Below are 288,358 nucleotides of genomic sequence, written 5' to 3' on the forward strand. Positions count from 1 at the left end.
GGCAACCTTTTGTAGGTCTATGAACTATTTAATGTTAGCTAAGACCCGGCACTTAAGTTTCTCGCTACGGCAATTTTAACTCCGTTACAAAGTGATCCAAAGTCTCGTTTATACCTCGTGTCTTCTCATTAAACTTGTATGTCGCGAATATGGTATTGCAAACGGCAGCGGGAGCGTTTCTATAAACTTAATTTAAACTTACGGTTTACATGGTGCTTTGTTTCCGCAGTAGCTGCACTTATGAATATGCTTGTATGCGTCACTCGCTCGCTTCTTATTGTTTCGCTACCTTCTGAATTGTGTAATGAATGTTTTCTTCAGCGCTCTGTGGGGCTCTTGTCCAAGGCTTTATTTAATGTTAGCTAAGACCCTGCACTTAAAAGTTTCTCGCTACAGCAATTTTAACTCCGTTACAAAGTGATCCAAAGTCTCGTTTATACCTCGTGTCTTCTCATTAAACTTGTATGTCGCGAATATGGTATTGCAAACGGCAGCGGGAGCGCTTCTATAAACTTAATTTAAACTTACAGTTTACACCGTGCTTTGTTTCCGCAGTAGCTGAACTTATGAATATGCTTGTATGCGTTACTCGCTCGCTCCTTATTGTTTCGCTGCCTTCTCAATTGTGTAATGAATGTTTTCTTCAGCACTCTTTGGGGCTCTTCCTTGTTTTGTACGTACTGCGTTCACAGTCAGTTCACGTGATTACGTGGGAGGCGTGATGACGCGATACGCAACTCCGCCTCCCACGGCCATTGAGCTGCACTCTATTACAGTATATGGACAAAAAAGGAGGTTCCAGTTATGACCATTACGCGTAGAATTTCGAAATGAAACCTGCCTAACTTTTGTAAGTAAGCTGTAAGGAATGAGCCTGCCAAATTTCAACCTTCCACCTACACGGGAAGTTGGAGAATTAGTGATGAGTGAGTCAGTCAGTGAGTGAGTGAGTCAGTGAGGGCTTTGCCTTTTATTAGTATAGATAATATATAATAATGTTATCTTCTCTATATCCTTCCTCCTGATAATGCATGCCTGCTTCTGTATATGAAAAGTGCCTGACTGAAGGTATAATAAATGGATTAAAATATGCTTATGTACTAAGACTGCTAACAATCCAACAACTGAGAGCTTTCGAAACAATCATATGCTGTAATCTAAAACTACAGTCTTTCATGGTTTAAAAGAAAGAACAAAAATGGATGTCCTAAGGTAGAATAAATGTAGCAATTTTTTCCTAGTAAAATTTAAAAATATATATATATATATACTGTATACGTATATCACTAATTTTTATGTGTTAATTGGCCTTACCGGTTTTCACGCTCATACATTTCTTTGGAGGCACTGCGAAGATGGTTAATTTCTTGATTAGTTTTCATTCTGATCTGTTCAAGCTCATCACGAAGTTTGTGCTCATACTCTGTCTTATAATGATCCCTGAAATCAAGAAAAAAAATACCATTTACAACTTAAATAATTTTCTTTTATTCCCTTTCTAATTAAAAATATAAAGCAGAACATGCACTACAATACTTTGACATTTTTAACTGCAGTATTTGCATATTATCAACAGCCGATTAGCCCATGAAATCAAATAAAAGCTGAACATTTTAGATAGATAGATAGATAGATAGATAGATAGATAGATAGATAGATAGATAGATAGATAGATAGATAGATAGATAGATAGATAGATAGATAGATAGATAGATAGATAGATAGATAGATAGATAGATAGATAGATAGATAGATAGATAGAAGTGGCGGCTGCTACCTTTTGAAACAGGGGAAGCTCATATTAAGCTTTCATCATAAAATTCATTATGTTATTTGTACCTTTTGCAGAAAATGGTCTGTGACCCAGTCATACCAATTGGCCGTCTTTTCCAGGGACTTAACCAGTTTCCTCTCAATGGCCAGGAGAGCAAGGTTGCTCAAACGATCTTGGCCCATCGTGTTGCGGGTGTATGACTTGACCCGTTTTAAACAGGAGAAGCTCCTCTCTACACCTGCTGATGTAGCGCCAATTGTTGCCACTAACAACAACAGCTTGTATAGCTGAGGCATTGCACTATTCAACTCCATGTCTTTAAAAAACACCAAGAAATCACACAGCTTACCCCTGCTCCCCTGTAAGTCATGATCTGAATATAGTACTTGAAGTTCAGACCTCAGTCTCCCTCAGTCAAAGAAATGGCCATAACTTTTCAGCACACTTTCAAATGCCTCCTCTGGAAACACTTGTCTCATTTCATCAAATTTCTCTGGATTGACTAATTGTAAGAAGCTCATGCTTTCCTAATTTGAAAAACGCTGAGAAATCTGCTCCATGAGATTGTCTAGGAAGGCCATGTACAAATTTCTGTAGCGGTCCCGGGGATCCTGTAATTGTGACAGACGGCGCTTTCTAATAGGTTCATCTCGAGGGTCTGATGTGAGATTTGCTGCTTTTGCATAAACTGCTTGATAAGCCTCCTCTGACCTCTTCTCCTTGACAAAAGCAAGGAGAGACCCAATTCTTTTTTTGCAGTAAAGAACATCCATAGCCCTTTGCTGGACAATATCAAAGACAACATCTGTCTCAGAGAATATTTGTTCATATGTGTACAACATGAACACAAACTCAAAATCCTCCAGTTTCATTATGAAGCCTTTGGCAGCATCTAATGTGTCATCATCCATGCTCTCATCCTGGGTAATCTTGTCAAAAGTCTGCAGGAGGCCATCATAATTGTTTGCCACAGTGCTCACTATCCGTGATGTGAAATTCCATCGAGTAGGAGCGTTTCTGGGCAATCTTGAAGACCCTGCAGACTCAAGAAAAGACATCCTTTTTGTGGACTTTAAAAAAAATGTGGTGAACCCAGAGAGAGATGCAAAAAATATTCTTGACCCAGGCAAGCATTTAGCACCCTGGGACAACACCAGGTTCAGTCTGTCTGCATAGCAATGCACAAACACTGCACTAGGGACTATTACTTTACCTTTGGCCTATAGGCCATTGAGAGATGAAGCAAAGACAGCAGCCCCATCGTAGGTTTGTGCCACAAGTTTTTCTCTGAAACTGTAGCTCTGCATGTTCTTGTTTAAAACTTCAAACACAGACTGAGCATCTCGACCCCCTTACACATCCAAAAATCAAATGAAGCACTCTTGAATTTTACCTGCACTATCCACATATCTAACAATGACAGACAGTTGGGCATGGCAAGATATGTCAGTTGCTTCATCCACCTGCCATGCAAAAAAAGGAGCAGTCTGAATTTCACCTTTTATATGATCAGAAACAGTGGCTGCGAGAGCAGAGATCAAGTAATTTTGGATTGAGTGGGACATGCCAGAAAACACAGCTGATGACGGAAATTGTGTGGCCAAGACAGAGTCATATTTAGCTAATGTTTCTGTAAATTCCCTGTAATTCCCCTTATTTGCTGATTCACTACTCTCATCATGCCCCCTGAATGCCAGCTCCTGACGGCCAAGCAAGGAAGTCACATCAATTAGACGGTTTAGGAAGGCCCTGTTTTTTTTTACTGTTTCATTATGTTTTGCCTCCTGAATGCAAAGACCTTCATTGATTGCATGTTCAACCCTGACCCTGCCCAGACAACATAACCTTGCACATGAACTCACATGTTCTTTGCACTTTTCATGCCTTTTGTATGCCCTGTCAAAGTTACCCAGATCCCCAAAACCCATGTTTGACCAAACAAATCCCATTCCCTGAGAAGGTTTCGTCAAGAGGCATGGCCAACAGTACATTTTCTTTGTCACAGCACTTCCTGTCAGCCAGTTCACCTTGTCATACCAGGAGAGCTGAAAAGACCTGTTATTTTTTCCTGATTTTTGCACCAGATCAATCTTGGGCGTTGGTCTGCCCTGCCGTTTAATTCTGAGTCTCTCCTCGTAAGGAAGACCACTAAATGGTTTTGCCAAAAGCAGGTCAACAATATTAGCACCGTTTGCATCTGCCATTATGCACAGCTTGCTAGCTGGCTAGTTTCCCCTTCCACGAGCTACTTTAATTATATGAACAAACTAACTTTATAATGCTGAAACAAGGAGCAAAGTCAAGAACGCTATGTTTTTTTTTTTATTATTTAAAGAATGATTTGTACAAACAAAAATGGTTTATATCACCAGCAAACAATACAGAGTGCAGCAGTTTGTCGTAAGACTTCACCTGCAAATCCACATGGACTGAACTCGAATCTCTGTAGTGCTGATGTATACTTAACACATGCTGTCAATCAAAAAAGGGGTTCCGCCCTTCAAACAGCTCCTCCAATCATCATGCAGCAGCCCAGGGTCCTGGCCCACCCACTGCTCCATTCACTCCCAGAGAAGCTGAGCTTCCCTGGAAGTGATGATTTTGGTGCATTTATCCAATTACCGTCCAGCTTTTCTGCAGTGAAAAAAGCTCCTCTGTGCTTGCCCATAGAGCTGAAGCTGGGCTTCAGGAGGGTTTAACGCGCTGTGCTGTACGGAAATGTATGACAAGAAAATCGCGTCAAACAATCTACAATAAATACCTGATTCTGAACGAGCTAGTCATGAAGTTGAACGCGTTCTAGCGCACTTTTATTAAAACCAATATAAATACGACAGTGCATATATGAGCATTTATTTTCTGACATAGTAGAGGAAGCGGAGCTTCCCTTGTAGTCTTAGAGCAGTCGCCACTGATAGATAGATAGACAGATAGATACTTTATTAATCCCAAGGGGAAATTCACATACTCCAGCAGCAGCATACTGATAAAGAACAATATTAAATTAAAGAGTGATAACAATGCAGGTATACAGACAGACAATAACTTTGTATAATTTTAAAGTTTATCCCCCCCAGGTGGAACTGAACAGTCGCATAGTGTGGGGGAGGAACAATCTCCTCAGTCTGTCAGTGGAGCAGGACATTGACAGCAGTCTGTCGCTGAAGCTGCTCCTCTGTCTGGAGATGATATGTTCAGTGGATGCAGTGGATTCTCCATTATTGACAGGAGCCTGATCAGCACCCGTCGCTCTGCCACAGATGTAGGCATGGAGCTGGACAGTTTGACAATAGAGCCTGCCTTCCTAACCAGTTTGTCCAGGCATGAGGCGTCCCTCTTCTTTATGCTGCTTCCCCAGCATACCACTGCGTAGAAGAGGGCGCTCGCCACAACCATCTGATAGAACATCTGCAGCATCTTATTGCAGATGTTGAAGGACGCCAGCCTTCTAAGGAAGTATAGTCGGCTCTGTCCTTTCTTACACAGAGCATCAGTATTGGCAGTCCAGTCCAATTTATCATCCAGCTGCACTCCCAGGTATTTATAGGTTTGCACCCTCTGCACACAGTCACATCTGATGATCACAGGGTCCAGGAGGGGCCTGGTCCTCCTAATATCCACCACCAGCTCCTTGGTTTTGCTGGTGTTCAGTTGTAGGTGGTTTGAGTCACACCATTTAACAAAGTCCTTGATTAGATTCCTATACTCCTCTTCCTGCCCATTCCTGATGCAGCCCACGATAGCAGTGTCATCAGCGAACTTTTGCATGTGGCAGGACTCCGAGTTGTATTGGAAGTCCAATTTATATAGGCTGAACAGGACCGGAGAAAGTACAGTCCCCTGCGGCGCTCCTGATGTTGCAGTTTCCAAGACGCACATACTGAGGTCTATCTGTAAGATAGTCCACGATCCATGCCACCAGGTATGAACCTACTCCCATCTCTGTCAGCTTGTCCCTAAGGAGCATAGGTTGGATGGTGTTGAAGGCGCTAATGAAGTCTAGAAACATAATTCTTACAGCACCACTGCCTCTGTCCAAGTGGAAGAGGGATCGGTGTAGCGTGTAGATGATGGCATCCTCCGCTCCCACCTTCTCCTGGTATGCGAACTGCAGAGGGTCAAGGGCGTGGCGGACCTATGGTCTTAAGTGGTGAAGCAGCAGCCGCTCCATGGTCTTCATCACATGTGACATCAGAGCGACAGGCCGGAAGTCATTCATCTCACTAGGATGTGGTATCTTTGGAAAACATCTTGCATCACTGCCGTCCCAAAGTCTCGGGACTCTCCCCTGTTCCAGGCTCAGGTTGAAGATGCGCTGTAGAGGACTCCCCAGCTCCAACGCACAGGCCTTCAGCAGTCGTGGCGATACTCCATCTGGACCCACTGCTTTGCTGGCACAAAATCTCCTCAGCTCCTGCGCTGCTGTAATTGTGGGTTGGGGGAAACTCTAACCTATGCTGGTATCAGTAGAAGGATGGTTGGAGGGTGCAGTACTCAGAGGTGAGAGTGGGTTAGGGTGGTCAAACCTGTTAAAAAAAGTTGTTCATCTGGTTTGCTCTCTCCACATCTCTCTCGATGGTGGCACCCCGCTTCGAGCTGCAGCCAGTGATGATCTTCATCCCATCCCACACTTCCTTCATGCTGTTGTTCTGCAACTTCTGCTCCAGCTTTCTCCTGTACTGCTCCTTTGCTGCCCTGAGCTAGACTCAGAGTTCCTTCTGCACGTGCTTGAGCTCATGCTGATCACCGCCTTTAAAAGCCCTTTTCTTCTGGTTCAAAAGGCCCTTGATGTCACTTGTAATCCATGGCTTGTTGTTAGCATAGCAGCGTACTGTTCTTACTGGAGCTACAATGTCCATACAGAAGTTGATGTAGTCAGTAGTGCAGTCAACAACATCCTCAATGTTCTCACTATGTATGTATATGTTTTGCAGAACTGAAGCAATGAAATAAAGTTATGAGCATAAATTTATATTATTTTAAATAAAATTATTATAAGCATAAATATGTATACTTAGGGGCTCCTTTAGACTCCATACTCACATACAGACTTCGTCATTAGGTGCATTACAACTGCTGAATAAAATTATCACTGAACATAATGCACAGACAGCTGGTTATGATGTGACTTTTTAAAATCAAAACCATTTCCAAACAACTGATGAAGCACTCTTCCATTCAATAATTTTGACAATTTTCCCATCTCGCTAACACAACCTTTCCCCACTTTTTGTGTCTTTGTTCACAGGCTTGCACACCAAACACTAAGTTTGTTTTCAGACTTTTATTGGCTACAGTCATCTCAGATGCATCATGAATATGTATTTCAACCAAGAAAATCAATTCTGAATTGGTCAGATTTCAATCAGCAAAATGAACATTTTCAAAATTATACAACTGGAGCTAAAATATGGCAAAATTCTAAACAATGATGAGTAAGCAGCAACATTGCAGGGATGTTGTATCAATGTAAATATAAAAATGAGTTCTCTCCTGGTATAAATAGCATTGTAAAATACAGACTGTGGCACATATTCCTACCGTTACACCATCTATACTGCCTCTCCTACTCATTCTAAGTATTATGATAAATGTGTAACCATGCCAGATATTAACAAGTATCAGAAAACACTCATTAAGAAAAAAAATTTACTATTTCATGTAAACTGTGTTACATAACATACATTAAAAAGTTGATTATTAAATTCTATTTCAACTAGAATATTATATCCATTTTGGAGAAAATTTAAATTTTAATGGATTAATTTCTCTTTTTTCATGATATCCATGAACAGTACTTGCAGTCAATAGAAAAGATAAACTGGCTTCATTTCCACCAGAAAACAACTAAATTATTGCTTGGAAGTGAGGAAAATAAAAATAAAACAGTTCCGATTAATTATTCCTCAGAATCTGTTTCATACTAGCTATAATTAGCCAACAAGCATTTTTAAGGTAGACCCCCATTCCTATGAGTATACTGTATAATCATACAGAGCAAATTAGAAAATAATAAAAACAAGAAAAAAACAAATTAGAAAAACCACAAATCTTAATGAGTTTTTTTTCCCTAAAGTGTAAAAGTCATATTGTTTGATAGTCTGAGACATCTTGTGAACTATACATACTACCAGTCAAAATTATTGGAACACCTCAGTTTTTCTTCAAATTTAACCAGATGAAATGCAACTCTGCTTTAAGACAGACAGAGAGTTCTCTAAGTAATCAAGAGAAGTTGAGACACCTCTGCAAATTGTTTGCTTCAACTTGCAAGGGTAGTTGTAACCTATTAGTTATTCTCTGAAGAAGACATATTTGTAATATTCTGAAACTTTCCATTTATTTTGCTTAACTAAACTTTAAATTTAAACCTCTGGCAGTATACTACTTACCCTTTCACCACTTTAGGTCATTTATTGCATTTCAACTGATTAAATGTGAAGAAAAACTGGACATTCTGAGGTGTTCTAAAACTTGACTGATAGTGTATATTAGGTGGGTTTCACGGGAATTGAATTGTTTGATTACATAGTTTAAAAATCAGTAACCAACAACGTTGTAACAATTATAAAATGCACATCAAAACACTGTAATGTATGTTTTTCCTATTAAACTGCACTGTATTCTTTTTCCACAATACTTTCCTTATTACAATTATATTTCTGTGCACTGCAAATATTAAATCACTATTAGTGTTGATCAGCAAATTTCGCCAAAGTATTATTTGTAGCTAATTTGCTGCCTTTGCTCTTGTTCATTGAATTACTTACTAATAATTTGGCTTGTTTAGGAGAATTTTTTTTTTAATACCAGCGCCCCATAATGCTTTGAAAGGTCAGTGTCCTCCGGAGCTGTAACACCCAACTTTGATGAGACAGTGTATGTAATGCTGATCATTTGCATTATTTTGTGGAATGAGTTATCTGTGTTTGTACCCAAATGTGCAGGTTGAGCTTCGAGTTACATGTCAATATATGAGGAGGTGGCGCGTTCCCTATGCATGCATAATAATTAACCACATGCAGATAAAAAACAAACTTTGAATTAGCCTGACACCCTCACCCCCAAAACAAAGGAGACTCTGACTATGAAATAATAATAATAACAAAATGTTTATTACTATTTACAACATGTTTCTGTCTCTTTGATGGAAGAAAAAGTGTAAAGCATCAGCACAGACAGTTTGGATAGCCTTCAGCGTGAAAAAAAGATATATATAAAAAAAAAAGCCAGTGGCTTTAAACACGAAACATCACTTTGAATTTTCTGTCTTTAAAAAGACCTATATATTTTTTTCTGACTTTTGGCTATGATTTCGCCATTTCCACTTTGTTTTGACAAAATCTATGACTGCTCATCTCTGACTGCGTGCATATGTTCTTTTTTGATATCACAGAGGCACGGTAGTGGGTGGTGCAGTGGTTGGCACTGCTGCCACACAGCTCACATCACCTTTTTGGCCACAATAACCAGTCCAGTATAGTCGGCAGACATTTCCCTAGCCCTCAGGGACACTTTAAAGATGACTGCATCATTACAATCCAATCAAATCTAGTTCAGTTAGTCCTTCCCCAATGACTTTAAAGCAGTTCACCAAGTATGCGGAATATCTCAAACATTTCCAAGATTTAGGGGAACTCACCGCGAAGCAACCTCAGAAATGTTCACTCATCACTAATCCCTATATACAGATTTTTTTCTTTTTTTTATCTCTGCTACTGAAAATTCTGTTAATAACCTGAACTATTAGCTTATGTCATTTAAACATTACAGTAATACTGTGTTATATATGACATATGGATGTGCACATGCTCTCAATTCTCTTTGTATATGTGTGACAATGCCACAATCTCTGTAACCAAGAAGAAAGTCAAACTATTCAACATGTTGATTTGGAGACTTAATGTTATAAAGCATTGTTGATACAATTTTATTCACAAAAGAAGAGTGTTTACATATCACTTGAATTAGCCCTTTCTTAATGCTGTGATAAAATTAATTCACTATTATGAAATTGTCTTTGCATTCTTGTTGCACAAAACTAAGAGCTACTGATATTCCTGTATACAGTGGAACCTCGGTTTGCGAGTAACTTGGTTTACGAGTGTTTTGCAAGACGAGCAAAAATTTTTAATAAATTTTCACTTGATAAACGAGCGAGGTCTTGCAGTACGAGTAGTTTGTCTGCTGAGTGTCATGTGATCACAACTGAGCTGATGGTTCTTCTCTCTCTCACACTGCGGGATTGTGGGCAATTGTCTCCTATTCTCCATCTGAGTCGGCGTGCCTCACTCATATAGTCAACATCCGTATGAGCGTATAGTGTTTACTACAGCATTAGCATTGTGACTGTGTGCGCGCGCTCGTGTGTGTGTGTGCGTGCGTGTGTGGGTGTGTGTGTGTGCGCTCGCACACGCGTCTGTGCTGTGACGTGCGAGTCCCCGTCTTGCACCCTAAAACACGAAGCTGAGTCTCAGTACTTTAGCAACACAAGCTTTATTCAGCTTGAAACAGCAACAGCGCGGTTATTTATACACAGACACAGCAGTCAGGCAGGGCCCGGCGCATTTATAACGTTCCTTATTCCTTGTATCACCCACTGACGACAGGCGCTTATAGCATGTCCGCGATCTTTTCGGATTCGCTTTTACAGAGAACTGCTTCAGCGCTGGGAGACTGCGATTGCTTTGGGACGCTCTTCCGTGTGTCGTCCTGTTGGGTGCAATCCCACAAGAGTTTAGAAACTCACTCACATCAGCCATGATTCTTTTCAAAGGTAAAGTGCAAGTTAATTTGTTTTATGTATTTTTACTTTATATTTTGTATTAATCATTTTTATATGAATAGTTTTGGGTTGTGGAACAAATCATCTGAGTTTCCATTATTTCTTATGGGGAAATTCACTTTGATATACGAGTGCTTTGGACTACGAGCACGTTTCCGGAACGAATTATGCTTGCAAACCGAGGTTCCACTGTACTGTGTTCATTTCAGAAATCACAATTAAAAGAAGTCCTCCCCAGAAGAGTCACAACAATCTGAGAGAAAATGGGGTCAGGCCTGTCGGGAAGCAGAACTGGTGTGGTGCTGAGGGGGCACCTGCTGCACGGCAGTACTCAGATCCCAATTTGAGGCCGTCCATCCAGGTAGGCTAGTGGAACGTCTTGTCTCTCCAGCATGATGATCATCTTCCTCTTCTGTCAGAGGAGTTTTTCAAACTCAGCATTTCAGTGGTGGCACTCCTTGAGGTATGCAGACTTGGGACTGGCCAGATCTCTGTAGGTGAGAACATCTTTTATTGGTCTGGTCGTTCTGATAGCTGTCATACTCGAGGAGTAGGTAACTCTCAGAGTGCCCTGTCTATTAGTGTATGCTCTGACCTCAGTTAGTGTGTCTTGGTGAGGGAGACATTTTATTTGCAGCTTCACTCGGTGGTTGATGGATGCCCACGAGGTGTGACAATCCCTTTGTCATGGGTTATGTCATTGCGACCACTGACACTGACAGACATGGCTATGAGGATTGTGTCAGTCCCCATGGGTCTGAAAGTGGGTGAAAGTGGCTCCATGTTTCTTGACTTTGCAAAAGGTCAGGGGCTGCGGATCACTGGATCCTGGTTCCAGTGCCCTGAGTTGCATTGTTGGACCTGGTACTCCAATGCTGGTGGTACAGTGAAGGAGACTGATCACATCATCATGGGCAGATACTGGAGGCTCCTTTAGAACTGCAGGGTGTACAGAAGTACCCAGTTTGTGAATGCTGATCACAGACTTCTTGTTGCTACTCTGAAGATCTAGCTTAGGTCCAGTAGGCCACCACCTACTAGGAAAACGAGACTAGACCTGGCCAGACTCCAAGATCAGCCTGTTTCTAATGAGTCTGCACACAGTTTCTGTGAGGAACTTGCACACTTAGGTACGACTGCCGATCCTAATGTGATGTGGGAGACCTTCTGTGACAAGAGCCTGAAGGTTGCCGAGGGTTTTGTTGCTGTTGTCGCTGTTCACAGAAAGAGGTATTACATCTCAAAGGACACCCTGGATATCATCGAGAGGAGTTGCAGCGCATGGCTTGATGGCAACTGTGGTCTATACCGGGAACTGAGAAGGATTGCTGTGAGGGCTCTGAGGGCAGATAAGGAGGCGCTTGTTTGAGGAATCTGTGAGCAAGTGACACGCAATCTATGGTCTAGTGACCCACTTCCTGCTTACAGAGAAATCAAAGCATTACACACATCTGAATGTGTTCCTTAGAGAGTTGTAGTCAGGGTGGGTGATGGAATGGTCCTTACAGGTAACGCTGCAGTTAGGACCCAGTGGGCTGGCTACTTTAAGCAGCTGTTTAAAGTTGATCCTCCAACTAGGACGTTGGACATCTCTGGGTCCCAGTTTTTGAGAGTGATGCATCAATTAGCTGTGAATCACCCAAACTCACTGTGATTTGCACAGGCGGTGAACCAGCTGAGGGTAGGGAAGGCTGTAAGGATCTGTTGTATCCAAGTTGAACTTCTCCAGGCTGTTGGTAAGGTTGACCTCCTGGCATTGCAAGCAATCTTTATTTGCATTTGGGAGAAGGGCATCCTCCCAACTGACTGGAAAATGGGACTTGTCGTCCCTATTTGTAAAGAGAAAGACGATCACCTAGATTGTGGCAACTACATTGGGATAACACTGCTCTTGGTGTTGGGTAAGGTTGTTGTTGGGGTCATCCTCAATAGGTTCCATGATCAGACTGGTTTTACGCCCAAGTAATCTACCAGCGACAGCATCCTGGTACAGAGAGTTATCATTGAGCACAAAGGTGAATATCGGCAGAATTTATTTGCAGCTTTTGTCAATTTTCGTAAAGTGTTTGACTCATTTGATCGAGCTGCACTGTGAGACATACTGAGATTTCGCAGGATCCCCCCAAAGTTGCTGTAGACAACATCCCCTCAGTCTGTAGACTGGTAATGTGAGTGCTGTGCGGAGTGGGGGCAGAACCTCTGCGTTTTTCCCAGTTGATCCTTGGGTTCATCAGGGGTGTGTTCTTGATACTACTCAGCTGAATGCTTGCATGGACTGAGTGTTGGGTAGTGTCGTGGGGTCCAGCAGCTTTGGGGCATCTGTTGGTGAAGAGAGAGAGATTCACTGATCTTGGCTTTGTCGACAATGCTGTGATCTTTGCAGAGCCAATGGAAGCTCTAATCGGGGCGGCTGCTGAGTGACTGAGCAAGAAGTCTAAGTGTCTGGGCTTGCGAGTCCAAGATGCAGGTCTTTAATGACCTCTTGGGCACAGCCATCTGCAATACATCTGTCTGCAGAGAGAATGCCGACCTTGTTGAGAGGTTTACTTACCTCGGCACTGACATTCATGTCTCTAGTGACTCTTCCTACGAAATCTGCAGATAGATTCAGAGAGCATGGGGTGTCATGAGGTCGCTGGAAAGGGGTGTGTGGCGCTCCCGATAGATGGAAGGTCCAAGCCTTTAGAATCCTGGTGATTTCTGTTTTGTTAAATGGTTGCAAGACACGGACACAATGCAGTGACCGGAGACAAAGATTGAACTCCTTCAGTGCTATGTCTCTTCAGAGAATCCTTGGATACCGCTAGTTTGACTTTGTGTTGTTGAAGACCAAATTGGCTAGACCAGGCCAATGGGACACCCACATAACACCTGGCAGCGGCAAATAGATGGTCATTTCCAGAGGGTGGGACTGGGCCACTTGTCTGCCTGGCATGCCCCCCTCCCCCCAACCTGACCTGACCTCCTCATGTTAAATAGGATACTAAACTTTGAACATGTTTTTGGAATCAAGCTTTTGAATTTATTTTAGACTAAACTTTTTCCTGTTTACTCCAAAATTTCAATTAAGGCAATGTTAATTTATTTACAGTTTTAAATTGTTTAATTATTTAGAAAAAAGCTTACCTTGATGCTACATATTTTTCATACATCTCTTCTCTGGCTTTTTTTGCCTCTTCAAGTTGTATTTGGAGTCTTTCTACTCTGTCTTCATCATGAGCACAACGCACATTCAACTCTAGACATTGACGATTTAGGAACTCTTTATCCTTTTGCAGAAGAGTAACTGACTGCTGCAGAGCTGCTACCTGGACATTAATAAAATATATTTATTCACCAATAAGTAATTTTAAATATACTGCAGTTATTTTGGTACTTAAAACACAAACATTTTGAGTTACTACATATTAAAAATGACATATACTGTATAAAATGCACTATTCTTTAATCAGTTTAACTTCAAAATAATTTATTTGAAACAAAGTTTTTTTTTTTTTATATACAGCATTTTTCAAAAATCCTACATAAAGAGTCACTGCAGATAGTTTATGAGCAAGGATATACTGTAGAAGCTCAATTTTGAGGCTTGCTGGTCTCATAGCAGATCTGATGATAACTAATGATGAATAAAATCACATTGCACGAAGGTAAAATACAACAATGACTACCTACCTGCCAAATCATTCACAGAAAAGAAATTACTGCAGATCCCAATTCATAAACAGTTGCATGCAAAGGCAGTGAGACACACAAGTCACCATGCACTAAATCATTGTGTAACTGATTATATGATCACAAGCAAAGGGCAGGATCAAATCCACCAAGATGCTTCAAGTTGGAAATAACTGCAGGAATGATGACACAATTGTTAGTGTGTCATTGCATGTACACAAAAACACACCTCGTGCTTATAAACCTCACCTTATCACAAACCCTGCCCACTTCTACATTTTCACCTGTACTGAGGACTTAATTGTTCCATTTTCAACTGCATAGCTCTCTGAATATCTAACAAAACTCACTACACAACAAAAATGGAAAATAAAGTGGCTATTTACAGTACAATATACAGTATCTATTATGGAAATACTAGGAGATAATGTGAAATGTTCATGCTCGGAGACTCAGTTGTTGTGGGATAAAATTACAAACCATGCATCACACAGTCCATTACTTTAGCTTATTATAAAATAAATAAATAAACATAAATTATTACCAAAAAATTATAATATGCACAGTTATTTTGCAAGCAGGCATTTGACAAAATCCCTAGTTTGTTTTTAGTTCTACTTTTTTAGACATTTCTAACTGGCAACAAACTTTATAGTATGATATTATGAAAAATAAAAATAGAAAATGTATTTTCTAAAACATTAGCGGCATAAATTTTTATGAAAATTGTATTAGACACTATATAAAAATATAAAATTTATAATGCAGAAATAATAATTCATGACAATCACCAGGACAGTATCAAAGAAAACATCTTATTAATGGTGTACACAAGAGATCCTTTTAACTAAGATTGAGCCAGTTTTATTGCTGCTATTGCAAAGATATTAAACAAATGTACCGTTTTGCTAAATAGAAAAATAAAAGTTGTCACAAATAATCTGCTATACCTCTTTGCACAGATCATTTCTTTCTTTACTTTGCTCCTTGTGTGTTACTTCAAGTATTTCAAAATGTTTTCTAAGTTCTGAAACATCACGTTCAAAAGCATCCCTCTCACTAAAAGAAAAGCAAAAAATTAGGTAAATGAATAACAAAAAGCTGTGCAAGTTGTAATACCACGATATCGTACCAATCACTAAACTCATCTCACACTCATCTCCATTTTAAGGCATACTATGTTGACAATATTAAATCAATTAAAAATAGTAGTTAATACCAGTGGAAAAATCATATGCAAACAAATGCCAAAGGCTTGTTAATAATTTAACACACTTTTACCACAAGATGGCACCACAGTTCAATAATGTAACAAAACTATATTACACAGTTGTAAACTAAAAGGTTTGATTGCAAGAGGATATATGCAAAATAAATGTCATGCTCCCTTTGTCACACCATAATGCTCACCAGAATATTTGTGAGTTAAGATGAAAAATGTAATATAATCACAGTATTAAAATAAAAACAAAAACACATACATATCACAGAAATGCCCCAATTCAATTCAAACTATGAGTAAAGTACTTTTAAAAATATAGCAGAAAAGTTATTTCTTATGCTTGTAAAGAAAAGATAAAGTGAATTGTTATTGCATTTTTGTGCTAGATACAGAATTTCCAAAATGGACAACATGTTAGAACACAAGGTTGTTCAAAAGTGTACCTGGTACCTATGTACCTATTTAGGCAGAAGGTTAATAAACGACTTTGTTGTGTCAACAGGTACTGAGCTATCTCACCACTTCAATGGTGAGCTGTCTCAGACGGATAGACCATCTGCTGGACATACCTAGAAGACCCAGGGAGATGTGTGAGTGTTCTGGACATGTATCTGTTTGAGACGAGCGTGATATCCCATGTAGTGGGAAAGTTGTCCCAACCTACACTTTGGACATCTGATAGTTCATGAGCCAAACAGGATCAGCAGAGAGAAAAGGCACAGACCAAAAATTGAAGAGTGAAAGGTGCATGTTTATTTATAAGAGTTTACAACAAAAACACAGTAGTGTCAAGAGGGCTTTGTTTCATAGTCCTTCAGCACTGACATTCCTTCAAAAAGTAAATAAAAACAAAAAAAGACAGTGCACTCCTACAAAAACTACACACACGCACACTCCAAAAATGAAGGCAGTCCTCCTTCTTTATCTCTGGCTCAGGATGCTCCTCCAAAAGGAAGAAAATAAAAAAAAATGCACAAGAAAAAAAATAATGTGCGTGTATTTACAAAAAGAAAAAAACAATTGCACAAATCACGAAAGAAATGCTATCCCATCAATATATAAGTATATATACTTCCACCAAAATTATCACTCGGAGGTATGTTTGTACAAAAAAAAAAAATATTTACAAAGCCGTCAAATGACACAACTGCTCCTTCAATAGCTCAGCAGTGTTTAACCCTACCTCGCCTTTAGGTCCACTAACCCCTGTTGGCCGGCAACTCCTTAAATATAATTGGCAAGATTATCCAACCATTCTATCACCTCTCTCTACCCCCACGCACCTATCCAGGTAGACGCTGGCACGTTCACACCACGCGCCGCAACACACCCCTAGCAACTTTCTATTTAAAATTAAACTCTTGTTGGTCACGCACGTGTAAAAGGCACCCCGGATGACTGGGTATGCCGAGTTCAAGCACACCAATTGCCGACTCACCAGTAAGTAAACCTCATTTATTTAGCATACGGCATCCCCATCTCTGACACAACCTTGGTTACTATGGCAAATGCCAGCTTTTTCTTCCAGATGCACCACACATTTAACCTCCTACAATAGGCAGGCTTGCTTGGACATTGGTGTGTGAAACTGAACACCTGCGGAGGAGTCCGTACTGGCCATTATATCGGCTCCATTTCTTTTATCCTTATGAATAATGATATTCGGTTTAATGTTTTTTTTAAACTTAAAATTGGTAATGTATGGAGTCATGCATTACCACAATGAGTTCCACTCCCTACTCAAAAGGAGTTTCTCTTGAATCTATGGATGAGACACACAATCTGAATTAACTCTGTTGAAGACCACAAAAGTGGAGGTGCATGCAAGGAGTTATGACCAGATGTTTCTTGGATCCTGTCAGTCAGCAAACATGGGACTTATAGATGGACTTCAGCAGAAAGAGAGGACGACAATTTGAAGAAAGCAGACATGCCAGGTAACGGAGAGGTACAGAAATTTAAAACAGCAGCAGCAACAGCAGTGGCTGAGGTTTAGTACAACAATGTGGAATAAATTTCAGACAGCCTTAACAAAGTTCTAAAAAGCCATTGGAAAACCTAGGAAGGATCGTTGAAAGGTTGCCAAGGCTGTCCTTAGCAAGGGTGGGAAAATGTTGATCTCAACTTATGGGATTAGAGATGTGGAAATAACACTTTGAAGAAGTCCAAAACCCTGCAAAATACTCTCTTTGAAGAGATCAAAGCCAAAAGCAATGTTTGAGGTCAGGTCTATTTCAGTTACTAAGGCAGCCACAGCAATCAGTAAGTTAGAAAATGGCATAATGTTCAGGTTTGTATGAGAACTTAGTTAACGTATTTGAAAGCTAGAGCATTTTACATTTTTTAGTTATTTAAAACAGGCAGTTATATTTTTCTTTATTAAATACTTCTGTAACAGTAAGTGATATTCAAAATTATTTGTTATAAAAGAATAAAATTTTTTAACACTAATTTACATTAAATAGCTATAAAGCATAGCCCAAATAGGCTTGTTATGGCTCAATAGAATTCATAGGCAGCAAAATCCAATTCAAGTGATATAAAATGATTCTGACGCAGTACCAGGGTGACATTACTCCAGAACTTCGGTGCAACAAACTGTAAAGGACGATCACCACGCAGTTTCACTCTTGTGTATGGTACAGAAAGAAGACCCTATTTCCAGGATCCAACAGCTTGACTAGCAGTGTAATCATGCACAAGCTCACTAATGTACTGGGGACACCACCCATGGAGGGTTCTAGCAATGAGAACCAGAATTTTAAGTTGAGTTCTAAATTCTACTGGCAGCTAATGGAGGGATAATAAAAACTGGTGTAATATGAGACCTCAGGTTTGAAATAGTTAAAAGCCTGGCAGATGCATGTCCTGTTATTAGTAGTTGTTTGTGGACTAACTGCAGATACAACTTCTTAAACATAACATTTTTGAAAGATCTGTTTAAAGTCTCACAGTGAAATTATTGGCTGGTTTGGATCATGATGAGGAGAAGACCTGGACAGTTTCCAATTAAGAACTCTATACTGTAAAATAAATAATGAATCAATATAATATGCAGATAACTTAATCTGTTGTAGGTTAGACAAGTTCTAAAAGCACTTTGAGCTACTTTTTGCATGAAAATGTGCTATATAAATAAATGTTGTTGTTGTTGTTGTAAAATTCACCATGTCTTTTCAATGAACGATTTTGAAATAAAGAAAAATGCACAGCATGCTCAATTTAAGGTATCTTAATGTAAATTTAACTTTCCTCACAAAATTTCCTTGAAGAATAAGTGTTATTGCTGTCAGATTTAATGGTACTAATCAAATATAATTCAGATACATTTTAATAAGGCCTTATCCAAAGATAAGAGTTAATGTACGATTGTAAAAGAACGGTTATTCGTTTTACCTCACACTAATTTTTGCATCATTACTTTCAGACACTATACATCCTGAGGTATTTTGTAGATCTGTTTTAGAAGGGTAATGAACACAGTCACTACTTCATAATTTTGAATAGTTAGCTTCTAGTAAAAAAATTAGTTAAGGAGCTATACCCCTTAACAACGTAGTTTGGGACAGTATTTTTTCTACCACACTATATGGTTGTTTGATATACAGGTGTGCTCAGAGCAGATTTTTAAAACATTTCTCCAGTTTGAGGTTACAGTTATCCAGTTAAACATCTGATCCTGTTTTGATTCACTCTTAAATCTAATCCCCAACTGTTGTTTCATGCTAAGGTATTCTCACTAACTGAATTGGAAAATAACTAATACTTCTTGTTCGCTTCATTGTAACACTTTATAATCTCCATTTTATAAGGCCTTTTTGGTGTCATTAATGTAAGCTGAAATATATTCAAATATGCATTTATTTTTCTTTTGAATATTCAAATCATTTTCTGGCTTATTTGACAGCCCTAATAAGTGTGCCAAATTTCAATAAAACCAATCCACTGAGAGCTTAACTAATACATGCAAACAGTCAGACACACATGGCAATTGCAGTAGGTGCTTTTTGCATTATCAAATGTATGTAAAAAGTTCCATTGTGGCAAAAGAATGGGGAAGGATGAGATCTAATTAGACATGTTTAAAGTACCAGATATTGTGGGACTACTTTGGCTAATACATCTCTTTAATGTTGCATTGAAGGTAGGGACATTGCCTTAGGTCAAGAAGACTACAGCAGTGATCAACATTTTTAAAATGGGGGACAAGATAGTGTGATCTAATTACTGAGTACAATTACACTCCTCATCTTCCCTGAATGTAGTTGGGTTGAGACAGAGCACCTACAAATTTAAAGCCAAGATCCTCTCCAGAAAAAATTTAGCTTATTCCATGACAGTAAATAATAATAATAATAATAATGCATTTTATTTATAGGACACTTTATATTAGCAGTAAATCTCAAAGTGCTAAAGTAAAGAATGAACAGCTTCCACAAGAAGAATTTTACAAGTACATTGAGGATTTCATCTGAAATTAGGGTCAAGGTGATCAAGAGACCGACTGTGGATGTATAAATCAGCAACTGATTTTGCCTATGTTTTACCAGATCACAATGTTGATGCAGAAACTAAGTCCTTGTTCAATTTATTTGGTTAGTCTGCATTACCACACTCACCTAGGGTCATGAGCTGTGAGTAGCAACTGAAAGAACAAGATCACAAGTACAAGATGTTTACATGAAATTTCTAGGCAGAGTTGCGGAGCCAACTCTCTGAGATAGTGTAAGGAGTTCAGCAATATGGAAAATGCTTGAAGCAGAACCACTGCTTTTCTGGATCTGTGGTTTGGTCATGAAGCTGACTGAAGGGCAGAACAACCAGACTAATCTGGGAGTAGCAGTGAATTCCCCTGGAGAAAGTTGTTAAAGGCAGTTAAAATATTCTGTCTACTTTTGTTTAGAATTGCATTTTTTTTCCCCCCAAGTGACTTTATTGAAAAGTATTAGTGCATTGACATATTCCAGCAAAATAAACCCCATATTGTATATGTACGTAAAACATGATTCAGAATCATAATGAGGCAGGGAGCCAGTTATGTGTGCAGTGCAAGGAAAACCCTTTTCTCTTAACATGCATTTTAAAAGAGGTTTAAATATTTCATAAAGTAAAACATGACAAAAAAAAAAAAAATTTATCAGAAATATGAATGAAGCGGTTGATTACTTTGTGACACCAAACTTTAGGTGCAGCACCAAAGATGCACACACATGTGCAACCAGCTGATGGAATGCAGATGAATTACATTGCATTTATGTTATTACTGGCACTCTTCTAATTTCCTAAATGATTTAGAGCAAGCTTTTGTAAAATTGTTACCTACAGTGACCTGGACACACAGGTTAGATTAACTGGTGATTCTAAGTTTGCCCTTTATGTATGTGTCTATAAATATGTATATAAAAGTGTGTGTGTTAGGCCGGGTTTATACTTCATGTGACACGACGCATGCTGCAGCGGACGCTCCTGCTACGCAAACGTTTTACTGTTCATACTTGCGCGCGTACTTTACATAAATCTGGAGGAATCCAGCAGGTGGCAGTGGGAGATATTATCACGGTAAGAACAGATTCGGTTTCTCTGCGTTTTGAATTGCCTGGAACACCCATTAAATTCCGATGACACCTTACCACAATATCTCTGAAAAGGATGTTTAATGATTAAATTCATCAATCCAGGGATGTGTCCATTCCAGCAAGCATTAGGCACGAGGTAGAAACAATCCCTGGACGGGGTCTCAGCTCATCGCAAGGTGAATACAAGAACACACATACACTAGTGTCATTTAAGTAGCACCAAATCCACATATCTTTGGAAGGAAACCGGAGCACAGGTTGGAAATCCAGCACAAAACCATGTAAACTCCAAGCAGGGAATACCAGCGACGGGACTCCCTGCAAGACAGCAGCGCTACCGCTCCACCACCGTGTCACCCCCATGTGTAATTATTAACAGTATTCATTATTTAAACGAAATTAATGATTTATCTGTAAAATGTAACATACATACTTTAATGCATTTCAATGCAATGTAACATACATACTTTAATGCATTTCATCATGAAAGTGATATCAAGTATAAATGTAAAAGATTCTAAATTTTACATTTAATGTGTTCTGTGTGGTGATCTGTTGCTGTTTGTCGCTACTGTCAGGTCAGGAGGAAGTCCAAGAAGCTCGTAGTGATTAAAAACTGGGATGACGTTTACGACAGTCTGCTTTAATGATAAAGTAAGCTACGAGGGTAAAGTGAACATTTCAAGATTAAAGCCGAAATTTCCACTTTAATCACAAAATACACGTTTTCACCATGTCCTTAATTTTTTTTCTCTGTGGCTCAAATACAGCGCTGTACATTATGTTGCTGTTGTGAAGTTGAAAGAAAAAAAAAAAAGACGGCACAAAAGATGGTATGCGATACTTTTAAAATGTATCATGTCATTACGATCGGGAATATGCAACGCTTAAATATAAAAGCTGCAGTGGGTTGGCTCCCTGCCTTGCACCCTGTGTTGGCTGGGATTGGCTCCAGCGGACCCTGTGTTTGGATTCAGCGGGTTGGAAAATGGATGGATGGATGGATGAATATAAAAGCACCACAAATGCATCTGTATGTCGGCATTTTGCTTCACCACATCGAACCATTTATCAAACATCGAAGCACACACATCGATCCCGTAGGATCCGCATAGAGGCTTTCTGTCACATGTAGATAATAAACAGAGATTCTGACGTCACATTCCAACTTTTATCACACTGCGCTTCCCGACTTTTTGCTGGTACAGCAATTCGCACACGCGTCACGTTAATTTCTGAGGACCTGCTCAGAGGACGCGTCAAATGAATGCTGGGAACGCGTGGCAGCCATGATGCATGCGCGTACACGTTCTGAGCGTGAAGTATAAACAAGCCATTAGTGTGTGCATTACAGGAGCCCTTTCTAGAGATATTTTGCAGCACATAGTGCTGCCAAGATACAATATGAACAGCCATTTTCAGGTCCGAATTGGATTAAGTGGGTGTGATGATATTATATTACATATAAAACTGCCAAATTGAGTTACATTAATAAAATGTAAGTTTCACTAGGATAATTTTTATCTATCAAAACTATAGAGGGTAAACTATTTCAGTAAGAGTTTAGGTGCACGGTTTTGCATTTTAATGTACACTATCCTGATACGCTCTGTAGAAGTAACAACATAAAAAGACTGTAGTGTGCTGACAGTACAGTACCATTACATGGCCAATTTTGGGCAGTCACAACTAAGAAACCCACTGTAGCCATAATAATATATTCAGCATGTAATACAAAAGGAAACATCTACTCCAAAGTTGCTGCTGCTCCAAGATAGAATTAACATGGTACCATACAAATCATAAAAATAAACAAGGTATGGCATGGTATTAGAGATGTATGTTTTAATATCCAACACTTGTATGAAATGTGTAAAAGTGATTAGTTAATACAAAGAATATTAGCTTAGCTTACCATTTTTTGTTTTTGAAATATATTAGATACTAAGTAAATTTTTCACAATAAGTAGTCAGTTAAAACAACATTTTATGTTCTTTTAAATGAGTAACATGTTTCAATCATGTTGTAAAAGAGCAGCGTTTATTTCATTTTTGCTACACTAAAAAAATCAACTATAAAAAAAGTATATTCATAGTATAACTAAATGTTTTATAGAGGTGGACAAAATTTTTGTAGCAAAAGATCAAATAAGCCTGTAATTCCAAATAATAAACATTAAAACAAGTAAATTCAACTAATTCTGCAAGTATTAAAAAAATAAACATGCTCCTAATAACCACTTTGTTTGCTTCAAGTGAAATATATTCATGTATATTTTCACAAATTTCTCACTTTAATTACTGTACCTTTTCAACTTATCATAGTTTTCTCTCTTGTAGTCCCCTTGTTGTATCTGTTGTTTTGTGTCTGCTAGCTCCAAGGTCAGCCTCTGTGCTCTAATTTCTAAATCAGATCGTATTCTTCTTTCTTCTTCATAGCTCTATAAATTAAACATATTATTGGCCATAAGGGCATTTCTTTACAGTTATATTTGTAAACTGAATGTAGAAGTTTTAAGAGATTCGCTAATAAGTTGGAAGTTATAGATAGTCCCAAAATCTAGATATAAAATGTCACTCAAACTCAAACTTTTGTTCATCTAAATAATTATAAATAAATGAGAAACTCAACAAATATGAGTGTTCTTTAGGTAGTCTGTCTAAACCTAATGGTTACTGATTTACTTGAATATATTATACAAGTACAGTATTAAATCTAAGCAGGAGACTTAAAATATTAGATAAAAAGATAAATAAAGGTATATGGAAAGCACCTGTATGTCAGGCTATATGCATGACAAAAACGTTTTTTCTTTTAAGTCAAACGTTGGGACTGCTCCAACATTGAATTATGGAGTTACAGAAATGAATAGAGTTCCCACATATAGTGTCAGACTTTTAAAATTATGAAATTCCTCAAATCTTGCTCAAGTTGAAGTTTCTCCTCAAATTAGACACCAAATATTATCCAAGTAATGTTTTTTATTATCCTTTTTAAAGCATTAAGTACTGGAGCATGGGGAAAACCTACAGTGTCCTCCATAATGTTTGGGACAAAGATAGATTTCTCCTTGATTTACCCCTCTGTTCAAAGCTTACAATTAGAAATTAAACAATTCAGACTCGATTAAAGTGAACATTGCACACTTTCATTTAAGTGTATTTGTATACATTTTGGTCAACCAATGTAGAGGTAAAACCCAAACCAATTTCTGAGAACCAAAATGTTTTGGACATAGAAATGGCAGGTAAATTAAAGCTATCATATTTAGTACTTTGTTGCAGATCCCTTTAATGCAAGGACTGCTCAAAGTTGCGTTTTTCACAGACATCACCTGGGGGCTGAGTGTTTGCTCTGGTGATGCTTTGCCAAGCCTGTAATGCAGCCATCTTCAGCTTCTACTTGTTTAAGGTAAATCAAGAAAAAAATATGTCTTGTCACACACATTACGCAGGGCACTGCATAAACACTTCTGTATACATTCGTCAACTAAAGTTTGTCAAGTACTAACCTCCATTAATAACTTTAGCTGATTTCTGTAGGTCCCCAGTTCATCTGATAAGTTATTTTTTTTTTCTTGCAGCTCAGACACTTCTTCTTTTAAAGGATGAACCACCTCATAAAACCGAACCTATAATGATTATACATTTTGTCTTTGTTACATACATGCATACACATAAACACACATTATTACATATCTAAAATGACACCTTGTATTATGGTTATTTCTATATCTATTCAATACATTTCTGCATTCACTTTTTCAAAACAGTGTCAAAGAGTTTAGTAATCTATTTTTAAGTTCTGAAATGAATAGTGACACAAAACCTTCTATTGACACATTAATTTTATGTATCGCAAACATTAAATGTTGAATCTTAGTAATTCATGTAAAATGCAATCATAATTCTAAACAAATGAAAAACAAAGTACTGTATTTTAAGTAAGTAGGCAGAAACCACACACCACATATAATGTTTTTTCCCTATAAATATTTATTACTGAGTTGTATAGCTTGCAAAGTGTTGGTTGGTGTGGTTGTGGTAATAAATAATTAGATAATAGTAGCAATAAAAAATTATAAATTTGAATAAAAAAATGATAGTTTCCTAACCTGTTTATCTAGGGCAGGGTTGTGGGAAAGCTGGAGCCTACCCCAGCAAGCATTGGGTACTAGGCAGGAAACAATTCCTGGACAAGCCTTGGATGCAAGGCAGGAACTAGTCCATCGCAGGACAAACACACACTACAGCCAATTTAGCATTTCCAGTCCACCTAACCTACATGTCTTTGGACTGTGGGAGGAAACCGGAGAACCCAGGGGAAGCCCACAGTAACGAACATGCAAACTCCATGCAGGGAGCACCTCGGATGTGAACCACAGTCTATTTATTTTAAGGCAGCAGGACTACCACTGTGCCACAGTGCTGTCCAAAACTGATATTATAAAATAAGAATACCATTTTACAACAAGAAAGGAATGCACACTTTTTTTTTTTTTTTTACTTAATTACAATAAAAACACAAAAAATGAATATCTACAAATTTTAAATTACCTATACATATGACATGTCCACAAAATGGCATAGAATATGCTAGTTTGCTTTGCATTACAAGTTAAATTATTGAAAGGGGGTTATAATTATATTTGTTTTTGTGATGAACGTATACAAGTTTTAGATTGAAGGCATGTCATATTTAAGGACTGTAGATAGAATCAGTGTGAACACACAAAAGCAAAGTCACATACAACAAGGTGCATAAGATGATGTTCATTCAGTACATGGGTCAATATCTACCCAATCGTATTTTGGCACTCAATTACTGTAAAGACACTTAAATAATAACAGGACATAAGAGGAATACTACTCCAATGTAAACAAACACCATAAACAATTCAGCTGCAGTGTCTCCCCTTCAAAAATTCACAGGAATTTAATAAATTAATTTAAACTGTATCATCAAGAATAGATGTCACAATGCCTTTACTCCTGTCTAGAATGAGTGCCTATATTTTACTGGGCAGCCTGCCCATACATTTTAATTGTGGGAAAACAATGACTCCCAGAAAATCACTAAGGAAAATGACTCAGGCTCTTCTATCTATTTAATACACTGGCTTCTGACAAAATGCTTCACAAGTGAGATGGAAAAGGCTGAACAATGCATTGTGGCACTAAGATTTGTCAATTAAATATACGGAAGTAACTTTCTTGACCAAAAACTCTCTTCAGTAGACTAATTCTATTATTCAATATCTCTATGTATTAGTTTTACCCAAATGATATATGCTAATTATTTATTAATCTATGCATACATTCAGACATTAAATCACTTTAATATCTTCTAGTTATGTTTAGAGCTAATTTTATAATCCTCATTCTTATAAAGCTGAAAATGGTTAAGCCACCCAGTTACCTTACAGAACTTATTTATTTTTATGCTACATAGAGTATACTGTAATCTCAGTATTCAAGGATACATAACATTGCAAGCATAAACAAGACTAGTATTGAAGGAGCAAAGATTCTGGAATTAATTACCAACCAGTATTAGAAAAGCCCTATCGATCACAAAATATAAATTAGTGTTACTTCCATAGCCGTTTACACAGGATTGGCTTTAATAAGTTTTTCCTAACATGTCTGAGTAGTCTTTCCTAGATACAGTATTCTGTAGGGAGCAAAGATAAACTTTAGGTAATTTAAGAATAAATGGTGAGTTCAAACCTCCTATGATGAATGAAAAGTTTGGACGGCGTTTTCCCTTGCCTGGACGCGGGTCACCAGGGCCCCCCTCTGGAGCCAGGCCTGGAGGTGGGGCTCGATGGCGAGCGCCTGGTGGCCGGGCCTGCACCCATGGGGCTCGGCCGGGCACAGCCCGAAGAGGCAACGTGGGTCCCCCTTCCCATGGGCTCACCACCTATGAGAGGGGCCAAGGAGGTCGGGTGCACTGTGAGTTGGGTGGTGGCCGAAGGCGGGGACCTTGGCGGTCCAATTCTCGGCTACAGAAGCTGGCTCTTGGGACGTGGAATGTCACCTCTCTGAAGGGGAAGGAGCCTGAGCTTGTGCGCGAGGTTGAGAGGTTCCGGCTAGATATAGTCGGACTCACCTCGACGCACAGCTTGGACTCTGGAACCAATCTCCTTGAGAGGGGCTGGACTCTCTACCACTCTGGAGTTGCCCCCGGTGAGAGGCGCCGAGCGGGTGTGGGTATACTTATTGCCGCCCGACTTGGAGCCTGTTCATTGGGGTTTACCCCGGTAGACGAGAGGGTAGCCTCCCTCCGCCTTCGGGTGGGGGGACGGGTCCTAACTGTTGTTTGTGCGTATGCACCGAACAGCAGTTCGGAGTACCCACCCTTTTTGGAGTCCCTGGAGGGGGTGCTAGAGGGCATACTTTCTGGGGACTCCCTCGTTCTGCTGGGAGACTTCAATGCTCACGTGGGCAATGACAGTGAGACCTGGAAGGGCGTGATTGGGAGGAATGGCCCCCCCCCCGATCTGAACCCGAGCGGTGTTTTGTTACTGGACTTCTGTGCTCGTCACAGATTGTCCATAACGAACACCATGTTCAAGCATAGGGGTGTTCATATGTGCACTTGGCACCAGGACACCCTAGGCCTCAGTTCAATGATCGACTTTGTGGTCGTGTCATCGGACTTGCGGCCACATGTCTTGGACACTTGGGTGAAGAGTGGGGCGGAGCTGTCAACTGATCACCACCTGGTGGTGAGTTGGCTTCGATGGTGGGGGAGGATGCCGGTCAGGCCTGGTAGGCCCAAACGTGTTGTAAGGGTCTGCTGGGAACATCTGGCAGAGCCCCCTGTCAGAAGTAGCTTCAACTCCCACCTCCGACAGAACTTCGACCACATCCCAAGGGAGGTGGGGGACATTGAGTCCGAATGGGCCATGTTCCGTGCCTCTATTGTTGAGGCAGCTGACCGGAGCTGTGGCCGTAAGGTGGTCGGTGCCTGTCGTGGCGGCAATCCCTGAACCCGCTGGTGGACACCGGCGGTGAGGGCTGCCGTCAAGCGGAAGAAGGAGTCCTACAGGACCCTTTTGTCCTGTGGGACTCTGGAGGCAGCTGATAGGTACCGGCAGGCCAAGCGGAATGTGGCTTTGGTGGTTGCTGAGGCAAAAACTCGGGCGTGAGAGGAGTTTGGGGAGGCCATGGAGAACGACTTTCGGACGGCTTCGAGGAGATTCTGGTCCACCGTCTGGCGTCTCAGGAGGGGGAAGCAGTGCAGTGTCAACACTGTATATGGTGGTGATAGTGCGCTGCTGACCTCGACTCAGGACGTTGTGGGTCGGTGGGGGGAGTACTTCGAAGACCTCCTCAATCCCACTAACATGCCTTCCAATGAGGAGGCAGAGCCTGGGGATTCAGAGGTGGGCTCCCCCATCTCTGGGACTGTGGTCACCGAGGTGGTCAAAAAACTCCTTGGTGGCAGGGCCCCGGGGGTGGATGAGATATGCCCGGAGTTCCTCAAGGCTCTGGATGTTGTAGGACTGTCTTGGTTGACACGCCTCTGCAACATCGCATGGACATCAGGGACAGTGCCTCTGGATTGGCAGACCGGGGTGGTGGTCCCCCTCCTTAAGAAAGGGGACCGGAGGGTGTGTTCCAACTACAGAGGGATCACACTTCTCAGCCTCCCTGGAAAAGTCTACTCAGGGGTCCTGGAGAGGACGGTTCGTCGGATAGTCGAGCCTCGGATTCAGGAGGAACAGTGTGGTTTTCACTCTGGTTGCGGAACACTGGACCAGCTCTACACCCTTAGCAGGGTCCTGGAGAGTGCATGGGAGTTTGCCCAACCAGTCTATATGTGTTTTGTGGACTTGGAAAAGGCATTCGACCGTGTCCCTCGGGGAATCCTGTGGGGGGTACTCCGAGAGTATGGGGTACTGGACCCCCTGATAAGGGCTGTTCAGTCCATGTACGATCAGTGCCAGAGCTTGGTCCGCATTGCCGGCAGTAAGTCGAACCCGTTTCCAGTGAGAGTTGGACTCCGCCAGGGTTGCCCTTTGTCACCAATTCTGTTCATAACTTTTATGGACAGAATTTCTAGGCGCAGCCAGGGTGTTGAGGGGGTTCGGTTTGGTGGACTCAGGATTGGGTCACTGCTTTTTGCAGATGCTGTTGTCCTGTTTGCTTCATCAGGCCGTGATCTTCAGCTCTCTCTGGATCGGTTCGCAGCTGAGTGGGAAGCGGCTGGGATGGGAATCAGCACCTCCAAATCCGAGACCATGGTCCTCAGCCGGAAAAGGGTAGAGTGCCCCCTCAGGGTTGGTAGCGAGATCCTGCCCCAAGTGGAGGAGTTCAAGTATCTCGGAGTCTTGTTCACGAGTGAGGGAAGAAAGAAGCGTGAGATCGACAGGCAGATCGGTGCGGCATCCGCAGTGATGCGGGCTCTGCATCGGTCTGTTGTGGTGAAAAAGGAGCTGAGCCGCAAGGCGAAGCTCTCAATTTACCAGTTGATCTATGTTCCTACCCTCACCTATGGTCATGAGCTATGGGTAGTGACCGAAAGAACGAGATCGCGAATACAAGCGGCTGAAATGAGTTTCCTCCGCAGGGTGTCTGGGCTTTCCCTTAAAGACAGGGTGAGAAGCTCAGTCATCCAGGAGGGGCTCAGAGTAAAGCTGCTGCTCCTCCGCATCGAGAGGAGTCAGATGAGGTGGCTCGGGCATCTGATCAGGATGCCTCCTGGACGCCTCCCTGGTGAGGTGTTCTGGGCACGTCTAACCGGGAGGAGGCCCCGGGGAAGACCCAGGACACGCTGGAGGGACTATGTCTCTCGGCTGGCCTGGGAACGCCTTGGGATTCTCCCGGAAGAGCTAGAAGAAGTGGCCGGGGAGAGGGAAGTCTGGGCATCTCTGCTCTAGCTGCTGCCCCCGCGACCCGACCTCGGATAAGTGGAAGAGGATGGATGGATGGATGGATGGATGGATGGTGAGTTTACAATAAAAAAAAAAACAGAAACTACAAAACAAAGCATCACCAAGGATATTACTTCTACTTATGAACTCAAATAAGTACCCTGAAAGAGAAAGGAGAGGGGAGAGCTAACATGCTGCTACATTGATATATCTTGGTAATTTTAATTCTTTTATCAGAAAAAGCTTTGTATGCCATTGAAAGCATGGCAAAAGGTGCAGTGTTCAATTCGTCCTACACTAGGTGCCTCTGATATGTATCATGTGCAGCCAACTGGGAGAGGATCTAGAGGCCAAACCAGGACACACTAGAGGCTTCTCCTATCTTGGCTAACTTGGGATCGCCATGGAATCCCTAACAAGTATGTGAAGATTTTTCCTAAAGATAGGGTAGCTTGATCCGTCCAATCCAACACTTTGATACTCTTACTAGGATAATAATCCTACCAGTCTATTCATGAGCAAAGGAAAAAAAACTGAAACTGCAAGTAATTTTTAAAATTTGTGCTCCAGAGATACATCTCAGAGAACTTTAAAGAAAAAACTAATACAAAAATGCAGCCTAAAGCAATTAAACTAAACAAGACTACAGCATACTGTATTTTGTTTATTCCTAAAAGATCTGAAGCTGTAGTATAATTAGCAATAACGCAAGGCAGTGGAGTCTGTTCTCATTAGGCCACTGCACTCCTACAGGAACAAACTAAAACATTTAAATGAGGGAGAAAACAGATAAAATTTGTAAAAGCTTATCAACACAGAATCAGCTTTAACTGAATTCAGACCTGCAGCTGACATTATTGTATTCAGCTTTAAATCTCTGACATTTAATACACTTATTTGGCATTAATTATGTAACAGATGGGAAACACACAACATATAGTGCACAAACCCACACATAAATGTTTACCTACAGACACATATTCATGTATAGACAAGTGCTCCTCTGGAAGATCTTTCAACTCAAAGTACTTTTCTTCTGTAAGGTCCAGATCTCGAAGACTACGACGAATATCTCCTGTCCTTTCTCTCAGCTGTAAATTAGTCTCCTCCAATTGCTTCTGTCGAAGTAAAATACTGTCCATTTCTTGTTTTCTTAAAGCTTGTTGCTTTCTGTCAAAAAAAAAAAAAAGGATTTATTAATGTGGATTGTTTTGAGGAGGTTTCTTTTTGTTTTCCCCTGGGAAGATATTTTTGTTTTTCACCACTGTTATACTCTTCTGGGATTTCAGAATAAACTTTTTAATTCTAAAAGGTTTTTAGTTGGAATGATTTTCTCAAAAATAAATATCTTTTTCCATTTTACATCCACATTTCATATCCTTATATTTCCAATATACTGTATAATGCCAATAAAGTAAATGAATAACGAACTGAACTAAGCTGATTTATAAAACTAAAAATCACAAGTACCATTCGTCACAAGAAGCATGAACAGAAACACTACATACTTAATGAACACTTACAAAGATTTAAATTTTACCAATACTAATTATAGTTAAATGGCAACCTAGTCTATGTTAATAAAGTATTACTAATAATATACTATAGATAATATAGTATATATAATACATATAATAATATAATAATTAATTAATTAATTAAAAGATTAATAAAGTATCTATCTAGTCACTGGGTTCACACAAGCCAGTGTGGTCTTAGTGCCAGTCCCAAGCCCATGTAAACTGGGGAGGGTTGCATTAGGAAGGGCATCCAACAGAGTGAGGAGCATAAAGTTGGAAACTGAAGATGTAATGTTAAATATCATCAGCGCATATGCTCTGCAAGTGGCATGTGAGATGGAGGAGAAAGAAGATTTCTGGCATGAGTTAGATGAATTGGAGAGTATACACAAAAAAGAAAGAGTGGAGATTGGAGCGGATCTTAATGGGCACATTGGTGAAGGGAACAGTGGTGATAAGGAGGTGATGGGCAGGTATGGTGTTAAGGAGAGAAATGTTGAAGGGCAGATGATGGCAAAAGGGATGGAAATGGCTATGGTGAATACAATACTTTAAGAAGAAGGACGGATACAGGGTGACATATAAGAGTGGAAGATGTGCTCTCTGTAGGAGATGAACTATGAAAAAAGATTAGTACTGTAAGGTAGTGGCAGGGGATAGTTTAGCTAGACAGCATGGACTGGTGGTATGCAAGGTGAATTTCGAGGTGAAAAAGAGGAAGAGAGTGATAATGGATCAGAGGATCAGGTGGTGGAAACTGAAAGAGGAAGACTACTGTGTGAAATTCTGAGAGGAAGTGAGACAGGCGCTGGGTGGTGGTGAAGAAATGATAGATTACTGAAACACAACAGCTGAAGTGATACGGGAAAGAGCTAGAAGGGTGCTTGGTGTGACATCTAGAAAGAGGAAGGAAGACAAGGAGACCTTGTGTTGGAATGAGGAAGCACAGGAAGGCATAAAAAGAAAGAGGTTAGCAAAAACTAATTGGGATAACCAGAGAGATGACAAAAGCAAACAGGTATACAAAGAGATAAGGTAAAAGGTGAAGAGATAGGGGGTGAAGGCTAAGGAAAAGGTATATGCTGAGCTATATGAGAAGACAGACACAAAGTATGGAGAAAAGCACTTGTACCAACTGGCCAGACAGAGGGAGTGAGGGGGAATGACATGCTACACGTCAGAAAGGAGAACGGATGCAGATGTAAATTTGTTGACAAGAGAAGAGAGTGTGCTGAAAAGGTAGAAGCAGCAATTTGAAGGACTTATGAATATAGAAAATGAGAGAGTGTAAGTTAAATGAAGTGGAGACAGTAAATCACAAAGTACTGGGGATCAGCAAGACTGATGCGAGTGAAGCTATGAAAAGAATGAAACTTGGAAAAGCAGTTGACTCAGGCAATATACCAGTGGAAGCATGGAGATGTTAAGTTGAGATGGTAATAGCTTCAAATTAAGATTGTTTAATAAAATCGTGAAAAGTGAGATGATGCCTGAGGAGTGGAGAAGTATAATATTAGTACTAATTTTCAACAATAAGAGAGATGTGCAGAGCTTCAGTTACTACAGGGGTATAAAGTTGATCAGCCACACCATGAAGATATGGGAACAAGTGATGACAGATGCTAGGCTGAGAGGAGAGGTAATGATCTGTGAGCAGCAATATGGTTTCATAGCAGGAAAGAGTACTGTAGATGCAATATTTGCTTTAAGAGTGTTGATGGAGATGTAGAGAGAAGTTCAAAAGGAATTGCATTGCGTGTTTGTGAACTTAGAGAAACCGTATGATAGGATGCCAAGAGAGTAGTTATGGCACTGTATGAGGAAGTCAGGATTAAGAGAAAAGTATGTGAATTTGTGCAAGAACAGAACATTATATTCACACAAGAAACTGATAATTTCATGTTTGCCAATTAAAAAAAAAAAAAATGAAATTCAAAAATTATGTTTTATAGTTAGACCAGTGAATAGAACTTTTTAGACTACCAGTCTCTTTACAGCTGTGAAAATTCAAACATATAGTAAACCATAACTATACTGGTGTTAGTCTCACAGTTTGGATCACTAAAAGAAAAATTAATTCTTCTTCTTTTTTTTTTTTTTTTTATTAAATTTTATTTTCCAAAACCCAGAACATTACAGTGGCATTGAAAAGATCAAACATACTATAACATCATAAATGATACATACCTGTTTACTCCAAATTAATCACAATCAAAGCAAAAAAAAATACAAAGAAAAAGTAGAAAAAAGGGCCTGTTGGAGCCTATCCCAGCAACCAAAGGGTGTAAAGTAGGGAACAAACCCTGGACAGGGTGCCAGGCCATCGCAGGGTGCACGCACACACACGCACACACACACACACAAGGGCCGATTCAGGATCGACATTTCACCTAACCTTCATATCTTTGGATTGTGGGAGGAAAGTGTTTAATATTACTACTTAATATATTTAACTATACCATCTTGGGTTGAAATGTCTTTGTCACTTGAGGATAGTACAACACACTAAAATTGAAAAATGTTACATTTTCTTCATAAAATAAAGAATTAAAATATTATGGTGTATAAGCACTTAGGATCTCTTTATAAATAATTAGTAAAACATGTAGACTTCCAGTAACATCCATTTCTCTGTCTTTGTCTTTCTTGCACTTAGTAGCTCACACCTGATGCTTATAAGTCTAGCCCCGGTAGTTACACATGGACCACAGTCATATACATTTCCCAAACTTTTTCATTCCTGCACTCTGCATCCTGGACTTGTCGCTGCACCTCTTCCTCTTTCTATTATGGTGCTCATCGTCAAATCAGTCTATGCAGTACACTGGGTGCTCAGCAGATGTCAGTGGTCTTCTGTTTCTTTAAACCATGTTATTTCATTTGCTTATCACTTCCACAATAGAAACCCATGAGCACAAGTCAGTTTGCCACTACCTCAATTTTTTTGAATTTCCACAACACATCAAGTCATAAGCTTTCAATGAAAACCAAGATTAAGGTTCAAGCCCTAGTAGTTTGTGCGTAATTATGTGACAGGCGAGAAGACCTTAGCAAGTAATACATAGATGATTTGTCGAACATCGACAATTTAAATCGAAAAAAAAAACAATCCCATTTTCATTGATTTATTTTTATCATTTTTTTTTTTGCAATTGACTTAACTATCATTGATGCTTCACTGCACAGTGGTTCAACTCGGGTTCACCTATGCCTTCATGTTTTTTTACAACCAATTTCACAATCAGGAGCCACTGCTCTACCACAAATTTGACATGAATAAACAGGGTAAAAGTTGAAGGGTTGGTTAGACTTTACATGGCAATTAAAGGTCAAATATGTGAGCATTATAGAAGTTGGAAAGAAAAAATCATTGTACCACTGAATTTTTAAAGCCTCATAACAATTTCAAGAAACCCATTGACAAAGGCATCAAAAATAATGTGGTACTTGAGTTATTTAAGCATATATTACATTTTTGGCTGCCTCAGTGTTAAAAAGTCAGCTTACAGTATAATTTAAAAATACTAACCTATTTTCTTCTTGTTGAATTTTTAGTTGGCTGTCTAGTCGTACTGCCAAAAGCTGTTTCTGATGAAGAGCATCATTCAGTTTCTCTTCTAACTCTTCCATCTGTAAACAAATATGAAAATAAAAATACAGCAAAACACAGAAAAGATCTTAAGTAAAAACAAACAGTAGTCACATTTAAAACAGTACACTCAGAATTCAAATAAATTGACCGAATAAGAAGAAAAACATAATTTACTAACCAAGTACCCAGATCAACTGAAAATCTATAGGGTGACCTGAACACAGCTGTGCATAGGAGATGCCCTTGTAATCTGACAGATCTAGAATTTTTTAGCAGGTAGGAGTGGGCAAAATTGTCCAGATTTGCCAAACTGATAGACTCTGACCCAAAAAGTATTAGTTTAGGGGCTGTGCACACTAATGCAACCAGGCTTTTAAAGGACTTTTTTTCCTTCAATAAACAATTGTTTTGTTTTCACCTTCTTTGCATAGACTGCAATTCTGCAATAAAGGTGGAATATGTTCAGACAGAACTGAACTTGGTTTCATTTATTTATTACACAAAATCTGTGATTTTGACAGGGTGTTTGTAGATTTTTTTACATCCATTGTACAAGTGATTTAACTAATGTATGTTGATTGTTTTATTAGTTTAGTAACAATCTTAAACATGTAGTATACATTTAATTGTAGGCTGAATCAATTTCATATCGTGCTTACAGAGGTTTTCACCAAGAAAAAACAATCTGATAAATGTCATTCACAAATTGTATGCCCAGGTTTCTATTCATGACTGTTTCACAGCAGTTCAACTATCATGCCAATGAACACGACGTTAACATCACATTCAAGTAGCCTAGGAGCAGTAGAAGAGCCAACAAAACCCACTACGGAAAAACCCAAATATCTACAGTATATAAAGTAACTAATAATAATAGCAGCTAGTCATTAAGTTGTTTTAGATATAATAAAATATAATTGCCAAAGTATACAAGTTAAAGCTGTGATATTATGTGATGGGCTGGATTATCTATTGTAATCAATCCAGAGCTGTTAGTGTTTGGAACACACTACCTACAGACAAAGCACTATCAGTGATGATACATACAGACAGATAGACAGGAAAGTCATCCATAGCTGACTACTGAGATTTATAGAACTAATAAGGAGTATGCTGAATCACCGAATCTGGCACTCTATAGAAAAACGTCTGCAGAATTTCTACATTTTTTTTTCATTTCAAAACTAAACAGAACAACTTAATTCATGCCCCCATTAATAATAAAAAAGGAGCAATAAGACTTTAGCACAACTAAAACATAACTTGGAATTTAATAATACAGATTAACAACACAACTGGATATAAATCACAAAGAAATAATATATTTAAGAAATACTATAACTACTTATATTCTTCAAAGCGTAAAAAATGTGAGGCTCAGTCCTGGGAGTTTTTTGATTAAGCACAAATATCTCAGCTTGCTTTTCTTTGTACAAAAGAGCTTGTTAAACTGCTGAAGCTGTTTGAAACTCAAGATGCCATTAACTCATTGTAGATCAGAAAAGCTACAGGTCCACATGGCAAAAAAGTTAACATAGTGCCATTATTGTTATTAATATTTGAAACTATACAAAATAAACTACTACTAAAAGCATTACAGAAATTGTCCATTAATGTCTTTCTAAAGGAAAAAAAAAAAGACTTGCTTCAATCTGAATTATCTAGACCAGACTCTAATAATGAATAATGATACTAAGACGCTGGAGAAAAATTCAGCTAAAAGAATAAAGTGCTTCACTCATTAATATCACAAGATAATTGAAGCCAGATATTTAGTATCCATTCTTCAGCACTTGTTTAATGCAACATATTCACCTACAGATTCTGAATCTCCACAGTTCTCTCTTTGGATGCAGAAAGTGCCTTTCATAAAGTTAAAAGGTATATCTAATGTATTGCAAATTTAAATATGACTCCAAGATGTCTGCAAAGATTCAATTATTTCATACTAGCTCAGAAGCCTCATTGCATATTAATTATATGATCTTGGTTTGCCTCAAATTACAATGCAATCTCAGACAAGGGCATCCATTATGACTAATGCTGTTTTAAACTGGTATTGAACCACTACCCATTTGTATCCAGATACAGTCAGAGATAAAGGGGATCGAGGGTAAGAGATGCACAGAAAACATCTCTTTATGCTGATGATATGGCACTTTATATGTCAGACCAAAATTCATCTATGCCATTAGTATTAAAACTGCTAGGGGACCTTTACTAAATTCAAAATTAATATGAAAAAAATGTGGTCTTTTCATTGAATTCTCTCATACTTCAGAACAGGTTAGATAACTTTTCACTGATTTTATCAGGACATTTTAAATATCTTTAAATATTATTACAATAGATGTAAAGATCACTTTAGACACAACTATGGTTGTATTATGGAAGCACTGTTAATAGATGGTCCTCCATCCAAACTATTTATCTGGAAGAATCAATTTTGTCAAAAGCTCCTGTATTGCTTACCAAGCATCTAAATATATATCAACAAATCCTTCTTGAAGAAGTTGTGAAAATGACTTGTCAGTGCATTAAAGAAAAAGTTGAGTTAAATTAACACACTTGAACATAATTGGAGTCTGAGCACAAATGGATCAGAATATTTTTATCCAGGTATATGTTTATTGTGGCATTCCAAAGTCTAGCAGTATTACATTATGAAGATGCTGAGTCTTCTAAATTGTTTATCATAAGGATTTCATTTGCAGTTGGTGCAATGAGTGAGCAGCAATAAAATTCCACTATCAATTCTGATTTGCATAAGTAATTAGTCTGTTGCACTGTTCTTCAAATTTTCAGTGATTATGGATTTCTGATGTCATCAAGCTTCACAAAATATAAGGACATGTTTCAGACCTTGAGAAAGCAGCAGGTTTTATTTTTTTGTAGAATAATTATGTTTTTGAAATAAATTGGAAATTATTTGCCACTTTAAAACTACAGAACCTTTCTAGAAATGAAATAGATGCAAAGTATATGAAAATATAAAAAATGATTAAGTGACACGATTTTATTCAAAAATGCACTATAAAGTAAACAATTTTTTTTCTTGTACTAAGATTTTGCTGATCGTATGTGACTAAAAATAAAATCAATTAATTAATTTTTTAATGTATAGATTCATTAAAGTGAAATTTCTAACCAGCTTAACTATGGAAATGGGATATCATATAAAAGGTGATTAAATTATGTAGGACTAGTTGAAAAGCCTGCTGAAGCAGGCGCATGTATATTTTATGGTCTTTTATTATATTATATGGTCCTGGTTTCTATCATGAATGATCGCCAATGACACTATTGGTGCTTGCAGATTCCGTGATGCTGTTTCCGCGAGACATTGGTGCTCCACCTCATAAAACATTTTACATGCTTCTGCAAAAGGATAATTGTCGCTAATGAATGAACTCAGCAGGGTCATGAGGTTGGGGTTGCATTTAGAGTTCTCTTTGATTTGCATTCTTTGTGCTGACACCTCATCAAGATCAAGGATATAAAGTTGAGCAAATCAACAATGATCATCATTTTCAGGATGTAGAGCCCCAGATCTGTGATAAATCTGTCCATGAACACGAAAGCAGTAGGGCCCATATCCGGGAGGAGGAGCAATTTTAGCACCCATTGAAGCAAAGGCTAATGCGCTGTTAAATGACCTTATGTTGTCCATGAAGTTTTTTGAGTGTTCGTGTTGTCCCGTCATGAGGCTCTTCAGTAAAGCAGATACCTGTATCAGAGGTAAACTCACTTTTCCTTTGTAGCAACAGATGTTAAACAGTTTATCTACTGGTTGTCCATCCATCCATCCATTTTCTAACCCACTGAATCCGAACACAGGGTCACGGGGGTCTGCTGGTGCCAATCCCTGCCAACACAGGGCACAAGGCAGGGAACCAATCCTGGGCAGGGTGCCAACCCACCGCAGTCTGCTGGTTGTTCAGCAGGGTAATGTTTCGCACCACAGAATGTGCACCGTAATTGTAAATTTCCACAAAAATGTTGGTCGATGTTGTCCTCAATAACATGTGTTCCGGTGGCTGCATGAAGATGCTGAGGTGTAGGTAATTGTGTGAGTGTTGCTCTAGGATTGCGGTCTTGTTGGTTTCTTCTTTCTCGTCGACAGGATACTTCCTCCTGTGTTGCATTTGCTCTGTGATTGCGGTCTTGTTGGTTTCTTCTTTCGCACTGACAGGATGGTTCCTCCTGTGTTGCATTTACTCTGTGATTGCGGTCTTGTTGGTTTCGTCTTTCACGCCGACAGGATGCTTCCTCCTGTGTTACATTTGGTTGTTGAGTGCGGTCTTTTTCATTTCGTTGATGTTTCTGTTCGGAAAAGGTTTAGGATAGCTCGTTCACTATTGTGAGGAAATGGTGTACTTTACCTGGAATGTGTGGCACTAAACTCTTGACATGTGTACCGGTATTCCGGAGGGCCATTAGAATACGATACGATTCCGTAGTCCAATGTTAACCAAAATTAACCAAACGTTCTCAACAATGTTGACATTATTTTCTAAACAAATATTAATCACCTGGCAACGCAAAACAGTCCCACGTTTAAACAAATTATCATCATCACCTAGCCATGAAAGGTTTAAACAAATTGTTATCATCACCTAGCAACGAAAGGGAGACGTACGTACGTACGCACTGTAAAAGATTAAGGTCTCCGTGACCCCTTGAACCCTCGGATCAGACGTCTTACACCATATAAAAGTCCAAATATTGCTTTTATTTAGACAAATATGTGCACCAAGCACCCTATACTCCACTACACTCATATAAATAAATCAATAATTAATAAATCAATACACAATAATCAATCCTCCACACTCCCAGACGCGTTGCCACCCTTCCACCCAGCTCAGCTCAGCGTACTGGGCTTTCCCATGGTCCTTTATACTCCCTGACCCGGAAGTTCCACAACCCACAAATCCTTATTCCTCCCGGGTCAGGGTAAACAGTCCTTTTCTTCAACCCGGAAGCACACCGTTTCCTCCTGTCCTGGGATTATGACATACTTCCGGGTTATAGGGCATGTAAGAGTCTATGGGCTTCCCTACAGCGACTCCTGGTGGTCCCCAAGGCATCCAGCAGGGCTGTGCATAAAAACTACATAGTCCATGAGTCCCTGCTGGAACTCGGGGCACGTCCATGCTGCAGGGAAAGCTCCACCTGGCGGCCTGGGGGTATTGGCCGGAATGAAAAGCCGGCCACATATCACAGCACGCATAGGCATTTTATATATACGATAATGGTAATAATTGGAGAAATATTCAAATTATAAGAGTAATTTTTTTTATCATTTAAGGAATCTATCCATTTTAATCAAATTAATTCTTTTATGGGTGCCCATATTAGTCAAAAATGACCAACAAAACCTGGTATAAGAAAAAATAGATATACTTTTACTTTTTAGTGCATTTTTTAATAAAATTGTGTCACTTAAACTTTTATATTTTTTATATATTTGACAGAAATTACATTAGCAACAGAGTGGAATCGAACCTATGACCTTAAATTGAAATGTAACATTCCTTCATGTTCATTTCTCATTTCGGAAAATCCTAACCACACTGATGCCTTACACATGTGAAGTACTGGAAGTGTGCGTTTGTCTATTAGAGAATTAAACCTTCAATCTTTCTTAGAAAAGCCCAACACTTCATCCACTGAGCAAGTATTGGCAAATCATTGAAAAGAGTATTTCACCAAATTTGTATATAAATGATGAAAACATTTAACCCAGACAAACAGACTGGGCAAGGTGAATAAAACTGTAATAATAAAAAATGGCACTGGAAATAGTAGGTACCACTTCATGTTTAGACTACGACAGACCAGGGGTCTTGCGTATAAACAGTACGTACGCACAAAAATGTTGCATACGCCTGTGTCCATGCTCACTTTGAGATGTAGAAAAACAAAGCTTGGTGTAAAGCCACACACATTTTCACAGCAGCCTCCCCACTTGCGTATGTAAGTTTCTATTTGGTTTTGCAAATTGGCAGCACCCAGCGTCAAAGGAATGCTACTGTTTCTATGGACTGCTTTTGTTTATTAGATTTACATTTATGATGGAGGTTTTATCAAATGCACCGAAATTAACTGTATATTGTTTACAAATTTAATTCACTTGATCGTAATCATTCTGTAAAAATATAATGGTGCATGGAATAGCCAAACTATTCCAACTAACATGGCTGCTTTAGTGTTGTTAGAAGACAGCACATATTTATAGATGATGATGACTGGCTTCCAATCGGATTTTGATTTCCAAGAGCTATCCTCTTGGAGATGTGCGCTGAAATTCCGCCGGCTTTACAAAGGCAGACTTTAGGGAACTGTGCTGTACCTGCTCCTTTGCAAGTCCTGTCCACTCTCAAGTTTTTAGCCACCGGTGCTTTTCAACGTGAACTTGCTGAATGATCAGGTATTTCTCAGTCTTCACCGAGTCACGCCATTCCAGCTGTACAGGATGGTATTTTCCGCTTGTCTTTCAGATATACAAGATTTGTTTACACTGTGGTTGAACTGGGAAACATCAAAGAGCAATTTACAGCAACTTCCAGTGTATCAAATGTAATTGGAGTTGTCAACTGCACACACATTGTAACTTGTCCAGTGCTGTTGCAATAGCATCAGCCAGAGATGAATCACCAAAAGAATGAACTGGCATCATATACAGCAGGACAGCCTATAAAAACTGCAACTTCGTGCAGTCGCAGGTGCTTTTTCCAACTAGTGCAGCAAAAGGCAAGCAGTCCTTTTAGGAATAAAGAGTAGAGAATCGATGTGTTGTGGCACTCTGCACCAAAACCCAACTATAATGGCTCCTTCAGAGAATGAATTTGCTTATGTCAATAGAAAACATTTCCACTCTATTAATGTGCTGCTCTATAGTGCACAGAACATGTGTCACATTCTGCAAGCAAGTAGCATGCTGTATATATATAATGTGGCACACAATCATGGCTTGCCCGTACCTGAAGAGACGCTGTATGATGAACCTGACCCTGACCCACCAAATGATGTAATTAGCAGAATGTAAAAACAGGTAATCAGATACAGCATTTATTTTTTAAGCAATTCACTTAATTTGTGGTCAGTATCACATAATACAGCCCTTATATTCCTTAGTTCATTGGCCACATTTCTTACAGCACCCAGTATTGTATTTTGTGACTCAGAACAGCATCCATCTGCACACAGCCAGATGGTTGCCAAGCGGTTTCCAAGGCAGAGGTGTATGTGCAGCCAGTGTCTGAAGACGTGCTTGGCACAGCAGCACAATCATTGCCTGACCATCACATGTGGGTCAGCTTTTGTAATACTGTCTGAAACAGAATAAACAAATGGTGGGCTGTGACTCGCATTTACACATTGACGGTGATATCTGACCACTTCTTTTTTATTTCTAGCACTGAGAGACTTTCTGAACCTGAACTTTCGAGTGTCTCTGCCATGCCTTTGTTGCTTATTCCAATGCTTAAGCCAACAAATAGTACGTTTTTCCTTGCCTCCACTTTGCATTTGCAGAAATTTTTTTTCACGTTTTTGCCATTGACTTTTTACCAAACACAGAACAGAAGGTGATATGTTTATTCATTTGCATATTACGCAAAATTCTCGGGGGAGTCAGTGTGGGGTGGTAGGCACATACACGTGGGTCACATTTCACCCTGACCAGGATTTATGGCGCGGAAGTGCGTGGAAGTTGGCTTACACACGGTTTTGTGCATCTGAATTTTTTTTGTGTGTACACACATTTCCACTTTTGTTCGTAAGTCATGTTTTAGTGTGAATTCTACACACAGCGTTATACATGAGGCCCCAAGACATCAAGTTAAATTGCATTTTGATCCTAAAGATAATGGTGGTAAGGTCAAATTTGAGCTACCCTGGTGAAACTGCAGACTTCCATGAGGTTTCAGTCACATTCGTTGAAAATTTACAAGGCAAAAAAACAATTGATGGATAAATGAATAAAATTCTATTTGTCCCCAAAGTGAAATTATGAAGCTCAAGAAAAATATGACTATTAAAACAACAATACAAATCACACACAAACACAAACTTCTGGCTTGGGTAATATGGCATATGTGAAAGTTTGCATACTTACAATCTCCTCTCTTTTCTCGTAGCCAGCTATGAGTCTTACTATTTTTGCAGTAACAAAGTAAATTTTATTTTTGGAATGATGTTTAAATATATTTGTGAGAGTTTGGTGCCCCGTTCAAGGCTGGATACTGTCTTTGAGCCTAGTGCAATTGGGATAGGCATCAACTCCCAACAACTCTAAAATGAATACAACTTTAAGAAAATAAAATGGTAGGACAGACAACTGTAGCTATCCTCATAACAGTGTGAAAACAAATGCAAAGCCTTTGTTCTTTTATTGTGTAACATGTATGGCGCTGTATTAAAAATGAATGATTTCCCCACTCAAGACAGTTGACAGCAGATTAGTCACATCTGTCAATGCATGCACAAAACAGGCATTCTTATTTCTCATCTAATTCTATATTTCCACAAAACTTGCAATAATGAAAGCCTTCCTTTGACTTAATAAAGCAGTAAAGTCCTACTATGTTTTCAAGTCAAACCACGAGAAATTTTTCAAAAATAGGACACTTGCAATGCTGCAATGAAATTAAAAAGACTACTGATAAAAAGATTATGTTGGAACACAAAATGGAACAAAGCCACAAACAATTAGCAATACATCTTTAAGGCAAGCAGCTTTTACTGTAAGTATTAAAAAATAAAATTTTGGAGACAACGTGGCTCAAGCACATCACTTCCCTAGGGTGGGTGCACAAGTGGTATTATGCGGAGTTGATTGAGTGTATATTCTTGGTGATCATTATAGAAGGGCAAAAGTGACTACAAACATTTTTTTCTCCAAGTCACAAAGTCAGATTTTCAAGAGATAATGATGATCTTGTTTTATGAGGCATCTACAGGAAAGTATCAAGAAAAAAAAAAATAGCCAAAACAGCGGTGCAGGCAAAACTATGACAGCACACCTGCACAAACTGCTTTATCAAAGACATTTTGACCAAAAACAATGTGTTGTTGTTTCATATCCCATATTTTTGTCACCTCACTTCCTGTGACTTTGTTCCTAAAATTTAAAAATTGAGATTGAACTAGCTACTATGGATTACAGGAAACAGCACCAGAGACTCTAGACACAATAACAAAAGATGAGTATCGAAAATGGAAACAAGAATGTGAGAAGCAGTGGGACAAACGTATTGCATATCAAGGAGGGAATTTTCTAGGTGAATAAATATAAACCGGCTGTGTTTTTTTGTTTTTTGAGTTTTCTGAGAATTTTAGGGTCCCTCTTTATACAATCCTTAATCTGGTATTATTATATATAGTACTGCAGTATTATGACAATAAAAACATGTGTTTGATTATTACCTTTGTAAGATGTTCCATTTTTAAATTGTCAATTATCAGACTTTTCTGAGATAGCTCAATTTTCAATAGTTGAATATTATGAAGCAGCTCTTTCTTCTCAATCTGTTGTCTGGTAACTTTCTTGCTACCATCTCTTTCTTCAGATGAAGACATTTCCTCAGTTGGTACAGTGGTCTCTAAAGTGAAATCTTCAGACTCCAAAGAGCTAGAAGTATTGACCTTTGAACCTTTTGTTCTCTTAGGTGGCATCTTAAATGAACTTGGATGTACCTTATTTAACAGAATGTTTCTTTGAACATATACCTGTAGAAAAGATACATTGCATTAAAATACTTTGCAAACATTTGCACCATTTATAGAAAAAGCAACTGAAGACTGATGATGCACTCGTCTTGGATGCAATGACGTAGAATAATAACTTTAGTGTAAAAGATCAACCAAGTCTATAGTTTCACCAAGTTGTGAAATAATTATTGCTAAGAACCACTACTTTCTCTCAACAAGAAAAAAAAAAATTCATTTTTAGGAGCATGGGTCCACAGACAATCTGATTACCATGGAGGAAGAGACAAAGAAAAATAAGTGTTATCCAAAAGGTAAACTCTGGTTTACAAAACAAATAGCCTATTTAGGCAAAATGTAATTAATTTTGTTTCAGACAGAAAAGCAAATGTAAAAAAATTCAAATAACACTTAAAGCCAAGCAAAATGACACCTTTTATTGGCTAACTAAAAAGATTACAATATGCAAGCTTTCGAGGCAACTCAGGTTTACATCTTGCCTGAGGAAGGGGCCCGAGTTGCCTCAAAAGCTTGCATATTGTAATCTTTTTAGTTAGCCAATAAAAGGTGTCATTTTGCTTGGCTTTTCTCTACATTCATAATGGCTAACACAGTACAACGCCCTAGTACTTAAAATAACACTTAAGAAATAGCAGAAGCTAAAAATCACTATATGTGCAAAGTGGAAAGATTGTTTTGCAATGGAACAATTTCTGACTCCTGTTTTAACAGGAAACAATAAAATTCAGCTAAACACAATAAATGGAATTAAATTTGTAAATGAACAGAATAAATTCTACTGACACTTTGATGATAAAAGTCCAACAACCGATTATGATTTAATTGGGGATTTGCAATCAGAACTCTCTGGAAGCATTTGCCCAGTGTCTTTCACTGTAGGGGAGCTAAGAGAAGTTCTGAGGAAGGCGAAACCTTATAGCTTCAGGAAGCAATCCAATTAAGGAAAGAGTTCTTAAGCAATGATGTGGAAGGCACTCAGGAATCCTGTGTCAGCTTTTCAATCACTCCCTTAAAGAGTACAGAATGCCGAAGCTTTGGAAGTGCTCTGAAATTGGGCCAATTCCAAAAAACAACTGCCAAAGTGAATTAAACGATTTTTGCCCAGTGGCACTTACATCACTTTTGGCAAAATGTGAAGCAACTGATTCTTGTTTACCCTACTTTACAAGTTGGCTCCTCATTGGATCCATTGCAGTTCACATAAAGAGAGAAGTGTTCAATGGAGGACAGAGTCATGACTGTTCTTCATAACAGTTATACACATTTGGAGAAACCAAACTCTTTGCTGAAAATACTGTTCATTGACTTTACTTCAGCAGACAGACACTTTATTAATCCCAAGGGGAAATTCACATACTCCAGCAGCAGCATACTCATAAAAAACAATATTAAATTAAAGAGTGATAAAAATGCCGTTATAACAGACAGTAACTTTGTATAATGTTAACGTTTATCCCCCCGGGGAGGAGTTGAAGAGTTGCATAGTGTGGGGGAGGAACGATCTCCTCAGTCTGTCAGTGGAGCAGGAAAGTGACAGCAGTCTGTCGCTGAAGCTGCTCCTCTGTCTGGAGATGATACTATTTAGTGGATTCTCCATAATTGATAGGAGCCTGCTCAGTGCCGGTCGCTCTGCCACGGATGTCAAACTGTCCAGCTCCATGCCTACAATAGAGCCTGCATTCCTCACCAGTTTGTCCAGGCGTGAGGCATCCTTTTTCTTTATGCTGCCTCCCCAGCACACCACTGCATAGAAGAGGGCACTCGCCACAACCGTCTGATAGAACATCTGCAGCATCTTATTGCAGATGTTATTGCATCTTATTGCAATCTTATTTAACTGCATAAAGCCTGATATTCCCTGCAATAAATTACAAGAGGTACAGGTGGATCCCAAAGTCACCCTATGGATTATGGGCTTTCTCCTTAATAGGGAGCAATTTGTTAAGCGTGATAATTATATTTCTGCACTCCATCATACATTAATAGGAGCTAAACAAGGCACAGTGAATTGCCCCTATACACTGCTTGATGTACACGAACAGCTTGAGAGGATCTGACAGCAATTATTTAGCTGTTAAGTTCACAGATGATGCAGCATTGATTGAAACCTCTATCAATGTGAACATGTTGTGGAAGAGGCTAAGAGGATGCAGAGCTGGTGCCAGAAGAAGAATCTCTATTTAAATATGAAGAAAACAAAAGAAGTGCTCATTGATTTTAGGAAGAATGTTGAACCAATATAAACGCTGGTAGTCAATGATAAGCAGGTTGAGAGTGTTAATAGCTTTAAGTACCTGGAAACCATATTGGACAATAGCTTGAACTTTCATAAAATCAAAGAATATATTAACAAAAACTGACAATTGTGCAGCTAACTATTAACAAGGCTGAGGAAAATTAACATTTCAACTAGCACCCTAATGAACTATTATAAATGCCATTATAAAAGCGAAATGACTTTTTCATTTCTTGTCTGGTGCAGGGTTCTGTCAGTGACTCACAAAAATAATCTCAGGAAAATAATCCAATTGTGGGCTGTTCTCTGTAGACAATCACTATTAGGACTTCAAGAATTGTACAACAGAAAAACAAAAAGAAAAGCAGATAAGATTATAAAGGAGCAATCACACTGTCTCAACACTTGCTTCAAAATGTTACCTTCTGGGAAGCAACACTTGCTGCCAAAATTTTAAATAAACAGAAGTAGAAATGTTTTATACTAAATGTAAAAAAAACAAAAACTTTTAAATAGGTCAAATTCAATTTTGTTGAAATAAGAAACTTTTAAAATCCTGCTTAATGTATATAAATAGGTCATTAATAATTTTATTTTGTGTACGCAGGAATGTGCTTTTGTATGTTGCTGACTGGATCAAGGCAAATTTCCACTTGGACAATAAAGGTAAACTAAACTATAAAGCAGCAGTGATAACCCCTGTATCATCTTGTTGCTTTTTAAAGAAACCGGTGCTTCAGTATCAGCAGAGAATTTTAGATAGATAGATAGATAGATAGATAGATAGATAGATAGATAGATAGATAGATAGATAGATAGATAGATAGATAGATAGATAGATAGATAGATAGATAGACAGACAGACAGACAGACAGACAGACTTAATCCCAAGGGGAAATTCACATACTCCAGCAGCAGCATACTGATAAAAACAATATTAAATTACAGAGTGATAAAAATGCAGGTATAACAGACAGTAACACTGTATAATGTTAATGTTTACCCCTCCCCCTCCGGGTGGACAGTCGCATAGTGGGGTTGGGGTTGGGGTGGGGGGGGGCGGTTGGGTGATAGTTGGACAATCTCATTATGGATTTTAAAATTTTACTAATCACCCACATACGTTTTCTTCATTCTGCTCCAATGTAAATTGAAAAAATGAGAATCCGAAACATTTAACTGAACTGAAATTTCAACTGGAACTTTTTAAGTAAAATTAAATAAATTAAAATATATGTGCACAGTATCATTCCTCAGGAGAACTGTGACCACAGCAGGTGTGTGCCTTATGCTGCTAGCCTGCAGTACAGTAAGGTCACGCTCCCTCACATAGTGAGTGATTTCCTACACAATGTCAATTTCATAAAGCACCCACCCATCATGTTGCCTCTGCCTTCAAAGAAGCAGAGGTGTACCTAGCCTGTATTGTATGGTAAATGCAAACCCACACCTCTACAGAGGTTCCACTCCAAGGGTCAGTTTCCTGAACATAAGCATACCTTCCTCCTCCACACTCTGACCATCACACCTGCATGAAAACAGGTTGAAGCAGACTCATCTTCTGAAGAGAACTAGATGCCTGACACTACTGACAAGTTCTTCGCTGACACCTCCCAGCCCAAGCTAGACAAATGTGGTGCTAACAGAGAACAAGTTGCCTAGTCGAAGATCAGCCACATGTAGTCTGTGCCTAAGCATTCTCTCACTGGTACAGTATTCAATTGGGGGTTTTCACATCAGTACAGGATGGCAAATATGAAATAACCTGTCATTGGGTTGGTCCTTCTCTGGTGTGATATGACTCAAGGACCACCAGATCTTGGACAGTAATAGGTTATGCCACTCTGCTATAACCTTGATTACAATTGGGACACATTAGAGTGGCTTGGCTAGAGTGCCACATGACATGCCTGCCTGCAGCATGCCAAAGGCCATCTTGCTTTATACTAGTGATTTACAAGGCACTATGGAATGCACATAAAACTAAGTGGAATCTTTGTCTTGTTGTAACCTAAAATGTGAATACAAGCTTTCTGAAAGGTGACTTTATCAGGCTTAGTTCCAAATTAACCTTTTTGGGTAGCAGTGAACCTAACACACTTTGTGCATTTGGCATTTTGCAGTACCTCACAACACAAGTTGCACCTGCTGGTCAAAGGGTCAAAACAAATTTTGTGAATTTTCATAGTTATAGTTTTCAAAAAAAAAAAGCTTCGTTAATTTATCCATTTGTAATTTAAAAAACGATTCAAGTGGTCTGAAGCTTTAAAAATGTTCCTGTCCTGAAGAGACAAACCACTGCCTCTCCTGTTTTGGATAAAGTCTGCCCAAATTATAACCTTCATTTTCATATGAAAACCTCATACTTACTGTTTATGCTTGGTACCTCAATGACAAAGAAGGCCTCTGAAAATAGTGTACTACATTTTACTACTACAGACAATGAAATTCCCACTGCCTTCCTCGTCATTGTCATTACTGGCTTTAAAACTGTTGACTATAACATTCTACCACAGTTCCTTAGGAACTATAGTGGACTTAATGAAACATACTTCTTATAAATATGTTCCCACCTTTCTACGTGCATGCAGACATTTACATGTGCATCTGGTAATAAAACAACCTCTGTGAAGCCTCTCTCTTAAAATGTACATCAAATCTCAATGCAGAGTCAACTTGTTTTCAGCATCAACATACTGCTTTTGTCCAACAGTTATAGATAAAGTTCCCTCTCATGTGTATAATAGTATCAAACAGATTCACTGCCTGCATAAGCAACATACATGCATGCCTGTCCACTAACTTTATACTCCTGAACACAAGCAGATCAACTACTTCATGTAGAAACCACAGCTCAACTCAAAACGTCTGATTCCTTCTCCCTTTAACTTTATCTACTATAACCTATCTAAGGGTTGCTGTTGACAGCACAAAGAGATTTGAAATTCACATCTCTGTAATCAGCAGGTCATCTTTTTACCACTTACAAAACAATGTCCTCCTCCAAGAAGCATTAATACTCTGCAGCACCTTTACAAGCTCTTAACTGGATTATACAGTCCTGATCAAAAGTTTAAGACCACTTGAAAAATGGCAAAAAATCATATTTTGCATGGTTGGATCTTAACAAGGTTCCAAGTAGAGCTTCAACATGCAACAAGAAGAAATGGGAGTGAGACAAAACATTTGTTGAGCATGCAATTTAATGAAAACAACGATTAAACTGAAACAGGCTGTTTTACAGCTGATCAAAAGTATACGACCACATGCCTTTAAAAGGCCAAATCTGTGCAAAGATGTGGATTCATTGTCATTTTCTGTCAGGTAGTCACACGTTCTGATGGCAAAGGCAAAAAAACTCTCCCTTTTTGAACGTGGTCGGGTTGTTGAACTGCATAAGCAGGGTCTCTCACAGCGCGCCATCGCTGCTGAGGTGGGACGCAGTAAGACAGTCATTTGGAATTTCTTAAATGATCCTGAGGGTTATGGAATAAAAAAGTCAAGTGGAAGACCCAAAAAAATTTCACCAGCACTGAGCCGGAGGATCCAATTGGCTGTCCGTCAAGACACTGGACGATCCTCGACCCAAATTAAGGCCGTTACTGGTGCTGACTGCAGCCCCATAACCATCAGACGGCATCTGAGACTGAAGGGCTTCAAAAACAAAAAACGTCTTCAAAGACCTCGTCTCTTTGAACGCCACAGAACTGCTCGTTTGGACTTTGCAAGAGAGCACCAAACATGGGACATTCAAAGTTGGAGAAATTTTTATTCTCTGATGAGAAAAAATTTAACCTTGATGGTCCTGATGGTTTCCAACATTACTGGCATGACAAGCAGATCCCACCTGAGATGTTTTCTACGCGCCACAGTGGAGGGGGCGCCATAATGGTCTGGGGTGCTTTTTCCTTCAGTGGAACAATGGAGCTTCAAGAAGTGCAAGGGCGTCAAACGGCCGCTGGCTATGTCCAGATGTTGCAGAGAGCATTCCTCATGACTGAGGGCCCTCGTCTGTGTGGTAATGACTGGGTTTTTCAACAGGACAACGCTACAGTACACAATGCCCGCAGGACAAGGGACTTCTTCCAGGAGAATAACATCACTCTTTTGGCCCATCCTGCTTGTTCCCCTGATCTAAACCTTTGGGGATGGATGGCAAGGGAAGTTTACAAAAATGGACAACAGTTCCAGACAGTTGATGCCCTTCATGCGGCCGTCTTCACCACTTGGAGAAATGTTCCCACTCACCTCATGGAAACGCTTGCATCAAGCATGCCGCAACGAATTTTTGAAGTGATCAACAATAACGGTGGAGCTACTCAGTACTGAGTTCATGTTTGGAAGTTTGATTTCTGTTTTGGGGGGGTTTACGGGTTTTTTTGGAGGTGTGGTCCTATACATTTGATCAGCTGTAAAACAGCCTGTTTCAGTTTAATCGTTGTTTTCATTAAATTGCATGCTCAACAAATGTTTTGTCTCACTCCCATTTCTTCTTGTTGCATGTTGAAGCTCTACTTGGAACCTTGTTAAGATCCAACCATGCAAAATATGATTTTTTGCCATTTTTCAAGTGGTCTTAAACTTTTGATCAGGACTGTATTTCACTTTTTAGTGGTCTTCCTGTGCAAAATTGTCTATTGACTGGAACAAGTTCATTTTCTGTCACTCGAGTTCTGGCAAAAAAAAACAATTCTCTCTCTCTCTCTATCTAGCTCAAGCACACCATTTAAGGTATCTAATTATGTCCAAAATTCTCTTTCTGATTAAGAAAACATTAGATTACTCATTATAACTTCCTGCACTTTACCAGTGTCTAAGACAATTTACCTGTGTCTCATACCTTAAATCTCTTCCTTGGTATGTAACTGTACTCTGTCAGGCTGTTCATCTACTTTACTAATACAGCAGAGTTTTCTCTGAACTTGATCCCATAGGAGCCGGTGGTGGATTTTAGGAGGCCCAGACCCCTCATGGATCCTGTGATCATCAAAGGTGACTGTGTGCAGATGGTGCAGACCTATAAATATCTGGGAGTGCAGCTGGATGATAAATTAGACTGGACTGCCAATACTGATGCTCTGTGCAAGAAAGGACAGAGCCGGTTATACTTCCTTAGAAGGCTGGCGTCCTTCAACATCTGCAATAAGATGCTGCAGATGTTCTATCAGACAGTTGTGGCGAGCGCCCTCTTCTACGCGGTGGTGTGCTGGGGAGGCAGCATTAAGAAGAAAGACGCCTCACGCCTGGACAAACTGGTGAGGAAGGCAGGCTCTATTGGTGGCATGGAGCTGGACAGTTTAACATCTGTGGCAGAGCGAAGGGTGCTCACCAGGCTCCTATCAATTATGGAGAATCCACTGCATCCACTAAATAGTATCATCTCCAGACAGAAGAGCAGCTTCAGCGACAGACTGCTGTCACTGTCCTGCTCCACTGACAGATTGAGGAGATCGTTCCTCCTCCAAACTATGCGACTCTTCAATTCCACCCGGGGGGGGTAAACGTTAACATTATACATAGTTATTGTCCGTTTTTCACCTGCATTATTATTATTATCAATCTTTAATTTAATATTATTTATTGTATCAGTATACTGCTGCTGGATAATGTGAATTTCCCATTGGGATTAATAAAGTATCTATCTATCATAACTCTGCCAAGTTTTTGAAAGCTCTTATATTTACTATTTATTCTAAAATGTATTTTTACTCGTCATGTAAAGAATCTTGTTGATGCTTTGTAAATGCTTTATAATCAACATTAACAAGAGCAAGCATAAATTAATAAAAAAAACACCTTAACTTTGATAAGTAAGCAATATAGTATTTAAATTCAGATGTATTATCAATAAAGGAGCATTTTAACAAGTAGTTCATTATGAGGTGCTGAATTCTAAACATAAGCTCGACTGAAATGAAAATCAACCGCCACCTCCCACTACAAGTTTAAGGTTAGGTCTCTAAATGAGAAAGCACAAGCTTTGTATAGAACATTCTGATGTATAGCCACATACAGTACAAGACAAGTCACACCGGATTAATTTGGTTTCCAAACCGTCATTTCCCTCTGACAATCGCGTAACATGCAGAACAATAAAGTTGTCCAAATAAACGCAAAGAAATGGAAATGGAAATTATTAGCATATTCCGTCAACTAATAACATCAACGGAAATAACCAGCCACATTTAACTGACGTCCAACCAGCGGCGGATTTCATGGTAAATATTCGGCAGAAAACTAAAAACACCCAAACTGCTGTCGCTGTCCGTGCAATCTAGCGCTTACTAAAATTGAAAAGTAAAGTGTTCAGTCCTCACCGACATCAGCCCGGCATTTTGCTATTTCTTTAACAAAATTAAGCTTCAATTCCTGCTTAATACTCACTATTAAAGTTCTGTTTCTCTTTTGGAAGCAAACACTTGTACGTAAACAAATATATGCAGTTATACAGCACTAACCTATATAGCACGCTTTACTTTTTTTTCTGCTGCTAAAGGTGCCGCAAACTTCAACTGTTAACCTGCCTTTTGCAGGTAAAATTGAACACTCCCGCCGCTCTATCGCCAAATACCGCCGGAAAAATAACAAACGCCGCCGTAGCACCAAGACAACTGACAGCGAGCGACCAGACTCCCTTGCCTGAATTTACTGCGCCCCCATCAGGTTGGCGGACGCACACTCGCTTCTGAGTTGGTATATTTATTTTACATCGGTCGAGTATTTCCGTGTTCACTTCCATCCTCATATGAGTAGAACAAAGCATATTCATCAGCGTATCAAGCAATTAATTAGTAGATTTTTGTCTTAATTTTGTAAATATCACCTTAACTGAATTTCCTTGGGTGCATACACTGTGCACACAAACAGTTTCTGTTATTTTGATTTCTGGACGGGATTTGATTCCGAATTAGGCAGTATAAACCTCTGTTCCAACACCATTACGATAATTTAATTGTCAGCAAATTGTGAATAGTGTAAAATGTATTGCAGATGAAGATGAAAAAAGGTGAGGTTGAAAAGAAGAAAAAAGTTCAAAAGAGGAAGAAAAAGAGAAGAAAACTTTACTCTGTCATTTTTCATATTGTTGGTTGATTTGTTGTTAAATGAAGTTTAATTGATCATCCTGACGTGTTTGTATGGAATGTTACTTGCTTTTAGTAAATTCAATAAAAAAAAGTTTAATTGATTTATTGATCGTTTATTGATTGTTAATCTTTGATTGGAAATGTATTAGTTGTTACATCTTTTCACTTGTGTCAATCAACGTTTTGTTACCTTTCCAACTATACTTCCTGAACCAAAAGGCCCTAGCCTAATATTACTCGATATTTAACTTGTTTGTAAGTCGCTTTGGATAAAAGTGTCTGCCAAACAAATAAATGTAAATGTAATAAAATGCTGTAGTTGTCAGTGTGCTAGCTTGAAGTGAACGTGAGCAATACTCAAAAGCCATCAAACCTCCAGAAATTTGCACTGGATTTAACTTAATATATGCAGATACTGTGAAAAAAAACAGCATAATAAGACGAATATGTCAGATTTAATACTGAAAGAAACAACAGAACCAAATTTAGAAAAGGAAGAGATGACTAAAGTGAACTTCTTGGCTTTTATTACATCAGTCATAAACAGATCAGCTCAAAGAACAAGTAAAATGAAAAAATAAAAAAGTTCAAAAATAAATGAAGATTTGTGACTGAAGGCTTATGTAATACTTTAGTAACAGTTAATCAACAAGTTTAAATTAGCCAAAATGGCCAAAGAATGAAATGGAAAAGTATTATTTGGAATAATCAAAAACAGAAGCATTTTAATGATTTACATAATGATAGACCATGTTAAATTGATAGGTTTGTACTTATTTATAAAAATAAGAAAAATGGCATAGGTGGTTACTGAATAATTTTACCAAAAGATAATTTAAATAGTTGTGCAATCAATTTCACATGCTGTTCGCTTAAGATTAATTATTTTTGAGGTATAAATGCAGTATATGAGCATTCATCTAATAAACCTCTGAAATGACTTCGTGACTATGCCCTTTACCCTGAAAAGCAGGTTAATTTCCTGTCCTGCCTATTGCCATCCAAAGAACACCCTCAAATACCTTAAAATACATGGTGGAAAACAAAATGTGTGAATATTACAGACAAGTACCACTTAGCATGACTTTTAGTGTGTATTTACATTCTTGAAACAGACAGATGTGAAGACACCTTCTCAATACCACATAACTTAGTCTCATAAGTCAAGAACAAGGGTTAATTTCTTACTTGAATCTTAGGTTTTGTCACTCCAGTTATGCTGAGGTGGATGGATATGAACAAAAGGTCAAACACTGTACTAAATGGACTGATGACTTACAAGAAGACAACACTGAGATAAAACCAATGTGACAAATAGACATCAGATTTATTTATATAGCACATTTTCATACAAACAATGTAGCAAAAGTGCTTTACAAAATGTCAAAGAGAAAGTTACAAGAAAAGAAAATCAAATAAGATTAAAGAATACATAACAAAGAAAAAACAAATATATCTATACAATCTTAAAAAACAGATACATATCAAGTAGAAAAGCATTCTTATATACAATAACATGATGTAAGTCTCTAAAGATGAGTCTGGTAATAAGGTCAGATGGCCGGGAGGACAGAAAAAAACAAAATAAATGCTCCAGTTAAGCTGGAGAAAACAAAACATAATCTGGTTCAATAAACCATCCAGCCCCCAATTGGGCATGCTACCAAACATAAATGTTCTTAATTCATTCCACATTGTTATCAGGCTTCATATGAGAGGATTCAAAGAAGTCGGTCTCGTGGACAGCTGAGGCATCCACCTTCATTCCAGCATCACAGGTTGCCTTGCCACCACAGAAGAACCAGAAAAGACAGCAGAGAAAAGTAAAGACTACTAAAGATTGCAAATTCATGATGAATATGATAAATATATGCCTATATAATCTATTAGGAGTACAACTAAAATGCAAGTATGAAAAAGCCAAATTAAAATAATGGGTTTTTAGCCATTTTTTTAAATGTTCCACAGTATTAGCCTGCCAAATATTTTTTGGTAAAGAAACACTATAGCTGCAGGGCATGAAAACAGCTCTGTCCAGAACTAGAAGGGCATAAAAGATGTCCTCTTTCTCATCTCATCTCATTCATATATATATATATATATATATATATATATATATATATATATATACTGTATATACTGTATATATATATATATACTGTATATACTGTATATATATATATATACTGTATATACTGCATATATATATATATATATATATATATATATATATATATATATATATATATATATGTGTGTATATATAGTGAGGTTTCTGAACTCTTTTGGGGACCCACCAACCCCTCAATGGGATAATGTGCCGAAATACATCCCGAACAGGAAATGCCACATCTGTAAGAAGATTGCTTGTCCGTGGCCGGGGCAACCACAGGCTCACAGCGCTGCAGTGGAGCACTGTGGAAGCAACTCTGAGCCTATCGCGGTCGCGCTATACATGCCTGTCATCAGTGGGTGATGCAAGGAACATTATAAATGCAGGGAACAGTATTACTTGGCCACTAACTTGACTATGACCCTGCCTGACTACTGTGTCTGTGTATAGGAGAGTGGTAGCCTCATGTTTTGGGGTGCAAAATTAACTTTCTGCTCTAACAGCAGGTCATGGCACATACAGGTACTATGGCATTTTATGTATTATGGAGGGCTGGCAGAAACTACATATACCTGACAGTAGTTTAATGTTAGACAAATATCGTCTTCTTCAAACAGAGACCCAGTGCGAGAATTGTGGAAAAATTGTAGGAGAGTGTCTGGTCATCTATCTAAATGAGGAATGGTGTAAAAGGGACATTATTACATTTAAAACTAATATTTGTAAATCGAGACATTGAAATACTCTTTGTTGGAATTTGTCAATGTTACCTGCTGATGAAGATAAGTTACATGATCTTTGTTAAGGTTTGTATTCCTCACTCTGTAAAGTGAGGAGCCTGGAGGCTAAAATGGTTCTAAATGATTGTTTCCAAAGACAGACTGTGAAATGATGTGCAAGTCACACAGAGATGATATTGAGTGACTCAGTCACTGTACCTCAGGCAATATATTAACTATATTAACCATTAAAAAACAGAGGGCATCTTTCCACACAACAAGCCCTGGATTACTAAGGAGCTAAAAAGTTTCCTGAATCTGGTGACAAAAAGGCCCTAAAGGCTGAACAGCGAGGGCTAACAAAAATTTGAGTGAAAGGAAGAAAGCTTACAGAGCTACAACAGAAAACAAACACCAAGAATAACATTAAAGGTGTTTGGAATGGACTGAGCAAAATTGCTGGGCTCAAGAAATCCATGACTCGGATTCTAGAGTGGAAAGTGGACAAAGCTAATGCCCTGAACCAATTTTTTCATAGACATTCTCTTTTTCCATCACCACCTCATTCCAATGGCCTGTATCCCCACACTACCTCTACTGCATCAACAACTCCTACCACTTCAACTAGTATGGCCAGTGGGCTGTACATAACTGATGACCAAGTGATTTAACAAATAATGAAGCTACATAGATGAAAAGCTGTGTTCTTAAGGTCATGCTGACCAGCTTTGTTCCAACTTTGTTACTTGTTCAATGTGTCACTTAGGCTTTAGAAACTCTAGAAGAGTTTACTGTGGAAAACATCCTGCACTGTCCTTGTTCCAAAGAAGGCAGGCACTCCTTCACCTAATGACTTCAGACCAGTGGCCATTATGTCTCATATCATGAAGACCTTTGAGGGGCTGGCCCTGGACTATATGAGTCCTCTTGTGAAAGACCCCTTGGACTGACTCATCAGTTAAAGACTGCAGCAGAAAATTTAATTATCTATCTGCTTCACAAGGCTTATTCCCATCTGGATATAGGTAGCAGATTTTTCAATTTCTCCAGTATGGTCCACCATAATATTTGTCACATCATTCAGAAATTGGGCAGGCACAGGCTCAGACCCATACTTTAAGATTATAATTAGTTGCTTTACCAACATCTCCAATTTTGCAAATATAATTGAAGAAATGCATTTTGGTCTTGAAAAATTACTTGTGGGCTCATTTAATTAGCAGAAACATGTATTTTTACCTCCAGCTTATTGAGCAAGACATAGTAATTGCCGTAGCTATGGAATTCCAGAAACTGTTGAACAGGTTTACCTCAATGTTCAAGGTACAGTATGCATTTAACAGTTGATTGAAAAGATAAAAATCTTGTGACTGACCAAAAATGGGGGAAATAATTTTCAAGAAATATTATTCAATGGAAAGAAAGTGAGCCTTTTGCAGATAGAATCTGAAAGCTTCAGAAGAATGAATCTAACTCCCTCCGGCAAATATTGTAACAGTAATATGATTAGTAGTGTAAATCAAAAATCTATAAAAAAAATAGTATTTTTTATTTGTGGTGAGGAACTTATATTTCTGGTAACAATAGTCCAGAGAACTCTGAAAAGAACAATATCCCAAACATTTAGATTTCATTAACACTAAATCAGCCTGCCATGTGGTTTAACATATCAAAGTTGCATATTAAACAATTTATAAAAATATACTTTAGCTATGAGAACCATGAAAACAGGAAACATATTTATTTGATTTATAAATAGTGGTGGAGCAGTAGTTGAAAGTGCATCCAGTGTAAAAGAAAATGTACCAAAAACAATTAATTATGCATGCAATTTAAATAATAAGCTAAATAAATTACATCCTTTGTTTATCATTTAGATGTTTTTGGTGAATGAATAATATCAATTTTTAGCATTTAAGGTGAAATACACTATTGGAAAAAAAATTCTGGTATGTTCTTTCTTGGCAAGGAACACATGAAAAGAAATTAAAGGTTAATTGACTGCATAAATGTAGCTGACATAGTTCTGCAAGTGTTTTCTGTTTTACTGACTATAAGATGTATGGCAAAAGCAAGTACAATAGAACAAAAGGCACATGCTCATCAAAAAATGCATTTCAGATTTATCTTTAAGTGCCAAACATCTGAGAAAACGATCTACCTTCATTTCCAAAAATGTAACCTATAAGAGACTAATCATCAAGTTGTAAGCAGTAGGGATGCAGGATACTTTATGTAGACGATATAGGATTTACCTAAACAGATAAAACACACTGGGTTATGGTGCAAGGTTTTTTTTTGTTTGTATAATTTGGGAAATGCTGTTAGCAAGGATCATTGTTGGGAAGCTGCTTGAATTGAATTGTCTTGAATTATTTCAACTATTTAAATAAAAAAACATTTTTTAAATTTGCAGGTGCCACTAAATTGGATATAAACAGAAACTTAGCTAAATCTCAACGTAAGAAATCAGGCAAAATTCACACATGGTCACATATGTAGTAAATTATGCTTAATACCAATACAAGAAAAGACGTACATATTGGAAGAGAAAAAATGCACATATTAGCAGAGAGTGATGGCAACTTTGAAAGGAGGCCATACGTCCTAAGATAATAATTAGGTATATGAAAACAAAGCTTTGTTTGTATGTCTGCTGTCAGTCTGTTGGTAACATTATTCACAGGGAGTGCTCATTTCCTGTTTTGGAGGCTGCACATTTTTGCCATCCAAATTTTTAATTAGAAAGCAATTGTTTCTTTATGAAGCATGTCTTTTAATTGCATTGCTCCTCCATGCATCTGTTATTAATATATAATTTGCTGACACCTTTATCCCAGGCAGTTTGCAACAACACAATAAAAGACATATGTTTGGATACATTTCATTACAGTTAGAGTAAAGGCAGGGAAAGTGACTTTCTCAGTCACACAGTGACTCAGAAGAGGGAGCAGAACTGGCAGCCTTACAGTTACAGGCCAATGCCTTAACCCACTATGCCACATGACATGCAGTATCATTCTGCAGAGTTAGGAATTTCATCAAATCTAATTTTAAGTTCTTTATTAACAGGAACCTATCATGAACACACATTTTGATGGAAAGTGTTATAGTTTAGCTAATAAGCTGTTGACTCCTTAATTTAATGTTTGTTTCAGTTAACCAGAAGATGAAAAAAATGTAAAAATTTGTGACAAGCAAGTGAATAACAATGAAATGAAATTCATATAATGAAGAGATTCACAAGCAATAAAACTTACAGCAGCAGTAAGCAAGATTCAATATTTAAAAGAATACTAAATGTCAGATTATGGGTAATTACCAAACTCAGACATAGAGCTGGAGTGAACCGTGATCATGCATTGATGAAATCTTCTACATACCCAATTGCAACTGCCAGTGGGCCTACTTTGGATAATACCAACTTTTAATAAAAGCGTGTACTTTTTCTGGCATTCCAAGATGAGGTGCAGATTATCTTATGTCGCTCATTCTTTTTCTCACTATTGATTGTGCCAATTTTTAAAGGTGCTGAAGGCGAATCATTTCCAGCATCATAAGACAATACAGTACATATATATGTTTAGTATCATTATCTTCCCAATAGATTCAAGGGGCTCACTGCAAGTTTAGCAATCACATTTCCGATTTGACAGATAAGCTGGGAAAATAGATTAAATGATATGGAGGTTGTTTGTGCCAAAAAAAGAAAGAAAGATTGTTTTATATGTAACCACACTCTTAGGACACAGAAGCCTGATATAGATGTGGCTTTGGGACAGATAGGGTTTTGTTTTTAATTTTATCATGCTATATTGTAATGTGCTACCTTTGTTTTGCTACCATGCCAAACAACATTTTGCTGGTATGAGCTAGTGTGGTTGTGTGTATGTGTAAACCCTGACGTAGGCTGGTCCATCCAATTCATCAGATGCTTCTAGAAATTAAAATAAACAGGTCTGAAAATGAATGGATCGATAGTTATCACATTGAACAGGAGGCATGGGAGACATGAAAACATTGATATTTAAAAGATAAATCACAACTGATATGAAAGATGTACTATACTCTAGAGGCAATGCTATAAAAGTCCATTTATCCATATTCCAAACTTGCTTAGTCAAATATAAGCATGTAAAGCATTGTAGGTTACTCCTGCAATAATGTATATAAGGCATGAATGAATCATAGACAGGAGTCCAGTGCTACAAAAGTGATTATATTCTTTAAATCTCACTTTTTTGAAATTTGCAAGCTTCTCTTGTCTGTACTGATCAAGACTTAATTACATCACCAATCTTTCTAGATCTCAGAGGCCTGTAGGTTTATCATACTGAATCCAATTATGGATGTATTTTTAAAACTTCTTCCCTCACAAACATTTAACATCTGTGAACTTATAAAATTTGAAGTTCTACAAAACAACTGAAACACTTCACTTTAATTATTCTTATATTCTCTTCAGGAAGAACACTCCAAGTGCATTTAGAAGTTTACAAAAAAGTGCACACAATACACCATACATCAAGTATTGCATATACTCTAATATACACCCAACTTACAGTACTATTGACTGTGCCAGTTGGTAGTTGGGTGTTCAAAAGAAATTCCGCTAACATAGATCATTATGAAAATAACCTTGGGCAGGGTTTCCATGGTTCTTTCATAAAGAAAGTGAGATTTAAATTTATAAGGAATGGCACACACTATTAATTTGCATATGGCACTCTTAATAAGAACACATGCATAGATTTACAAATATACAACAGTGCTAGAGAATAAACCTTCCCCTTTTGATTAAAAAAAGAAAATCTTCATGTGCGGCAAAATGACCACAAATGACCAAGGGCCTCCACTAACTGGCCCCAAACAAAAATTTGACTAAACCTACTCAGGGGAGAACCTTTGCATACCTGTGCCAAGTTCTAAAAATACCTCCTAGGGGCCCCACGTTCCCCAAGGGGAAACATTTTGGAACAAACTGTAGCCTATGATCTTCTCTTGTACAAATGGCAAAGAGGAAAGTTGAACAATACAATACAATACTATACAATTTATTTTTATATAGCCCAGATCATACAAGGAGTGCCACAATGACCTTTAACAGGCCCTGCCTTTTGACAGACCCCCAGCCTTGACTCTCTATTAAGACAAGGAAAAACTCCCAAAAAAACCCTTGTAGGGGAAAAAATGGAAGAAACATTGGGAAAGGCAATTCAAAGAGAGACCCCTTTCCAGGTAGGTTGGGCATGCAGTGTGTGTCATACAATAAAATACACAGAACAGAACACAAGTAATCCTCAATACAAGATAATAGTGCAATTGAAATATTACAAGTACAGAGCAGAATTCAACAGTAGATGATATTACATAATACGATTTGGATTTGTTCAGAGTCTTGGAGACTTTGGCCATCAAGCTGCTTCCCCCTATTGACCATTCCACAGCTGAGTCAGCGCTGGGCCAGCCAATCTGATGAAAAGACCCCTCTACCAGAAGATTCCTGCAATCCTCCATCAGAGATGACTTTACCTTAGGCTGGCAAAACAACTTGGCAGTAGGGCAGTGGCACCAAGTGGCACATTTGAGTACCGAGAAGAGAAAGAGAAAAGAGACAGAATAGGCAAGTGTCAGTAACAAATTTTGACTTTCTTATTACTTATGTTTTAGTGCTGATGACTAATAACAGACATGCAGTCTGTACAGTTAATCAACAGCTTTAGTCAGGATAATGTAAACTGAAGTAGTCTAACTGAAAGCTTAGACTGAAGGGGCATCTCTGATGGTAGCTAAAAGCACGAAATACCACTGTTATTTTATTAATCCTTGGAATCAAGCAGAACGGCATCTTGAGATCTTAATTTATGTTTTGGATAGTAAGCCATGATTAGTTCAGATAAGTAAACTAGACCTTGGCCATTTAAGGCTTTATATGTTAAAAGGAGGATTTTGAAATCTGCTCTAAAATGTTTAAGGATTTAAGAACTGGAGTTATGTGTTTGTAGTTTCTTGTTCTTGTAATAATTCTTGCAGCAGCATTTTGGATTAACTGGAAGCTGTATAAAGGACAGTTTGAACATCCAGGTAACACCGATTCACAGTAGTCAATCTTACTAGAAATAAACGAATGAATTAATTTCTAAGAATCCCGCTTATTTAGAAAATGCCTTAATTTCCCAACATTTTTAAGATGGAAGAAACACGATTTAGACGATTGTAATCTGCGCTTTAAATGACATGCTATAGTCAAAGATAACTCCTAGATTATGGGCTCGTTCAGTAAAATTAATGGTGATTCCAACTGAGTTAAATGATGACAAATTATTGTTGCGATCAGCATCATTCCCTCCAGTAATGAACATCTCTGTTTTATCGGTGTTTAAAGACAAGTAGTTATCATCCATCCACTCATTAAATTCACTAACACAACTAATTAAAGACATCATTGGAAAAACTTAATTTGTTCTAAAAGAAATGTATAGCTGGGCGTCATCTGCGTATGAATGAAAATTAACATTATGTTTTTTAATGATATATCCCAGTGGAAGCATGTAAAGTGAAAAGAGTAAAGGTCCCAGGATATAAGAATGTCATTTATAACACGTTAGTGCCATTTCTGTACTATGACCTGTGCGGAAGCCAGACTGGAATTTCTCAAATAAATTGTGATGTGTAAGGTGTGACTAAAGCTGATTAGCAACTACTTTTTCAAGTATTTTAGAGAGAAAGGGTAAATTTGAAATGGGTCTATAGTTATTAAATATGTGTGGGTCGAGGTCTGACTTTTTAAGTAATGGTTTGATGACTGACACTTTTAGTGCATCAGGTACTGTGCCATGCAATAATAAACTATTAATAATGTTAAGAATAGGCTCTGCAAGAACATCCATTGTGCTTTTTACTAAATTTGTTAGCACTGGATCTAGGGAACAAGTAGTAGGCTTCATTTTAGAAATTAAAATCAAGACTTCCTGCTCTGTTACAGGATTAAAATTTCTAAAGTGTTGAATACAATGTGAGACAGGGTCTACCAAGCTAGTATTTGGTTTGTACTGTGATGCTGCGATCTCGGATATTATATTTTTATTTTTTTCATTAAAGGAGTTCATAAAGCCTGTAGTGCTAATGTGTGTTTATATTTTGCATTGTAGATCTGAATTCCCATGTGTTAAATTAGCCACTGTTGTAAGCAGTACCCAAGGATTTTTATTATTGTTATCTATTATTTTAGAATAGTAGTCTGAGCGAGCTTTAAAGAGAGCTTTTTTATATTTTTTACACTCTCTGTCCATGCAATTTGAAAGTTTGACATTCTAATTTAAGAGCTCGATTGTTCTCATTAAACCGGGGACAGTTTTTATGTGCTTTTTAAGGGGTGCCACTGCATCCAGAGCATCTCTCAAGGTCAGTGCCGGATTAACCAATAGGCACATGTAACATAAGCTACGGGCCCTGCAATTTCGGGGGCCCCCAAATGGTGGACCCAATATTTAATGAAAAAGTGAAGCATTGAAAAACTGGTCTTTAAAAATATTATCTTTACGTTTTTAAACTGTAAATTTCTTACACAACAAAACTTTAGGGGCCCAACTCATAAAATTCACATAAATATTATAAGATTCTTATTATAATCGAGAGAAAAATAATTATTTTGTCCGGTTTGAACTGTTCAGAATCTAAACTTCAGATGATGCAGACCAAAAGGGCCCCCAAATTTGAAATGTGCTACGGGCCCCCAAAGCTCTTAATCCGGCCCTGCTCAAGGTTGTATTATAATGTGATGTTAGCTGATCTAAATTGTTTTCCATGTTTACATTTGATATTAACTGATCCAAATGGTCTTCCAAAATTACACTTGACTTACTCAAAGTATCTATAAATTTTGAAGCAGAATTACAATTTAGATGTTGCGCTGTCTTTGTTTTAATCTGAGTGTATTGGTATATGCAGAACCAAGTCCAATGTAATTAAGTAGTGATCAGAAATAATTTAATGAAGTAATATTTAAATTTTGAACTTCAACTTTGTAAGTTATAATTAAATCTAATGTGTGTTTATGACTATGAGTTGGACCTTTGACAATCTGACAAAATCCTACTGAATTTAACAAATAAAACATTTGCTAAAAGTGTCAGTTTCCACATCAATGTGTACATTAAAATTCCCCATCAACACTACGTGATCATAATTTATAGCCAAATCAGATAAAAAGGTTGCCAAATTCAGCCATGAACAATCAATATGGCCCTGGTGGTCTGCAGACTAACACTACAATTGTGTTAGAATCTTTTTTAATATTTAAAATGAATTCCTCAAAGGATGTGAAGTTGCCTAAATTTTTAGAAGCGATCTGCATATTGTCACACTGAATTATTCCAAGGACAATTCCAGTGCAGATTGGTTTACTGTATTGGACAAACAGCCATTAAGATTTATATACGAGATTAGATAAATAATGTACATTCACACATTCATAGTCTGAGGCAGCTGGAAGTGGGGGAAGAACTGCTATAGATATTTTAAAATAGGAACAACAGACTTTGGGAAAAGTAAAGGTAAAGTTAATGTCTGGCAGCTTTAAGAAAATTATTAATAGTTCTATTTTACCAAATATCAACAGCTCAGGGTACTTAAATCATAAAGCCTTGAGAGAGACCAAAGGAGACTGTTTTCTCATCATAAGGTAGATTCTTAGAATAGACTGCATATTTAGGGTATTTTGCTTGATTTGTTACTTAGTATAATCACTGCAGTTCAGACATGAGAGGGAACCATTGTGAAAGTGTCTGTGGATTACCAGAAGGGATGCAGGGACCTGGAGAACCAGCCACAAAAGGAGCCTGTGAAGGAAAAACTTACTATTCAAATTTCTAAACTGCCTGAAACTCTGTCTGCCTGTTTAACCGAGTGATTCTGACTTCATTTGTACCAACACATCAAACTAGAGATAATATCGTATTAGATTTTAACTTTTTATTGTCTTCTCTGATAATAATTTACATATAAGAAGCCTTATTTTATTAACAGGATATTACCAAAGACTTTTCATCTGTTTAACTATTTTGGGACCTTTAGATAATATTAAAGACATAGTTATGTTATTGTAACATACCATTTATCTATGGCTGCTTGGTGTAAATTGAAATATTTTTAAATTATTGATATATTGATACAGTTGACCAGGATATCCTTATCGCTCATCTGGAGCAGTACGTGGCTATACAAGGAACTGCTTTGGAATGGTTCAGGTCATACCTCATAGGCAGAAGCTTTTCAGTCATCCTTGGCCCATATCAGCTGTGGGGTCCTTCAAGGATCTATTCTGGGGCCTATTGTTTTTTCATGGCACATGTTGCCCTTAGGATCGGTTTTTAAAAAACATAATATTTCCTTCCATTGCTACTCATATGGGGTGGCACTGCGGCACAGGGGTAGCACTGGTGCCTCGCAGTTAGGAGACCCGGGTCCTCCCTGCGTGGAGTTTGCATGTTCTCCCTGTGTCTGTGTGGTTTTCCCTGGGTGTTCCAGTTTCCTTGGACATGCAGGTTAGGTGCATTGGCGATTCTAAATTGTCCCTAGTGTGTGCTTGGTGTGTGGGTGTGTATGTGCCCTGCGGTGGGCTGGTGCCCTTCCCGGGGTTTGTTTCCTGCCTTGCGCCCTGTGTTGGCTGGGATTGGCTCTAGCAGACCCCCGTGACCCTGTAGTTAGGATATAGAGGGTTGGATAATGGATAGATGCTACTCATATGATACACATATATATTTTCAAATGAAAGAGATCAAAACAAATACTCTTAAATTTTTATTGGAATGTCTAGAAGATATTAAAACATGTATGTCAGTAAATGTCAGTCAGTCATTCTCCAACCCACTATATCCTAACACAGGGTCACGGAGGTCTGATGGAGCCAATCCCAGCCAACACAGGGTAAAAGGCAGGAACAAATCCCTGGGCAGGGTATAATATCTTCTAGGTCTAAATGACAAAGAAGCAGATATTGTTTGTTTTGGACCTTCTGATCTTACTTGTGCTGCAGAAATTAATCTTGACCCCTTGACAACCTACTGTAAAACCTTTGCAAAAAATCTTGGTGTGATTTTTGATAATGCCTTCAAATTTGAGAAACAAATTAAACCCTGTTTCTATCAACACTGGGTATTGGCTAAGGTCAAGCCCCTTCTTTCTGTACATGATTTTGAAACGCTAATTCATGCATTTGTCTCTTATATGCTTGACTATTGCAACTCATTACATTGGAGTTAATCAGCTATTTCTTGGTCTTCTTCAGGTCGTCCAGAATGCTGCTGTCAGGCTTCTAACAGTCCCACAAAAACAGAATCCATATCCATATTATTATCCATATTACTAACCGAGAATGGTAAACCGGACGGCATGGACGCAGGTACACGGCGATGGGACCATGAGACGTACTGCGCAGGCACGTACAGCTCAACTAACGGAAATAGAAAATAAAACAACCGCCATATTGTGAGTGGCACTACTGCGGAGTGAAGTTAGGAATAATGTGCTGCTTGGGATTGTACAAACAGCTGAACGCTCTACACCAAATTCAAACACAATACAGCTCAACGATACACACACAAGCCCACCTGGACAAGATCAGTGAACGCAGGCGCCTACAACAAGCGTCAGAAACTACGGAAGCAAAGCAGGCACGGGTTAAGACACTACGGGGTCTGCAAAGGTCCGCAAAGGTAGTACGGAATATATAAGAGCACACCGATCAAAAAAAAAATCAATCGTGTAAATTAAAAGCACATGGTGCACACAAATCATGTGCTCTCAGCGCATAGAAAACGTATAACAAAAGGTGATTAATCATCAGAACCAGGTGTAATTGAAAAAAATACCAGGACAAATTGAGCTCTGAAGATACACATGCAGACAAAGGTACACAATATGAAAGCAGTAAAATTCAAAAGTATTGTAGCGTCCCACCCGGGTTGAGGGCTTTTTAGTTTTAAGTGCGTCCACTATTAATGAACATTCATTAGGATTAATGAATATCATTTGCTGTCATTGTCATTCACATAACTTCCCTGAAGAAACAACTGGCAATACAACTAATGAGTTTACACGTTGTTGTCAAAGGGGTCAGGTTAAACTGCCTCCTTTAGATGAATATCCTGAATATCTACGGATGTTTCTAACTAACAATCTACCCGAAAGTAAAAATATTATTGACTACAATAGATCCTACAATAGTTCATGCACTTTATCAACGATTTTACTACAAATGTTGTGTATAAAGAAGTATTCCAATAGGTCCTTCTAATGTGCCATGCTATGGGTTCTTTACTTCCTTTGTTCGTCATCTACACCTTTACAATTCGATATATCTCATACATTCATCTATGTATTTCGGGTTACCCAACCCCGGGGGTAGGCGAGCGAAACGAGCAGGGGGCGGAGCCCCCTTGTCATATCATAACAGTCTTAGCTTCTCTTCACTGGCTTGCTGTTCGCTACAGAATTGAGTTTAAAAATTTACTTTTTGTTTTATGTCCCTAAATGGTTTAGCCCCCTTTTATCTTACTGACCTCTTACACCCTTACTCTCCTTCACGATCACTGAGGTCTTCTGATAGAAATTACTGATTGTGCCAAATTCAAGACTTAAGCTTAGAAGGGACCTTGCTTTTGCAGGAGCTGCCCCTAGGCTTTGGAATAGTCTACCTTTTTATATCAGGGAAGCCACGGTTGTTTAGTCGCTGCTTATGTGTCTGTTTTTGTCAACTTTGCCTTTTTCAAAAATATTAGGATTATTTACACACGAGATCAGCTTCTGTCTATCCAGTTTGGACTTCATTTATCCTTAACCGATCAAGGACATCTGCATACGGATGAAACACTTACGAACTCTCAGGTTGCAAACTCGGACACCCAGCCAGGTAACTCGCACTGGAAGCGAGAAGGGGAAAGCGCGCAGGGTCTCTCGTGCAGTTTAGGAGACGCGCTTCTTGAGCGCCCCTTCCCGGACTAGTTTTATCCAACATCAGATCTATGAAGAACAAAACTGATGAACTTATTCATCTTCTCACCACAAGTAAGGATTATTTTCTCTTTTCGTGGTATTGCTTTGTGGCGACATGGCTTACTTCAGTCCTCGACTCCGCATTAGAACTACCAAGGTTTTCCAAACAGAACAGATAGAGAGGCTGATCGTTGCATCAAGTCAAAAGGCGGTGGAGTATTATCGCAGTAGTACTCCAGCAATCTGGAATTATTTGCTATTAACTGTAAGTTAATTCACCTCGAGAATTTTCTTCAGTAATTTTCGTTGGAATTTACTTCCCGCCTGACGCGAACGTGAATGAAGCGCAGCAGTTGACAGATTACATCACCAGTTTGTAGAACAGTTATGCAAACTGTCTGATTATAGTGATGGACAACTTTAATAACGCAAATCAAACCATCGCGCTTTCTAGATACAAACAGCTTGTAAAATGCCCCACCAGGGACGGGAAGACAGTTGCTACCCACATGTAAAAAAAAGCTAGAATCACTTAAACCAGTATAGTAATATATTCGTTCATGGACTGATGTGTTAGTTGAATCATTACAAGATTGTCTAGACTGTATAGTTTGAGACATTTTTAAAAATGCTTGTGGAAACATTCAAAAGTTGACTGATATCGTTTCTTCTTTTATCTGCTTCTGCTAGAGGTTTGCATTCCTATCAAATCAATTGTGATTTATAACAATGGAAAGCCATGGTTCACCAAAGAACTAAGAATCTACATCAGGTGAAAGAAAAACACATAAAACTGGTGAAAAGGACGCATACAGATTATCCAGGAAAAGGCAATCAGATATGCTAAATGGAAACACAAAAATGAACTGGACCTTCAGTTCTCGGCAAACAATAGCTCCACTGTATGGAGAAGCCTTTAGTCTGTTACTAATTATTAGAATACAATCTAATGTATTTCTGGATGCATTACAGATACCACAAATAGATACTCTTAGTGCAGAGGAATTGGATAAACCTTTGGCATTATCAGAATTACTAGATGCTATAAAGTCACTTAAGAGTGGGAAAGCAGCAGGCCCTGATGGCTAGCCTGTCAAATTTTATAAGAAATTCTCCACTCAGCTAACTCCCCTTTTATTAGCAACATTAACAGAAGCTAGAGACAATCAAATTCTACCTCAAACTTTTCGCCAAGCATTAATCACCATCTTTCCTAAACAAAATAGGGACTTATTACAATGTGCATCATACAGACCAATTTCACTTCAGAACAATGATGTTAAGATATGCTCCAAAGTCCTAGCTAGAAGGATGGAGAAAGTGCTGCCTTCAGTAATATGACAAGATCAAACTGGATTTATTAAAGGCTGACACTTAGCTTCCAATTTTCGGCACCTGTTTAATGTAATATATTCATCCACAAAGTCAAACACCCCAGAGATATTATATTATCATTGGATGCAAAAAAAGCATTTGATATGATTGAATGGAACTACCTTTATACTATATTAGAGAAATTTGGGTTTGGCCCAAACATTTGTGTATGAATCAAACTACTGTATACTAATCCAGAAGCCTCAGTTTGTATTAACAACATCAATTCAGACTACTTTAAACTAGAATGTGGTACCAGACAAGGATGCCCCTTGTCACCACTACTTTTTGCAATCACCATTGAGCCACTGACAGTTCACTGTCAAAATGCTTATGAGATAAAGGGGATTATCAGAGAAGGACTTGAACAGAAAATTTCTCTATATGCAGATGATATGGTACAGTATATATCAGACCCACATAATACTGTGCCTGTAGTCCTAACAGCACTTACAGAATTTTCAAAGATATCTGGTCTCAGAATTAATATGAATAAAAGTGTGCTCTTCCCAGTGAATTCTCAAGCATGCAATATTAGATTGGACACCTTCCCTTTTATCAATGCAGATCAGTTTAAATACCTAGGGGTAAACATCACAAGTAAACATAAAGCTCTTTATCAACAAAAAACAAAACAAATTTCGCCATCTGTATGGAAAAAATTAAGCAAGATTTGCATAGATGGTCAACCCTCACAGGTGGCGCAGTGGTAGTGCTGCTGCTGCTTTGCAGTAAGGAGACTGTGTAAGATTGTGGGTTCGCTTCCCAGTTCCTCCCTGTGTGGATAGCGCTTTGAGTACTGAGAAAAGTGCTATATAAATGTAATGAATTATTATTATTATTATAACCCCTCATCTCACTCTAGCTGGAAGAATTAATGTTATTAAGATGAATATCCTTCCTAAGCTTCTCTTTTTATTTCAAAACATTACAATATACATCAATAAATAATTTTTAAGCAATTAGATTCAGCCATAGCCTCATTTATTTGGAATTTAAAACATCCACGTATCCAAAGAGCAACCTTACAAAGACCTAAGGCAGAAGGTGACATGGCTTATCTAACTTTCAGTTTTATTATGGGCAGCAAACATACAAGCTATAAAAACCTGGACATGGACACAAGTAGATGAACATTGGCTTGGTCCACAATAGAAATAAAATCCTGCAGTACTTATTTATATTCCTTGTGTAAATGATGACAAGAGAAACGTAAAAAGGTTTGGGGTTTTCCGGCCCCGTATACTGTACACTCTGCACAATAGGGTACAATAGGTCCAGGGAATAAAAATACATTCAACACAAGACAAAGAAAAATGGCAAAATGGGGACATTTATAGAGGGGAACCGGAAGTGCCAGAGGAATGCTGGGAATTGTTGGTGAACTGGATGCTGGGAGCCATGATGTCATCAGAGGGAAGGACTAGGAGTAAGTGGGTAGGCGTGGTCAGAGACTTGTGGATTCAGGGTGGCGACGCTTCCTTCTTTCTGGGAAAACAAAGAGAGAGGTTAGTGCTCCGCCATTCCCATTTGGCATGAGGTTGCACGTTACGTCTTGGGTCCTTCCGTGGCCCCCTAAGCTCGCGTGCATGGCACTTGCTCTGTGCCCCAATAAATGCAAGTTATCGTCAATATACTAACAACTCAATTGTGCTTCACTCACTCAGAATATGGAACTAATGTAGGAAACATTTTAAGATTTTTCAACCCTTTTCAACCCTCGCAAACATATGCAGTTTTTAATATCTGGAAAACATCTGGGATTAAATCACTTAGAGATCTGTACATAGACAACGTCTTTGCATCCTATGAAGAATTACATTCCAAATTTAACTTTCCAGCAATTCATTTCTTTCACTACCTTCAAATTAGAAACTTTGTTAAACAGAACCTGCCCGGTTTTCCTCATCTCCCACCTTCTTCTATGCTGGAAAAAACATTGCTCAGTTTCGAGGACTCAGACAGCATTTCTGCAATATGTAAAACTATTTTACAGTCCCTCCCTTTCAAAGATCCAAGAGGGCAATGGGAAAAGGATCTCTCAATCAACATATCAGAAAAGGTGTGGAAGGTAGCAATGCAGAGAATTCACTCGAGCGCCACATGCACAAAGCATACAATTATTCAACTCAAAATTATATAATCAAGCACATCTGTCTTGTTTAAAATTGTCCAAAATGTTTCCAGGGCAAGATCCAACCTGTGAACGCTGCAATCAAGTTTCAGCCTCACTGGGTCACATGTTTTGGGCCTGCGCTAAATTAACATCATTCTGGACCAAAATCTTTAAATGCCTTTCAGACAGCCTTGATGTCACTATCCCTCCTAACCCATTAACAGCTGTGTTTGGTGTTCTTCTAGATGGGCTTAAAGTAGAGAAGGACAAACAAACTGTAATTGCCTTTACTACACTATTGGCACGTAGACTTACTTTGCGCAACTGGAAGAATCCTAACTCTCCTCTTTTAAGTCAGTGGGTAACTGATGTTTTATACTATTTGAAATTGGAAAAAATCAAATTCTCACTTAGAGGATCTGTGCGGAACTTTTTCAAAACCTGGCAGGATCTAATCAATAACATTTTAGATTAAGCTCTTAAAGCACTGAGGAAGCAGATTCTCTTCCCATTTCTTTTTCTTCTCCATTTATCTTTATCTGCTAATTAAACTCATCAATTTATTTATTTTTACTAGCTTTAAGTTCTACTGTGTTGGCCATGCTCTCTTTCTCAGGGATGGGGGTTGATTTGTTTTCAATCCTATTTTTGTAAAAATTGATCTATTTGAATGATTACAATAAAATCAATAAAATTAAAAAAATATATATTCAAAGTGAAGGATTCCTAACCCTGTCCTCAAGTTCCCCTAGACAGTTCAACTTTTTGTTTTATTCAGTTGTATACTGAATGTGGTGTGCTGAAAAGTAACCAAATAAACCAGTAGGCCATGCATTTACTGTAAACATATTATAGATACTTTAATTGCTTTTTGTTAAAAAATTTTCAACATGTAAAAGTGCAGAACAACTATCAACTTCAAATGAAATAAAATAACTTATTTTAAAAATAAAAAATGCAACCCAAAACAAAGACATCAAATAAATTAAATAAATACTTAAATAAACATAAAACAAATAAATAAATAAACAATAACTGTTCAAGAATAAAATATAAAGCTGAATAATTATGAAAACCATGTACTGTACAGATGTGCAAAGAAATTCCAAAGTAAAATTTAAGGCATCTACTTCTTATTTTTTTTCCCCCAGATATTCTTATTTCTTCCTCATACAATCTACCTGAACATTACACTTTCACCTTAGAATCTCTCTTTCCTGGCTTTTCTGAAGGCAAAGTAATTTATAACATTATTATAAGAGATCTCACAGCCAGCTTTGTTGTTGATACTAATCAGTGCAAGCCCACCCAATCTTTCTTGTGCCATGGACGATCTCAAGTAATTTTTGATTAATTTGAGCTTAGAAAAGTTCCGCTTTGCAGACCCAACAGTCACAGGGATAGTGCAGGCTAACCCGGAGAGCTAGCCAAAGATTTGGGTACAACTCACAGATCTCACTTCAGTGCCAGAGATCTTACCTTTATCTTGGTTTTTTTCCTCATTTTTTATTTTCTTCTTCTTTCTCTTCTCTTCTCCAGAAGGATATGTCCTTTTCTGTGACATAACTTTTTTGCAGCTTTTCGAAGCAGAGAAGACAGTAACCTCTTGTTAGTCTGACCGCATCCGGTATAATGTTCCTTAAAATGCGCGTTCATGCACACGATTTATGACACCAGATCAGACCAGCTTAACATAACATTGTTTTTGTATGATTACTGTAAACAGAATATATCACAAAATATTAATATGTTCCATTGAGATTATAAAGTTCTGTCATTTTTCCCATTTCTTTGTTATGTGGCCACGTTGCTTTACTGCGGGACCGTAACACGTGGTATAATTAATGAGATTTCGAATAAAGCTCGTACAGTAAACCACACAGATCCATTCCAGAATTGAATATGTCAAGATTTATACATCACACTTTACGTCCGACACCATGCAGAACTGCATATATTTTAAATTTAAAATGCAGCGATAATCCTGTATGTTCGGGGTAAATTACACTACAGAAACAGGGGAACAGCGTTCATTTGCGCCCTCCAAACTATTTCCTCGTTTTAATAACATGATGGGTGCCCTGTAATCCTGGCAAAGCGGGAGACCCGAAAAGTAGCTACCTGTATTGTAGTTAGATTGCTGATTGAAGTTGTTTTTTGGCAAGACTGACAATTTGTTGAAAATGACTCGGCAGACGCATTGAAATATTTTTCCAGTTCAAGAAGAAAACGAAGGATGTTGTTCTTATTTTGACTTGGAAAGATACTGCCATGAGAATGGTAAAATAAGGATTAATTTTCTTCAGGCTGGTGACATCGTATAGACAACAGAAAGATCTGTCGTATCAGACAACCAGACCGGTTAAACTGCAGAAAGCATCTAATACATGCATGCAACTGGTACAACACCAGTTTGTGTTTTGTAACAATTTATGGATAAACTATTTGTGTTGCTTGAAATTTACTGCTGCTTCTTTTCTTGTTTTGCAAGTTGGAACATTGTAATTACAATAATAATAATTTTTATATAAAAAATGTGTCGTTTGGGACATTTAAAGTGCTCTTGGGGGGTGCTCTGGTGGCTTCGGGGGCCCGAAACAGTCGCTTAGTTCGCTTATACCTCGGGCCACCACTGTGTGGCAGACGAGACTGGTGCAGCCCCACAGAAGAAGATACAGAAGACAGGGACACCGGCATTGACCAAAGATGGAGAAGGTGCTTTTGGCCAATAATCATTTTAAGGGCGACCTTCCAACACCATTGTCTCAGGGCTGAAGAGATGTATTGACTTGTAGAGCCACAGCACCATATGTCACCGCAGGTCTAAATCAGCAGTCACAACGCGGAAGTCACATCACCGCATGTCTAGACCAGCATTTTGGTAATAAATGCTTATTGGTCGTCACAACTAAAATTGATTGTCACATTAACTATACCAAACTCTAACCTTAACAAAACTAACCCCTAACCTTAACTTCCGTCCTCTAACTGCTGGCGTAGACCTGCGGTGACGTTTGGTGCTGTGGCTTTGCAGTTGATATTATTGGGGATGAATCCATTCTCATCTGTCACACACTTCCTACTCTAGACCCCTCACCAAAGTCGTTAAATCATTGTTCCTCTTCTCACAATGTATTTTTTGTAAAGGAAGGCGAGGATAAGTTACTGATGCATTGACAGGTACAGGCGCTTTTGATGAGACGTTTACCCATAAATTCGAACGGCCACTGCAAGGTAGCTATGAAAATAACCAATTGAAGCACAGTGCATCTTCCGTACCACTAGGAGACGCTCTACATTTCTACATTAATCGCGACCAGAGATGGCCAACAATACACATTCACATAGTAAACTGCAGTAATTATCAACCCCGCTTTAAATCATATCCTGTTAACGAGTTTTGTTTTCAGGGATGACAATGACTTAAGTACTTGTACTCTTTACAAGGAATTTCAAATCCAGAAGCTAATCTAAGAACGACGAACGAAGAATTCTTCGGGTTAAGCCATAGTCGGTCAGTTTGTGAAAGATTGCAGGCGCTCTCAGTTTGGAAGGCTGCTATTCCTATACCCCTTTCCTTGTAACATGTTGAAGTCCAAGACATTCGTGAAGAAGACGCGCTCGGGGGGGATTATGAAAATTGTACGGGAGCACTACCTACGAGATGATATCTATTGCGGCAGCGCGGCTTGCAGTGTATGCCCGCAGAAGGATCAAGTGCTGCAGCGTGACACGAACCTGGAAAGCACGCTTTGCGCCCGCCCTCACTATTTAATGCCCGACACCAACGTGGTGATGCACCAGGTGAGCGATCTGCGTGGATCCGTATGAGTAAAGTGGAGGGCAGATGAGATGTGTTAAGAGAACACATTTAGTCCACTTTTAGGTTGATTATGTGAAGGTTAATGATGGTAAGGCATCGCCTGAAATGTTTGCTGTCGACCGATTCACATTTAGGTATGATGTAGGTGCTCTGTTGATTCAGCTTTTTAACGCGATCGCTTCCAAGTCCTATGTTTGTTACAACCACTAGTTTTTAGTGACCACTGAAAACATTTTTTCCCCGAACCATGGAGGAGCTTGAGCCATATGGCTATCACCGCCGTCCTATTAAAGATCCTTGCTTATAGTAAATATTCAGATTATAAAAACATGAGAACATTGTTAATATCTGAGTTTTTAAAAGAAATTACCAAAATGGAAAGACTAACTTGTAAGTTCTGAAAACATCGAATACTAAGCCACGTAGCTTGTGAAAGTGTTTATTTTTTTGGGATCTTTAACTGGGGAGCATTAATTTAGTACCACTGTATGCTGCTATACTGTGTGTGGATGGTATAACAATAGAGTTACCTGACTAACTTATGAATTTTTATTGCAAGACAACATAGTTACCATGAATTTCTCTTATTGTTACCTTCATACACACACCAAGGTAAATAAATTTCAACAAAATATACTTGACCTCATCACAACATTATATACAGTAGTAGTAAAAATATATTGTGTAAAACAATGTAGAAAATTAGAATTGCACTTCCATCCAATACAGTTAAGTCCTTATAAATAGGAAATAAAACATAATTTAAAGTGGATGAAGTTTAGAAATCAAGAAATGACAGATATGGTTAAGAGACTGCCTTTAACCGTGGTGACTGCAGTAGGAAGGAAACGTTTTATGATGATGATATACTTTGTTATTACTCTAGGGGGACTTGTCTTTTTGCATGACCTTTGGGGGTCAGAGTATAGGTACAGCCATTGTACAGTGCTCCAGAGCAATTTTCTATACAGTATGTCTAGTAGTTCTAGTTCTTTTCCGAAGTTCTCCCTGTGTTACGTTCCAGTCCAGATAAGACTGAGGTAATTAGAACGCTTTATGCATGGTTCAGATCTTGGTGCAGGGTGGAAGGGTATAGGTTTATGTGGAATTGGGACTCCTTTTGGAAGAGATGGGAGCTGTTCTGCCATGATGGGTTACATCTGAACTGGAGGGGCACCAGTGTGTTGTGTAGGTTAGTCAAGGATTGTTTTAAACTAGGGTAACAGGGGTGGGGCAGGGAGTTTAGTACAGATCCAGTTTAGAAATATACACGGAGACACAACTAATGGTGTGAAAATAACAATGCATAGTAGTGCAGATTCTAACCCAACATTTATATCCATAAGTAAATTGAGTAACACGTTAAAAATAGCTTGCCTTAATGCTCTTAAGTTTCAAAAATAAAACAAGTGAGTTAGAGTTGTATTTAGCAGAGCATAATTATCATATTATAGCAATAAGAGAAACCTGGCTAAATAACAATGTTGGGGATGAGTATAACATAGGGGAATACACATTGTTTAGGAAGGATAGACAGAACAGAAAAGGTGGAGTTGCTGAGTATGTCGAACAGAATTTCAGTTGGACAATGAGCCACATCTTAGTGAGGACATGTGGCTTTATCTGGAAATCATTATGGAAAAGGCCTTCTTTTGGGAGTATGTTCTAGACTGCCCAATGCAGACAGTAATTACAATGGACATCCTTTTAGTAATATTCCAGTGTCTCTCCAGCCCCAGCAAGAATAGAGCGCAAGGCAGGAACAATCCCTGAACAGGGAACCAGCTCCTTGCTAGCGCTGTGACACCGTGTCCTCACATGTTTCATTATTAAAAATATAGATTATTTAAATGATGTTAACATTTTATCTGTATAATGTAATAAACATATTTTGCTGCATTTCATCTTAAAAATGATATCTTCATCATATGTAAATACGTGCTAAAGTGGCTCAGGTTGTGCAATATTATAACTGTATTGCAAGTTTACAGTGAGATGATTGTACTTACAGTTGCACTTACAGACAGTTGAAGAGCAGTGGAACAGGTTTAAAATGTTTTACATGTAATACAGGACAGGTGCATACGTAAATTTGGAATTAGTAGGATATTAAAAAAACAACTCTGCAGTGGGTTAATAAAGAGTTAAAAGTAAAGCTGCAAAGGAAAAAAAACAGCTGTATAAGGTGTATAAGACCACTAACTCCAAAGTGAATAATACAGTAGAGTGTATGAGAACATGAGGATGAGGGCAACCATTAAGAAGGATATGAGGGAGGCTAAAAGATGGTTGGAGAGGAATATAGCAGATAAGGCGAAAGACGACTATAAGAGATTGTTTCAGTATTTTAGTAGTAAACGTACAGTCAAGGAGGAGGTGAAGAGCATTAGGAATAGTAAAGGGGAATTAAAATATATAGACAGTGAAATACAAGATGCTGTCGTCTAGATTGCTCTAATCTAATATTGTAATACCATTATTTGTTTCAGAACTAATAAACATCTATTTGTGAAGCAGATCGTTTGGAGTGAGGGAGCCTTTCACATATGCAAAGGTACTTAGTGTAAATTTGAAATATTCCTTGAATTGCAAAGATTTCTAAAAAGCTTTGTATATACAGTACAGTTGCCAAAATAGAAACCAGTACCAGACCAGGTACCCTTTTAGTGAGGGAGCATAGCAGAGGTACTTGTTTTTAGTTCAGAAATTCTTCATTGATCCACAGAATATGTAATACTTAAATTTTAGAATTTTATCTACGCTTTCCAATCGTATTCTTTGTTTCCACGTGGTGTGGACTGTCAGAAAAACAAAAAGAGTGGTTCTGTACACACGTCAGTTCCACAGAGCACACCACTTCTGTTGCTGGCTGAAAGACCTTATAGCAACACAGGTATGGGATGAAATGCTGACTTCTAATGAGGGACCTCCTTTTGAGGAATAACTTGTTGATCCTCTGCCAATGATTAGAAAACAACTACCATCAACTCTTCAGTAAATTTTAAGCATTCCACAGAGTTGTGCTATTTATGTATTTGTTTATTTATAGACATATTTGATTAATGTTCATTTACTACAAATTGATATACAAATGTAAAAATAGTTGAAAATGCCTTTCCCGACTTCATACCAAAAAATAAAAAGTACTAGGTTGAATAGATCTCCTCTGTGCTTATGTATGTTTTTTCTTTAATACTTTTTAGGAACTGAATATAATTCTATTTAATTTTATATTGACAATCATATTATGCTTTATATGTTTACAAATGCAGTTAAAACTAATTTTTCAATAAAAACACATCACATACTGCAATAGGAAAATATAAATATGCATTTAACTAGCATTAAATGTTAACAAAGAATGAGTTTAGAAGACTTTTAATAGCAATAATATGAATAAATGTTGTAGCAGAAAATATGAGAATAACTAGCCACAGTGATGTGCATGTATGCCAGAGCAAGTTAAAGTCTGAAACTTAACCAACATTATGCATGATTAATCAGATAGACTATGACTTTACAATGTATCCAAAAAGTCCATCCATGGCCATCTGTGGAGTATTGAAATGTCCATCCAATATACAGTACAATGCAGATGTGCCTGTATATGTTGGTAGAAAAAAGAAGCACAGTAGTTGTTGTTAGGCTGAAATTTAAATCTTCATTGCTGAAGCAAAATCAAAAGAGAATAATAGAAAAGTAAAGTAGCACAACAATAGTTAAACAATAACAAGTGTAAAATTACCAATAGTCATCTTGCAGGTTTTCAGTATTTTGTGTGACACCTCTTGCAGCCATTATTTTGTGATGGTTCTGAATTATAAAGCCTTGAATCTACAGTTGTGGGATGCTATCCCAGTTCTGCAGAAGGGCTTGACAAAGTTGTAGGTCATTGGCAGGGAGAAGGTCATGTCCCTGGATGTTGTAATTCTGTGTATCCCAGAGACGCTGTATGGAATTAGGGCACTTCACGGAAGCATCTGCACATCAGCATTCCTTGAGACAGTTGTGGCCAAAGCAGCTGTGCTGGGCCTGGCATTGTCCTCCTGTAGGGTCAGTTCTTGTTCCTGTCAGTGATGTGGGCGTTTCGACAGCAGTATGGGTGGCAGTTCAAATATGATCTGATGAACCAGTCTAATATGTCAGTTCTGCACTGGTGTGGTCATTTGAGGATGACCAGATCTTGAATGGTGCCACTTTACTGAAACTTTTCCAAACACAGTGGAGCAGCCTAATCCAATATGTCTGGCAATGCTGGCACATGACATGCAGGCCTAAGCATGATGATGGCCCTTTTTAGTTCTACTGATGGTGTTATAGGCATTATGCAATTGCACAGAAAAATAGGTGGGGCTTTTGTCTTGCTATGACCTAAAATTTGAATTAAGAACTTTTTAAAGGTGACCTCACCAGTCCTAGTTCTTCCCGGATCTCATTGGATTAATGTGCTCCTAATAAGCTTTTGTGTGTTTGGCAAATTGAAGTAAGTACCTTACAGCTCAAGCTGTACTGGTAGGCAGAGATTTAAAACAAGTTGACAAACTATTTTTTTCTAAGTGTTCATATGCTATAACTACAAAGAGTAGATTTTTGTGTTTTGTTTCTCTATTAGTATATTAATATTATTAAGTTTAATGGAAAGTTGGAAATAAATATTTATAAACAATTGTACTTTTTACAGAGAGAGTCAAAACAAGAGACGACTAAGAAAGGTAGTACAGTAATCCCTCGCTATATCGCGCTTCGCCTTTCGTGGCTTCACTCTATCGCGGATTTTATATGTAAGCATATTTAAATATATATCGCGGATTTTTTGCTGGTTCGCGGATTTCTGCGGACAATGGGTCTTTTAATTTCTGGTACATGCTTCCTCAGTTGGTTTGCCCAGTTGATTTCATACAAGGGACGCTATTGGCAGATGGCTGAGAAGCTACCCAGCTTACTTTTCTCTCTCTCTCTCTCTCTCTCTTGCGCTGACTTTTTCTGATCCTGACGTAGGGGGATTGAGCAGGGGGGCTGTTCGCACACCTAGACGATACGGACGCTCGTCTAAAAATGCTGAAAGATTATCTTCACGTTGTCTACCTTCTGTGCAGCTGCTTCATGAAGTGACATGCTGCACGGTGCTTCGCATACTTAAAAGCACGAAGGGCACGTATTGATTTTTTTATCTGTCTCTCTCTCTCTCTGCTCCTGACGGAGGGGGTGTGAGCTGCCGCCTTCAACAGCTTTGTGCCGTGGTGCTTCGCATACTTAAAAACCAAACAGCCCTATTGATTTGTTTGCTCCTTTGAAGAGGAAAATATGTTTGCATTCTTTTAATTGTGAGATGGAACTGTAATCTCTGTCTTGTCATGGAGCACAGTTTAAACTTTTGAAAAAGAGACAAATGTTTGTTTGCAGTGTTTGAATAACGTTCCTGTCTCTCTACAACCTCCTGTGTTTCTGCGCAAATCTGTGACCCAAGCATGACAATATAAAAATAACCATATAAACATATGGTTTCTACTTCGCGGATTTTCTTATTTCGCGGGTGGCTCTGGAACGCAACCCCCGCGATGGAGGAGGGATTACTGTAGTACCCTTACTGAATGGCAATATCTCATGTCTAATGGCTTAATTCAAAGTCTTTATGTTGCTTTTCTCCTTGGTAACAGTTTATAACAGTTTTTTTTTTTGTTTGAAAGTGACTGAAGAGTATTTCTAAAGCACATGGTTTGTAAATACTAGTAGACAGAGTGAGGACAAAATTGAATACATTGAGTAAGTCTAGTGAGTGAAAACTGTAAGGTACAATAACAGATACAACGATGGGTATTTTAACTACTCCACCTTTACATTAAATGTGGCATAATTTAACAACAGCTGTTGAAGCTAACTTTGTACTTAGCATTGTACTTATTTTTGAGGGTGATTGCAGTTTATCATTATATATGCTTTTGTTTGAAAACAAACTGTCAGTTTCAATTTGCCATCAAAGTAGTCTAAACTTGATATAATTTAATCTCCTTTTTCAGGTTGACATTTTGGAGGACCTTGTTATTTCCAATGTCATCATTCTGCAGACTGTTTTGCAAGAAGTCAGGCACAGAAGTGCACCGATATATAAAAGAATTAAAGACATAATACATAATACAGAAAAACATTTCTACACTTTTACTAATGAACACCACAGGTAGGTTTTTGGTTTCTATTTTTTTACCTACAAATGTTTAAGATGACACAATGAACAAAATGTACAGTGGACTGCCATTAGGAGTGGTTTTAGGATTGCCTATGTTCCCGCTATAATCCTCAAATATGAGGAATCTAGCCTAGAGTTCTACCTGTTCGCTGAACTGGTCAGCAGACACTTTACAACCTTAGCTTTTCTTGAATTGCATATTTAACCTTTGTATATTATGCCTGTTTTATATTATTATTATTATTGTTATTATTATTTCTTAGTATTAATGTGAACAATTTGTGAAATTAGTGCAAATTATATAAGACAGACCATACAGTTCAGCCATCATGTGTGTCCTTTTTAATTAAACATATTTATGTTTTAAACTGGAATTCTTCATAAAACGGAACTACCATCAATCAATCAACCTACCCATTATGTTATTTTGTTATATTTATAGTAGGTATAGAAAAGAATCACCCCTGTTGAAAATACTCGCATTTTGCTGCTTTATAACTTAAAATGAAAACACACAAATTTTTTTTCAGCTTTATTTACTTGATGCAACCTGTAACATCCACTGTATATCTTATTTGGATATACACATTTTTCAAATAAAATATACTCAGTTGCTAAAAAGTTAAGTTAAATGCATATTCATGTACAGTATATAATATCTGTAGTAACTGCTAGTTTTCTTTAGTATCAGTTGTTAAATATGAGGGGAGGGGATGGGACAGGGATCATTTACAGCTTTGTTTAGGGCAGCAAAAACGCTAGAGCTGGTCCTGGAGCCGTCATCATTTGTTTTTCCCCCACTCAATACTGATTTTGGCTCCATGGCCGCTAGTATCTTACCTAACCCACTGCAGCGTCCAAGAAACGAAAATCTGAATAAAAGAGAAGACAGTTTCCAAAACAAACATGAGGCAGAGTATACAATTCTGGTAAAGGTACCTATGTTTCTTGTTTGTAAAGAAAATGTGATGGGAGTTCCTGATTTATTCTGGTTTACATTGGGTATATAAAGTGTTATTTTTGGCCCTTAGTAAAACTGAGCTTGATGCCCCTATCCTAGCCATTTATAGTTTCATTGAAGACTGTTTGATATTCAAAGTAGAGTTTATAAGAATGATTTGTAGACAGGAAATTGTTTTTTTATATTATTTATACTGTTTTGTTTATTTTGTAAAATTGATCATGATTCTTATCTGAAGAGGAGTTGTTTAAACAAAGATTAATTATGGTCATGAAACATGATCGTTATAGGCAGGCGTGACTGCTATTGCCATTTAGCAGCTGTATGAGTTGAGTAAGTTAATGTTTATTTTTCTCTTTTCCTTTAGAGAAACCTATATTGAACAAGAAAAAGGTGAAAATGCAAATGACCGCAATGACCGTGCAATCCGGGTTGCAGCCAAGTGGTACACTGAGCACTTAAAAAACGCAGCTGATAAAGATTTGAGAGTTATTTTATTGACAAATGACAGGAAGAATAAAGAGAAGGCTGAAGAATCTGGACTTCTGGCATACACTTGTAAACCTTTTTTTGTTTCACTATATAGTAAAATTAATGTCTACCTTGAATTTAGTATTTAAAAATTTTTGCATATATAAACTTTTGTCAGTTTTCTTTCTGTTTTAAGTAATGCAGTAGTATTTTTTTATTAAATTATGAGAAGCAGTTTTTTTTTAAATATTTTCAAATGGGAAGCACCTTTAATGGAGTGTGGTTTCACTGATATGCTGTCTGTGCTAAACCTGAATTCCTTGTAGGTGAAGAGTATGTGAAGAGCCTAGTGGCCAATCCAGAACTTGTAGATCGTCTTGCTTCAATACCAGATAATGAGGTATTTTTTAAGTTGTTGCTAATATGAATTTTTCATGACAGGGACAAGTTATCAAAAGCAATTCTTTTCCAAAATGAACCTAATAAAATATGGGTAATTGTTAGTCTTTTTTAAAAATTAAGTGAACAGCCTATTTGTTTCAAATATTTTTGTTATATGGATATGTGTACTACAAACCATTTTATATATACAGTACATCCCCAACATTCGCAGGGGTTACATTCCTAGAGCACCCGCGAATTGTGAAAAACCACGACTTTTGGATGTGGTTAAAAAATGCCTTTTAAATGCCTATTTTTATAGTTTAAACTCTAAATACAGTATGCCTCCAAAGCACTTTAATTTCGTTGTAAACTCAGCTTAATACATTAACACATTACCTAAAAAATTACCTTAATACATTACCTAAAAACAGAATGTAAAGGTAAACCTGTGTACGGTACAGTACTGTTCTGCTATGTCTCCCGCAGTGCTAGAATGTAAAATACCGATGTTACCACTATACGTACTGTAATTCATGCAAGCGCGTTTTATTTGGTATGTGCTGTCATTTTCTTTGTTATAAGTAGAGTAAATACATACAGTAATTTCATTTAATTAAAATACAGTAAAATGTATGGGTACTCACCAATGATGAATGATATTGATGATGATGATGAAGTAGCTGTGCAGTACGATGTAGAGAATTTAAAAGTCCTCGGGTGGTGCCTCTTCTTCAGGCGCTTCAGGAGGAATCGTGTCTTTGGACGGGTCTTCTTCTGGTGGAGTTTCGTGCTGGCTTTTCTTTATAGGTTTCAGGAACATTGTGATGGGAAGTTGCTACATTGTTTCCTGTAGCAAACTGCTGGTACAATTCCCGTGCTTTCTCACAGATGATGTTACTGTCCAAGGGGATGTTCTTCTTCCTGCAGTTGATGATCCACAATGCCAAGGCAGATTCCATCCTGATGATATTTTTATTCCTTACGGTCGTTACCTTTTTGGCACTGTCACAGAAACTTACAGATACGGTTCTCCAGATCGCTGCTTCGTTCTTCTTTATGTAGTGTGCGGTGCTTTCATTAATGGCATAGTGGCACGCTACTGCAACATAACTTTTTAGTTCCCAGAGTAAATCACGTAGTTCAACCGGAGTGTTTTAAACTTCTTCTGGCGCTTAGGCTCAGTGCCAGAAGCCTTAGAAGGTGCAAGGCATTTAGGCGACATCTTGTGCGTTTAAGAATAACAAAATGGAAAACATGAGGACACTCAGCTGGAGACGCGTCACAGGACAGCAGTCAATCAGCAGCAAGGAGAAATGAATAACGCTCCCGGATTGGCTATTTTCACCATCCCAAACCGCGTTTCCCTCAGCAGTGGTAAACCCATTCACCTGGAGATGCGTCACAGGGCAGTAGTCAATCAGCAGCAAGGCAAAATGAATAACGCTCTCGGATTGGCTACTTTCACCATCCCAAACTGCGTTTCCCTCAGTGGTGGTAAACCCACTCACCTGGAGACGCGTCACAGGGCAGCAGTCAATCAGTAGCAAGGAGAAATGAATAACACTCCCGGATTGGCTACTTTCACCATCCCAAACCGCGTTTCCCTCAGCGTTTGCTTCCTGTTGTCTCTACAGCTCAGTATTGCCATGAAAAAAGCCATTAAAAATTGTGGAGGATATTTGCACTTTCTGCTAACAATTAATAGTTAGGTTCTAAGGAAAAATCCGCGAACGACCGAGTCCGCGAACCCTAACAGGGCAGCAGTCAATCAGCAGCAAGGAGAAATGAATTACGCTCTCGGATTGGCTACTTTCACCATCCCAAACCGCATTTCCCTCAGCGGTCGCTTCCTGTTCTCTCTACAGCACAGTATTGCCATGAAAAAAGCCATAAAAAATTGCTTAGGATATTTGCACTTTCTGCTAACAATTAATAGTTAGGTTCTAAGGAAAAATCCTCGAACGACTGAGTCCGTGAACCCTGAACCGCGACTTAGCGGGGGTCTACTGTATATCTATCCATCCTATATCTATCTATCCATCCATCCATCGTCCACCACTTATCCAAAGTCGGGTCGCAGGGGCAGCAGCCTAAGCAGGGAAGCCCAGACCCCCCTCTCCCCGCCCATTTCCTCCAACTCCTCTGGGGGGACCCTGAGGCGTTCCCAGGCCAGCCGGGAGATATAATCCCTCCAGCGTGTCCTATGTCTGCCCCGTGGCCTTCTCCCAGTGGGACATGCCCGGAACACCCCCCTAGGGAGTCGTCCAGGGGGCATCCTGACCAGAGCCCGAACCACCTCAACTGGCTCCTCTCAATGCGGAGGGGCAGCGACTCTAGTCCAAGTTTCTCCCGGATAACTGAACTCCTCACCCTATCTCTAAGGGAAAAGTCCAGCCACCCTATGGAGAAAACTCATTTCGGCTGCTTGTATCCGTGATCTTGCTCTTTCGGTCACTACCCAAAGCTCGTAGATCAACTGGTAAATCGACAGCTTCACCTTTTGGCTCAGCTGTCTCTTCACCACGACGGACCATTGCAGAGCCCGCATTAGTGTGGATGCCGCACCGATCTGTCTGTCAACCTCCCGCTCCATTTTTCCCTCACTCATGAACAAGACCCCGAGATACTTGAACTCCTCCACTTGAGGCAGTAGTGTGTTCTCAACCTAGAGAGAGCATCCCACCCTTTTCTGGCAGAGAACCATGGCCTCGGATTTAGAGGTGCTGACTCTCATCCCCGCCGCTTCACACTTGGCTGTGAACCGCTCCAGTGAGAGCTGGAGGTCACTGTCCAATGAAGCCAACAGAACCACGTCATCCGCAAATAACAGAGACGAGATTCTGAGGTCACTGAACCAGACCCCCTCTGCTCCTTGGCTGCGCCTAGAAATTCTGTCCATAAAACTTATGAACAGAATCGGTGACAAAGGGCAGTCCTGGCAGAGTCCAACCTCAACAGGAAACGAGTTTGACTTATTACCGGCAATGCGGACCAAGCTCCTGCTCCTCCTGTACAGGGACTGAATGGCTTGTAACAACGAGCCTTGTACCCCATACTCTTGGAGCACACCCCACAGGATGCTTCGAGAGACACGGTCGAATGGTTTCTCCAAATTCACAAAACACACGTGGACTGATTGGGCAAACTCCCATGCCCCCTCCAGGATCCTGGAAAGGGTGTAGAGCTGGTCCAGTGTTCCATGGCCGGGACGGAATCCGCTTTGTTCCTCTTGAATCTGAGAATCGGCTATCGACCGAACTCTCTTCTCCAGCACCCCTGAATAGACCTTACCGGGGAGGCTGAGGAGTGTGATCCCCCCAATAGTTGGAGCACATCCTCCGGTCATCCTTCTTAAAAAGGGGGAGCACCACCCCGGTTTGCCAATCCAGAGGCACTGCCCCCGATGTGTGTGTGTGTGTGTGTATATATATATATATATATATATATATATATATATATATATATACTGGGTGTGTTTGCCCCCGGCTCGCTTCGCTCGCCAACCCCCGTGCTTGTGCTACATGCTAACGTCTTTGTGGTTCTGCCGCTCATGGATGGGGATGTACAATTTACTAACTATTTTACATTATAGCGAGTAGGTAACATATTAAAAAATATTAAAGGTAATAATTTGAATGTAAATTATGTTTCATGTTGCGTTAAGAGTTATTCATTGTGTAATACAATTTTGTTCTGTTTGGCTTTGAAATTAACATGCAAAAATTTTTTAAACTTACACTTTTACTGTAAAACTTAAGTAAAAACAATTTTTTGAATTAAATTTTCATCAATATCACATTGAATTGTGATTCTGTGTTTAGATTATCATCATGACAACGTCACGTATAACTGCACGTGATTGAATTTCGTTTCTCTCTATTAAATAAAACGACTTTTTCAAATGTTTGACTATGAGATTTGTAAATTGTCTTTGCAAAAGCTATTCTAATGGGAAACTGTTAACATTTTAATACGAATGGCATATCAAGATCTCCTTTGTTGTCTAATGTTATCCCCTGAAGATGTACTTCATTTAATCCTTCTTTCTACAGTAATTCGTGCGGCGGAAAACCGGACAGTGTTAATGGTTGTAGATATTCTTTGGAATATTGTAAGTTGATGTTTTCATCTTCCGCACGATCACCACCAATTCTTACAGCATAGTTTATTGATATGCATTTAACCAATTTGCAGTGTAACCAATCGTCATTTTTGCCGTTAATTCGTTTGACTTTCTCGGTGTACTCATTTTTAATGTTGATAACCCTTTGTGATGAAATTCTTCAATAAGATTTAGACATAATACATTGTCTTTAATTGGGGACTTAAAGTGAGGAAAATGTTAAAGTTTATAAGAGCTGAGAGTGCAAGAACTGTGTCTGTCAAAAGCATTCACACAAATGAGAATTGAGAGTACCATGTGCATGGTTTTCTATGGTTGAGAGGAGGGCATGACTTGAAAACATCTCATGGTCAAAGTCTCAACTCGTGGGAATTGAAAAAATCTTCCAAAAAGTCTAGTCTTCCAAAAAGTCTCGTCACAGGATTTTTTTTATTATAATAGATATATACTGTATATATATATATATATATATATATATATATATATATATATATATATATATATATATATATATATAAAATTTTTTCCAACATTTCTGCTGTTTGTTTATATTTTCAGAATGTAATTGAAAGCGGTAGAATAATCTTTCAAGAACATTTCCAGCTGTCTAGACTACAGCAGGGCATCAAGTCTGGTACTTACTTGCAGGGAACATTTCGGGCCAGCAGAGATAACTACTTGGAAGCCACTGTGTGGGTCCATGGAGATAATGCTGAAAATCAAGAGGTGAGATTAAGTTATTTGCCAACACTGTATAAATTATTTGTATGTGGGGGTTAAAAGTAATGTATCAGATTTTGATTCCTCTGGTCAGTTTATGCAATTTTGTGGTGCAACTGTCTGCAGATTTAATATTGAAGTAATTGTTAACTGACCCAATCCATCCATTAATCCGCTATTTCCTGAGCAGGGTCACAGGGGAATGTAATTAGTGCTAAGTAATGAAAATAATTAAGGAAAGTTTCTACGTCTTGTTTTGGATTAGTGAAATTCTTTAAAAACTGTAAAATACTTCATAGTACAGTGGAACCTCGGTTCACGACCATAATTTGTTCCAAACCTCTGGTCGTAAACTGATTTGATCGTGAACCAAAGCAATTTCCCCCATAGGACTGTATGTAAATACAATTAATCCGTTCCAGACCGTACGAACTGTATGTAAATATATTTCTTGTAAAGATTTTTAAGCACAAGTATAGTTATTTACACCATAGAATGCACAGTGTAATAGTATACTAATGTAAAAATATTGAATAACACTGACACAAACACCCAGGCTCCTGCTCAGCTGCATGCGCAGGCTCTCTCTCTCTCTCTCAGCAGCACGCGAGCCCCCCTCTCCTCTCAGCTGCACGCTCTCTCTCTCTCTCTCTCTCTCTCTCTCTCTCTCTCTCTCTCTCTCAGCAGCACGTGAGCCCCCCCTCCCCCCCCCCCCCCTCAAACATTGCAGCAGTTCGCGCTATAGCCTTACAATCCGATCGCTGTATAAACACTTTTTAAATGAGTTTTAAGCACAGGGGGGAAAAAAAGGAACATTTGAACAAATCTGAACTTTATTTAAAAGCCAACCAAGAAAGTAACATTACAGGAGTTTAAGCTAATAGCATTACAACCCGATCACTGTAAACACTCTTTTTAAATGAGTTTTAAGCACAGGGAAAAAATGAACATTTGAAAAAAGAGAAAAGTAACATTGCAACACTTCTCATAATTAAGTCTCAATAATTCTCACCACTCTTCACTTGCTTAGAAGCCATGGTTAACTGCAAAAGCACACGAAATACTGTAGAGCACAAAGAGTTCACAGGTAAAGCACGCACATCTGACTGAGAACAATGAACAGGGAGAGGCTGAACACGTGCTTAAATACAGTAATCGGCGCGTACGAACCGGAAGGGAAATGAAATAGAGCACAAACACTTCACAGCGAAAGCACGCACGCACGGAGAACAATGCAACACATGCAGAAATCATCGGCGCGCACAAACCGAAAGGGAAACTGGCTTGTTCGTACACCGAGTGTGTGGTCGTGAACCAAGGCAAAAGTTTGGCGAACTTTTTGGTCGTAAACCGAGTTGTACGTGTACCGAGACGTTCGTGAACCGAGGTTTCACTGTATATCTTTTATACTTAACATGACATGCTGTACGAAATTTGTTTTGCTCTTGTATGTATCCCACTGAATCCGAACACAGGGTCACGGGGGTCAGAAATAAGAACACAGAAAATATGTAAAAAAAAATTCTGGTACTGTCTGTTTTAGAAAAGAACTCTATTTTTTATGTGTTTAGATTCTTATCCAGGGTCTAAAGAATTTAAACAGGGCAGTACATGAAGATATTGTTGCAATTGAATTGTTTCCAAAAGACAAGTGGATGGCACCCTCGTCAGTTGTGCTTGAAGATGAAGGCACAGCAGAAGATAATAGCGATGATGATAAAGAAAAAATTGTAAGTCAGAAAAGTCTGTGTTTGCAAACTGTTTTTATGCAACATTTTTATGATGTTTTTTCTTTTCATTACTGTCTAGGTCCACAATTGTTGTTATAGTATTAATATATGTTTACAGCAGGAAGCAGGGAACCAAATGAAAACACTAAAAATTAATCTGTTAAAGGTTTACTAACTGTATTATCATGGTATTTCCCTCTACTTACCCTTTACCTATTTTATTTAAGGGTAAGTGTACTCATCAAGTTTGTTACCAGGTTGGTCTACTGTTGCACTTTAAGACCACAAAAGTACCATATGAAAGATGTATACACATGCACGTTATTCCCTAGCACTTTAACCCACACAAGTACTGTATGAATAACATATGCACAGTCTGCTTTCCCTAGTACTCTAAGAGACTTACTTATCATAGGCTTGAACAACATGCGAAGTCTTACATATGTCTCAGACCTAAATATTACCTTTGATCTCCAAGAATATATTCAAACATACAAAGACTCAACATCCCTGGGTATAGGCCATTTATCAATGAGTGAATGTTTTACTTTAACGCACTGTTCATTACTGGACAGAGCTCTTTGTCCACAGCTCGATAAACCTTGCAGCTTGGATCATATGGCACTTCCTCACTGCTCCAGGTGCTAAAAGAAATTAATTTAACTTATTCAGTCACTCTAAATATGAAGACAAAGTATAGAAAGTTAATAGCTGCATGGTATTTATTACATGAATAATAATACCAGTAGAGAAAAACATAAAAGAAAATGAGGATAGCAAAGTCTGGATATATATAGTCTTTAGAAAAAGCTTACGAAAAGTTAAAAGATGACAAGGATGAATGTCGCAGGCGGCTTGTGATCTAGTAGTCGTAGTTGTTCATTAGATGCTTTTCTGACGATCAGATGGCCGATGTTGCTGACGCCCTCTTCTGACGTCGCTCTATTCTCTGTCCCTAATGTCACTCTTCAGACAAGACATATTTATTATAAAATTTCATGCTGGGGGTTTCACAACACATGATTGTTGCATACACCTGACTGGCTGGCTGTCAATATGATGGATGAATTTTGCTCAGATTCTTTAATTCTTGAGCATGCCCATTTTTCCCAAACAATAAAAGTTTTTATGTTGCTTAGTACTACTGGCATGTCTTCCTTTCCCAGGCTGTAAACCAATTTAGCAACTTGTTGTCCCAAATCTCAGGTTTTAAAGTAATCAATAGCCGGAGGCATCTCCTGAATTGCTGGTCAGTTCAAACAAGTGGTACTGTGATTTAGGAAAACAGATTGCCTTTGATCTTAACTGTCCATGGAAGTATTAAGTTCATTTGTTGTTTTGTCTTGAACAAAATATAATGAAAATTTAGTCCAAAATTTACAGTTTTTGTACCCCCACAACATTAACTTAAAACAAAAAGGAAATACTGTTAGTGATTACATTAAAATACTTTAACTATTAATTTTATTCTTACTATCTTAAGATAGAAACAAATGTTGAAATACTTTATTTGACAGTTCAAGAGAGAAAATTTAGTTAACTGATTCAGTACAATTTTCTTTAACTTTTCAGCTAAAAATGGAGATACAGGAAAGTATGCTGAAGCCTACTGGAAGAGTTGTTGGCATCATTAAAAGAAACTGGAGACAATACTGTGGAATGCTATCAAAGTCACAAATCAAAGAGGTGAAGTAACATTTTAGTAAAATGTAAATAATCATCACTCACCCTTTACCCAGATGATTTATTTGCAATATTTTAAACAAGTGAAAAGTATCTCCTTATTCCTTATTTATATTGCCTTGTCAAATTAAAATGTGGCATGAACATATAGAAAGAGAAAATATCTCTACACTGAAAATTGGAAAAAAATTAAAAGAAATGCTTATTAAGTTGGGGCTGTAATTTAATCAAATATACACCAATATAACAAAGCATGTTTTATTTTTGGCATATGATAATAAAAATATTGTTGTATGTTTATAAGAAAAATTAAAAGGATTAAATACCGAATGTCATACCTGAATCTTTTTTTGCCAGCACTGCTGTGAAGCGCTCATTTTTTGGCCTATCTGGTTTGACCTGACCTTGGTTGTATTCAGCCAAAATGTGCCTAGTTTTTCCAGAGATTTCAGTTAATCAAACTTAAGCTAATTTTTATTTTTAAATGAAAGTAGTGCTGCACTTACTGTAAGCATATTAAATGCTATGTTTATGTGCCCTGAGTAATATGGTAATTTGGCTCTCTTTGATGCAGATTACACATGAGCACTGTTTCAAGTGATAGCTACCAGTGAAAAAGTTTTGTCACCTGAATTCAGAGTTGTGATGTAACCCTTAACTTTTGCCATTTTGCAGAAATGCATTTTGGATGTCATATTATATAAGGTGTGATGGCTTCTGTTTTTCACAAAAAAATGAGATATTACCTTTTAATTTATTTTTGCATCGGTACATGTGAACAAAATGAAATTGGGAAAAGTGTAATATCGCAAATGGTATGTATGAAAACTCCATAGTACAATAAAAACCAAACAAGACAAGGATACCAGCGCTTTAAGATGTAATATCTGTATTTTCAATTCATAATATTTTGATTAGTTTTAAGGGACAAGCTAAGCTTCCTTTTATATAACTATAAAATATATCCCCTTTGGGTCACATGATTTGTCATGCGCTGCCCACATGTTTAGTTATCTAACACTGGTCAGAAAAGTGAGGTAACTTGCTGATTCCAGTTCCTCTTTAATGCCCTAAACCCTTAATGTCTGCCAGAGCAGTACTTTCTCTACTTCTTTATATATTGACATGTCATTTAGCCCATTACAATAACGGGCGCTAGAACAGTAGTGCATAAACATTAGTAGGAACAGTCTATATTAAATGGCAAGGGACTTTGACCTCATTCTTTTTGTTGGTCGTATTTTTCTTTCTTTCAGCCTTTCTTTTGTTGATGTTTACTTGCTGAGCTGACCGTTCTTCGTGGGCTGCCGCCGTGTATTGTGTGTCTTTAATTTTCTGTGATAGTAATACTGTCTTGTACGTCCGCTGGCTTGTACGGCCGTAATATACCTTTAATTTTCTCTGGCAGTAATACAGGCGTGCACGTTGGTAATATGCCTTTAATCTCCTCTGACAGTAATACTGGCTTGTATGTGGCTGTAATATGCGTCACTGTATTGTGTACCTTTAATTTCCTCTCGCAGTAATACTGGTTTATATTTCTATAAAACGCCTCTAACTTTCTCTGACAATAATATCGCGCATCGCACCGTGCCCCGCACATGCGCACTTCACTAGAAGACACACACACACGGACACCTGGACACACACAGGGATTTTATTAAAGAGGATTAGTATAAACTAAACAGTATTCTCTCCAGACAGAGGAGCAGCTTCAGCGACAGACTGCTGTCAATGTCCTGCTCCACTGACAAGATCATTCCTCCCCCACACTATGCGACTCTTCAATTCCACCCGGGGGGGGGGGCAGGAACGTTAACATTATACAAAGTTATTGTCTGTCTGTATACCTACATTGTTATCGGCATTGTTATCACTCTTTAATATTGTTCTTTATCAGTATGCTGCTGCTGGAGTATGTGAATTTCCCCTTGGGATTAATAAAGTATCTATCTATCTATCTATAGATAGATACTAAAATTACTGTCAATACATTATTTTAGCATTTATTTGCCTAGTTTCAAAAAGTGTATTCCCTAATACAAGATGGTTTTTCAGGGAGCATAGGCTAATAGATGGAGGCTTTGTTGAAGGAAAAACAATTGATAATGTAACTGGAACAGAACTTTGTTCCTTGTTGCTGTATTATCTTAGAATTTTCTTAAGGTTTTTCTAGATATTCTAAACTGGCTCCTTTTCTCTGTCTCCATGAGTGAGCCATGTGATGGACTGGAACTCCAGCTAGGGGTTGGCTCCTGTCTTGCTTACAACTGATGTTGCTTAGATAGCCCCCGACTACCATAACCCTGAACGGAATGGAACAAATGTAAGAATGTTTTTATGTTAGGGAAAGATAAACATAAAGGATAAACAAATGCATGTTGAGTCACACGGAGGGTCAAACCATGGATTCATATTTTACATGTTGTTTACTGTTTCTCCCACACATCTAAAGGTTGGCAAGTTTTAAACTACTGACATGAGTAAGGTGCATGATATATTTTTTCATGCTGAAACATCAGTTTAAAGCAATTTAAAGCAAGTGGTTGGACAACATGAACCTGTCTGACAAAGTCATTGTAAAAGGTTGTCATTTTTTTTTTTTTTAATCATGTAAAGGCAAAGAAGCATTTGTTTACACCAGCAGACCGTAGGATCCCCAGAATACGAATAGAGACCAGACAGGCCTCAACATTGGAAGGACAGAGGATTATTATTGCAATTGATGGATGGCCTAAAAATTCCAGATATCCAAATGTAAGTGTACTGTATATTTATAATAAAATACCTGTGTGTGACTGAAAATTTGGTAAGTGGCATAAAAATGATGGGAAAACAAGCTAATTAAATTATGAAAATAATAACTTGAAATCAAATATAAGCATATATATTAGTATGAATTAAATTACCGTTCATGGTTATGCCAGTGAAAGCAAATTAGAATGTGGTTACCATGTATCTGTTTTATTGATATACTTCACTTTTGTTGCATGTTTGACAAATTTTGCCTTTACTAAAAATGCACCATTTATTGTTTTTATTTTGGTTAAACAGATCATAATAATAATATTATGTGCATTATAAATATTAGTAAGTTTTAACTTGTTGAGTCTTGATATATTTGGTGCATCTAAGAAGTAAATGTTCATTTAATCCTTTTTAGATATGGGTAACAATGTTATTTTGCATCATTGTGTGTGTTTTTTTTTTTTTTTAACTTATCAGTTTTAAAATTTCCACAGCCGTTAAATGAGACATTTCAACTCCTGTTTGATGAATATCTTCCTTGCTTGGTTGAGAAGTCTAAAAAGGAATGGGTTAAAGTCTGAGCAAGGCTAGGTGTTAATTTTTGGTAGCATGGTTACCAGTAGTAAACTATGGATGAAATTGATAATTATATTCTGGAAATTTTAATTTATAAAGGGACTCTCAGGATGAATAAACTATAGGTATCCCCCAATTAGCTACTAGTTTAAGCTGCAAATATTTGATTAAATCCTGTTTATAGTTAGACTTCTAGCTTTATTGAACATTTCTTTGTACAGTACTCCTTCTCTCCTGTTCCTTTCTGTTACCTGATTTCTATTGGTTTTCAATGGAGAAAGAAATTTTTTGCCAGTCCTAGGTGACTTTTTCAAATTTAGTGCTGTCAGACAGTCCTCTGGAAAGAAAGGTCTAGATTCATATCCAAATTATTAACATTATAAATACTAAACTTATGCAATGTTAAAAAATGTATTTTGGATTTCATTTGAAAATACTTTTTTAATCAGAGAATATTTTGTAACAATAAAACATCACTTTTGTGGGGCTAAAATATTGCATTCACCAATGTATGCATAAGTCACCGCTTTTTAAATTTTTATTTATTTTATTAAATTTTCCATTGTCTAACAACTTGACTAAAAAGTGTTACTGTACATTTATAAAATTACATTTACATCATATTTCTAGTATTTGACTTTTCATACTTAGATTTGTATTCATCAAGTATTCAGACCCCAGCATTTATACTTTTGTAGGATGTGAAGAAAGGTTTTGTACAACTAAAACTGTACTCTGTGATTTAGTCATGTGTTTTAAAAGGATTACCTGTAGCTGTAATAAAAGTGCTAAAGTCTTAGCTTGGTAAGTTTAATTGCTGATTAGTTAAATTCAATTTTTTTTTTTTGCATTTTATTGATTTTATTAAAATCAAATAACATTCCAAACAAGCAAGTCAAGTTAAACAAAATTAGATTTGAAGCAAATCAACTCTGATTAGTTAAATTCTGTACCATGTGTAAGTTAGAACATTGAACTGAATTTTATTTTATTTTTAAAAGTATGAGGTGTTATGGGAGCAAACTAATTAGTCCTGCTTGATTATATCTCCAGACATCTGGTTCAGTTGTACCCTGATTACTGCCTACAGATTTTACACGGTTTACCTGTGTTAGCACAGGTTTTCCTCAGATACTGTACTTTCTTTCCACATTGCAAAGGCATATAATTTAGGTCTGCTGGGAAATCTAAATTTGACCTAATGATGTGTGCATGTGCATGTCATACAATGTCTTCTGCATAGCTGGTTGGTTCCTGGTGCTGTTAGGGTGATAAACTCTGGCTCTACCAACACAAACTTTGAATAAGTAGGTTCTATTTGTTATTAAAAGCTACCAGACTAAGGCAGCACTCTGACACAGTAGTTAGCACCATATTTTACTTGTATTCATGTGAGTTTCTTTGGTTATTCCAGTTTCTTTCCACATCCAAAAGATGTTTGCCTGTGTAGGTTTAACTGGCAATTGTAAATTAGCCCAGTGTATGTAAGTGTGGGTTTGTGCTTTAGTGGGCTGTGCAATAAAGTACAGGTACATCTAGGATGTGATTTTGCCTTGAGTTCAGTGAGGATGGGATAGTTTTGCCTCATCTTTGCATGAAATTGGTTTAAACAAGTTTAGTAAACATGCAGGTTAGGTTAATTTGTGACTGTAATGCCATTTTCATACAAATACCAGGAGTCAGAAACCTGAACCAGCAGTCTGCCTTTGGCCAGGTGTTTTTCAATTATAAGCAAGACTTCTGAAGGATAACCTAGTCCTGCATGGTTCCTACCAGTAACAAAAGATGCACCAGTTGGCCCTTTTTATTTGATGCTACCCAGGATAGGCTGTGTACAGTCATATATAACCATGTCTACTTGCCATTAACTGCTGTGCTGGAATAAGAAATTTTAGTGAGAACAGTAAATATTGAAAAATCTAATGCTCAATATTAGAGTGAAAAAGGAAATATCTTTAGCAGGTTTGGGCATGGGCTTCAAAAGATATGGGTGGGTTTGGATTACAGCTGGATGGGGGTGTGGCTTCTCCAATTGCAGGTAGGTTTAATTTTAACTTTTCACATTTGTGCATAGCTCTAGTATAATTTCACCTTGGCAGTTGTACCTCCATACATCTTAGTGTATTTTACTTTCATTAACCTGTGTAATCAATTAGTTAATTTGTGTTTGTGTGTTTTAGGCACTTTTTGAAAACGTAAGTAGTTTATGTCATTTGGAAGGTAACATGAAATAAATGTTTTTTGTGTGTCAAAAAATCTAAAATACTCTGCTTAATAAGAGATGGCATTACAACTCTTATTTCAAATGAAATCCATATATGAATGGTGGCACATACCTACTTGACATTTACCTCTGTTTTTTTGTTTAAAGTTTGTGCATTGTGTGAAAAATTGGTATTGAGTTGAATGAAAGTGGACTTAAAGACAACATTTATGACTTCTTATTGTCATACTGTAATAATTTTTCATGTAAATTAACATTGGTTAAATTTGTATTATGTGATTAACTTTTTTTATTAAGCTCTGCTTTGTGTTTTTGTGCAGGGCCACTTTGTGAGAAGCTTGGGAAATGTTGGAAACAAAGAGACTGAGACTGAAGTCTTGCTTCTTGAGCACGATGTTCCTCACCAGCCATTTTCACAAGCTGTACTTAGCTTTCTGCCCAAGATGCCTTGGAGCATTACAGAACAGGTTTGGAACAAGTTAATATATTAAGGTTTAAAATGAAGCAAATATTTGAAGAGTGCTGAGGATGATATTATTCAGACTTAGCAGTTTGAATCTTGAACATGTTTGATTTATAACATGTATCTGCTTAGAAGAGGTTTTGTAGGCGTATTCTGTGGGTAAATCTTCATACTCAGTAGTGGTTTTGGACATGTTTGCATATTACATTTTTATATATTTTTATATGCTGCCTCACAGAGAAAGCTGTGACTGCTCATGCATACTTTAAGAGTTTCCCTTAGAGTTTCAGATGAAATCATATTGTTGGTCTGAATGGGAAAATTTATCTGTGAAACTGTGTATTTCATAAACTTTTCATCTGCAGTCTGTAACTTAAGACACCAAACTTTCTCTTGTGAGTAACTCGATGTATATAATTCTCTGAAATAATAATTGCATGTTCGGTCATTTTCACTAAAGTCTTTTGGTGATCTTCAGTCTATAAGGACTGAATGGACTGGTTTTATATCATAGTTTCTCTTGCACTGTAAAAGTTTCTTCTTGCTTGCTTGTCTTCATGACCAAATGTGTTCATGCCTGCGTTAATCAGTTGTGCCTTGCTGCATAATGTACAGTATTTGTGATACTAAGTGTTAATCAAGTTTTGCTGGAATGAAATAAAAACTGTCAGAAACATTTATCATATGGTTGAATATCCTGAGAAATAAAACTTCACATTTCTTTATTTATGTTTTCTTACATTTTATGTCACTTTTGTGAAATATTGAGTTTATATTGATGTAAGGATGTGATGCCTGACGTGTGGATTTTTTCATGTTATGCAGTATATCTTTTAAATGGATATTGTTGCATGTACAATATATGGGAATTGTTTCATCTCTAATCAGTAACAATGGAAAATTGCTGCCATACAGCTGATTTTCTGTTTTATTTTAATGGGATTAAGACAGTGAATGTGAAAACCTTTTTATACCACCAAAAACAGCAATCTGTTGTTTAAATACAATGATTAAGATTTATGCCACCACTGAGGAAAGAATGGAACAAAACTATTTTTAAAGACTCAACTTTTAGTCTCATAACCATTTGAAACTGTCTGCAGTACTACAGTTAGTAAGGATCAAGTTAATGTCCTTGAGAGTGCAAGTCACTATTTCAGTCCATATGCACTAACAGCTACAACTAGGTAACAAAATAGCTAGGTTTCACCACAGAGCATTCAAGCCTTTTTTTTGCATTCTCCTGCAGTGTATTTGAACTGAAAGTCATCTTTCTGGTGTACATAAAGCATTATGTCTTTGTGATTTACTCATGTGAACAGTGGAAAGTAAATTATAAATAAAGAAACAAAATAATTTGCAAGTATCTGTAATGCAATGGTGGTACAGTGAAGAGAATAATGCCTTTATTGTGATTAGGAACGTCTGATAGAAATAGTTATTTTATACATTACTTATACAGTATGTATGAGTTTTAAATGTTAAATTGTTTCAGGGGATAGGCCAGATAAGAAATTTTTGAGTTGTAGTCTATCAACCATGAAGTGGAACAGCTATGAACAAATTTTTTAAAAATAAAGATTAAGATTTTATCAGTTTTCATATTGCAAGTTGCTTTAAAGTAAATTTTAATGATCTTTATATTCCAAAGTGGCAGGTAAGAATATAAAAAAAAGTAAAATTATGATTTATATGTCATGAACCTTTTTTGTAAAGTGCACTGTTACATGTAAATGAATCATAATGTTGGATTTCATTTGTGCATTTAGTTCTATTTTTACAGGATAACAAATAACTTAAATTCTTCTACAGCTACATGGGAGCTTGACATATTAGTTGTGTGTAATTTTTACATAATTGTTGCCTCATTTGTATGTTTTTGAGATAAAGTTTTAAATGCATTCTAAACCACATATTTTCTCTGTTAACTCCAGGATATGAAAAACAGAATAGATTTAAGACATCTTTTTATCTGCAGCGTAGACCCTCCTGGTTGTACAGATATTGATGATGCATTACACTGCCGGGATTTAGAAAATGGAAATGTTCAGGTATTATCTTGTTTTATGCTTGTTTTACTTTTTGTACCGTGCAAAATATTCTCTAGAGTGAAAACTTGTTTTATGAAACATATTTTGTAATTCTGCCTTTCACTATACAGTAGATTATATACTAATTTCAAATTATGTAAGTGCTAAAGTAAACTGAAAGATAATTCAGGTGTATGATTTTTTTCTTTTAGTTTAATTTTGGTAATTTACAAATCAGATAGCAATTTGTGATTTTATATTAATTTAACATGTTATTTAAGGTTACATTTTTATGTAATTTGAAAAATAGTTTGGCTATATGGTGGATTGTTGAAACCCTTCATCATCACAATAGTGCTGTGTTTCCAGGATGAAATGAGATCTCGACTGAATGTGAATTTTCTCTGTATTCCTGTAAATTTCCTGGTGTAAACAAATATGCAGATGTTTATAAGTATTCTCATCTCTTCTGTTGCTGATGTCCAGCAGCAAGCAATCATTTGAAATTGGAGAATTCAATTGTATCAATGTGACCATTTGACAGAAAGGTTTATTTTTTGTTTAATATTTATATCATGTAACAATTATTTATGAATGAAAATATTTTTTTATTAACTGAAAAAGTACAGTAGGCATTTAAATTACTTTTTAGTGCATACTGTAAATTGTTTGGAAATATGATCATGTGTACATTTTTTTTTTTTTTTGGTTTAATAAGGTTGGCGTTCACATAGCAGATGTGAGCCATTTCATTAGACCTGGGAATGCATTGGATCAAGAGTCTGCTAAAAGAGGCACTACAGTGTATCTTTGTGAAAAGGTGTGTAAGAACTGAAAAAGTACTGTAATATAGAAGTACTTAATATAGAAGTTTTCACTTTAATTCTGTTGGGTTCATTTTATTTTTATTGAGTTTAATTTGAATCCTTTCTTACACTAAATATGAAATAAATTAAAAACTTAATAGTCTTTTTCATAATTTTTTATTATCGCACTCTTTTTGTTTTTGCATATGAAATTTTGTTCACAAAGATAACAATGGCAAAAATACCATTTTCATCCTATTTGAAAGCATCCTGATAACCAAAGGTAAAAAAATCAAAGGTCAAAACCTAAATTTTCTTTTGTAATTTCATAGTCCCTAGGCTTTTGCTGCAGTATTTTGCTTTACTTAATACAGCTGTCACCTAATGTAACAATTTGATGCATCTTGCCTATAAGTCAGAATTATTAAGTAGCTACTTTTTATGTCTCTCTAGTTCTGTTGTTGCAGTAGTTTGCTTTTTTGTTACATAGCTCTGGAAGACTTGGTTCAAATTCCAGCCTTCTTGTTGGCTGTTGGATTTTTGCATACTGTATTCTCCCCATGTCTGCATTTTTTTTGTCTAGGCTCTCCAGTTTTCCTGCCATATTCCAAAGACATGGGTTAGATTAATTATTTTCTCTAAGTTGCTCTAGTTTGAGTGTATGGGTATGCTCCATATGCCCCTTAGTGGACAAGTGGTCCATCTTAGTTTGTCTCTTATTCCACCTAATGCCTGCTGAAATAGGTTTTAGCCTCCCATGATTCTGAAATTAGTTCAAGTGGGTTAAGTAAAGGGCTGGATGGTGCCTTACATTTTAAATGTATGAAATTCTTTTTTGAGGTAGTTATATTATAACTAGTGCTGCCACAATTAATCATGTTTCTTCACTAACTCAAAATAAAAATCCTTGATTAAAATTCACTTCCTTGAGTAACTACCAATACTGCAGAAGGTAAAGGAAATATGGATAATTGTCCCAGAAAAAAGCAAAAGACAGTGTCATTGGCTTGAGAGCATTTCTCTTTGAAATTGAAATGCAAAATTGAACTAGCTTACTGTCACAGTGCAGCAGCTATGCAGCAGAATCCATATTACTAACCGAGAATGCTAAACCGGATGATGGACGCAGGCACATCCGGCAATGGGCCGTAGCTGCAAAAAGACGTACTGCGCAGGCGCAAAAAGAGTCCGCGAGGGTCGGCTGAGGAGCCAAGAAAGGCGGATAAAAGAGGGCGAGAGAGGCGGATGAGGGGCCGCGAGAGGCAGACAAGACCACAGAAAAAAGGAGTGAGCACAGGAAAAATTGAGAAATGAGGCGCAAAGAGCACCCAAAAAAGGAAACGGCACATAAAAAAGTATTCAAACGCAAGCAAAGCACGAAACACATTGCACACGAAACTAGACCCAAAAAAAAAAAAAAATAAAAAAAAAGAGGCTCGCGCACAACAGCAATGCACCCCCCCCCCCTACAGGCACCGGACGGGACACACACCAAGAGGGGGATTCAACAAGCCCATGGAACACAAAAAAAAGAACACAAAACCACCCCACAGACCCTACAAGCAAGGGACGGGACACACACAAAGAGGGGGATTCAACAAGACACAGGAACACAAAAAGAAAGAAGACGCTCGCGCGACAACAATCCTCAAACACACACACACGAACATCCATAAGAAGTGACACCCAAAGCCACATATTCTAAAGTGAACATCAACACCTTCACACTAGGCAGCATAGGTGTCAGCATTGGTGGATCTCCTTACAATAAAGCACTATTAACCGTTCAACTGCAGAAAAAGAAACATATTAACAGTGACTGCGATCCTCCTTATTACTTATCCATATTTCGCATGCTGAGAAAGAAACAAGTCATGAATACACGGTCACGGGTACAAAACGAAAAGGAAAAGATAACAGGAACAAACACACGAACACGAAAGAAACAACAAAATAGACGGCTATGCAGCATAGGTGGATCTCATTACAATAAGGCACTATTAACCGTTCAACCGCAGAAAAGGCTCCATATTAACAGTGAGTGCAATACTCCTTATTACTTATCCATATTTCTAAAAGAAAAAATGTCTCGACTCCAAAAACGCAAAGCTCAACTAAAGCTTCTAACTAACGATGTACCTAAAAGTAAAAACTTTATGAACTGCATTAGATCCTACAATGGTTCATTTGCTTTTGCATATACCGGAGTAAATATCAGGCCACCAAAAGGCAATGGCCCATACTACTTTCGCATATGTGCACAAATACTGCATCGCATTGGAACAGTGCACCCTGAAACAAATCAACAACGCAAATATGCACAAATCTACATCCTAGATCCACATTACGCAAACTATCAATCAAAGTGCTGCATCGCAACAGGCACGGATTCAAAACGAAACACCTCCCGTCTCAGACATACGTTAACGGCAAGGAAGGCTACAACGGGCTTCTCACACAGCACAAGCAAATCGAATACAGCTACAAAACAACACGTCCCAAATACTACACATGCAACAACGCGCCTCTCAAACGGCACAAGCAAAACATACACCAGGAAAATTCATTCGGATTAATGAATGTCATTTGCAATCATTGTCATTCAGTTCACTTCCCTGAAGAAACAACTGGCAATACAAGTTATACATTTACACATTGTTGTCAAAAGGGTCAAATTAGACTGCCTTCTTTACATTCATATACTGAATATCTACAGAGGCTTATAACTGACGATGTACCTGAAAGTGAAATCTTTATCAACTACATTAGATTCTACAAATCGGTATCCACTATGAACATTAACGGTGGCACTGCACGTGACATCCGTCTTGAAAAAATGTTGTTTATTGATGAATGTTCAATGGCATGAAGTCATTTACTCAACACCATTCATAAACTTCTACAAACGTTTATGAATAATAATATTCGATTTGAAGGAAAGGTACTTTTATGAGGAGGAGATTTTAGACAGTGATTAGCTATTCTTCCAGATGCCATGCACTCAGCTATTGTTCAGTGCACCTTAAAATATGCAGACAATTGGCATTGCTTTCAAAAGATACAGTTAGTAAAAAAGATACGATGTCCAGAACCAGATCATAACAATTGCTTATTACAACTGAGAGATGGTACACTCACCAATACAGCTGGACTTCAGCCACATATTATTACAATTCCTCAAGCCTTTATCTGCGACAACTTAGTTACAGAGACATTTGGAACAGCAATCTCATTAGACCAAATGCCCCTTTTAACACAACGCACTATATTATGTCCAAAAAATATTAATATGGAAAACATTAATACCCAAGTCATTCCATTACTTCCTGGAGAGACACAACTCTTTCTAAGCTCTGACAAACTTGACTCTGATCACAACAATAACCATCTTAAATGACCTTACAAGTTCTGAGCTGGAATTACCTTTTACACTTAAACGGCGTGTACAAAGAAATTTTCAAATAAACCTTTACACTGTGCCACACACTTTATTGTTTGCTTTCTATTTGCATCATCTACACCGTCACACTATTCTATATCTCATTCATACATCACGCTCTTTGTCATTCCCAACACCAGGGGTTGGCGAGCGAAGCGAGCAGGGGTCGGAGCCCCTTAGTCAATTAGATTTCACCCAAGAAGTGCCTGATACTATGATGTAAGCGATGGAAGCTGTTGACTGTGTATAGTTGCATCACCTACTGTAACTAATGGGACTTATGTCTCTGATGGCACAAATTTTGTTAAAAATTATATGTGGATATCTACTGCCTGTACATATTTCCAGTTACTTGTAAAACCATTTAATTCTACTTGTTTAAACATTATGACAAACTGACAAATCTAGATGGTAACTCTTTATATGAATGCATTCTAGACTAAGTTCAGTGTTTCTCACTTTGCTGAAAGACGCATAGATAGGCCTATATAAAAAAAACTCATACAAGAACCTGAATACAGCCACCCTGTACATAGTTTTATTCACTGACCTGGTTTCTTACATTAGCAGAATACTCCTTTGTTTTTATTTTTTCAGTGATTGTCCAACAAAGACTATAGCCCTTACAAACAGTGCTTTTTATATCCAGAGAGATATAAAGGACTCACAAGTAGTACCTAATTATGTTTAATTATGGTCAAATGACTGTCACCTTTGTGTCATTTGTGTGTAATTTCTCATTTGTGTAAACCTGGAGCTTCTAAAGCACAGAGTTTAAGTACTTCTGCATACACTAACTTTTGAGTTTTTCTTCTTCAGTTAAATACCTATAGAAAATGGTTTATTTTGACTTTGGAAATTAATCATTACAGTATGAGTGAGTTCACATTATAAATACTGAATAGATACAGTAAATATGTGTACAAATCTCTTCTTATGCAGAAAATTATTTTGACTTTCAACGGGTCTGAATACTTTGGCACACCACTGTATGCAGTTATTAAGAAAATAATGTTAATCTATAAATCATCATTTATCCATCCATTTTCCAACCCGCTGAATCCAAACACAGGGTCACGGGGGTCTGCTGGAACCAATCCCAGCCAACACAGGGCCCAATCCTGGGCTGGGTGCCAACTCACCACAGGACACACAAAATCACACACCCACACACCAAGCACACACTAGGGCCAATTTAGAATCACCAATCAACCTAACCTGCATGTCTTTGGACTGTGGGAGGAAACCGGGGCACCCGGAGGAAACCCGCGCAGACACGGGGAGAACATGCAAACTCCACGCAGGGAGGACCCGGGAAGCGAACCCAGGTCTCCACTATGAAAATTAAGCAGTTCACAAACCCCTTTGGAAAATCTCATTACCAAGAAAGAAAACCAAGTGTTGCAGTCAAAGTCTAAATGATGTCACTTCCCTGCACTTGACATACTTACCAAATTTTTTGTTTGTATTATCCCTTCCTGCCACCTTCACAGTACTTCTCTGTGACAGATAAATTTAAACCCAGAGCCTGTTGTTATGCTTGATTTACTTCAAGGTAACTGTGAACTGCTTTAAAAGTTGACCAACACAAAATAATTATGTTATCCATGTACAGTGGAGAATGCTGCAATGCTTTATTTGTATTTTAACTCAATAAAAACAGAAAAGGCACGTAAGAGTTTAAAATGTTACACCTATACTAATTTTTCTTAAGAAAGCCATAGAATTTTTTTAACTAAAGCAATATGAATTGTAAACTATGCACCCTTTGTAATGTTTTAATAGAAAAAAATGAAGAATTCTGTATCTTTCTGTATATTTTCATTACCTGTATTTAGTCCTGAAGACTGATGAAAACAGACTTGAAAAAGATAATACATTTCATTTGATAAGCTTAAAAGGTTGTGTTGCAAATGTTTTATATTTTGTGAAATTCTTTTTCAGTAGCTTGAAATGCTACATAAATGTTTTTTTTTTTTTCAGGTTTTTCTAGTTTGTGATTACAGTCATCCCTCACCTATCGCGGGGGTTACGTTCCAGAGCCCCCCGCGATAGGTGAAAATCCGCGAAGTAGCTACCTATATTTATTTTATTATTTATACATATTTTAAGGCTTTATAAACCCTTCCCACACTCTTATAAACCTTTCTCACTCTCTTGTTAACCTTTCCCACACTCTTATAAACACTTCCTATGCGCTTAAACACTTTCTACATTCTTAAACACCGCAGACCAACACTGCACACTGCACGCAGCGATCAGACGTCGATGTGTCTGCACTCGCTTTGTGAAGGGGGGCAGCTGAACTCACTCTGAGCAGAAATGGACTTTGTGCTGCTTCTGCCAAAATGCCTGCTTGTCGCTCTGCGCGTTCAGAAGGAGGAGGAGGAGTGTGTGTGTGGGGGTGTGAGGGCTGAACGCAAGTTCGCTCAAACCCCCCCCACCCCGGAGGCGCAGTAAGCTCCTGCTACTTCGCATTGTTAAGGGGGTGGGGAGCTGAATGAACGCTAAGGAGAAGTGGACTTTGTGCTGGCTTTGTGCTGCTTGTCGCTCTGCGTGTCAATAATTTTAAAGCCTTGTATTTTCCTGTCTCACTGTCTTGTCTTGCGTGAAGTTAAAATGTTTTATAATAGTGAGATGTTACTCATATCCTTAGCCCGACATCCACATATCATATGTGTTAACAAAGTGTGTTTTATAAGTTTACATGTGTTTAAAGCATGTGGGATGGGTATTTTAAGACTTAAACTATAAAAATGTTTATTTATATGGTCTTTCTATATCGCGGATTTTCTCCTGTTGCTGATGGGTCTGGAACATAACTTCCGCGATAGGCGGGCAATCACTTGTATTTAACAACCCGCGAAGTCGTGAATCCGCGAAAAGTGAACCGCGAAGTAGCGAGGGATTACTGTACTCTATTGATTGTCAGAATAATTATTATTTAATTGACATAATGGATAGTGACAACACTAATAATGATTACAGTAGAATTAATAATTTAATAAAAGAGTAAAGCTTTGCTTTGATTTGAAAAAAATGTAGTTGCAATTGAAGATTTAAATATTACTTTTAAATTTGATGGTTATTTATATATGTGCATAATTTTACATTATCTTTTTCATAGAGAATTGATATGGTTCCTGAACTGCTGAGCTCTAACTTGTGTTCACTAAGGTGTAATGTGGAAAGGTAAGGATATTCTGGTAAACTTTGTAATTGGATCATTTGTTTTTAAAGTGATAAATATGATGTTTTACTTTCTAGGCTGGCTTTTTCATGTATATGGGAGCTGAACCAAAATGCAGAAATTCTAAACACCAAGTTTACAAAAAGTGTAATAAATTCCAAGGTAAATGTTTATTATTTTTAACAGTATTGCTGTAAAAATGCAATTTGGCTGGGGTTGGAGATCTAGTACTGTATGTATTGGCACATGCCCTTTATATATGACTGTGTTGTGGCTTGAATGAAAAGCCGAATTAACATGAGCTTTTTAAGACAGAGCTTGAAAATGTGCTTTATTTTATTACTGTTTAATACCTATTTTTCAAGTAATGTATAAAGTAACAACATAAATGTATAGGCTGTTCAGGTCTGAGTTATATGACAGTAATGTTTTAATTTTTCCCCCCTCAATGAATAGGCTTCTTTAACTTATGCAGAAGCTCAGATGAGAATTGACGACAGTAGCATGAATGATGAAATTACCCTGAGTTTAAGAGGTCTAAACAGACTGGCAAAGATTCTTAAGAAAAGAAGAATTGAAAATGGGTATGCATTTTTTTAATGCAGTGAATGCATTTTATTTGTTCATCTTGTACTGTTATAGATCTAAATCTTCATTTCCAGTAGAGAGGTATGATGTTTTTGTTTCTTTTAAAAAAAACTTGTAGTACAATTTGCAAAAATAAAATGCATTGCTAAAAAAAGTTTACTCAATCAGAAAGGTTGGACATGTACTTTACATAAAGTTATCATTAGAAGTAAAATCGGTGCCCACTTTGATATTCTAAACCACTGAGAAATTATTAATTCTTAATTTTGCTATTTTGTTTAGTGCATTAATGCTTCAGGTGTTCTCTTAATGGAGAAAAAAAAGGTTGTACCTGACACACCTTTACAAAAAGCAAAATATGGTACATGAATCAAGAAATACTGTATAAGGTCTTTAGTGTATGTTTTTTGTTTCATTCTATAGGTGGATAATTTTTTTTTTTTTTTTTTTGCAGAGCACTTACACTTTCCTCACCTGAAGTTCGTTTTCATATGGACAGTGAGACACATGACCCAATTGACCTGCAGACTAAGGAATTGAAGTTTGTGACTTTAATCTTTTTCTTTCTCTTAAAACAAACTATTATGTACATTTGTTACTTTTTTTAATAGAAACTTATCTTAAATTTGCAGTTATACTACATTTTCATAATTAAAATGAAGCAAATGGCTAATAGTTTCTGGTTCCATGTGCATACAACAGCTGCTATTCATGTGTCAAGTTTGCACATGTATGACAATTTCAGCAACCTCATTTTTGTCTTTGACAAGGGAGTCCTTTTAGTAAACATAATTTTTAACTAGTGCCATTGACATTAACGTAATATTATTACTGCTCAACATAAGTAGGCATTTAATGTAGCCATGTCATCTACTAAAAGCATCTCCTTGCTTAATGAAAACTTATGAATAGTACTCTTTCAATTATTTATAACAGTTGTGTCATATTACCTTATGAATTAAGACTATTAACTGTTATGCTTAAGTTAAATAGTAGAAGATAAATTAATGGTTTTCAAGCCTTAAAGTTAAATTAAAAGTTTCAGTTTAACAGGGTTACAGTTCTTTAATGGGTTGCATGGATAGTCATTACTGTAGAAGCAGTTCATGATCAACAAAAGTTAATCTCCATACAATAAAAGAAATTATTAAGAATGAAATTATAAGCACAGTGGAAAGAAAAATGTATGGTTTTGTCACTCCTTGTTGTAAAACTAGTGGTGGTTTAACATTTCTAGCCAAAACATAACAATGAGAGAAAGCATGTATTTTTTGATACATAAATGGATAAATAGTACTACTGTTATACAGGGAGATTCACTTGAAAGAGGCCCCAAATATTCTGTAATAACTCTCGCTAGGACGAAGCAATCTGAACAAAACAACGTGCAATGTGCTCCTCAGCATATGGCGCTTTGAACAGGCCAGGATGCCCCAGTGTTGGAGCAATGAGTAGGCGCAGGACCATGATCACAATGTTTATCCTCCATTTGCAACATCTGGGTGCATACTGCCCGTACCCTTTCACTTAGTCACTCAACTTCTCATCAGGATGTCATACAGTATTGAGCAGCACGTCTTCATGGTGCGAACCTATTGGGTCATCAGTTCATTTAAACGATGTCAGAGTCAACTGGATGATCGTGAATTAACGGAAGGTTACTTCCAGTAAGATGGAGCAATATGTCGCACATCGGCAAGAAGCATGGCAGAAATTGAGTCCTTCTTCGGCGACTAATTTCAAAGGGGCTTTGGCCACCACGGTCGCTGAATCTGACACCACCAGACTTCTTCCTTTGGGGTATGCTCAGAGGAACAGTATATTTGAACAAGCCTTGCACTGTGGAAGATTTGAAGGAAAACATCCAATGTGAAATTGCTGCTATTCCCCCAAGACGCTTGCCGATACATTCAGGAACATGAAAACCACTTCCAGCATCACATGTAATGCAATCGATTACACATACTTCAAGGTATGTAGCGTATTTTTTTTTGGTACCTTCATAATGGGAGTTACAACAGAATATTCTGGGCCTCTTTCGAGTGAATCTACCTGTATATATCCTTATATCTGCATATGTAAATAAATTGTCCACATTTTTGACCTGGGTCATCAGCAGTTGCAGGACAGTATAAATATGTTTACACTTCAGGCCCTGTGTTTAATTTTTATCTAATAAAGCTGAAAGAATATATCCAATGTACTTTTTTAAAACAACACATACTATAGATACTAGCATCTGCTACATATTCTGATATGTAAAAAAGAAATTAGCATTTCCTCTGGGGTGATGGAACACCTCTTACTTTTTGCAGTCTAATTTCCTGATGTGGGAAGCTATCAACATGCAGGAGACAACAGACGAAGACCTGGCTAGCAGCATCTCCCTGGAGATGCACTGACAAAAGGGATGCATTTCCAGATGGCTGCACACTTAAAACTGTGTCATAAAAACAGTGTACAGCTTCACTTATTGTCAAATAATTATTTTTTAGTGATAGAAGAGGCACGCTAGCCTCCATAAATTAATGAACTTGTTTTTTGGACATTTTGCTTGCATTTTTTTTGGACATTTTTCTTGCATTTTCAGGCCTGATATGACAAGTCAAACAGTTGTAATGAATATTAAATACGCTTTTTAAAAATAGCTTTTAGTACAGAACAACTAAGCTTTGCATGTAATTGAATGTTCACTTTGATAATAAATTACAGTTTACTATTTTTAGGAAAGATATGCTATAGATATTTCTACTGTGACCTGTTGTACAGTATCTCAGTTTTTCAGAATATACTCTTAATTGCATGTATTTTTCTTGAATGTATAGAATATAGGGCACATATTTTGCTCTCCGCATATGAATAAAACATCATCAACTACAACCAAATACACATGCTCTACAGGGCCGTGAGCAGTATAAATTATGACGTTTCCTTCCTGATTATCTTTAATGATTTACTTTGCTTGGATTTATTGCTGACACCTTTAAACAATTATTTACACTAAAACTCCATTTTTTTTTTAATATGTGAGATGTTTTTGCTTCTAACATGCATTTCCTTTAAGTGTGAACAAGCAAAGTTGTCCAAAATCTGAATATTCAAATTTAAGGTTAGAAAATGTCAGACTAAATGTAAAAGAGATACGTATTAATTAAATTTATAACGTAGAGATAATTATCTGCTCACAAAATCAAAATATATTTTGGCATCTCTTAACTACTTTGAGATGCCACCTTAGTGCACTGATGCCTTCCTTCAGAAAATACCTTCTGGTGGTTACAAAGCTCAATAGTTTTTTTCTTTAGTGTGAATGGAAAGGGTTTTCTTATTTTAGAATCTATCCAGTTTCTTGACATCTTTCACAGAGAGAGCTAAATTTTTGAAAACTAACCTTTTTGAACTGACCAAGTTAGTCATAGGACCTCTTAATCAATTAACTCTTCTAAACATCAGAGAGTCCTGCATATAGATATCACAACATATAGCATATTTAACTCCACAATATCCTGCCTTTCTTTATACAGTATATACTCATGGCTGGGATATTCTAGGTATTAATGATGGTTAACAGATCAAAATTCCTAAAATACTTGTTTTCTGCCTTTTCTATTTTACCAATAAATTTGTGCAGTGGCTGCATGTGTATAAGGGGCTAATGTGAAGGCATGAGGTATCGGATGGTTAGTGTTGATATAACAGCTACCAGGACTGAAAGCCATTCCTTCATTGCACTCCTATTCTTTATACTATTAATAATGTGCAATTTAATGCAAATTTTATTTTTGTTTATTAACTGGGACAAAGCTGAAGCATTATTTTTTCCGTAAAACTATTTTTACACAGTAGCATATTGAGAGGTCTGCAAGCTAATACACAAGATTTTATATATCCAAAGGAAAACAAATAAATTCTGAGACTTCATTCGCTAATGATTTTTGTTTGATGCATTTTTCATTAAAAATGGATTGTGTAAGAGCAGATCCTATCACATTTGTCTCCAGAATACAGTTTGAATTTATACTTTACATGGATTTATTTTATGACATTTTTTTTGTATGCTGTGTTTCAGCCAAACTTGTGTGAAGTTTGCCTCAGTGGTGTAAATGTATTTACTTTTGGATATAGTAGCATCACAGTTATTAATCTAGATCCTCTTAATTGGTTTTTGTGTTATTTAAAATACTGTAATAATGCTTTTTAAGTTCTGTGACAATGTATATTGAAAAGCATATTTTAAAATAAAATGCCCCCAATTAATACGCATTAGGGAATGCTAAAATTGAAGGAAGTGATTAACAATGAGATACCATCAAATAATTTCATAAATTGTAGGCATTTTTAGTTGGCATCAACTTTTGAGAGAGGCAACTGCAGCATCATAGTGCCATAGTCCTGCCTTGAAATTTCACACCTAGGTACCGCCCATATATGTAGTTTGAAAATTTCCCCACATGAGGAAAGTGTGGATGTTTGAGTAAAAGTGCAGTGGACTGGTTTCTGCCTTGTGTCCATTGACAATGAATAGGCCTACGTCTTTATCCTAGTATTTTTAATTTAATTTTTACTCTTTTCAGAGAGACCAACTCAATGGTGGAAGAATTCATGTTATTGGCAAATATATCGGTAGCCCAGAAAATTTATGATGAGTTTTCAGAATGTGCTCTTCTTCGAAAGCATCCTGCTCCCCCTCCTTCAAATTATGACATGCTTATTAAAGCAGGCAAGTCAAAGGCAAGTGTGTGTTTTTTTATATGCCTAAATATGTTAAGCAGAGTAATAAAAATGTGAAATTTAACTTTTTAAGGTAGAAGACTACTTCTTTTTTTGTGATAGTGGTTTGCCAGTTATCAGTTTTGTAAAGACTTTATTTTGAACTTGGTTTAGGTCAGTAATATGATGTCTCAGTGTTTTTTTTTTTTGTTTGTTTTGTTTTTTTACTGTGTTCAGAATAATTATAGCATTACTAGCTGTGTAACACTGTTCTGTAAAAAGCACAGGGTCCTAGAAAATATTGAAATCATCAGAAAAAAACTCTAAACATAGAAATGTCAGGTAATTGAAAGAAACTACCCTGGGCATCTCTCCCCTAGGAGGTTTCATTTTGCCAATGTGCTCGCATTGTTTGTGTATTAGCGGCAGGAGGAAAAGTAAAAGGGCTACTGTTTTGCCAATGTGCTTGCCTCGCTTGGTATCGTCATTGGTATCCTCGGAGGTTGAGCCCTTACCCCAACTCCACCTCTTACGTCCGGGCCGGACAGACACACACACTTCCACGCTTAGACGTTTATATATAAGATATTTTATGCAGGCAAATTATTATTATTTTTTTAATTACTGTATAATGAAGACAAAAATTTGTGTAATACCTGGGCATTACATTAGTCATCACTAAGAAAAATGTACACTATAATTTTAAATTCATTTTAGAACAACATACTTAATTACAAAGGGTGTACACAATTATTTAACCAAGGTTTCTTTTTTAAATTATTTTTATTAAAAAAATATATCATTCATTTCAAGATGGTTTTACTGAAGTGAAAAAGTTCTGAAAGTTCACCATACTTTTCAGCTTTTTTATTACTAGAGACTAAATTTAAGTAGGGGTGCATAGACTTTTTATATTCACTGCATGTGTTTTACAGTTCAAGTGTTGTCTTCTTTTTTGGGTGGTATTGTATATTTTTATTGAATGTTGTCAGCTCCTCAGCCACAGCCTGATAAAAGATACAGGGGAGTCACAGAGCACAAGTAACACAACATTATAAAAACTGCCTTCTGAAAAAGTATTTTCTCCATTTGAATCAAAAATTGGTTATATTATTTTTTACGTTAGTAACTTTAAACAGACATTTGCTGCAATTATTAATCACTTTTTCATAGCATTGTAGAGACATTTATATCTGCCTTACTGCTGTGAAATTTTGAGCATTAATTTCATATTTGAATTTAAGAACTTAGGTTTGATCATTCAAAAATTCTACCACCATCATGTTTGACTGTTGGTATAAGTGTCTTATTGCACATGCAATGTTAGCTTTTCAGTAACTATAAAATAACACTTAGTTCACCAAAATTTCCATTTTTGCTTTAGAACAATGTTCAAGAAATTTTGAGGGCCATCTGAGTGCATTTACCAAACTGAGCACTTGTGTTATTTTATTAGTACAGTTGAGCAGTGGTTTCAGCCATGGTAGCTTTTGCTGAATTTCAGGTTCGTCCATTGTTTTTGTGCTTTTGAAATCATAAACACTAATCTTGGCAAATGAAACATAGGCTTGGACATCCCTGGAGTTTGTTGTAAGCTTCATAATGACATCACTGAAATTCAGCATTTTGCTCTTGGAACAGTTTCGGCATGACTACACCTCCTGACTAATATTCCACATTTTCTTAATTTGCACATTATGGCTCTTAACTTTGGTTTAGTAGAATGCTAAAACCTTAGAGAAAGTTGTCTAAACTCTTAAGATAACTGTTAGACATTCATAACATTTTATCATAGGTTTTCTAGAAATAATAATAATTATTATTTTTTAAAAGAGTTTTGTGTTTTATGCATGTGTGTGTCTTCTATTTGCTGATGGCTTCAGTCTGAATTTAAGGGCTAGAGTTAATCACATTCCCACTGGGCACATCTGATTTAAGTCAGCCCTGGTTTTTAATCAAAGAATTCAGATATCCATCCGTCCTTTGATCTATTGATTTTTTTTCAGTATCCATGTTTCCATTTCAGAGACATAAGGTACAGAACCTGTCCCTGCATCATCGGTCATTAGGCCAAAAAAAGACTTTGATATGGTACCACTCCATCACAAGACACAATCACAATATACACACGCTTACTCGTACATAGTTGTTAATTTAAAAAAAAACAAAAAAAAAAAACTGCTGCCCTGACAGTGCCCATGAGTCCGACACTCTATGACATTTGTGCTAAACATTCAGACAAATTCCAGAGCCTGTTCTGGTGACACCAAGTACATGTCATGAGCTAGATATTTTTTTATGTTACTATTAAAAAAAAAAGAATAAATTAGCTATTACACCTGACAGATTAGCACAGTCTACAGTAAAAGACAATCAGTGGCTTTCCATGGCTTGTCTCAACAGGCGATTGAAACATACAGAAAAACACTTATCTGAAAACTTACTTTTTAGTGTATTCTGCAGTTATGCAGAAAGTGCAACACCAGAATGAAAATAATCTAAAAAATTTTTGATACCTCAGTTGATGGCTATTGAATATGACCTCACCAAGTGCATAGTAGTGTGAAGTTTATTTGCCATAAAATTTTAAGAAGCCTACACTATCAGTTATGCACATTTCTTATAGTAGGGGCATTGAAGGTCACATGCCCTTTTCAGTTAACTATGCTTTTTGGGTATCTAGGAACATGGTCACAGTCATTGGCAATGGATAATAAAGTACAGTTAAAACAAAATACATATTTTTCTTATATCTGACAAATATGTTCTTGATTCACTTTATTTAGGATATTGTCATCAAGACGGATTCAGCAAAAGCCCTTGCTGACTCTCTGGATGCTGCTCATGTGGAAGACTTTCCATATTTTAATACCCTGCTGAGAATCCTAGCTACGCGCTGTATGATGCAGGCTGTTTACTTCTGCTCTGGAATGGACAGTGATTTCTACCACTATGGTCTTGCTTCTCCCATCTACACACACTTCACATCACCAATTCGAAGGTATTTATCAGTCATTGGACATTTTTATTTTTTCATATTTGTTTTTATTATCTTTTCTTCTGACGAAAAAATAAATAACTGTTAAGGTCAGAATAATGTATAGTTGAAATAAGCTTCTGCAAATATGAATAAAACGGTAGACACATATATTCAAAATGAGTATCAAATTTGTTACATCATTTGATTAAAGTTAATTGGTATTTCTTTACAGAACCTTTTATATTTTTGAGAGATAATTTGGAGATCATAATAAAATACACTGCAATTACGTTTGTGTGTATTATAAAATAGGAGCACAAGTTAAGCAACATTTCCAAAACAGCAAAAACTGTTTAGGCAGCCGGGACTGAATTAGAAGTCTTTTGGTTGCCAATCAAGTGACCCATCTACTGCAACATGTCAAGCCAGGTTTTGCATCCGGTGTAATACAATGAAATTCTTACCTGCATGTCTCCTCAAAATAGTTGTCAATAAAAAACACAAAAATATAAATAAATAAAGTAGACATAGCATGTGATATGCATACATAGACACACATTTTAATTGTTGCAATACTTGTTTTTAAGATAGCTGTTCAGTTACCATACATCTTTTGGGTAGAAATTGTCTCTGAATCCACTGATGAAAATAACAGATGTCACGTACTGTTTGCCATAAGGTACAGGTGATTACAGTGGCTGTGCAGGATGGCTGAGATCTTTAATAATACTGCTTGCCTTTCTAAGGCAGCATGTGCTGTATATGTCCTGAATAGAAGGCAGTTGTGTGCCAGTAATATTCTGTGCTGCCTTCACCACTCGCTGCAATGTTTTATGTTCTTGAGCCAAGCAAGTGCTATAACAGGATATGATGCAGTCAGTATTGAGGGGCTCTACTGTAGAAGTTCTTAAGAACAGATGGAATAATGAGAGATGTCTTCTTCTAAAGGCTGCCACATTTGATGATGTTTTTGTAAATTTCAATCATAGCCTTCATTTACAAAATCTTGGAGAGTCAGAGGCAGTCACTGGCATGCCCTCATGAAGACCAGTATCGTAATGTTGCACATCTTCCACTCTAAGCAGAAAATCGGACATCTCTGTCATGTGCTGTTACTTGCTGTCAGAAATCCCTGCAGGAATCACCTCAAAACCTATCCTTAGGTGCAATGTTTATCCTGATGTGAGCAGAAAAAACTACTGATATCTATGTGTTTGGAAAAGGCTAAAAAGTCGTTTTAAGGTTGTAGAACTCTACTGAATCACAATGAGTGTCATTTTCTCCAAATGGAAAAATCTTCCCAAGAGTAGACAGCTTGCCAAAATTACTCGGACGGTACAGCATTCAATCATGCAGGAAATCATAACTGATTCCAAAAAAAATTCAAAATGCCGCAGGCTTCACCTGCCCTAGCAGAGGTCAGTGTTAGCAACTCCATATCCAGAAAGACACCAGGCAAAAATGGGCTTCATTGCAGAGTAGCAACAGAAACCACTGTTACCCAAGAAGAATGGAAATGGTTATCTTTATTTTTCAAGAAGCACCTGGATGATTTCCAAATCTTTTGGGAGAGTTTTCTATGAAGAAATGGAACAAAAATGGATTTTTGTGGATGACATAATGACATCCAGTATATAACTAATACACCACTTCACAGAATATCATACCAACAGTACAGTAAATGTGGTGATATAGTGGTGATACTTTACTGTCCCAGCACTAGGATGACATGCTGTAATTGAAGGAGCAATGACTTTTTCTCTTGTATCAGAAAACTCTTAAGGAGAATGTGTTGTCATCAATCTGTGAGCTAAAGCTGAAACATAGTTGGTTCATTGATCTAAAACAGGAGAGAAGGTCCATGTCATAATGGCTGTAATGAAGCAAAATTATACTTATGAACTAGTCTAGTAAATGTTCAGACCTAAACCCAACAGAGATGCTTTAGTAGAACATGAAACGAGAGGCTTCTCTTCAAAAACTTTCCAGTATATCTTAATTAAAGCACAGTGATATGAAAGACCGATGTGTTATGTTGCAGTCATTAAAGCTAAAGGTAGCACAATCAGTTATTAAATGTAAAAGGCAGTGTGCACAATGCCAGTTGGAGTTAGATGATTTTGTTCATTTAATAAATTTATTTTAAAAATTGACTATTTGTTAATTTTGATGTCCTTTAATATTAGATTTTTATTTTAAGAACAAAAAACATAAATTTTGCAATAAGTGACACAATCACAATACTATGTACAGTATATGTCTCCTTTGGCAGCAGTTATGCTCTTACTTCATTTTGCATCACAAAGAAACAAATGTTTAGTTATTACCAGTATTTGATTGTTTCAGTTGTATTAACCTTTGGCTGTCATATGAAAAGTAGTGTACTTCAAAGTGCAGACAGTGGGGAAACTCTCAGTATTTTTTATAGCTGTATGACAATTTTTACAAAGGCTAATACAAAATTACTCATTCTGGTGAAGCTTCAAATTGTATCTGGACCCAAAAAAAAAAACTTTGTCCATATGTACCACTCTTTTTTTTTTTTTTTAACATTTTTTCCATTACATGATCATGGGAAGTTGAAGCCTATTCAAACAGAATTAGATACAAGGTAGTAAGAAATAACAATTCAGGAAACTAACTAGTATAAAATAAAAGCATCATTTTTATTTTTTCCCCACTGATTTTTCCTTTTTTTTTCCTGGTTTAGATGGAGAATAGATTGCTTATCTAATATTCTATCTTGTCTGTAGACATTTTTCAAATGGTTAATCTTGCAGATTATTTTAGTTTTGATTGAATTGTTTGTTTGAATATTTAAGTTATTTGCTTCTCTTTCGTGGACAGCTCTCTACTAATCATGTTAGTTTAGATCTAATATTGTCTAGTTTTTCAAACATTACTATACACATTTTTTAAACAATCTGAAAAACATGACAGATATATATATGTATATGTACACACAGCCAGTTCTTATTGAACTTAAGTAATGGAAGGGAAAAGTAGGATGTGGAGATTCTAAACCATGAAAATACACAACAAAGTAGATGTAATGCCAAGTTTTAGAACTGATACAGTATTTAAAGTGAAAGTTCTTCTATTTTGATATATATATACGATCATAGTAATACTAAGGCTTGTGTTTATATGCAACATTTTAGTTATTTGTTTCTTTACATTTGAAGTAAGTTTTATTTTTATTCCAAAATAACTCAACAATTTTAAAAAATTAATTCACTTACTACCAACAAAATGGATCATAAGTTCTTTGCAGTTTTCCTTCATATTTAAACAAGGCAGTATGAGGTAACAGTAGCTCACTAGAGTACAGACCAAAAAGTTCATTACTTTTATATGCATTATCCAAAAATCGAGAAATAATACAATAGTTTAGAAACCTAAATGTCATATAACTGATTAACTTTACACAAGGGTAGTACCTGTGTATCCGTATGATACCTTCTCTGGTATGCTTAATTACGGAGTACACTGACTTTGACTGGTATTTATTTACCCAGTACAGACCCAGCAGGTAAGATATCCTCACATTAAGAGCAATTTAACAGCTGATAGGGAAGTGTAGTTTGCACAAGGTGAGAAGGTGTGTGCTTTCTAAGTTTGCTAGTCCATAATGCTGTCAGTAGATATTCCCAAGAGGAAGAAAACACTTTGAATTTGAAAGTAAGTTGACAAGTATGATATAAAGACACCAGTAGAGGTTCCATTCTATGTCTTAAAAGAAACAACCATAGTCAAAAAAGATGTCAAGTACATCAGTTGCCACAAACTGTGTTTGATAGTTGGCAAATATATGCAGTGTTTTGTTCTTAAAACAATAGGTAATAAAACTGGCCAATCTATCTCACTTTAGATATCATGCTAACTTGCTTATTATTGGGGGAATTGTGTATGACATGGTAATGTTTATACACAAGTCTGACTGAAGTTTTGACACTGGCTAGAATTTGTTTTTGTCATTTGTGCCAAGATTTTTACAAGATTAGCCAGGACACAATGTTACTTCTGCAAAATTAACTCACAAAGTATACACATGTAGCAGTGTCAAAATCAAATCTGTACAGCTTTATCAATTTTCTTGTTAGTTTATTCGAAAAAGTAAAATAAAACAGTTATCTTTGTTTTGTAGATATTTTAATGTAAATAATGTACAGTTTCCTGTAATCCTCTGGGTCTAGCATGTCTGTACAAGTGGCTTTTGTGGAAACTACCAGATAAACGAATCTTGAAAGTAATGAAAATTATACTTTTTATATTTTGTAGATATGCTGATATAATAGTTCATAGGTTATTGGCAGTGGCTATAGGAGCAGACTGTACATACCCAGATCTGATGGACAAACATAAACAGGCAGCTCTGTGTAATAATCTCAACTATCGACACAAGATGGCTCAGTATTCGCAAAGAGCATCAGTGGCCTTCCACACTCAGGTACAGTTCAGTTTTTTTTTTTCTTTCTTTCATTATTTTTAGCTAATTAAGAAAGTTCACATACCCGGGATGAATACTCTCTAATACAATTGACACAGGAAACACAGTATGCATGTAATGCTGATAACCATTCTGAAAAACTGGTCAACCCACAATGAAACAACCTGTATATTTTCTTCTCTTTTTTGGGGTGGCATTAATTGACTGTTATATTGCAAAAAATGCTTATATTCTTAACTTTAATATATAATTGTATAATTCTATTATAGTTGGAATTATAATAGAATTTATGGCATGAGTTTGCAGAGTGAAATGTGTGTAATTTTAAGCAAGTTAATGGCTGGAATAAAACTCTTCATTTGGTAATAGATTGTTTGCCCCTAAGGTAGTCCTTTTAGTTTCACATTTTTACTGTTAAGTATTTCATTAATCAAAACTGGCCCTAAGTTTTCTAAAATAAATGGTAAACGTCTTCAAGATACAGATATTAGAGAAACTGATGTTTTTAATAAAAATGAATTAGGCAAATAAAACTTATTTGCTGGGCAAAAACGGAGGGAGTGGATGGTACAACTACCTCACAGCCCCTTAAGACCGAGTTCAAATCTCAGCCCAATCACAACTGGTGAGGAGTTTATCCATTGGGTTCAAATCCATGCCTGAAGATTGGTGTGTAATTTGCATGCTCTTTTCATATTTGCATATTTTAAAAGAAAGGTTAATTGGTGACTCTAAACTGAGAGTGCAATGCTGGCTGATCTTGGTTGATTCCTGCACATGAATGTTAAAGTGATAGTCAAAGTTCAGACTTTTAAAAATACTGCAGCAAGAATAAATTCTGGAACTGGCAAGAATGGAAGAATGGCCATAAATTCATTATTTCGAACATGTGGATCATTAAGTATATGCACAGTGCTCTAAAAAAGTACTTGCCCCATTCTTAATATCCTTTATTTTTGTTTATTGTCACAATTAATGGCTCTAGATCAGTCTTTCTCAAAGTGGGCGATAACGCCCCCTTGTGGGCGCTGGAGGCATCCAGGTGGGCGTTAAAGGGCCCAGAGAAAATTGGGGGGTGTTGAAGCAGTTTAGGGGGGCGATGGCTGATTTGTGTTTTTTTTCTAATATTTTAAAATTTAAACTAAAATCAAAACCTACCTACTATACTACATCGATTATTTCGTTCTTATTCCTGTCCTGTTTGATTGAATAAATATAATAATTTATCATGGCTTTCGTAGGTAGCCCATGAGCAATCAAGTTTTAACAAGTTTTTATTAAACAACGCGATTTGTGCAATCCTGTATCAAGCGGCCGGATCATCGATACTTGTTCTAACTGATTCCGGTCGTTTTTATCGAAAATAAAAAATATAGAAAATAAAAAATATCGAATTAAAAAATGTCAAACTTTTCGTATAAATAAAAAATTAATCTTAGCCCTAGCCTTAACCCCTAAACCAATTTTTTATTTATACTAAAATTTCGACATTTTTTAATTCGATATTTTTTATTTTCTATATTTTTTATTTTCGATAAAAATGACGGTTACCGTTCTGACTTGCTCAGTACGAATTCCGTCGAATGAGGTAAACGAGTTTGTGCATGTTTGTCTTATTCCTGTCGGTGCGTGCTGTATTTTAATCCTATATAAGAGCGTGTAATACTTCTTTTATTTTCATTAGCGTTTTCGCGCGCAATCGTTAGAAGGTTTTTTAAGCTTGATACTTTACTCACATATTTGTAAAGCCAAAACCATGTAGGAAGCAAAAAAGAAGAGACGGCAATACAGTGCGGAATATATTAAATACGGATTTGTTGAAAATCCCACAAATCCATCTTCGCCTATGTGCCTTCTTTGTCAAAAAACATTTTCGAATGAAGCGATGAAGCCTTCTAGGCTACAAGATCATTTGAATAAAATGCATCCAGATAAGAAAGAAAAAAATGTGGCCTATTTTCAAGACCTGGAAAAGAAGTACATAGCTCAGCCAACTGTATCAAAACTTTTTTCACCGGCTTCTAAGCAAGACGATGACGGACTTTGAGCCTCATACAATATCTCTTTGTTAATTGCTCAAACAGGCAAACCACACACTATTGGAGAAGAGTTAATTTTACCGGCAATAAAAGAAGTAATAACTACTGTGCTCCATAAACCAGCGGCAGATATTATTCGAAAAATTCCTTTGAGCAATAGTTCTGTGCAAAGACGAATTGATGAAATGGCTGAAAATATTGAAGACTCATTGTGCAATCATCTGAAGACTAGTCAATTCTCAATTCAGTTGGATGAGTCTACTTTACCAACTAGTGAAGCACTATTTTTGTCATACGTGAGGTTTATTAAAGATGAGAAATTTTTGTGATTTTTAAGATGTGGTAAAATTAAAAATTTTGGGGGGCGCTAGAAAATAATTGATTCTCAAAGTGGGCGGTAGACAAAACAAGTTTGAGAACCTCTGCTCTAGATCCTTAGACTATAAGTAATGAAAGAAACCAGGGTAAACATACAACACCATTTCTAAATTGCTACCTAAATTCAGTGGTTGCAGATGACATTGGTATTTGACATGTATTTAGGAAGTTGTCAGCTGAGGATGTGTTTCTTGAGAAAAGAAGTTTAGGAATGGCAGTACATTACATTAGAACTGCTGAAACCTCTTATTTTGTTCACTTTGGTTGCAATTACAAAGGTTTCTCTGGTAAACAATTAGCATGTTACATGACTAATTGAGGATAAGCTAAGGAAGTTTACCATAAAGACACTGAAGGAACTGTTGCTGAAAATGGCACTTTCGGCCATATTGAATAATAAATTAAAATTAGTCAATTCAAGCAGTAATTGCCATTATAAACACTAGTAATGCATTGGCTATATTTTTAAATCAGTTTAATGGTATCTTGAAAATGGGTTTCAATTTCTATCAAAAACATGAAAATTTCTCGGTGACCGTAACGTTTTGAACAGTAGCGTACTGTGTAATGCCATGATGACTTTTTTTTTTTTTTTTGTTAAACAGTGAATATTTTCAAGTATTAAAAAATGTAATTTTAGGTAAAAGGCACTAAACAAATTACACAAAATTCTCACGCTTCTTTAATCTATTTATTTAAGAAAAATTATGCTATGGAAAAAAAAAAGTAATTGGTCCTTGTCCATCAACTACAGCCAGGCAATTTCTTGAACTTACTGTCTCTATAAGCATCATGAATTTTGGCCAGTTCTTTCATCAGAATTTCTTCTACTGTATAATATTTTATTTGCTTCCAAGAATGAATTGCTCATTTCAGTGCCTGCCACATCATGTCTTAAGACCCAATCAAACTACAGGACTTTTCCCGCAAGTTTTAGTCATAGGTTTCATTTACATCATCTTAGCAATTTGGAAGCAGTCGGGATACAGTGAAACAACCCTTAAACACGATGCCATCACCTGCCTGTTTGACTTTACAAAATTAAAGTTAAGTTTGTATAAATGTGTGTGTTGATTAGAGAGAGTGATCCATTTAAAGAAAAAAAAAACATGATCACTCTTCGATCATTGTTTCCTAAACAGATTACACTGTATCAGGTAATTCAAAACAGGAGATGGTGATTAGAGACCAGTGTGAAGGACATGGACCAAGTTTCTCATTTTTAAAACAGATATGGCTTTAAAACTATAGTTAAATGGTAAATTAGGCATCCCAATACTGATGGAGCTTTTGGGGGCACTCAGAAGGCCCATGTACTGTATGTGTGATAGGTTTATATGCAATTTCAAAAGAAATGAAAGGTCCATCATTCCCAGTACGAAGAGTTCTCTTCAAGTGAAGAAAATCTAAGATTATTGGCAAACTATTTCACATACCCTTTGCTCTAAACAGTACTCATACATAAAATTTGTAACGTTTAATGAACTGCAGTAAGTGTTTGCAGACTTTTCAGGAAGAACTGTTTAAAATAAACTCCTTTCTGTTCGTTGTCATGTATTTAATTTCATTGCTTGAAAACATTACTGTATAATCTAGATGGGTGTAAAATATTATACTTTTTTTTCCTAACAGTTGTTCTTCAAAACTAAGGGAGTTGTTAACGAAGAAGGTTTTGTCCTGTTTGTAAAGAAGAATGCAATTGTTGTTCTCATTCCAAAATTTGGACTGGAAGGAACGGTATTTTTTGATAACAAGGACAAGCCTAACCTTAGAGTGTGTTTCGATGATGAGGTACATTTTCGTTTTTGCTTCTGCCTTACATTAATACACACTACATACTGTAAATTGTAAAAATGATATCCATAAAAATATTCGGGAACAGCAAGCATTTGTTAAATAGTTTTGTATGCATGACACTTTACACCATTACATGTCTTTATAGTTATAGTAGATTACTGTGTTTGTGTAAGTGAAAGAAACATTGACAACTGCTGCTGGGAAAATGCATTTCATCAACCATACACTATAATGATTATAAGGTGAAAGACAACTATGAGCACAGAAGCTGCTACAAAGTTAAATGGCTGAGTTGAGACAAAATGTTCATGATACTTAAAAGTAATATCATGCTAATCTGTATCTAATGAAGATGAATAATATATTTTTTTTTTGGTCATAACTATTAAAGATACCAACCCTGACAGTGGAGAGGACCATTTTCCGGGTTTTTGACAAAGTAGTGGTGACCATAAGCTTGGATTCTTCAAACCTTCAGCATCAGAAGATCCGAATGTCACTAGTCGAGCCCGTAGTAAGTTTTATACATGCAAGGTCTAATTTTACATCTGTGCTAATGTTATATATTTTCACTTTCTAAATTGTCTTTTCCCTTAAGAATACATAACATTTTTGGTTATACATCGAAAATTTTTACAGTTCAACTGTTTCACAACATGTTTGTGGGTTGTGTTGTTATTCGCTGTTAGGTAGTTTTTTTTTTTCTTTTAATCAGAAAAATGCCTTGCTGTACCACCTGACTTAGACGACCACCTTTAACTAATCACTGATTGCTTCAGTTGTCCTTCCAGTTTGCAGCTTGTTTCTCTGTTAAACATAAGAGATTATGTATCACCCAAATATTCTTTAAGTGTTTCCCGGGGGGGTTCAGCAAGTATCTCTGGAAGTACCTTAGTTTCCATGAAAATGTCAGTTTGTATGGTGATCTATTAAAAAGAAAAAAAAAAACAAAAAAAAAACCCAAATCCACTCAGTTGATAACGTCAGAGTCACAAATGTTTGGTATCCTAAATTGTAGGATTGGTGCTGCATGATTGGAGATAACTGATATCAAAAATGCAGAATCTGATAGAAGTAAACAAGGTTTTTATTTATTTATTACCAACAGTCAATGTGTAAGTAGTTATGAAAGCAGGCAAGAAAAATAATCTTGTGTTGAGTCTCGGTAGCGAAGCCATTATGTAAGCAGTGATCTAATTTAGGCACTTGTGGTATTTATGTGAGGTATGGTATTTCAGGTGGACAGAAAACAAGTTAATGTAGAGTTGGCCTTTGTGGTATACTTAAGAGGACAGCAGGTCCAATTGCAAATAGTGTAAGAGGAAAAAAAAGATTTTTTTTTTTTTCCCCTCAAGTTGTATTCATTTGTCAGAGAGTTCTTTAAATGATACAGACATATAACTAATACGGGGTGAGCCAAAAAGAAGTACCACATTTGAAACGCTTATTCTACAAAAATGCTATAAGGGAAAATAAATTTCATTACGACTCAAGAAAGGGTTTACAAAATAGATTTTTTTCACTCTGTCTTAAAAATGATGTCTTCACGGTGGTGGCCTTAATTAGCGATACACTCTTCGAGATGATTTCTGAACATTCCCATGACTTGTTCGGCCATTTCAAGGGGAATAGCGTCCTTGAGGGCTTCAAGGTTTTGAGGTTGGTGTGTGAATACCTTCGACTTGAGATAGCCCCACAAGAAGAAATCGCACAGAGGGAGATCAGGCAAACGTGAAGGCCACCCAACATCGCCGTGCAGGGAGAACAGCTTCCCCGGAAACATCTCTCACAAAACATGCATGAATCTCCTCACTGTATGAGCTGTTGCTCCATCCTGTTGAAACCAGGCATCCACCACATCCATTTCTTCCAGTTGGGGCCACAAAAAGTTCTCTAGCACTTCAATGGAACGTTCTGAAGTGACGGTGACCGCTGCTCCCTCCTCTTCAAAAAAGTAAGGGCCTACAATGCCAAATTCTGCAACACCGCACCAAACTGTAACACGCTCACTGTGCAGGGGGCTCTGATGAAGTTCACGAGGGTAGGTTTCAGCTCAATAGCGAAAGTTTTATTTACGCAGCTATTCAAATGGAAATGTGCCTCATCGCTGTACATGACGATGGCATGGTTCCTGCACTAACATCATTTTGTATGGATGGAAATTAAGGTCCTCATGCAAAATCCTCCTCTAAGACATGTTGGAAATGCCTAAGGCAGAAAGAAGCATGTTTGTGTGCAGAACATCTAGGAGACTGCAAAATTGATGCCCTTACAGCTTGGATGTTTTCAGGTGTTCGTATTTTCTGTTCAATGTTGTACCCATCTGTCTAAATTTAGCCACCCACTGAAGAATTGTTTTCCGATTTGGAACGTCACCGTTAGGAGGAATACTGAAGTGTGTTTGGAAGGCACTTTGCGTAGTGATGATGGATTTGTTGTTTTTGAAGAACGCTTCCAAAGTGAAGGCACAGTGTGCACCAGACCAAGGCATGTTGCCGACTGAAAACTAAAAAGGATCGCCTATCAAAGGACCCAAACCATTCAGTTGCCACTACCTCATACAATGACCTTGAGAAATGTGGTACTTCATTTTGGCTCACCCTGTATATGCAGTGTGTGTACAAGGCTTCTTCCCATTATCGGTGTGTTAATGTTACATGATGAATGAAGCATTTTAATAAACATTTGAAAGCAACCTTCTACCCAACTTGCTATTTCACTTCTATCTGCCATGTATGTGTACTTCTACCATGTAAAGGCCATGTCACTTTACATGAATTTTCCAGCGATTTATAGTCGTGGACTTCATTTACAGAATCTTAGTGAGTCGGAGGCAGCTTGCTCCCGTGAAGCCAGTTGCGTAATGTTATATGGCCAGCGACACACTCCAGCAGGGGAGGGCTCTTGATGCATGAGAACTGACAACCAACTCTAAGTACAATGCGTATAACTCATTGATGAAGAATATGGAACACCGGTGTTTTGGACCACGTAAACAGAAAAGCAGCTTGTCTGTCTGCTGTCTCGTGTTTTACTTGCAATGACAGAATGATAAAAGAAACAAAAAGGGCAGAAATTGCAGCTGAAGTTCACTGTAGCTGTTAATCATTTGTACAGCGCCGGCTCTGTGAGGTAGCAGCATGTTGGTGGCTGTCATAAAACTGGGAAAGCACGTATTTGTTAAATGTGACATGGTGATAAATTTTCAGTCATATAAAATGACATAGTTCGGTGACAAGATTAGCAACTGCAGTCAACAATTCTGACATGTCCTGTCACTAGAAGTCATGTAATGTGACATCCATTTAACATGCATTTCTTCTAGCTTGCACCTCACTGACGGATCTGTTTTATTACCCAGAAAAGGAACTGAAAATGTATAAGTTGCATCTGCAGAAAAAAAGCATTCATAAATATATATTTCTTTATGGTTTATAATTTCAGATTCCTGGAGTCAGTGTGTCTCCACAAACATGTGAACCTGAACCCTTGCCAAAGAAGCCTAAGATGGACAGTTAACAGCGAAAGACTGTTGTCTTGGATGTGCTCATCTTAAATCATTGGGATACTTTTATCCTGGATGCTGGACAGAAATCAGTGTTTGACGTGGAATCTAAATGTGTATTTTTATTGAACTTTTCACTTTTGTAGTGAACTGCATTTTAGACATTTTTATCATTAATAAGGGGACGGTTTACCGTTCTCTCAATAAAAAGAATGCAATGGTGACCTCTTATCCACTCTCAGTTCTTCTCACTTTCTTTGTAAAATGTTTTGCAGAGTGGAGTTTGTTTCCTTTAATGCAGTCAGCTTTTATAGTCCTACTGTCACACTCACCGGAGGGGAACGTGTATAACTAGGGCATGTGGATTTTAGGGCTAAACCAAACCAAAAATGTGAATCATAAATATATGGTAGATTAAGTGCAAATTACTGAACTGTTACTTAGCAAAAAGAATTATACACACAAATTATAAACTGTATTTAATGTGAGCTGAAGTTTACACTGCATGGAGTATTGAAGGATTAATAAAACAGTAGATATTCCAGTCAGAAAATTGGCATTTGAGGTGCCTTGTATACTCGCGTTTTAAGTTCTCCTGCGGATAAGTTGGGTTTGGTTTTACCTTATAATTTCTGGTATTTTATAATGTCGGTTGTATAAGTCAAATGTGGAAAATTCAGGCTATTGGTACACAGGATTTTGATACGCTAACGCCCACCTGAGAGAGTAACTGGAGCACACGGCCTTTTTTTATGTATTGTGCCTACATGACCACACAGTAATACCGGAACTATTCTGAAGCAACGTTTGCACTGTTTTATGTTTTTTGTATCTCACACCCTCATACACCTTTATCGTAAGAGCATGCCTTAGCTACGATGGAGCGTTCGATCAGCAGAAAATATGAAGCTGGTTTTAAATTAAACGTTGTTGAAGTGGGGAAAGAAATTGGTAACTGTGCTGCTGCAACAAAATTTCAGTGCGTCTGAGAAACTGATTCGAGATTGCAGGAGGCAAGAAGATGTTAAAAAAAAAAAAAAATTTAAGTGTCATATTTTTGAACTCCTGTATAAGTCGGCGTCTGATTTTATGATCGATTTTTCGGGTTTCAAGACCCAACTTATACGTGAGTATATACGGTATTTCTGGTTGAGTTTAGTTGTGCAGGGAGAGATTTGGTAGCCACTGTTTTAGTGGTCATTTGGCAGAGTGCCGAAAGCTGAATAAGACATTTCACTGGTTATGGAAAAATATTAATGTGAAACCCCACAAACGTGGAAAAAAAAACCCTTTTGTTCTACTAATGTAAAATGAATAAAGTGTATTCTATATATGCAGTATAACCATCTCATACGGACTTATAAGAGCAGCACATTGGGCCACATACAGTGTCAGTTTTACAAGTGATTAAACTGCTGCTAAATCAGATGCATTGCTAATATGCTGGAAAGTTTTCCCGACCACCACCTGGGCAGATGAAGCAGAGTCCACTGGGATATTTCTTATTAACATTCTAAGTGCAGTCTGACTCCACTTTCAGAGCTTTTGAGGCTTAAGCCCAAAGTTCAGTTTAGAATTTTGGAAATCATACAATGCTCATAAGGAGGGCAATCACTGTGCCATATTAATTGAGTCTTTGCACTTCATAAATCATAATCCTCTGCCAGTTTCTCATAGTCAATTGCATCCTATAAAGTCCGTAGCATCTTCTTGACATAAATGACATTCCAAAAATGGAAAAAGTGGCAGCCCATAATGATTAATTTTCCAACTAATACACCCACACAGGTTGGTTATGTACCTCATACTGAAGCAAAAATAAGTGGGTAGGTGAAGAATCCAAAACGACGCAGAAGAGGTTGAGCTGTCATAATCTGAACTACCAAGAATGGGGGTGCCCGCAAGTGGAGAACAATACATGTATTTTGTATTACGTATCCTCAGCATCCAATACAATTCAAAATCTGCTTCTTGAAAGCTCAAAACGTAAAATCAACAGCAAGAAAAATACATAATACACACAGGGCAATCTGGAAAGTATTCACAGCGCATCACTTTTTCCACATTTTGTTATGTTACAGCCTTATTCCAAAATGGATTAAATTAATTTTTTTCCTCAGAATTCTACACACAACACCCCATAATGACAACGTGAAAAAAGTTTGAGGTTTTTGCAAATTTTTTTAAAAATAAAAAAACGGGGAAATCCCATGTACATAAGTATTCACAGCCTTTGCTCAATACTTTGTCGATGCACCTTTGGCAGCAATTACAGCCTCAAGTCTTTTTGAATATGATGCCACAAGCTTGGCACATCTATCCTTGGCCAGTTTCGCCCATTCCTCTTTGCAGCACCTCTCAAGCTCCATCAGGTTAGATGGGAAGTGTTGGTGCACAGCCATTTTAAGATCTCTCCAGAGATGTTCAATCAGATTCAAGTCTGGGCTCTGGCTGGGCCACTCAAGGACATTCACAGAATTGTCCTGAAGCCACTTCTTTGATATCTTGGCTGTGTGATTAGGGTCGTTGTCCTGCTGAAAGATGAACTGTTGCCCCAGTCTGAGGTCAAGGGCGCTCTGGAGCAGGTTTTCATCCAGGATGTCTCTGTACATTGCTGCAGTCATCTTTCCCTTTATCCTGACTAGTCTCCCAGACCCTGCCGATGAAAAACATCCCCACAGCATGATGCTGCCACTACCATGCTTCACTGTAGGGATGGTATTGGCCTGGTGATGAGCGGTGCCTGGTTTCCTCCAAACATGATGCCTGGCATTCACACCAAAGAGTTCAATCTTTGTCTCATCAGACCAGAGAATTTTCTTTCTCATGGTCTGAGAGTCCTTCAGGTGCCTTTTGGCAAACTCCAGGCAGACTGCCATGTGCCTTTTACTAAGGAGTGGCTTCCGTCTGGCCACTCTACCATACAGGCCTGATTGGTGGATTGCTGCAGAGATGGTTGTCCTTCTGGAAGGTTCTCCTCTCTCCACAGAGGACCTCTGGAGCTCTGACAGAGTGACCATCGGGTTCTTGGTCACCTCCCTGACCAAGGCCCTTCTCCCCCCATCGCTCAGTTTAGATGGCTGGTCAGCTCTAGGAAGAGTCCTGGTGGTTTCGAACTTCTTCCACTTACGGATGATGGAGGCCACTGTGCTCATTGGACCTTCAAAGCAGCAGAAATTTTTCTGTAACCTTCCCCAGATTTGTGCCTCGAGACAATCCTATCTCGGAGGTCTACAGACAATTCCTTTGACTTCATGGTTTGTGCTCTGACATGAACTGTCAACTGTGGGACCTTATATAGACAGGTGTGTGCCTTTCCAAATCATGTCCAAACAACTGAATTTACCACAGGTGGACTCCAATTAAGCTGCAGAAACATCTCAAGGATGATCAGGGGAAACAGGATGCACCGGAGCTCAATTTCGAGCTTCATGGCAAAGGCTGTGAATACTTATGTTACATGTGCTTTCTCAGTTTTTTTTTTATTTTTAATAAATTTGCAAAAATCTCAAGTAAATTTTTTTCACGTTGACATTATGGGGTGTTGTGTGTAGAATTCTGAGGAAAAAAATGAATTTAATACATTTTGGAATAAGGCTGTAACATATCAAAATGTGGAAAAAGTGATGCGCTGTGAATACTTTCCAGATGCACTGTACATACTGTGGAACATTAAAGTCAGGGCCTCCAGTCAAGAAGGTGGGATGAAAACCAGTAGACAGACATATGTACAATAATGATTGGATGTTTTCTATGTGCACAGCACTAACAGTTGCCAGTCAAAGGCTGTAAATGTGTTACGAAGGTGAGGTTCCGTGCTCCAAGTACTGCTAAATACAGTGGACTCACAAAGTATGCAGACCCCTTCATTTTTTTCTCATTTTGTTATTTGGCAGCCTTGTGTTGACATCATTTAAATTAATTTATTCCCCTGGAGAGGTGGAGATATGTTATAGAGAGGAGAGGAATGAAGGTCAGTAGGAAGAAGACAGAATACATGTGTGTGAATGAGAGGGAGGTCAGTGGAATGGTGAGGATGCAGAGAGTTGATGGTTGAAGGTGGATGAGTTTAAATACTTGGGATCAACAGTACAGAGTAATTGGGATTGTGGAAGAGATGTGAAAAAAAGAGAACAGGCATGGTGGAATGGGTGGAGAAGAGTGTCAGGAGTAATTTGTGACAGATGGGTATCAGCAAGAGTGAAAGGGAAAGTCTACAGGACGGCATTGAGATCAGCTATGTTATATGGGTTGGAGATGGTGGCACTGACCAGAAAGCATGAGACAGAGCTGGAGGTGGTAGAGTTAAAAGATGCTAAGATTTGCATTTGGTGTGACGAGGATGGATAGGATTAGAAATGAGTACATTAGAGAGTCAGCTCAAGTTGGACGGTTGGGAGACAAAGTCAGAGAGGCGAGATTGCATTGGTTTGGACATGTGCAGAGGAGAGATGCTGGGTATATTGGGAGAAGAATGCTAAGGATAGAGCTGCCAGGGAAGAGGAAAAGAGGAAGGCCTAAGCAAAGGTTTATGGATGTGGTGAGAGAGGACATGCAGGTGATGGGTGTAACAGAACAAGATGCAGAGGACAGAAAGATATGGAAGATGATCTGCCTAATGTGAGCAGCCGAAATAAGAAGATTAAACAAAAATCAATACCCCCAAAATGACAAAGTGAGAACAGGATTTTAGATTTTTTTCCCCTCAAATTTATTAAAAATAAAAAAAGTAGTACTAGGGTGTTGTGCCGTGTTAGATACTTATGGGTGTAGTGAGAAGTCAAGAAAAATGACACATTTTATTGGCTTCTTGCCTGAAGAAGGGGCCTGAGTTGCCTCGAAAGCTTGCATATTGTCATCTTTCTAGTTAGCCAATAAAAGGTGCCATTTTGCTTGAGTTCTCATTACTTACAAATAAAAAAAAGCTAAAATATCACTTTGACTGAAGTATTCAGACCCTTAACCCCAGTGCAATGTCCCCCAGAGCTGTAACAGCCAACACAGGATGGGACCCCTAAGCCCCTAGGTAAGTAATGCTGATCATTTCCATTACAGAATCTGTGAGACTTGGTTAGTGGTAGAAAATGTAAGTAAATAATGCAGGTTTTCAAAATTGCATTTTTATGAAACACACTTCAATATAAGAGAAGGTGATGTGTGCCCTATGCATGCATAATTAGCCGCACGGAGATAGAAGACAAACTTTGATTGCCTGATTGCAACCCAAACACAGGAGACTCAATGAAATAATAAGAACAAAAGACTTACAAGTATTTTAAGTGTTTGAAGAGCCTTCAGTGCAACATCAAAAAATAAAACAAGCCAGCGGCTTCAACCATGACACGCCACCTAGAATTTTCAGCTTTTAAAAGACCTACATATTTTTTCTGACTTTTCACTCTGATTTCAGCTTTATTTTGATGAAACGTGATTTCACATCTCTGACTGATTTCTTATTTGATCTCATGGAGGCACAGCCACAGTAACCAGTCCAGCATAGTTGGCAGATGTTACCATAGCCCGCAGGGTCCCTTTAAAGATGATTGCACCATTATAATCCAGTTCACTTTGTCCTTTCTCCTTGACTTCAATGCATTTTGACGAGTTTGGCGATATTTTTGAACACTTCTGTGATTTCCCTAAACTCGAGGTGAAGTGAACATCGCAGAGTTCACTCATCACTAGTATGAGTGTTGAATGCTGAACAGTAGAATTAAACATTGTTTAATTAAAGGACCTCGTTCTTGACAATAGTTCTTTATCTGCAAACAGCATGTGTTGATGCCTATAGTACAAAAAGAAATCTGTGAATAAGCAGGAATTGTACACCCAGTTAGTTCTGCTGTCTCTTATGGAACAAAAGGGAGAGTTTGCCTACTTTACTTTAAAGCACTGCTTTTCATCTGTGTTTGGATACACAGATAAAGTCATCCCTGATGGAGGATCGCAGGAATCATTGGGTAGAGGGGTCCTTTAATTGGATTGGCTGGCCCAGCGCTGTCTCGGCTGTGGAATGGCCAATTGGGGAAGGCAGCTTGATAGCCGAGGTCTCCAGGGGCCTCATGTATAACACGGTGCATAGAACTCACACTATAACATGGCGTAAGCACAACAGCAGGAATGTGCGTACACACAGAAAAATCCAGATGCAGGAGTCTGTGCGTACGCAAACTTTCACGTTCTTCCACTACATAAATCCCGATCAGCGTGAAAAGTAACGCACGTGCACGCATCTTCTGACCCGCCCCAACTCCTCCCAGAATTACACCTCTTTGAATATGCAAATTGATATAGTCTTCTGTGAAAAGACAATGGGAAAAGTACGGGGGAAAATATAAGAATTTAGCGAATACCAAGTGGAGGCAAAGGAAAAACACACTATTTGTTGGTTTAAATAGTGGTATAATCAACAAAAGAAAGTTGATCGAGTGACATAGTGTCGGATAAACTCGAAAGCTCAAGTTCACAAAGTCATACAGTGCCCGAAATAAGAAGTTGTCACATATCAAAGTCGGCGTGAAAAGGCGACTAGTAGTGGACCATCTGAGTGTCATATGAAAGCTTATTAGGGTACAGAGAAATAAAAATAGGCACACAGTGGGAAAAAAGCATGAAATGTCAACTTTAATCTCGAAATTTTCACTTTAATCACGTAGTTTATTTTGTCATTAAAGTAGAACATCATAAACTTCATCTGAAAATCATTTATTTTACTAGTTTCTCAAATCCCATCGTAACTAAAGTAGCACGTTAAATGCTTTGTTCTGTGTTTGATCTTCTATGTGCTCTGTGTGTGTGAATCACTACGTGCTTCCGTTCTTTTTCTTTCTCTGACAGGACACAGAATCCATTACATTCGTGATATTACAGCTCTCTGAATAATTAAAATACTGAGATGTATACGTGATATCTTTTTCATGATGATAGGAATGAAAGCATGTTATTAAACACGGGAACACGGTGGCGCAGTGATTGTTCATATCTCACGCAAGAGGCTTGCTGCGCCATGCGCGACCTTCGATGAAATAATTTATTACAGAAGTACTGTCTCTTTCAAACGTACTAACCTCCAATTCCTGTCCTTACTTTTCTTTCTCCAAAAACCCAATCGCCACACAATCAGCTCTGTAATAGACGTTAAGCTATCTGTAAGCTTAGAACGGCGATTCTTCAAAACTTTTAAGGAACATTGAAATATCTTCGTAGTACATGTTTAATTATTCTATCCATCTATCCTTCCAGTGTTGCGTCAGCACCAGCAAGAATACAGCGCAAGGCAGGAGCTATCCGTGAACTAGCTAGCGCTGCGGCACCGTGTCCTCACAGGTTTAATTATTAACAATACAGATTATTTAAATGAAGTTAAAGTTTTATCTGTATACTATAAGCAACATATTTTGCTGCATTTCATCTTAAAAATGATATCGTCATCATACACGCTTTATAAAGTGGAGCAGGTTGTGCAATATTATAACTGTAGTGCAAGTTTACAGTGAGGTAATTGTACTTATAAGTACAAACAGTTCTACAAGGAGCACTTGATAGTGCGTTTATAGTTCTTGGGATTAAACTGTTTCTGAAACACGAGGTCCGTACAGGAAAGGCTTTGACGCATTTTGCCGTGGCTGAGGCAGTGTGTGCTTGAAACTGTATACCGATAATTCTCTTTCCGATCAGCTGCTGCTGTGATTCCCCACTCAGATACAGTGATATAAATACTCCGTGTGGTGCAGTAAGAGTAATATGGAAAAAGATGATCCGCTGTGGCAACCCTTAATGGGAGCAGCAAAAAGAAGAAGATGCAGTGAGAGTAACAACGCTAAAGCATTTATGGTATTTGGAACACTATGGCTATTCCCTGGACCATTATATTGCTACAGGTTAACTACAATCAGATGCATTACACTAATAAACAATATGCAGTTAATTTCAGTGTATTTATAAAGCTGCGTCAGGAATGTGGGTCTGAGAAAGAAAGGGTGACCACACAGGAACAGTAGCACTGCTTTGACGCTGGGTGCCGCCAGTCTGCAAAACCGAGCAGAGAAATTGCATATGCCAGGGTATGAGGTACCGTGGAAATGTGCGTGGCTTTACGCCAAGTTTAGGTTTTATACATCGCGATTTGAGCGTGGAAACGTTCATACCCAACATTTCTGTGTGTACACACCGTTTATACATGAGGCCCCAGGACTCTGAACAAAATCAAATCATTATGTGATATCTTCTGTTAAATTCTGCTCTGTACTTGTAATATTTTTATTTTACTGTTATACTGTATTGAGGATTTGTTCTGTTCTGTTCCTTGTATTGTATTGACCCCCTTGTTTTTGACACCAACTGCATGCCCAGCCAACCTGGAAAGAGGTCTCTCATTGAACTGCCTGTCCCAAGGTTTCTTCCATTTTTGCCCCCCACAAGGGTGTTTTTTGGGAGTTTTTTCTTGTCTTCTTAAAGAGTCAAGGCTGGGGGGGCCATCGCGGCACTTCTTGTGTGATTTTGGGCTATACAAAAATAAATTATATTGTAGATGCTACAATGGTGCTGGTCTGAGTGGTAGGTGTAGGCTAACTCTGCCAACTTTATTTCTCAGGTTATTTCCACCCTGCTGTAAATTCCTCCTCATTGCTTTTCTTAATGTTATTAGATTACCAAATGCTTCCTGAAATGTGCATGCCACCAGTAACACAGCAGGACAGTTATTAATGTTGTATTTCCATTATTCCATGGCTGATAGCATTGAGAAGGTCATCACATTGAAGTCCTCCAATTACAGCACAATACACACGAAACAGATAAAGTGTCCCTAGAAAGTAGTCACCCCCTTGGATCACAATGGATTCCATTTAGTGTTTTTGACAGTGATCAACAGAAAAAGACTCTAACGGTGATGTGAAAACAGATTTCTGCACAACTATATAAATTAACTCCAAATGAAGTGATCACAAACGTTTTCACCCTTTTCACGTCAGTATTTAGTCGGTAGCCCAATTCCAGCCTTGAGTCTGTGCACATAGATTTCTTTCCATCAACTTTGCACATTTACTCACTGCCCATTTTCTCCATTCTTCTTTTGTAAAACTGCTCCACTTCTGGCAGTTTGCAAGGGGATTGAAAGTGAACGGTTTTTGTTCCAAGTCCAGGAACAAATTCTGAAATGGATTGTGATCTCTGCCCATATATCAAGTGTCTCAGAGTAGGAAAATGGTGCGCATTGGCTGAAAAATCTTAGAGTAACACTACTCTTGGGAGTAATAGCACCTTATCAATTCTCCTAAATCGTGGTGACGGTAGTGTTGTGATTGCTCTTTCTGTGTGAACAAGCCATGTGCCGTTGACCAAAATGAAAATTTTGGTAACAGTATGTTGAAAATACAGCCATGATCTGGATTTGTCAAAACCAACCATTTTTCAAATTTCCCACAGATCTTTGATTGCCTTTACAATGCATGAGATAACATGTAGCTTCATCCCTAACTACACATAAAGCAACCTACATAAATCCAAATCGGCATGCATGTAACGATCAGTGCCCCAACTGTGGATGAGCACGTATGTGGGAATCACAAGTGATCTCACAGATGGTCATGGAAACAAACTGTAAGTTAGTAGTCAGCATAATACTCAGTAGACAGTGAAAGGTCACACAAGTATGAGGGGGAGTCAAGCTAAAGGTAGAAAATTGGAATTATCAGAAAATGGAATGAACCTTAACAAAAACTGCTGATGTCATTTCTCAATGTAGTCTCCACCCTTCTCAATGCACTTGTGCCACCTGCGTGGAAGTGCCAGGGTTACAGCAGAATAAAAGGTTTTGTCTCGTCCTCCCAGTTTCCTTCACAGCACTTGAAGACACCACACATTTCAGCAAATCAATCACAAAAGTGTGCCTATAACTTTAATGTGTTGTCTCCACAGACACGGGCTGTCTTCCCGGCCTAACCACCATCAAAGAGGAACTCCAAAGAATCACAGGCAGGGCAATTGAATTTAAACAACTGCAGCATTTATGAGCAATAATAACTGATAATAAACAGAACAATCTGCTGCCCTTCACCCCTTCTTCAGTCTCTTGCCTTTTAAAGTACCATCTCTAAAAACTCCCCTCTTCGGCAGATTCCTAGACACAGTATGGTCATTAATGCAATTTCTATAATGGACGAAGTTGACGCTAGGACTTCTGTATTGTGTACCGCTTCATTTGGCTGGTGGCTTTTATGAACAAAGCACAAGAACGTGTATCAAATACTCAACACAAATAGCACTGTGTCCTCTTATCCATTCTTAAGCAAATATAAGAGTTTTTCCATTAAAAAGCTGAAATTTGGCTAGATGGAACATCTCGGCCAGTAGGTATCTATGAAATGATATTTTGATATATTAATATTTAAGGGTAAAACTCCCCACAACAGAAACACCATTTGTCCACAATAATGTACCCAGTACATTGTGCTAACATGCTGTCCAATATTGACAGAATTCGGACGAGAGAGAGGAGCTGCAGCTCAGGGGCTCATTTGTCGTGTGCCTTTGTATGCCAGTTAAAGTCTTCAGCAGATGAGCCGTGTGGACGAATCGAACCACTGAGCAAGAGGGTGGACTGAAGAGTGAAGAAGCGGGGGTGTCTTAGACAGGGAAAAAACCTTGGCTTGAGCAAAAGGCAGGGAAGTGGAAGAAAGTTAAATTAAAAAAAATAAGTTGTATATTGGTTTTGATGAATGAAAATGGGATCCCTTTGGGATTGTTTACACATTATATATGGGGTGAAGTTGATATGTTAAGACTTTTCGGTCAATCATGGTGTGACTACAGTACGGTACAGAGTACTGGGTTTGGAAAATCTGCATGAAATTGGCCAAGGTGTAGTAAGACTGTGGGTGCAGTGCAAAGTTCTGTCACATAACACAAACGCACACAATTATGAAGATGTCGTAATGTATATGAATGACCTGTAAATTCCCTCAAGTTACACTACTGTAGATGACTATTTCAAGTTTACAGAAAGGGTGTATTTGCAGTAAAATATTCAGCTAGTTAAGATTCCGCTTCCCCAGAGCTTGATGTGGAGGCCATTTTGAGGTCTACGGGCCGATTACATCTTGCTGAAACTCAAAATCGGTCACATCAAATATTCATAGTCAAACACAACTCTTCCTTGTCTGATTATCTCAAAACTATATTAATGAAACATGAAAGCTATAAAAACCATATCAGACAAAAATCAAATTTTTAAAAATCTGAAGCTAAACAAGCCAAAAAAAAAAAAAAAACAAAAACAAAATGTGACCAAGCCACAGACAATTAAAACCTTAAAGTAGTTATTTGAAACTAAAATTGGCAATTAAGGGTTTGATTTGTAAGAAACAAGTTTAGCAAAACGAAGCCCAAAAACATACTGCTTCAGTAGTAAATAAATGGGTTCTAAATAAAAGCTTGGTTAAAGCAAACAGCTGTAGCCACTGTGGCCCTTCAGGACCGGAGTGGAATACGCTGCCCTTATGCTTTGGGCCCAGTGTATAAGCCAGTTGGCACCTATCTACACACCTTGAACTCACACTTGTGCTGCTTATAATCAAACTACGATATTGTTTGTGCTGCTCAGATTAAAAACTTCTGTTGCTTCCTCATGGAACTCCAGCATATTAGGGTAATATAACACCGCTCTGTCTGTTAACACCCTCCGACTGTTCACCAATACTCTTGTTCTTAAAACATGTTGTTCAGCAACAGTTCAGGCATCTTTCACCTACATCTCTGGTGTAGATGAACAACACAGTACCGAGACCCTTTGGAAGCAGTTTCACAGTCTCAAAGGAACCCACTCTTCAGCAAGTCAACGAGCCCAAGCATAAAACCAAAGCAACACAAGGATGGCTTAAAAACAACAACGGCCCAAGCTCTGTTCCAGAGAGATTGGAACAGGGGTTCCCAACCTTTTTCATGCCAAGACCCCACCCCTAAGAGACTTATCGTAGGATAAGGACCCCTACTTATTACCATCCAAAAAAAAGACGTTTACCACAGGCCTATGATAAACTGCTATACAGATGTACTACCTGTTACAGTCATGTAACAAAAGTATATAAAACAAGGCACGTTTACCATGTAAAAAGTAGAGTGCTCATAATAAATAAACTCACCATAGGCCTAGTGAGCCTTTTAGGCTTTAATGTTTTTACACAGCATGTCCATGTGGGTTGCAGCTGCCTTAGAGACAATCTCAAATCATTGTCCATATTTAGATGTGCTCTATTTTTGGTTTTCAGTACTTTCAATGCAGAAAAACCTGCCTCAGACAGGCATGTTGTTGCAAATGGTAAAAGGTATCGAATGGCTTTTTTGCTCAACACTGGGTATTCGTTTCTGAGATTGCTCCAAAATTCCGATATAGGGGAATGGCAGAGAATTACATTTTCAAATTTCCATCATTGAAATTGCCAATTAATTCTTTGTGACTCCAAATCAAGATAATCCTCTATGTCTGAAGGGGTGATGGACGCTTCCAGCTCCTGGTGAAGGAGTGGGAACATTGCAGTATTTCCTTCATTTAGGTTTTTCTCCAAAAAGTCCAATTTTTTGTATAACAAAACAGGCTGTGTTTAAGACGACGTGCTTTGATACTATTTACAGTTTTGACAATGTCTTCAAACAACTGTTGCAATTCGTTCTTTTAGTGACCAGTGCTTACCTGTGAAGCATGCAGTGTGTGTGTGTAGCCACCGCATCAGGAGCTTTGGCCTTTATTAACAGGACAACTCCCCTATGCTTGTGTGTCAAGACAGCCGCACCATCTATACAGACAGCCAAGCAATAAAACCAGTCAGTCAATTAAATCTTGCCTACATGAACGCTTCCAAAATTTGAAAAATCTCTTGACCTCTATTCCTCCCCTGAATATCTTTGCAGAAAAAAAAAAAAAATAAAGCTCCTCAAACTTCTCATCTCCAATAAATCTGACATAAATAAGCTGTGCTGCTTTAGCTACACCCATGCTCTTGTCCAACTGCAATTCAAACCAAGGGCTGCTTTTTACCCGTTCCAATAGTTGGTGTGCTATATCATCAGCCATGCCAGATATTCATCTAGGTAGTTTCCTCACCAAACAATTCCCAAACTATGTCTTTGGTCACTGGAAACAACTGCAGAAGCTTTCTTTGCACAGTCAATGCATTATGATGGCAAAAAAGAAAGACACCTCCAGTGCGCTCTCTGAAATTGCTACTTGCTGTGTAAAAGTGCTCACTCGTTTCACAAGCAGTGCTGTTTTCCTTTGGAAAAGGTCAACGTTTCCCCATCATCAGCTGAATACTGTTCTTCTAGGTATCTTTTCAATTTAGACATTCATTTGACAGAATGTACTGACAAAGAACACATTTAGGGTAATCACATCCATCTTTTTTCTTAGCCTGCACAAATCCAAACTACTCCTGAAGCTTTGTACTTTCTGGATTTAGATTTTGCTTTAGGATACGACTCCTTAGATGAATTTAAAGCAGAACTTCAAGAAGGGTTTTCTTCAGAATGTTTCCTTTTTAAAAAAGTGTCCACCATTAGGCATATTTTAGCATTCAATGCACTGTGTGTAGGGTGCCGTGAACTGCTTGAAGTCCGCAACGCAACATGTGCATATATACGGTAGCCTTCAACTAGAATTTGAAAAACATGCAATTGGCAACCACACTATCAAAGTGATGATATTATTAAAATACACTGAAGTATACAATTTCATTATTTAAAAAGTTGTAAATAAAGCATTTTGTCTGATTTTTATTTCCTTCCTTTTGCCACGGAACCACTGAAAGTTCCCAGTTCCTCACCAGGTACTTTTTGAATGTAGTCCAAGTTTCTGCTTCAACTACATGACATGGCAATTTGTCCCAGATTCCTATGACCCTTTTTGTAAAGAAATGCTTGCGACAAATGAGACAGCATTGTTTTCAGACACGCTGCAGATAAATGTTCAATAGTAGCTGTGGAGACTGGCTCGGACACAGACAGGCAGACACACTCATGTCACCCAACACACGTTTATTATACATATTTCCAAAGTTATTGTGCTAACAAACCCCAAAGTCCTGGCCACACAACAATGCCTTTTCTCTCTTCAGGCCGCCTCCTTGCCTTCCTCCCGACATCATCCAACTTCCACCCAATTCTTGTCTCCGTCTCACGGGAGGCGGCTCCTTTTATACACACCCGGATGTGCTCCAGGTGCTCCACACACTTCCCCAGTGTGGCGGAAGTGCCGGCTACGTACCCGGAAGCACTCCGGGTGTCCCTTCTCCCCCCCAGCACTTCCGGGTGTGGCGGAAACGCTGGGGTCCAGGATCCCCAAGGCATCGGGGCGCCCCCGGGCCCCTACAGGGTAGAGCTTCCAAGCTCTGTACCCGTGGCCCCCAAAGCAACCAGGGCGGTCGCCCCCTCGTGGTCTGGAGGAGGCACAAGCCCTCCTCCGGTCCTCCTGGGCATCCCGGCCGGGCATGAACCCCAGCCGGGTGCCACATAGCAAACTACTCTAGAGCTATTTTTTCTGTCTTTTTTTCTTTTAAACCAGATACAAATGGACACATCTTTTATCAGGATTTTCCACAATAGTGTGCTACACACTCTATGTACTATATGTAGTGCATAAGAATCAAAGTGTACAAAAGGCAAAGATATAATATAAAAGCAATTTATTTATTAGTTCTATGGCCCTAATTTACTTGGTGTGCTTGCATATCTCAATATATATAAAAAATAAATACAACTGCAATTAAAAAAAAAAAAATTATATATGACACAAAATATGATTACCTGAAGCTGCACCAGCATGTTAAATTCAATGGACAATTTAAAATGCACCATTTTATACTTGTAACAACCATTGTAAACCAGGAGATCCTGTGATTTTAAAACATTTTCCACTATTACTAATTATTGTATTTTGTTTTTGTTCTAATGGTGCAGTAAACTTATTTTTGCAAATTACTGTATAATAAAAATTTAAAACTTCAGTACTGGAGAATTATACACTTTTCAAAAATGTCATTTTTATAAGCAGCAACTGCTTTCACTTTATCAATGTGGGAATTCGGAGCATACAAAGAAGTTCAGATCAATTTTCATTGTAGGCAAACTAATGTTAATGTAAACACCAGTGGTTATTCACCCCTGAAAAATGTCCATGAGATTAAAAATCGCCAACAGGAACGACATCTTCCAAGATCAGTTGTACAGGTGCTGTAACTGGAGGTGAAAACATTTCATTAAACACATTAGATTTGGTTTCATATATATTAAAATACTTTCATTTATATAGTTTTTTTTTCCCTCCAGACAGCTAATCTCTCTTAGGTACCATGCCTCAATTTAACAGGATATGCTCTTAGGTGTTAACAGGAGAGTGAAGATGCATGTTGTGTTGGCCAAAACGCAGGTTATTACTAATCACTCTGGGAAAGATCTCCATATAGAAGGAAACATTAAAGGGACTGCATACAAGAAAATGTTCTTTCCTTACTAGTATTTGAAAAAGGTGCAATTCTGAGTAAAATTGAGAGATTTGGCTAGAAAAATGTCAGATTAAAAAAATAAAGGCAAGTGTCATCATGAAGATTACCAGAGGACAAATGTATTTTACCTTTGATCTTAAGGGTAGTAGTTTATGAGGAAAGAGTGCATCATCAGTTGTGTGAACATCCACATACTCTTTCCCACTGTACTCTGAGATAATGCAGTCACTTATACTGGCAGCAGAGTGTGTGTTATAACCGCTGTCCACCTAGAAATACACAAAAAATAAAAGTTGATTTAATATCACTCAAAAAGAAAAGATGCACAGCAGGAACATCTTAATGACATGACAGTAAAGAGAATTAAAAATACAGCCTGCAGTTTGATTCTCAACCAGACAGTAACACCAAAGGCAGCTTTAAAAGTCTACTCGGTAATTCAAATTTGGCATACTGTATTAATACTCCCCAAGGGGAAACCTCTGCAATTACTAAAGTGTAGAATTATGAGGCGCATTCTACATATGTAAACAACCGGCCATGCCCAAGTCAACTTTTCATATTGTACTACTACCTCAAACATTTTCCTCTGCCCAGCGACATACGGACATTTTAAACTAATTGCAAGACAATCATTGCATTAAATACACAGATATGAATATCAAAAGCACATATTCAGGTAAGCAATAACAACAAAATTACCATGAGACAACCTAAATATTTCTCAGCATCGTGTTGTATTTAATTTAGTCACCATTGGTATGGTTATAACTTGAAGCAAAGAGCCGTGTTCTCCAACAGGCATTTTATTATAATATACAGACAATAAACAAGGATATTCAATCAACTTGATTCTACTTTTATAAAAAGTGATGATTAGTTTGTTATTTTGTATTTGGATATTCTATACATTCGTTAAAGGTGGGTGTGTCAATCTTTTTTTGGCAGATTAGAACTGAATTCACTTTATTTTTTTCTTTTTACACATTACCATTTCTCATAACTAATTCAGACACACATTTCACCATTTCCGCGGTTGGTAGGCATGTGTGAACGGATGTTAGAGATCACCTAAAATTTAAAAATATTCAGCAGCATTACCTGAAGTACACCATGCTGCCTCGATATAGAAAGTTAATTTTGGAAGACCGGCTCCATCTCTCACATTTGTTCTCCTCTAATCCTGCTCTAAAACCAATCATGGCTGACTCCTTAGTAGCACATTGCTTTCAACATCCCCTTCTCCGTGTTGGGAAGAAGGCTAAGGATGTTTTTATTTATTTATAAAACAAATAAGGATTTCTGAACTCCACAAATGATTTACATAGTGCATTTGATACCCAAAAATAACGCTCACTTAAACTCAAAACTATCCAAGTATGCTACAAAGAATTAACAGAGTGACCACATTTTGCTACGACAGCACTGCAATAGCAAACAAGGAAGAGTGAAGATTACTCAATTAGCAAAAGTGGGAAAAGGACAGACCTAGCATTTCTAACGTTCAATTACACTTAACAAAAAGTCAATGCCAGTTTACCATGGTCAGTACTTGCTTTACAACAAATTCATTGCTTATTTGAATAAACAAAAAGTTAAATCTAATATTGTTGAAAGAAGATGAACTAGGACTCTGCTGCCATAAGCGAATTTCACAACAAAAATGTGAAAATATTCAGAAGTATGAAATGATGTATTCTTCCTTCAAGTCTCAAATACCCAGAAGGGCACTAATTATACCAGGTAACTGTAAAGTTGTATCATGCAATCAGCAAGTAAAAGGCTGAATGTTTTCCAAATTTAAGAGAAACATGTAGGTCAACTTCTGCTGTTGGAAATTTGACTATGCCGCATTTTCAGTTCCAATTTCTTATCCTCTCAGAATATGAACACTTTACCCTGGAAGTAGCTTTACATTTCACAGGTGGGACAGTAGTAAGTCCAGACAAATACTTTCAGGTCCCTTCTGCTTGCTTTTCTTAAACTGCAATGTAGATTAATTAGCACACCTAAGTGAAACAGAAGGCTCATGGGACTCCTCTGCTGATCCATCGTTCATTATTTGGGGCATAACTTTCTGAAAGCTGGAACGGGTGCAAGCTTCATTTAACCAGTCTGATGTTTTTATGTGTATATGCAATCATCAGTAATGGATCAACACTATCACAGACTTATATGTTTCTAAAGAAAGATATGTTTTATAGGAGGAGAGATATGGTATACCTTGGCTCTTGGAGCTTGGTGTATGAAGTAGGAAAAAATAAATAAATACAAATAAAAACACTTTACACCACAGGCTGGAGTGAACAATGTAATCCTGTACTAAAGGAAAGCATTTGCGAAACTAAATAGCTGGAAACACAGAATCATAATGACCACCAATGAAACTAGCAAGACATTCTCATGGGAACTTCACAAAAGATTTACTTTTGCTATTGGTAGATGGGAAGCTGCAGACCGCCAATATACAATGTGTGCAGGACTATGCTGCATGTGCTGAATGCTACCAAGAGTAGTTTTTACAGGCAGATTAAAAGCATAATAAAATTACAGCTTATCAGTTGGGAGTAGTTATTCCAGAAATTTTCCCCAGTAGTTTTTGTACATTTTAACTCAACAGCCCTGCGGTGGGCTGGCGCCCTGTCCAGGGTTTGTTTCCTGCCTTGCGCCCTGTGTTGGCTGGGATTGGCTCAAGCAGACTCCCGTGACCCTGTGGTTAGCATATAGCGGGATGGAGAATGGATGGATGAACTCAACATATTTATTAGGGTCTTTTGGCTAAATATGTCTGAAACAGATCTGCAAGTTTGGGAAAAAGTGCACAAATATACTTGAAATACATAATTTATACAACAAGTATATGAAGCATGTGCACACTTCAAAAAAATAAAAAGGAAAAACAGAATACCTGTATGCTATTGCAGTCACTAGGGATGACACTACTTTCTGCTAAGAGTGACAAATATATGTGCGAGGTCTCCACATTGCACAGGCTTCCAGTCCTGGAACTTGTCAAAGGAATAATGTTGGCTCCTGCAGCTTCCTTTGTCCAAGTGTTGTCTTCCTCTGCAGGTTCAGTATTGTCCGTCATGTCAATTGTGTTGTTTTCTTTTAGTTCTTCAATCTTTTCTAAAGGCCTTCTTACACGAATAAACTCAACAGCAATTGTGTCAGTTTTGGCACCAGAAGTTAAAGGTTCACTTTTTACTACTTTAACATCTGAATATTGCAGCACCGTTTCCATATCTGTGGGAGATGTGCTGCTATTTGGTTGCAAATTTTCTTTTTCCTCACCAACTGCAACATTTATAAAAGTTAAACAGTCTGGTGAAGGTGTGCCATGCATTTTACTTCTATGATGATTAGTACCAACAATGTAACAGCTTCTGATAGGTGAGCAGCCCTCCACATATGGACTTTGCGTACAATGATTAGCTTTGTAGCACAAGCTGTCTGAAGTCATGCATACAGGTGACCGGAAATTAAAAGGACATTCTCCTGAAATAAAAATTAAAAAAAACAAACAAAAAAAAATGTAAAAGGTTGTTTTGTCATTTGCCCAAGTCTTACATCATTCTTATTTCTAAGAAGAAAAAAAAAGTTACATTTTATACGTTAATATTAAGCAAAGGAAGTGGAACAACAAATTACATTTTTCCAACTTAAGTGGAAACTGTAGTCACATACAGTTAACCCTTTGTGCTCGATTTAATAAACATTTCATGTATGAAATTAATTTGACTCCACATTGCTAGGTGTCTGTACCACTGATTAAAGTATATAGTGGCAACAGTGTCTGCACTTACATTAAAACATGTACAACAATTAAAAGCATTTACTGTTTGAAATGGCACTCTTGGAGAAGCATTTAAAAAAAAAACAAGGTGTTGCACATACAGTACATTTTCCCTTGCATTTTTTAACTTTAGGCAGCTAATGTGTGAGTAAAATGATTAGACAGACGAAGACCTAAAAAACTGAAAGTCAAAACACACACAAAAGTACAACAGGTTTGAGTGTAAGAAGGTTTTTGCTTATTACAAGTATATCCTTTATGTCCTTAATGGTGTCCGTTGAAGAGAGCATTGGATAGTATAAAATAATTTTCAAAATGTATTGCATTTTGTAGCCAAAAATTAAAACCTACTATTTTCAGAGATAGTTTTTTTATGTAAACCTAACTTTTTGAACAAGCTTTTATTATCATAACCAAAACAAATTACACATACCTGATGCAGGTGTCTTTCCATGTGAAAGTGTAACTGGAGAGAATGCTGGCGAAGCTGCACAATAGCTTTCAGGGAATGAAGGACTTGCCATACTTCCTAAACTATATGCTCTTCGACCTCCCTGAATAGGACTGGAAGAAAACTGACCCTGATTAAGTAAAAAAGAGAAAAAGAAAACAAAGCCACTAAAAAAAACAAATTACAAATCTGATTATATATATTATATTAGTTGAAATAGTTTACTGTCAAATAATGCAAATAGTACGCAACACGTGTTTCACCCTAATTCTGGGCTCATCAGGTGTACACACTCACTGCACCCCCCTCTCGGGGAATCGAACCTTGGACGTCGGCAATGATCTGCTTCTCACAACTAAAAGAGGGCACCGTGGCAGATGTTAGCCAACTTGCTGACCAACCACAATCGTTACCTGGTAGGCAACCACCCATACAATTAGATTGTGATTCAGACTACGAATGCCATGTATACATACACACACACACACACACACACACACACACACACACGAATAAGACTGGCTTACCAGGGTGAAAGCTTTTTAGGGTACTTATCAGCTAAGCTGGAGGAAGAAAATGACTTTTCTACAGTATAATGTCAGATAGAACATTGGCCCGTTCTCATCTAGATTGTGCTATTCAGCCCAACAAAGCTCACTAGACCTATCCACTTTATTCTTCCAAAATAACATCAAGACTAGTTTTGAAACTCCCTAAAGTCCTATTGTCTACCACAATACTTGTTAGCTTATTAAATAGTAAGATCCAATAATATAGATGAAATATGTGAAACTTGATTTATTGTAGTATTTTTTCCCCACATTAAGTAACGTCTCCGCTGTAGATCATGGTAGTTAACAGGCATAGAATGTAGGAAATTTCCTGTATGCCCCCAAAAACTCCCTCCATGTCCTCTCAGGGGATTCCCAGCCCAGCTCAGATACATTTACAGCTCACATGACCAACTAGATCTTCATGATCAAGGGGAGGAGCAGCTAAATTTCAAACTACAGATGAATGAATCATGTTCCACACTTTGTGAAGCAAATCTGACAATTTCTGCCATTTGTACCCAAGATCCCATTATTTTCACCATTACATGTGATCATGAGCAAGAGTGTACATAAGAGACGTAAACCAAGTGTTTTGTCGGACTCCTATTTTTACCACTACAGTACTGCCAAGTCTGCACAAATCTATTGGCCAAACACAAATTTACCTGTGCACTAACTCCTGAGATCCGTCCTAGGCACCTAAAAATCATTCTCAACGCAGCCGCTCTCTTTCCCTAAGTGAACAAGATGATGTACACTCAGATTTTGAATACGCTAGCCTAATGCCAGAGGATGCTCTAACAAGTCCACTGTGCTTTAGAAATTATAATCACAAGCCCAAGAGCTTGATATCATTCACAAATAGCACATATTCAACAATCGGGTACATAAAGCAAATACTCCCTAAGCCACACCTGCACCCAGGTATCTTGCTTATGAGAAAACCAAAAGGGAGACGATAAAGATTACTTACTGAGCTAGGCGTTTCAACTGAAATTTTACAATGGACAGGGGACAAATCTAATGGGCCGTGTAACCCAACAGAGTTCACATCTTCTACACAGGGATCTCTTCCAGGTATAGGAGATGTGGATATCTCAGAGTCACTCCCACTACCATCAATGAACAGTTTTCTTCGAAGAGATGTTGATCCAAAGCTTTCATGCGACTGATCTGACTCATCTGCTCTACAGTAATCACCTATACATGCACAAACACCAAAAAAAAAAAAAAAAAAAAAAAAAGGTTATAATTAATTGAATAATTGCATAGTTTAAATAGTGTTCAGGTAAGCAGGCAAGGGTATACATATATATTTTGAACATGGAGCAAAAACCCCACCCACAACCATCACATTTACATTCACTTCACTTTGTCCGTTTATATTCAAATCACTATTAGAGTCTAAATATTTTTGGACCTTTAAGGACAAAGATAATCTACCAACATGAAAACTACTTTTTTGTTTGTTTGAGCTTAATAGACGAGGCTTCCTCCACATGTAGGATCACGATACTTTAGTCTAAATTCACATTTTATATCTTTCAAACTGTACACATTGTCAAAGCTCTGCACTAAAGTACAACAATATTTATATTCAGACTGTTTAGCAGTCAACTGATCACATATTACACTACATAAAGACTTTAGTGCTCTTTATTGTATTTAAACTATGCAACGTAACAGAATATGTTTCTTCCTGGCATGCAGCCCCAACTTCAATAAAGCAGACATTGAAGAAAAGAAAATGTAGTACTTCTTAGTTTCCCTGAAAGGCAGCTTATGTTAAAGTGAGAAGTTTTGTGGCGAGATACGAATATATCACTGTGCACTTGTTAACTATATCTTTGTGAGAAATGAAAATTGACAAGTATTGTAAATAGTCATGCAACATACCTTACAGTTTGTAAATTATAAAGTTTTCACTACCCATTTTCTGAAACTTCTTCTATTGCAGGGTCACAGAATCCTATCCCAATATAAACTAATTATTTGTAAGTAAGTGTCTTTTAATATGATATGTGCCAGATAAAATTTTTAACTCGGGTGCAAGACAGGACATAAAAATTACCCTCAATGGAGATTTCAGTCCAATATGGCATTCGTACACCTCCATCTATGCATATCAGGGGTCCCAAAAAGCATGATTAGTGTGAAATCAGGACAAGGTAATTAGATATTCACTGAAATGTGTCTAATTCTTTTCCATAAAACCTGGTTGTAGCCAACCACGCATTTATGAAACAGATTAAGCCAGATTTAAGAGCTCAGTGAGGTCAAAGATGAAGGCAATTTCCTTTCCTTAAATAGGTAACCCAAACAACAACCAGGGGCTAAATTGTAGCTTAAAAGTCAATGCATGTGAATGCACGATCAGTCCTTCACCTCTGGAGCTGCCTTGCCATGCTACAACCCACACCCATCCGAAGCCCTAGCGCTCCATATTTAAAACTGCTGATCATCACAGACAAAAATGTGGCTCATGATAGACTGAAATAAATAACAATCAAAGAGGAAGTCCACACAACTGCAGGAAGGGCAATCAGCTTTGATGGTGGTTACTATGGTCTATACTACATCGGACTAGGGATGTCACAAGAATCACTATTTCAATACTAATTTGATAACAAAGTTCAGAAAACAGAATATCAGATGTTGAACAGTATTGTAGCATTGACTTTCTTCATACTACCAACTCATGCTTGACTGCAAGTAAATTACTCCACAAGGCACAATATGTATAAAAAAAAAAGAAAAAAAAAAAAAGTAAAAATTACATATAAAAATATCTGACAGAAAGAAGGATGATGACAATTCAGCACTGCATTAACATGTGTTGAAAAGAAACATGCCTGGATAAAAAGGAGAAAGGCAATAAGAAAGGTGAAAAAGAAATCGATAGTAAGCAATTTGAGAAGGAAGCACAAGCTAAGAACAATGGATAAAAGAGAGAACGCAAGTGAGCAGAGTGTAAACCAGCTGAGGAGATGTCCAGATTTGTCGAATAAGAAAGCAGCGAAGGCATAAGGTACCAGGTGTAAATCACAAGTTTAAAAAAAATAAATAAAAGCAAAAAGTAACTTATTAGAGTATGCACTTAAACAAATGGTAATTACCACTAATTTACATATTCTGATGCTGTGTGATACAAATTTTCAGCATTGCTTATATATTGTTGGCTTACACATTGTCTATGAGCTTCTGTGGTCCTTCAGAAAGCGGTAAGAATATTCCTATTTAATTGATTGTTCATGAACAGCTTGTGAACAACCAAAACCACAAAATGTCAAATTTGTGAATCTGGAGGGAAAACTGTATAGTTAATTAGTAAAATTATTGTTTAATAAACCATTAATAATGCAGTGTGAAACAGTTTGTGGTACAGGGATTTTGTCATAAACACTACTACACTTTAAAGAAAGGTGGCAACATGTTACTGGTGCAACACTGAAATGAGACTAAAAAACAAAACCAAAAAAACAAAAAAAACTGCTTTGTCATCACACTCACTTACTAATCAGGATTATCAAGACAACCTCCTGCTGATGAGGCCACTTCAAATTATCATCGTAGCCTAGGCCACATATTGATGGCAATGTTAAAGCCAACATTGGGGTTGGAGATTTGCAGGGAGAATTGTTGAGGAAAGGACAAAAAAAAGAAAAAAAAAAAAGAAAAAAAAAGATGATGTCTTTTGACGATCTGATATTATCAGAATTACTACACAATTTCCTGGTTGTTTCTCAAACAAATTAATGCATTACACGCCAAAAAAAAATAAAATAAAAATGACAAAGAGAAAATCCTAACGAAGTTTCAGACAAAGCCTTTTTTTGTAATTGCAATATTCAAAGCATTAATAATATATTAACTAAGAAAAACACTTACCCAAAATTTTTTCAAGATCAAAATTAAGAGGTAATGACAGGACAGTCTGGCAAGCAGCTATAAGTTAGAAATATAGAAATTAGACTGAAGGAATGTACAAAAAAAAATGTTTTTAATATGATCTGTACTAACCGTTTACTTTCATAGATGAAATATTCCCTTTGTGTTCTAAAGAACTGGGACCTGAAATGTAATTAAAACAGTGTCACAATTACAGCTGCTGTAATGCACCAGAGGCCAAAGATGGACTTCACAAGTATTCGAAAGAGACTTTGCAATAGATTATGTTTTACCTTGATTTATTTGTATTCCCTAACATAAAAGTTAAAGTTTGGCTATACCATAAAAAAACTACAGAGTGAGGCTTTTGCAATTTCACTGTAAAATATAGCTTCTGAAGTACCATGTCCAGATTTGGTCAGAGTGCTGAATGCATAACATTAATGCAATATATCCAGAAGAGAGTTTTTTGGTACACTCCTGTCCTGAAGAGTGTGATCTAGGTGGACTGGCTTAAAGAGCTTTATACTAAACAGTTTAGATAAGTGACCTCACATTAAAATAGCTTTAACAAGACACAATAAATGCAATGGATGTCTTAAAGCTTGAAACTGGAGGGGGAAAAAAAAAAAAAAAAAAAAAAAAAAAAAAAAAAAGGACTGTACTACACTTGGAATTACTTACAAATTACCTTAAAAACAAACAAACAAACAAAAAAAACACCACCACTATTGACCATGATGTAGCCTTTCATCTGTAGCATTGGTCTAAAGTACTTTGATATATAGCCTTTACTTAGAACAGTTGTAGAATGAGCATTCTTTAACTGAAATATTGTAAAGAATCAAAACAAATAAACATACAGTTTGTAGAATTTAACTGTGTGGCTGGTTTTACTTCTTGGGTCCAAGGTGAAGGAACAATCATGTTTTTGCTGAAAAACTGCAAAACAAATATTCAAAAAAGTTGATTTTATTGCTGTAAAGGGGAAATGCTAGTCTAATTTTGAAAAAAGCAGCGTGCAAAATTTTACTCAACTACAACTTAAAGCTACTATTTATATTAGGCCACACAATAAAAACAAAATTTCTGTGTGTGATTGAAGTAAAATACACAAAAAAGAATAACACAGCTGAACTTTTTTTTCTTCTCTTGCTGAAAGCAATAAGAAAAGACTGAGGTGGGAGGAAAAAGACAAAAACCAAAAGTGTAGAAATGCATGTTTAAAAGAAAGCAACATCCTACATGTCAGATGCCACAAATAATGAAATTTCTTAATTTTCTGCACCCACAAATTTCAATATATGCTCATAAATGACTGGCGACCAACCCAGCAGCAGCATTTTTTTTTTTTTTATATAAAAACTACCCAAGCACAAAGTTCCCCTTTATTACTGCAAACTTCACACAACAATAACGTCAAATTAAATGTATTTTTCTCTCTACCACAGGTTAGATTTTTTCCATGCAATCTGCCACCCAGGGAATAGTCTAAACCAGGGGTAGGCAATGTCGGTCCTGGAGTGCCACAGTATGTGCAGGTTTTTGTTCCAACCCAGTTCCTTAACGAGAACTCAATTATTGCTGATGAAGCACATATTGCTTAAGTGACATTTTAATGCTTCATTTTAGTGGTCTCGCTTGTTAAGGTTCTCCAACCTTAATTGCTTATTTCAATCTTAAACTGCTGCATTCAGTGTTTTAATTGCTCCTTATTAACAAGATGATGTAAAACAGGGGTAGGCAATGTCGGTCCTGGTGAGCCGCAGTGGCTACAGGTTTTCATTCCAACCCAATTGCTTAATTAGAAACCAATCATTACCAATCTCAGACCTTATTTAATTTTATGGCTTGTTAGTCTGTGCAATGTAAGGCTTTTATATCGTAGATTTTTTTCCTTTCCAAGGATATCATCCAAATGATTTGAAGCCTAAAACAGATCATTTTCAGTCTGTCACATTTTTCTATTAAGTGTTTTATTAAATCAAACCGTGCATGATGAACACACACAGATGTAATTGGAAAAAAGCTAGCTGGAGAACTGCTGGCTGCTTTGTCTTTTACATCTTATTGCTAATAAGGAGCAATTAAAACACTGAATGCAGCAGTTTAAGATTGAAATAAGCAATTAAGGTTGGAGAACCTTAACAAGCGAGACCACTAAAATGAAGCATTAAAATGTCACTTAAGCAATATGTGCTTCATCAGCAATAATTGAGTTCTCGTTAAGGAACTGGGTTGGAACAAAAACCTGCACATACTGTGGTACTCCAGGACCGACATTGCCTACCCCTGGTCTAAACTAGTGTTTTCCAACCTCAGTCCTGGGGGACCCCCTGTGGCTGCAGGTTTTTGTTCCAACCAGATTCGTAATCAGTGACAACACCTGATAAAACATCTCATTTAATTAGCTAGTATTTTTCTTTTATTCTACATTCAGAAAAGCACAGCAGCATGATTTTTACATTTATAAGACATTTATAAATATTTCTGCTTTGCTATAGATTTAAATGCTTAACTCTATTTTGTTCATTTCATTATATTTTACCTGTTCTCTGCAGTTTTCCCCCTTAGTTGTATCTTATTAATGACAATTAAAAATGGGCAGAGCAGACATGCTGGCAAACAGCACGGAATAATGAAAGGTTGCAACTACTTTAGCATCAGAGCCACTAATTAGTAAATAATGGATTCAACAATTAGAACACCTAGAAAAGTAGAATGAAAATCAAGATGAAAATATTGTTAAAAAGAAAAAAATTATTCATATATAACTGCTTGGTATATTTTAATATATTTTTTTTTTTTACCAAACTCGGCTTTCTAATTTCTATATTGTTCCCAAAACACAGAGCTTGGGAAATAAGATCACTTTTTTAGCCCAGGAGTCCAATTAAAAACAGAAGCTGGTTGGAACAAAAACCTGCAGCCGCAGTGTGCCCTCAGGACCGAGGTTGGGAAACACTGGTCTAAAGTGTCTATACAATTTTCAACTCATTTTTGGTCTCCCGAGCAAAGAAAAGTGGATAAGGAAGATTACATGAGGTCTAAATGCATGTTTTAACTCCAAGTCAACTCTCACCTTGTGTATATACAAGGATTATTCTCTTTCCAGATATACCTGCGCTAAAGGCATAATAAGGCGGGCAAGATGTCTCTACTAACTGCAGAAAGTGTTTTCTTCATCTCTAAACAAAATACCTACTGCAGAATCGCTTGAAAGTTATGGGTGTATAAGAGACTGGTAAAAACCGAACTCTATAAGACTTGATAAATTAACATTCTTCATATTGTCATTACTTTGCGTGCATCATGAAAAGTGATAGCACACTTAATATCCATGTGCCTAAAGGGTTTCACATGTCTGGTTTTGTAGGTGTGTACACACAGAGATTGAAAGGTGTAAGATGGCAGTGACTCCAATAGCCCTCAAAACATTCTTTGAATAGTATTATCAAATAACAAAGAACAAAAAAACACACACAGAAACAAGGACATCCCAGTTTACAGACCAAACAGAACTTTTTTTGACCACAGAGCAAAATACTCTTATTCCAATTAATTAAAAGATATCATACCTGGTTAATTGCCTTTTGCCTCCTTTCTTCAATATCTTTATCTGTTCTAAACACATAAATGTATTATTTATATTAAACAATATTTAAACAGATAAGCAGCTTGGCATGCAATTATTACCCTGTACTGCAGGTAGCACAGCAATTGTGCCAGTACTTACTGCAGAAATTAAAATTGTGACATTTAAAGCTTCCAATTCAAAAGCTACTCATTGGATGGTTTCAAAACCATCTACAGTATGACAAAGGCCTGGACTGCATTATTGTACTCCTATTATTATGCATTGCCTAAGTTATAGGCTAGCTCTGATTACTTTTTTTTTTTTTTTTTTTTTTAATCCAAAAAGTGTATTGAAAGATAGGGCTTTGCATAATATGGAGGGTGGTTCACTTAAAGATTCTAAGCCAAGGGGTATGTTTACTAGTGACAATACAGTTGTCAAGTTGTTAAATGTTGTTATCATGTAACAAATTGCATTTGGCAACAATTTTCTGAAAGCTTTTTGAAATGCTGTCATGTACAGCTCTTCAGCTCTTTTTGTCAGTATTCCAGTGAATTACTATACAGGACCAAAATAAAGGGCTATTTGTGACAATCACAAGGCATCATGGAGTAAGCTTGTTCCATTTAAGAGTAGAAATGCCATGTGGAGTTACAAAGCAAGAATGTTTGTGTAATTAAAGTACTTGTATCTGGTGAGCATCAGATGAGCTGCTGAAGATAGTGCAACATTTTTTCCCCCTTCATACTTAGTTTACTTTAACTTGAATTCTTTAATTCTAAATAATCAATTTATCTTCCAGTTTTCTCAATAGCCAAGACAACTAACTTAGAAACTGGCCAAGAATAATACATTGAAATAACATCCATTCATTTTCGTAACCTGCTTATCCAGGGAAGAGTCACAGGAACGTTAGCATTGTACACAAGACAGGAATCACTACATGAGGCACTAATCCATCACAGGGTAAGGAAGGGTTTAATTTAAGGAAAACCATGTGGGTAAAACCTGCTTTAGGAAGCATCTGCCCCTAGTTGTAACCTACCCCTTTGAAGTTATTTTGAATCTAGATATTAAATCAAGGCATAACTAGGAATAAGTTCCAGATTGTAATTTTAATAATTCTGCACATTACTGCTTTACCTTCCAGTTTTAAAATTACTTTGTTACATTGGAAAACACTAAATTCTTGGAAATCAAGTTTTAGAACAAAAGGCCACCTGGTTTGGAAGTTTATTATTTCTATAATGCATAATGGTTCAATAATGTATTACAATTAATGTACAATAATGTATTAAAGAACAGATGCAGAAATAAGGAACAAAATAGACTAAGGCTTATTTAAACTGCTGTGGATATCTAGCATCTTTGTCTTTGCATACTCTCAAGCCTTGCAAGAAAGAAATTTGCTATAAAAATATTGTTTAAAAAAGTTATACAGTATTTCTGCTCTATTAACCAATAGCAGGTTCAAGGCAGGAACCAACTATTAACATGGTGCTATTCAGCTAAAGGGCCAAATAATGTTCAGAAAAAACCCAACAGTATAAGAAGTGAGCATGACCAGACATTGTACAGCCAAAAGTAACTTAATCTGGGTGAATAAAAAGGCTATGATAATAAAAAAAAAAATCCATATTTTTATCATCATTTGGCAGATGTCTTTTTCACAAGGAGATTCACTCAAAAACTCAAGTGCGTTGTCTTGCAAATAAGCATAGTCAATAGTTGACAGAGAATCGAAGTTTACGCATGAATGTTGGTACTACAATTCTACAGTGAATGAAAACCTAAAAAAGTTGTTAAAGTAGATACATAATAACTTATAGGCTTCCATAGAAGACAGCAGAGGAGTAGTTTAAGCTACCCCAAAATCCTTTGTGTAGAGGTTTTATCCTCGAAAGATGTTTAGTATTATTGTCATCAATGGCAAATCTTCTGGCATTTTCCTATTGCTAAAATACAATTTTTATAAATACTGTAATGACATGACAAAGCCAATCAATGCATAAATAAAGCCAGCTAAAAAGCATTTCTTTTAATAATGACTTACCCATAATCACTCAAAAGTTGTGATTGTCGCTGTACATCTTCTGGATCAATTTCAACTGGATTCAGTCTTGCAATGTGATCAATTGACCATCTGAAATTGGCAGGTGACTAAAACAAGAAAAATTATACAACAAATGATAGTTCTCAAAATAACATTATTTCAAAGCAGTGTGCAAATTTAAGAAAATGTTACCGAATTAAAAAAAAAAAAAAAAAAAAAACACAACAACTTATTTTAGCCAAATTATCAAAGGCATAAACATGGCAATGTTCTTTTAAAATTACATTCTAGAATACCTGTATTAATATTTAAAGTTAAGTTCAAAACAAAAATTGTCAAAGACTTGACCACTTGCAAGTAAAAGAAAAACTAAATCCACGGACTGACATAAAAAATTATGCATTATACTTTTGATTTACAGTGCATCCGGAAAGTATTCACAGCGCATCACTTTTTCCACCTTTTGTTATGTTACAGCCTTATTCCAAAATGGATTAAATTCATTTTTTTCCTCAGAATTCTGCACACAACACCCCATAATGACAATGTGAAAAAAGTTTGAGGTTTTTGCAAATTTATTAAAAATTAAAAAAACTGAGAAATCACATGTACATAAGTATTCACAGCCTTTGCTCAATACTTTGTCAATGCACCTTTGGCAGCAATTACAGCCTCAAGTCTTTTTGAATATGATGCCACAAGCTTGGCACATCTGTCCTTGGCCAATTTCGCCCATTCCTCTTTGCAGCACCTCTCAAGCTCCATCAGGTTGGATGGGAAGAGTCGGTGCACAGCCATTTTAAGATCTCTCCAGAGATGTTCAATCGGATTCAAGTCTGGGCCACTCAAGGACATTCACAGAGTTGTCCTGAAGCCACTCCTTTGATATCTTGGCTGTGTGCTTAGGTTCGTTGTTCTGCTGAAAGATGAACTGTCACCCCAGTCTGAGGTCAAGAGTGCTCTGGAGCAGGTTTTCATCCAGGATGTCTCTTTACATTGCTGCAGTCATCTTTCCCATTATCCTGACTAGTCTCCCAGTTCCTGCCGCTGAAAAACATCCACACAGCATGATGCTGCTACCACCCTGCTTCACTGTAGGGATGGTGCCAGGTTTCCTCCAAACGTGATGCCTGGCATTCACACCAAAGAGTTCAATCTTTGTCTCATCAGACCAGATGATTTTCTTTCTCATGGTCAGAGAGTCCTTCAGGTGCCTTTTGGCAAAGTCCAGGCGGGCTGCCATGTGCCTTTTACTAAGGAGTGGCTTCCGTCTAGCCACTCTACCATACAGGTCTGATTGGTGGATTGCTACAGAGATGGTTGTCCTTCTGGAAGGTTCTCCTCTCTCCACAGAGGACCTCAGGAGCTCTGACAGAGTGACCATCGGGTTCTTGGTCACCTCCCTGACTAAGGCTCTTCTCCCCCGATCGCTCAGTTTAGATGGCTGGCCAGCTCTAGGAAGAGTCCTGGTGGTTTCGAACTTCTTCCACTTACGGATGATGGAGGCCACTGTGCTCATTGGGACCTTCAAAGCAGCAGAAATTTTTCTGTAACCTTCCCCAGATTTGTGCCTCGAGACAATCCTGTCTCGGAGGTCTACAGACAATTCCTTTGACTTCATGCTTGGTTTGTGCTCTGACATGAACTGTCAACTGTGGGACCTTATATAGACAGGTGTGTGCCTTTCCAAATCATGTCCAGTCAACTGAATTTACCACAGGTGGACTCCAATTAAGCTGCAGAAACATCTCAAGGATGATCAGGGGAAACAGGATGCACCTGAGCTCAATTTAGGGCTTCACGGCAAAGGCTGTGAATACTTATGTACATGTGCTTTCTCAATTTTTTTTATTTTTAGTAAATTTGCAAAAACCTCAAGTAAACTTTTTTCACGTTGTCATTACGGGGTGTTATGTGTAGAATTCTGAGGAAAAAAATTAATTTAATCCATTTTGGAATAAGGCTGTAACATAACAAAATGTGGAAAAAGTGATGCACTGTGAATAGTTTGGTAATCCTCGAGGGGAATATATGTGTAACAATATTAATTTTTCCAGCTCATTTGCCTCAACTTAAACAGTCAATCTGCCTATAAAGGACACTATTAAAAATAACTTTAAAAAATGCAATAAAAACTACTGTTAATGACTTACTGCTATTGTAGCCTGAGATGACTTGAACACAGAAGGACTGGCAAACATAGATTCATGTAAACTGTGATAATCATTTGGGCTCTCAAATGGATTTAGACGACCAGGGCGCCCAGGTGTTTCAGGTAACAAGACTTTAACCTCCAGAGCCTCTCCCATAATTCTGTCCAAACGTTTCGTTTTCTTATTAATCTGTTGAAAAAAATATGGTTGTTTATACGATGAAGCAATAGCAGTGGATAGTTAATTATCTTGGTCATTTTTGCATTTTAAACTTGTCATTAAAACAATCAAAAGACCAAAGCCAACCAATCTAACGATTCCGTCCACCTTTGGTTATAACGCACTTTCCAGGAAACCTCGCGGTCAGTGAGAATTACGTATCACAAATCATTTACTATACAAACTCGGCAAAGAACTTATGAGGAAATGGGCTATTTACAAAAAAGTAAAAAGTCCCTTTCGGTTCATTTTATTTGTCTAATGTCACTAAATTTATTAATCAAACAAAATTGGCGTAGTGCATTTGAAAACATTTACAGAATATTGCGATTGTTTAATGATATTGAATAAAAATATACGTACATACAAAATTTAAAAATACAAGCTCAGATAAGCACATACCTTAAAGAGAATCCAACGTTGAAGACAGAAAGATTGGCAGGGCTCCACCTACTTTCAGAAATAGAGAAAGACGTATTATTTTTTTATTTATCTTGCAACAGAACAACAGACGAGAAAAAGTTCGACTTGGTACAATACACACAGTATAAACAAAACAGATTACCAGCTCCAGCAGTTGCCGCCGAACTACGCGCTTCTTCTCCGTGGTCTATTAGTGCCTACAGCTTACATATTTTCCTTCTCTATCCTGGCTTCAATTTGAGGTAAACCTCCCGCGCGCACTCGTAGCCTATGGGAATCTTGGAACCCTACCGAGGAACCAATCAGATTCAACGAGGTTTTTAATTCGAATGGTAATTTCCTGTAGCCTTTTAAATTTCACAATACTTTTCCTCCGCGTGGAACATTTGACTATAAACAAATTTCCTCTTGTTGTCACGTTTTTGTTATTAAAACGACGTGCTAGTTGTGGAAGTTTCGTAGGTCCAAGGTTTCTACAAATTCTACAAAATACTACAGAGAGGTTTAAATTTCACCGCTTAGGGAAGCAGTTGAAGAATTTCTTCCGGGTGACGGACTTGAGGAAGTCGTTCAGGCGTTAGTGTTGTGTATATTTGCATTATGGCCAGCGTTGCTCCAAATCTGAGCGCAGTGCGAGAGACGATGGATGGTAGGGATGTGGTTTTATTATGGTTTATTGTAACAGTAATATTTAAAGTCAATTGCTTGGTGTGTAGTGCATCGTTTGTGCATAGCGTTATCTTGCACCGTGACATGATTGGTTTTGTCGTTCCATTCATTCGCTTCTTTTTTGACTAGTCTATTTGAAAATGGATCTAAAGTTTCTATATTACGAAGTCCTGTAGAAGTCACATATATGAAAATATGAAATCTTTTATGATTGATTGATGAGGGAACTATATTTCAGTAAGATATAAAAATCCATTGCACCGATTTTCATAAGTTTCGTGTATTTTAACAAACACAAAAATGTCTTTAATGTAGTTTTTGGGACCTGTATGTATATCGATCGATCGAAATTTGTCACCAGTGAGAAATATGGTTTCTTTTTACAGAAGCTCGGTGAATATTATATTATGCTCCCTTTTACAGGAGATCTTGCCAACGTACATACAGTATATACGAAAAATTAGCGGTGATGGTCAAGTGGTTAGCGTGTTGGACTTTCGATCAAACGATCGAAAAGTTCAAGACCAATGTAGACAAATTAATAAAAAAAAATCGTTTTGATTAATTGATTTTGACGTTTTGTCAGATTATTTCAATACAAAAATTAAGCAGCATTGGTCAAGTGCTTGGCTTGTGGCTTTTATTCAACTTGCCGCCTCTGTCTGGGTCAGATTTTTTCATCATTATATACAAATTTGGCTAAATACTCTTTTCAGCGATATTGGCTCAGAAGTTTTAAGGTTTGATTATCCAATAGACAGATGCACATTTCCAGTTCTTCACACATGTAAGGTTTCACAGTGGTTAGGATTTTCTGAAATGAGAAATTAACATGAGAGTGTTACTTTTCACTTTTAAGATCGTGGGTTCGATTCCACTCTGTCGCGAATATCGTTTCTATCAAATTACCTTCCTACCCATGTCAAGGTTTTTGTAACGTGCCGAGGACAGTGTGGCATTAAAAAATGCAGTAAAACATTTTTTTTTTCTTATTCTAAGATTTTGTTGGTCATGTGTGACTAAAATAAAATAGTGGGGAGCCCATAAAAGAAATAACTCCATTAATGCATAGATTCCTTAAATGATTCCAAAATAAATAACTCTTATAATTTGAAAGTTTCTCCAATTATAACCATTATCCTACATGCTTTAATCAGCTTTTGTAAGTGTGTCATTTTCTTTCCAAAGTTAAACTGGTTAGAAATTTCACTTCAATGAATCTATGCATTTTAATTGAATTAAATCAATTCTTTTATGGGCCCCCCACTATTTTATTTTTAGTCACATATGACTGACAAAATTGTAGTATGAGTAAACAATTTTTTTTAATTTACTTTTTGGTGCATTTTTGAATGAAATTGTGTCACTTAAAAATAATTTTTTTTACATATATACATTGGAACGAGCAAACTTTATTTAACATAGTGAATTTGTGGACACAGCAAGCTGTACTTGCTCTATTTGAATGTCAGCACCTTTAAATTTAATTCTCCAGTTCTACTGAGCAGATCTGACAAAATCTTACTCCCATACACAAGTCTGTGATTGACAACTGTGCCTCTTAGCCAGAACTTCATATGAGTGTTTGGGGGTGATTGTTGGTTCTTACAATATTTATCCATCCATCCATCCATTTTCCAACCCGCTGAATCCGAACACAGGGTCACGGGGGTCTGCTGGAGCCAATCCCAGGGCACAGGGCAGGAACCAGTCCCGGGCAGGGTGCCAACCCACTGCAGGACACACACAAACACACCCCCACACCAAGCACACACTAGGGCCAATTTAGAATCGCCAATCCACCTAACCAGCATGTCTTTGGACTGTGGGAGGAACCCTGAGCGCCTGGAGGAAACCCACGCAGACATGGGGAGAACATGCAAACTCCACGCAGGGAGGACCCGGGAAGTGAACCCAGGTCCCCAGGTCTCCCAACTGCGAGGCAGCAGCACTACCCACTGCGCCACTGTGCCGCCCTACAATATTTGTTTTTTTTTTTTTTTTTCCTTGAGATTCTGTAAAGCTCAAGCTGCAACATTGTTCATAATGGCAGTCAGATTTGTTTTCATTGTCTCTTCCTCTGCTACTTCTAGAGGGTCCGGGATGCATCCCATAACAGAATCTAACCTTTTAATTAGCTAGTTGATTTGGTAGGCCTCTCTTGAAGTGATATTACTAGCCCAGAACACCCGACCATAGAAGATCACAATTGAAGAATATACAGAATGTATAAAGAATGTTAAAAGAAGTGCATTATGTGCCAGAAATGCAATTCAGGTTGCACTGTACATTTAGTAAATATTGAAACCAAGTGAATGTGAAGAATTTGAAACAAGTGTATGGCAGAACCACAAATTTAAGAATATTGTGTGGTTATAGTAAGAATAAGCATAAGTGATGCAGAGTGCAGTAGAAGGGAAGTGATGTAGCTACTCTGTTATATCAAGTTGTTAAATGAGCATTAAGAATCACTATACAGATATGAAAAAGAGCCATTAACACATTGTATATGTTTTGCATATTATAAACTGAATTGCAACCTGGCTAAAAATATGCTATCTAACTCCTGCATGAAACCGGTAAAACCTGGTGATCATGGGCCCCCATTTAATATCCATGCAGTGCTCCTATTGTGTTATATATATTTGCCAAGTTTATATTTTTTTTCTGCTTACTGATATATACAAAAAATGCATTCATTTTTTATTATATTTGATTTCAGTTCTTCTTGAAATATCCAGACTTTTGAACTCTGGCTTGGATATGGAGTCCTTATCTATTTGTGTTCGCCTTTGTGAACAAGGAATTAACCCTGAGGCACTCTCTTCGGTAATAAAGGAGCTACGCAAAGCTTCTGACTCCTTAAAGGTGAGCCTGTAGTACATTATGATGTGCAGAATTCAAATTTCATATTTTTGCATTTATGTATACCGGTACTTTACTTTTTTGGAAGAGCTGGTGAAGGGCATAATATGAGTTGTAGAGATGAGGATATGCTGACATTGTAAAAAGATGGGAAGTATATATGGGGCAATTAAATGTTGCCAGAAGTGCTCTAAATTAAGTAATAATATTTAGCTGAGAACCAAGCACGTCATGTGTCTGGGGAAAATTGCAACAGCTTAATGTTACTTGCCCGTAGAAAAATATTAATTTAAAACCTTAACTCATTTCAGGATGGAACGGTTGTGCTGTTATGCTCAAGGCCTGAAACAACCCTGAACAAAGAGCCAGTTTATAACAGAAACAGTTTAACATTTGCCAGTTATTCTAATGTGCATGGGCTGTTTCTGTAACATACTGACCATGTTATCCAACCATTAATATAATTTACACATGCTTTTTTTTATAAGAAATAGTGTTAGTATGTTGTTGGTTGGTTGGTTAGGAGCACATGTAACATGAGAAAAATTAATTTTAAAAAGTATAATTGTTTTTATTTATAAAATATTTATACAAATTAGATCAACATAACAGACCCTGTGTTGTTTGTGCATTGTAAAATTTAATATAATGGTAGCTTAGGAAATGTTGTGATAACCATAATTGACTATTTTTTGCTTTCTACATGTGTTGTACTTGATAAATAAATAGAACTTTTTTTGTCCCTGTGAGAAAATTTGGTTGCTTACAGAAAATTTTTAAATAAGTAATTTTAATTAATTTAATTAAATAAGTAAATATACACACACACCGGTCTGAACACACAGCAGAATGACGAAAGTGCTGGAGTACATGTCAACACTCACCGGTTGAGCCTTGCAGTGGGTACATTTTGGACAATTTTAAACTAAGTAAATTTGATCAGCAAAATAACTATTTGAATTATGGAATTCTTGGGGCATATAGAAATAGTGTATCTTCTCTATATATATATATATATATATATATATATATATATATATATATATATATATATATATATATATATATATATACAGTGGAACCTCGAGATACGATCACCTCTGTATACGAGAAATTCAAAATACGAGGAAAGTATGAGCGAAAAATTCAGATCTAAATACGAGCATTGGCTCGCGTAACGAGCCACGAGCCAGGCTGTGGGTATAGCTCGCGGCTTAGCAAGGGGGCGTGGTAGCAGTTGCGAGCCGCAATCTGCGGTGTCTGCGTTTCTCACTTAAGTGCACAGGTGGGAAACTGCCCACATCCATGATTGTTCCTGTGGCTGATGGGCTGCAGCTGCCATGTCCTCCCCGCATATATAGAGAAGCGCGAGCCGGTTAAGGGGGAGAAAAAGTAAAAGAAAAGAGAGGAGAGAGAGAGAGAGAGCGCGCGCAGGCAGGCGAGTGAGTGAGTGAGTGAGTGCAGGCTCGCGTGTAGCTGAACAGTGAGCTAAACAGCTGAAGCAGGACGGTGTAGAGAAGGTCAGCTGCATTAAGAGTGTCTCGCTTGTTGCAGAGCCCGCAGGTGAGACGCTAACAGAGAAGAAGCACCGGGGATTGTCATCTGTTTTTTAAAGACGGATCCTTTTGACGTTTTAACCTCGTGTTAAAGGATTGTTATTCTTGTGTATTTTAAACCTCCACTTCACAACTGTTTTAAGGATTATTTATTTAAAGATTTATTGAATGCTCTACTGCACTTTGGACACCTGTTTTGATTCTTTTAATAATCAGTTATATTATTTACCAGTGTTATTTATTAAAGGTAGACTACAGTATATATAATTTATCAGTGTTATTTGTTAGGAAAATTGATTTTTATGTTAATATATTTGGGGTGCAGAACGGATTAACTGGATTTCCATTATTTTCAATGGGGAAGTTTGTTCTAGATACGAGAAATTCGCTATACAAGCTCAGTGCTGGAACGAATTAAACTCGTATCTAGAGGTTCCACTGTGTATATATATATATATATATATATATATATATATATATATATATATATATATATATATATATATATATATATATATATATATATATATATATATATATATATATATATATAATCTCTTTATTTGGATCTTGATCTTTGTTTGTCTGTTTGAATTAATTAGAAGAAGAAGCACTAGATGGCAGTAGAGAGACAGCTAAAACATAGGCATTGCATTAAGAATCTCCTCCAGGCTTATACTACTGAAGACTGTAGTACTCCAGTCACACCTCAAAACACAGACATTCAAACTAAACAAATTGTTGTGCTTTAAATTAACTAATCTTTATATATAATCTTCATCTGAATCTTGATCTTTGTTTGTCCGTGAATTCCACGCATGCGTAGACCACCTTCCAGTTTAGTACGTTGTTGTTACTCACGGATGTCAACAATGTGCCGGAATAACGAAAGGGGTGGTGGACAGTGTTACGCTGGTTAGCTCCTGAGGCCTGGTTAGAGAATGAGATTGCCGAAGATAAAAGGTACGTGCCTACGTAACATATGAATGAAAGAAAGACAGTGGGTAAAATGAATAACAACGTAACAGTACGTTCCGGAAATTATTATTGTTACATTGTAGCCGGCGAGTGCTGCGCGTCTCACAGTTGTACCCTGGCTTGCTCACAAGTCAGTAAAGTGATCCCTATTTATGCTTTAAAGAGCCTGGATACCTATGTGTCCCCCTTTTATAACCATTGCTCCGTGTATACTGCCTTACTCTTTGGATTGCCACAAAGCAACCTGCGAGATTGGAGAAAGGTTGAGAAGAGATCGTGAGAGGAAACGACAGCATCGTGAAAACGAGTCGGACTGTGAACGGAGAGAAGCAGAAATGCTCCTACACCACCACATAATTACTATTCGGATAGTGATTCCGAGTAGGCCGTTCCTATCGAATCAATGTCCAAGGGTTTTGTTTTGTAATTTTGTTTCCCTTATAAAAAATCATAATGCTGTGCGACGAAGGGCCCAGTTCACGACTGGCAGCCGCGTTTAAACAGGGAGCCCTTCACAGACAACTTTAACACGCGCAACGTAGTTGGGCGCACATGGCTAGTTCAATATATTGTGCCATGAAAATGTATTTGCCTCATCCAGATTTCCTCTATTTTTGCTTATTAGTAATATTGTACTTATCTAATCTCCAGACAAATTTAATATAACAAAAAGAGGACCTGAGTGAACATGACACAGTTTTTAATGATCATTTGATGTAATGAAGGTATACAAATTCAGTGCCTGTTCCACATATGTGAAAAAGTAATTGCCCCCTTTGTCACTCGACCAACCAACAAATCAAACTTAAATGGTAATAAGGTGAAATTAGACTGGACACACCCAAGCTTGATTGCATCCAGACAACTGAATCTAAACATAACTTAATTATAACATTTTCAGCTGTGTGAAGATGGCTAAAAGGTTTCAACAAGTAACACATCATGCCTCGATTGGGGGGAAAAAAAAAAAAATTCATGAGAAAGAAATTTTACTAAAATATATCATTTGGAAAAGAGTTACAAAGCAATCTCTAAAACCATAGGACCCCAGCAAACCACTGTGGGAGCCATCCTCTCCAAATGGAGAAAACTTGGAACAGTGGTAAATCTGCCCGGGTGTGACCAGCCTAACAAAATTAATTCAAGATTCCAGATGAACATCTAAGGAATTGCAGGTTTCCGCCAGCTCAGTTAACATCGGTGTTCATGATTCCACCATTAGAAAGACCGTGAGCAAGAATGGTATCCATGGGAGAGTTGCAAGGCAAAAACCACTGCTAAACAAGAGGGAAGTAAGGACTCGTCTAACATTGTCTACACTCAAAATGTTTTGACATAATATTATGTGGATTGATGAGTCAATAAGAACGTCATGTCTCGTTGTAGTGTGATAGTGATGCTTTGCTTCTGGGCATGTGTGGCTTGTCTTAGTTAAAGTAAGCATGAAGTCCTCTGTTTATCAAAAAGAACTAAAGAAGGATGTTCGGACATCATTGTGTTATTTGAAATGTATGTGCAGTTGGGTTATACAGCAGGACAATAATCGGAAGCACAAGGGCAGGTCCACCTGTAAATGGCTATACTGTATAAAAACAAATGTCTTTGGAGTGCTCTAGTCAAAGTCCTGACTTGAACTCCATTGAAATGTTGTGGTGTGATCTTAAATGGGCAGTTCATAGTCAAAAACCCACCAATTTGGCTGAATTATGACAAATGCCAAAGACCGACCTCCTGTTTCCGGGATTGTTTAATTGCAGCTCTGGCTGCTAAAGCTGGCACAAGGTATTACGTTTATGGGGCAAATACCTTTTCAAAGTACTTTATGGATGAGTTCCAATTTCCTGAGATGCTAATTGAAAGGTCCTTTTCCCATGATTTCCCTAGGATCTTTGAAGGTTAGATTCTTTAAAATATTTTTATACTCTTGAAATGCTGTATGAGTCATCATCAAAACTAACCAGCATGGCCTCTGAGATTGATATAGGTGTGAGATGTGGAAAGTTGGTTAAGTTCCTTTTAACAAAGATTCTAATTTGCATATAGCAAAAGACATTGGTGCCTGGGAAGTTAAATTTGGAGTATAATTTGTTCATAAGATTCAAAAATATTGTCTATAGGAAGAACTCTGGTGGTGTCTATGAGCTGAACACTGCTTAGGTCAGAAAAGATTTTTTTTTGTTGTGCTGGAGCAACAGATAAAAGCTTCTCCACTTTGAAATGTATTCTGCATTGGTTTCTTATTTTAAGTAATTGGTGAATAGTGAGGGCATATAATGAAGATTTTAGAGTATTTTTTGATTTATTTTGCAAGCCAGTCCAGTGGGGAATTTCTGCAGATATTTCAGTTTATTGTGCACATATTTGCTGCCCAGTAACTGAAAGTTTTTTTGGTTTTTTTTTTGTTGAAAGTTTAAAATTGATGGCTTAGATAGCGTGTTTGGTCAGAATTGTTCTTCTCAGAATTCAATAAACATAGGCAATAATTAACTGACATCATTTAAGAGTTCCATTTTAAGTAATAAGTAATTTTGTGTACTTTATTTGTAATTTATTGTTGCATTTTTTTTTTTTTTTTGCAGCTTTTTTCTTTAACTTATTATAAAGCATTTTGAGCTACATGCCTTTTACAAAAATGTGTTATAGAAATAAATTCATTTTTTTGTATAATATGGTACCGTGGCTGTCTGTCTGTCCAGGATTTTAAATCACCTGTAGCTCGCAAACCGTTTGACCTATTAACATGAAATTTGGTACACATATACTACGTGACCTCAACTGTTGGCTTTTGGGGTGATGATTGACCTCCGAGGTCAAAGATCAACCCAGGAAGGTCAAGGTCAAAAATCAAATAAGCTGTAGCCTGAAATTTGGTACACACCTACTATGCTGAAACTCTGCATTACAACTTTATATTAAAAGCGAAGAGTTTTTGGAATTATTACTCTTTCTAATTTTATTTTATTGTAGAATCAACTCTCTGCAGCGGGCGGCAGTGCAGCGGATGCGTACAGGGGTGGAGTACGGTCAGGTCAAGTGTATTCACTGCATGTTATCGTGCAGTACGCCATTACTGGTATATTTATATTAAATGTTGCTTGATAGCCCTCCACGTTTTTCAGTTTTGACACAGTAGAGAGTTAAGGGATTTAAAGGAGGTTTTAACACACAACTCTTATAAAATCTCTAATCAGAAGTTTAATTGCATAAATTAGTGATAGAAGAAAAAAATGCACAAGCTTTAAATTCCTAATCATTCCATGTAAATGCATAAAGATTTGCCATAAGTAATAGTAACCTCTCCATCGGGAGATGACCTTGGAGGCTACAAATGATTTTTTTCGATGATTCAGAAAAAAAAATCCCCTCCCACTAAATGCATACAGTAGCTATATAGCAACTTTATCTTATTAAGGTTTTGTGATATGTATCGTCCGTGTTAGTATCTTAATTGCTGTTTTAACAATGTTTGAGTTGACACTGTGTATGTCAATCAAAAACATGCATTGTGAGTCCACACATTCACTGCGTCATATAGCCTAGTCTTCTGGGGCCAGACATGATTTTCATATGAGAATACATGTCTGAGGAAACCTGTTAAAAGTTTGTAATGAACAGAGGTGAAATCCTGCAAAAGCTACATCAGCAGAACTTCTTTCTAAACACCACCCCCTATTCCTCCAGTCCATAAAGTTTAAACCACCGGGGTACAGCGCAACAGAAACTTGACAAAAGACTTGGTGCCGAGATAAATAAAAAGCTAAAATAGCCATGATCAGTTCGGGAGCTCAGCAGCACAAGATAACTGAAAATTAATGATTATTTCGTATCTTTCTGTCATTGTGACTGTTGCATCACTATGTGTCGTAACAGCGAAGAGGGTCTAGATAAGTATTGTGGTCTATGGATGTACTATACTATGGATATACTTAATATGCCTCAGCTGTTTAGGCACGGTATGTTTGGTGTTTCCAATTAGACAGTAATGTTAAATCAATCAGTCATTCTCCAACCTGCTATATCCGAACACAGGGTCATGGGGGGGGTCTGCTGGAGCCACTCCCAGCCAGCACATGGCACAAGGCAGGAAGTTTAGATGTGCTGTGAGATGGTGAATGTTGTGCACCCTCCTGCTTGCTTCTACTGGTGTCATTGGGTTCATTTGTTGATTTGGGAGTGTTGAATACTAAGATTAGCAGCAGTCCTTAACTCTTATTGACGCGGTGTGGCATATTGTTTATACTGAATGCATACTTTGCAATTCACATTTTCATAAGCAATGCAGTTTATTGAAATCAGAAACTTGTTCACTTTTGGATCAAATTACACAATTAAAAGGCACTCCAAGAAACAGGTAACATATGAGATCCTGTAAAATAATAATAACGATTTATTACTGCAGCTGGTTTTGACAATTCGTAGAACATTATGACCCGTGACCCATGGGCATAAGTAAAAATTGCCTTAACTCGATCAGCAGTAAAACAGCGCATGACTATACATTAATTGTTCTTGTGCAGCTAGACTACATTTAGCCTAGTATGATAAATTGCTGCGTGTGCACATTTAAATGCTGTAATTGTTTTTCATCTTGTGCAGTGTTTGACAGAACTTGAAGTTTGGATTTGGTGACTTATAGTAGAATGTTAGTTTTTTTTGTTCTTGCTTACAGTGTATACCACACAATTACATTAAAACAGAGCAATTGAATATTTATCCATGCTCTGTAAATCAATTATAATTAGTATTTTGTTTCCCTTTAATTCATGTCTTGTTTATATTACAGTAACTGGAAGTGTCTGTTGCTCACATTACAGTAGTTATTGTTGATCCTTGTGCAAATTTTTACAAAGTAAATATTGTAGGCCACTTTGAAATAGTTCATACTTGCACTGTTTGATCTCAATAATACTTCCACTAGTGATTTTGATGATTTTATATTGTTACTTGAATGTGTCACTCATAAATAAATAAGAACCATTTTCTTTAAATTATGTTGATTTAATGTAATTAGTAAGCAACAGTTAATATCCTATTAAAAAGAGCAAGCTAAAGTGAGTATAATAAGACTTTTATAAACATTTTTGAAGGTTCCAAAATGTCATCAATTTATCGTTATCAACAAAATCCAAGTAAATATTGAGAAAAATGTTTAATATCGCACACCCCTATAACTAACCCATTCTTTTTTCTATCTAAGTTAGCTTTTAAATATTTAAATGTAGCTTCACTTTTAAGAAAAAAATCTATATCTGAATCCAATGGACCAAGGTGTAATTAAACTCTTCACAACAGACAGTCTAACCAATTTCATGTAAAGAATGACAACAGTTATAGGGTTGCTTGTGTCTCCAGTTCGTATGTCATTATTGCTTAGGTATTCTTTCTCATTTTGATTGACGTTTTGAGTTTCTCTCAAAGTCATAATTTATTCTGGTTTCATTAAGTTGTCAAAGTTTTACATGTTGAACTACACAATCGGTAATAATTAAGTGGATAACCAAGAAAGAAATTACCGATAGCTTCTCTTTCTTCACTTCTCACAATATACCATTCTGGCCATATTGTATTTCCAAATGAAGGGTTAGTGTTCTTGTTCTCTAACTTGTGCCACAGGAGAAAGAAGCAGTACAAATGTATCTCCTAGAATATCAACAAATCTTAAAGTGACTGTTTTTATTTAGACCCTTTATATTTCTGTTTGGGGCAGTATGGTGGTGTAGTGGTAGTTCTGCTATCTCACAGCATGGAGACCAGGATTTGTGTCCCGCATGAGCCTTGTGGGAAGTTTGCATGTTCTCCCTGTGTTTGCATGGATTTCCTGGGTGCTCCTGTTTCAGTGAATTGGAATTGCTAAATTGGCCCTAATGAGTTTGTGTGTGTGTGTGTGCACACGCTCATGCTCCCTGGGATGGACTAACATGCTGTCCAGGTGGTAGTCTTGCCTTTTATCTGATGATGGCTGAGGTAGGCTCAATCTGCCCTGCCCTGGATAAACAGTTTTAGAAAAATGGATTGATGGATATTTGGCTCTTAACTAACAAGTTAATGGAAAGTAAAGGAGCAGATCAAAATTAACAAAGTAATAATTTATAATACAATAGCAGGAGAAATTATATTTTGAATGTTGTCACCATGAGTGACAGATACAGTGTGTAAAGTATGAATATTGTAATGTGTTGAACCTTTCTCAATTCAGAGAAACTACAATTTACTGAAGGTTAAATTTGTATATTTCTTTAAATATTTCAGTCCCTCAGCAAGTGTCCGTTATTATTGATACGTATATGGTCGCAAAACTTAACTAAGAATGAAGAGTAAGAACAAGAAGCTGTAGTATAACTTAATTCATTTTTAATGTCATAACCTTCAGAGGCCTAATATCATCTAGACCTTTCCAAGGTATTTGAGCCACTTCAGTGTTTTTTTTTCTATTGGAAAGAGATAAACTATCAATGTCTTAAACCCAGAATGATGTCTGTATGTTTGTCAAATATTTGATTACAAAATAGATACCAGACATTAAAAGTAGTGTTATTGAATAGAACTGGCATATTTCTTATGCAACACACATCTAATAGAGAATACTTTATAGTGCTTCATAAGTCTGCTCATTTTTTCTTGGTACACACAGTACATGTAATCTTTAATAAATTCTATGGTTCATAATTTGTTATGTATGTTATTATAATTTCAAAGCATTTCTAAAATTTTAATTTCACTTCAAATTCATAAGGTTTATTGTGCTTTTTTTGCTGTAAGAATTACAGTCAGGAATGCAGTCATTCACTTATCTATGCTTTGTTACATTGTATTGTTCATGCTGGAGTTGCAAATTTTTGCTGAAGTGAATTCCACAAACTTAAACTTTTGATCTTAAGTTAAGACATGTTGACAGCACAGGGTACTGGTGCTTATTATTTATTCATGAGTAACAATTACTAAGAACCTTGGGCCTCATTGTGTATTCACACTTGACCCTGTTTGAAGAAAAAATGTCAGCAATTGTATGATGATTTCTTTTTTGATGTGGGCTGAGATGGACTGTGCCTAAATGGGAAAGCATTATTTCAAGCAAAATGTAGCTGCAGTTTCCACTTTAGTCCTTTATTGAAGTTTGTGAAAATAATCTTTTTTCATGTTATAATTTATTGATATCTCATGCAATAGTAATTTTATTTTCTTATAGAAGGTAAAGGCTTGTGTAGGCAGCGTACAGTCTTGTCTAAAGGAGTTCTTGAGTTAATTGTTTCAGTCGATTCACACCTAATCATGTATTATTTATTACTCCTAATTATTAGTAATTAAAAATGGTGTTAAAACAGAACACTTTTACAGTGGAATTAACACAAGAAGTCAATCTTTTCTATCTTGACAAGTTTTTAAATGATTGTTTTGCTAGTGGCCCATTAAATTATTGTCTGGATATTTTAGATGTACAAAGTACATGCTTCATTGTGAAACAGTAAGTGACTTTCTATTTTGTTTTGTTTGTTTATCCCTAAATAAAAATACTTACAAATACAAAAATTGGGTAATCTGTCCATATCAAAGCATTAAACAAAGTTTTTAATAATTCCAAGGTGTAATTCAACATCATTTTGAGTGTGAAAGCAATTTTTCTATTTCAAAGGTATCAAAAGATGGTTACTGTATCATTCATTTTGAAGTACTCTTAAACTATTTTTAACATCACTTTAGAAGTTAGCTGGTTGGTGTGCGTGTGTGTGTGTGTGTGAGTGAGATGATACACATTTTCTGTGGCCAGTTATAACTCTTATTACATTTATTGGCAGACTAAAGTTTGCGCTCAGTTTTAATTTTTGTATCAGCACTTTGAGTTATACAGGCCAAAGCTAGTTATATATAATAAGGTATTGAAGTGCTTGGACAATGTGACACTTCAGAGTTGATAGTAATCAAACAAATGATGTATAGAGGAAGCTTGTCAAATCAGAGTCAGCAAGCCAAAGTGACGAGTGCTACTTTGATGAAGGCTCAGAAGCTTATCTAGCTTTCTCTGCAGTTTTACCAGATAGATTTACACCTCATGTAGCTCCAGGTACCAATTGTTAATCTAATTCATATGCATTAAAGGTATATGGTAATTAATTGTAACAAAAACACCTAATTAATAATTTAATTACAATTTCAGGAAAAAAAGAAACAGATCAACAAAAATAATTATTTTAAACCACTAAGAATTGGGGTGGGGTGGCAAGATGGAGCAGTGGCTAGTGGTACTGCCTCACTGAACTATTATTTTGGGTTTGAATCCTGTACCCAGTATTTGTGTGTGTGTGTGTGTGTGTGTGTGTGTGTGTGTGTGTGTGTGTGCATTTTGCGTGTTGTCCCCTTGACTACATGGATTTTTCTCCATATCCTTCCATATGCCTAAAGCCATGCATACAAGGTTAACTGACCGGTCTAAATTAGCCCTGTGTGGCCGTGACGTGCATGAATGAGCCCTGACTGATGCCCTTTTCAGGGCTGGTTGCTGGGTGGTGCCCCATGCTGTCGGGGATAAGTTAAGATTTCCCTAACTCTCAGATTAAGCAAGCATCCTATTAAAAAGTATAGTCTAGTTATGTCAGAGTGAGAATGTCATGACATGGACTGCCTGATGGTTAGTCAATCAGTGCATCAAAATATGAAACATATACTGTATGCCTGAATGTAATGGATAGATAACAGGTCAATAATATATGAAATCTTGGGACCACTTTGCATGAAGCAACTGACAAGTAACAGTATTTATAAGTTACTGTTAATTTTGTCCCAAAGAAGTTTATATAAGTAGTCTTGCAGAATTTCTCTTATTACTGCTCTTATGACTTCTGTGTCCTCAAACTACATGTTAGGATAGTGAGGGTGGCTAAACTGCCTAAATAAAAGGAAGAGATGATTTGTGTTTGTTTCTTTCAAACCTTCATTGGAACATGTTGGTTAAGAAAATAAAATGACTGATGTTTTTAATTGAAATTTATAAAGTTTAAAAATAAAAACAATGGACTAGTTTAAGGGAGGTAAGGCTTTATTTCACCACAAAGAAATTTAAAAAGCAAAACAAAAAATTGTACACATATATACTTTCATTTTTTTAAACAGTAATTTTTTAATCTACAGAAACAAACTCCTTCTCGCCCAGAAGAGTTCCTTGTTGATTGAAGCCATTGTAGCTGAATGTTCAGACATTATAGAGATGCCCAGTCTGCCCTCAACTATTTCCAGTGATAATCCTGACAAAATTACTTTGGATCAGCTGAAAAGAGAGAAAATAAAAATGCAGCTGAAAGTACTAAAAATTACAAGAGGAATATTACGAAATGAAAATAAAGAAACTTAATCCTTGAAATTCAGCCCCATTGATTTGGAACTGTTGACAGGACCGAGCAATAATGCAATATTAAAAAAAAAAAAAAAAACTGCATAAAATCATTTCCTTTTTGCTATAATTAAAGAACAGTGATTTTTTGCCATTAAAATGATGTATTGCATACCAATACTATGTTGCAATGTTTTGTTTTTTTTTTCTTCCCTCAAATATGTCCGAAATGGTGTATCACAGCAACTCCTGCCCCCAAACCCATGGCTTTCTTAAACAGCCTAATTCAGTTGTGTACAATTTCACAGAGACTATTATCTGCTAAACTGGAGAATTATTTCCACTTTATATTGTATTTTATTTATTTTTTGGAGTTGAAAGTAAATTAGAATAACTGATAACATGTTTTTACTCCTACTACTAAGAGTAGGGCCACCTTTGCATGCATCAGTCTTGAGAATTTTCAGCCAATTCGGATTGGTTCTCCTACTCTGAGACGCCTGATAAATATGGGACCTGGTTATTTAAGCAATTATTTACTAACAAACACACAAGTGAGTAACGTTTAAAAAGCTGACTTTGAACATTCAGTGTTGTTTGCACTGGCATCAGTCTGGCCTGTCAGTATTTGAAGACAATTAATTTAAAGAGAGCAAAGTCCACAGTAAAGGTGGATTAAAAAGTAAATACTTTATCTGGTTTTGCCATTTTAAGATATGTCAAAATACAAACATTTTATAATTCCTAATATAAATCTTGCACTTAAGAATACATATATGTGAAGGTAAAAAATTTCAACTAGTGAGGTCAATTAAAGATACACTTTACTAATTGATTGTGAAACTGGTTGGAACAAAAACCTGCATCCACAGAAGATCCCCAGGACTAAATTTGAGAACAATTGATCTAAGTAAATGTATTCTTACACTGAATGCTGTAAAGTAAGGTGGTATTGTGTATACGGTATAAAATAAGATAAATCCAATCTAAAGAGCAGAGGGTAGTACAGGAAAAAAGCCTTTAAAGTTATCAAATATGTTCACTTTTCCTAAAGTAAGAATACATTTCTTGTTCTCTTGTCAGCTCACAGTTATGAGTGGGTTTTTGTATGGCAAGCCTCCAATGCCAAGCTATATTCTGCTTATAATCATAGTTTTGCTTCTGCTATTGTTTTTCTTCAACTGTTATATTCTGCCATTGCTTGTTATAACAGACAGATGCACACTTAAATCCTATGATTGTTTTTGCCTAAGTGGCACCTACTTTTCAGTTATTACATTCAGTGTTATTTTACATAGACTAGAGCAAGATTCATGCTGAATGTGAAAAGAGCAGATAAGAGTTTCTTGTACTTTGTACAACTAAAAGAAAGTCATTAGTTACACTGCATCATATATTTAATCAACACTTTAGATTTTTAAAAAAGCCAAGCCACCTTCATGTCACAGACACAGCACTTACAGAGCACATCAGTTGTCTCCCTGCTGCTAGAGTTCATAGGCTCTGATGCACAGCCAGTGGCAAGGAGCCAGGGGAAAAATTGGTATATGGGGTTTCTTTTGTCCCTGGGTAAGTGGAGTGAGGTGAAGTCAGGTGGTACGCATGAACAAGCAAAAGAACGAAGCTGCTATGTGCCTGTGTCGCCACTGATCATCTGGATGGCATCTTTGAAGTGGCCACTGAAGAGACCAGAAAAGTTATTTTTAGGGTGACTTCACTAGAAGTTAGTGTAAAGTGGGTAATTCCATTTCTCTATCTCTCACACCCCCTGAGTCATTACAATGTTCTCATCTACTGAAGCACCCGCATACATTATCTGGCCAGCGGCAGCAGGGAATATTGGTGAAATAGTGAAATAATCTTCCATATAGTGAAAAAATATAAGCGATTGTAAATGTACATTTTTTTTTACTTCTTTTTGAGTAGCTGCCTATAGAATTCAAGTGATCTTTCATCATTATTTGTAATCTGTTTGTGTGCATCACTGATTTTTACTTTTCAGATTCAGTTTTAAAGGTGGTCAGCCCACTATAAACATTTTAAAGAACTGATGATTGTGTGTTTCTTTAAATTTCTCAACATAGCCACGAATCGGCAGCTTAATTGAATGAAAATGAACAAACGTGAATAAAAATTCACTAAATATTTTATTATTGGAGCAAAAAATATACTTCAATTTTACAAATTTTAGTCAAGTGTCTTTTAATGAGCAGTGCAAATATGGGTCATGGCACACCCCATGTCCTTGACTCCTGCTAGGCAGTTACACAACTTTGATAAACAGTTGATTGGCGAATTCTGGTGCTGTGAGCTGTGTTCAAAAGCAATAACAACAGGTCAATTATTTCCTTTTAAAACGATCTTAATAAAACAATGGAAAAAAAAAAATTCCTAAGCAACAATACTGGCATAATTTATAAAACAGCGATTTACAAAATGATGTTGGCTATTGCAAAAATTAAGAGAGTGCTTAATAAATAAATATGTAAGGAATGTTAGCACATTAAAAATTAGAAGTTTCAGGAATTATTAATTCTGTATGGGATATATACAATCCCATGCCAAATTCCAAGTTCTGTGTGAAATGCATGAGCACAAGGTCTTGCTCTAAAGAATCTATGTATGTCTATAGTAGCTTCAAGAATTACTGAATCCCTTGAAAAGTGATAAATAATAAACATAAACATAAACAGAACAGATAATTAGCAATATGTTATACCCCAAAAGTATTTTTTTTTTTTTATTAAACCATAAACCATTTCCTATACTGATACACAATGGCTAAAGATCTTGGACCATTCTTCTAATGTTAAATTATCTAGACATTATCTGCCCTCTTAAAGTGTACATCACACTGACGTACAGAATTTTGATTTTGTTTTCAGTCATCCATTTCTTTGTTCATTTTAGTGTTTGGTACAGCTGTTCCATAATAAAGATGCGAACAAAAGCTGTGACATTTATTAATAATCAAAATGCTATACAAAGAAAACCATTTCAGATTGTTTTAAAAATAACATAGAAGGCATGTAGAAAGAACATTTATTTTGATATTTTTATATATTAAAGGATAATTCATTATTGTTGCATCCAAGAATTTAGTGGGGTTTTTTTTTCTTTTTATCTTCAATTACTAAAGATATGAGTGTGTATTTGCTGTATGGCAGCACTAGAGGGAGCTGTTGCCCAAAAAAACAAACTTTTTCTGATTTGTTCATTCTTAACATCTATTGATATGAATGCTAAGTTCACTGAAATGAAACACTTGTTAAAATACTGTGATGGCTGAGGTAAATAATTTGATATACACCCAAAATGGCCTGACAATGAAAGCTGACAGAGACAATTAGAATTCCTGAAGTCTTATCTGGTAGACAGGGACACAATTCTAGTTTATATTTGAGTGTGCATAAAGTTTTCTCTTTTTAATAAAGTTGAAAAATTCTGCATGGTGGGTGATAAGGTTTATATAAGAGACTTTGATGATTACTCACTTCATTGTGAAATGAAACCTTACCCTGTTACTGCTTTAAATATAAACTACCTGTCCCAGTACCTGACTGCTCTGTCAGTAAGATAGTCAGAGCCAACAGTGAAATTTTAAAATGATAAGGCAGGTTATGGTACACATATACAGTGGTGTGAAAAACTATTTGCCCCCTTCCTGATTTCTTATTCTTTTGCATGTTTGTCACACAAAATGTTTCTGATCATCAAACACATTTAACCATTAGTCAAATATAACACAAGTAAACACAAAATGCAGTTTGTAAATGGTGGTTTTTATTATTTAGGGAGAAAAAAAAATCCAAACCTACATGGCTCTGTGTGAAAAAGTAATTGCCCCCTGAACCTAATAACTGGTTGGGCCACCCTTAGCAGCAATAACTGCAATCAAGCATTTGCGATAACTTGCAATGAGTCTTTCACAGCGCTCTGGAGGAATTTTGGCCCACTCATCTTTGCAAAATTGTTGTAATTCAGCTTTATTTGAGGGTTTTCTAGCATGAACCGCCTTTTTAAGGTCATGCCATAGCATCTCAATTGGATTCAGGTCAGGACTTTGACTAGGCCACTCCAAAGTCTTCATTTTGTTTTTCTTCAGCCATTCAGAGGTGGATTTGCTGGTGTGTTTTGGGTCATTGTCCTGTTGCAGCACCCAAGATCGCTTCAGCTTGAGTTGACGAACAGATGGCCGGACATTCTCCTTCAGGATTTTTTGGTAGACAGTAGAATTCATGGTTCCATCTATCACAGCAAGCCTTCCAGGTCCTGAAGCAGCAAAACAACCCCAGACCATCACACTACCACCACCATATTTTACTGTTGGTATGATGTTCTTTTTCTGAAATGCTGTGTTCCTTTTACGCCAGATGTAACGGGACATTTGCCTTCCAAAAAGTTCAACTTTTGTCTCATCAGTCCACAAGGTATTTTCCCAAAAGTCTTGGCAATCATTGAGATGTTTCTTAGCAAAATTGAGACGAGCCCTAATGTTGTTTTTGCTTAACAGTGGTTTGCGTCTTGGAAATCTGCCATGCAGGCCGTTTTTGCCCAGTGTCTTTCTTATGGTGGAGTCGTGAACACTGACCTTAATTGAGGCAAGTGAGGCCAGCAGTTCTTTAGACGTTGTCCTGGGGTCTTTTGTGACATCTCGGATGAGTCGTCTCTGCGCTCTTGGGGTAATTTTGGTCGGCCGGCCACTCCTGGGAAGGTTCACCACTGTTCCATTTTTTTGCCATTTGTGGATAATGGCTCTCACTGTGGTTCGCTGAAATCCCAAAGCTTTAGAAATGGCTTTATAACCTTTACCAGACTGATAGATCTCAATTACTTCTGTTCTCATTTGTTCCTGAATTTCTTTGGATCTTGGCACGATGTCTAGCTTTTGAGGTGCTTTTGGTCTACTTCTCTGTGTCAGGCAGCTCCTATTTAAGTGATTTCTTGATTGAAACAGGTGTGGCAGTAATCAGGCCTGGGGGTGGCTACGGAAATTGAACTCAGGTGTGATACACCACAGTTAGGTTATTTTTTAACAAGGGGGCAATTACTTTTTCACACAGGGCCATGTAGGTTTGGATTTTTTTTCTCCCTAAATAATAAAAACCATCATTTAAAAACTGCATTTTGTGTTTACTTGTGTTATATTTGACTAATGGTTAAATGTGTTTGATGATCAGAAACATTTTGTGTGACAAACATGCAAAAGAATAAGAAATCAGGAAGGGGGCAAATAGTTTTTCACACCACTGTATATATATATTCCAACCAACATATATATATCTGAACCAGCATATGTATATCTAAACCGGTGTATACATGTCTAAACCGGTCTATTGAACAGATTTATATATATCCAAACCAGTGTAATTTTTAACCTTTTTTTATCTCATGGCACATATAAACTAATTAGTAAAAGTCTGTGGCACACCAAAAAATATATTTTTTTGCTGATCTAACAAAAAAAAATTAGGCATAATTTTGGATTGACTTACAAAAAATAATAATAGTAATTACTTCTTTGCTCCAAGGTGACTTTTAAAAAATCTTTTATATTATTTATGACAATTTAAAATAATTAGGTAGTGCTCAAAATTATAAGGTGCCATATTTAGCAATAAGATTAGGAGGTACAGGGGTAAGATTGCCGCTTTGAAGCTAGCTAAACAATCACAGGTTCGCATCCAGAGATTTCCCTTCAGTTTTTTCTTCTTTTTTTCTTTTGCAAAGTGCTTTGAGTAGTAAGAAAGGCGCTGTATAAATGTAAGAAATTATTATTATTATTAATACATGTGTATGCGTCATCAAATTCAGCCGCTGTGTAGTGGGGGATAAATAGGAACACTAGATGTGCTCAACAATAAGACGCGTTAATTGGAAGAATTCCACAGTACGTTGTGCACACAATACAAACAATGTGTATATTATTGAAGTAAAGGTTCATATTTATTATATGAAATAACATTTAGTATACAAATTTTTAACAAGTTGAGATATTATACATTTTTTTGCTTTATTAGTTTACATATAGTGTATGTATATTATTATAATAATGATATAAAATCATATAAAATTTGCATTGTAGGCTTCTTTTGTGTCGTAATTCTTTAAAGTCTTTAAATAGTTTGCTTTTAAAAAATTTACAACACACCTGTGGACCATTGAAAATCGCTGATCTAAACAATACAATACAATTTATTTTTATATAGCCCAAAATCACACAAGAAGTGCCTCAATGGGCTTTAACAGGCCCTGCCTTTTGACAGCCCCCCAGCCTTGACTCTCAAAGAAGACAAGGAAAAACTCCCAAAAAACACCCTTGTGGGGGGGAAAAATGGAAGAAACCTTGGGAAAGGCAGTTCAAGGAGAGACCCCTTTCCAGGTAGGTTGGGTGTGCAGTGGGTGTCAGAAAAAAGGGGGGTAAATACAATACATAGAACAGGAAAAAAGTAATCATCAATACAATACAATAGTGCAATAGAAATATTACAAGTACAGAGCAGAATTCAACAGTAGATGATATTACATAATACAGTTTGGATTTGTTCAGAGTCCTGGAGACCTTGGCCATCAAGCTGCCTCCCCCTGTTGGCCATTCCACAGCTGAGTCAGTGCTGGGGCAGCCAATCCAATGAAAGAACCCTTCTACCCGATGACTTCTGCGATCCTCCATCAGAGATGACTTTACCTTAGGCAAGCAATACAACTTGGCAGGTGAGCAGTGGCACCAAGTGCCATATTTGAGTACCAAGAAGAGAAACAGAATAAGTAAGGGTTAGTAACAAATTATAACTATGGAAGAAGATGATCCACTGTGGCGACCCCTAACGGGAGCAGCCGAAAGAAGAAGAAGTAACAAATTATAACTATCATATTACTTATGTTTTAGTGCTAATAACTAACAACAGAGATGCAGTCTTCACAGTTAATCAGCAGCTCTAGTCAGGGTATGCTAGATAGATAGATACTTTATTAATCCTAAGGGGAAATTCACATACTCCAGCAGCAGCATACTGATAAAGAACAATATTAAATTAAAGAGTGATAACAATGCCGATAACAATGCAGGTAAACAGACAGACAATAACTTTGTATAATTTTAATGTTTACCCCGCCAGGTGGAATTGAAGAGTCGCATAGTGTGGGGGAGGAATGATCTCCTCAGTCTGTCAGTGGAGCAGGACATTGACAGCAGTCTGTCGCTGAAGCTGCTCCTCTGTCTGGAGATGATACTGTTTAGTGGATGCAGTGGATTCTCCATGATTGACAGGAGCCTGCTCAGTGCCCGTCGCTCTTCCATGGATGTCAAACTGTCCAGCTCCGTGCCTACAATAGAGCCTGCCTTCCTCAACAGTTTGTCCAGGCATGAGGCGTCCCTCTTCTTTATGCTGCTTCCCCAGCACACCACTGCGTAGAAGAGGGTGCTCGTCACAACCGTCTGATAGAACATCTGCAGCATCTTATTGCAGATGTTGAAGGACGCCAGCCTTCTAAGGAAGTATAGTCGGCTCTGTCCTTTCTTACACAGAGCATCAGTATTGGCAGTCCAGTCCAATTTATCATCCAGCTGCACTCCCAGGTATTTATAGGTTTGCACCCTCTGCACACAGTCACCTCTGATGATCACAGGGTCCATGAGGGGCCTGGTCCTCCTAAAATCCACCACCAGCTCCTTGGTTTTGCTGGTGTTTAGTTGTAGGTGGTTTGAGTCACACCATTTAACAAAGTCCTTGATGAAGTTCCTATACTCCTCTTCCTGCCCATTCCTGATGCAGCCCACGATAGCAGTGTTGTCAGCGAACTTTTGCACGTGGCAGGACTCCGAATTATTTTGGAAGTCCGATGTATATAGGCTGAACAGGACCGGAGAAAGTACAGTCCCCTGCGGCGCTCCTGTGTTGCTGACCACAATGTCAGACCTGCAGTTCCCAAGACGCACATACTGAGGTCTGTCTGTAAGATAGTCCACGATCCATGCCACCAGGTATGAATCTACTCCCATCTCTGTCAGCTTGTCCCTAAGCAGCATAGGTTGGATGGTGTTGAAGGCACTAGAGAAGTCTAGAAACATAATTCTTACAGCACCACTGCCTCTGTCCAAGTGGGGGAGGGATCGGTGTAGCATGTAGATGATGGCATTCTCCGCGCCCACCTTCTCCTGGTATGCGAACTGCAGAGGGTCGAGGGCGTGGCGGACCTGTGGCCTTAGGTGGTGAAGCAGCAGCCGCTCCATGGTCTTCATCACATGTGACATCAGAGCGACAGGCCGGAAGTCGTTCAGCTCACTAGGACGTGATATCTTTGGGACGGGGGTGATGCAAGATGTTTTCCAAAGCCTTGGGACTCTCCCCTGTTCCAGGCTCAGGTTGAAGATGAGCTGTAGAGGACTCCCAAGCTCCAACGCACGGGCCTTTAGCAGTCGTGGCGATACTCCATCTGGACCCACTGCTTTGCTGGCACAAAGTCTCCTCAGCTCTCTGCTCACCTGCGCTGCTGTAATTGTGGGTTTGGGGAAACTCTCCTGTGCTGGTATCAGCAGAAGGATGGTTGGAGGGTGCAGTACTCTGAGGTGAGAGTGGGTTAGGGTGGTCAAACCTGTTAAAAAAGTTGTTCATCTGGTTTGCTCTGTCCACATCTCTCTTGATGGTGGCACCCCGCTTCGAGCTGCAGCCAGTGATGATCTTCATCCCATCCCACACTTCCTTCATGCTGTTGTTCTGCAACTTCTGCTGCAGCTTTCTTCTCTACTGCTCCTTCGCTGCCCTGAGCTGGACTCGGAGTTCCTTCTGCATGCGCTTGAGCTCATGCTGATCACCGCCTTTAAAAGCCCTTTTCTTCTGGTTCAAAAGGCCCTTGATATCATTTGTAATCCATGGCTTGTTGTTAGCATAGCAGCGTACTGTTCTTACTGGAACTACAATGTCTATACAGAAGTTGATGTAATCAGTAGTGCAAGCAACAACCTCCTCAATGTTCTCATTATGTGACCCGTGCAGGATATCCCAGTCTGTAGTTCCAAAGCATTCTCTCAGAGCCTTCTCTGCCTCAGGGGACCACTTCCTGAATGAGCGTGTGGTTGTTGGTAGCTCTCTCACTCTTGGTTTGTAGTGAGGCTGAAGCAGAACCAGGTTGTGATCTGCTTTCCCAAGCGCAGGCAGCGGGGTGGCACTGTATGCATCTTTAACGTTTGCATACAGTAGGTCAATAGTCCTATTTCCCTGGGTGTTACAATCCACATACTGGGAGAAGGCAGGTAATGTTTTGTCCAGCGTCACATGGTTAAAGTCTCCAGCAATTAGCACAAGTGCCTCGGGATGCTACGTTTGCAGTTTAGCAACAGCTGAGTGGATGATGTCACTCGCTATCTCCACATCCGCCCGAGGAGGGATGTAAACAGTAACAACAATGACGTTTCCAAACTCTCTGGGCAAGTAATAGGGACGCAAACTTACGGCCAACAGTTCGATGTCCCTGCAGCAAGAGGAGATTTTAATGTTTACATGTCCAGAGTTGCACCATCTTGTATTGACATAGAGTGCGAGTCTACGTCCTTTGTGCTTTCCGCAGGTACTTGCGTCTCTGTCCGCTCTAACTGTGCTAAACCCGGGTAGCTCCACGTTAGCATCTGGGATGTTAATTGTTAGCCACGTTTCAGTAAAACACAACAAACTGCATTCTCTGTAGGTCCTGACATTTTTCACCAGCGCAGCCAGTTCGTCGATCTTATTTGGTAGCGAGTTCGCATTTCCCAGGATCACAGAAGGCACCGAAGGTTTGTATCGCCACTTTCTCTCTAGACGCTTGGCTTTTATCTTGGCGCCGGCTCTGCTGCCACGATACGACCTTCTTACCTCGTCAGGTAAATAGGGGACCACACCGGCTTGGGCATTTGTTCTCGGCGCTTGAAGTTGACTACTTGAATAGACAAGTCTCGGCATGTAAAAATCCATTTCCAAGTAGTAAAGAGTAGTAAAAAAGTGTCCAGGGAACTAGTCCACATAAAAGAAAGTGGTAAGAGTTGACAGTGAAATAGAGAAAAATACAGAAAAAAGGTAAAAAGATAGTCATACACGGAGCTGCTGGAAAGGCTGCCACTCACGACGGTGCCTGAGTCATAAGATTAAATTAACTGCTAAATTGAAGTAGTGAATCTACAGACAGGATTTGAAAGCAGAGACTGAAGGGGCATCTCTTATAGTAGCAGGCAGACCATTCCACAGTTTAGGGGCCCTGTAACTAGAAGCTGGACCTCCCACTGTCATTTTATTAATCCTTGGAATCTTGAGATCTTAATGTACAGTATGTTCTGGTTTGTAAGTCATGATAAGTTCAGAAAAGTAGTCCGGACCTTGGCCATTTAAGGCTTTATATGTTAAAAGGAGAATTTTGAAATCTGCCCTAAAGTTAACCGGGAGCCAGTGTAAGGATTTAAGAACTGGAGTTATGTGTTCATATTTTCTAGTTCTTGTAATAATTCTTGCAGCAGCATTTTGGATTAACTGAAAACTGTATAAAGAACAGTTTGAACATCCAGTGAAGACCGCATTGCAGTAGTTAGTCCTACTAGAAATAAATGCATCAATTAATTTCTCAGAATCCTGCTTATTTAGAAAATGCCTTAATTTCCTAACATGTTTATGATGGAAGAAACATGATTTATACAACTTTTGTAATGTGCTCTTTAAATGACATGCTAGAATCAAATATAACTCTTAGATTGCAGGCTGATTCAGTAGAATTAATGTTGATTCCAACTGAATTAAATTATGACAAAATACTGTTGTGTTCAGAGTCATTTCCCCCAATAATTAACATCTGTTTTACCAGTGTTTAAAGACAAGTAGTTCTCATCCATCCACTCCTTTAATTCACTAACACAACTAATTAAAGACAACATTGGAAAAACTTCATTTGGTCTAAAAGAAATGTATAACTGGGTGTCATCTACGTACGAGTGAAAATGAACATTATGTTTTCTAATGATAGATCCCAGTGGAAGCATGTAAAGTGAAAACAGTAGAGGTCCCAGTACTGAGCCCTGCGGGACAACATATCTCGGTTCAGTGTATAATAATACACTGTCTGTACACATTAGAATTGATTTGATGAATAACAAGTAAACCAGGCAAGGACAGACAGGGACCAATAAATATATATTTGAACAGGTGCTAAAAAAATATCTCTGTCTCGTAGAATTGTGTCCCTTCTCTTAGGTGCACTAAGATGGGATTGTTGCAGAACTCCTCGTTTGCGCGCCACTTGTCTTTTGTTTTAGCGCATGCTCCATGCAAAATGCTGTCATGTCTGTCAGTAAACATACACACGCAGTTCTAAGGCTGCAGGTATATTAAATGTTATTGACAGTATACCAGGGTGCTTTGTGATTGACGGAGGACAGCAAACTTTGCTTAAAAGGTAATAAAAAAGCCAGTTGTTAGTTGTATTTTCAGTCTTTTTGGCATGCTTACTATGTTTTGTTACCAATAAATTCTTCAATGGGAACTCATCAACAAAGAAAATGGAAAATAAGATTTAGTAAAATGTCAATAATAATAATAAATCATTACTAGACAACCAACAACTATGTACAAAGACATTTAAAAGATAAATCTTTGAAATAAGTGTAGTAATCCAATTTCATGCTATAAGTGATTACTTTCTCTTAAACATTTACACACAGGTAGTTGTTCCTGGGGATATAAAAAGGAAAAAAAATCCATGGCAAAGGCTTTGTTGTTGAACCTAAAGTTCACTTCTGCCATATGAGTGATTAAAATCGTTTAAAGGAAGTATTTCAAGTTCTATCAAACGTATGTCTCATCCACTGGCTGGGACACTCCTTTCCATGGCTGGAGCAGAGCCTCAGAAATGCGTGCCCCGTGACTGCTGATTTCAAAGTCAACCCTGGAGAAGTAATATTGTCTAAAGCCATGGTAAAAGATTGATGAAAGTTTTTTACATGACTTTCAAGTCTGTGTGTCCCATTGTCCTCTACACTCGAAGGGACACTCACTTCTATAGCCGAGCCTTTACCTTGGAGTTGTGTGCCCCCTGACTGCTGCTTACAACAGTCCAGTTGTTGTTGGATTGGTTGTTTTAGCTGTTTTTTTTATTAATTTATTTTTTCATCGAGCTTTTGTCCTCAAATTTCCTTTTGAGGACAAATAAAGTTTCTGTCTGTCTATCTGTCTATCAGAAATAAAAGATGCTTTGAAATATTATTTTTTGTCAAATGATGTATAAACCTATTTAATGAAATGCACATTAGTATAGTAACAAGTCAATTAAAGAGCCCATAGACAAACATCAACCCAAATATTAAACACTTTATTGAGTCTGTCATTCTATTACATATACAAGCTATTTCATAGCTTCGTAAAATACCTCAGCTTGCTCCTACCCTTTGGAGTCTGTAGTTGCCATTGTTGAACATAAGCACAACAGCTGTGCCAATGAAAGTCAAGGAAGCCATTATGATGCTGGAAAACAAGATTAAAATCATTGTAGACATCATTGAAACCTTATGATGACCTAAATCAACTGTCTGGAGTGTCAGACCGTTGAGTGCACTAGTTAGCTCAGTAATCGCAGAGACTGGTAGGCCAATAAAGACCTGCACTGCTGATGACAGAAGAATCCCACTATGGCAATGAAAAAGACCCAAACACCATGTGTGACAGATCAGAAACAGCCTTCAGGAAGCAGATGAGGTTGTATCGGAGTGTACTATCCGCAGAAGACTTCATGAATAGAAGTGCAGAGGCCACACTGCAAGATACAAACCACTAGTTAGCCACAAAAACAGGATGGCCAGATTATAGTTTGTGAAAAAGGACTTCAAACAGCCTGCAGAATTCTGGGAAAAGGGTCTTGTGGAACGACAAGACAAAGCTGAACCTGTATTAGAGTGATGGCAAGAGCAAAGTGTGGAGACAAAAAGGAACTGCACAAGATCCAAAGCAGACCACCTCATCTGTTAAACATGGTGGTGGGGGTGTATGGCTGCCACAGGCACTGGCACACTCACCTTCATTGATGACAGAGCTGCTGACAGCAGTCACACATGAGGTATTTAGAAACATCTCAGCTGCTCAGGTTCCAGTAAATACCTCCAAGCTTCGTCCAACAACAAGGTAATGATCCTAAATATACTGCTAAGGCAACACAGGTGTTTTTCAAAGCTAACAAAATCGAAAATTGTTGAATAGCCAAACCATTCACCTGATTTAAATTCAATTACACAGGCCCTCCATATGCTGAAGAGAAAACATAAGGGGACAAGCCCCTGAAACAAGGGATGTACAACAAAGTACTAAATATGATGGCTTTAATAGACCTCCGTTGCTGAGTCCCAGACAGTATGGTGCTCTGAAATGAGGGACGATGTAGGAAAAGTGGTGCTATGTCTAACATACTGTGTGACCGAAATGTATGCAAATGCCCTTAATTAAAATCTTAAATATGCACTTTAATCCTGTCTTAATTTTTGTTTTAGTAATTTTAAAGTGTTAAGCATGGGTAAATCAAGGAGAAATATGCCTTTGTCCCAAACATTTTGGGACTGTACAGTATAATGCATCGATTTTATCCCCCAAATCACCCATGAAATACAAATCACAGGAAAGCACCTAGAGATTATTATCTGTATGCAAATTTTGATTTATACATTTACATAAAAGCACAAATTTTATAAAGATTTATGCATATCGATATTAGGAGCGTTTATGTGCCGTCACTACACGGCTTTAGGATTGTCTTTTCACGAACTGGGATCTCTGGAGTATTACAAAACAATAAATAATGTACTGAAATGTAAGCAAATCTCAAGTAACCCTAAATTGAGGAGAATGCTAATTGTGAAACATAGCAACTAGAATTTGAAAGTGTTAAAAATTAACTGTTTATTTTTTATGATTTATAGGATTATTTAACTTATCAAAGCAGATTAGAAACACTCTTTAACATTACACATTTTACGGTGAATAGAATGACATCGTCTTATGTCTCGGCCACTGGATCTAATATTCTAAGACGTTCTGTTAATCTCCACCTCTGAATGCGAAGGGTTATAACATTAAGAGTACTGTACTATTAAGTTTTCACGGACTCGCGGAAACAAGACAGTACAGTACACTCCGTGCTCTAACCATTGATGCTCTGAATTCTGACTTTCTCACATTGTACTGTTGGCTCATATTAGTTTCAATGCAATATAGCTCTGCCAGTTTGCATGCATTCATTACTTCACATATTGCATTCAGATGGCGCACCCATTGAATTCAGTGCAGTACGATCGGGTGGCTGACTCATGCATTGGATTGCGTGGTGTACGCATTGGATTCTGCACGGCTCGATTAGTTAGCTAATGCACTCCCCGTGTCCGTGTGGGTTTCCTCCAAATGTCAAAAAGCATGCAAGCTAGGTGAACGGCCGACACTTCATTTGATCTAGTGCGTTTTTGGTTGTTGTGTGTTCACCCTGCAATGAACTAGTGCACAGCTGGGACAGGCTCCATTCCTACCCCTGTAACCCTATTGTGAATTAAGAAGATTATAAAAAGACACGATATGATGCATTGGACTGCCCATGCACGCACTAGATTCAGAAAAAGTCTGTTTGCTTGCACATATCCATCCATCCATCCATTTTCCAACCCGCTGAATCCGAACACAGTCTGCTGGACCCAATCCCAGCCAACACAGGGCACAAGGCAGGAACCAATCCCGGGCAGGGTGCCAACCCACTGCAGGACACACACAAACACACCCACACACCAAGCACACACTAGGGCCAATTTGGAATCGCCAATGGGATTTATTTTTTTTTTTAGACAGGCAGAATTTAGACAACCTGTATTTTATTCTGACATCATTTTGAATACTAATTTTTGGGAAATTGTTAGTGAATTTTTTCATTTTGGTTTATATCATTACATTTATGTTCTAACATGTAAAAAAGATGTACCTAGAAGAAAATTTCCTGGATGCTATGTCTGCTGTTGACTTGTTTGCTTTGCAGTACATTTATCTGACAAGAATTAATGCTGGTATTAATGAATTCATACAGCAATGGAATCACCACTCGCTGAGCACTCGCTGGTGCTCTACAGCATGGTTTGTTACAGGGCAATTTACTGGATAAATGTTCGGACGGTGCAGCTTGTAATCAAAATGAACATACCACAGTTAGTGTGTCACCAACAGTCCTGCCCTAAAACAAAGATGCATTTTTACAAACAATTGACCCATTGATGGATGATGGCAATCATGGCATTGAGTACCACCTTCTTCAAGTGTGAATTTCCCCTTGGGATTAATAAACTCTCTCTCTCTCTCTCTCTCTGTCCACACATTTGCATGGACCAGTATAATGTTATATTAGTACTACAATATTTTAGTAATCATAAAAATAGTACCATCATAAAAGAATTCATCCTTTGTATCCATAGTACTAAGGTGTTGTACCGTGTTATTGATTACATCTTGCCTGAAGAAGGGGCCTGAGTTGCCTCGAAAGCTTGCATATTGTAATCTTTTTAGTTAGCCAATAAAAGGTGTCATTTTGCTTGGCTTTTCTCTCCTTTGTATCCAAAAAAACAACAGATTTTTTTTTATTTTTGGTTTCCCCAAGAAGGTATACAGGTGCTGGTCATAAAATTAGAATATCATGACAAAGTTGATTTATTTCAGTAATTCCATTCAAAAAGTGAAACTTGTATATTAGATTCATTCATTACACACAGACTGATGTATTTCAAATGTTTATTTCTTTTAATGTTGATGATTATAACTGACAACTAATGAAAGTCCCAAATTCAGTATCTCGGAAAATTAGAATATTGTGAAAAGGTTCAATATTGAAGACACCTGGTGCCACACTCTAATCAGCTAATTAACTCAAAACACCTGCAAAAGCCTTTAAATGGTCTCTCAGTCTAGTTCTGTAGGCTACACAATCATGGGGAAGACTGCTAACTTGACAGTTGTCCAAAAGATGACCATTGACACCTTGCACAAGGAGGGCAAGACACAAAAGGTCATTGTTAAAAAGGCTGGCTGTTCACAGAGCTCTGTGTCCAAGCACATTAATAGAGAGGCGAAGGGAAGGACAAGATGTGGTAGAAAAAAGTGTACAATCAATAGGGATAACCGCACCCTGGAGAGGATTGTGAAACAAAACCCATTCAAAAATGTGGGGGAGATTCGCAAAGAGTGGACTGCAGCTGAAGTCAGTGCTTCAAGAACCACCACGCACAGACGTATGCAAGACATGGGTTTCAGCTGTCGCATTCCTTGTGTCAAGCCACTCTTGAACAAGAGACAGCGTCAGAAGCGTCTCGCCTTTGGACTGCTGCTGAGTGGTCCAAAGTTATGTTCTCTGATGAAAGTAAATTTTGCATTTCCTTTGGAAATCAAGGTCCCAGAGTCTGGAGGAAGAGAGGAGAGGCACAGAATCCACGATGCGTGAGGTCGAGTGTAAAGTTTCCAAAGTCAGTGATGGTTTGGGGTGCCATGTCATCTGCTGGTGTTGGTCCATTGTGGTTTCTGAGGTCCAAGGTCAACGCAGCCGTCTACCAGGAAGTTTTTAGAGCACTTCATGCTTCCTGCTGCTGACGAACTTTATGGAGATGCAGATTTCATTTTCCAACAGGACTTGGCACCTGCACACAGTGCCAAAGCTACCAGTACCTGGTTTAAGGACCATGGTATCCCTGTTCTTGATTGGCCAGCAAACTCGCCTGACCTTAACCCCATAGAAAATCTATGGGGTATTGTGAAGAGGAAGATGCAATACGCCAGACCCAACAATTCAGAAGAGCTGAAGGCCACTATCAGAGCAACATGGGCTCTCATAACACCTGAGGAGTGCCACAGACTGATGGACTCCATGCCATGCCGCATTGCTGCAGTAATCCAGGCCAAAGGAGCCCCAACAAAATATTGAGTGCTGTACATGCTCATAATACCTTTCAGTTGGCCAACATTTCTAAAAATCCTTTTTTTGCATTGGTCTTAATTGATATTCTAATTTTCCGAGATACTGAATTTGGGACTTTCATTAGTTGTCAATTATAATCATCAACATTAAAAGAAATAAACATTTGAAATACATCAGTCTGTGTGTAATGAATGAATCTAATATACAAGTTTCACTTTTTGAATGGAATTACTGAAATAAATCAACTTTGTCATGATATTCTAATTTTATGACCAGCACCTGTAAATAGTTATTTCTGTAACTAGCATGGACTGTCATTTTATCAATATAGATGGAAAATGCATATTGCTGTGTGTATCATAAGATCCAATGTTAACCTTTTTGCAAAGCTTGTGTTACAAAAGCATTATAAATTTAAAATGGCAGGATGCTCAACTCTACAAGTGTTTTTCATTACAAATTGTATCCTTAAGGTGGTCTATGATGTTTTAAATCCTAGTCTGTGCATTGACCATGTATGGTTTGTGTAGTCTCCCCTTTGACTGTGCAAACTGTTGGAAGTAAAGAGGTCCCCTTTCCTTCCGTCTTATGTTTCAGATAGGTGTGGCTCAGGACTGTATTAATAGAAGTCTGTGGCTATTGTGAAGTTAAATATGCAAGAGGTTTCTGGGGAAATTGTTCAGTGTCAGTATTAAAGGAATATGAAACCAAAAGAAACATGTTGCTTTTTAATTAAAGTAATTTAATATTTAACCAATACAAAAATTTGCCTTAATTAGAAAAAAAGCTAGACAATTCTTTCTGTGACACTGGTGAAATTCTTTTGCTGTATATTCCTTGATTTACTTAGCACCATCAAGACAAATGTGCAGAAGTTTAAATAGACTTGAGCAGTATCGAAATTGTTTTCTGGGCAAACAGCCATCTACAAAAGGTGCAAGAAAGTGCAAAATGCTTTCAGAATTAGAAAAGTTTAAAAAATTTATTCTGATGTTGCTAACAACAGCAGAATTGAAGGTAAAATTAACAGTCAACCACAGAACTTAACTCTATGAATTTGGTAATTGGCATGATCCTAAAACAAGCAACTGCATACAGTAGAGTGCAGGTCATGCTGTTCTAAAGCCAGGAGAGTTTTTGATGCCAAAATCCATATCTCTCTTGAATTCTGAGGAAGACTGCTTGACAAGTATCCTTATAACATTATCACATGTGCTGGCCAATGGAAACCTTGAGCCATCATGCAAGAATTCCAGACACGGTGTCTGACAAAATCCAAGTAGTGGGATTTTATCACTGCCAGTGATTAAAATCAACAAGTCTCCCAAAGACACCGCCTCAGGATGAACTATATATAACAAAGGCAAAACTTTATGAAAAAGGAATGAAATACTGACATCTAAATACATTTCACTGATACCTTTCCCAAAACCCATTTCCAGAGGAGCTCAGTTTTGGTTAACAGTGGCTGATCAACTAACCGATAATGGGCAATTTCTTACTTACAGCATCTTGATAATCTCCAAATGTGCAATTTTCTTGTTGAAAGCGATTGCTTCTGATTTCAGACATTGACACTGTAAAAAGTCTTTCTACATCTGATGCAGTGAGTTCTTTCCCCATATTTGTGAACACAGATTTTAATACTTCAGCATGATGCTGTATGGCCTCTAAAATTTCCAGAGCTCCCAGTCCTTCTTTAAAACTAGGTTACAAAATAATCTGTGTCAATTCTCCAATTAGATCAACTGAACACAATTACATGTCCAACTAACAGAGCCAAGACTGTACCTTTCAAAATGGCTTCTTGTCCACTGGAAAACATACCAATGAGCAACATCCAAAACCACATCTCCCTTGTTGTGGTGGTCAACTTTTTTTGAAGCAGCCTGAGAGACTCTGAATGCTTGCAGCTAAGTCAACAAAATTAGACAAGTCTTCATCCGTGGTGGCATCATTTATCTAATTGGAAAACAAATTATTTCTTCTTAAAACTCACAATCATAATGGTAGCTGCACACCTTTCAAAATTATAATCTACATTTCCAAAAATCTACTTACCCACTTAAAACACTCAACTATCTAACATTCTTTTTCCTTCTTCAAAGCATTTTGTAAGTACAACTTGGGTATCATGATAACAAGTGGCATTCCCATAATGTTAATGGTGGCTATAATTCAGCTGTCAAATGTAAAAAAATGGGTTGGTGGTGGGGGTTGAGGTTATGGTTTGTGATCATTTAAACAAGTTTTACAAATCTGAACTGGTATGTTGACCTCTTTTCCATAGCCTTAACACACAATTATAACAAATAGGATACAGTGGAACCTCGGGTCATGACTGTAATTCGTTCTGTTCGCAACCCGATTTGGTCGTGACCCGAAGTAATTTCCCCCATAGGATTGTATGTAAATACAATTAATCCATTTCGGACCGTACAAATTGTATGTAAATATTTTTTTTTTTTTTTTTTTAACGTTTTTTAAGCACAAAAATAGTTAATTATACCATAGAATGCACAGTGTAATAGTAAACTAAATGTAAAAACATTGAGTAACACTGAGAAAACCTAACTAACATTGCAAGAGTTCACGCTGCAGTCTTATGAACCGCTCGCTCGTAAACACTTTTTTTAATGAGTTTTAAACACAGGGAAAAAAATGAACATTTGAAAAATCTGTAATTTATACAAAAACTAACCATAAACAACCAAGAAAACTAACCTTGCATGAGTCGAGTTCTGGCATGAAAGAAGTGAGAAGGAACTGGGTAGAGAGGAGATTACAGTTTTGAGGTAAAGTATGTGACGATGCAGGTTCGCTGCATGCTCCCATCTCACTTCCGGGAGCCCTTAAACCCGTCATCATCTGTAATGTTACCGATGAGCACGAAAGTGAGGGACTACAATGGAGCAAGGGGATGGTGCAAAAGTGCCAAGTGCTTTTATTAAAATCAACAAAACAACAGTCAAAAACAAAATCCAAATTAAATAAAGTGCAGTGCTTTCATAATCCTTCAATAAATAATCCCATAAAAACAGAAGTGAAGTGGATGTTAAAATCCAATAGAAAAAAGTCTTCATCAAATACAACGAGGTTAAAACAATGCTGGAAGCAGTCTCTTTAAAAACAAGCCCGGTGCATTCTTTAACCGGTGACCCCCACTGCCTTCTCGGCCTTACACGGCCAGTCGTCCTTCTTCTGGTCACTCCAGCTCCTTGATCAGCTGGAGGGACTGCTTCCTTCTGCCCCACCGAGTGTCAGCCAAACACCCTTGCTTGGGCTCACTGTCCAGCTGCCTGCCTGCTTCCACGTGCTCGCTCGCTCGCTCACACCGGTTCTTTCCACACTGCTTCCTGCTTACTTCCTCACTCCGCAACCTCCGTCTTTCTTTTCTTTTTCCTCCCTTTAGCCGCCTCACGCTTCTGTTTATGCAGAGGGTGGTCCAGATCTAATTATGCAGATCCAGATCGTCTAGATGACTTTGATTTATGCGGGGACGATTCCAGTTCGGTGCGAAGACGATTCATCATGTTGTCAGTTCGCACACTTCTCGATGGTCCAGAATTTTTCGGGTGATTTTCTATGTAATAAACTTAAGTTATAGTGTAATGAAAATTGCATAATTAGATCTAGACCACCCTATGCTGTACAGGGAGAGACTGAACACGTGCATAAATCACCGGCACGTACAAACTGGAAGGGAAACGAAATAGAGCACAAAGAGTTCAGAGCGATTGCACAGGGAGAGACTGAACATGTGCGGAAATCATCAGCGTACATGAACCGGAAGGGAAACTGGCTTGTTCGTCACCCGAGTGTGTGGTCATGAACAGATGCAAAATTTTGGCAAACTTTTTGGTCGTAACCTGATTTGTTCGTGTTCAGAGACGTTCGTGACCTGAGGTTCCATGTACATGCTGTAACAAAATTCAGGAGTGTGCCCAGGTTTGAAGTACCCCATACAAATCTTAAGTTCAAGTATTTTGTACTGCAGTTGTAAAATGGGAAACTGAAAAGGCCATAATATAACATGATCTTTGCTCCTAGTACAGATATTTCAAAATCAAAAAGAAAGGGATTTGGGAAGCCTGTCAGGCAATTTTAGAGAGAAGACACCTTCCAACGCTGCATCTCATTTCTAAAATCCTAGACAGTTTAAACGTACCACTGCCTTGTTCCACCTTCAGCTACTCTGGGGATTCTAAAGGTACTTTCAAATTTTCTGTTGAGCACTCCAAGAGCATCTATTTTGCAAATGATGCCAAATGAAAAATTCAAAAAACAGCTTTTTTTTAATACTTTGTTTCATTGAACTCAAAACAATTTTACTTAATCTGCTACATTGCTGTTTACAACCAAGCAAGAGTGAACAAAGTGTACAAATAAGTATGTGGACCTTCCTGCTTTATAGGGGTGGGGAGGAGGAACACCACCACACACAATTTATTATTCACAAACCAATAAAAGAAACAATTTAAATTCATCATTCGGTGACAGTCAGTTTAAGTTAAGCAACATAACCTAGGCCAATCTTTGCATGAAGGCTGTTGGGGTACAACTATAAATGATGTTAAATAGAAAACTTCACAGAGCACTTACTGCTTTCAGTTGTGCATGTACGTCTTGGTCAAAAACATAATCAATGTTAACCCTAACATTAGTTGGCCTCTTGATTAAAGCTTCATACAAGACTGGTGAAAGGAAGCAAGGGGATGGTCCTCCATGAACTACTGTCATTGCCAAAATGTGACCTGCATGGAAGTACGTACTTGCCTTTAAAGGTGAAAGTGGGGAAGGGGAAAAGAAAAGTACATATTAAAATTGATAATAACCAATACTACAAAATTGACCCTAATCTGAAAAATGGTAGGGTGGCACGGTGGCGCAGTGGTAGCGCTGCTGCCTCGCAGTTAGGAGACTTGGGTTCGCTTCCAGGGTCCTCCCTGCGTGGAGTTTGCATGTTCTCCCCGTGTCTGCATGAGTTTCCTCCGGGTGCTCCGGTTTCCTCCCACAGTCTAAAGACATGCAGGTTAGGTGCATTGGTGATTCTAAATTGTCCCTATTGTGTGCTTGGTGCGTGTGTGCGCCCTGTGTTGGCTCCAGCAGACCCCCGTGACCCTGTGTTAGGATATAGTGGGTTGGAGAATGACTGAATGAATAAATGATAAATGGTGGCACAAACCATACAGGAGGTGGAAAGTTATTTTACCTTCAGTGTTGCAACTTAAAATTTTTGCTTCATTGGGCCCCTCAAAAATACTACTTTTTTTTTTTCAAATACAAAAGAACATAATGGGAAAATTCTCTTTTAGGCCCTCCTAGATCCACTGCTCCTTCAGAAACGCCTAGGTCATCTGTAAACTTAATATCAATTCTGTTGCAATGGAAGAAGTTAGCTCTGGCCATTGCCCGCTTGGTTATATCCCAAACATCCATCCATCCATCCATTTTCCAACCCGCTGAATCCGAACACAGGGTCACGGGGGTCTGCTGGAGCCAATCCCAGCCAACACAGGGCACAAGGCAGGGACCAATCCCGGGCAGGGTGCCAACCCACCGCAGGACACACACAAACACACCCACACACCAAGCACACACTAGGGCCAATTTAGAATCGCCAATCCACCTAACCTGCATGTCTTTGGACTGTGGGAGGAAACCGGAGCGCCCGGAGGAAACCCACACAGACACGGGGAGAACATGCAAACTCCACGCAGGGAGGACCCGGGAATCGAACCCAGGTCCCCAGGTCTCCCAACTGCGAGGCAGCAGCGCTACCCACTGCGCCACCGTGCCGCCCTCCCAAACATTTTTACGCATTATATTGAAGCGAACAGCTTCCTCCCAGCTCAAGCTTTTCGAAAGTGAATGCAAAATGCCTTCCATAGATGTATGTTCATCAGCTCTGCAGACAGGACAGAAGAAACATCAAGCAAGATTACATATTACCATCTGCAGGATTAAAATTTTCAGAACAGACCAGAACATGTTAGAATCTTTACTCAAAGCGTAATAATATACAAGATTGTCAAATGTAGCAATTAAACCCTTAGTCTTGCTAAGGCTAACAGAGGTTGTGTACCCACTGGTAACAAGAACTGCTGTATAAAATGTGCAAAGTAACTGCACTTTTAAAATCAAAGTTTTAAACCAAAAGCCTCTTTCCCACATGCAGGCTTTGTAAGGAAATCAATAGCTTATTTTATTAGTCATGATATAGAGAGGATTAAAGATATGTATGTACTAGCAAAATACCCGCGCTTCGCAGCGGAGAAGTAGTGTGTTAAAGAGGTTATGTAAACATATATATATATATATATATATATACATATCTACATATATATATATATATCTACATATACACATATCTACATATACATATAATATATACATATATACATATAATATATACATATACACATCCACATATATATACATATATATATATATATATATATATATATATATATATATATATATATATATACATACATATACACACATACATACACACACACATACATATACACATACATAACATATACACATACATATATATATATATATATATATATATACACACATACATACATACACACATTTATCTATATATATATAAAGGAGAGTTGGGATCCGAGAGACTGTGTTTGTGTGTTTATGGAGGGATGGAGAGTTAAGGCGGGTGTTGAAGTCACGTGATCATCTCCCCTCCCATTCACATCATTTCATTCACTTCACTTCGCTCCGAGCTGAGCTCCGCAGCTTGCGCGGTCTTGCTGTTCTTGATTTGCTTTTCACATGGCCAACTATACGTTGCATGCTCAAGAGTAAGCTCAGCGCACAACTTGGTCATATGACAACCGGAGGGACGAACTAACAACATGGTATACAAAGAGATCCTTAACAAATAATTATTGGTATAATTTCCCTCAGTTTATTATTTAAAATTTTAAAGCAGTACTTCACCGCTGCGAAGCGCGGGTATTTTGCTAGTATATATATATATATATATATATATATATATATATATACATATACACATACAGAGACATATATATACATATACATATTTACATATCTACATATACAGTCGACCCTTGATATAAGACCGGCCTGACATGCGAACAACTTGATTTACGACCAAAATTTTTGTTTTGATTTACGACCAACATCTTGCGTTACGACCCGAATGCGGTCACGTGTATCCGCTTGCTCGACTGTAAACAAACAACCGAGAGCATTAGTAAGCGTCAGTCGGAGCCCAGATACATGTGTTTGTGGACGTAATTTCGGTCATTGCAGTGATTTACCTATATATTCACTAAGACCATGCAAGCAAGACACATAATTGCTAAGGAAGGAAGAGAAGGTAACAAAGGTAAAGAAAGCGATCACAATCAAAACGAAGAAGGAAATTGTGTGGAAATATGACTTTGACTTACGAACTTTAATTCTTGCCTGAAATCAATGGCAACCTTTTGTAGGTCTATGAACTTAATTTAAACTTTAGGTTTACACGGTGCTTTCTTTCCGAAGTACCTGCACTCATGAATATGTCTGTATGCGTCAGTCGCTCAAATCCCCGCGCTTCGCACCGGCGAAGTACTGCTTTTAAATTTTTATTAAGAAGAAAAGAAAACCTTTTTAAATTGAGGGAAAATATACCAATAACAATTTGTTAAGGATCTGTTTTTTTGTGAAGCTGCCTTCACACGAGTGATCACTTCGAGCTGACTTGCTGGCCAACCATAAGCGTTACCTGGTAGGTAACCACCCATACAATCAGATTGTGAATCTGACTACAAATGCCGTGAATGTAATTACCCCGATCTACATGCTGTCAAATAAACGAACCACACGCCGTGGCGCAATTTTAGGGGCTTCGCCTCTAGCGCTGACGTCCGAGGTTCGATTCCCGTAAGGGAGTGAAGTGAGTGGGTGGTTACCTACCAGGTAACGCTTATGGTTGGTCAGCAAGTCAGCTAACATCAGCCACGGTGCCTTCAGTTGTGAGAAGCAGATCATAGAATGGTTGAAAATAGTTTACTGTCAAATAATGCAAAGAGTACGCGACACGTGTTTCCCCCTTATTCTTGGCTCATCAGGCGTACACACTCACTGCACTCGCTTACGGTAATCGAACCTCGGACGTCAGCGCTAGAGGGGCTTCACAGCGGTGAAGTATTGCTTTTAAATTTTAATTAAGAAGAAAAGAAAATCTTTTTAAATTGAGGGAAAATATAACAATTTCTTAAGGATCTGTTTTTTTGTGAAACTTCCTTTACACAGCCTGTCCGCTGTTTTATAAACGAACGCCATATAAGGCCGTCTTTTCTCCTTCACAGTCAGTTCACGTGATTACGTGGGAGGCGTGATGACGCGATACGCAACCCCGCCTCCCATGGCCAGCGAGCTGCAGTCCATTACTGTATATGGACAATTACTGTATTATGACCGTTACGCTTTGAATTTCGAAATGAAACCTGCCTAACTTTTGTAAGTGAGCTGTAAGGAATGAGCCTGCCAAATTTCAGCCTTCCACCTACACGGGAAGTTGGAGAATTAGTAGTGAGTGAGTCAGTCAGTCAGTCAGGGCTTTGCCTTTTATTAGTATAGATATATGTGTGTATATAATATATACATACATACACACTTATAATAGTATACAACAGTCCCAAAATAGTGGGGCATGCAAGACTAAGGGTAGAGGATTAAAACAAACTCGCCCTTTAGTTCGTTAAGGTTTTTAAGCGGCCAATAAATTGCTGTTCTAGAGGGATGGGGGGCACAACTGGCCTAGTTGTAATCTACACAGACTGAAAGCTAAAGACATGAGATGTGTTAAATACACCCCACCACACTTAGCAAAATGACTTTCTAAAATTCAGCTTTTAAAATTGCCATGTCAGTTAAGTTTAAGCGAGATGGTTCAACAAGAAACTTACTGAAATGCGTATGATTCTAGAAGAGATCTGTTTATGGCTTCTTGCAGATTTCTGTAAAGCCTAAAATGATGAATATTAGCACTAACACCCCATGTGTGGTCGGTCAAATATCCTATAACTCTGGTAAGTGCATTTGCCAAAACTGACTGACCACCACCTCTTAAAAGTAATATAAATTAAAATTGCCCGCTGATAAACTGTACCAGTAGCAAGAATCTGCAGAATCCAAAGTTTCTGTTTGAAATTCAGTGCCAATAACACAGACGACAACTGGTCATTGCTTTCACAACTATTTACTGCCACCAATGCACATGAACAGATTTTCCAAATTTTAATAGCATACTAAATAATTACATTTCCAGTAACAGATCATTGCAATCTAGCTTGTAGACATTTACTCACTTCATTAAAGTTTGGTCTAATTTGTTAAGATTCAAGTTATATCTGTGTTAATTACTTCCTCTTCTCCAGCATCTTCAGAGGTTTGTGAATTTATACTGCTCAAAAAAATTAAAGGAACACTTTTTAATCAGAGTACAGCATCAAGTCACTGAAACTTCGGGGCTATTGATCTGGTAAGTTAAGTAGCAGAGCGGGTTGTTAATCAGTTTCAGCAGGTGCACTAGAGGGGCAACAATGAGAAGACCCCCAAAACAGGAATGGTTTAACAGGTGGAGGCCACTGACATTTTTCCCTCCTCATCTCTTCTGACTGTTTTTTCAGTAGTTTTGCATTTGGCTGTGCTCACTGCCAGGCACCGTGGAGCTCGATTGACATTTTCCATCGAATACCAGAATTGGCAAGTCCACCACTGGCACCCTGTGCTTTTCACAGATGAGAGCAGGTTCACTCTGAGCACATGACAGGCATGAAAGGGTGTGGAGAATGTTTTGCTGCCTGTAACATCGTTCAGCATGACTGGTTTGGCGGTGGGTCAGTGATGGCCTGGGAAGGCATATCCATGGAGGGATGCACAGACCTCAACAGGCTAGACAACAGCACCTTGACTGACATTAGGTATTGGGATGAAATCCTTGGACCCATTGTCAGACCCTATGCTGGTACAGTGGGTCCTGGGTTCCTCCTGGTGCATGACAATGCCCGGCCTCATGTGGTGAGAGTATGTAGGCAGTTCTTAGAGGATGAAGGAATTGATACCATTGACTGGCCCCCACGCTCACCTGACCTAAATTCAATAGAACACCTCTGGGACATTATGTTTCGGTCCATCCAACACCGCCAGGTTGCACCTCAGACTTTCCAGGAGCTCAGTGATGCCCTGGTCCAGATCTGATTGGAGACAACCATCTGTTGTCTCTTTAGAAGCATGCCCTGATGTTGTTAGGCATGCATCCAAGCACGTGAGGGCCACACAAACTACTGAGTACAATTTTGAGTCTGCAATGAAATTTCGGCAAAATGGACTAGCCTGCCGCATTATTTTTTCACTTTGATTTTCGGGGTGTATTGAATTCAGCCCTCTGTAGGTTGATAATTTTCATTTCCATCAAACGATGTGGCATCCTTTCGTTCCTAACACAATACCCAGTCCATATTCGTATATACATCCGGCAGGATTTTCTTTTTCTCATTGAGATCTGATGTGTTTTCCAAGCGTTCCTTTAATTTTTTGAGCAGTTATATATAATATAATATGAGAGAGAGAGAGAATATCTTGCTCTTTGATATTCTGATAGTGATGAAAATTTGGCATTCATTAAGCGGTTGAATTGGACTGTCACCGTACCAGATTTGAAAAAAATGCTAATATTTTTAAGCATTTGCATCTTTATTTGTGAATGAATGTGTGGGAAACATAAATAAAATTAAGATCACTTAGAAAAGCTACCTAACTATTAATACAAAGTGGTGTTTATCTGCTTTTTTCATAAAGCTTTAATTTGTTTCTAAGAATTAATATAATATTCATACATTAATACATTAATACAGTATTCTAAATTGTATCTATTTAAGATGGCTGTCTGAACTGCTGCCTGCAGCTGTTAAGGGAATTTTAAAAGCAGTGTTTTTTCCATTAGTGTGTTATAGAAGGACTTCTTAATTCTCATAGTAAGTATATTTACAACACATCTTGTATGAGTTTTTTAATACTGTGGCAAATTGAATAACATTAGAGAAGGTATAGCCATGCCAAGGTATATAACATAAGATATTTCAGCTGAATAAGTATGCATAAGTTAAAAGTGACTGATGCAGCTTCTGAGGATGACCGAGCCAGTACTTTGAGCCAATGACACTATCACCTCAAGCCCATAATGCTTAATAAATATGACATGGTTATAAAATATAGAACGTGAAAGGTTATTTTTAACTGTTTTTATTACAATAAACCATTGATCTGTGGAGTGCATTTTTGTAAATGCCTTTATGTCAAGTTTTAAATAAAGCTAAATGTATGATTGCTCAAGGTAACATCCAACAGTCAGTCACCTTGCATAATCATTTGAATATAAATTGCTTACCCTGGTCATTGTATTGTGTGGTAGATTGATTGGGTGTTTAATTCCATCACAATTGCTAGCCTGCCTGCCTTGATTGATAAGCAGACACGGTGACTGAGAGAAAGTGTAGGTCAGAAACGTCATATCCATTGTTGCCTGCAATAATATCTTTTTCTACCTCTAGAAAGAACACTGTGGTTTCAGAGCTTTTAAGTTTTTAACAATTAAATGATGCTTTTATCACCCATATTTTGTTAATGTACATGAATGTTTTTTGTTTCCACAGACATCTGAAAATGTTGGAAGCTGATGAAACAGAAGAGGCCTTGTTTGAAAAACACATAACAGTGTAGCAGACACCAACCAGAAGGATGAAAATATTTGGCTGTATAATGGAACCTTTGTGACTGTGTCTAAAAGTTCTGTTTTTGTAAAGAAGGAAAAAAAAACTTGATAACCTCAAAAGGAACCTTCTTCTCTGATACTATCTAGGCATTTCACTTTATTAAAAAAAGATAATAAACCAATGACAGTGTCATAATGCAGTATTTTCCCTCCACTGAAATATTTTGTTTAAAATACCATGACTGGTAATATTGCTTTTTTCATGATACGTTTCTTTTGGAAAAATTGAAATATAGTTTTACTTGTAATTTTATTTGCAAGTAAAGGTTGCCAATTTCCAATACATATAAATACTGAAAATATCTAACAGATTTCCTGTTATCTACAGTTTGTTGTACTTTTTATTTATTATGTTTAATAAAATATTTACTGAAACGTTTGTGCTTGATTTTAGATATTGTTTGACCTGGCATCCAGTATAGACCACGTGTCTTTGGTTATCTGGGTTTTATGTTTACTTCAGTTGAAATTTCAAACAGTATTGCACTTTAAATAGCTTGTGCCATGATGTCAGTTATTATATTGCAATGTTTGTAGTGTAAGTGTACTCAACGGCCTCAAATCTAAGACTCAGGTGCTTCTATTTTTCTACTTGCACATCTGTATATTGAAGATTTGTACAGCAAATCAATAAACTTGCCTGTGCTAAATGAATACAGTGTTTAAACATGAAGAGAGGAGGTAGAGAGAGACCTTTTCTGTGGCAGTCTAATAGTGTGACCTGGTCTGATCACACCTCTCGTTCATACCATCTGAGACTGGCAGTGTGCAAAGGCAAAGACACTCAAAGGTGGACCAGTACTTTTTGTTGCTTCCTCACTGTTTCAGGATCTGGGGTTATGAATCCTGAGCTCTTCACCGTTTGTGTGGACTTCATGTCTTCTCTTCTCCACAAGTTTTTTTTTCTTCAGCCACTGCTGTTGTGCTTTTGGATAACAAATGCAAATTTTATATTGGGTAAACTGGCAGCTTTAATTTGGCTATAAGGGCTCATTTATACTTCACACTCAGAATGCGCATGCGCGCGCATCATGATTGCCACGCATTCCCAGCATTCATTTGACGCGTCCTCTGTGCAGGTCCTCAGAAATTAACGTGACGCATGCATGAGTTGCAGTGCCAGCAAAAAGTCGTAGGGGGGGTCTGGCGCAGTGTGCTAAAAGTTGGAATGTGACATCAGACTCTCTGCTTACTATCTACATGTGACAGAAAGCCGCTTTGAGGATCCTACGGGAACAATGTGCGCGCTTCGATGTTTGATGAATGGTTTGATGTGGTGAAGCAAAATGCCAACATACAGATGTATTCGTGGTGCTTTTATATTGAAGCATTGCATATTCCTGACCGTAATTACACAATACATTTTAAAAGTCTCACATACCGTCTTTTGTGCCATCTTTTTTTTTCTGGGGCTTCCTCCTGACCTGGAAGGAGCTGCAAACAGCAATAGATCACCACACAGAACACATTAAATATATGATATTCCAACTCTCTGACATTTAGAATCCTTAGATTTATACTTGATATCACTTTCATGATGAAATGCATTAAAGTATGTATGTTACATTTTACAGATAAATCGTTAATTTCGTTTAAATAATGAATACTGTTAACAATTACACATGGGGGTGACACAGTGGTGGAGCAGTAGCACTGCTGTCTCGCAGGGAGTCACGTCGCTGATATTCCCTGCCAGGAGTTTAAATGTTTTCATTTCCACACTGTGCTCTGGTTTCCTTCCAGAGATATGCAGATTTGGTGACACTAAAATGACACTAGTGTGTATGTGTGTGCTTGTATTCACCTTCTGATGAGCTGATGCCCCGTCCAGGGATTGTTTCTGCCTCGTGCTCAATGCTTGCTGGAATGGACACATCCCTGGATTGATGGATTTAATCATTAAACATCCTTTTCAGAAATATTGCCGCAAGGTGTCATCGGAATTTAATGGGTACTCCAGGCAATTCACAACACAGAGAAGCCGAACCTGTTCTCAGCGTGATAATATCTCGCACTGCCACCTGGTGGATTCTTCCAGATTTATGTAAAGTACACGCGCAAGTATAAATAGTAAAATGCTTGCATAGCAGGAGCGTCTGCTGCAGCATGTGTCGCGTCACGTGAAGTATAAACCTGGCCTAAGAATCTGACACAAGTGTAGCTGGCATCTTGAATTTGAATCATTACTGTCAATTATTCCTATAAAAGCATGTCATATGTTACTACCTTCTTTGAAATAACCACTGTTTAGTTTCTTATATGAGCAAGGAGCTAAAACCCATCAAGACTTGCATAAAGAAGGCTCTTTGCACATTATAGAAACACTGCTTTCATTACCCAGAAGTGAGAGGTTTAATTCATTGTAATTGCCTCATTTTCTCAGACCACCTTCTGACTACTATTATTATCCATATTGATAAAGGTGTAGTCTCCAGGAGCTTCAAAGTAACTCATCCTTGGACCCCTTAAGACCATTGGTGAATCAAGATTTAAAATGTCCTTCACATCCAATAATATGTTCATGTAGTTATTACATATGGAGCAAAATGGTGCAACATGCCCAAACTCTCTAAACTAAGGCTTTTGTAAGATGTGCCGTGACATACCCCTTGCCTAAGACTTTACTATACAGCTATTTGTCAATTCATTATTCCTGAAAAATAATATAGTGCCATCTTCACAGGATCTTAACCCACCTACTGTAACAATGCAAAAAAAGATAGTTTGTTAAAAATCAAATTCATTTTATGAAGAGCAACACAAAGTTCTTTAGAATCTGTGAGAGATGTGTCAGAGTTGTCTTCATATAATTGTGCATGCTGAACCATTTCTAACCTTTTGGCCATCTCACCACTATGGGCAATAGCTGGAAGTTAAAGGGGCACAGTCATGTTTTTTATTTTCTAAAAGCAAATGGTACTTATGTAGGCACTGTGAAAAACATTGTGACGTGAAACAATGCAATGCTGTTTTTGAGTGAATGACCAGAAAATTGCAGAAGGGAGATATCACTAGTCTAGTATTAAGCTGGTCAAGGACTCAAAATCCCAAAAGATAGAAATAGACGTTCCCTTCCTTTCTTTGGCTACCTCCTCCCCTACTTTTCTAGAAAACAATCTGATCTGAATGAGACACAACATTACTGACATGTAATTTACTTACTGTAATGCAGTTCTTAAAAATCAATTATATATTAAGAAAAGACTATTCTGATGTGCTGGACTGCCCCACACCTCACAGTGGTTAAAGGAATAAAATTCATTTTTTCTGTATGGGAGTCTGTCTGTCTGTCTTCAACTATTCGAAAATATGTGGTTGCTTTTTACTGTATAAAGTTTATCTTTTTAACTTACACTGTTAAACATTGTACTCCTATATCTTAGACATTGTCTTTTTTCTTGATACTCTCTAATATGTCACTTAATTAGTTACAGAATGGAATCTTTTTAACTTACACTGTTAAACATTGTACTCCTATATCTTAGACATTGTCTTTTTTCTTGATACTCTCTAATATGTCATTAATTAGTTACAGAATGGAAGAATGAACATAACTTTATGCAATGTAATACTCTAATGCTTTCTTGCCTGAAAACTCAGGGGGACTTCAGTACAAATTAGTCTTCTATAAATTGTGGACATGAGTGTGACCTCAGGTGGTCTGGTGCACAATTCTAGGCTGGCTCCTCCATAGTGCTCCATGTGATCCTACATTTGAATTGGGTAACTTCTTAGAAATGAATGGATGTACACAAAATGCAAAATATTCCCTTGGTAATTCAGTAACCAGGGTCTGGTTAGTTGTGGCTGAAACACTGAAATCTTGCTCTGATACTTTAAAATATCCTGTAGAATAAATTAGCTTTGTAGAATGCTATCAGTAAGAGTTTGGTATGAGTGAATCCTGCTGAATTTGATCCTCCAGTTTGGTGAAATCAAGGAAATGTTTGCAAATGCCATTGAAGACAATGGGAAAGGAGCAACTGAACTAATTTTGAGCGAATTGTAATGGTGCTGTGGTCTTTTAAGTGCCCCTGAGGGCTAGGGGAAAGACTGAGTCTTGTTGCCAATTATGTGATCTGAGCTGTGAGGCAGCAGTGGTAACCACTGTGCAACTGTGTCTTAAACAACAAAAGATGAATGAATGCCACAAATAAGATACAACAAACATCCACAAACTAGCAATAAGTAAATAAAAAATAGATCATTTTTCTGAGAGAGTTGGGGCACACATCAGCCATGCTCCGAAGCTGTGAGACTGGCTTGTGCCATTGTTTGAAGCAGCCACTTCTGGCACAGTGGAAGCGTCTTTTTTGTTTCCTATGTATCTGTACAGATGCTTCATACTATGTTCTTCATTCAGGAATAAATGCCTTGTAAATATTAATAAATCTTCTGCTTTAATTTTTAACAGCGTGTCCTGTGCATTCTGATGAGTGGAGGCAGAGTGAAGGTCTCCTTTAACGCTTATTTTAAGATCATTGTTGAGTACATGGCTGACTGATATGCATAATTAGCCATGCAGTGCTGTGTTGCTAGCGCACAGTGATCATTGTTATACAGTCATTTGCAGTACTAGTAATACTGCAAGTTTTTTGTTTATGTATTTATTTTTTTAAACTCATGTGGAATATAAATCTGGCAGTGTTTCTCAACCTTTGATTCCCATATGTGGGTCATTAGTGAGCTTATAAAGCTAAAAATGTGTCCTGAAGCCACAAAGAGTCCTGGGGGTTGAATCGACTGCTAGTGGAAGAAATGAGTGGGAGTTAGAGGCAGGGAAAAAAAAAGTGCAGCACTGTTCGGTGGATGAAATATGAGGGGGTGATTTCAACACATCTCAATAGTTAAAACAGCATTTTTTTTTCCAGCAATGGCCAAGTCGGCTATGATCTGACATTAGGCATGCTTGAAAATTGTGTGCATTGCTACTATAGCTCTGTGATGTCACATAAGTCTTTCAAAGCATGAGTGGTCTCCCCTAGATTCTCTCATATACTCAAATATGGGGCTGGATATTTGACGAGGGTGGCGCAGTGGGTAGCGCTGCTGCCTCGCAGTTGGGAGACCTGGGGACCTGGGTTCGCTTCCCGGGTCCTCCCTGCGTGGAGTTTGCATGTTCTCCCCGTGTCTGCGTGGGTTTCCTCCGGGCGCTCCGGTTTCCTCCCACAGTCCAAAGACATGCTGGTTAGGTGGATTGGCGATTCTAAATTGTCCCTAGTGTGTGCTTGGTGTGTGGGTGTGTTTGTGTGTGTCCTGCGGTGGGTTGGCACCCTGCCTGGGATTGGTTCCTGCCTTGTGCCCTGCGTTGGCTGGGATTGGCTCCAGCAGACCCCCGTGACCCTGTGTTCGGATTCAGTGGGTTGGAAAATGGATGGATGGATATTTGAGGAGTAAACTCAAGGCAATGATTATATTTTTATATTACTAGGGGGCTTTGCCCCCTGCTCGCTTCGCTCACTTTTCGTGGTTATATGTGACTAAATAAAATCGTGGCACTCACATAAATTAATCCATTCAATCATTTAATTGAATAGCTACTTTGATCATAAACTATAATACAACAACATTGTAATTCCCCGCCATGCTAAACAAGTTTCAAAAATTGTTTGAATCAATTAATTTATGTGCGCCTCATGATTTTATTTAGTCACATATAACCATGAAAATTGTGGTTAAAGAAAAATGTATTGTTTGCTTTTTAGTGCATTTATAACTAAAGTAAATAAAATCATTTTACTTAAAAAGGTTTTTCATATATTTTATTTAACAGTATGGCTACAAAGTATCACAAACCAAAAAGCTTTTTTTTCTTCTTCTTTTCCCTTCTCTGCTTTGTTTGCAAATGATCGCTTTCATCTAACAGGCTGTTTGCAAAATTAGTATAATTATTCATTGATACAGTATATTAAAAAGAACAAGGCTGTTCTATAAGATATTTTCATTGTATTTTTCCAGAGGTACTTTAATGTGTAATGTGGGGACACCACACCATTTTGTCAAAGGTAATGTTAATTTCTTCGTAGTTACAATTTTACTTCTTATCTTAGCAAGCACTGATATTTACTGGCATATTTAGAATGGCCCCAAGTAAGCGTTGTTCTTAAAAATTGATATGGCAAGAGGTGCACATGTGTGGCCACACAGAACCGCTTTGTGACAGGTGGGCCTGCTACTGGGCAATGCAGAGGAGAGGGTGAACTACGGAAAATGGAATAATTCACAGTGAGACCTTATAACTATGCTTGTTGGTGCCTTGTACTAACCCCTATTTTCTCTTCTGTTCTTTTTCCGGTTTTCTATGGTGGCGATCTGCGCCACCAGCACCCAATCAAAGTACTGTGATGTCCCTACAATAATGGATTAAAGGCCAGAGGTCCACATGACCGTCATCATCAAGTTCCTCCTTGTGAAGCCTGAAAACCATGAGGACTGATTGAGGTCATTTATGTTAGGTAGAATGCCTAGAGGGGGCTGGATGGTCTCGTGGCCTGGGACCCCTGCAGATTTTGTTTTTTTTTCTCCAATCGTCTGGAGTTTATGTTTTGATTTTTGGTCCTCCTTGGCCATCAGACCTTACTTTTAATCTGTTATAATTAGTATTGCCTAATTTTATTTTTATTTTTTGTGTTTTTTTCTCTATTTTAATCCTGTAAAATGTGATCATTTGTATGAAAATGCGCTATATAAATAAATATTGTTGTTGTTGTTATTGTCTGTCTCATTTTACATTTGATCATTATGGTCCCCCCTTCCAGCTCTCTCCTCTTTCACAATTCAGCTAACTCAGATTAAAATACAGCATAAGTTGAAGCCTCACAGCCATCCCTGAACACATCGGCTAGGGAATGTTTACACTGATGCAACAATACATTCAATTTAGAACTGCATGACTCTCAGTTGTGAAAGGGCAACTGATCCTAGCAGGTAATGAAACTTCACACAACGCGCACTATACGATTCAAAGACAGCACTCTGAGGCAGTGTGGGAACGATGCAAAAAACCATTGAGCCACACTTTCGCTGGACAGTGAGAGGTTGAAAACAAGTTAAAACAGCATTTTACCACATAACTTTCGTTTTTTTCAATAGTCTCTCTGATTCTTTAAAATGGGGTGTCATACCATGCCATCTTTCTGAGTAGCGTTACTCTTCTTTCGCTTTCTTTTCCACAAATTTCAAGGTGTACACATACAATTTCTTATGTGGCTTTTTCAAATTAACCACATCTAGCCAAAGATGGCAGTCAAAGGTGCTCAACATGAACATTCTAGTTGGTGTAACACCTTGTGCTCGAATCACTTCTGGTCTTTGATATCTTATCATTAAAAAAATCTGTAGCACTAATGGAGCAAATACTGGATTTTAAATATCATATCAAGGCCTAATCCAGAAGTGTAATACTATGCAAAAGTCTAAGGCTTTTGTCTTGGACCATTCATTTGTGTCTTCTGGATTAGTGTTGCAACAGATGAAAAAATAATTTAGAGCTCCAAACATTATTTTTGCAAAAAGAGAAGTAATACTGTACAATAATTGTAGTAGAGCAGTTTCTAGTTAAAATGTTGCGATCTATGTAGGCAGCATAGCTCACGGCTTGATTAAGTAAATATAACAAACAGGTAGAAATGATCAATGATGACGTGTAGGTTGATCCAAAGCAATTAATTGAAACAGAAACACCTCTATAGAGGAACTAAAACTAGGCATGGGGCAACCATACTTTAAAGACCAGGTTGTGGTAGACGTGATGGTTTAATAAATCTTACACCATGGCAAAAATGAGTATAGTGACAAGACACAAGGTGGTCAAAATTTTCACAGCAGACAGGTGATTCCAGATGCTGTTGCCTAAGCTCTTCAGGAGAAGTACAAAGAAACAGGCAAGGCTGAAGATGGGAAACAGTGGGCAGCCTGGCAAATAAGAAAAAAACAAGCTTACTGCAAAATCATGTCCAGAACCGTTATCAGCTGAGAATTGGCAGAAACCATTGTGAGTCTTGTACCTCCACCTCCACAGTCTTGAGAAGTCTAATCAGAAATTGTCTAATTGAATAGTTTCAACCAAAAAACCATTCCTCCAAGATGGAAATGACTGAGCCTGCGCATGAAAATGCATGGATTAGTGTGCTAGAAAAAAGCAGCTGCACTTAGGAGTCAAAATTTGAATTTTTTGGCTCTGACAGAAGGCAGTTTGTCCGATGAAGGGGCAGAGAATGCTATGTGGATGAATGTCTGCAGGCAACACCGAAGCACGACAGATGTTCCCTGCACGTTTGGTGATTTGATCAACAGTGATGGGCCTGTCAATGCAGAGAAGTACAGGCAGATTCTTAGGCATCATGCAGTATCATCAGGGAGGTGTCTGATCTGTCCCTAACATCCTTCTACAGCATGATAATTACCCCAACACATGGCCAAAATGATAAAAAAAAAACTATTGGTAGTGAAAAGAGGAACAGGGAATCCTGCAACAGTTGTTATGCCAAACACAAAGGGACAATGCTTGTTAAAGCTATTGCGTTAAATTAAAGGCTAATTTCTCTAATGCCACAAATCTGATGAACAAGATCAAGTGATGCATCTCGTAAACAAAAAAACAAAAAAAAAACATGAAATGGTAGCAAAATTCAGCTTTTCCAGAATCAATCTAAATAAGAAATAACTACAAAACTTCAAAAAACATAAAATAAGCTTTATATTACACCCCATGGCCCCACCCCTTGCAGTCAGCTCCCTTTAGAACTCCATGTCAACAGGAAGACCTCACCATTTTTGGAGAGCCCAGGAGCAATTCACACATGACATTCAAGTATGTGCTATTTTTCTCTTCATTATCTTCACCATTAAAGGCCCTGTGGTGCCCAAACCCTTTACAGCATCTTGCTCAGAGCAACCAATCTTAAAAGCTTTCCATTTGTCTGTAGCAGTTCCAGTTGGCATGCTTTCTTCTAATGAAGAAACTGATGCAACACTGTGTAACAGTTGGTTTTTAGTGATGGCTATAGGCCACAAATCAAGTTAAATATGCGTATACATTTAACGACTAAATGTCGTGTTATGTACACTGCATGATAAAGTCTATATTTTGTAAATCAAGTTAAATATGCGTATACATTTAACGACTAAATGTCGTGTTATGTACACTGCATGATAAATTCTATATTTTGTTAACTGTATGGTTTTATTTATTTTTGTTAAACATTTATTATTTGCAGTAGGTAAAGGACTACCCATACATATTAGAAAAATGCCTTTCATATTTTGAATAAGAGTAAAAGGGGAAAAGGGGTGCTTTTAATGCTCAAGAGATTTAATTGTGGAAGAACTGAGCAACCCAGGATCTAACCACACAATAATGGTCCACATTTCTAGAACAAATCTTCTTCTTTCGGCTGCTCCCGTTAGGGGTTGCCACAGCAGATCATCTTCTTCCATATCTTTCTGTTCTCTGCATCTTGCTCTGTTACACTCATCACCTGCATGTCCTCTCTTACCACATCCATAAACCTTCACTTAGGCCTTCCTCTTTTTCTCTTCCCTGGCAGCTCTATCCTTAGCATCCTTCTCCCAATATACCCAGCATCTCTCCTCTGCAAATGTCCAAACCAACGCAATCTCGCCTCTCTGACTTTGTCTCCCAACAGTCCTACTTGAGCTGACCCTCTAATGTACTCATTTCTAATCCTATCCATCCTCACCACACCCAAATCTTAGCATCTTTAACTCTGCCACCTCCAGCTCTGTCTCCTGCTTCTGGTCAGTGCCACCATCTCCAACCCATATAACATAGTTGGTCTCAATATTGCCCTGTAGACCTTCCCTTTCACTGAGCTTCTGTGGTGCAGCGGTAAGAACTGCTGACTTATAATCCACATTTCTAGAAAAAATAACATGCATAAAAGCAATCCAGCTTTACCCTCTTATTCTAAATTGCTTCACTGTCCTAGTAGAGTTTACACCTTCTCCTTGCATCTACTGTATATGGATTCTTCTCTAGGTATTCTAGTTTTCCTCCCATGAATCTATCTATCTATCTATCTATCTATCTATCTATCTATCTATCTATCTATCTATCTATCTATCTATCTATCTATCTATCTATCTATCTATCTATCTATCTATCTATCAAATACAGTAAAAAATATATATAGGAAGAACAAACTCAAAACAGAAATAAAAACATAACACGAAAAGAGAGGCTGAAACATGACAGTTTTTAATCTACAGAAATGTTTGATTATATACACCCATCATAGGTGTAAGCATTCTGCTGGCCTTTCTCAGGCCAAAACAAAGGGAACATTGGGAGAGATGATATTAGAAACCACAAGTGTAACATCTCGTTCTTTCATGTCATCGCCCCAAATTAGATCTGACTCTGCCTTCCAACGTGCCTTCAAAAAAGGGGATAACAAGATATTCTGATGAACCTGGAAGAAAAGGCGCTCCCTGGCTTTCACAATTAAAGAGTGTGTAGTAGGCACAGCTGGAATCTCCACAGCACAGCAAGAAGATTTTCCCTTTTGGGGCGCCATTCCCTCTTGTTTCTAAATTTATTTTGAAAGCATTCACAGCAACAATAAGTGTTACTTTGTTTGACTGAATGTCACAGAAAGCACAACTCACTAATTTTTGCACCTGTTTCATTTAATGCAGGGTCACAAAGATTAATAATAATAATAATACATTTTATTTATATATAGCACCTTTCCCATGTTCAAGTCTAAGATTAGAGTCTACCTCATCAGAATCAGACACAAGACAGGAGCCAACCATTGATAGATCACCAGCCCTACTGTAGAACATAATAATAATAATAATAATAATAATAATAATAATAACAATAACAATAATAATAAAAATAGTCATTGCATAGTTTTAATTTTGATTCCTGTGATGGTTGTGCTTTGTTTGGATTACTGGAATTTTAAAGGTACTGTTCTCTTTTTAGCACAGCCTATTTTTACTCCTTTTTCCTGTCTTGCCCTTTTATGTTTCTTTGGAATTCCTAAATAAATATTTAAATATAAAGGAATTTTGTCTTTGTTTGTCTTCTCTACCAGGGTTTTTCCAACAGATTTTCCTCTCCTTAGTTCTGATCAATGTTTTGAGTATCGCTATTTAAAAGCCTGGACACTGGGCCTGTGCAGGCTAGAAGCTTTTCATTTGAGTTTAGGGCTGGGCTGCTAAGAGTGAGGCCTATTCAGTGAGTGCAGCCAAGCTAAAAGGACAGGTCAGGATTTTTGTGTTTGTTTTTGAGGCCTACATTCCCTTTTTCATCCATCCATCCATTTTCCAACCCGCTGAATCCGAACACAGGGTCACGGGGGTCTGCTGGAGCCAATCCCAGCCAACACAGGGCACAAGGCAGGGAACCAATCCCGGGCAGGGTGCCAACCCACCGCAGTCCCTTTTTCATTTCCATAACAAAGATAACGGTTCTTAATCTGGTATGATATGGAGTACACAGATCATTTCCACTAGAAGTAAATTTTTAAACAATCGAGAAACCTTAGCAAACAGTCAACAGCCTTGTGCATTTCCTGAAATCCAAATGACCATGCATAATATAGAAACTCAACATAACTTCTATAGCAATATTTATGACATCACCTCTGAGTTACTCCTTTGGCCAAAAATATAATTTACCGTATATACTCACGTATAAGTTGGGTCTTGAAACCTGAAAAATTGATCATTAAAATCATATTTTCTTCTGATCGAATACTCTATCATAGATAAGGGATGCTCTTATGATAAAGGTGTATGAGGGTGTGAGATACAAAAAAACACAAATCAGTGCAAACGTTGCTTCAGAATAGTTTGGGTATTACCGTGTGGTCACGTAGGCACAATGGAGAGAGAGAGAGAGAGAGAGAGAGGGAGAGAGAGAGAGAGAGAGAGGTTAGGATCACACGCTGATATAGTGCATTGCCGCACCCACATAGAAAAAAAGGCAGTGTGCTCCATGGTTACTCTGTCAGGTGGGCGTTAGCATATCATAATAATGTACCAATAGTGTGAGTTTTCCGAATTCAACTTATATCACCGACATTATTAAATACCAGAAATTATACTGTAAAAGTAAGTCCTGACTAATCCGCGGGAGAACTTATCCATGAGTATATACGGTATGTATATACTGTTTATGAAGAACAAATTCCACAATAAAGGTAAAATGCAAATACTTGTATTTAACATTAACCTTAACACTCTTTATATGACGTACAAGGCGAGTCGTATCTCATTGTGACTGTCAAAACTCTATTTATGAGAGAACTCATCTCTTACTATACAGCTGCTATAGAGACAGCCAGCTTGCTGTCTCAGCTACCTGCTATAGCGCTGCCATCCAGTGCATAGCCATAGATTTTTTTTGGTGGCATCATCTTGCAGAAAATAGCGGTCCATAGATAGTCCATAGTTATATCGTCACGGAAAAGGTGTAAAGCTGCTGAGGTTTTGAAAGATTTGTTGCAAATTAATATTTTGATGATAATGACAATGATCAAATTAGCGGTAATCAGTTGGATGATGTAGAACCTGTAGCCTCTGGCATTGATGCAGATAGCTGCCCTGGAGGCGTTTCTTCATTACAAGACATCCAACTCTTCACAACTGTCAGGAAAGCACTACGTGGACACTCTGCCACCCACTGAGCGCAAACTGTCACTGAGTACCAAATGTGTTGTGTGCGCAATAGTGTATAGCAGGGGTAGGCAACGTCGGTCCTGGTGAGCCGCAGTATGTGCAGGTTTTTGTTCCAACCCAGTTCCTTAACGAGAACTCAATTATTGCTGATGAAGCACATATTGCTTAAGTGACATTTTAATGCTTCATTTTAGTGGTCTCGCTTGTTAAGGTTCTCCAACCTTAATTGCTTATTTCAATCTTAAACTGCTGCATTCAGTGTTTTAATTGCTCCTTATTAGCAATAAGATGTAAAAGACAAAGCAGCCAGCAGTTCTCCAGCTAGCTTTTTTCCAATTACATCTGTGTGTGTTCATCATGCACAGTTTGATTTAATAAAACACTTAATAGAAAAATGTGACAGACTGAAAATGATCTGTTTTAGGCTTCATATCATTTGGATGATATCCTTGGAAAGGAAAAAAATCTACGATATAAGAGCCTTACATTGCACAGACTAACAAGCCATGAAATTAAATAAGGTCTGAGATTGGCAATGATTGGTTTCTAATTAAGCAATTGGGTTGAATGAAAACCTGTAGCCACTGCGGCTCACCAGGACCGACGTTGCCTACCCCTGTTTTACATCTTATTGCTAATAAGGAGCAATTAAAACACTGAATGCAGCAGTTTAAGATTGAAATAAGCAATTAAGGTTGGAGAACCTTAACAAGCGAGACCACTAAAATGAAGCATTAAAATGTCACTTAAGCAATATGTGCTTCATCAGCAATAATTGAGTTCTCGTTAAGGGACTGGGTTGGAACAAAAACCTGCACATACTGTGGCACTCCAGGACCGACGTTGCCTACCCCTGGTGTATAGCACAAAGAAGCACGTCATATTTACGGCACATGTTCTTCTAAGACCATACTTTGCTGAGGTGCCATGCTTCTAGGGCTCTCATTCAAATGGAGACTTTTAGTTGAGTTGATGGTCAAAATAAAATTCTTTATATTTTTAACAGAGTTACTTTTGAAAATTAAAGTGTTGCTTTCTGATACATTTCTTTATATTTTTATGGGTTTTAAGTGAGCAGACCTATACAACAGCATTGTAGTAATAAATGGTCCAGCAGTCAATGTGTTAAATTAAGAGTAAATGTAAGCGTGTGCCAGCTTATCCTCTATGCTATAGATGTTAGTTCCATTGCAGAAGCCCACCCTTTTAAACTACTAACTCCTGGGACCTTATGATTAAGAATAAAGATCTTATTACAAAGCCTATAAAATCTAAAAATTGATTGTAAAACATGGAGAGTGTTCAGAACTGTCATCAGATATATATCAGGGTATGAAGCCATCATGTCATAATTGCAGCTCCACCAAGACAGTGTGGTAAACACCTGTCAGGTAAGACTGTCATGAGCCTACAATTTATAAACCAATATCTGACAATACTTTATATTCACTATGTCTCTTACTGCAGCTTTTATTTTTTTCCCTCTAACATGGCAAGATGCATACAGATATTTGCTGCAGAGAGCTCCAGGCTGTCAATATATCTATTTTGCATAGTAAATGCTTGTTGGATATTATCCAGCTTAGAACACTTGGTGCCACATTAGCTATTAACAGCTGCACAATATTGCCCTTTAACTTTATATTGCCCCTCCCTCTGTTGAAACACCTGCATTGCTGCTTTAAACTAGTTGATGATTAATTAGGCTCTTCATACAAATCATCTTTTATTTTAGCATTTCTGCTGCATTATCCTGCTTTCTGAGCCCCTGACACCGTTTCTGGAAGTGTCCTATAGTCCTGGATGATTCAAATGGAGTGCATGTTTTCCCAGTTAAATAAAAAAACCGAATTATACGAACTGTATACCTTATTACCCTTCTTAGAGACCTAAATTACTTTTTTGGACTTTTGTTTGAATTTATTCACCATGATCTTTGCTGCTGCCTAGCATCAGGTAGCTGCATGCCAATACCTCTGCTGTTCTGCATAACTTTATTTAGATTTTATAAATGAAAAAGATCTTGGTTTGTTTTCATTGGGCAGTTAATAATTTGATCATATTGTATGTATATTTTGTGACAAGATGGGGCACTCTAGACTGATCATTCAGTTAATTAATGGACAGATATTGCTTTGCTCCCTTTATGTTAACTGGATGATGCTCTTGTCCAGGTGTCCTTTTGAGAGATAGTGTGCACCCCCTAAAGTACTCCTGGAGGAGACTTTAGATCACAGAGGTGAAAATAGGTGGGTTATGGTCAAGTGTAGGTGCAAGGCAAGAGGCTCACACTGTCTGGGGGTATCAACACCAGAGTATATGCTTTCGGCTGCTTTCAGGACTTTGAGGTGGAGCTGGACAGTGGTTCTGATAACTCTGAGGTGATAGGTAGGGCGGAGGAACCCCAGCACATCAACTCAAAACTAGTCACCCAAAAAAGTGAAGAAGTGATAGTGGGGGACTTGATCATTAAGAGGAGTGTTACAGAAACAGAGTTTGCCATGCAGTGTATTGCCTTCAGGGTGCACAGGTAGGCTCTTAGCCAGAGTGCAGTTGAATCCAGATGTCATTGTCCATGTTAGAACAAATGACATATAAGGGCAGGCGGTCCATTCAGCAATCCAAATTTAAAAAATTAGGTGCCAAGTTAAGAAGCGGTTAAACTGACAACTTGGTCTTCTCCAAAGTTCTTTCTGTGCCACACATCAGACTGGGTAAGACTGAGGTGATCAGAAGGCTTAATGCATTGGTCATATCTTGGTGTAGGATAGAGCAGAATAGGCTTTTGGGACTTTGGGACTGCTTCTGGAACAGGTGGGACCTGTTTTGCTGTGACAGATTACAATTAGACAGGGTACCAATGTATTGGGGAGGCACTTGAGTAGGTTAGTTGAGAATTGTTTGAACTAGAGAATAGGGGGCAGGGAGTTTAGAACTGTAGTGTAATACTAAATACAGCTTAATAGCTTCATTTCTAGCCAAAAGTGAAAGTACCACAGTAGAATAAGTAACACGTTAAAAATTGCTTGCCTTAATGCTAGGGGTATTAAAAATAAAATAAATTAGTTGGAGTTATGTGTAGCTTCATATAACATTAATATAATAGGATAAACAGAAACCTGGCTTAATAATAGAGATGGGCATTAGTATAACATAGATACATATACTGTACATTATTTAGGAAAGACAGGTGTAATAAAGAATAAAGGAGTTCCACAAAGCGAAAAGAGTTGAGGAATATAATTTCCAGCAGACATTATGAAAGCAATGAAACGATCAAAAACCAGAGCATTTGACAAAATACAGTTGAAAGATGGTGTTATTTATACAGAAAATGGTGGTCGGATGTGATGTTACAGGAAATGACGTCACGGACTGTTGGACGGAAGTGACGTCATCGAGTGGAGACCGGAAGTGATGTCATCAGAGGGAGACAGAGGTGATGTCATCATTGTCAGGTGCCAGAAGTGACATCGTTGTTAGAAACCGGAAGTGACGTCATTATTGGGAGGGCAGAAGTGACGTCATCATCAGGAGTCAGAAGTGGAAGTGATGTTGGGCGGCCATTTTGTGAATCTGGAAGTGGTGCAGGTGAGTAAACGAGATTGTTATTTCTCTACTTTGGTTCTGATGAGAGAGAGAGAGGCGTTAGTACCATAAATCAACCCTTCATCTCTCGATATTTCACTCACCTCATGGCTTGTTGACTGCCTCCTAAGTGCATGTGTGTGACACAGGCAAAACAGAAAAGGTGGAGAAATCCCCATTTATGTACAACAAAATTTAAATGCAAGGTTTCTTCAGTTAGATGGTGAACAACAACTTAGTGATGTTAAAAGTGGCAAATATTGACAAATATTTTCCTAGAAATTTATCCTGTGGCCAGATTAAGTAAACATTTTTTTTTCCCATTGCCTCATAATGGTTTGCAAGGCCAGCGTGATATGCATACTATAAGATCGTTGCCAAGCTGCTTCTGGCACCTGTGATGTCACCACCCGATCAGTATTCAGCACTCCAGTCTTCCACCCTCCTTGCATTTAAAAAACAAAAACAAACCTGACCATAATCAGAATATTTTGAGTCCTGCCACTGGACGTATAACACTGATCTCACTGGCTGCACAGTGCTGCATGGCTAATTTGCATTTATGATTACCCACGTGCTCAACTTTGATTTCACAGAACACCCTGTGAAATAAGAATAGCAAAAGATTTATTATGGTTTACAAGGTGTTTCTGTCCTCTTTATGGAAGAAAAAAGTACAAAGCATCTGCATTGATATCGAAAGCATAAAAGACATTCTGGCGACACATGATGCTGGAACTTCAAAAAATGGAATGGACCTTCGCTTCTCAGCATGGCTAATGTGTTCTTCAACTCTGTAAGCACAATCATATATAGATATATGTATATATATATAAAATCCCTATGTGCGTCCAGGTGTCCGTGTGTGGGTGTCTTCTGGTGAAGTGCGCATGCGCGGGGCACGGTGCGATGCGTGATATTACTGTCAGAGAAAGTTAGAGACATTTTACGGAAATACAAACCAGTATTACTGCGAGAGGAAATTAAAGGTACACAATACAGTGACGCATATTATAGCCACATACAAGCCAGTATTACTGTCAGAGGAGATTAAAGGCATATTACCGACGCGCACGCCTGTATTACCGCCAGAGAAAATTAAAGGTATATTACGGACGTACAAGCCAGCGGACGTACAAGACGGTATCCTTCAATAAGGGCGCGCACAAAAAGGCGAGCCTCAAAAGGGCGACCTCAATTGGGCGCAACGAATAAAGGCGCGCGTAAATAAAGATCTGCACCTTTGTTGCTCTTCACATATTCCACAGCCATTTGAACTAAATTATCTACGAACGCCTTTATTCGCCGCGCTCAATTGAGGTCGCCCTTTTGAAGCTCACCTTTTTGTGCGCGCCTTTATTGAATAGAGCCGTACAAGACAGTATTACTGTCACAGAAAATTAAAGACACACAATACACAGCGGCAGCCCACGAAGAACGGTCAGCTCAGCAAGTAAACATCAACAAAAGAAAGGCTGAAAGAAAGAAAAATACGACCAACAAAAAGAATGAGGTCAAAGTCCCTTGCCATTTAATATAGACTGAGGCGGCACGGTGGCGCAGTGGTAGCGCTGCTGCCTCGCAGTTAGGAGACCCGGGTTCGCTTCCCGGGTCCACCCTGCGTGGAGTTTGCATGTTCTCCCCGTGTCTGCGTGGGTTTCCTCCGGGCGCTCCGGTTTCCTCCCACAGTCCAAAGACATGCAGGTTAGGTGGATTGGCGATTCTAAATTGGCCCTAGTGTGTGCTTGGTGTGTGGGTGTGTTTGTGTGTGTCCTGCGGTGGGTTGGCACCCTGCCCAGGATTGGTTCCCTGCCTTGTGCCCTGTGTTGGCTGGGATTGGCTCCAGCAGACCCCCGTGACCCTGTGTTTGGATTCAGCGGGTTGGAAAATGGATGGATGGATGTTCCTACTAATGTTTATGCACTACTGTTCTAGCGCCCGTTATTGTAACGGGCTAAATGACTAGTATATATATATCTACTCATTGCTAGTTTGCCACCATCTGTTGTATTTTGTATGTGGTTATCATTCTGTCTTTTTTGTTGTTTGAGGCACGGTGGTGCAGTGGTTAATACTGCTGTGTCACAGCTCATATCACATGTTTGGCCACAGTAATCAGTCCAAAATAGTTGGCAGATGTTTCCCTAGTCCTCAAGGATTCTTAAAACACCATTGCATAATTATAAACCTCTCACAAATAGTTCAGTCCCTCCTTCCTCATTGACTTCAATGTATTTTGTGGAGCTTGGCAAAGTTCACAAAACGTTTCGCGATTTTGATGAACTCACAACTAAGCAAACTCAGCAGGGTTCAATCATCGTTGCTAATCAATAAGCTAATTATGTTTGCAGATGGAGGTGGTGGAACTAGGTGGAAGGACAAAATAATGAAGAATTAGCTAAATTGTTACAGAGGGACTTAGACAGTATACAAGCTTGGGGAGATCTGTATCCGATGAAATTTAATATAAATAAATGTAAATGTTTACATGTAGGAAGTAAAAATATGAGATTTGAGCACACGATGGAAGGTCTAAAATTTGAGTGGATGCCTATGAGTCATAGTGCTGTGACACTTGCGGGTCCCAAAGTCCTTAAGTCTCAAACATTTCCAGCAAATACCACTAGAAGGGGTCCTGCCTAGTAACTCAGATGACCTCACAGAATCCTTATAAAAAAAAAAAGATTTATTTTATAAAAATCTTTGTTACAACATGAAGCTCTGAAGAGCACAAAACATATTCAATGCCTTTAAAGGCAATTCTAAGTTTCAATACAGAATCCAAAGAATGGTAAGAAATCATAGCAAAAAAGATCAGGAATTCAGGAAAAAAATCACACAAAATCACAGCGGAATACAAGAACACTCACCACTCCCTGGTGCATTAAAGATGAACTGGCAGCAACTGTGGGAAACCTTTGTCTTTATTGGGGGAACATACAGTACACAAAACACAAGGCACTTAACAAAGGCATTGATCAAAATACATAGAAAAACACACATAAAAAACATAAATAAAATAATACAAACTAAAGAATGAAAAATGACATAAAAAAAAAATTTGAACCCCAGCCAGGGAAGGAACACTGGATGAAACATAACACATAGTGGACTCATTACGTACATCAAGACAGCGTACAGAAGCAATCAAAAAGGCTAACAGGATGTCAGTTTTACTGCAAATCATGAGGTGTGGAGTACAAGTCAAGTCAGATTATGCTGAAGTTAAATAACGCACTAGCGAGGCATCACCTGTAGTACTGTGTTCAGTTTTGGTCTCCACATTACAAAAACGACACAGCAGCACTAGAGAGAGCAGAGAGAAGAATAACTAGGCTGAGTCTGGGACTAAGTGGTATGAGCTATGAGGCAAGACTGAACGAATATTAGAAGGTGACAGATTGTCTAAAATTCTGAAAAAAAAACAGTACAGTGAATCTCAGCTGTTACTTTAAAAATAGTTCTGCAACAAGAACATTGAGGCATGGTTGGAAACTTGTTAAAGGCAGATTTCACGCAAACGTTAAGAAATTCTTCTTTCTGCAAAGACCCAGATACACATGGAATAAGGGAGCAAGTAGACTGGTGCAGAGTAGCACTTTAGGGATGTTTAAATTTCAAACTGACGTTATTTTGGACAATCCATGTGAATAGGATTTTGGGTTGAATAGCCTGTTCTTGTCACAATTTTATAACAGTCTAATTTTATTTAGTTTTAAACTACTTATGTTATTGTCCATTTAATCTAATCAGTGTGGTGTAGTGGTTAAAACTTTGGAAAGCCACCCCTGAGGTTGTTTGTTCAAATCCCACTACTGACACTGTGTGACCAAGAGCAAGTTACTTGACCTGCCTGTGCTCCAATTGGAAAACCAAAAGAAATGTAACCAATTGTATCATAAATGTTGAACGCTTCCTTAGATAAAGGCATCAGCAAAATAAGTAAACGGGTCTTTATGTGTACTCACTATGTAAATTTGTAATACACTACCTGGCCAAAAAAAAGTCGCCACCAAAAAAAAAAGGTCACACACTCTAATATTTCGTTGGACCGCCTTTAGCTTTGATTACGGCACGCATTCGCTGTGGCATTGTTTCGATAAGCTTCTGCAATGTCACAAGATTTAGTTCCATCCAGTGTTGCATTAATTTTTCACCAAGATCTTGCATTGATGATGGTAGAGTCTTACCGCTGCACAAAGCATTCTCCAGCACATCCCAAAGATTCTCAACTCTGGAACAGGGTAAATCTGGACTTAAAGTATCTATCTATCTATCTATCTATCTATCTATCTATCTATCTATCTATCTATCTATCTATCTATCTATCTATCTATCTATCTATCTATCTATCTATCTATCTATCTATCTATCTATCTATCTATCTATCTATCTATCTATCTATCTATCTATCTATCTTATCAGACCACATGACCTTCTTCCATTGCTCCAGAGTCCAATCTTTATGCTCCCTAGCAAATTGAAGCCTTTTTTTCTGGTTTGCCTCACTGATTAGTGGTTTTCTTACTGCTACACAGCTGTTCAGTCCCAGTCCCTTGAGTTCCCTTCGCATTGTGCGTGTGGAAATACTCTTACTTTCACTATTAATCATAGACCTGAGTTCTACTGTTGTTTTTCTTCGATTTGATTTCACCAAATGTTTAAGTGATCGCCGATCAGGATCATTCAGGATTTTTTTCCGGCCACATTTCTTCCTCGAAGACGATGGGACCTCACTATCCTTCCAGTTTTTAATAATGCGTTGGACAGTTCTTAACCCAATTTTAGTAGTTTCTGCAATCTCCTTAGATGTTTTCTCTGCTTGATGCATGCCAATGATTTGACCCTTCTGAAACAGACTAACATCTTTTCCATGACCACGAGATGTGTCTTTCGACATGGTTGTTTAAGAAATGAGAAGCAACTCATTGCACCAGTTGGGGTTAAATAACTTGTTGCCAGCTGAAAGATAATCGCCCATGCAGTAATTATCAAATAGGAGGCTTGTCCCTATTTGCTTAGTTAAATCCATGTGGCGACTTTTTTTTTGGCCAGGCAGTGTATTTTTACTTGTATTTACCTATGCACTTGATACAGTGCTCTGAGCCTGCACTTAGTGAACAGCACTCAACAAAAATAAACTGAATTGAAAAAGAAAATTAAATTACACAGATGATTTAGTATTGTTTTTACACTCACATGATGAAGCAGGAGAGAGAACCCCATACGGCTCTTGCTCATACTGTCAAAAGTCTGCCCAGGTGTGACCTGCTTTAGAAGATGGTGGCAGATGAGCAGTTTGTGGTACAGAATCACACAGACAAGCACAGGTAGGCCACAAACATCCGATGGAGCAAACGGGCAAAGCAGTCGGTGTTGGAAAAGTTACCCCTGGGATAACTGATTTATGGAAGACAGGCATTCATTACGATGTTGATTTTTGATTGGATATTTCTATTTCTGCGGAACAGAATTAACAAAGTACTAAACTGTTTGTGCACTAGTAAGGGAAGATGAGCTGGGAGTAGACCATCAAGCGGTAGGCTAGTTTTACCCTACTGCTAATGTGTTGTCCCATGTCCACATGGTGATATAATTAAGCACTGTGCTTCTGTCCATAGCAGACAGTAGCCCACACATACTGGAGCTGATAAAATCGCATCATCTGGAAAGCCTCTGGGTCAGGATGACACATTCTTCTAAAAAACAGAATATTAATACATCTGTGTAGCACACAGTAAATGGATTTTGCATTTTTGTGCTCACTGTGTGATTTAATATTGAATGTCAGTCAGTCAGTCATTTTCCAACCCGCCATATCCTAACACAGGGTCACGGGGGTCTGCTGGAGCCAATCCCAGCCAGCTCAGGGCACAAGGCAGGAACAAACCCCGGGCAGGGCGCCAGCCCACCGCAGGGCACACACACACACACGCACACACACACACCCACACACACACACCAAGCACACACTAGGGACAATTTAGGATCGCCAATGCACCTAACCTGCATCTTTGGATTGAATATTGAAGGTAAATAATGTAAATAATTAATCTGCATAATGAGTTTTTAAGTGTAATCTTTAAACAATTACGATTCCATTAATCATGCACTCAGTTAAAGTACAACTGTGACCAAATTGCTGCATGGAACATTCTAGAATGCCTTCATTTTAGAAAAGTGACACAGATCATACTTCTGGGGATATTGTTGCAAAGTTCGAGTGTAATATGAGTTTCTTTATTTGTACCATAGTATGCATCTTGTAATCTTATAAGATGTAAAGTAATAAAAGAAAAGAAGGTTCAAGTTGTAATGGATTGTCATGAGAAGAGAGGTAAACAATATGGGGAAAAGAATGATGCATATAGAGGTGTTGGAACAGAGGAGAAGAGGATGACCATAGAGAAAGTGGATACACTGTTTGAAGGAGAATGTAAAGTAGAAAGGGGTATCAAGCAAGAACATATAGAACAGGCAAGAGTGGAGGAGTTTGGTCTAATATAGTGACACACATGACAGTGGGGAAAGCTTAAGAAGAAGAAGAAGAAAACAATGTTTTGTGAAGCTGTTTGGTCTTCGCGCAGATTACTTTCTACTTTCCAAAGGAATCATTATGTAAAGTGATGCATAAAAAAGACACCCCACTTAGTCACTCATACTTCCCTGAGAATGTCATGACTGTCTGTTGATCCGACGATGATACAGTCTATCCATCTGATGGAAGGAAGAGCCTGCGCAAAGGACTTGTTGATATCGGTGGTAGAGAGGGTGTGCAATCGTCATTCACACCACTTCACCTCCTGTTTGGAATCCACATGGCAAGCCAGGTGCAAGACGATGAAATATGGCATTAGGTTGTACCATATAAGAGATGGCCGGCAGCTCAACCCAGCCGGGATGCCCCTGCGATTGAAGGATGCACTGCCTCCCACAAAACGCTAGATGTCAGCTCCCCTGGAGTGTAACGGTATCCCAGATTACCACAGGGCATCCAGGGACTTGGAGTTTGGTTTCTCAGCACTGTTGGGTACCGTTGGTGCCACCAGGAGTAGCTATGATAGGACAGGAGGAGCCATGCCTCATCCATAGCCCGGAAGTACTCCCAAGTCACGAGGATAAGAGCGCCGAATTACTTCCAGGCTGATTAAAGAACTTTAATTCTCTGTCTGACCTGGAAGTGCTGACAAGTCACGTCGATGGAAGAGGAGAAGCTCTTCCGGGTCAAGGACTATTTAAAGGACTGCTGAAGACCCAGCAAGTGAGCCGGAGCTGGGAGGTAGAAGACAGAGCTTGCTGGGGGGTGTGGAGGAGAGAATTGTTTTGATTTATTGTTTGTGGTGGCTGTGGTGCTTGAAAGGCATTATTTTAAGAAGAAAACTATTAAAAATCTTCTGGGTTCTTTTACTTTGTGTCCCGAGCATCTGTCTGTTGGGGTTAAAGGGGTAACAGAAACCCGTAGAGTTCACAACCACTTTAGATGTACCTTTGGTGGGACGTGTTGTGGGTGGTTGAGTCGGTCAAAAGCAAAACCTCACCTCTGACCTTGCGGCATGGGTGGCTCTACCAGGATTACACGACTCCTGACGGCATTGCTAAGGGGATCATTGAATCATGCAAACCACTCCACCAGATTAAGGCGCTGACTCAGTGGAGGGTCCCTGAGACAGCAGCAGGACTCGAACACATCCATTGTAGCAAAGAAGATCTACTTTAGTGCAGCTGGATAAGGTGCGGCTTACTGACTCAGAGGCCCTGGGTTCCTGGCCATCCTCTCCATGTGAGGACTTGGAAATGCAGAGGGGCCTGGCCCTGATCGAACTCTAACAACATTGACATTATTAAATGATTTGCAGACTTTTTGAAAAAAGAGGCACGAACAGTGAATTTCTATTGCTTTACTAAGTTCAATTTCTCAGAAATGAGTAAGAACTTCTAATTAAAAGATAATGATGTTTTGCTCTGGGTTACACCGTACAGACTTCCTAAGAACAGATATATAGAATCATCACAGGAAGAAACAAACAAAAGCTAGGATTGGAATTGTTTTCTTTATTAGTTAGTGACAGGGATCCCTGAATTTGATGCTTTATAAACCGAACTAAACCTTCGGTACATTGCTTTAGTTGATTAATTTTCTTGTCTAATTTCTTAGTGATGAGCGAGTCAAAATCATGAAACAAATACAATATTAAACAGATCCAAGTAGTTAATCTAACTGTTAACTAGATTAGGCCTGCCAAAAGAGAGGCAATCTCCTGAAATATCCTGCATTATCAGATCATCTCTTTTTAATGCTGAGTGCATCCCAATATTACAGTAAACTGAGTCGATGTGCTGAATTTTAACATATTTGAGCCTCCACTTTATGCTATTCATCGCAGCTCTCCTGTCATTTGCCATTCAAGTTTATCACATAGCCAACATTTGTTCCTGGTGTTTAATTTAATCTCTTTTCTGGTATGACACAATGCTGCAAATAAAACCTTATTGCTGTATGAAAGCCAGCGTTTCGGCTCATTTTATCTGATGTTGTTTGAAGCTCTTTCATAAAAGCACCTTGATAACATAAGAACTCCAAACATGCCATGAAACAACACTCTTGATAGCCTTGTCTTGAATTCCAGTGGTGCAGGGACTAGATAGAGTTCAGTTCACCCGAGCAGGCTGGTGTAATAAAATATAATTTAGGCTAATCTGCCTGAAGAATTTCCTCTGTTTGAAGCTGACAGTGGCTTATCATATGTAGAAATAATTGCCTGTTGACTAAACTAAGGAATCTGTTGAAGCTGTGCCTTTGCACAGATTGCACCTTACAGGTGTTCCCTAGAGCAGACAATCTGGTCCTTTGTTTCAAAAGAAAAAAAAAACCATAAAAATAATAAAATAGACACTGGAGACTGCAACTCAGTGTGCTGAGCCTCCTTGGAATGTCCAGCTAAAAAAAAGAGCCACAAAATTTAAACAGTCACCCCATTTTTGGCCTACTGCACTATCCAGGATCCAAGCCCAATGCTGACCACTGCTTGAACTCACTTGTTAAAGAGGAGATGAATGAGCTTTGTGTTGGAGCTGTAAAAAGCCTGTTTATTATAATAAGTTCAATATTACTGTATTTAATAATAATAATAATAATAATTCATTACATTTATATAGCACTGGGTTAACCCAACAGCCTTTAGTCAAAACTATGCCTTTTGTAGTAAGCCTGAAGCCTGTACAAAGCACTGGATCTCATGTCTTACCATTCTAAGGGCAGGAAGGTTAAATCACTCATGACTTAGCCTGTGTGTCCTTGTGGTAAATAAAACACAATCTTTAAAGGTCAAACTCACCTCACATGCATTATGGGAGTCTGAACAAGTCACTTAGCCTGTCAGTGCTCCACTTGTACAAACACAATTGTACACCCTTTAAGACCCCAGGGCTGGTTGTCCATTTACATTGGTTTACCTTAATATCTGTTTCTTCAACTCAGTCTTGACGGATCTCTTCTCTTCCTCCAGAGAGCTATCACAATGACTGAGCCAAGAAATTAATCTGGGCCGCTGGAACTGTGAGGGCACACCACTAACCACTATGACACCTTACAAGGTAGTATCGATCTAGATCAGGCTGAGGCTGTAGCATGTAATCTGTCTCAGATGACTACATCATGCCTGGCAAGTCCTAGAAAGGTTCAGTGCTCTTTTCTTTTCCCTCCTTGGGGTTGAGGAAAAAAAAGGAATTTAATACAATAACATACATACAAATATACATTTTTATACTTATTTATTAAATTTCAAATCACATGTGATTATGGGCTACCATGGCAGCATTTTGCATAAGAAAGTCCTGGACTAGGTAGCAGTCCACCACATGGCACACTCATATACACTCTCTCACATTCACAGGGTCTCAATTTAATATCACCACTTAAACTTACACCTTAAAACACATCTTAGAGGATGAGGTATAAAAAGTAGACATGCAAACTCAACTCACACAATGATTGTGTGCATGATTTGAACTCAGAATGCTTGGTCAGTGAGGCATTAGTGCAACAAAACTGTCAAATTGTCCCCTCTAGTATATATAACATTTCTTATACTTGATTAATTCCAATTGATGACCATCATTGAGGGGAAGAGCATACCTTGACAGCATCAGTCACAAGGCAGGAAACAAGTGCAGATTACAGGGCCCACTCACACACACACACACACACACACACACACGCACACACACACACACACGCACACACACACACACACACACACACACACACACACACTAGGCCAATTTAGCAACAAATAAGGTAACTTTCAGATCTTTGGAGATGTCTAAGGGAAACAGGCACTGATATAAGAAGAACATGCATATGCTACATAGACAAGGACCACGTGCGGGATTCAGATCTAAGACGCTGAATTTGTGAAGCAGCCAAATACCACTGACTCACTCATCATGAAATCTCCCGAACCATGAGGACTTGGGACTTGAAATTTGGAATGTAGGTTACCCTTGGCCCATAGGTGCTCGCTAAGAAACGGTTTTAAAAATTTCGTGGTCTAAGCGCAAAATTTAGACCCGTTTGTATGTCTGTCCATTTTTCACGAGAGAACTACTTAATGGACTTAGATCAGGTTTTTTTCTATAATTTGCTTGCACATTACGTTGATTTTGCGACTTTCTCATCACGCTAAGTATAATAGTTCGCTTGCGGTACCAATTTATTAGTGCAAATCTGAAAGAGACTCATCGGGCTGCGGAGCCCTCCTCACTCACGCATCTGCGAACGAGAGAACTACTTAATGGATTTAGATCTTTTTTGTGTAATTTACTTGAACATTCTGGTTGATTTTGCAACTTCTCTCATTGCGCTAAGAATCATAGTTTGCTTGCAGGAGCGAAATATTTGCACTAATCCGAGACAGAGGCTGCAGGCCGAGGAGAGGGGGAAGAGTGACGTCAGGAGTAGAGAGCTGGGCGGGGCCCTCCTCACTGTCCTGTTTCACTAATAAGCGGGCAAAGCCGCAGGAGATGGCTAGTGTAATATATTACTAAAAAACACACAGAACGGAAGAGGTCAAGATCAAGGTTCAAGCCACAGCAGTGTACGAGTGCCAGCAGATGTTGGAGCTGTCATTCTTTTCCATCCTATCACATAATCAGCTTCTGCAATTTCTTTCACACTCAGCAGCCATGTCATCTTCTCAATCAGTTTGCTCATATAATTTGTCATAAGAAAGATGCAAAGTCCATTACGTTCAGAGAGACTGGAGCTGTCATTCTTCCTCTTCCTATTATGCAAACAGCTTCATGTTCAACAGATGTCACTGCTGTTCTTTTCCTTTCTGCCATCTCACCTCCTCCTTAGTTTCTCTATGCAGTTTGCTGTAAGAAAGACGTGAACCCCGACTACTTCATGGAGGTTGCGGCTAGCCACATTTTTTTGCTTCACTACCGCATATCACATCATAAGCCGTCGATTAAGACCAAGATCGAGGATCTAGCCCCAGTAGTTTGAACGTACTCAAGTGACAGATCGACAAACACTTAGCACTTTATATATACAGATTAGCTGTGCTACCTGTCTAAGATGAGTTTGAATCTTAGAAATCAACGCAAGCCTCAGTGTATTCAGTGTGAACATTTACAGTGCATCACTTATTGGAATGTATTTTGTAATGCATGTAGTAATAAAATGCATTGCATTTTTTGCTCCAACAAATGGTGCATCACAAACATTTGTAGTAATAAAATAAAGGAGAGTGCGTAAAATGTTTTCTGGCATAAAACAAGCTGGCATCACATGTTCTAGGGGTAGACCAAGCTCCGAATGTTGGGTTTTGACATCAGCCAGCCCATGACCATTCTTATGGTTTCTTATCATTGATTTTAAATTCGCTCTGCTATTCACGTTCGGAACAAAGTTTTTCCATTACTGGTTTTATTGGAACTAAGAAGGAGGTGCTGTCAAGAACTTAAAAATATATGAGATTAATATATACATCATAAGATATTTACAAGCATACTTCCACATTAAACCAGAGTGGAATTGCTAATCATCCTTTAAATCATAAAACCTGAAGACAAAGAAAAAATGTGCACAAATGCCAGCAGAACCCCACCTCAGTAAGGAACTGCTCCTTGAATCAATGAAGTAGGCGTTAGATAGATAGATAGATAGATAGATAGATAGATAGATAGATAGATAGATAGATAGATAGATAGATAGATAGATAGATAGATAGATAGATAGATAGATAGATAGATAGATAGATAGATAGATAGATAGATAGATAGAGACTGGTGCTCTGATCCTGAACAATAACGTTTTTTGGCTTGTGTTAGAAAGGGAAATCATGAAATGCAGTGATAATTGAGTGATGCACTCATTTCTGATTTGTCATGGGCGCTAAGAAATATGCTTACCCATTGAAAAACAAGAATTATTAAAACACTATGAGGATCAAAATGAGTCTAACACAATTGATTATTGTGCTTTCTTTCCTGGGAACTCAGAGTGGGAAAAATCAATCAGAATTGTTTTACGAATATGCCTAGTATGCACTGAGTTCTTGTTTTCTGTTCTAACAAAATTTATCAATCCATTAAGAAGCACACAAGTAAACAAAAATAAATTGTCATTTGTGTTATTTCATTAGTGTCATATAGAATTACAATGCTGTATTGACTTTTTCATGAATATTTTACCCTTACCGTCACAATTTAACAAGGGCGAATCGAGATTAATATTGGCTTTGTCTTTTTCATGAAAGGGCAATTTTTCTATACATATCCATCAATAATCATATTCTATAATATATTTATGTTGTATTACTAAAATAATAATGTTATGCACACACAGCAAATAATCCGAATCATGCTAGATAAGTGCCATTTGAGGAAGAAACTGCTGAGTCATATATCATGTGCTTTAGGTGATGAAGTTTTGTTCTCATTTTGGTACGTCTTACAACAAAAGATCAACTCAAGCAGCACGATTGTCACCACTGTATTATCCAAATGCAAAAAGGCAGTAAAAGTAATTGAGTAATCAGCCTATGCTATGTCACTTGTCCATCCATCCGTCCATAACTAATCCAGTTCAGAGTCAGGGTGTATCACTTATTCCAGAATGGTGTAGCAGCTGAGGGACTGGGCATTAGACCATAAGGTTACCAGGTCAGTTCCTCTCACTGTGTGCACCCTAAGCAAATCGCTTAATCTGCCTGTGTTCAAAATGGTAAACATGCATGGAAACAGTTGGAATATATTCTAATGTCATACATTATGAGGCCTATGGGATTATCTAAATAGATATTACTAATTTTTATTTACCTACTACAGGAAAGGGGCTTGTTCAAAAAATATTGTAAATACAAAATAGCATACAGGAGGAGGTCCTAGAAATGACTCTATCTGAAGAACCCTGTTTTTTATTATGGTATATTAATCTTTCTCAGATTTGGTGGGAAAGGTTCACATCACTACTACTAATTTCCTCATGGCCCCCAAGGGCCTATTTGGGAACACTTAATAAAGTGTCTAGCAGTGTAAACAGAGGTGTGATGGTGCCGTGTATAATACCCCTATCTCACCTCTCCAGTGCCAGGTCAAGTCATTTTCTGTGTGTAGCTATATTCACCCAAACTCCATATGGGTTTCCTTCCACATGCCAGGAATCATTGGGTGGACTGATGACTTCAAATTGGACTGGCTTGAGTTAATGAGAATGTGAGTGTGCCATGCTCCGGAATGGTATTATGTAAAGAGTTGGTTCATGCATAGAAAATGCCATCAAACCTAGAAAGTTTTCTATGTCCATGCTTCCTTTATATCTATCTGTCCATTTACTGAATCTGCTTAGAATCTAGTTTTAATATTTTATGCAAACCCTAAGACACCCAGAATCATTGATTGAATTTGACTGAAAAGAACAAGCGACAGACAAGTGAAAAGCTGGTAGTCTACCAGTGGCCCCCTTTAGGCTAAAGTATCTCAGGGGTCTACTGCCATCTGTATAAATTCTACACATGCCAGTATAGCTATAACCCTGATCAAACCCTTTTCCATCTTTGTGCCCTTTCACAACTACCCTGCCACTGGCAACCTCTTGTAATATAGCTCAGACTACAAAGTGACCTGAATGAGTTTAAAAACTGGCTACTACTGGGTGGAAAACAACAAATAAGTAAATAAGATGAACATTTTTAAAAGTTAATAACTCTCTGAAAGAATGATTTCAGTAGCAAATAACATACTAATCGCTTACATGTTCAAGTCAAGGAATCTAAAAAAATAAATTGCATTTTTAATTTAATCAGGACATTTACTGTTATGACATTAATTAAGTGTAAGAGAAAGGCAACATCAAATGCTCAGCTACAAAGTGCCTTAGCTGAAGGGCTAATTTTCAGTGTCATTCCCCAGATGGGCCCGACGATAATGACACTAAAATGCACTGAGACTTAATCCTGAACAATGGCATTCCAGTATATGCAACAGCAAAAATGAATACATTATATTCATTAGAAATTATTAAGTTATGTCTAAGTGAAACTCTATTACACTTCTGACGCTGTTTTAATCAAACCATCATAAATGCACTGTTATTTATTGTGGTTGCAAATTAATTCCATATTATACCTTTAATTAAAAAGTCTCATCAGCCAAATCATGCTTTTGGTCTATCTGCTGTACATTCAGAGCCTCACAAGACAGCCAATGATTTTCATGGGGCCACAATGGTGGAAAAATAAAATTCATAGTCAGGAATTTTTAGACATTGAAGAATTCTTTCTGATCTGTTTGTAGAATTAGGCAGGTGACTCAAGCTTTCTCTTTAATTATTTAGCTTGTACAATATGGCACACTCTATTAAATATTTATTTAATCCTTGCAGTCCATGTTCATTATGCACATCATTTTGGAGGCAGTGAAAGAAGCAGCCTGCCTTCCATCCATTTTTTGAACCAACTGACGTGGATAGTATGCAAGCCAGAAGCCAGACGATAGATGATTGTCTATTACGGTGTCCATGGTGGAGGAAAGTTCCACTTTCCAATTGGCCTAACCCTCACTGTTTTGGGACGTGAGAGGGAACTACAACAACCAGAGAAAGCCCATGAGATGTTCCCACCACCATGCAGATAGTGACGTGTGAAACAAATCGAGATGCCTCGAGAGGGAGGCAGTACTGACACCCCCTACACCAGTGGTCCCCAACCTTTTTGACAGCAAGGACTACTTTAGTAGAAGCAAATTTTTCCAGGGACCGGTTAGGGGGTTGGATGGGGGGGAGTTGAGGATTCGGGGCAGGTTCGTAGGGCAGTTTTATACACAATTTACATTACATTTCTATTAATATTAAGTTATGAAGCAGTTCGCATACGTTTGCAACCCAATATTTTTCTTCTTTTTTTGCATACAACAAAGACATATGCATTGCATTTGTCATTCCAACAGATTACACATCACAAACATTAACACTGTTATCGTTTTTTTGTGTTTGCCGTTTCTATAGGAGGGTGACAATGAGTTAAATTCCAATGGATGTTTTTCAAATGTTGACAAGCAATAAGCAAAAGGTATCACTGAAAACCACAGAAAACAAAAACAGCAAAAAAAAAACAGTACGAGGAAAGTTCAAAGAAAGAATTTTTTTTTTACAATGTTTCTGTTTGGGGATCGTTGTGCAAATGTGCACAACTAAGCTGCGACCACAGATCTAACTGCTCTGTGGATGATTCATTCAAGCATTTCAATGTCACTTCGTTGTAATGAAAGCATCTGCTGAATGTACTTCATAGTAATGAGATTTCTATAGACTCGTGTCATATGGGGAAACTGTCGGGACCATACAAATACTTTGTTGTAATACTCTCTCACCCCGGTCTCTCTCCTCTCTCTGCGCCGCTGCAAAGCAACGCCTGCCAATCATTCTGAAAAGTCTGAGGGAGTCTCCGTTGCTGGCAGTTCTCTTGCGGCCTGGCTGTCAGAAGGCTGTGGTCTGGTAGTGGGACGCACCCTACACCTCTGTGCTACCCTTACATTCTGAAACCTGCTTAATTTAAAACATTTACATGGTGGGAGCAGAATAGTAAGGGCAGCACCAGGAACAAACAATCTTGAGTGAGCCAGCAAGGGGCATCAGTCCATAGCAAGTCCCACTCATGGACACAACAACACCCACCTATGACCTATTTTGAATCACCAAACTAACCTTACTAGTCCATCTTTGGAGATGTTAGAGGAAGACCCCCAACAAAATAGGGGGAATGTGAAACTCCAAATAGATAATGACCCTGGGGAGGATTCAAACCTAGGATTCTGGATCCATGAGGCAGTAACCCTAACCACTGAGCTAGCTGCAGTATAAGTGTGGAAACAGGTAAGTAGTAATTCAAGAAAGCTGATTTGCCTTTTCAATTAAATAAAATGGAGTTTTGTATTTTAATGTTGCAAATTGTAAGTGAGAATTTCACTGTACTCTCTACATATGACAATTATGGCCTTGTAAACGGACAGACCTCTAATACATTCCGGTTTATCACGGAGCCTGAGGGTGGTGATGTGTTGCATGTTGGTTGAACATGCAAGTAAGAATTGTACTATACTCTCTACACTTGATAACACTACTATTACTACTACTACATTGTTTTTTTAAATCCATTTTTCCATTCGGTTAGACCATGTGAATTTTCCACAGTAACCTAACATGACATTCTTATACTTGTTTAATCAAATTCAAGGCCACAGGTAACCACAGCCTAACTCTGGCAGAACTCAACACAAGGTAGGAACCAGTCCTGTGCAATGCACAAGCCCATAGTAGGACCCCGTTTTTAATACTATTTCACTCTTTTTTAAAGTATGTGTCGCTAAATAGTGTTTCACTTGGTAAAATTGTTACATCACAGAGGTTTGATTCTAGGGTGACTTCTATGTGGAGTCTGCATGTCTGCATGTTCCCCTTGTATTTGTGTATGTTACATCTGGAGATTTTAGGATTCTGCGTTGTAAATGCTTACATGGCCTATGTTCAACAAGAGTGGATGTTAAGGCGGCCAGCTGGGTTTATGTTAATATTGTTATGTTTATTTTATTGTTTATTATTAACCTCTTTAGCATTAGACCTGAGCATAACTTGGGGTATAAAAACAGTGCTAAAAGCGTTAGTCTCGAGTATCACTCAGGCTGGGCCTAGGTGTAGACACGTCTTCTCCTAGCGTCATAATGGTGATAATGAAGTGAATCTGTCTACAGGCAGTGAAATTGAAACAGTCAGTGAAACTGAAAGTGATTCTGGGAATCCGAAAGTGACGCTTGTGTCATTTGCACAGCACAGTGAGCTGATCATATTATTATTTTTATTATTCATCCTTATTATTATTATTTGTATCATTATTATACTTTCTACATTTCTAACTTTGTACCTTTAGTGTTTTGCATGTTTTACAATAGAAAGATGATATTTCATAAAAATGTCTTTTTTCAAGGCAAAAAATACAATGCTTTTTGTGTGTTTTTTTTTTTTTTTTTAAATATAACGCTAAGAAGCTTAATGTAATGTGTCTTTAAATGTTCCACCATTCCTTGTATTGTGTGAGTGGAACCCCAGGGGGTGGGGCCACCTTGCTGCTTGGTCATCCCTTTTCCTTTATTTTGAGACCGGAGAGAAGGTCGCAGCAATAGATCATGGAGTTTGTTAGAGATTTTATAAGTATTGTTTGTTTAGGATTCTCTGTTTTTTTTTATGTTTTCACTTCTGTTCTTGGATTTTGCTCTTGTGTCACATATTGAGACTTCTTTGCGTTGAATTGCCTTTTTGGGCAAATCCTTTTAGCCTTACTTTTGCTGATTTTTTTGTTGAATACAAAATAAAATCTTCATTTTATAAAGATTCATAGATTGGACTTGTCCAATTTAGCCAGAGGATCTACAGTATATGGTTTCTCTCCTTAGAGAGGATTTTATTTTGAGACATTTTAAAAGCCAGGCCCCATTTTATCCTCTCTGAAGGCCAAAACCCTCCTGTTGTAGTTGGGGGCTGGCTGCCTGGGCTGAAGCTACATCTGGGCAGGTTGGTGAAGGTCCTGGAACATTTAAAATGCCTCAAGCCAAATTTCACCAGGTTTGTGACTTCTATACACAGCACTGGCCTGGGCACTGCCTGTGTAGACTTTGAAGGATCTCCTTGTATGTTTCTGCAGTTTCCATTCCATGTTCTCTTTGTGCGTTTGTACAGATTCCCTCTAAATCTAATCTAAATGGCAGTTCTAAATTCATGCAGCAGAAGTGTAAGTACCGCGTGATGGACTGGCAGGATTAGTTCCTGCCAGATTCTTGATGGACCTTAAACCACTGGGCTGCCTGTTCAGTTCCTGCTTCTGAAACATTTGTTGTAAATCATGCTGATTAGTAAGTCATTTAGAACAAAGGTGACAATGAAATGCACAGTACACTACAAATAAATAATAATAAAGTAGTCTCAGCAGATAGATGGATTCACTTTGTGTAGTGTTCTTTATCATTTAATGTTTTTGGATATTGAAAGTTACATTAAACGTACATTACATGCCATTTAATGTGTGTGTTGGTGGTGAGCAGAACAAGAGCTCAGCTTTGATTTGTACTGTAGATTCAGAACCCAAGCATTGGTAAGCCACTTAATCTGCTTGGACAGTGAGTTGCAAAGAGTGTGCTGTTCATGTCAGGGCTGTGACCATCAAACGGAGAACGCTGATGAACTAAGTGTTCAGTTTAAGGCATTGAAGCTAAACATCAACTTGAAGTACCAGAGCTGACAAACTGTGAAGAAAAGAAAAAAAAAAAAAAGAAACAAACAAAATGGAATTGTTTAGAATATAACTTTCAGCCAACTTACACAGGTTTTTGAGGAAACCTCTTCTGGGCAAAATTATAATTATCTGTCAAAAAATGTGTCAAACTTTGGAGTTGTATAATAATGCATGATTAATTGCACATCCTATGTTTGTCCAAAAAAAAAGTCTCTTCAACTGGGCAATAAATAAATTTAATCTGGTCTCCTGACATTTTTGATTAAATAGTGCACTGTTGAGAATCATTGCATGTGAAGAATTAGATAAGGACGATTTAGGGCATGTGATTAAAAAGTCTAAAACCAAACAGCGCTATATAGCGTTTTGAATATTTAAAGATGTCACAAGGTTGCCTTCTAACACTATTATGCTCACAGTACAGCCTGACAATTTGGCAGTACGCTGCCTAATCTGAATTTGCTCTGATGTGACTTTCAATAACAAATGTAGTCAACTCAAACAAAGTCTGACAATATGCAACCACAACCTTGAGTCAGTTTTGCTGCTTTTGCGACAATGTGTTAGGCATTAGATTAATGTCTGAATGTGTTAGTCACCTATAAACATATTTAAGATGACAAGTATGCGTTTCTTTAGCCAGCATCTGGTCGATGCAAAAGTGAGCTATGGAAAAATTAACATCTGCTGCTGCTAGCATCAAGAAGCACCTTATACTGTATTAGTAAGAAAAGATTTAACAGTTCCAAAGCAAATTCTAGTTTCTAATAACACCATTTCAGAACTCAACAATACATGAGGCACAGCAGTTAAGGAGTGCTGGTTCATTTCTGACCTCTGACCCACCGTGTGGCCCAAAGTAATTCATTTGACCTGCTTACACTAGAAATGTAACAATTCACCTCACCCTGTTGTAATGGGAGCACAAGAAAAACTCTGCAGGTAAGGATGAGTGTGTAGTTGCTGGAGAGGAATACAAGCATGCCTTTAAGGAAACTGGACATTCATAGGAGTCCAGGCTGTCCTGCACAGACCTCATAAGGAGTCAGTGTTCAACCATTCTGATCATTTAGCTCTGAGTTTTTATAAACAACAAAATAAAATGGAATTGCTGGTCATTACCTACCTAGAGGAAAAAAACTGCTGCTGCAAGATTAAGAAGCATTAGACAGGGAATCTAGTCTTCTGTCAAGAGCTGTAGCTACTGGTCAGTCTCACTATATTCAACAAATAATAACATCATTTGAATAATACAAACTTCAACTGGAGATATTTACTGAATATCCAAACCTTTCTAGAGGACTGTATGAACTGTTTTTATAATAAAGTCACCCTGTATGGCTTGAATGGAAGACCTAATTGAAATGGTTTTCTGTTGGCTGAAAGAGTAGTTCCTTGCACAAATTTTATATGCTGGATATAAACTAAAACGAAACATCAGGAAGATGTGGGCCCCCACAGGCTAATCGAATTAAAGTTTCACTTTTGCGGAAACACAGTTTGTGGAGACACTATCATATTTTGTTCTTGTGTTTGTTCAGTAGTGAAAAGTACTTCATGGAGGGATGCTGAGTTATGGAAAATGCAACAGAAAGTTCAGGACCGGAGAGCTGGTGTTGTCATCACGAGAATCTTGGCTGAAGGCACAAGTGGCAAACAGGTAAGCTGCTGCCTAAAACTCAAATTCGTCCGTCACGTACCCTTCAAATCAGACCGAGCAATCACACACATGTGACAATGTTTATATATATATACTGTATACTGTGTGCATAAAATATCATAACATTCTCAAACACATTGGTCATGGCGGTCAGAACCAAACCTAACAGCAATGGCCAATCACACACTTCCACAAGGTCAGTTTGGAGTTGAGGATTTGGGAGGAAAATCGTTGGAAACCCACACAGACATAGGAAGAACATACTGCACATCTGTGCCTGTAAAGTACTTTGGGATGGGATGATGTTTGCTATAGAAGGGTGCAATTTAAAATAATTGTTCATTTCTGTATTTCTAGAACTTCAGCACAGGCAGGTAAGCTATTGTGGAAAGTACACTGGGTCTGACCTCCTTTTCTTTCTCTTCTTCCTCCTCGTCCTGGACCTGCTTTTTCTTATTTTTCTTCTTCTAACTATCCATCCATCTATCTGGTTTTGGAACCAACTTAAATCATGATCATGGAGAGGTTAACCCTATCTCAGCTTCAACAGCAGTGACATGACATCCATCTTGAGTGTACTTCTCATTTATCAGTTAGAAATCTCCTGAAACTGCTTTGTTGGTGCCTTTCATTGTTTGAAAGCTTGGATGAGGTCCCAGAAAGGTTGCATTTCCACAACCTGTCAAAGTAGGTCATACCCTTTTAGAGCAGCTGCTTGATCTTATACATAACATATATGTAAGAACATAAGATGTTTGACAAATGAGAGGGAACCATTCAGTGCTGCAAGCTGGTTTGGTCAGCTAATAGCTAAGCCATGCCAATACTATAGGGATCTCACACAAAGTCCTTTGGTAGAACTTTGATATCAGAGGTACCAAGTTGAACTTGAATGAAACTGGCACAAAGCACGATAGGCGATTACACAAATCTTCACACAAGCGTACCAGGCCAATGTCATGTCACTTCCGATCACCCTAATAATATAGTATAACTGTATGAAGAGCACACGAACACAAACTTGTGTAAATGTGGATTTGTTTTTTTAAGGCCCGTTTTAAAGAAATGAATATTTAATTACTGTTAATTCAAAATTGGGCGACTGTGATTTTATGTGTGTGCGCCTGGGTGCACTCTGAGATGGACTACACATCATCCAGGGTTGGTTCATGCCTTCAGCCCAATGCTCCCTGGATAAGCTTTGCCTCTTCGTCATATTGGTCTGCATTAGAGGGTTACAAAATGAGTAAATTCAGTTTATCTCTTTGCCTGTTTTAAATATGTCATGTAATCCTCTATTTTTACATAGCGCTTTCTTCTGCAGTGGACCAAATGTATCAGCAATAGATAGACACCAGCCTATCACAGGCAACGCTCATGAACATACAGGCCTAGTCAATCCAAATAAGGACATTTTTGGGCTGTGAGAGGAAACTGCCATCCCTTCTTGGGGGGAGGGGGGTTCTGTTCCATACAACCACAAGGAGAACATTCCAGTTCAACATAAAAGACAGCACAAGAACTGGAGATCCAAGGGCTGCCCAGGAGAAATAGACACATATTTAATTTATACTACCTATTCTTACAGAATGCTTCTCAAAAATATCCACAAAGAAAGGATTCACATCTACTGTATGTTCTGTAGAGATTATTTTACAGGAAAGACAATCCATCCATTTTCAAGCCTGTCATCTACAGCTAATACATTCATGATGCAAGAGCCTTTTACTAGAAACGCATGGCAAAATCTTCACTGTTGGGTACAATGCAGAATCGCCAATTAACCTAAAAACTATTTCTTCACAATGCAGGGGGAAAGAAAGACAAAACACACACATACACACATGCAAAGGCACCACACCCTGGTTTTCAATTTATAAATGATTTTTCCATTTTTAGAATTTCTCATTAAACGACATGGATAGTATTTTTTTGTATGGATAGTAATATTATTTTAAAAAAGAAATTCATGAATTGTGAATATTACAAAATTATAGGCTCTCATTTCATTTAGCAGATAACACCAATAAGTATGTAGAGTACGTGCAAGACCGGAATTAATAAAGATGCAGTGGTGTGGCAGGGTGTGACCAGCAGAGGGAGCTCTTAAACCTCAGACAAGTGCTCCGGCTGTGGATTGCTCAACATATCAAAGCTCAACTCTACCAATGATTTTAATAATTGATTAAACAAAGTTATCTGATTAGTGTGAAATGTGATTGACTTATGACTCAGTTCTACATTTACTTTGCATACATAAATTCACCACACATTTTTTTCTTCTTCTTTTTTTTATTGAAAATCAAACCTATGTCCCTGGAGCTGTCATATAGAAGTGCTAACTGCTGTGGCACCTTGTTGTTCCAGGTCCAATATGTTTAATTCTTCATCTTCCTAAAACTTAAAAGATAGAGAACAAAATTTTTTGATTGAGTGTAAAACAAGAAGTGAAAAAAATATATAAAAAAAAAGGAGTTCCACAGAACATTTATTTACCCACAAGGTGCCACAGCAGCTTGAAGTTCTATTTGACAGCTCCAGGGATGTGGGTTTGACTCTCAGACCAGTCACTTCATGCATAGATCATATATATTCTCCTTGTGTCTGTGTGGGCTTTCTCCAATATTTATTAACTAGATTCATCGGCAGCTCAAAACTGGCCCAGTGTAAATCTTGGTTTCGATCTACTCTGCATCTCATAGGAGTTTCCTTTTAAGAAGGCACAGTTGTGCTTGTGATGGTGATGCTCTACCAATCTGTAATGGCTAGTGTACTGTCCTACACTGTGGTCGGCTGGGGAGTAACACCAGCTCAGGAACTGCTAGGAGCCAGAATAAGTAAGGTGAACTGTATTACAAGACTGACTCTGGGCTCAATGGAGATAGCGGCAGAAAAGAGGATATGGTACTTCCTTTCGTGGCCTCTCATGGAGCAACTTTAACCACCTGCTTATGAGTTTTTTTCTGTTTCTGATGCATCTAAAGATTGTGATCGCTGAAACTGTCATCACAATTGGCACAGTTGGGGATCGTACTACTACAACACACCTGATATCTCAACAAAATGTCTACACTTGACAGGGAATGAGTCCAGTTATTTTTTATTTTACTGGAAAATTAATGCATGTAAATGCTTCCAAACAGGACCTGAACATCCTTCCTCCTGCACCAATGGCATAAGTGTCACTGGAAGCAAAAAGTTATTTTGCAATTTTTTTCGCAAAGCCAAGCACTAAACTTCACTGCATATTCAGTTTTGTGTAAAACGTTTCCTTCATCGTTAATAGCATGGCACATTAATAATGAGCATACTGAATTGGGTAGGTAAATAAATGTATGTTAAAATATCTGAATTAGCATTAGCGACCCTAACTTGGGGTATTCATAAGGAATGTAATGTTATACTTCATGAGGTAGAAGTACATAATAAGATTAGTTGTGTCAAAGATCTGAAATATTAAATTATGTGCTTCAGTTTAAATGTTTCAAGTATAAATATTCTCAATTGCAATAGAAATGTGTCATTTTCACCCACTGATGAACGTCCATGGAGGGCTACATCCTTAGTAGTTTGTGAAAAATCAAAAATAACACAGCATATTCATAATCATGCATCTTGAAATAGTCTAAAATAGTACTCCACATGCCTATATTTGAAATATTTGAATATTTTAACCTTTTGGGAGTGACTCTTAGAGGGCTATAATCACTGGTAAGGAATAAAATATCAAAATTCTTACCATATTTACTGTATGATCGGTAACCTCGAAGTAGCATAAAACAACACTCCACAAGCTTTCTTCACCAATCCTTATTTTTTTAAACGTTTTGTAAAAAGGAGTAACTTTGAACCCTCATATGCCATTATGGGATGAACCCTTGAAGTTTGTTGATGTGCCACAGCCACACAGCTGCAAGTCCCTCTGATCATTTTTGCTGAAGACACCTCTTGGTTTATTTTTTGTCATAAGGGTGTGATTTCCTAAACAAAATATGGTACAAAAATCGTCTAAAATGAGAGCTTTTCAGGACTAGAGGGCCAAAACAGCTTGACATCTTTCATAACGAGACATTATAATTACCATATATACTCGCAGATAATTTGGGGCTTGATTTTACCGTATAATTTCTGGTATATTATAATGTCGGTCATATAAGTCGAATGCGGAAAACACAGGTTATTGATCCAAGAGATTTTGATATGCTAACGCCCACCTGCGAGAGTAACCACAGTGCACACTGCCTTTTTTTCTAAGTATTGTGCCTACATGACCACATAGTAATACCCGAACTATTCCGAAGTGACGTTTCCTCTTTTTTTTGTTTTTTGTATCTTACACCCTCATACACCTTTATCGTAAGAGCGTCTCTTATCTACGTGGAGCATTCGATCAGAAGAAAATATGAAGCTGGTTTTAAATTAAAAGTCTTTGAAGTGGCAAAAGAAATTGATAACTGAGCTGCTGCAACAAAATTCGATGTGTCTGAGAAACTGGTGCGAGATTGGAGGAACCAAGTAGATGTAAAACAAAAAAATGTAAGTGTCGTATTTTGAATGTGTGTATAAGTTGGGGTCCAATTTTATGATCAATTTTTCAGGTTTCAAGACTCGACTTATATGCGAGTATATATGGTAGTTGAACAGTATACTGTTTATGGGGGTTTTCTTGTACAGATGAACCAGGAAATATCCAGACAAAAAAAAATTAAAGTGATTTCAGAGCATTTATAAGTAGTTCTTATGAGCACAATATAGACAGATATGTACAGTATATGTGGAGTATACATAGGCTTAAAGACCACACATTTTCCTCCTATTGTTCTGTGCTGTATTTGTACCATTCTGGTGAGTTCACTCTCCTCAACTGCTGCTAAGTTCTGTGCAATGAGTGGTGACTGCTCTGAATAGGAGTAAGGCCTCCAAAATTAGCTTGAAAGAACAATAGATCAGACAACTATCTGGTCTGCCTAGCAGAGGCAGCATCAACTTCAACCAGGCCCCAAGGCATCCTGCTGGCTACAGCTAAGGCAGGCCCAAAATAAGAAGTTAGAAAAAAACAACTACTAAAATTTAGATATCTGCAACAAAGAGGAGGGTAACTATCTGTTGTGGCATTCCATGTGTTTATGTATTTTGTTTTTGTTGTTTGAGTTGTTATATATTAATGTATTTTGTGTTATGTTTTAATGATGTATTGCCTCTTTAAATGTGAGTATGTTCCATGTACCTTGTAGGTGAAGCCCCAAGAGGCAGGGCCACCTGTCAATCTCTGTTTGAGAGCCGCCCCCATCCCTATAAGGCCTCTGGGTACAGGCAGTTCAGTGGGAAGCACTGTCTGTGTTTAAGGAAGTGTAAGCACAGTTTTATTCTGTACTGGATTTTCTGGCCTTCTTGAGTTTTCTGCTATTTATTGGATTCTGTTACTGGATTTTAATATTGGGACTTGTTTGTTTGAATTGCCTTTAAGCAACTGCTTTATGCCTCTTTTTAGCTTTATATTTTTGAATTTTGAAAAAAAAAAACTTTATTTATAAAGATAATTTGTTTTCCTTCTTTGCACAGGCCGAGATATTAGGTTATCCTTCTTTCGTGAGGCTTTGGATATATTTTTTTATATTGTTACAGTTGTTCTGCCAGCTTCTCCATTTTGGGCCTGCTTCAACTAGAGCCAGCAGGTTGCCTTGAGACCTGGCTTAAGTCTGGTAGGCCCGGCAAGATTCTGGCCTGCCTCCTAGATTCTTTGTGGAGACCTCACCTTATTGCTCTTTGGAGGCAACTCCAATCCACAACACTATCAACCTTCTGTGTTACAAACAAGGCCCACAAAAACCCTTTATAAAAATAAAAGATCTATATTCAAAAGGCTCTGTAACTCCAAAATGCTCAGAAAAGGGCAATAAAGGGACAAGTGGGTCTGTTCAAAGAAGCAATCCAATAGCAAACAGTCCCAAACCAAATACAGAAATTGCAATCACAAACAGAGTTGAGATTAGAAATCCAGTAAATCAATAATAACAATAATATTTCAAAAACACACAATGACTCAGCAACACCAAAGGCAGGTGAAATGAACTGCGTTTGACCAATAGGGGGACAGTTCCAAACAGGGACACACAGGTGGCCCCGCCTCTTGGGGAACAACCCAAAAAACACATCATAGAAAACATGATAATACAAAAAAACTAAACTCCATACTAATGAAATCTTATGAAAAAATCATAAATGGATATAATAAACATGAAAAATACTTTAATTTAAACAACAGACATAACAAAGGAACTTGAACAGAAAACAACAAAGAATATACATGAGCAGAAACATAATAATGGCATGTTTAAAGAATGGCAGGTATGGAAAGAAAATTAAAGACATGGGGCGGAATGCAAATAATCCATAATGCAATATATTCACAATGTGTAAAAGTGCGCATAGGTGCAAGGAAGAAAATATGTTTTGAGTCTTGTGTTCATTCAGCAGCAGGCATCTCGGTATATGATCATATGATAGTCATTTAGACGCTGTAATGTAATGACATGAAATTTAGTTTATGGATAATAAAATTATAATTAATGCCATAGTGTGGTAAAAAAGTTTGATTCAATTCATGAATATGCAGGCAGAGCAAAGAGAGTGTGAGAAGAACTAACTTTTTATATGTATGGCTATCTAACAAGGAAATATGGGTGTACTTAGATTCTTATTTGATCAATAACACCAAGAAGAGTATTTTGGTTTGTATAGATTTTTATTTTGCCTGATTGATTATTTTGTTGATTAGTGCTGTGTGAGTGACATATTTATGTATAGAATGAGTAGGGGCGCTATCCTAATAAAAGTTCCCAGTCACAATCATTCGACTAAATTTTTTTTGAATTTACATGGTGCTTTTCAAAAAGATCTACATTTCAAGGTGATTTAAGGGAACACCCTAGAATACAATTTGAAACAAGAAAATATTATATTACCATATTATATTGAGCAGTTAAGCTGTTGTCGTTGACACAGAATAAATGAATTAATAATGAAGTTTGAGTAAGATGTAAACTTTTATGGAGCATTTCCGTCTGTATTTAAAACAGAATTCCCAATTTTCAGTCAACCCATATACAAATATCCCTAATTTTTTAATCTAGTAGCCATGGATAATCTAATTTTTAGCCAAAAAAGAAACTCCCACAACAAAATGTAAACTTTCTAATTGTAGTTTCTAAACTGAAAGTGATTTTTAGTTGGTCTCCAAAACTGAGGCACTTAAAATAAATCTTAGTAGGAAAAGCACTCCATAACACGTCCTGCGGCAGCAGCATTCGCTGTACTTATGAAATGTTGCTCTAAATATTATTTCCAACATGCAGTCTCAGTCACTATGTCAGAATGTCTATACTGAATTTCTCCTATTCACGGTTAGTAGTGATTTACCGACTAAGCAGAGGATTAAATCTAAAGCGTTTACATTTTTGGAATAGTACTAAATCCATTAATTTTGCCATAATGAGGAAACAATATGATCAGATTATGCATTCATTTTTCAGGGATGATGGAATTCAGATAATATTTATCTTTATATTATTATCCAGATGACTATTCAATAATCCATCAACTTGTTTATTTTCAAAACCAGAGTTTTCTGTTACAATGTGTAGGAAATATGAGAGACATTGTCAGGGTGTTGTTGGGAGCCAGAATGGTAACCCCATTTAATAAGAGGAAATTCTTTTCCAAAATAAATGAATATGAAAATGATCAAAAATGGAAGAACTGACAGTCTACAAAACTGGGTGTCTATGACTTTCGTAAAGGAGGCTCTGTCCTCAATGGGATCAGGGTCCAGAATGAACGCCGGCTTCAGGCTACACTTCTTCTTAGCCCACATCTAGCACTACTGCGTTTTCAGCAAACATTAGTCGCTCTTTTCACCTTTCATCCACATAAACCCCTGTAAATGGACATTTTATAAAATTCTTTCCAGAGCTGTGTACTTCTGAAAATCGTGGCATTTCAGTGTGAATGGGCGAAAACGCTGATTTGTTCATGCTTATAATGTGTTCCTTTCCTCATTGGATCCTTCTCATTACAATGATTGGTCACCCTCCATGGAAGAAAATCATATCCCCACAGTGCAGGTATAGAAGAGTTACTTTCCATGGCATGTCTTATTTTTCTTACTTGTATGCATCAAAATTGTGTTTTGTACATATTGAATGCTGCATACATTTCCAAAAGGGAAATAATTTACCAGTTTTGCAATAAACCTTGTGGTAGTTGCCTTTACAGTGATAGTGAAAAATTCAGAGTCTTGTGAGAATCCGAATGTAACTAACTCAGTTGACTGCCTCTTATCAGTATTTATTACTTAAACTTGATCCTTACAGCAAGGAGGGGTGCTTCCACAGAAAAATGAATAATAAGCTGTTTAATGAAGCGTATAGATATAGAACGCAGCCGAGCCAGAGGAGTTTCTAGGGACTCTGGGAACACTAGGCAAAAAACACTTTTGGGGCCCTCCAATTCACTCTGCTGATATGGTCAAATGTATTACCATTATTTTAGCTCAAAGTCCAAATTACTAGGATCAACCGGGAGAATTTATTTTTTTGGTAAACAATTTTTTAAAATTATTTTTAAAAACAGAATGAAAGGGGAACAGCAAAGTAAAAAAAAAGTGCAATGTCAAAAAGAGAATAAACTCCCCACCCCAACAGGGAGAATTTAATAAACACAAATCCTTTATTTTAATTTTTTGAAAAACGTTATACAAATAAAACAACACAATAAATACATCTGTATAGAAAACAAAATATAAAATAAAAAAATAAATAGAATAAAGTACATTTAAGAAATCGAAATAACTAAAAAGGTAAATAAAATTGCAGAGTATCTGTCCTGGGCCTGAATTCTTGAAACAGATGCCATGAGACTAATTTTTGACTTCTTAGACCCTTGTCTCACTGTGACCCACTCGCCCTGTGACTGAACTGGTGCTGCTGATGTTGGCTGTGCACTAACTACAGTGGGGCCAGGAGAGAAGGAAGCTGAATTAGAATTCTGAACAAATTGTGTCAATTGCTATCAGGTTCCTGACGCAGTTCTGCAAAGCACATATTTTCCGAACCAACTCTAAGTCAACTGTACATTTTTGGTAAGTGAAGCTGGAATTCCTAAGCTGGTGTAAGACACACAACATATAAATGTTCCCTTGACAGGCAGAGAACATATCGAACTTAAATTTTGCTCAAAGCTCATCATCACCAGTGAGATGCTTAATACCGGGTCATTGGTTTCTCCTCCTAGTCAGATGTCAGCTTTCATTCCAGCTGTAATTTTTGGATTACTGACAAATTTGATTGTTGTTTTTGCTCCAGATAAGTTATCAGCTATTCTCTGCTGCTGCTGTAAAACACTCCATCTGTTTGTTCAGTGTGTGAGACTCTCCTGTGCTTCCATTTCCAATCCAACAGTCCACTTCCGCAGGTCATTTCCAACCCCCACCACATCTCTACTAGTTACCACTGTCTTGTTTCTTTTTTTCCTCCTGGTCTTGGTTTCTTCCCATGACTTGTAAATCCATCCATCCATTATACAACCCACTATATCCTAACTACAGGGTCACGGAAGTATGCTGGAGCCAATCCCAGCCAGCACAGGGCGCAAGGCAGGAAACAAACCAGGGCAGGGAGCACACACTAGGGACAATTTAGAATCGCCAATGCACCTAACCGACATGTCTTAGGACTGTGGGAGGAAACCGGAGCACCCAGAGGAAACCCACGCAGACACAAGGAGAACATGCAAACTCCACGCCCAGGTCTCCTTACTGCGAGGTAGCAACACTACCCACTGCGCCACCGTGCCGCCCCAGACTTGTAAATTCTATTCATTATTTATGAAAACCGTGCAGATTAAATTTAATGCTGCTAAAAAAATATCGTTCATCACAAGCAACCTCTTGGGGGGCTTCCAACTGTGTCGTTGTAATGTGTTGATGCTATACTTCAAGGTCGGAGAGTCATTGAAACGAGTATTTATGTAGATGTTCACCCTTAGGGACCACTTTTGCAGTTTAGGGTCCCAGGAAATTATCTGCCTTGCCTGTCCCATCGCTATACCTCTGAGCTAAGCTCACAAGAATATACAACAGAGACACAAACGCACAATGTAGTAAAGTGATGCCATAGTCAAGCGTGTGCATTTAATGATTTTCTCTATGGAGTTAGTTTTACAAATGTTGCTTGGTGCAAGATGCACTCCAATTGCTGTGGACTCTCTTGCGATTGAACATAGAGTTGATGACTTATTTGGTGTTGTTTTAACTTTTACATTTTGTGTTTTTTTTAATGACAAGACAACCGTCAAAAGTTGGGATGACTCTTACTTTCAACTGTATACAGCACTTTAACGTGACACTGTTGCAATTAGCTGCGGCTGCTTTAAAAAATCTCTTTTCTTTTTCTATTCTGCTAAACGCGATATCAAAGCCCTGTGTTAGTTTTAAAAGTGCATAAAGCACAAGGGAATCTGATTTTCACAGAGCTCTGAATTTTTAACGACATCATTCCTTCAAGGAGTTTTCCACCAGTACACATGCTCATATAGGCAAACGTGTACGTTATGTGCGTTTTCGGTCGTTTTAGTGTACAGTAGATGGGAATTCTTTTGTAATCTATGTAAAGTTGATAGTGTGGATGGAGATCATTTTCATTCAAAAACACCGTTTTTAAATGAAAATATTGATATAGAATCCTGACTAGAAGTGGCTGGACTAGCTTAGACATAGCGGATTTGTCATCAGGGTTCATCAGTGGCGTAGCTAGAGGCCGGCGGAGAGGGCGGTCCGCATCACGCGGCACATTTTTGGGGGCAGCGTTATTGGCCAAAAGGCTCGGAACAATTCGCGTGTAAGCAGCAGGGTTCGGAAAAATATCACTCATGAATGAAAAATAGAAAATTCTCAAGTTTTTACCACATTATTCAAAGTTATTGTCTGTTTTTACCTGCATTTTTATTACTCTTTAATTTAATATTGTTTTTTGTATCAGTATGCTGCTGCTGGAGTATATGAATTTCCCCTTGGGATTAATAAAGTATCTATCTATCTATCTATCTATCTATCTATCTATCTATCTATCTATCTATCTATCTATCTATCTATCTATCTATCTATCTATCTATCTATAATAATTTTCAGACTGTCCTACTATAACGGCATCAGACACAGCAGTTGAAATTTATGAGGCAATGACAAAAATAAACATAAACATTACACCGATAATAATTTCCAGGAAGATAAACAACTAATTTACAATTTATAATTTTGTTTCGTTATCAATCTGAATGCGTTCTTACTTTGTGCAGAAAACATCCCCACCTATCACTTGTACACTACACTGGCTCTGGTTTTCACTGCCTAATTATATTAAACTAATAACACTGGTCAACAAGCATTTTGCTACTGAGATTCTTTCATCTGTACTCTAACAAATTTCACTTGCTGTCTCCAAATCTGAAAACCGCTTTCGTCCAGCACGTCCCATTTTTTAGTTATGATGTTCCAGGTCTTGGACAACTAGGGTGACTGGACAGTAAAGGCGATGCATTTCAGCATTTAAGAAATAAGTTTTGTCTCAACAAAAATGAAGCCAAAATTAAGAAAGGTGTTTTTGTTGGCCCTGAAATCCGCGAACTGATGCTTGACGATGATTTCAAAAAGGAAACTGAAGCCAACTGAATCAGCACCCTCATTCGTGCAGGTTGTCCAGAATTTTCTTGATAGCCACAGAGCAGAGAATTATACTGAGCTTGTGAAGAACCTTCTGAAAGTATATTAGCTTACGGGAACCAGAATGTCACTGATTTTTTACATTCTCATCTTGACTTTTTTCTACCAAATCTAAGCGATGTCAGAGATGAGCACGGGGAAAGGTTTCATCAAGATATAAAGGTGGTGGAAAACTGATATCGCGGAATATTCACTCCGAGCATGATGGGCGACTACTGTTGGTTCTTGCAAAGAGAGACGGATGTGCAGTACAAGCGTAAAAGCGAGTGCCTCCAACATTTTTGGGCACGCTGACCTCACTTTTATATTGAGGTAAAGTGATATAAATATGCTTTGGTATCGTCTTCTGGTTTGTTTTCAGAATAAATACATCAAAACAATTTTGGTGGGACACAGTCCAAACTCTAGATATCGTGTTGATATATCGATATTCAAAAGTGTCAAAACATCAGTGATGTGTATTTCAAAAACCTGACGTGCTATCTTAATTCATATGAAATCAGTGTAAAAAACTTAATAAAGAGCTGCTCTGAAGTTCCCAGTAGCAAACAAAAAATATTTTTTTGTAGACCAGTGTAATTAGAACATGGCTTATCAGTGCGCCTATACTATATACTATATACTATACTATATTATTTTCTAGTTGATGCTTATAAATAATTATATGTGAAAAACTGATTGCTGTTTCTCTATATATGAATAATCCATCCATCCATCCATTTTCCAACCCGCTGAATCCGAACATAGGGTCACGGGGGTCTGCTGGAGCCAATCCCAGCCAACACAGGGCACAAGGCAGGAACCAATCCTGGGCAGGGTGCCAACCCACCGCAGGACACACACAAACACCAAGCACACACCAAGCACACACTAGGGCCAATTTAGAATCGCCAATCCACCTAACCAGCATGTATTTGGACTGTGGGAGGAAACCAGAGCGCCCGGAGGAAACCCACGCAGACACGGGGAGAACATGCAAACTCCACACAGGGAGGACCCGGGTCTCACAACTGCGAGGCAGCAGCGCCACCGTGCCGCCCTATATATGAATAAGTCTATGCAAAATTCATCTTAATTTTTCTCTATACGTCATTTTAATTTTCTATTTAAATACGTTAAAATATGTTGGAAGGCTGCAAATTGAAGCACCTCCCCAAACAGCACCAACTCTATGCCACTGGGTTCACCCATTTTGTCTTCCTCCACTCTAGCTGAAAATCAGTTAATGACCGTATTTCACCCTGTCCTTCCCCTGACTAAAGCCAGTTAAGCACTGCAAAGGCTTATATATTTGACAAGTGCTCCATAGAGCTTATTACATCAACTCTGATGTGCAACCCCTGATGGCACATGACAGGACACACACATCAGCACTCTCACATACAGAACGGATGCATATTGGCAAGTAACTCAGAATTATCATCTTTCGAATGAGTGAGAAAACCTGTTTTAAGCACGAGGAGAAGGTGCAAACATCACACAAAAGTTTGGAGTATTAGTGCAAAGGACTGTGCCAATATGGTGACAATATCTATTTGTTCATTTTTTTTGTCTATTCCAGTCCCAGGGTCATGGAAAGCTACATTTAACAGAGAATAGCACTATATATGAAACTATTAAACAGCAATGGCACACTTACTCACACTGGGCCAATTTAGAAGTACTAATTAACGTTTAGCATGTGGAAAGAACACCAGAATACTTTGGAATAATTCCATGGGGACTTGGGGCAAAAAAAGCACCCCGGATTATAACGTGATCAGCATGACTAACCGCTCTGCCCCCATGGTTCCTACATGTGATACATCCTTCTCCAATAAAGAAATAACCTATATAATTACATGGACATCCTAAGATTATAGCTTGGAATAAAAAGCTCAGATAAATTTGTCAGCCTCCCTAGACCATCTCTGATTTAATCATTAACTTTTCAAAGCATCAGATACTCTGTGAAAAATGCATGTAAATGATGTCATACACTACTGCTTTCGGAGAAGAGCAGCTTTCCACCTCAAAGAAGCCAGCGAGATTTGAGTGACATCCAGAAATAAGAGCTTCATAAAAAATAGAAGAGGCTTTGACAGTGCTAATCAGCAGAAGAGGGGAAACTTTGAGGCTTAAATTTAATCCCAATCAATTAAAGGTTTTGTGGCTTATTTTTGTCTAATGTTTCAAAAGCAAAACCGCTTCATGCACTAATAAAACCAGATTTATGCCGAGAATGCGGCAGGCCAGCTGGACATTAGTCACAATAAACACAACAAACAAACAGAAAGCAATGGCAGAAAGACCTTCATGCGTCAATGTCATTTTAATCTTTTAGTGGTTAGAGACAAACTTGCATTTTGTTTGAAAGCTGCGTATAATTAATTATTCTAACAAGGACAGAAGAAGCATCTTGACAGAGTGTCCATTTCAGTGAAACTGTATTACCAAAAAAATATGACAAATAACACTAGTTCCCATTTTGTTCAGAACAGCTGAAATGGAATTGTAAACACTACTCATTATGAGCCTTTGAGATTTCTGACAAAGCGTTACGCTCCGGGAACAGAAATCAAGTTCTTTCCCAGCTGACTTATCTCTGCCCTTTTTGTTTGCTGGTAGCTTGTGTTTCACCTCACATTATTGACTCCTTGGGGCTTTTGCTGACTTCTTTTGTATCAGCTGCCCTAAATCCGCCTTGAGCTGGCAGAGTGGCAGGGACTGCTCGCTCACTCCTTCGATAACCCTGATTGTTCAGCAATTAACACAAAACCTCATCCTTTGCTCACTCTGGGAGATGTCAGCCGACAGTGTCCATTAACTGACAGTTGTTACAGGAACTACTCTGAGAGGCAATCTCTTCTATGTATCTGTGGTGTATTTCTTAGAGCTCTTAGTTTCTAGGTGTGGCCTTCACCTACTTCAAAAGGACAACAATTATCCTTGTGGCAAAAAAAGGGGAGGGGGGGGGGGGGTTGTCAATGGCTATAGACTGGTGGCAGTCACTGCCATTGTAATGTAATAATTTGAGAAACTGTTCTCAGGGCACATAAAACGTAATCTTCCAAATAGTTTGGACTAGCTCCAGTTTGCTTATTGTCACAAGTGACCCACAGAAGACAATGCCATATCCTTAGCACTAGGATGGCACTAACATCATTCTAACACAACTGAATAATGAAAGCTGCTAGGCCCGAGTGCAGCTCAGTTTTTAACAATGCCACCCTCTACAAGTGGATTTTGAACTTCCTGACTGGCAGAGCCCAGTATGCATCATTTACTCCACGTTAATTCCCATCACAGGTGTCCCGCAGGATTGTGTTCTGAGTCTCCTGTTGTATCGTTGCTTACCTAGGGCCAGATTCAGCTTCAGCTCCAGTATTAAATTTGCTGCGGACACCACGATGTACGACTTGATCACCAACAAAGATGAGATCGCTTACCCAGAAAAGATTTACTTTCTAAGCTCCTGGTGGCAGAAGATGTCTCACTTAAAGGTTTTCCAATACTGTATCTGTCCTGGCGTCTATATTAACACATGGAACTCCACATCTTGCCTGAAGAAGAGGCCTGAGTTGCCTCGAAAGTCTGCATATTGTAATCTTTTTAATTAGCCAATAAAAGGTGTCATTTGGCTTGACTTCTCACTACATTCATAATGGCTAACACAGTACAACACCCTAGTACTCCATTAATACTGGTAAAACCGAGGAGCTGGTGTTATATTTTAAGCATGGAAGACCTTCAATCTGTATTGGTGTGCAAGCTGTAGATAGGGTCAGCAGTGTGGCATTTCGGCACAATACATTTTACCTATCATCAAGATTGCTTACCTGTGCCTTTACTTCCTCAGATGTCAGAAGATAAGCCTGTATGTCTCCATCAGTGCTCATCAACTTCCACAGGAGCACAATGGAGTCTATCTTCACACTGGCTGCATAACATCTTAAGGTGTCTGCTCAGCTCAAGACTGCAAAGCACTACAGAGGTTGACAGAGTCAAAAAGGTAACTTTCGATTTACATATAGTTTTACACAGCTGAAACTTAACATGGTTTTACAGGCAATTTGGCAATAATGAAACTCCTCACTTAAGAGATTTTTGGAGTTTTAAAGATTTTTTTGGGCAGAACAAACAAGGAATATTGCTTCCTACAGCGTCATTCACACTTCCTGTAGTGCACACAGGGGACAGCTTAAGGGCTATATTAATGGTAATACCCTGCCGCTCCAACAGTTGGCACTATGTACTGTCTCTGCTCTTCCTCCTACTTGCAGACCACCACTGATGGCACTTCCAGTGTCTACCCACTTGGACCTGCCTCTTCCTACCAGAAGTCCTCAATGCCTGAAGATCTGCCATCTTAGTTCAGTTCACTTTGAGAACTCGGGTCCATGTATTGTAATGTGCTTTTTGTTTGCTTCCAATTATAGGGGGTCACCAGGGTTTTGCCCCAAATCTTTATTGTCGTTTGTCTGGCCTCTTACACACTGTTATTTTCTGCAGCTATGTAAAACATTCAGTCTGTACCAAACCAGTAATGTCAATTTTGTAAATCCTCTTGTTCACATCACCACAAAAACAGTATGTTTTTATAAAAATAGAACATGCAGCATTCTTTCCACACTAAAGCACACATACTGTGCAAGTTACTGTGTTTCCTCTACAGATAAAATAACTAAGTGGAAAATTACGACTGCCAAATCCTATTCCTTCCTGCCATTAACAACCAAAGCGCCTTATCCTACATGGGGACACAGTTTAGACACTTTTGTGATTTTTCTTTTTTAAACTAGAGATCTTTATTTAAATACTAATTGATAGGTGGACACATGCAGAATCAATACATTGTCACAAAGAATCACACCAGACATTATAAAGGTTTGGGGCAGCCACCCTTATAATGTATCCTGGCTACTAATGTAGTAAATTTTCACAGAGTTGTTTACAAGAGTCCAAAACAGAACTGATTACAAGAGACAAAGATGGAGGTTTTAAAGGCCCATATAGGAAGTGACGTCATCAAAGGGGCGGAATCGGAAGTGATGTCGTCTGGACCGGAAGTGACATCATCAAAGGCCCCAGTAGCAGAAGTGATGTCTTCTGGACCGGACGTGATTTATCATCAAAGGCCCCCCCAGCACCGGAAGTGACATCAGCAAAGGGCACAGCACAGGAAGTGATGTCTTCTGAGGACCCTTGCAGGATTTCCCGGGAAAGGTCTGTAGGGAACTGAGAAAGACAGTCAGCGCACTCCTCAGCCCCCTGGTCGGATGTTTTATTACAATTAGTCAGGCCCTTTAGCTGCCTCCTACTCGCACGTGTGTGACAACATATAAAAGCTTCCCTACAGGAAAAAAATGCCTTTCTTCTTGTGTAAATGGCACAACAACATTTATTTACAGTATATAGTGCACTTTTGTATACAGGTGTAACTCAAAGTTCTTTACGATAGTGAAAGAGATAGTTACAAGAATAAGTATAGTAATGAATAAGTAACAAAAAGTAAAATCCATGCAAGCTTATATAACATAGCTATAACTGGTAGAAAAGTAACATCCTTATTATAAACATTACAATATAAAACGATAATAAAGTCAGACGGCCGGGAGGACAGAAAAAACAAAAAAAGTCCAGTTAAGCTGGAGTAAAAAAAAAACAAAGTCTGCAAGGGTTTCAAGGCCTAAAGACCACCCAGTCCCCACTGGGCATTAAATCATTGCTCATTGTTTCCTGGCTTTGTTCAAGAGGATTCGACGCAGCTGGTCTCATGAACATCCACCTTCATTCAAGCATCACAGGTAGCTGCACAGTCCCTCAGTCAGGTGAAGAACCAGAAAAGAAATTAGAGACAAGTACAGGTTAGTATAGTAAAGACTGCAAATCCCTGAAGAATTTGATAATAGACAATGTTGGCATAGAATTAAGAGTACAACTAAAATGTAGCTACAAAAAAAGACAAATTTTGCGAAAAAGCAAAATGCAATTTATTTTGTTTTGAGAAACAGAGTTTCGTTATGAATTCAACTTTGTGCAAATCATTTTGCTCATCACTATTGAAGGTGAGATGGCATACTACTGGCATTCAACTGCTTTATATAACACACCCTGCCTTAAGACAGACTTTAATATTACAGATCTCCGTCACAGTCTTCCATTTTGACAAACTGTATGGGACCATTAGCACTCACACCAGCACATTCAGTGACCATTTTTTATCCCCAGGTCATGAGATTTCTCAGCTGCCACTCATACTGACACACTTGGATATGTACATTTTATATACAGTAAATGTTGCACTCAGTTCCTCATGGTGTACTCCTTTGTCTTTTTATTTCATTACTGTCACTGGTCTATGAGAGACCTGCAAGAAGGACTTTCATTGTACTTTACACACATAACAATAAACAAGTTGATGTAATGACATTTGTATAGTGTAATTTTTTGCATATAATTGCACATAAGCTACTGAAATAGGCACTTTTTAAAATTTTGTTCCCCTATGTTTGGCATACCTAAAGCTGTGTTCATGTTTTTATTATTATTAGCTACACTGAACAAAACTATCAAATCCAATTCTTTAAAACTTACTTGAAAGTATTATATAAATCTTTCATTAGAGCCCGTGACTAGGAATGACTTTTAAGAAGTTCCTCATCAACACAACAACAAGAAATTGTGAACGTGTTTGGTATTTTGCTTGGATGGCACAGCAAAGTGCAGCCACCTCGCAAGTCCATCGCCCTGTGTTCCTTTCTTGGACTGTGTGTATTTTTCTGGACACCTTGTTTTCTTTTCCCAGAGATGTGAAAGTTAAATGATTCAGTTCATTGTGTGTGCGTGTCCAGTCCAAGGATTGGTCTGTACGCTGTGCCCAATGCCTCTGAAGAAGTGAGAGGACGTAAATATCCCATTTATTGACATAGCATCAATTATCTCTTGTAAACCTCAGTTTCATTGATCACTGTGATCCTTGTGAAATTTCTCCAACATTTTAATTAGAAACCAGTGGCAGCCTATTATATGAAGACATTAAAGTGCAAAAAAGTATATGTTTATTGGTTTATGTTTTTAAGCATGCAGTTTCTTAAAATAGCAGTGTAGCTATACAATCTCCAGTTAAAAGCACCTTTGTTATAAAAAGCCAAGTAGATGAAACCTAATTAATTTCCTTAGATTCCTACCAAGAATGCAGAACACGTACTAATAAAAAGTGCCTTTAAAATATCCCATTGATTGGCAGGCCTGCTTTTCAAGGGATGTTGATCTCTTTAATCCTGAAGGTGCCCCTTTGTTTGGACTTCTTTGACTTCAGAACCAAGAACAAAACCCCAGCTGCTTTTCATTAAATCTCGAGCATCTGATCAAAAAGCAGTTAATATTTCGATAATAGTCTAATACTTGTACTTACATTTGTTTGTTAGGTCTGGTAATCAGACTAGATGGAAAATATTTTATTTTTAAACTTCAAAGGGTTTCAAATGACCAGCCAACTAGATTACTAAGATTGGTTTCCAAGAGAAATGTGCAAAATGTTGGAATATGTGGAAGTGGGTAAACACCTTTAAAACTGTTTTCAGCACATTTTAATGGCCAGCGTAGCTTACAATAATGATAAAGTGCACACATTTAATATATATTTATAAATGCTGAAAGAAGGAACATTTTTCTCTATTTAGCAGACACCTTACTAAAAGTAAGAAGACAAAACAGCAGAATGTCTAATTTTGTACTTGTGATGCTCTTTAATACACTGTCTGTCCTTATCTGTTTTTCTGAAGAACGCCGCCGATCAATCCCTGCAGCAACTATGCAATTAAAGGAGATCACTGTGTCTGTTAAATTCTTTACACCGCAAGCCAACTGATCCATTCCCTTTTCTTATGGCAGACTTTCTGTTTCCCATTTTTATTTAATATTGTGATTTTGATGCGACAGAACAGTAACCATACAATAAATCTATGTTTATGTGAGATTGCATATGTGAGAGAAGTGCATACGCTGAGCCTAAAGCAATCAATGCATCAATCCAATACTATTCCTGCTTTGATCTTTTTCATTTGTATTCTCTTACCTGCTTTTTTGCATTGTTTAAAATCAATGATGATGTTTGACTCATTAATGAGGGGCATGTTGGTTTAACCTAATGCCATTTCCCCAATTTTACAATAGCCTCAGCAACATTTCACTATCACGCAGTATTTAATCACACTAGTACCCTCAGCCTTTCACTTCACGCTGGAATGCTGACTCGAATGGTGACTTTGCATAACATAAAAACACTTCTTTGATTGGAAAAAAGTTGGATTTCATCCACTTTCCAAGACAGGCTGATTTGAGTATAGTAGTAGCAGCTCCACACTTAAATTTAAAGAAAAATTAAACCATTTAGCATGCAAGTCTGCACACTGCAAGTAGTAACAAGAGTTTACAGTTCTGGCCTAGTCCTCATTGTCATCGATACATTTGAAAAGGCATCGTGTTTCTTCATTTTTGCCTTCCATCCGCGCTGAAACAACATCTTTCTGAGCGGATAGAGTTACCTCAGCAAGCGGTAAGGTGTGCAGAGGAGGTCTGTGTGTTTATATAAATGACAAGTGGTGTAGAAATGTTCCAGTAGAGTCAAGCCATTGCTCTCCAGAGGTGGGATGTCTAAAATGTCCACAGTTCTGTCCTTTTTTACTTGCCAGGGGAGTTTATTGTTATTTTTTTCTGGCCATTTACATCCCACTGGGAGTTAATTCCAAAGAAACGCAGAGTGTACTTTATAGAACTGTTAATGAACTGCAAACTGTGCATCCCAGTGGTTTTATCATTATAACGGCAGATTTTAATCATGTGAACTTGAAAACAGTTTTCTTCAACTTTTATCAACACAGGAACTTTTCAATCAGGAGCTAGAACAAACTGGATCTTGTGTTTACAAACTTACAAAGTCGTACTTGGCCCACATCTCGGTGTTTCAGGTCATGTTTCCGCTATGCTACTGCATACACAATACTGCTTAAACATTCAAAACCAACTCTCAAACAAGTTAGGAGAGCTGTTTCAGCCCTGAAGGACTATTTGATTACATGGACTGAGCCATGTTTAAAGCAGCTGCCACATATGGCCATCAGATCAACTTAGAGGAGTATGCATTGTCAGTCACTGGCTGTATCAACAAGTGTATAGATGACGTGACTGTCTCAAAGATCATCAGAATGCATGCAAATCAGAAACCGTAGGTGACATTGCTGGTATGCACAATTAAAAGACCATAATGCTTCCTAAATCAGGTGAGAAGATAAACCTCAGGACAGCACGGGCAAACTTGTCTTGGAGCATCAATGCAGCTAAGCAAGACCATGGCAAGAAAACCCACAGCTACTTTCAGGATACCAGAGACACACTGTACATGTGGAAGGAAATCTAAGTCATCACAAAACTATAAGACCACACATCTGTGTGCAGAGGGGATGCCTCTCTTCCAAATGTTCTACATCATGTCTATACACGGTATGATGCCCTGAGCGATGTCGCTGTGAGGAAGTCCATCTCTCCTCAATGTGTTATGTCCACTAGTGACATGTGAAGAACTTTGTTGAATGTAAACCCACACACAGCTGGGTAAAACTGTACTGATACAAAATCATTCCATGCATTCACACTGGCCTTCTCTTCAAATGTGTCCATGTGTTGTTGCTAGTCCATGTGCGGATGACGTACACAGGCACACGCAGGACCATGTAGACACATACATCTTGAAGAACGCAGTTGCAGATGTGCCCTTCCACGTAATATGACTGTTGATGAAATTTACGTCACATGGACCATTGCAGCTACACAGATATACAAAGTATAAACAGATTTTTACGCATATGACCCTGTAAATGTCCAGGCTAGGATTTGAACCAGTGAGGTAGCTACATTAGCTTTTGTAAAAATAAAAAAATAAAAAAAAACAAATGAAGATAAAATTTTACTCGTTAGCTCTTCCAATTTCATTCACCATTTTTTTTTTATTTGGATTGAATTCCTGCCTGGTTACAGCTTGTGTCTACATGGTTTGTCTCTGTCTATTGTGGGTTTCATCCATATGTTAGGCAGATTGCCACCGCTAAAAGGTTTTAGGTTTCTAACTGCATATCTAGTAATAATAAAGAGGGAGAGAGATCATACAGGGTTGGGAATCACCTGGGTACCCAATGAAAACAGGTCAAAGAAAAAGTTGTGGATGTCTCACGTCTTCTGTCGCTATATTCTAGCGAGTTTCTTTCTGACTCAGGGTAATCTTCATTTGTGGAGCTCATGCTTATTGTATGCAGGAACTCCGACTTCTGGTGTCATCACTCCTAAAATAGAACTCGGGGTGGAACAGGCGAGACCTTCTGGTGGAACTGTAAGTGACATCATGGTCCATCACAGGACTCATCCTCTGGTCTGTGGGTGTAAAAGAAGCAGGCATTAGTGACTGTGATCTCTTGGGCACTTGGGGCAGTAGGATATCTTGTTTGAGCATTTATAGATGCTCCCCTTGCGCACATACCTACAGTATTTTACCTATAAGTAATTTTACTGTAACACAATTTTGTGTAATAATACAGTGTAAGTACTGAACCAATAAAGCTGTGCTCCATTTATAAAACGGAACCATTCAGGGAGCTCTCAGCTCAGTGATGGTCCTGATGAGAAACCAGTGTATCCGTCATATTTCTAAGAAACGACAGGAATTGTGCATTCTGTCAATGAATACAAGAGACAGAGAACATGGAAACTGGTGCAGTCCTCTGTTTTATTTATAGTGACCAGAGAGATCCACTGGTTTGGATGCACATTATTGTCACCCCTGCAAAGTGGACTAATTGCTGCAATAACCTGGGTAAGTCTCAGTCCATTTTTACTGATAAATATCCAATAGCTAAAAACTTTAGAATCATTTTGTTATTACTCTTGATTATTTAAACAAACAGACAGCTTCTCCACAATATCTTTCCTCATATCAAGATCTTTACTTAATAGTTTTTCCAAATAGTTCTTTCTACTGCTTTCATTTTATCATTTGTTAAGCTTATGATTGAGTTGAACAGCCTTTAACAAACTTTTCAGATCATTTGTTAATGCCACATGTACTGCACTGAACAAGAGTCCTTTTGCAAATTTCAGTACACTCTACACCTAAAAACCTGATACCTTAATGTTGGCTTGCAAATGTGCTGTTAAACATTAGTGCATGTTCAGGATTTTAAAATGATACTGAATTTATAATAAAGCTTTAAACTGAAGATCATAATGAGTGTAATAATAAGTGTATTTCTGTATATGAAAATTTTCACCTCAGAATGTAATAAATACCACATTCAAAATTTTACAAACACTGGGGTGTAAAAATCATTGATTAAAATTTACATGCCATACTGAAATCATATTTTAGAAAAAAGTGACATATCTTATTTTCCAGCATGTTAAGATGTACGACTTCACTTCAGAATGTGAAAAATGTATGATTATATACTGACATTTAGTTTCAAAAACTGTATAATCTCATATTTAATGGTGATATTTTATTGCATTGAGTGTGTGCGTGTTCACCTTGTGATGGACTGGCGCTCAGTTCAGGGGCTTCGTTTCTAAGGTATGCATTAGAACAAAAAGAGGCTCAAAATGTGAGTATGCAACTTCCGACACAAATGACAGGATTTATAAAAGAAAACTTGACAGGAGAACTTGTGTATATTTATTTCAGCTCTGACCCATGCATTCACAATATTTTGGAAAAACTAGAAAATGACCACACGCTTGATCAACTAGGGAAATTAAGTCAAGTCTGATAAATGATGACTTGCATGCATTATTCATATCACCAAAATATTGTGCATTGACATGACAAATGTATTAAAGGTTAAATGTGATGAATATAATGTACAGACATATATTTGAGTTCCCATTTAAGAGGACCAATGCTGCGTATTTGCACTGAAGAACTGAAGAATCTGTTGTTACTTCTCAGGGAGTAATTAGTAATTAGGAATACCTCTGCTTTTGTTAACAGTTACATCCTATTAACATGCCAAGAATTAATTGACAGTCGTCAGGATTGTTGCATAAAAAGTTATTTCCAATTACAGATGCCATTCCCAGATCGAAATCAGAGAGCATAGGTGTATTTTTTTCTCCTTCTGTTACAAGCACATTCTGCCAGAGATTGGACCTTTTTTTTTTTTTTAATTTCAGGCATGGTGTGGTTGGGGCTCACGACATATACAGCAGTAGTCACAGGTTGCCATTCATGATATTTGCGCTTGCTGCTGACACTTGAGCTAAGATCACAGCCAAATGTAGGTTCATTGTAGGCCCCTAATTTAGTGGCAAGAACTTCTATCTAGAGCTACTGGGTGCATCTTATGGCTGCACTACCAGCCAATGAAGGTCAGCAGCATTGTGCTTTCATATGTATGAGGTTGATTAGCATAGTTTATATTGTAAGGATTCTAAACTCTTTTGGGATTCCCCCCAACAGGACGACATGCTGAAGGGTGTCCCGAAGCCCGATCGACACATCTGTGGAAGACAGCATATCTGTTGCTGGGGCAACCGCAGGCTCCCATCGCTGCAGTGGCTCGCCGTAAAAGCAAATCCGAACAGACTACGGTCACGCTATACCCTTCTGTCGTCAATGGGTGACGCAAGGAACATTACAAATGCTGGGAACAGGATTACTTCACCACTACCTTGCCTGATGGCTGTGTTTGTGTACAAGAGAATGGTAGATCCCGCTACAATAAATGTCTATGTCATATGTCAACTTTATTTACAGTTAGGTCCGTAAATATTTGGACAGAGACAACTTTTTTCTAATTTTGGTTCTGTACATTACCACAATGAATTTTAAATGAAACAACTCAGATGCAGTTGAAGTGCAGACTTTCAGCTTTAATTCAGTGGGGTGAACAAAACGATTGCATAAAAATGTGAGGCAACTAAAGCATTTTTTTAACACAATCCCTTCATTTCAGGGGCTCAAATGTAATTGGACAAATTAAACAGCTGGAAATAAAATGTTCATTTCTAATACTTGGTTGAAAACCCTTTGCTGGCAATGACAGCCTGAAGTCTTGAACTCATGGACATCACCAGATGCCGAGTTTCCTCCTTTTTAATGCTCTGCCAGGCCTTTACTGCAGCGGCTTTCAGTTGCTGTTTGTTTGTGGGTCTTTCTGTCTGAAGTTTAGTCTTCAACAAGTGAAATGCATGCTCAATTGGGTTAGATCAGGTGACTGACTTGGCCATTCAAGAATTTTCCACTTCTTTGCTTTAATAAACTCCTGGGTTGCTTTGGCTGTATGTTTTGGGTCAATGTCCATCTGTATCATGAAACGCCACCCAATCAATTTGACTGCATTTAGCTGGATTTGAGCAGACAGTATGTCTCTGAACACCTCAGAATTCATTCGGCTGCTTCTATCCTGTGTCACATCATCAATAAACACTAGTGTCCCAGTGCCACTGGCAGCCATGCACGCCCAAGCCATCACACTGCCTCCACCGTGTTTTACAGATGATGTGGTATGCTTTGGATAATGAGCTGTTCCACGCCTTCTCCATACTTTTTTCTTGCCATCATTCTGGTAGAGGTTGATCTTGGTTTCATCTGTCCAAAGAATGTTTTTCCAGAACTGTGCTGGCTTTTTTAGATGTTCTTTAGCAAAGTCCAATCTAGCCTTTCTATTCTTGAGGCTTATAAGTGGCTTGCACCTTGCAGTGCACCCTCTGTATTTACTTTCATGCAGTCTTCTCTTTATGGTAGACTTGGATATCGATACGCCTACCCCCTGGAGAGTGTTGTTAACTTAGTTGGCTGTTGTGAAGGGGTTTCTCTTCACCATGGAAATGATTCTGTGATCTACCACTACTGTTGTCTTCCGTGGACGTCCAGGTCTTTTTGCGTTGCTGAGTTCACCAGTGCTTGCTTTCTTTCTCAGGATGTACCAAACTGTAGATTTTGCCACTCGTAATATTGTAGCAATTTCTCAGATGGGTTTTTTCTGTTTTCGCAGCTTAAGGATAGCTTTTTTCACCTGCATGGAGAGCTCCTTTCACCGCATGTTGTCCATTCACAGCAAAATCTTCCACATGCAAGCACCACACCTCAAATCAACTCCAGGCCTTTTATCTGCTTAATTGATAATGACATAATGGCGGACTTGCTCACACCTGCCCATGAAATAGCCTTTGAGTCAATTGTCCAATTACTTTTGAGCCCCTGAAATGAAGGGATTATGTTAAAAAAATGCTTTAGTTGCCTCACATTTTTATGCAATCGTTTTGTTCACCCCACTGAATTAAAGCTGAAAGTCTGCACTTCAACTGCATCTGAGTGGTTTCATTTAACATTCATTGTTGTAATGTACAGAACCAAAATTAGAAAAAAGTTGTCTCTGTCCAAATATTTATGGACCTAACTGTATATAGCACATTTAAAACAACATAGAAGTGCTGTGGCCAAAGTGCTTTACAATAATAAATAACTGTGCTGTTCCTGTTTCAAGCTGAATGAAGCCGCTTTTGCTAAAGTACTGAGACTCAGCCTCATGTTTTGGGGAGCAAGACAGGGACTCACATGTCACAATCTAAAGTTGTTTCAAGGTGGGACCAGGCAGGGCTTGAGACTAGTGAAGTGAACTGTCGATGTCAATCAGTTCACCAAAATAATTCAAATCCTTGAATCACTGTTTCGTTCACTTCAGAAACAACAACAAGCTGGATTCTAATTTAAAATCTAGAACAGTATCATAACTGTGTAACAACTTTAACCACCAAACAAAATAAAAAATATGAAAAGCAAGCAACAAAATAATTAATTCACACATAATAATAATAATAATAATAATAATAATCCCCTTTACTGAATTTTGACAATAAATTAAATTTCAACAATAAATAGAAAAAAAATTAACCTTATAATAGTGCACACATCACAGTAAAACTGTTAGAACATTGAAATATGACTAAATAAAATTATTTTCAGTTTTGAATTAATCTCCTGCAATTTCCTTCTTTTATATTCCGTCCTTTCTGGAGCAATCTGCTATACATATATCATCAGTGAACTGACCTGCCATTCAATGTACTGCGAGTCTTGTGTGTACAATTCAGTACATGAATTGATTCTTTCAGTGAACTAGTTCAGTGTACTGTACTGCAGTTCAGTTGTCTGCAGTTCATTCCTCAATTCAGTGCATGAACTGATTCTTTCAGTGAACTAGTTCAGCAATTGGTTCCTCGGTTCAGTACACGTACTGATTCTTTTTTGTGAACTACTTCAGTGTACTGTACTGTGTGTCTCTTGTCTGCTGTTTGTGAACAAACTTGCAATGGTCCTCCATATCAGTAGAGGGCATACTGGTTCATTCAATCAGTCAGTCAGTGTACGTATTGAGACAGTCAGAGTGAACCGATCAATGGGAGGCACTTGGTGTCATCTACCAAGTCAGTCATTAGCTAGCTGTCATCATTATTGTTTTGCTGAAACAGCAAGTGACGTTAAGACGTCAGTCAGTGCGTCCTCCAGGCCGCGAGGGGGCAACCGCCCTGAATAAGCAGGGGACCACGGGGATGGACCAAGGAGGCACAAACCCGTGGGGGCCCGTGGCTTCTGCCAGGGGGTCCCCCAAGTCTCCTAAAGCCAGGGAGCTCTGCACTTCCGCCACACCTGGGAAGGTGGGGGAAGATCCTTCCAGCGACACCCAGAGTGCTTCCAGGTGCTCAGGTGGCACTTTGCCACACCAGGAAGTGCCGCTGGAAGAAGATCATCAAGAACCTGGAGCACATCTGGGTGAATATAAAAGGGACCGCCTTCCTACAGTCAGGGAGCTAGAGTCGGGAGCTGGAGCAGGACGATGCTCCAGTGACAGGAGAGAGAAAGGCGGCCTGAAGTGGGCATTGGGAGAGGCCCATGTTGGGAGTGATTGGTGCGGAAGCACTGTGTGCTGTGAGGACTTTATTAATTTAAATAAACGTGTGTTTTGTAAAGTGTGGGTATTTGTCTGATGGTGTTCGGACCCGCGCTCACACCGGGTATAAACAAATAATTAACAGATGAAAAATCAAGGACGTTATGAATTTGTGTGTAAGCTGTTTCAGAGCAGTATCTCAGTAGTAGTAATAGTAGTAGTAGTAAAGAATACATGTGTTGTACAGAATGATTTATGTCCTAAAAGGAGCCTTGTAAGATTGTTGTGATTTTTTTTAGAAAAGCATAATGCCATCTTCATGACATTCTTTGGTGTGTGTTTCTAATTTCTGTATTTTTGCTCTTGTTTGTGCTGCCCGCATTTATTTTGCTAATTTAAGCATATCCTTCTTGGTGTTTTTAAATAAAATGCAATTTAATTTATTTTACTTTTAAAATGATTTATCTGCATTCATTACACATTTTTGAAAATGTGATATTTCAATATAGTTTTAATAAACCCATAAAATTCACAAAAACAAAGGTTATTATTGTCAGTTTGGCTAAAGTGGTACATGGTATTTTGCAATGAAAATCTTCTTACTGTATGTAGATGCTATACAAAACAATCAGATCAGAATTTTTTAAATACTTAAAATGTGCTCTTTTAAAAAAATGGAAAGCCTTTAGATTGTATAATGCATTGAAGACTAAAATATGAGTACATGTAAAAGTGAAATGAGCTTAAAAAGAAGATTATAGTTAGTTAACCCATTTTTAGGACTGCACAGAATTAATGAAAGAACTGTGAAGATCTATAATAATTGCTATAGTTAAAACAAGGCATTGCTTTGAATGTAAAGATAATATTGTGAAAAGGTAATGACATGTAAAGCTGCAATCCATTTTGCTCACACAGGCTCACATCAGTTCTCTAAGTGATGCCCAAACCCAGTAACAGGTTTAACAGTAACCTCTTTGTTAGTGAAGAGTGAACTCCACAGTGTTTGTTTCATCTTCGGAGAAATCACGGAACTGGATGCGAATATCACTGAAATCGGCAAAATGCATTTAAATCAATGGGGAAGGGTTAAGTGAACTAGATTTTACCAGGTTATAATGGTTCAATCATCTTTAAAGTGTCTTGAGGGTTAGGGAAATGTCTGCCAACTATACAGGACTGATTATTGTAGCCAAAAAGGTGACCTGAGTTGTGCGGCAACAGTGCCAACCACTGCACCATGGCTCTGTGATATCAAAAAAGAAAGAACACAGTCAGAGACGTGCTATCATATCAAAACAAAGAAGAAATTCCGGAATCATAGTCAAAAGTCAGAAAAATACGTACAATAGGTCTTTTAAATGCAGAAAATTCAAAGTGATGTGTCATGATTGAAGCTGCTGGTTCATTCTTGAAGTCACCCTGAAGGCTCTCCAAACTGTCTGTGCTAATGCTTTGCACTTTTTCTTCTATCAAACAGATAGAAACCTCTTGTACTGTAAATTGTGATAAATCTGTTATTATTTCAGAAAGACTCCTGTGGTGGTGTTCATCAGGCTCCTACAAGGTTTGTTTTTTATCTCCACGTGGCTAATTATGCATGCACAGGGCACACGCCTCTTTCTCTTATACTGACATGGAACTTGAAGATCAACCTGAACATTTGGCAAGTACGACAAGCAAAAATAACTCATTATTTATGCTATATATGTTTCATAAAAATACAATTCAGAGATCCTGCATTATTTACTTATCTGTTCTACCACTAAGTTCCACAGAGTCTGTAATACAAATGATCAGCGTTATATACCTGGGGGGTTGTCCTAACCAATGTTGGCTGTTACACCTTTGGAGGATGTCGTGCTGGCTTCACAAAACATTATGGGGCACTGGGAAAAAAAAGTTCTCCTAAACCGTCTGAATTATCAGTAAATAATTTGACGAACAATGGTGAACACGAACGCTTTGGCGAAATTCACTTATCAACATCTCTTTGTTACATGTGCTAGCGTTATAAGGAGTTGATGCCTCATTTGCCCACAGATCATCCCTGAATTTGTTAGGTCATGGACTCAACAAGCTGTTGAAAGTGTAGAAAGGAATGGTTGCCCATGCTGACTCCAAGGTGTCTTGCAGTTCTAAATTGGTTGATTATGTGTTTGTTCTTGGAATAATTAGTTTAATCTGGTTTCACATATGCTTTACTGGTTTGAGATCTGGTGATGCTTGAGGCAACTACATAAAGATGAATTCGCTGTCATGGTCCTGGAACTGTTCTAGGAATTTCATAGCCATGTGGCTTGGAGCATTATCCTGAATCTTTTTCCATATTTTACACTGCTGTCATGAAGGGGCATACAACAATGTTCACATATTCTGTATAATTCAGGCTTTGTTTTACTTACAATGAGGTATCCAATGGATGGATTCATAGATTCAATTTACAGTAGATGACGTGTTAGCCATATCAGTTTTTGTTTTTATTTATCATCGGTGTGAATCAGCAGGAACTGGAATTCATAAGGCTAGATAAAATGTATTCAGTGTAATGTCTTGAATGACGGGAGAAGTCCCAAAGAATAGTTGAGGTCGACCTGGGCCACCCTGTTTAATGCCAATGTCCAAAAAATAGAACAAAAATAAAGGCTGGTGGCACAACAGAAATAAGCCACATTAACTAACTTCTCAGTCAGCTAGGCTTTTTAAACACTCGAGTTCTCTTGGGTGGTCAAGGCTTGGAGAACTCAATCATATGAATTGATCCATTCCAGACTGAGTCCCCCATTCCGGAAACATCCGGTCTTAAGGAACAGGCAGGGCTTCTTGTGAGTCCGAGGTGTGATTCAGTTGGTCTCAGTGGGTGTTTTTTTCGGAAGGGAAGAAGAGATGATACTGTTAGCAACAGCGCCAACCTTGGCCCGGAATGGCATTGCATACCTTTGTTGTGCCTGGAAGTTGATCCTCAGCTGCCCATGGGTGACACCAATCTTGCATGTCTTCGATATGCAGGCAGTGTGGTGTAGTGGTTAAGGCTTTGGACTTCAAGCCCTGAGGTTGTGGATTCAAATCCCACTACTGACATGGTGTAACCATGAACAAGTCACTTGACCTGCCTGTGCTCCATATGGAAAACCAAAAGAATTGTATCAAAAATGTTGTAAGTCACCTTCAATAATGGCGTCAGCCAAATGATTTGTGATGATTAGCCCATTGTGCTACACCACTTTCTTTTTTTTACTGACAGAGATGGAATTCTGTTTATTCATTATCTGCCATAAATTGATCTCTAACAAGGCATAACTAGTTATTGTGCTCTGACGTGTCTCTTTTAGCACCACTTATATACTCAATTGTTAGTTTGCTGACAATAGACGTCTTAACTGCACAAATCAAGTCAGACTCCATTGGACCCTTTCATGCTGCTCAGTTTTAGACCCCAAAACCACTTTTGATCCAATGTGGTGGCTGTTTTTTGGGAGAGCCTTGACATAGACACTGTCATATGTTAACAATTATTACTTTGTGCTTTTATCCCATTACCAAGTTGCCACTTTAGTCTTTAGATTTCCCCCTTCTCCAAATTCAAGCCATTAGTACTCATCTTCCTGCTTTATACGGCACACATGACAAAGCCTATATCTCTTCATGACCCTCTAATGGAAAAGGCCACACTCACTCATAGTGCACTAATTTAGATTTACGAATTGTGAATTGCATTTTGCGGGGAACTGATCGAGTGCTCAAGTCTCATCTTCTAAAATGTACTGAATTATGGGATAAAACTGTTTTTAGGCAAAACACAAGTTTCATAAAAAAATAAATAAATAAATTAAAATTCTGTTTGCAAAGATTGTCCCAGTTGATGATACTTTTCTGTGGGGAATTGTCTGGATCATTTGCAATTCATATTTTCACCTGATTTAGAAAATGAGAACTCCTGGACACCAGTGGGATTTGCAATTCAGTGTAGACTGAAAGTTATAAATTAGATCTTTGTGTTTCACTGTCTTTTCTTGTCTTTCTATACCCGAATGTAATAAAATTTGTTGCATAACAAAAGTACAGATATCTAGTAAAGCTTTTTTAAAATATACCATTTTTATTAATAGGTGTCAAGAGAATGTTTTAAAAAAATATACTCATTTTGTAATTTCCAGACAAGTCCATAATGCAACATCCAAATGTAGACACTTTTATTTATCCCACCTTGCTTAACTGGAGTGACCCCAAATGTGTCATTATTTGAATAGATATGTGTCTATATTTCTGATGATGCTCAACAACACAATGTCATCGTGCGATGAGCATCATCACACAAGGTCTACTCATAAATACATTTTCTCTCTCTGTTATCTCTTATCAGAATTAATTTAGCTGAGACAGGCTTTTATTTCAATATTTCAATTCAACTGCAACTGGAGCTACCAAGCTTTACTTTAAGAGAGTGTGAAAGCACCACAGAATCAGATGCAAATACCTCACCACATACCTAATTAATTCTGAATTCAAATAAGTGAAAACTGAAAACAACTCAACCACTTTAAGTAGCAGCCCAGTATGTACAAGCCCGTAACAAAGTGACAGAAGGGGAATTTTCCTAGAACCTCTGGGATAGCATTATTACCCTGGGGGAACCTGTTGTTTATTTTTATTTATCTATCTCTATGCTTTAGTCACTTGGGAACATTCTGCCTCAAATTGATGCCCAAAGAGGACAAATATACACCAGAAAAGAGTGCTTTTATGGACACATGGAAGGGATAAAAACAAAACAGCAAAAAATACAAAAATTAAAAAGTCCTGCCACCTTTCCATGGGCCTGCCTGTATGGGTTCCAGTCTGTAACTGAGAGATGGGTTGGCTCATCCTCTTACCCGCTAATGTAGCTGTCATGAATTTGGAAGTTGCAAGAGATTTCTTACTTCATTTTTCCTTCTTTCAGTAAATTCTTGTAGGAGATTTTTTTTGTAATCTTTGTATTATGGAGTTTATTTCTCTGTTTTCATTTTGCTAGATTTTTTTATTTGTCACTTACAGTGGATTCAGATCCCCTCATTTTCTGCACACTTTATTGTACTGTAGATTTAATTTTAAGTGGATGAATTTGGCATTTTTGTCCACCAGTCTACACTCTAAAGCCCATAATGACAAAATGAAGCATGTTTTTCAGAAAGGTTTGCAAATTTATTAAAAATCACAAAACTGAAATCTCTCATTCATTTGTACGTATTCAGACCTTTAACTCAGTGTTTTGTAGAAGCCCCTTTGGCAGCAATTAGAACTTCAAGTATTCATTAGTACATCTCTACAAGGTTTGCACATCTGGATGTGGGCAGTTTATCACATTCTTCTTGGCAGATCCTCTCAAGCTCCATTAGATCTGTAAACTGCTATCTTCAGGTCTCTCCACACATGTTCTATGAGCCTGGTCCAATCAAGGACATTCAGAGATCTGTCCCGATGCCACTCCAGGGTTGTGTTGGCTGTGTACCTAAGGTTATTGTTGTGTTAAAAGATGAGCCATCACCTCAGTCTGAGGTTGTGTACACTATAGGGCAGATGTTCTTCAAGGACCTCTGTGTATTTGGCCACATTCATCCTTCCCTCATTTCTGACCAGTCTCCCAGTCCCTGCCATTGAGAAGCATCCCCATGACATGATGATGCCACCACCATGCATCATCATAGGGATGGGATTAGACTAGACATAGTGATTTGATTTCTGCCCAAAGAGTTTAATCTCTTTTCTCATCAGAATAGAAAATCTTTTTCCTCATGCTCTCAGAGTTCTTGATATGCCATTTGGCAAACTCCTAGTGGGAGTGGCCATTTTACCATAAACACCTGATTGATGGAGTGCTGCTGAGATGGTCAGCCTTCCTACAGGTTCTTCCATCTCAGCAGAGGAAGTCTCCCTGACCAAGTATCTTCTTGTCCAGGTACTTAGTTTGGCTGGATGGCCAACTTTAGGAAGAGTCCTGGTGGTTCCAAAATTCTTCCGCTCTTACAGATATTAAGGCAACTGTGTTCCTGGGAACACTCAAAGCTTTAGACATGGTTTGCCACCTGCCCTGATCTATGCCACACCACAAGTTGAGTGCAGAGATCTACAGAGAGTTCCTTAGACTACACGACTTTGTTTTTGTCCTGAAATGCAGTGTGAATTGTGGGACCCAACTGTGTATACACAGGTTGGTGTTTTTCTAAATACAGTTTGCTACTGTATATGCAGACTCCAATGAAGTTCTAGACATATCTCTGGGTGAATTAAAGCAAACAAGATGTACCTGACACAAGGTGGAGTGTCACCGCAAAGAATCTGAATACTTATATGAATGAGAGATTTCAGTTTCTAATTTGTAATAAATTTGCTAACCTTGCTGAATACATATTTTCACATTGTCATTATAGATTATTAAGTGTAGATTGATGGGAAAAATAGCACATTTATCCATTCAAAATGAACTCTTCAGCACAATTAAGTGTGTAGAAAATGAAGGGGTCTGAATATTTTCTGAATCCACTTTATGTAATATTGTTCTGCCGCAATGCCATTTTAACTTTTATATGCATGCTGTCATTTTAGGTCCTAGTTATCAGGTCACAATGACAGGACTGTAGGAATTACTGCGAGACAGTTGCACCAGTATGACATCAACTTTAGCAATGGAATATAACCTTTACATTACCATTAGTAAGTTTCTGAAATGCTGAAGAACTTTGATTAAAACAGTAAAAGGAGTTTACTGAATGGTTAGTGTTTCTTCAAATGACAAATTTTGGTTAACATTTAGGGTTCAGGCACTTGTATCTATTTGATCTTCTACTTTTGACTTCTGCCTGCTTCTTGGCCTTGTTACTGTTTTGTGGCCGTTTCCTGGTCCCGAATACCTTTTCCTGTTCTTTGTTCATCTCTCTTTTTCTCTTCTAAATCTTGATTCTCCCATCACTCCAGCACCAGCATAACCCTTCATCTCAACTGAGCACTCCATGACTCTTTTACAAGAATATAGTTTTATACCAGCTTCTGAGATAACAGGCAGTCTTACACTTGCTCCAGAGACAGTAAGCTCCGTCTCTAAGCCTTCCATTTTTTTAAGGATCCAGATCTTATTGGAGGTCCTGTGTTTCTCATTCTATATCACAGATATCACAGCCTTGTACCTTTTTGGACATGCGTGTCCTGAGACGTATTATAAGCTTCCACCAAAATTCAAGTTCTTTCTTTCTTATTAATGTTTAAAGGCTTATTAGAGCACACACCATATCCACAGGTCATATCACTCCAGGTAGCGTACATCTCTTTATTCTGGTACGACAATATACTCTGTTCCGGCCTGGGGTCCAATCCATTTTAAAGAAGAGAAAGCTGGAGAGCCATGATCCTATCAGATCCTCACTTTCCAGCTACAATATCCCTGCTCTTCACACCACCTTTTATAATGTTTTATTTCCCAAGGCTCTACGTCTAACTTTTACCTTTTAATATATTATTAATGTTTTGAAAGTTCTGAATGTAAAATTGAATTAGATGGAAAGGCACACCAAAACACAACCATACAAGAGTGAAATGAGAGGATTTGAGGACTGGTTTTCTCAGAGCCTTGTCCACCCCAATTCCTCTCTTCAAGATTTTTTTTATTATTGATCTCCCCTGCCTTTTTCTTTACCTCCTTCCTTGAATCATCTTACAACGTTGACATGAAATTTGACAAGATTGATTACACATGCAATGGCAGCTTGATCAGGCTTCTGAGGTCCCTAGGGTTAAAATGGAAATTCGACCCCAAGTTTGCATCTTGACAACAAGCGTTTCAGGATTCTTATTCATTGAGTAGAAGACTGAATGGAACGTCTTTACTTCAGAATTTTTTTCAGAAAGCTTCACAAAAGAAGCATATTCAACACTCAGTTCCATTATGTTATTTTATTCATCAGTTAAAGTTTTAAGTGTTGTTGACATAAAATGTATACTTAATCAAAATTAGAGCTAGTATTTAAATTATTACAGAGTTATGTTTCTCATATGACATAAATGACCCACAGTTTATACAAATAAGGATTATTGTTCATCTGACTCCTCAATTTAGAAGCTTGTTGCATTGGAGAATAAATTGTCAAAAAACTAAGGACATTCCAAAAAATGATATTGTGGTCATGCTGGCGGGAAAAGCATGCAAAATAAAAATTGGAGCGCCAACCTGGTCATCCTCGCTTATAAGAAACAACAAAAGCGTTGCTTGATGGCCGACAAAACAAACAGAAAAGGTGCCAGTCTGGATGTAGCTCCTCCTGGCAGCTCACAAAAGTGGTTTCTTGAACTCTCTCTTAGGTTTGCTGGAGCTCTGTCCGGCAGTTCGCCCAGATCACTAAGTGATGCCTCCTCCCAATGTGGTTGGGATTTATGGTGCCCTGACAGGAAGGGGTGGAACCAAAGAGAGACAACAATATTAGTGACAGTGCCCCCTCTCACATCAGGGTGATATTGCATACCTCAGATGAGCCCCGAAGGTGATCCTCCAATATGCATGTGCAACATCATATACATTAAATTAGACATTAGCAGGAGTACCGTATATACTCGCATATAAGTCAGGTCTTGAAACGCACACACGTAACATCTCAAAAACTAACACAGAATGTTTTCCCCAACACCAACCACATTCATGTCTACTCCGATGGCCGCTACCAGTAAAGGTCCAGGGTTGACTCAGTGCTTCATACTACTATAGTGGTAACCTTTATACTGAAGGCCCAACCGATTGCTATAAACAGAAGACCATGCACTGGAAAGCAGTGAATAAATTGTCCTCCACACTTCCTAGAATACTAATTTCCCTCTGGGAAGCCCTACAAGACATGCAGACTCCACGTGAAAAATCAAGCAGAGGCCCATGCACTGGAAAGTAAGAATATTTCTTTCAGTGCCATCCGGCCACTCAAAACTATTTTGTTTATCTATAGATTTTCCCTCAAAGTGCAGCCTAGTGAAATGTTTTGTTCTTTTAACTTTCTTCCTGCTCTTCACTCAGCCACTTTCGTTTCCCATCTAGGTACACAGTTCTGTGTGCAGGCACTGAGCAATGCAGCTTGTAATTATCTTGAAATCACCATACCCACTCCATCTATTCTCTCAATAATGCAATCCATCCACCTCTGTCAGGCTTTTTATCCTGGCCTGCTTCCGTGACTATCATCGGCTTTCCACTCCAGTTATTTTACTTTATCTTGTTCCCCCTGACCCTCCTCTTCGGTTTCCCACACACCTCCCAATTCAAATGTGAAGAATTAACGCAGGAAGATGTTGAACCCAGCACATGAAAACACATTGAGCACTGTGCTTAACGTAAAAAAAGAAAACAAGTCAATTGGCAGATAAATCTCATTAGATTCATTCATCTATCAGCTGGGGGCGCTGTCTTCTAATACACCTCACTTGCAGTTGCAAGGTCACTTAGCGTATTGATAAATCACACAGCTGTGATTCCTTACTGACAGCTCAAACTAACATCAAGCGTGATGGGAGAGAACAAAAGACTAGCATGCAGCCCTTTTCTTGACACTTTTATTCAATCACTGGCAGATTGCTTACGACAGCAATAGCAGCTGTTTTGTCTTCATCTTTCCACATTTGATAAAGCGTGTCAACTTGAATTTTTGTAAGTACTTCACTTTACCCCTACCGTGCAAACCCTTGCAATTCAGCATATGCATTCCACATGAGCAGATCATCGAGTGGGTCAGGGTTTAATGATATCTGTGTGAAGGTCATCTGTGATCTAAAAGGAAGCGCCAATAAAGCGACAAGCTGAAGGTCAAAGATAAGAACATGCACTGAGATGTCTTAGATAGGCGCAAATAGAATTAACAATAGGGAAAAGTGAACCGCATTGTTTGTGCTGTTTTATTAGGCTTTTGTTCTTGTTATTTAGGGAACTGAAGTTACAAGGTAAAAAATTTTAACTTCTTCCTTCAGGGATATGGGCTGTAAGAGGATATCAGCGCAGTGCATAAACATATCGTTGATCTGACAGAAAGAAAAAGTATGCCAGAAATAGCCTTTTCACTCAGGTTCTGTATAATTTCTGCTGACTCCCTTTACTTTCTATTGCATTTACAGATGTTGTTTTGCTGCTCATGCTGTTTACCATAAAGTTTGTCCAATAAAGGCATCTGTGTTTTTCACTGCTAAAGACAGGTCTTTGCTATTATTTCTCAAGCCAGAAATCCTATAGGAATTCTAAACTTAGTCCTAACATTCAAATTATGGCAGCTGAGAGTCCCTTGACAGATCTGAGTAAAACCTTCAAAGTAATGCTGCCAGGCTCAAAGTTATGAGCGAGCTCCTGCATTGCATACGCCAGCAGACAATTATCATGTGCACTGTGTGGAAGTGGTGGGTGACAGAATGGACAATTGGACTATCTATCTATCTATCTATCTATCTATCTATCTATCTATCTATCTATCTATCTATCTATCTATCTATCTATCTATCTATCTATCTATCTATCTATCTATCTATCTATCTATCTATCTATCTATCTATCTATCTATCACTAAACATCCCTCACCCATCTACATATAAACAAAAACACACGTTCACAAAGCAGGGAATAATAAAGATAGGGTACAAAGTATTAAAAAATAATAAAAGCAGCTAGAAAGCTCTTGGTAGTAAATATTTCCTTCTCCTCTTCTCCTTCCTTCTCTTCCCTATCTCTTTCTCCTGTAGGTGGGTCTCCGATCTCATTCTGGCTCCAGATTTATTAATCACAGGTAGTGGTTTCTAAAATCTATGAAGTTGCTGCCTGTTAATGTTTGCATATTACTTTTGCCAGTATGGCCGACTCTTGTTGCCTACAGGGTCACCAGCCTAGTACCTCCCTTACCATTTCTTTTTGTACCAGTCTGCAATTTCCCTTAGCATCCCTACTTGTAATATTCTATAACTTCTTTTAACATCCTTATTGTGCATATTTTTAAAGAGCTATGTCTCTCAGGTACCAGTACATGATAACACGTTTCTCTTGTGCAGTTTGGAAAGAAAGTATCTGCCATCTGCCAGTCTCCCTGCAACCCGGTCCTTCTTTTCACTGCCTGGGACTACATTTTGTCTTTTAGAAGCATAGAAGTCTTTTGTTGTCCTGCTATTATATCAGGATTTGTCCTTTAAAATTACCCATGAGCTTCTGTGCTTCCTTCTAAAACCAATGTCGCCTCTGCTCACCCTTTTCGGTCTCCTCAGCTAAATGAGACATCCTCCGACAAGCGCAGTCAATCCTTCTTTCCAGCTTGTGTCCACACTGTTATCTCTTGGCATCTGTGTGGACCTTGCAAATCCTGCTCCTTTGTCCAGCTGCTGATTGCTTGGTGTCTGTGAGCATGTCTCAGAGGGGTTGGTCACTCCTGCTACTCTGGACGTTCAGCAGGAGTGACTCTACCCCAGACCACCAGGGCTCCGTCTCGAGGCAGCATTCTCAACCACTTGCATCCTCTCTGTAGCAGCACCAGCTTAGCTACAACCCTGTGTCTTTTTAAAAATTTTCCTTTCCATTTAACCTCTTGCTCATTCTTCCTGTTCAATCTCCTTGTCTATCCTGCTCAGGCTCCTTTTATCCCTCATGGGTACAGGTGCCTCAATTATGGTCCCCAGAGCAGTGTGGAGGAAACCGACTAAATCGACCTCATCTGCACGTGAATAAATGATTGGCCAGTTGCCCCATCAACACACCAGGGCAGATTGGTTTCGCTACTCCATGCACCTACTCCCTCTAAGCCTGAGCAAACTGTTTTAATTTTTAAAAATCAGCATACTGCCATGGACCCCTAAGTGCACATTACCACAAGCCCACCCCTATGAATAAAGGCAAAATCTAACCTGTTTGATGTTGTTGGGACGAGTCATGGACTAGTTGGAGTGAGTCAGTGGGTATATCATACTACGTGACTGATTGTATGAGAACACACTGCCAATTTCTTCCAACTCGCTAAGATTATGTAAATGAAAGCTATGAATAAAATTACTGGAAAAGTCACGTAGTTTGACATTAACTTTAGTCTTTGAGAGGCAAGTCCATGAAAAGCTATTCAACATAGAAAGATACAACTTGTGTGTGTAATTCAGACATAGAATGGGCACAACAAAAAAAATGTATGTTTGAATACTGCGTAGCACTGGACGTGGCAATAGCATATCAGGAAAAACAACATTCTGCGGTTTTCAAGCATAAGAAGGAGCTGGGTATATTGATAGTGGGCTATCACCCAAGACACATCAAAGCAACAGTCATTCTGAAGTCATAAAAAAAGAACGTGGATTAAAGGGGTTGGTGGTACAGTAGCTGGAATGCAGGATAACAAAACAGTCACATTCAGTCAAATGACATATTAGAAAGCAGAATTTACATCACCCTGTCTCAGTCAGGAGTGGAGTTATTGTAGATAAACTAAAGGACAAAAAGACTGAAGTACTGGGAAGAAACTGCTCCAGGGAACCATTGTTCCTATAGGTTTTTGCTGATGGGATATGATGAGACTACTAGGAGTTCATGATTCATTCTTAGTGATGGTGGTGGTACACTTTCAAAGCACACATTAAACAATTCAAGAAACATTTGAATGGCACAAGATACAGAACATTGTAGCTGATCAGGGTGTGATTGTGCTCTGCCAAACTAGACATTAACTTGGCAGTATTAGAGACATTGCAGGGACTAACTCTGGATCAGACAACAGCACTTGGGCACACATCCATACTGGGTAAATTCAGCATTGGTATTTAACCCAACATGACTCTGAAGGAAACCTGAATACCTGGAAGAAATCCAGATAGACAAATTGAGACTTGGGAAACTTTAAATAGACACTGCATGAGCTGCTCATCTGTAGCTGTAGGGTGGCAGCTCTACACACTATACTAATATCCCATGTTACTCTATATAGCCTCACAAATATAAAAAGCCACACCACACAGTTATGATTAGTTTGAATTTTCAGACAATCCACACATCCATTGCCTTAACTTGGTTAATCCAATTCAGGGTTAGGCTATGGGTAACTACAGTCAAATGTAGATTTAAAGGCAGAAATCCATTTCAAGTGAGACACCAGTATATTGCTAGGCACACACAGACATATCTACTGGACCAAATTACAGTCATCAAGTAGTCTAACATACCTACAGAACGCACAAGATCAGGATTTGAACTCGAGAGAGAGATGTGAAGCCGCAGCATTAACCTCTGAGGCACAGTGCCTCCCAAGTCCTCAGATTTATTTTATTACCAAGTCCAACCAAATCAAATTCTACTCTTTTGTCTTTAGCCTAAAAGAAATCATACGAATACACACTTGCATGCTGTATGTGACCCATAAACTTATTCTTTTCAGTGGGAAGAAAGAATCCCCTTGAAACCTAAAAATATGGTGTGTGTGACAAGACCCCTTCCTGCGTGAGTGCTCCTAGAAAAGATTAAATTCTTGGGGTATGAAAATTGCAATGCTGATAACAGCTTTGATATTTGTGATGTGGTCACTTGACGTTTTTGAAATTTTTCCTGCATTTATTATTAATACATTCTTCACTTAAAATAAGCAGATAATATTGTTTTCTCTTTTATAATCCTAAATGGCAGAGAGAGATAGTTGCATCTCCTCCTTGAGATAGCTGCTACTTGAATTTAAATGATTAGTGGAAAAGGTGCTAGAACAGGGCTAATTAACTACAGGACTGAGCACAAGTTCTGACCACCAAAGCCTATGAAAGCAATGCAACGACAGAACAACATCATCTTTATAATTGTAATAATCAAAAACTTCCAGGATTTGCTAAGTGTTTTACTTACCCGCACATTGCAAAGTTCTTTCCACTAATATTATGAAAAGGGTTGTCAGTAAAGCCATACTCATTTTTATTTCAAAATTTACTAGCAGGATTTTAAGCCTTTAGTGGGCATTGTAGCATATGAATGTGTAATATTCTAGCAGCAAATGTAGCATTCAGGCAGCAACCATGATGACTTTCTCTCAGATTCTAGGTATGGGTATTAAAAGAAAGAAGGATTTTGGCTAACTGAGAGATAGATAGATAGATAGATAGATAGATAGATAGATAGATAGATAGATAGATAGATAGATAGATAGATAGATAGATAGATAGATAGATAGATAGATAGATAGATAGATAGATAGATAGAGTGAGTCACACACGTGCAAGTAGGAGGCAGCTGAAGGGCTTAAGTAATGGTAATACCACATCCGACCAGGGGGCAGCGGGGTGCACTAACTGTCTTTCTCAGTTCTCTGCAGACCGTTCCCGAGAAATCCTTCCAAGTTTCGGCCCCTCGATGACGTCACTTCCTATATGGGCCTTTAAAGCCGCCATCTTACCACCAAGAAATCAGTTCTGTTTTGGACTCAGCATTGAGAACATCGCTGTCGACTTAAAAAACCTTTTGCAGCCAGGGATATTATACGGGTGGCTGCCCCAAACCTTTTAATGATGTCTGGTCTGTGTTTTTATCACGATAGATAGATAGATAGATAGATAGATAGATAGATAGATAGATAGATAGATAGATAGATAGATAGAGTTCATTTTAATTGTGAATATTCACCCAAAAATTATATTATTTTTGATTTTTATTTAACCTATGTGGTTTATAGTGATGGCCAGAAAATTTGTAATATAATAGGTGTCTATATTAACTAATGGACAACATCAAACAGTACCAAAAACGTCCAATGAAAAATATTCACATTACTTGTGCCTCATAATTCACTTGTCAAGCCATCCTGCTGTATGCTCACAACATTCTAAACGCATGTATTTTTACTAAAATATTGTTAAATAAACTACCACTGGGAAAACACTCTAGTGAACAAAACTGCAAAGCACTCAGGCATGCATTTGAATTATAGACTTGCCCTCCTGTCATTACATTCTTATTAATATCCACAACTTGAGTACCTCAGGATACTTTTAAGTGCAGCATTTCCCAACCTGTGGGCTACAGCCCACTGTTGGGTAATGGAGGAATTGTAGGTGGGCTACGACCAACCCCGGATGAAATACATTGCTCTGACAATTGCGCTCAATTCACAGCTGCAGCTTCAAATGTTGGTTGACCTTCCCAACTCCCGCTCTAATGCTTATGCTTGATTTACCAAGGAAGAAAAGTATTGACGATAACACTAGATTTATCCCACTCTCTAGTGACTGTGTGGGACACTCTGCCGGTTCGACAATAATGCTCAATTCACCGAGGCGGAAGGGTGGGTCACAAAAACACTAGCATGTGAAAAATCGGGTCGTGACACCACAAAGGTTGGGAAACACTGATTTAGGGGCATTCTATATAACTGCACAGGTGAATTGACTTTCTTCTTGAAGCATATCAGATATGCAAAAGTATGAGGCATATTTTCTTACTGATAATGTTTTCCAAGAGCAACATTTATTTATATAGCACATTTACAAGACGTCAAAGAGAAATTTACAAGAAAAGGAAAAACAAGATTAGGTAAGAATAGTAATGAATAAGTAGCCAAGTAAAAATTTTTTAAAAATCTATATGATCTTATGAAAACAAAGTCTGCTGGAGTTCCAAGGCTATAACATCACCTAGCACCTCACTTTTCGTTAACTTTAAATCTTTAGTTTTACATGTTTTTCCGTATACACTTTTGTATCTACTTTCTATTTTTGATCATTTTCCAGAAGTGTTTTTTAAATGCTTTAATAAAAATATTGCTATTTAGGATGTTGTGAACATACAACTGGATGATTTAAAATGAGGATGATGCAACACAATATTTTACATGGACTTTTTGATGTTATTTGCTGTTGTCCAGTATTGTTCACAGTAGACTTCTATTATATCAGAAACTTTGTTATGCCCATTCTGTATAAACATGGGATTAAAAAATTTCTTCACATGTCACTACAAATTACAAGGGGTAAGTAACATGAAAAAAATTCTTCTTGGGTGGAGTGTTCACTTAGTTCAGTTTACAATGGGTGCCTATCCAGGCAGCATCACATGCAATAGAGGATCCAATCGTAGAAATTGTGTCAGTCCGACACCCACAAGCACTCATTCTGGGCCAATTCAGAGTCACCAATTCAGCCATCTTAAGACTTTGGGGGTGTTTAAGTATTTGTAGAAAACACCACATAAACAATGGGAGATTGTGAAAACTCCTTACAGACAGTGGCCAGTCTGAAATTTGAAAATAGAACCTGCAAGCTCTGAGGCAGCAGGATTTTAATAGAAATACTTCACATAATTCCAATATTACATCTACCGAAATATTAATCCAAATGACACACAATTATTTAAAAAAAAAAAAAACAGGCATATTTCAAACATTTTTACACCATTTTATAGCAGAGTGCAGACGTTCAATTAGCCGCTTGAGCTGATGGAGTTCTCTAATGGCTCATCTAGCTAAAAGAATTGCTTTTGGCTCTTTATGTAGAGTAAGGACCCGAGTTTGTGTCCCAGGTGACCAGTGGGGACAGATCACAGAACTGCCTGTGTTAAGAGAATCAATGATCTGGATTGTCCAAAAGAGAGGAGGCTAGCTAGATCAGTGCTTCAGTTCAGAAGGCAAGATTTTGTGAAGTGAGAGGGTTGCAGAGCTTAATGCGGAGAAGAGACAGCCTCTCAACTGGAAGAAGACCAGAAAGAAACCATCTTAGGCAGTTGATTCAAAGATAACCTAAGTAATGTTTTTTTGCAGCACTCTCACCCTCCCATCACTGTACCAACTTTTGTACTCCAGAAGTCAAGTAGGAATGGCTAAAAATAATAATGTAGACAGTAAGAAGAGAATTCAGTGTTAATCGCAAAAGAATTCAAAAAGACCTAGACAATCTTCAAAAATGGGCAGATACTGGCAGTTTAATGTTTACTAATGTATTGCTTGCCAGATGACATCTTAACATATATTGGAAAACAACTAGGCTAAAACAGCTAAAAGGATACAGAGCATCTGATTAAATCTAATGATAGATAGATAGATAGATAGATAGATAGATAGATAGATAGATAGATAGATAGATAGATAGATAGATAGATAGATAGATAGATAGATAGATAGATAGATAATCTAAAAAAAATCCCAATTACAAACACACTTATAAACAAGAGAGTACCTAACTCAACAAAAGAATAACATTTAAATAAAGTAATATAACAGGATAGCTGACCTAATGCCACCTTCAAGCGTTCACAAGTCTGCTCATTTTTGATGCAAGTCATTAAACCGTGAGCAATTTCCTTGCGCATTGCAGTCTTGCTTAATTAACATGTAATATATAGTTTTGCATTCCTAGAACTATTTCTGTTTAATGCTTAGATAATGATTTTCTTTCTATTTGATTGCAAGAAAGGAATAAACAAGTGAAGTTACTGAATCAGCAAAATATTTTAGTCTTGACTGCCATTAGGGTGGGAACAACACATTATTCTAAAACAGATTCAATAGTTTCTGCGTGTGGTTGCCAAAGGTGAGACGTGGGAAGGCTGTAATATCACTGAAATCCTACAAAAAATATTGATAGCTTTAAGAGGGAAAAAAAAACATTGAATAAATGAAGTAGAAGCCCACCTCCTGCTAAGTACATTAATGGAGAAAATATCTCATCTCCTCTCTTGTATGCAGGCCAAGAAGGATGACATTCTAAATTGCTCACTGTCAAAGGTAGGTAATTGTACAGCGAGCTGAAAAGCTTTCATTAAAAGGCCCACGTTTCAAGTTCCTTAACAATCCTTAAATTTGAAATTGGTTTACAAAGCATATTCTGAGACGTAGGTGGTGGTTGTTTCAGCTACTTTTCAGCTCATCTGAATAAAGCACAATTTTCTAATTGAAAACAGTGGCGTACTTGTTTAAATGAAGTACATGTTCACCAATAGTTTTCTTCACTCTCTATAGTATTTTGTGGCACTCGTTTTTACTCGTATTATTTTGCTGTGTCAATTACATTTTTTGAGTCTCACAGAACTTTTGTTCAAATTGTTTGACTCAATGCGGCTCAACTATGAGCTGAAAATGATGGCCCTCCAGTAATGGGCTGTTTTATTTAATAGATACCAATTTTCTTTATAAGAAAATCAATGTAAAGACTGGGTATTGTTTTTTTTTTAAAAGTCCAATTTCCTATATTGATAGCTTACCATTCTGTACAGCTTGGACCAGGACAAGCAGATGTCTGTATGTATGTTTATGATTTGAAGCATTCAATATTTGGTGACCTTGTGGCTTTGGTGGAATATTTTAAACCATAAACTTTCTGGTTCTTGATGTTGCCCTCCTATTACAATACAATACAATACAATACACAGAACAAACACAAGTGTTCCTCAATACAGTATAATAGTAAAATAAAGTAAATAAGTACGGAGCAGAATTCAACAGTAGATAATATCAAATGATAGGATTCAGATTTGTTCAGAGTCCTGGAGACCTCAGCCATCAAACTGCCTCCCCCTATTGGCTGGGTCTGCCGAGTCAGCGCTGGGCCAGCCAATCCAATGAAAAATCCCCTCTACCTGATGATTCCTGCGATCCTCCATCACAACCCACACCTCCACAAACACAATGAAACATTTACACAGCTAGGACCAAACCGGCATAAAGCACAGCTGTTTCATGGATCCAGAGTCCTGGGTTTGACACCCATGCTCAGTTGTTGTCTTTGTGGAGTTTGCACCTTCTCCTCAGGTCTGTGTAGATATTCTTTTCATCTCCCTAAACACATGCAGGTTAGGTTGAATGGTACTTTATGAAACTGACCAAATTGTGAGTGGGTCCTGTGAT

General features: G+C 38.0%; 4 protein-coding genes across 6 annotated transcripts in view; 2 read left to right on the plus strand and 2 right to left on the minus strand.

The window, feature by feature from the left end:
• pibf1 (progesterone immunomodulatory binding factor 1) overlaps nucleotides 1-53,633 on the minus strand; it is a 199,708-nt gene extending 146,075 nt beyond the window's left edge. Inside the window, exons 1-9 of the mRNA XM_028799614.2 lie at nucleotides 53,453-53,633; nucleotides 44,456-44,758; nucleotides 34,961-35,061; nucleotides 30,883-31,081; nucleotides 24,542-24,661; nucleotides 23,337-23,470; nucleotides 15,182-15,290; nucleotides 13,686-13,867; nucleotides 1,315-1,440 (exon numbers count right to left, since the gene is read on the minus strand). Of these exons, the coding sequence (XP_028655447.1) occupies nucleotides 1,315-1,440; nucleotides 13,686-13,867; nucleotides 15,182-15,290; nucleotides 23,337-23,470; nucleotides 24,542-24,661; nucleotides 30,883-31,081; nucleotides 34,961-35,061; nucleotides 44,456-44,704 (1,220 nt within the window). The 5' untranslated portion in view covers nucleotides 44,705-44,758; nucleotides 53,453-53,633. The remainder of the gene's footprint in view (nucleotides 1-1,314; nucleotides 1,441-13,685; nucleotides 13,868-15,181; nucleotides 15,291-23,336; nucleotides 23,471-24,541; nucleotides 24,662-30,882; nucleotides 31,082-34,960; nucleotides 35,062-44,455; nucleotides 44,759-53,452) is intronic.
• Nucleotides 53,634-75,703: 22,070 nt separating this feature from the next.
• On the plus strand, nucleotides 75,704-128,936 carry dis3 (DIS3 exosome endoribonuclease and 3'-5' exoribonuclease). The gene is made up of 21 exons (XM_028799618.2): nucleotides 75,704-76,199; nucleotides 82,236-82,393; nucleotides 83,731-83,921; nucleotides 84,161-84,234; nucleotides 88,900-89,067; nucleotides 90,633-90,791; nucleotides 92,364-92,477; nucleotides 95,094-95,231; nucleotides 98,343-98,489; nucleotides 100,420-100,536; nucleotides 101,234-101,335; nucleotides 107,888-107,952; nucleotides 108,028-108,112; nucleotides 108,407-108,534; nucleotides 108,993-109,079; nucleotides 113,113-113,269; nucleotides 116,035-116,249; nucleotides 120,510-120,678; nucleotides 124,728-124,886; nucleotides 125,284-125,406; nucleotides 128,337-128,936. Exons 1-21 carry the CDS (start codon nucleotides 75,981-75,983, stop codon nucleotides 128,409-128,411), a joined length of 2,850 nt encoding a protein of 949 aa, XP_028655451.2. The 5' UTR covers nucleotides 75,704-75,980; the 3' UTR covers nucleotides 128,412-128,936.
• A 14,112-nt stretch (nucleotides 128,937-143,048) lies between these two features.
• bora (bora aurora kinase A activator) lies at nucleotides 143,049-161,361 on the minus strand. 2 transcript variants are annotated; one of them, XM_028799620.2, is made up of 13 exons: nucleotides 161,148-161,361; nucleotides 160,985-161,032; nucleotides 160,364-160,552; nucleotides 158,211-158,317; nucleotides 156,159-156,204; nucleotides 153,444-153,522; nucleotides 152,713-152,763; nucleotides 152,581-152,637; nucleotides 149,666-149,892; nucleotides 148,121-148,268; nucleotides 146,800-147,389; nucleotides 144,020-144,160; nucleotides 143,049-143,625 (listed from the first exon to the last, which is right to left on the minus strand). In XM_028799620.2, exons 3-13 carry the CDS (start codon nucleotides 160,517-160,519, stop codon nucleotides 143,605-143,607), a joined length of 1,623 nt encoding a protein of 540 aa, XP_028655453.1. In that variant the 5' UTR covers nucleotides 160,520-160,552; nucleotides 160,985-161,032; nucleotides 161,148-161,361; the 3' UTR covers nucleotides 143,049-143,604. The 2 variants fall into 2 exon arrangements, with proteins under 2 accessions (XP_028655453.1, XP_028655452.1); XM_028799619.2 differs by having other exon boundaries at nucleotides 160,985-161,035.
• A 128-nt stretch (nucleotides 161,362-161,489) lies between these two features.
• mzt1 (mitotic spindle organizing protein 1) lies at nucleotides 161,490-205,523 on the plus strand. 2 transcript variants are annotated; one of them, XM_028799622.2, is made up of 3 exons: nucleotides 161,490-161,654; nucleotides 164,397-164,542; nucleotides 205,030-205,523. In XM_028799622.2, the coding sequence occupies exons 1-3, from the start codon at nucleotides 161,606-161,608 to the stop codon at nucleotides 205,051-205,053; spliced, it is 219 nt and encodes a 72-aa protein (XP_028655455.1). In that variant the 5' UTR covers nucleotides 161,490-161,605; the 3' UTR covers nucleotides 205,054-205,523. The 2 variants fall into 2 exon arrangements, with proteins under 2 accessions (XP_028655455.1, XP_028655454.1); XM_028799621.2 differs by lacking the exon at nucleotides 205,030-205,523 and adding an exon at nucleotides 176,197-176,573.
• The last annotated feature ends 82,835 nt before the right edge of the window (nucleotides 205,524-288,358 follow it).

This window comes from Erpetoichthys calabaricus, chromosome 4 (assembly GCF_900747795.2).
Source record: "Erpetoichthys calabaricus chromosome 4, fErpCal1.3, whole genome shotgun sequence".
Classification (NCBI taxonomy): domain Eukaryota; kingdom Metazoa; phylum Chordata; class Cladistia; order Polypteriformes; family Polypteridae; genus Erpetoichthys; species Erpetoichthys calabaricus.

What these genes read in the sequence shown, in the direction of transcription:
- dis3 (XM_028799618.2), top strand. Translation starts at nt 75,981, where the DNA reads ATGTTGAAGTCCAAGACATTCGTGAAGAAGACGCGCTCGGGGGGGATT. An exon ending in ATGATGATAAAGAAAAAATT is followed by an intron (nt 90,792 to 92,363) that starts GTAAGTCAGAAA and finishes TTAACTTTTCAG; the next exon opens with CTAAAAATGGAGATACAGGA. An exon ending in AAAAGAAGAATTGAAAATGG is followed by an intron (nt 108,535 to 108,992) that starts GTATGCATTTTT and finishes TTTTTTTTGCAG; the next exon opens with AGCACTTACACTTTCCTCAC.
- bora (XM_028799620.2), bottom strand. Translation starts at nt 160,519, where the DNA reads ATGGGAGAGGCTCTGGAGGTTAAAGTCTTGTTACCTGAAACACCTGGG. An exon ending in TTCATCTATGAAAGTAAACG is followed by an intron (nt 152,638 to 152,712) that starts GTTAGTACAGAT and finishes TCTAACTTATAG; the next exon opens with CTGCTTGCCAGACTGTCCTG. An exon ending in TGGAAAGACACCTGCATCAG is followed by an intron (nt 147,390 to 148,120) that starts GTATGTGTAATT and finishes TTTTTATTTCAG; the next exon opens with GAGAATGTCCTTTTAATTTC.
- mzt1 (XM_028799621.2), top strand. Translation starts at nt 161,606, where the DNA reads ATGGCCAGCGTTGCTCCAAATCTGAGCGCAGTGCGAGAGACGATGGAT. An exon ending in AGTGCGAGAGACGATGGATG is followed by an intron (nt 161,655 to 164,396) that starts GTAGGGATGTGG and finishes ATTTGATTTCAG; the next exon opens with TTCTTCTTGAAATATCCAGA. An exon ending in AAGCTTCTGACTCCTTAAAG is followed by an intron (nt 164,543 to 176,196) that starts GTGAGCCTGTAG and finishes TTTAATCTACAG; the next exon opens with AAACAAACTCCTTCTCGCCC.